Here is a 288,358-nt window from a genome sequence, read left to right on the forward strand (position 1 = left end):
TGCTGATGCCACTACTGTACATCAAATTGGGCCTTATGAAACAATATGTCAGAGCTCTAGATAAGGAGTCGGCAGCCTTCAAGTACCTTCAAGACTTCTTCCCTAAGCTGTCTGAGGCAAAGGTCAAAGCCGGTGTCTTCGTCGGACCACAGATAAAGAAGATCCTGGAGTGCAATGAATTCCCCAAGAAGCTCACTAGTAAGGAGAAAGCAGCTTGGAACAGCTTTGTCGCAGTGGTTCGGGGCTTCCTGGGCAATCACAAGGCCGAAACTATGTGGAGCTGGTTGAGACTCTGGTGAAGAACTACGGCACAATGGACTGTAGGATGTCCCTCAAATGTTCATCTTGATAAATTCAAGGAGAACATGGAAGCGTACTCAGAGGAGCAAGGCGAGAGCTTCCACCAGGATATACTGGACTTTGAATGCCGCTACCAAGGACAGTATAACGAGAACATGATGGGAGACTACATTTGGGGGCTGATTCGTGAAAGCGATTTACAGTATAATCGTAAATCTCAAAAAACTACTCACTTCTAAATCTTTTGTAGTCATTTTTGCATTACTTTAGTATAAATACATGTTAATTTGGATTCATATGTTGTTTTTTTTCTGACTATATGTAAACAAAAAGACACACATTTGCCCGTTTTCTCATTGGAAATAGGTAAATTTCAAAATATCACTGTCCTGTTCACAAAAGCAAAGTTTGTGGGGAATAATAGCCATTTTCTATACTTTGAGGCATAAGCAATTAGGAAATAACACTTACTACCCAGGAACAAAAATTGTGTTACATAGTGTTTTCAGACCACACTTAAAAACAATGCAGTGTCCCTATTGTTTACCATTAGGATGATAATGTGGCTGTAGCTGGAAGCTGACAACACAATATCATCACACAGGCTCCAGACTGTAGATAATTTGCAGTGGTGAGCTATGTCTTTTATAGTAACCAGTGACAGAACATCACTCTTTTTCATTTGTGTTCCGTTTTCTGTAAGGGCTTTTAGTTTTGGAGTGTGTAACATAGATTAGCATTTTCAGGACACTGACATATAACTCAGTTCTATATTTTACACAAACTAAAGAAAATCACGAGGAGACCAGGACTGCTTTCAAAAGTAGATTCATTAAGTCAACAAGCAACAGAAAAATGTATATATTCAAAGTTTAGCCAAATGTTTTATATTACACCAAATACTGAAAACATCCTTTAAAGGACAGTTTAACACAAAAAAGTATCAAAGCACACTGTAACGGGTGTCAGTGGTTGACTTGGGAGTGGATGCAGTGAAAATGAGAGAGCCCTTCCTTTCAACTGGAGAACAGTTATATATGATTGTCGTCATGCTCCAGTCCCTAAGCAGTATGGGAATTAAAATGACAAAAGCAATTTGCAGCAGGCAACAGAATACAGTTGCGTTCATGCATTTTTATGGGGAGGATTGCATAGCTGTTACAAAAACTGTCTTTGTGTCCTTGGAGCCAGTGCTGTGCTTTTTTTCCTTAGTTTTTTTTTTGCTTGTTTTCTCCTTGATGCACACCGGCTTTGAGATCTTCTCCAGTTGGTTGACCCACTTTGAGAAAAACCGAACATATTTCAAGAGTATCCAATAAATATTATTTTTCATTATGCAACAGATATTAAAAAGCTGACAGAGTCAGCTGTGTTTATCGTAACTATGGAGAGAAAATGCAACAAGTCTTGGTGTCCTCTTTTTTTTGTATATAACATAGTTACATCTCAGCATAGCTGTGACATTGTATAAAAAGACATGCATTTGTTTTCTCTTGATAAAATAGTGACTTGAAATGGCCTAGATAGGCCTGTGCTTTCTTTAAAAATAACATTTCCACCTTCATTGTCCTGCTACCCAGCGTATTACCTCCTTTTACATACATATCATTCAAGATACAAACAGAGAATTAGGCAGCAAACTTCTCAGATTTTTTGCAGTTGTAGTACAACGACATTGGTAGACTTATAGGATCACTGACTGGAGTAGTGGTGCGCTGCTTCTAGTCCCTCAGTAGAGCATGGTTCATCATAATAACCCATGCGTGAGGTTACTGTGAGCCACAGTAGTAGAGGATGACAGCATCCCTAATTGCCTGAGGTGAGGAGAAGCAGATGACAACGTCTCTCTCTTTGTAAGTTCTCCTTCGGCTTTTCTCAGATCCGTATATGAAAGGTGCTGCAAAAAAGAAAAAAAAAAACACATTTATTGTATTGGTAAACATTGACTTGCTTCGACAGCATTTCAGGCATTAAGACAAGCTCCCACAAGCTTAAGCAAACCGGTCACCTGTCTGGCCTGGTTTAATGGAGTCTTCATTGGAGTGATCATAACACGGCACAGGCTTTATAACTATGTACCAGCATACCTCTCTAAGTCCCTAAAACCCCTACTCCACAGCCGGTGGATTTTTACAAGAAAACAGTGTTCCTGATACGAAATTTGTATCCCATGTGGTATCTCCAATAGCCCTAATTGTTGCCTGCAGAGGAATGACAAATATTCATTACACATTGTAAAAGTTGGTGACAAGACAGGGACCCCGACAGAAAAAGGTTAATACATTTGCTTCAAAGTTGGTTTCATGTACCCCAGTTCTTCTGCTACAAAATAGTACAGCACTCAAACGCTCAGAATATAAGGCAACTACACATAAACTATCGTATGCTTCCAAGAAATTCATAATAAACTAGATTTGCTGTATGCGGTACACTCAATTTTTCTCTTTCTTTCCTTTATTGCATCATTAAGCATCTGTGCACAGTACTACTAGTAATTGAACAGTCTGGGAGTTTACTTCTTACTCCAAATGATTTTACTTTAATAGGTAGCCATTTGTTTAGCTCTGAAGGTATGAGAAATGGTACACTAAATAATGCAAATCCCATAAATTTTAAACCAGTTCACGTGGTTTTTACCCTGCATGAATTCTGGGGTCTGCTTTAAATTGCCATAACAATTAATGCAGCTGTGGTTTTTTTCTCTGACCTACACATTAACATACAACAAAAATACAGTTAATATGAGGTTTGTGAAAAAACAGGTTTATACATGTTAGGGTTGTAATATGAAGAACTACCACTGTTTAAATTTAAATAAGCCAATTTAGCTGTTGTGAAATGAAGTGACAATTCACTGTAAATGGGCTTTCTTTTTCAATAATCCAGAACTACTTAAGATATTCCACTGGCACCCACTCTAACACCCCCCTTGTCACATCCTTCTATTTTCACATGCTTGTTGCTGAATAGTTGCACACAAGTTTAGTGGCTCATAAAACACATTGTGTGACACACAAATCTGCATACATTGCAGATTAGGGCCATTGCAATCATTTTCATTAAATCAGAGGGTTAGCATACGAAAATGTTTCTACAACATAAATATCTTTAGCTTTGTAAAAGTATTTTTAACATTTAAAGCTCTTTGATAAGAAAGTTGGTTCATTTTTTCATCACTTGATCAAAGGGACTGATGCTGTTTCTGCAGAGACAAAAAGAAATCTATGGCTTTGGGATAAAGCTGTTCATAATCTGATGAGATTGTTTCACTGAATCACCCACATTGCCATGCTCCAATGTTCAATTCCTTCCTGCTTTACGAGATCTTGGCAGATTCACCCTTGCAGGTATTTGATGTGTTTCTTGCCTTTTCCATTTAAAAGCATTTATGCCACTCAGGAACTGAAATAAGTCTTAGTTTCCGTAATGATTTACAAAGCAATTTTCTGCAAGAAAAATGTCGCCAGTCCAGAAGAACAGATCAATTAGTCAGTGCCAGCATGGACGTGCTAATATCAAATTAGCAGGCTGCTAATGAGAACATTTCAGCGTGAAATAAACATGCTAGTGATCAGTAACACAGGACGCCTGCTCTGCCCAAAGCAGAAGAGATGGCTCATCTACACATTAATGGCATTCTAGCAGCACAGCTTAATATTGTTTCTGTTAAAACTGGAGCAAAGGGAATTGTCATGCCATCAAATCCTGTAACACTCAACTGTGAAATTACAGAGACATGCAGTTTGTTAAAAAACTATTAGGATTATGAGACTAGATTGGGTACAACAAGAAGACCTTGTTCAAAGTGTGTGTATCCAACAAATGAACTCAGGAATCTCATGTGTTGTGCACTTATTTGCTCAAATGAGCAGTTTTGAAAGAAAGTTATAGCAAACATATATTTCAATTTTAAAACATTATATGTGTTATTACACTAGGTTAATGAAAGCTCTCAGTTTGCTTGCCTTGTTTTCAGGAAGTCAGTTACTTTTTCACTTCCCAGGTCATTTCTCCTCAGCCTTTGGGTGAACACATGTCAGTTAATAATGGAAGTGGCTAGTTGGTTCATGACAAGGAGTGCTGACAGTGTCACTCTCCAAGGGAAATGACCAAGGATGTGCAAGACTACCAACAAGAAAGGCCTGCAAACAGAGACATATTTAACCTAGTGCAGTACCAGATGTTTGAAAATACGCGTTTGCTATATAATGTGTTTCTTTTAAAACTGCATATTTGACCTATACTGTATAGTTCTTGTTTTACACTTGGGGAATGTACAATATATTTGTGCTTTTGAACCTTTGAGGAACTGAATCTATCCATCATTCCTTACAAAATGCTGTGGTGCTATAATGGTTCTGTCTGGGTTTAACAAGGGAAATACACTGGTATTATGTTGGTGTCCCGATAGTGTTTTAAAGTTAATGAATCAATTTAAATGCACAGCATGTCAATACTATCTACTCAAATGGATTCATCTGTATTTTAGGAATAATCAGCCCACTTCATTGATGATAGTGGATTTCTCTGGTGGCAACAGTTACCAGTGTAGCAAATAAATCACTCCTGCTGGGGGAAACATAAGATGCCTGCTTGAATGCAAATGAGAATTCATCAGTCTATCATAGACAATTATGACGTGCGCCATGCAACCAAATTGATTCATAACAGGCAGTAGCATGAACGACTGACCATGGCAGCACATTCCTGTGAAAAATGATGCAACAAAAGTCTGTTATAACCAGGCACAGATGGACAGACCTATGGGTGCCATCTCTGCTGAAACCTCTGTTGCCATTAATGTTAAAAAATAAGTAGCAGGGTTCTGAAAAATATAGCATTACACGTGCCCACGTGCTGCTACCAATGTTTAAATAACACACCTGTAATTTTTCTTTTAATTTTTAAAACATCCTGACAACTTTTTACACTTACAACTTAAAAGTATGTTGCAATGTTCTTTTCAAAATGTCCGCTGTAGTGCACTAATAGTGTCAGGATTATTGCCCACATTGTCAAACAGGTAACACGGCAATAACAATCCATGATGTGGTGCGGAACAGAAAAGCCAGAGCACTTATTATGTTTTCTTTCTTTTTTTTTCCTTCCTGCAGTGATTTAGAGGACAGATCTCAAATCCCAAATCACTAGAACAGACATTCTGAAAAGAGCTTTGAAACAGACTTTAAAGTTGACAGGATGTTAACAATGAAAATAAATAATTACAGGTACGTTATTTAAACAGTTGAAGGAACACATGGGGGCATGGGGATATATCAGAATCCTGCTACTTACTCTTTAACCCTAGTTCAGTTCCATGAATGAAGTCTACCTCAGCTAATGTAAGAGCCAAGACAGCTAGGGTCCTATTTACAAAATGCTAAGGACTCTTTTAAGGAGTGTTTAGTTAAGGTCTTTTTGTAGCCCTTCTTGATTAATTAAATCACGTTTGCTGATCATAAAACATTTGATTATTAGTTTATTCTTATTTACTAAAGCACTGTTTAGTCTAAGATATTGAACAATCAAAACAACAAAAAAAAAAGAAATACAGTAGAATGTTATAATATAATATAAAATATGTGCATAACACAATTTGTACCCCAAACTGGGAGCAACCACCATCCAAATATGAGAGAGGTTTCTCCTGACAAAACGTGTCAGCTCTACCTCCATTTTCGGAGCCTACGCAGTATAACCTTTTCAAATATGCAACATACTCTCTTCCATAGTGTTTTAGCAACTAAAGAAGAAGAACATCAAATATTTTTTAACAACTTAACTTATATACATTCATTATTGATCGAATGTCTAGAAAGCAAAATGTAATCTAAGGTTGATTTTCTTCCAAGATCGATGCGTAGGGTTAATCAAGCAACTTCAAAACCACCCTATGACATTTTAATATGCATCTATATTTGGATATGAATCATGTTTTTTTTTTTTTTTTACCTTAAGAAGTCTGGTGCCCTGGAAATCATATTTTCAAAGTCAGCAAATGCCAGCTTGCCATCCCCATCCAGATCAGCTTCTTCAATCACTTTCTCACACACCAGGTTCACTTCCTCCGGGGTGAGCTCCTCTCGGGTCAGCTTGTTCAGAGTCTGCTCCAAATCTGACTTGCAGATGAAATTGTCTGTGTTGAAGTCTAAAGAAGAGGTATTCAAATTCATTGTCATTGAACATTTTCCAGTGAAATATGTAGGTCAGTTCAAATGAGTAACAGACTGGGATTGAGATCGAGTCATTCATTTTTTTCAAAGTTATATACATAAATATAGTTTTCAATTTAATATACATACATAAATATATAGTTTTGATACAACCAGGTTAAGCAAGCAGATTGATACACTGAGCTAAGTTCTCAAAGCTATAACACAATCAATGGTACAATATGTGACCCTGTTCATCATAATAGTCTCTTTTAGTTTTAAAACCAAACGCTTCGAAAGGACTGAGAACAAAATGAAGACAACAACCAGTTAGCTTTATCAGGAGTTCACCAGTAAACTGGCAAAATAAGCAATAAAACACAGAAGAAATGTATGCGAACTATGCCCGTTTTGCTGCGGAACGCAAATATATATGTAGAAACACTAAAAGAAACAATGGCTTCTCAATGTCTTTCATATATTACATAACATTTTTATAATGCACAACAACTTACATCTGCACTCTGTAAAATTATTTTATTTCCTAAGTGTTAACTGGGCTGTGGTAATAACATCTGACACTGTGGCCAGGACATGTCAATTAGGTGATAATAAATGGATAAACGGCATTAACAGAAGTTAAGGGGTTTCATTTTAGTAAAGTAAGCAACTTACCATATATTTTAAATGCATATATGGCCTTCAGTTCCCTGGGGGCCATTTCACTGAGCACGGAGAACATGTCCACGAAATCATTAAAGCTGAGGTTCCCATCTCCAGCTTCAGAGAACGACTCCACGATCCTCTCTTTAAAGGGATTCTCCTGTGGAAACAGATGGCCTTGTTTAACACACCATCTCCCAAGTAACAATCTCATTAGGGTGCTTATCACAGAACATCATTAAAACAGTCAATGACCCTTCAGGGCTCAATTTACTGTGTTATCCATCAGTATAAATAAAAACTAAAAACAAACGGCAACTGAGCGACTGCTTTACTAGAGTAATAAACAAGAGCTGCAGAAACTCTTCTAGGAGATCAACAAGTGATGAAAAGCCCAGTCAAAGTGCATAAATTGGATTGCTGTAGTCAAAGCAAGGGCAGTAAAAATGTACAGGTTCAGAACAAGGGAAGAAGAATCAGACATTTGAAAGCACTCTCCTTAAAGAGAACAATGGATGGGTTAGCAGTATAAATCACAGGCAGGCTAATATAGAAAGAACAGCTGACACTCTGCATTAGTCCTTGAAACCGAAGTAATGCAGGATAATAATTTTCATGTTACCAGGTAAAATGGTCAATACTGTTGAGTAATAGCTCACCAAGAAATGCTCACATACCAATTTGAACTAAACTAGATATCCTTTAATATGTGATGTGATTATCAACTATTGGTTCACTCTTGACCAGAATTAATTAGGGGATGAACAGAATTTTGTTGTTTCCTATACTCATTTTTTTCAGGATATTATATTAAAAAGCCACTGAAAAAGTCAAATTAAAATAAAAAGAAGCGTATTTCCATTTGAGAATAACAAACACTGTAAATATAAAGCTGTTCTGCTTTAAATGTGACTTCCTGTAATTATGTCCAAATACTCCTGGCTGTGTGCTGTCAATATGCAGTTTCCAAATCACATTCAGTGGTCCACAAACATCCTAATGGTCCAGTGAACAGGAAATGGAAATACAAAAGAACCTGTCGTCTCTGAGACACACAGACACACCGAGCACCTTGTTGAATATTACAGCAGGTAGACTATGATTTTTTTTTGGCATGATTTTCTCAGGGTCATCAGTGTAACTGCATTTTTTAAAATGAAGACAGGCATCTCTGTGGAGGACAGAAGTGATTTATGCCTGTAAATGTTTCAGTGGCCTCATCAATCTCCACTAAAGTGATCAGTTTTGTCCAGAGTCCCGGGCTGCATTGCACTCGTGTATCCAAAAATGTGTGAATGAGAACTACACTCTAGTCAGTATTATATTCTAGACACCAATATTCAGAATAACAGCTGGAATTCTAGAAGTGAAAAGCATACTTAATGCTTTACATTATATAGTTACCATACAAAAACAATTTGCTTGTATCACATTGTAGGTATCACATTTATATGCGTTTAGCTAATAATACATGCATAACCATTTAATATGATGTCAGTAAGTGAGTAACTACCAATGGACCTTGCTCTTCTAAAAATTGTCATGGAAAAGACCTGCACCATTTTATTACTATGTAATTACATCAAGTAATGTTTCTTTATATTAACATTTAAGAAGATACATGTCACCTTCCATTGATATATATATATATATTTTATTTAGTCATCTCCAATTTTTTACCCCGGTTTTCTCCCCAATTTAGTGTGCCCAATTATTATCTGTATCCTCGGCTCGCCGCTCGCAACCCCCCCCCCCCCCCCCCCCCCCCCCCCGTCATATTCAATAAACAGTAAGGCGAAGTACTGGCAGGGTATGGGGATGGGAGTACATCCAATATTGATGCATGGCAGGTTTATTGGACCGTTACATAGGATGGATTCCCAGTTATATGGGCATGACTAGACTAACAAATGCCCCAGTACCAACCCCTGCTGATTTATAAGGTAATTGTTATTGCGATTTACTGTCATGAATATTGCAGCTGCTTCTGTACTCTTAAAAGGTGCAATAATCAAAGCTTGAAGAAAAAAAACATTCACTTACTTCTCCCAAGCATGCAGCATGCATATGTACTTTATCCTCCTCAGTCCCATATTCATTTTAATGGATATTGGGATTTTCACGGATGAATCCTACACTGGCTTTTTAAACCCTAACATGTATTATTTAAAATAAATCAAAACACATTTCAATGGATATGGGCCAAGGGGGTTATTTTCTAGAACTGGTATGTTTTGTTTTCTAGATTTTGTTTTGTAAGTGAAAGCATCATAGTGTATCTAGATCTTGTTCCCTCCAGCAAAGCTGCTTCTTTTCCTTCTGTTCCCACAATATACTAGTCATTTCAATGACAGCACTTTTGGAGGGAGCATTAACTGAATCCAATCTGATCTCTTTCTTTTTGGCGAACACCCCAGAGTAAAAGTTAGGAAATGTATTCTCCGACTCCAAACAATCAAGATTCAGTTTAAAAATACTGTATATTGCAGCAATTTCGTTTATTGTAAGGTTTTCAGTGTAACTAAATGTTCCTATGTATTGTGCCACTAAATACATGCATTCTGTGAAATCAGTTGGCTGTGCCTTATAGAGAATTGTTTAGTTCCCAGTTCTCAGTACATATCAGTGCCCTTCTCCCTTCATCAATATCTGATTTTATACATTTCAGTGTAAAAGAACCAAACTGAATACCAGATGTTCTACCGTACTGCAATGTCTGGTTTGGCCTGTCATATTAATGCAATTATTCCATAAATTGGTGAACCTACCATTTTGATAATGCAAAACACCCCCTATTTTTTGTGTTGTATTCCATTGCTTCTTCAACAGCTCAATTACAGAGTGTATTTCATTGATCTCAGTTGCCTATCAAAGGCAGTGTATTGACAGAGCTGAAACGGCTGAATAATGTAGCTGTCCAGCAATTCCTAAAGGCTGGAATTGGACCATGTGTCATCACACTTAACTGTTCAGCAACTGCTGTCAAGGGGCTTGAGCAACATATTGTAAATGCACAGTAATATACACTTTGATTTTCTGAAGAGAGGGCGAATGAACCCGGATTACAGATCATACAGAACCAGTTCCTAATGAGATTTTAAAAGAATATGTTCTTCAAAGGTTTTTTTTTTTCTGTAATAAAAGTTTGATACTCATGAAACTGGTCTAAATTGACATTCTTCTTTCACATCAGCCCCAAACAATTGCATAAAAACAGACTTTACTGCTTAAGCCTGTTAATAATTAATGTGTTAAAGCTTTGCTAATAGGACAGAATATGATAAGATAACATTATGTTGTGAGCTGGTCAAGTATGTTTTGGAGGAAGTAGTTGGCCACTATATTTCCCTTATAAAGGGATATCCAGTACCATATACCATAGCAGTGTATAGCATGTCTATTCTATACATTATTGGATACACTTTAAATTAAAAGGTATATTTACTACACTGCAGCTTTAATTTTTTATTGCAATATTTAATACATGTATATAACAAAATGATATGGTCAGGGAACTCAATTTGTTAAATACATGAAGTTAATGCATGGAGTTCCATCCTCAGTCACAGATTTCTATGCTTAACGCATGTAGCAAATATTAATAAATTCTAACAAGATGATGTTAATGTACCTGTCTTTTGATGTATAGAGGCCTGAAATCCTGATAGCCAATCCTTTACTGTTACTAAAATGAGACCTTTCAATGCTGCTGAGGCTGAAGCTAATCCTGATAAACCACAACAATCATTACCAGCACCAAACGTGTCATGTGATGCATTGAGAGGGAATCTGAGGTATTCAAGGCAATTCAGTTGTGTCGGCGGGAAAATCAATCAACCCTTTTATAAAATAGCAACTAATTAACGTGTGAAATCCAAACCCCTTCCAGCCTTGTGAAATCAAGCTTTGTGTTCGCATTAAAAAAAAAAAAAAAAAACATACACACACACCACCAAAGTCTGGAACTGAAAGTCATTTCGTTTAGTCAACACAGGACACTGTCCACACCAAGCAAATGTAAGCCCTTTGTAACATAGCACCACACTGACTTTAGTGTACATGCAGTCCTGCTTCTTTCTTTTGCTGTTCTACAGGATTAGTGCTGCTGTAACGGATTGAGGGTGACTCAGCAGAGTATGGGATGTGGTTTGCACGACAGGGTTATTAAGTGCTTGCTGGCAGGATGTCATGGAGACCATTTACTTGGTTTGAAGAAGATATCTGAGACGATATTCCTAGTGATGTACAGCATGTGCACAATGCCTATAGCTCCAAACACCCACTCATAGCATTCTGAGTTGAAACTGCAAGAGCGATGACACGTTAGGGCACTGGGGTGATTTACCGATGGCAATGCAGTATCTGCTCAACACAAGAAGAAACTCGTAACAACAATAATAAGACTTGGTCATGCCCAGTTCTGGTTACCTCACTAAAAAATACATTAAAAGAAACAGAGAAGGTCGAACAGGCTAGTTATATCTCTTAAGCCTAGAATGAGAAGAAGCACCTGGTGTTTAACAGGTGAGGTAGTATCATCTAAAACATTGGTTCCCAACCCTGGTCCTGGGGACCCCCTGCGGCTGCTGGTTTTCATTCCAACCGAGCTCTCAGTTACTTAAATATACCCTTAATTGAACTGATAATTTACTTGATTAGACTTTTTTACTTGTTTTCAGCTCTTGACTGTTGCAGAGTTCAAATTAGCTATAACAATTTATAAGTAACTTGAACTCTTACTATTTAAGAGCTGAACACAAAGGGGCTAATTAAGCAAATTATCCGTTCAATTAAGGGTCTATTTAAGTAATTGAGAGCTCAGTTGGAATGCAAACCAGCAGACAATAAATAAGTATATAAAATACAGTGCTTTATAACACTGAGGTCTGAAGCTATTTATAAGAGATTGCGCAATTTATGTTTTGCCTTATAACAGGAACACAATTCAATCATTAAAAAATCCTAAATTCTGCCATACGGAATAACATCTCAATGCAAAAGTCATAAGTTGTGCTAGCATGGGATGCGCCTTGATAGGCCCAATGACCTCTTTTCGTTCCTGATATGTTCTTCCACATGTACAGTGCCTATAGAAAGTCTACACCCCTTTCAAAATGTTCACCTTTTGTTGACTTATAGACTGGAATTAAAATGCATTAATTAATTCCACCCCCCCCCCCACCCCCCCCCCCCCTCCCCCCCCCCCCCCCCCCCCCCCCCCCCCCCCCCCCCCCCCCCCCCCCCCCCCCCCCCAATCATAAATTAGCTCAGGTGTAACCAATCGCCTTCAGAATCACATACCAAGTTAAGTGGCCTCCACCTGTGTTAAATTGTAGTGAGTCACATGATTTCAGGATAAATTCAGCTGTTCCTATAGGTTCCCTCAAAGTTGTTGAAAGGCACAGATCAGGGGATGGGTATAAAAAAATATCAAAGGCCTTGAATATCCCTTGGAGCATGGTCAAGAGGATTATTAAGAAGTGGAAGGTGTATGGCACCACCAAGACCCTGCCTAGATCAGGCCATCCCTCCAAATTGGATGACCAAGCAAGAAGGAGACTGATCAGAGAGACTACCAAGAGGCCAATGGCAACTTTGCAAGAGCTACAGGCTTTTATGGCCAAGACTGGTCAAAGTGTGCATTTGACAACACTATCCCAAGCACTCCACAAATCTGGCCTGTACGGTAGGGTGGCAAGAAGGAAGCCATTACTCAAGAAAGACCACCTTGAATCCTGTTTGAAGTATGCAAAAAAACACTCAGAAGATTAAGTAGCCATGTGGCAAAAAAGTTTTGTGGTCTGACAAAACTAAAATTGAACTTTTTGGCTTAAATGCAAAGCGTTATGTTTGCCGCAAACCCAACACAGTGCATCACCCAAAGAACACCATCCCTAATGTGAAGCATGGTGGTGGCAGCATCATGTTATTGGGATGTTTCTCATCGGCAGGGATTGGGGTACTTGTCAGGATAGAAGGGAAAATTAATGGAGCAAAGCACATAGAAGTCCTTTAGGAAAACCTGCTGCCCTCTGCAAGAAAGCTGAAACTGGGACAGAAGTTCACTTTTCACCATGACAACGACCCAAACCACACAGCCAAAGCTACACTGAAGTGGCTAAGAAACAAAAAGGTAAATGTCCTTGAGTGGCCCAGTCAGAGCCCCAACCTAAATCCAATCGAAAATTTGTGGCATGACTTGAAGATTGCTGTCCATCAAAGCTCACCAAGGAACTTGACAGAGCTTGAACAGTTTTGTAAAGAAGAACAGTCAAATATTGCCAAATATAGGTGTGTAAAGTTGGTAGAGACCTAATCCAACGGACTCACAGCTGTAACTGCTGCCAAAGGTGCTTCCACCAAGTATTAACTCAGGGCAGTCGAAACTTACCCAATTATGATCTTTCAGTTTTGTATTTTTAATATATCAATTTTTTCTCAATAAAAACTTTTTTCCCCTTAACAGTGTGGAGTATGGTGTGTAGATAAGTGGAAAAAATCCTCATTTAAATGCATTAAAGTCTGAGGCACTGACACAACAAAATGTGAAAAAAGTTCAATGGGGTGTATAATTTCTATAGGCACTGTATATTAATCCTTCTAGTCTCAAAGCTTCATGTGTAATGTACGTACTGCATTCATTAACTTATAGAAAAAGTGTTTCTCTTCTTCCTAAATAAACATTTATTGGAATTTAAAGGGACTATTCAAACGTGAATTTTACACCCAGCTCCTTGGGGTATTTGATTGACACTGGAAAAACGTTTCCTACAGCTAAAGTTCTCAAGTAGTTTTAAGAACATTGACAATACATTTTACAGGCACTTCAATTACAGGAAAGTGGCGCAATGCCAAAATTATATATGTTTTTACGCTTCACGTAAATTCTATTCTCGTAAATGTCTCCAACTGTTTACATTTTGAATCTTGGGTCCTCTTAAAAATGCAAAAAGGTAATTAAGCTATTTTTCATTTCGACATGTGGATGATTCAGATATCTTCCCAGTCACATTAGTGATTCACATCAGCAGCTGAAAGAAATTAGGCTGTAACTTTTCATTCATTTAAAATGTAGAAAACGTCAGCATGCATATGGTTACATGCCTTTTCTGTATTGCTGTATGTATGTTTTTGTTTTCGTCATCTTTGGTAATTAGAAGTACCCATTAAAACTAGTAACAATATCAGTAACAACCACTGTACACTTCTAAATCCATAAATACAATTCTAACCATACAATTCCTTGCCATACTGGTAACTTAATGCCAACTGGGAAATATAAATAGTTAGCTTTGAGTTACACGATTTCGTTAAGAATTTTGATTGTTCTAACAACAGTCAAATAGATAAAACCAAAAGGCATACCATAGATATTTAACAGTTTGAAAAACTGTTCAATCTAATTCCTGGAGGCCATATTGGCTTTTAAAGGTTTTTCCTTGCATGTTATAAAGCTAGTTCTGTACTATATGAAGATATATCGTGAGACCACCGTCCACTCTACTCTTTGTTTTGATAAAAATGTAACTAAATATAACATATAACCAAAACCAGTCTAGTGATTTATATGAAGCTACCTAATTCACTGCCTTAGAAAGGGCTGTAGAAACATGGGTATTACCGTTAGTTCCGGCATGTTTATTATGAGCTGCATGGGTACTTTACAATCAGGATCATTGGTGTAGTCCATTGGCACTAAATTAGGTGCCAGTTCGTGGTATCTGGAATGCAACCTGCAAAAGACAAGAAGAAACATTTAGCTTTCTTTTTAGCTTCCAAATAAACCAAATGAAAACCTAACAAACCAAAAGTATATACATCACTGCCACCTGCTGGACGTTTAAAACACAACGACTTAAATGAATATAAAAAAAAAAAAACATTTGTGGACTGTGACATTCATTCCAAATTGGCAGCAGATGGTAGCCTTGAATAGAGGGGTATTAACAACACTAATCTTTCTAGGCAGGTATTTCACTATGCAGCTACTATTCTTGTCCTCCAGCTTTAGCCCATGGTTTCTTCATTCATCCTACAAACCTTTAATCTGCTCTTCATGAACTAAACTAAACTGTTGCATATAATATTGCCTGTCAACTGATACAACTAGGTAACAAAGCTGAGTCAATCTGACAAATACTGGTCTCCATTCCTTCTCCATACTGCCATGTGTTTAGTCTTTGTTTTACTTATTTTTCAAATACTAAATCCGTCAAGAACTCCATTAGTAACTTTTCTATTTGAAAACCAGAAACTGCTCACTAAATGAAGTCACCCAATCATGTGCACAATTTTGCCTGAAGAAATATGAGGATTTCTTCATACATTTATTGACTTTGTTTCTTTAATCCTATTTAAACCTTTTGGAGGTTGAAAAAAAAAAAAACCCTATATTTAAAGTCTTCATTCAGGAGTTCATTTAGAAGCATCTCAACAAAGTACAATAACTACATGAACAAGTAAAGTAATTCTGCCAGCATTTCCAGTCCTAATATATTGTTAAGGCACTTCAATACACAGCACGCTTGCAAGCCTTTCTTTCTCAGTGAACATAACCTTTAACTGAAATAAATACCCTTCACAAATCCCAAACAGACTGGAGATTAAATGACAAACCCTCACTTCTGCACTGATTTTTATTAAGATCCCATCTATATAGATTTAGCTGGCTTCATGAAAGCTGGTTAAAAACTGATAGGAGCCTTTTTATTGGGTACACGTAATACAGTGCAATTGGACTGACCTAGGATTTAATGAACAGTGATTACTACATTTGCCCATCCTCCTTATCTCTGTGTGCATGAAGCTGTTATCCCTGTACCCAGCCTATAATGAAAAGAGACAACAGCATCCAAAAAGATGAAAGCGCTGACAACGGACAGCTGATTTATGAACTGCATCTGCAGCACATTTCCATGGATCTTTTTAAATTAAACAGGAGTGTTTGCAAGATTTTACATGAAAAAGAATACAAAATACCCCAAATGCTATTAATATCAGTGCAACTTGGTAAAACCCATCATGTGTTTCATTTAACATGCAGGGATCAGGTCTGCATTTAGTGTAGTGATCTGAGCAATTAGAAGGGTTAATGGAAGTAAGGGCTAAACCTAATTTATATGTAAAACAAATCTAGACCATTTGACCAACTTGAAACATCTCTGAATCAGTACACCAGATCTTGGCATAACATCTCATGCATAGGGGTATTGGTTGATTACTGACCCCAACTGAGTCACTAAACCACTGGATTTTCTTTGCTCCTCTACACAACCCCCATCTCAATACAAACCAGACCCAACTGTTTAGCGTCTGATGAGCTCAGGCTACATTTTCAAGATCACGTTGTGAAAATAAAAAATGTAATGTTACAAAACTAGATCTAAGTGGTTTCATTTTTTTAGTATTGTGAAAAACACAGGAAACTGTTGCAGCACTGCCCATTTTCAAAGGGCTTACCGGCTTCTAAAACAATACAGAACGCTATAAGAAGTTTAGCTCATTAAATGTTGTGAAAGAGGTCCGCTGCGTGGTTATTTATTGTCACGCAACAGGCAATGACGGTAATGTGTACACTGTATGCCTGTGAAGAAATGGAAATTGTGGGTCATGGATGTTTGATGGATCACCCCTCCTCTCTACATTCAAATCCAATAACTCAGGTCATGTGTCTGAAAAATACAGAACTTCAAGACATGCACTGTCCATAACGTTAACTAAAGAAGCTTGAACTGAATCGCTTTGTTTGCTTGAATAATTACTCATTCTAAGCATGACGGCTTAGCAACAAGAGCCAGTTTTGATGATATTTGGTGCCAGAATCAAACCGGCGCCAATCCAAAAAAAGGACACATTTATATCCATAGCAAGAACGGTAAAACATGCCAGCTTCTGAGGATGTTTCAGCAGATGGCATTCTTTCCATCACATCTATGGATGAGCAGAGATGGACGTTCTCACATACAGTAAATACATAAGTATGTAGTCGTCATCAAAGGCAAGACTGCAGGTCTGACAGATCGGTTGTTTTGTTGGCTGATGCTTCTGTCTTATTCATTTCAACAGTGAGAACCACTGATACTTCACATTTACTGTAAGGCTTCTGAATTTCGGTTTTAATTGATAAAAAACGATAAAACACCCCCGTTACAAAAAAAAATAAATAAAAAATGAAAAGGTGTATAGCCAATAAACACGGAAAAACATTGGAAATGGTTAATTAATTCACGTTGACTTCACTGCTTTCCCATTTAAAAAACCTACTTCAAAAAAACAAAAACAAACATTTCCGTGCAGTTGGTCAAAGTCCCTCCTTCCTGACTCATATCTATCATTGATTTGTTCTGAATACTTCAAGCCCACCCCAACTAGCGAGTGGCAACAAATTCTACATTTCTATTGGAGACAACGCTTGCGAGATTTAAAACGAGATTAGAATTACAGTAGAAGGCTAGTTCGCTGGATTTAAATTCTGTTAGATACTGAGAATTACAGAATTGCAAATTGTGCCGAAATGTAAAAAAATTCCTAAACACACAAAAACCCCAGGAACATAAGGATTTTGTTATGGAAGGTATAACTAAGTGTGCAAATACTGTCGTGTTACTACTACCGTAACAGAAAAAAAAATGGCGAAGCATTTTGGAAAGCAACCAAAAACAATAATATCATACAGTATGTAAAAAGCGAAAGCCCTGAGAAAAAAAAAAACGGAAAAAAAAACCAGTAACATAAAACTTGAAAATGTCTCAAAATAAGCACTGAAAACTGAAATACATTAAAATAAAATTAATAACAGAAGCCCTGTTCATATTGACCAACCAACAATTAGCAGAAATTACAATTATTACCAGGTCGGGTTGCACTGGGTTACTTTATTACCCTAACCCTAGACCAACCTAAATGCTTTTGGCACACAGAGGAAATTACAGGTTATTACCGTCATACAAGAATCATTCCCTAATTCCTTTTAGTAAAATGTGACTGGCTAATGTCATTTCTAATCTAATCTAACTTTGTCAGTCAAGTACCGCACCTGATAGTGATAACAGATAGACACAGTATTATGGACCATAGTTGCTATGCTTTCTTTTTCACACAGCATGTTCCAATGATCTGCAGAGCAGTGGCAATGGAATGTGTTCAGGACTAAATGGCTGCACGTGGGCAGTAACGTTGTTATAAGGCTACCAGTGATAGAATGGTACTACAGTGATTTGTATTTAATATACTAATGGTATCACAATACACAGCAGCAACCCAGTGCTTGCAGTAGCATTTTAACCTACAGTATCAGTACCACTTTTAATCCATTGTGTTGCCATTGCTGATACTTCTGTGTACACCTAATGGTTTATTTGTCTTTTATATTTTATTGCAATGGTATCTATAGGTATTTAAATGAAGCCATCCCTAAACTTGTAGAGCTAAAACAAACAAACAAAAAAGAATATGATCATCCTTCACTTTGGGTTCAATGTACTTTCACACAGCAAAGTCTGATAAGTACAATTCCCAACCTATTATATTAGTATATAATATTTATATTATTAGAGTATTTCCCTGGCAAAACTATTGTCAGACCACCATAGCGTCACCAGCAGAAATTACCAATGAAGTAATTTGAACCTGCATCAGCAGACACTGATTGAAAAGAATAAATCAGTACCTAATAAAGATTCAAATCCTCCCCATCAGAGTTATTTAAAAATATAAAGCACACCAATGGCCCGATTTGGTGTATATTTTAATGTTAAGATATAGTTAATATTGACAAGTCATGTAATTAGACATATAATTTCATAATGATTCAAGATGGACCTTAGCTAACTTTGCATAATGATGTTGTGGCATTTGCCTGCACAGTTACAGGCAAAGCATAAGAATGTTTGATGTGGGTCATAAAACTTAGTCTTCATGAGCTTTTCTCTTTATTGTTTATTTCCTCCCCCGTTCACCAGAACAGCTGTTATTAAAACCTGCCATCCCAATGTAATCACACAGCGAAGTGTAATTCTAAATCTACAAATGCTCATGAAACCAATCTGGAATGAAAATATTCTATCAGGTGATCTGAAATGCATCAATTTCAATCAGTTACTAGCTTGGGACTAACTTGGCCCCCTGTTCTGTAATACGTGCTCACATAAAAGTTGAAAATCAATTTAGGCAAAGATTAAAACATTTAAAGATGCTCATAGAGACTTCATGTCAAAACCTTACACTGAATTTATTACAAAGTTATGCTTTAATACATCCATATTCCCAACACAAACTTCCAAAAGGGGGACCCAATTGTGCCATTGTTATCATACAATAATGGCAAGATTCAGAACAGCAGCAACCACTGCAATGGTATCCAGGAAACCACTGCAGTGCATAAAAAAGAGTTTAACTAAACCACGGTATATATTGGTGGCAATTTGTAGTCATTCCAAGACGCAAGGCAAAAGGCACACACACAAATCAAAAAAGCATAATCATAGGCCTTGTGTGTATCTAAAAAAAGAATTGCTGCTGAAAGACAAGAAATTAGTCCTAAATCTATTATCTTACTCCTATGGTACATGTTACTGTCATAGCCTGTAGACTTTGAATTACCAGACATACATGCATTCATAACAGTAAGTGTGAGTTATAGCATTGTGCTACTGTAAATGTTGAATTGATTTCTGTATCCTTTAAGAAGCCCTTAGAAAATAGACAGCATTACTGCAATAACTATTAGTGGACGGTATGCTTTTATTATGCCACCATGTTATTTACGTAGAGAGAATTCTTAGCAGTTTCTCAGTACAGTATTTGATAGCTATAGTAGGGTAGATTGGCATGCAATCATGTTTCCTATTTTATTGTACTCAATAACGCTCCAATAGCTTCACTGACCAGAAGTGAGGCTCAGTTGACTTCTCACAATTTTTCATTACAGAAGAGAAATTTCACCAGGCTCACTGTTGCGCAAAATTAGGAGCCATTGGTGAGCAATTCCTTGTCCCGAAAAAGCTAATTTACAGCGGTGTTGGTCCATGACAGATGGACATATTTCACAAATAATGAAAACACTGCATGACACGAGCACTAAAAACGGTACATAAAAGCTTGTAATGGCTCATTGATGAGGAATAAGGGGAGTTTACTGGCCCTTAGAACCCTATGCATTAAACATCCCATTAACTTCCAAATCCCTTCTTGTTGGATGCAGTTTTCTTGCAGGATTAATAAAACTGCAGAGTCCATGCAAACACAGCTTCTTTCACTAAAGACTATAAACAACAAATAGGATATGTAATTCCAACAATGACTGCTGAGAAGGTACACTGCCTGGGCATTTTATTAGGACATGTACCTAACCTGGGGTTGAATCATCATTTGCCTTGTTCACAGCTGTCTAAATGGATGTTAATCCATTCTTCATTAGTATTTCGCACATTTGGTGCAGAGAGGTAAGCAGAGGATTGCAATGATGAATGTGAATATGGTCAATTGGATTGAGATCCGGAGATTGTGGCCATGGAAGAAGTCTCTGTCAAGGTAGATGGGTGCACTATTGTCTTGAAAGTAGCCATCAGGGAACAAGCTGGATGAACTTGATCTGCAGCTACCGCTACGTCAGTCATTCAGACTTCCAGAGTAATCAAGGGAATAAGTATAGCTATACCAGGAAAACCAGGGCAATACCAAATCCAATCAGTAGACAGGTCCTATCAAACTGGCCAGGCAGTATTAATCACAAACTAGTATAGTAGGTACAGAATTGCAGTTATTGGACTAGCATTTATATTAATGGAAATAATTGTAAAATAATATTTACTACAGACCTAGGAAAGTGTACACTGAAAACCTGTCTGTACCATCGTTCCTCTTAACTTCACTGTATGTATTGATTTGTGAAGCGATCAAGCCAGCAGTCTCCACTTCTAGGTGGAGGTGCCACCAGGATACGAGGTGGCAAACAAAAACACACACTGGAATACCTGAAGCATGTGGAAACTGAGAGGATGCCAAGTTAATACAAACAGATACATACAAACTCTGGAATAATTCTGAGATCACTCAATTTCCCAAATAAATAACAGCCACATTCAAGGCTGCATTTCACTAACAAACATAAGACTGCATAGACTTCACAGAGTAGATTCTGCAGCAGAGTGGTTGGGATTTAATCTGTACCTTGGAAAAACATGTCCGCTTGTTTTTTTTTATGACAAAAAGAGGCAAACCGGCTGCACAAAAACGCAGCAGCAGCCGTAATGTTACAATGTTCAAAAAGGTTTAAAATGTAATTTGCCTACAGACTGTTAGCTCCTACGTTAAACGTGTTGTCAAGTCAAGTCATTGTGTCCTGATTGTCATTTAAATCCACTTCCTGCACCTGCAGTTTACATTTTAAATCCCTTTACTTTGGTGAACCCATTGCAAACAACGATTCTAAAGCAATACCAAACAGCTCAATATTAAATCACTGAACAGACTATAGAAATGAACGTAAATGAGTGTGAAAGCTAACAGGCAAGGTGGACGCGGACTCATGCACCACAGATAAGTGATGTGAGGCTGATGGGGAGAGGCCGGTCTGAACAACTGCTGCAAACCGTTTCCGAAGGAGTATTTGGTCTTTTTATTTAATGGCCTCAGACACCTCCCCGATATGGAATGGAAACAGGTGAACTGCAAACAGCATATCGCCACCCCTACAATTCAACTCCCTTTTAATACTGTATTAACAGCACAACCCTTTGCTCGCTATTAGGCTTGCTACTGTATAAAACGAATGGATAAAATCTAATCTTTTGTTCTGATTTGTACATCCAAACCAATCCTTAGTTTTGCATGGAGTGTGTGACGTTGCAGCTGCTTTTATGATTGGAATAACCCCAGTCTCCACACCCAGCTTATTCACTAATCAGTGTTTGCAGAAGATCAACTTTTCTTCTACCAGAACCACACTATCTAAACCAGGGTTACTCAATAGGCGGACTCCGGTCCGAATCTGGACAGCAAGTACATTTTGACCAGACTGCCAAGTCATATGCCAATTTGTTTTTACTTGCATTCACACAGAAAATCCTGAGAATTTTTTAGACAACACAGTTCTTATGAGAGTGCGATACGCAAGGGTACAGTAAGTGTCACTGTGGAAGTAAGTCACGGATAGTGCGAGCTATGAATGAAACTAAATGTACTAGTCAACAGTATTAGCAGCTCAAATGAAGTGAAACTCAGTGGGTTGGCTGCTGTGGCCTGTTTTGTAAGAATCAACATATCCCTTCTCTATGGCTAATAAAACAACCATACGTTTTTGTTTTTTTTGGAAAATACACAATTAAGATACAATTTTCATACCTTATGGTACAAGTTCTGAAAATCGCAAAGACCAAGAAAACAATGACAATTTTGCTAAGTGGCTTTTCCAAGTCAACGCGTATTTATGTTCCTGTTGGTACTCCTGACTCAGCACACAATATGGTACCGCACTGTACCACTGGTGTGTACGAAACTTCACTTTGCAAACAATTGTAGCACAACAGACAGAACCCCATCATTCCACAAGCCACCAATATGTGCTATCTGTGCAAAGCTTGTACTGACGATTAAAATGGTCAAATTCTGTGATTCAAGTCAAGCTCACAACATATCCAGTTAAAATGTTTCCTGTCAAGTATATGCATATCACATTATGTGTGCGGATATTCATTCTCCAAGACAAACACCATTAATATTCATCTTTGCATCTCTGAATTGCTCTTGCTGAGCTCACCTGTAACTCAAGGCCCTTGAGGACCTGCCATGTCCTGTGAGTATTGGCTGATTATAAATGCACTGAATGTAAAATGACTATTTATTATTTGTAAGGTGATTTTATTTTTAATTCACTTGAAAGAGAAAGCAGTGGTTTTTCAGTTCAATTTTATGCTTCAGTGTTGTTGCTACAATTTGCAATATTATACAATTCTATGGTTGTGGCAGGGAAAGAACCCATGCAGTAACAAGTCAGTAAAGAAGGCAGACTAGTATAAATTCCCCTAAAAACTCCTTTAAACCAACATGTGTAAAAGCTATATTTGTGTAGCTCTGTGTTTGTTTGTCAGTATGGGGATGGGAGTGAAAATGTTCTCCGGACTTTGACCTTGCTGTAAAAAAAAAACTTTGGACCTTTACTAAAATAATTGAGCACCCCTGATCTAAACAATGCACCTTAAACAAGCGTTGAAAACATGTGATTCATATTCTACTCTTTCACAGCTATGCTGTGAAAATGTAATGAATCAATACCAGAATCATCAATACATCTTGCATGTTAAACCATTTGGGTTCTAGGATCTGAAGCACGGATTCCTCCATTTGGCATGTAAACTCTGCACATTTGTTTTCAGATTCAAAAGAATCAATTACAAAAAACTTGACTTGCACGTAAACGCACTATTAGTGTTAGTCAGAGGGGCTGGGGACTGAGCAGAATGGCCATCTGAAATCACGAAATCACAATGACAGGCCTCAACAGGGGTCCACAGGGGACTTTAATGCCTAATATGAACTGCTGAAGTTTAAAAATAGATCAATCACGCAGATAATCGTGGTCACGTGACACTAGAGGCCCGCAAACTTCATCTCTGAGCATGTCCCTTCTGTCTGTATACTAAATCATAACAATTACAGAGAAACCTTCTGTTTTGTGTCATGCAGGTTATTTATTCCCACAGCGCATGCCCTGGAGTGCTACGACAGAGTTGTCCCAGAGAAACAGAAGACAGCCCATGAATTCCTGAAATCCCTTCCTTATTAGTCTAATTAGATCCTTTGACTGTAACTGTAGAATGCGCTTTAGGCTCCTGTATCGAGTTTTAATTTCTTTAAGTAGTCATTTGATCTCTGAATAATGCCAAGTAAGTGTATTTTCTGACATTTATGCAGCATGTGGTAATCGTACTAGAAAGGAAAGGAAGTCATTTACCTTATTTATATGTGCGGCCTTGATATCTGGCATCTTTTCGCAATTGTTAAAGTAAAAAGTTCATATACATATTACAACGTCATGCCAAGAAAACTCCAATGGCATCATGGTTTAGGAAGTACTAGCAAACTTAGAAATTGTGACCAAGTGCTGTAAAGAAGACATGTAAAACAGCTCATACAATAGGTACCTCACATAATTACGGTTAAAGCAGCATTGTGTACAATGTACACCCAAGGATACCCTTGCACACTTTCAGTGTCTCTGCAATGGGTTAAGTTCCTTCAAGTGATTTCTTCAAGTAGGAAGACTGTGAATAAGGTTGTAATCTGTGTCGCTGTTTTCCCTGCATGGACCCAGTTTTGAGGAAGGTGTCCCAGGAATTAAATATGCCACCCAAGGGCCATAAATGCCAGTAACATAAATTGAGTAAAATCAACATACGATATTACCACTGCCACAGATGCACAATATTAATTGGTTGTCAATACTGCAGTAGTTATATATTTCCTATTGGATGAGTATAAGTTTTCTAAAGAGAGTTTAAACTTTTCACAACACCTTCCACTTGGAGGTCCCAGTTTTTTGTATCCCAGAGGTGGCAACCCAGCCTGCAAACTGAAGGCAATAATGTAAAAAAACTAGACCTACAAAATGAATGGGAATCAATTAGAGGTAAGATTGACTGAGATTATTTCATTATCTTTATTCCTTTTACAGTAAGTTATGTTCTGTTTTATTTGAACACAGAGACTGACGAGTATAAAAGAGAAAAAGCAAAGAAAAAGCAAAGAATACAATATTACCATATTACCAGTTGTTAGTCACTCCATTTCAGTTTGTTAAAACAGATACACACTTACATGAATTCTTGCAATCTACAACAAAACCTGGCACCACTTAATTAAATCAACGCCTTTGTCTTGCAATGCCTGGCAATGCAATGGTTCTGTACTTGGAGGCATTGGCAGCAAATGTGCAACTGCAAAGGTATTCATTGGATATCAGAATGGTGTGAACTAACCCACAATATTAATCCGGCTGGGGTTTTCTAATAGTCCAGCAAAGGTTTCTTTAGGGAAATATACTAGTACTATAATTCCCAAGCGTTTTTACCTTATTACATTTTTTTACTATCTGTAAAATGTAAGGTGTGGCGCTCATACACTGTAGATTAGATAGCCTTCCCATATCAATAAGTCTATATTTGAATTGCAAACCACCTTCAACCAGCATCTGTGTGCATGAACTGCAGAGGATCTGGCAAACAGCTGAGCAGTCAGCTTCCTGGTGCCACATTGTTTTCTTGTCCTGCAGGTACTCTGCAGAGGTAATGCCTCGCCTGCACAGCTGTACTGTTGAATCCATTTCAAATCCATTTTGAATGGCATGCTTCCTAACTATCCGAGCAAGCTAAACAGCTACACTGTGTTCACAATTAGCACCTGGACCACTCCAACCAGACAGCGTTGCAGATGCTGTAATCTGTCTGCAGGTATTAACAGCTTTGCATTGCTATAATCATATAATAAATATGCAGAGATAGGAGAGGTACAATGGTAGAATGTGCACCTTTGTTATTAGGGTGTTTTCCGGTGGTTAAGACGGGCCAGAACTTTTTGGTTACAGGTAAAAGAAATAAAGTAGAAATATTGTGTTTATAAAACACAGCAGCTCCAAAAATGACTGTCATTTTACAGGTTGTGTAAAAAAAAGATCCTACTGTAGAATAGCTATGTTTTGCGCCTGGGGGCATACTGTGATAAGACAGATAAGACTGCTGAGACCCCCTACAGAGTGTGGGTAGAGGTGGTGCCATTACTACTTGTGGAGTTACCACTGTACAACATTTATCTTTTCTTTTGGCGTTGCTGTGGTCAGCAAACAGTTCTGCAATAACACACTGCAGCTTTTTTTGCACTTATGCTCCTATTACAACTTCCTGACTCCTTGTCTTTCAGTGTTTCATGTTACCCTGATCTGATTTCCAGCAGCACGGTGCAGTAACCTGGGAAGGTCTGGCATGGTACACCCACATCCTGAAGCCAGACGAGCACCCTGAAAGCTAATACTCAAATTTATTAACATCACTCTTCAGCCACATTAGTCAGCTGTTCTTTCAGCAGTGCTCTGCCAAGCAGTGAGGCTCTGAGCCCCCACAGCAGTGACATATATCAGTTCTGGGGACATTCCTCAGTTCAGTGGGGAAAAGGGATTTCTAGAGCAGTCAACTCTGCAACTGAGTCAATACAAGGTACCACTGGCGACTTCAGTAGTTTCTTGAAGAACATTTAACAGGTTCAAAAACAGCACCGGGCTTTATAAATATTAAATGCTGTATATCATGTTAAAAGTGTAGTAAAGCATGTTATCTTATTTTATGTATTTCAAAAGCTTTTTTTATTTTTTTAAATCATTACAATACTTCAAAAGGATGGTGGTAATTTCTTGCCAGCCCCAAGTAAACCTGGCGTATCTTGTACCAGTTTAGGTATTGTTTTGAATTTTAATTCCACACACTAACTGGCACCACCAGCAGCTCACTCTTTTTACTAAAATGCACACACACTAACAACGTGGATTGTACACGCAGTTTATAAAATGGTGCACACTGTATACCCCAGGTTCAAGCTGAAACATTTACAGCTGGTTTCACAGGCCATGATTAGCACTAGTAGTATAAAACCAGATGGATTTTTCAGTACCCTCACATTTCAAACTGGCCTTTTGATCCTGACTGCATTTAAACTGACAGCTCACAGCTGGTATTAAATTGTCACCACCCATCCAAGCACTAATACCACACCTAACTGTGTGATTGGTATTTTCCGCTGGCTTAGAACAAGAGCATTGGGTATTCATTTAGTTATAATCAAACTTTCTACTATTGTGCCTGCTTTACATTTTCCCTTTCTTCCTAAATGATCTCTTCAGGTTCCTACTGTATGCCTATAAAACTGGACACAGTTAATATAACATTTCAAATTTAAAATGTTCATCAGACTTACTAACTCATTACCTAATTAGAGTTTTACAGTCAAAAAAGAATAACAAAACCAGTAAAATGCTCTTTAGGGTGTGCTGTGGTGCTTGTGCTCCAGTGACCTGGCTGTGAGGTTTCAGATAACCCAAGGATGAATTGATCAGTAAAAGAGCTCAGGATGGATTCTGCTCTATAACTCATGTCAACTTCATTGAGGCTGGGAAACCACAGCACTAAACAGGACCAATAATTCAAACAAAGCATACGCTAACTTGCAGAGGAAGGCCATCAATCAGTGTACAGTACAGCACACACAAGCTCTGCATTGGTATCGGTTTCTTAAGGTTTTACATGCATGATGGAAGTCTAATCCCTCACCACTGTTCTTAACACCATACAATGTTAATCTATATGCCCCTTAAAAATGAATTATAGTAACATTATTCCAAATTTCCAGGGTGCTTCATATTGAATAGGTAAGTACACATTGTTTTAGCCCACTGAAAGCTTACAGGTTTATTATTTATGACGCTCATCGCAGAAAGAAATCATACTTCTTTTAGAAGAGTGTGACACCAGCCACAACATTTTTCAAAACAAGGCTGTGAGAAGGGAGAGTGAACGGCTTGCTCTGAATTTTGAAAAATGAAGATGTCATCAAGCAAACATACATTGCCTGCACAGAATATAAATAGGCAGGATAATGAATGCCCATGCTTGGTTTCATTGCGTTACAGTGTTAAATATGAAATGCTGTTTGATTTTCATTAACATAAGGTGGGAAGAATTCTCTGTGACCTTCCATAATGTGAAGGCTGTCTGAACTTCATAGTGAAGTGTTTGTTAGCAGTGCTAGCCAGTAGCTGCAGATAGACATATGCAACCCTTATAAATAATGTGCAAGATTTAAACTGACACAACCCTTTAGTACTTTTAACTAACAGACATATGTAGCCATTGGAAAGTTGCATGCGCTCACTGCTTGATTAAATATAGTATAAACTGAATATAATGTTAATTAGTGAATGAGTTTTAGGGAGTCCACACAGCTGCAAGGCCACGATGTCTAATGCTGGTGTGAAGCAGGATTGTTTTGCTAGCTGAAGTGTTACAGATTTGAAGCAAAGGGAATGGTGTAACCAGAACAATGTGGACTGTTGGATGAAACACAGAAGCTGTTCTGAAAGAGGTAAACATCAAAGGTTGCATGAAACAAGCTTATTTAGAGCTCTTTGTGGAGCAGCAAGAATGAAATGAGGACTGCAGCCTGTCTCTCTGGCATATTGGCAAATAATACCTTATTCTGTATTCTGTCAATAAAGTATTCTTTGGTTCAATCCACAAAATAACACACTTATGTGAGGCGTTAATAACAGATTTATTTTATACATACAGCAGAACTCATAAGGTATAAGTTTTCAAAACTGGTGTGGCAACATCACTTGATTAACACTTTGCTTAGAGCTAGATTCTCAAAGCTCTTTACTCCATATTGCTATAAGGCACAGGTGCATAGGTACTCAAGATGGCTTAAGAATGCAAATAGAGTTGTTTGACTGTCTCAACCTTGTGATAATTTGAGATGTAAAACCTGTCTGCACAAATAAGGGGTGTCAGTGAGCTGTTGAATGAGACACGCTCTTGAGAAGACCCCCAAGCCCCATAGCGCACATCGCAGGGGGCTATGCTCACATGAACTCCCAGCAGACAAGGAGCAAGGCTGGTTATTCTAACAACTATTATGCTAGTGGCTCCATTACATGCTTCATTTAATGGGTTCTTCATACATGTAATCTTGGAATCAATAAATGTAAAATTCTGTTTAAGTTTTAATCAAGAGTAATTTGAGTTGTTGATTATACTTTATCAATAATCACTGACCGGGTTTCCATGCAGCTTAGAAAGTCGTCACTCTCTTTCCACAGTCATTATGTATGCGACGTAGCACGCACATACCACAAGCCATAGGAAGTGTGCGTCTAAAACATTGTACGACTTTAAAGGACTGGTAAATCGTCTTCTAACGCTAAAAAGCCGTACAATTGACCAAAACCTTCTATTTTTGCATGGAAACATGTCCGGAAGTTGTACATTATGCTTACGAGACTTCAGCACTGAAAACCCTGTTTTCTACTATACATGAAGGCCGTATCACCAAGCTATCCTTTACTATCTGAGAGCTGCTGGAAGTAGCCATGACAAGGGTCTTTGACCAAATAGGAAAACATGAGCGAACAAGTCAGTATTATTGTTTATGTGAAACCATTTATTCAACGTTTTAAATTATTTCCATTTGACTCATAAAATGATATTGCTTTATATTTTGGTTATTTTATAAGCAATGTTATTAAAAAAAAAAAAAAACTGAAGCTGCTACAAATAAAAAATGTAGCCCATTAAAATAAATGCATAAACAGAATTGGTAGTACTAATACACACATGTATGTTTTCACTTATAAGCTGCTAGTAATACAGTGCTCTCAATGCATAGATTACTGAGAATTATTACCTGTCCAAAATTCGATTACAAAGTTGATTGCTGATGGCATCTCTAGTAACAAAAAAAAAAAAAAAATGAAATCAAAATTCACAAAATGCAATTCGTACCCACCAAAAAGAACAAAAATATATATCTGCATTTATCAGACTAATAATTTCACCAGCTGAAAATAGGTTTTCATATCATTGTTGATAAATTTTGCCTGGGCTAAATCAATTATGCTGTGATATCCTGTGCCTTTTAGCCCCGTATATGGTTTACTTTCTTGCTATCAACTCCCGCCCAGTAGCAAAAGAGAATTTGATAGAGACACTGGGAAGAGCTATCACAGGCTTGCAGAACAAGATGCACAGTAAATGGAGCCTGGCTTTGATCTAATCTGTCTCCAAAGTCTGGCTTTGGCTGATACCGTTGGTCCGAGGTTGCATATACCCAGTTTAATGACCCAGGAATCAGCCAAATGATTGATAAACGTATTATTTTAATATAGGACTAAAAGCGATAGACAAGTGTTGAACTGATTAACAAGCTGGTGATGAGCACAAAGAAATTCTGGAAAAAGAGTTTTTCTACTGTCTTTTTGTATTTTAAAACTGGATCATAAATATTTCTTGACAACAATCTACTATAGCATTTTTTTAAACAGAGTCATATCTTTATAGAAATAGGCTGTGTGGCAGAGCAGAGGCTCTGCGTGTGTGTGTGTGTGGGTGTGGGGGGGGGGGGGGTAATGACTGGAATTGTTTTTAACAAATTTAAAAATTTAATTAAAATGTGTAATTACACGGCTGATCCATTACCTAACTAACTGACAGTTATTTGGGACCGGTGTGGAATATTTTTTCCACAACGTCATAATTCTGTCTTTCTTCCACGGCACTGTCGACACGATCTACGACACAAATCATTTTGTATTTGTTTGTTTGTGTTTTGAAATAATAAAAGTGTGCAAAAGCATTAGAACTGCAGTTACTGCCTGTGGGTCTGAGGTTCTCATCACTGACCAGCCTTGACCGCCTGCCACTTTACCACAGCTGTCATCCTTTCATAACATCATCAAGACTAGACAGCTCCTTCTTTTGTGAAATGTCTGTTTACTTAAATAATCACAATTATTGAAGCTGTGGGGTTTATTACGACACAGTTACTTTGACGTTTCTCATAAGTTGTTTGTGAACTATTTTAATTCACGTTCACACATGCAATGTACTGATTCCATATTGGTGGAAAGAGCCCTTTATCTGCAGCTTCACTGAGAAATATATACAATCAAAAGTGCCAAACAAAGAGTCAAGCTGGATGGATGAACTCAATTCCAAAGACACAATCAACTACATATATCTGTACAATGAATAGTCACTGCTGTCATGTAATCATATTGTATGCTGTCAGAATGTGTGATACAGATCTAACAGTTATACACATACAGATTATGGTCGATGGGGATCTAGGCGATCCCTTTGGAAAAAGTTCGGAGTCACTTTGTGTTAGAGAGAAAAAAATGTAAACCAGCTTTCAATTTTCCTTTAATGAGCAAAAGGGATAATAAAAAACTAGGATAGCCTCTGAGGTTCACGCGAGCAGTAAATCAAACAAGCCTCACAGAACACATTACCTAACCCTCAGCAAAATGCAGCCCAGGCAGAGGCTCTCTGCATTATTTACAAGCATGAGATGATAAACGGTACAGTACAGTTCAATAAGGGGTTAGGACTGATTACATAAAAAAGTCATTTTATTGTGTAGAATACACAGACACGAATTTGAATGAACAAAAGTGATTAAAAACAGCTAGAAATTATTTTGCAATTTCTACAGAAGTGTGTGCACGCATCCAAAAGCTTTTCAAATCCATTTTCCTTTTGCTTATTTTCACTAGCAATATTACTACTGCTCCTTTTTTTTGTGTGAAGATCTTTAGGTTTTCGCTTGTTTTTTTAATTTTAATTCTGGATCTCTTTGATAAAAGTTTCACTGTGGTAAGGTAGAGCAAAGTGTAATAAAGCATAGTGAAAGCACAGTAAAGTATAAGTAAGCATTGTAAAGTCCAGTGAGATTAAAAGAAAAAAAAACAACAACATGGCAAGTTATGGTAAATGCATAGTGTAACCATGGGAAAAACATGTGAAAACCGCAAAAATACTGTGCAAATTTACCAGGGTAAACATTAATAAGTTGTAGCTACAAAAATTCAAAAAATAAATAAAAACCAAACTTTTCCTCCATGTATTTAATTACTTCCTGTGCTGTAGGTCCCACAGCCTATTTGCCGATAGACCATTGGCACAATACAGGAAGTGATTTTGTATCAGGAAGAAGCAGCAGCTTTTACGTCTAGTACACTGTCAAATACAAAAAAGCTTGTCAGCTTAAATCACAAATAATGACTGTGTTGTATCCAACGGAAACTAAAACAAACTTCCACCTGCTAAGATAGGCAGGCATTTGCCTTCATTGATGAAGCTTGAAAACAAATTATATTTAATGACCATCACAAGTTTAATAGCATTTTGTTTGTCATTTTTATAGATGATAACCTGTAAAGAGCATAATATATGTGATTACAAATCATTGATGTGTGGCTTTTTAAGTACCCATTGGGCCCTTACTTGGGTATTACTGATGAAAGATGATCAAACATGACGTATTATGTGCGTCAACAAATAAACACCACAGCTCAGTGCCCATTGTATGACTGTCAGCCTTGTCCCAAATGAGATGGAAACAGGATTGTAATTAAAAAAAATAAAACATTATGGCAACAAGCCAGTTGATTTATAATAGTGGTTTAGAAGACAAAGACAAAAGGTTGCCCAGCCAAAGTGAATGAATGAACTGCTTTTAATAAAAAATGTAAACACAAACTCAGCTACACTGACACTGATCCTGGAAGCCATTCCACTGTATCGTTATACAGTAGGTGTCACAGTGCCACCTTTTATCGTTTTAAGAGTGGATCGGCACCAAACGCTGCACAAAGGCACCACTCTTGAAACAACAGCTAGCCAAGAACACATATCAGATATTATTAGTCATTTTGCTGCAAAAGAACTCTGTACGCAAAAAAATATGTTTGAAAAGGCCATACAAAATTTGGAACTTTGATTAAGGACATGGTTGGACTGGGTGGGGAAAAGTTTACTACCCAGTCAGAACTGAAGAAATCTAATCCGGTGAAGTGCTGACCCATGACGATACAGAATTTAAATAAAATACTTACTCACCGAAGGATTTCTTTACGTGTGAAGAAGGTACAGTCCTGCAAGACGAAACAATAAATAGAGAACGTTTAATGGCAGTTCAACAAAGCACAAGTCCAAAATTCAAATTCAGGTGAACCGGAACATTTTCTATGGTAATAATAATAATAATAATAATAATAAATAATAATAATAATAATAATAATAATAAAACACCATATTCAAAAGCCTTTTGTTAAATATAAAACAGTGGCTCATTCAGTCCAAGGGTCCACTGAAACAGTTGAACACCAACAAACCTCTGGCTGTTCAATTAAATGGCTTGGGACCAGGTTGGAACAAAGTGACTGGAGGAGCCACAAGTAGGCACCCTAGAAGAGACCCTACAAAAATTGCTTTATTAGAATGAAAGGAGATGGCACAGGTTATATCAATGGCACCAGGGAGGCGGCTGTATGTTCTATCTGCAGTTTACATCCAGATATTAAACAAAGAAACATTTAACACTCAACACATGTATGCCAGGTATAGCCAGTCCCCCATTGCTTATTTACTTTTTAAAAAATCAACTTTCTGTTGGTTTGGCATTTTATACACCACTTGCATGTGGCTGCTCATTGGGTCACTTCACACCTGTACAAGACTTCCAATTACTTTCATGAGAATTTCTTTTCACCATCTGGGGGCCAAGTCAGGGATGTGCAAAACCTGGGGTCTAAAAGCAAGCTGCCCATGGCTCCCAGGTTGAGATTGGCAATGGTAATTTAACAAGTGATTGGTGGCTGAGCTAGTGTCCAGAACTGTCATCATGGATTTGTATCTGAAGGGTAGCATGATGAATGGTGTGTGGTCTGATTGCAGGAGGCAGTCAGCCCACACTATCACTCGTCGAGGGCAGCAGGCACCTGCTGTGGAGTGTCCCACCCCTTTTGTATTATTATTAATATGATTTATTGTATTATTATTGTTGCAGCGTGGACGAAATCCACCACCATCATGTGTTACTGCTTTGTGTGTTTTTAGAACCTTGTGAAGATGATGTATTTAATTTGCTGACAGTCGCGCATCATTATTAAACTCGTGCAGACTCTGGGTAATAAGATAATAACTAGTTAGTTAGCCCCCCTCGGCCACAACATAAAAGACCTGCAGATTGGCTGCACAAGAGGCAATGTTTTTTTATATATTTTTTGAAAGGTGATTTAAAAAAAAAAAAGGAAAGCTGGAGCTGGAGAGACGGCTGCAAGGAACTGGAGGGTATCTTTGGTGGTCTGGAGGACCAAGGCTGGTGCCTTGCATGTGGGGAGTTGTGCCCTGACTGTGGGGCATATGGGCACACGTTGGCCATACGAAGAGGGGGAACTAATGCCCAGGTGGGGGGAGCAGTGCATTCAGTGCCCAGAAGGTGGGTGCCCGTGCATCTAGTGCCCAGAAGGGGGGAGCTGGTGCGGCCACAGCCCAAGAAGGGGAGACACACAGCTCCAGAACCCAGGTCTTCAGCAGCGGAGGAAGGGTGCCTGCTGTTCCTGCCTCAGCCAGCAGAGGGAGAATGCCTGCTGGTTCGGAGCAGCAGGAGCTGCCTTTGCCTCCATCACCTCCCCTGCCAGGAGCAGAGCAGCAGGAGTTGCCTCTGCCTCCACCTCATCCACCGCCAGAAACAGAGCAACAGGAGCTGCCTCTGCCTCCACCACCTCCACCAGCAGAAGAAGAGCAGCAGGAGCTATTTCTGCCTCCACCAGCTCCACCGCCAGGAGCAGATCAGCAAGAGCTGCCTCTCCCTTCACTAGAAGGATCAGGACAGGATATGCTGCTGAGAGAAGCACAGAGGAAAACCGTTCGGCCACAGTGGCCACAAAGAGGGTCAACCCCAGCACCCCAGTTAGTCCTGATTCCTTCACCAGGGGGAGAAGTGGAGCTCCTGCTGCCACTTTCATGGCCAAGGGATCCCCTCCTGCCATCTCCTCCCGAAGGTCCGCTGCTGCCGTCTCCTCCCGAGGGTCCGCTGCTGCCGTCGCCTCCCGATGGTCAGCTGCTGTCGTCGCCTGGGGTCGCCTGCTGCTCTGCCTCACCTGGGGTCACCGGAACTGCTTCGCCTGGGGTTGCTGGAACTGCTTTGCCTCGGATAGCCGGAACTGCTTTGCCTCGGGTCATCAGAACTGCTTCGCCTAGGGTTACCCGAACTGATTCGGGCTATGGCCGTTTCAGCCATACCATTTTCGGTTTGTGCTGCTTCTTCCTGGTCCGTGACGTCACCACACCTGCACACCTCACACCAATAATTTCACTGAAAACTTTGCCAGTCTAAACCTTGATTCCAAACCTTGACAAACACCCTCCTCTCTCAATCACTGACCTGACGCTTGTGGAAATATAAATCAGATATGCGTTAATATTATTGTGATGTAATATGTATACATGGCACAACAGCGTACCTATTTCTGCTGCTGATTTTATTCAAGTACAATATAAAAACAGTGTATACACAAAATGCCACACAAATTAATGTCTAAAGAGTAATGTCTAAAGTGTTGACTCAGGATCAAGCAAGCAAAAGTCTGACATGGAGAGCTGCTCATCCTGACTTTGCATCTTGAGCAAAAACTGGCTCAGTGAGAAAAGGAAGCAAACAATCTGTAATATTTTACACTTCTGAGCAGTGTTGGCAAGAGTTAAGTCACAGTATTAGTTGGAGAGCAGCCAGATCCCGGTGGGAATGTGGTCAGGTTAAATTGGACAACTGATTGCCATTTGAACTTGGCCCCATGTACATAAGGAGAGTACAGAGGCTGAGGAGAGCTGCTTCTGTCCTTGGTGGCTCTGAAACTAAGAGCAGTTCCTGTTAAGTTCTCTGAAGTTGCCACTATTATTTACAGCTATAAGCATAAAAGTGAGCAGAAAAGTGCTGAAGCACATATTTAAATCTCCTGCAAGCTCCTTTCTCTGTCTGTTCTCATATGCTTGTACTGTTTTCATTAAAATGTAACTCCAGTTTTCCACAATCATGTTAACTGCATTGCTCTTTAGTATCTGTTTTCTATAGTCTTCCATTGTACTTATCAAAATAGTACCTTGTTGGCAGTCCATTTTGTTTACATTACCCTCTTAAAACATGCCTGCTGCTACTCCTGGTACTAGTGGCAGGAAGAAGTTCTGAATGAAATGCTGAAGATCTGTTATAGCAGCAAAATAACTTTCCATAATAATATAATAATAATATGTAATAACTGTTTTTAAAACTTCAGCAGTGGAGTCTGTGGGATAAGAGTCTCCCATGTTTAACTATTATAGTGCTGTTAAAGATGAAAAACATTATGAAATACTTCATAAAAAGGCATTCGTCTTTAAAACTAGAATAGAAAAATAAATAAATTAAAAATCGCAGCTTTTGAGCAAGATAATTCCAAGGATAATTACTTGAGTAAATTCTCAGAAAATATACATTAAGACAATCAGCAGTAACTTTAAAGGCTTCGGTGAGATATTACAGTTGTCTAAAGTTTCAAGGGAAGCTATCAACTCTACTTGGCATCAATTAGATTTCACTGTACCCACTGATACCCACTGGTGGAAGATACTCCTTCTTTACCCTATAGTATTGAACAAAAGGGTGGCTTCCTGTAGATCGAGTGCTGTGATGTCATGAAGTGTGGAGCTACGCAATCTGAAACAGGAGCCTAATTACCCCGGCAGTAATGCATCAAGTAGGCAGAACACCAGACACACATATCAAAACAGACTTTATCATCTGCATCGAGGCATTGAAAAGGACAAGACCAAAACACTTATTATATAGGCCTAATAACATTCAAAATGATTTTTATTGCTATTTCAATTATGAATACAGTGAGACTTCTGTTATCTGAACTAATGGAGGTGTTTGTAAAAGTACCACTGTTAAAGTGTGAATCAGCCATTCTAGATCTAGATCTAGATCCTTCTGGAAAGGACCATACAAGCCCTGTACCATACATTTACAATGTAACCAAAGGCCTTTACTGTACTACATAGGTAGAGGGCTGGTTAGCATATTTTATAATAGGCTTGTGGGCGTGCCAAAGTGTATTTAGTTTTTATACGTTTCATATAGTGCAGTATCCACATAGACTTGCCTCACGAAAAATTATAGTGAACTTTGGGCCAACTGGACAAGCCCACATCCTGAGCAATGACTTCTTCTTTGTCTAAGATGTGTCACCTGTAGTGACCTGCTGTTATGAAATATTCAGGTGTTAATCAACTATTTAGCAGAAATGTATACTGTATCATTTCATCACAATAAACCAAATAAGCTCCTTCGCAGGGTAATGTGCCTTAAGCATCCCTTCAGTACAATTTGTAAACAGCTTCCAATAGAACAAGACTTGGAACCTATCTGGAGACATGTGGTACATGCAGGTTTACCAAACACCTGCCAGGCCATATATCCCAGTTTGGCTCAGGGCTAATGGGAGGTGTGTTTGAAACTCACTGATCTGTCTGGTTTGCTGACAGAAAGGTGATATTCCTGTCAGAAACACAATCCAGCTCTTTCCATTTCTTTCCAAAGCATGAAGCTGTAATTAAACAGGATAATGAGCTGTGGTACAGGTGGCAACAACTAATGTAGCTACTGCAATAATTACAATACTGCCTGTATTTTACCATGATGCTAAGGGACAAACGAGAGTTTAGTTTTAATTTTCTTGGTGTTTTTGAAAGGTGAAAAATCCCTTAGATCAGTATTGCAATAAAGGGAGGGCAAGTGATAATGCTGCTGACAAGAAGTAAGAAAATTGATTTTACTTGATTAACAAAGTTAATGTTACCTAATGTGGGGGAAAAAACTACCAGAGTGTGCTTCAGGGACCTTTATTTAAAGTACTTAGTACATACAGACTGGACTACACAAGCAGTCATGAAGCTTTATGTAGAAGCCAATAGATACCCCTGTGGTATTGCGTGTGTCTTTAAAGCTAAATTGTGTTGTCTCCATTGAAACTGCAGACCAGTGTTCAAATGGTATTGTATAACACTATTTTATTTGAACTTGGGCAACATAAACCTTACTGAACATTTAACACATATTTTTATGTTCACATTAGATCCAGGGCCTGAATGGAATAAATAACTGTGCACCTCCGACACCACTGCTGAAACCTCAGATATATTTATTAAACATGCCATATGAACAGTAATATTTTCATATCATCAAATAAGAACATAGCAGCTCTATTGGACCTTTGGCAGAACGTTATACTATAAGTGTCCTTACCATAGTTTACCATAGTAAAAGCATGGCAAAGTATAATAAAGTATAGTGAAAGCATGGAACAGCATAGGGAAGCATCATAAAGTCCAGAGGTAAAGCATATTAAAAGACAAGGTAAACGATGGTAAATGCATAGTATAACGGGAAACACATGGAAACTTGCAAAATCACTGTGCAAATTTGCTGTGGTAAACTTTTATAAGAATAGTTTATTGGATTTGGGATAACTACTCTAAATACTTTATAACTACTACAGTAATACTGTCATTGAAGAAACACTCAATCATAAAGTAAAACTTTAAATAAACCCCTTTATATGTCTTTGAATTACGAAAAGATGTTAAACACACAATAGATTTCCATAACAACACTGTACTGTGGAATTATTTACATTAATAAAATGCAAAGCTATTATGAACTGTGGCCAGGGAAAGCAATACATTGTAAAAGCAAACTGATTTTGAATTAGACGATAACCTTACAAAGAAAAGCCAAGCCTGACCATTCATAGGACTGCTGAGGAGAGACTGGATAAGAACTATAGCCTAATGCATCACAATCTTCTGTCTTACTGAAGCTTCTTTGAGGGAATTAAGCAATGCTGCACAGCTTTAAAACAAAGAGCAATCGATGCAATCACAACATAACAGCAGTCAGGTGACTAATTAAAGTTCTGTACAAAGACAAAACAATCGGTAAATAATATTTATTATCACAAACAGATAATTGCATCAGGGCATGCTCTTTAGCTCTAGAAAAAAAAGCCACTAAACTAATTGTTATCAGGTTGCAATATTATTTCTAGGCTACATTGCTTGTTGCTATATTGAAGTTCCAATAGCCCTGAGTGAACAAACACCTAACCATGCAGATGTAGTACGCTCCAGGGATGCAATAAACAGGTTTGCTATCTTGTCAGGATTTTTTTGTTTGTTTTTAAACTTGTTTATTAAGGGGTTTTCATAACAATACACTACAATTATTAAACATCAGAGCTAAATGGAATCAGCTTTACATTTACATTAATATATCTTCCTCAGAGAGTAACTGTGATGAATTATGTGGTTTTGTGATGTGGACAGGCTGCTGGAGAATCATGTTAGTCACATATACTGGTACATACATACAATCATTTGAATTCCTTCCTTGTCTATTAATTATATGGATATATGTGATTGATGATCCCATACACTGACATATTAATTAACTTAAGAAAAATGTTTTAAGATATGATTCCATTTCCCCAAGCATAACTGACTTAGCTGTTCTTTTCCAATAACTAAAGTTACAATAACAACAACAAACATGTACCACTGTTGAATATTTTCTAGTGAGACAAATGTAGCTGGCTAAAGTAGGTTTTCTATAGACGGTATACACTTAAAACATGCACATAATATATTATCCATCTGGAATGACAGAGTCTTTTTTGATGCAGAAAGCCAATCTTTCTGACGAGCTCTGGTGCCCAGTGCTGACAGATCATTCATTTCTCAAGAGCCATCGATCTCAAGAATTGAATAATGTATGTTTCCATCTCAGTGTGGCGGTCCTTCTCTCTGCACAATGGGATCCACCTCTACAGCATTAAGACAATGTCACACAAGCTATCTCTATTGATCCAAGCGGGTGTGTTTATTTCTCAAACAGATTACGCTCATGATGCAAACATGACTGTTGTTTGTGAAATGATCTTTCCTGCTGTTACTGTAGTTAACTTGTTTAGCTGAACTGCACATTCTCATTATTTTCTTATCTGTCTACAACATTCTACCATTGCTCAGCTTCCTGTGCACTCAGCTTAATTAGAAAGAACTCTTTGTTTACTTCCTCAAAATAGATGCTCACTTACTGTACGCTCCTCTAGTTTAGGTTTATAATGCAATTTATACATGTGTTTCAGCTTAAGAAGCATTTGCCTTTTCTTCCCACATTCTCCTATGCTAATGCATTTTCTCTTATTTCTGCCATTGGCTCATTATGGAACCGTTTCAAATACAAAGAATACTGTACAGGCTGCTGTGTGATACATGCTGCTTAGGTAAACGCAAGGTGAAGCTGAGTGCTTTCAACCACACCAGAAGTGTCAATATCCCACTGTGCCACACATCTTGTTGGGCTATATTGCGATTATACAATGGCTGCGAGTTCATTTGAAATTAAAAACAACACAGATAGGTTTAAAGAGGACCCTGGCTATGTCCTGCGATATCACCACAGCTATGACTCCCCACTGCCCACCACATGGAATGCTTAGGGTTATGATTTCTATAAGAAGATTTGAAAAATATACGGTGTGCTATACTTTTGAATATTAACTGTGATTTCACATCTTAACTGGAGAACCTGGTTTGGTGAATCATATTTACTGGAATCTGCTTTATGCCACTGCTGAAAATGTAATACATGCTTTGGGAAGCTTGCATAACTCCTCTGGGCAAAATGTCACAGTGTAAACCAACCTCTGGTACGCTTCCTTCATTGCCAAAATTTAAGTTCTTCTAGTGAAATGCCTTTTAAAACCATCTAAATACAGGTTAATAATAACTGTGATCCTGACCAAGCCATATGGTGGAGGCACAGGTTACTTGCAGTGCATTTCTAATACCTCTGCAGAACTCAGGTGGGTGCATGGGTCTAGTACTCAATCTAAAATTATGAAAGAAAGTAAAACAAGGGGAAGGGAAAGAAAGTCTTATTCCTAACGTGCTTGTCTTTTTGCTATTATGAGCGTTTTCAATTACCACTGCCTAAAGACGTTTTGCACCAGAAATGTACTGCCGATATCTATCAAAAAATCCAGAAATGCCAAAAAATATATAAATAAATAAATAAATAAAATTGATTACAAAAGTCATTTTCAGCTGCCCGCGTGTTGGTAATTAGCTATTCTGCTGTGAGCAATACTACACTACCATGCTTCTATCATTCTGAGTTCCGCATTTTTCTGGTGTGGTATTCTCCAAGGTATGTTAATTTATCAGCACTCAGTTACCGATTAGTACATTCAATGCAATACTCAAAACATTAAGCAGTCGATATACATGGCAAGAAGACCTCTACACAACAAGAATACACAAATCAACTTCCAACTGAATGACTTGTCAAGGAATTATTTATCTCCCAAACCCTTACTCCTCTACCTACAACGTTTTACATTAATGTTGACTTGTGCACCCTGCATTCAGCATTTGATACAGCCGCATTAAGATCTACACGCTCTGTTTCAAAATGCCAGATTACGCTTTCGTCGAATTAAACTTTTGTGAATAATATTAGTATACGTCAAGAATATGATTGCAATGCATAATCCGTTCTCTATCATCTCCGTGCACCTACGTTGTTAACTTAAACTGAATCCAAAAGAAAATAACAATAATACTGTGCGCAATTTAAAGGTTGGGTATATCCAAAGCATTTTACACCGGGCAGAAATGCAGCAGAGATGAGGATCCACCCACATGCAAATATTTTGGGATCTTGCGATTCTTTATCTGGTTCTGCAAAGTGTACTAGGTTTGTAATTAAATACCGGCACCTCTATGTACAATGTTAAAAGTGTATACACAATTGTATTGTTAGCATCGTTAAATAACCTTAATAGTACATATATATATATATATATATATATATATATATATATATATATATATATATATATATATATAGTTTATTCAAAAAATGAAAACATAACACAGTATATTGAAGAATTTGACAACTTAAAAAAAAAAAAAAAAAAAAAAACTTTTTGGCTCAAAGACTGTTTAAATACCAAATAGGTTTTGGGTATTCCAAATATATATATATATATATATATATATATATATATAGATATATTATATATATATATATATATATATATATATATATATATATATAATTGCGATTTTCTTTCTTTCTTGCAAAAACACGACTTCAAAGAATGCATTCTGAACTCTTACCTGGTAGGCATCTAGCTGTTCATCAGTAAATATCGTTTGTTTATTACCCATCTTAACCGAGTAATTTTCTTTTTATACCGATGCATCACATTGGAAGTTCCAGGCGTTCTTCCTATTGTATGCATTTAGGGCATGTGTATTTGGCGCGGACGAGCAGGAGAAAATTACAACAACGCATTGAATTTCACTACCTGCTGACTGAAAAACATTGAAGCAGTTTGCGGGGTGTTTTAAGATGCCAAGCACAATTAAAATATTCTTTGCCTTTGAGCGCGAATGGCGAAATCAGAAGGTCCGGTCCAGCAGGCGAAACTGTTTAGACGGGTTTTTTTTTTTCTCCCCCCCCACCGCCCTCCCCCCACAAGTAAAAGCAGCCAGAAATAACAAGACCCTGAAGCAGTGTGAGGAATGCTGGTTCAGCACTGACAGCTATCCACTCCTTCTCCACGCGCATCCACTGTAGAACTGACACTAAAAAAAAAAAAAAAGCCAACAGATGGCCACTAGGCGGCGCCTAACAAATACCTTATTTGGCACATAGCTCTGAGTTACTTCATAAAATACAGTACAGTATTGGCATTGCCTCAACTTAGCTGTGTATTAAAGTCGTTAATATAATAATGTGCTGATTTACATTGTGTATGAATGAAATATAAAAAGCACTCTTTATAAAATAAAACTGGACATATTTCCAAACATACTAGTTTAAAATAAATGATTGGGTGTTTTTTTCTGCTATAGCAGTTAATTATAATGTAATTAAACGTTGCAAACATGCAGCAACATTATTTCTGTCTTTTTGCATAATGTTTTATTGTAAGGTAACAGATTATTTATTTTAATGGCTTCATATTTAATTCAAAGTTACTCGTAATTACTGACCCTAATGATACAGTATTCTGCACATACTCCATCACCATGAACACATTTACATGTAGTTTAAAACTTGGTTTAGCTTCTCAATTATAATCTAAAATCATGTGTGCCTGTGTAAGTGTACCTGTTAATGACGCAGCTTGACACATACTCCCCCTGCTGTTAGAAGGAGCAGGTGGCTGCTTTGAGTCTGGCGTGAAACATGTATCTTACACAAGCTTGAAATATGGTTGACAAAGTCCAGCCCCTTTACAGACACTACAAAGCTGATTTTCCTTCTTTGGACAGCAATAAGAGACATGAAAGTGAAGGAATAAGTCAAAGTCAAGTGCTTACAAAAACCCTACATGTACAGTAGTATCTGCTATAATCAGATATATGTTTTCAGACATTACAAAATATGTACTGTAACCAGTTTGTTTATTCCTGATTATGAAACAGTCATACTTTAGGTGTGTGTCAGCCATATTATTCTATGTTTAGAATCATTTTGTTAAGAGTGTTGTATTTGGGTACTCTCTAGTCTCTACAATTATTCATGGTTCCCCAAACGAAAAATAATATATACTGCCAAAATAATGTTAGGCTCCCTAGGTTTCATTATGAATATTTCTATGCATTAGGACTGACAAGTTTGTTTATTGTTTGTTTTCCCCAAAGGTATTAAGATGTTGAGGCATAAGCTTTTTCTCCCCTTGACACCCGTGTCTCACTGAAATTTTAACAGCACAACCTTGCTTTAAGACTAGCTGAGTATAAAGGCGATCTCACAATTAGAGCCCCAATTCGCTCCTATTAACAGCAAAGGTAACACTCAGTAATAAGGCCACCCCCTGCTGAAGCTGGCGTTAATAGTGATGTTTGCCTGTAATGCCCACATCACCCCAGCACATCAAACCATTACACGTTTAAGAGAGATGTTAAAGAATAATTCACCTTTGCCTTTGTTCTTGCTTCAATATAAGGCCCACAGTGGAAGCTCTGGTTTAATTCCAGATTGCTTTTAGAGTTTACCATTCCATTGCCCATGTAGTATTTATAAAGGAGTCTGTGGCTGTGTGTTCACAAAAGGCCACTAACCTAATGCAGAAATTATGTTTATATTGTAGAGGGGCAAGTTATGATAAAAAGGTGATTTAAGATGAATAGCTCACCAAGCGACATATCTCAATGAGCTATCTAGGAAATATATTGCATTGATTAATTTGTGCAGAGCCATTTATTAAACAGGTGCAGACATTCAGGGGGTTATATCTCCTGTTTTACGTTCTGTAAGGTTGTCTGGGGTTTTGATACAAAATGTCTCATTAAGATATGCTTAACGTTTTGTCCCACACAATCACCAGGGACAGCTATCCAAGGGCTTTCTTGAGTAAGATGCCATATCAGGCATAGTTATATCTGGCACTCAGCATAACAAAGCTTATTCCAGGTTTACTTATGTTTTACTGATTTTGAAAATGAGATTTCTTTTCATCAGGCGGAATATCCACCTCTCATTTCTACCATGTGGTGGGTCTGTGTATATCACCTCCTCTACTTAATTCTGTTTATTCTGCTACACAGGATCCTGGCAGATTATCCTACATGCATTCTACTGTAGCCAGACTTGAATGAAAATCAAGGCTTTACTATACATTTTCTTAGCTCGAATATTGATTTTTCAAATGCATCCCTACTAATGCTGCCAGTTAACCAATGGGGTAAATGTGACCTATAGTACAGGAAGAGACTGAATACCAGGAAGAAATGCTTTATAATCTGCATGCAAGTCGTACAAACAAGAAGTTAGAGATCTTAAGCATAATGTTGCTACAAATGCAATGAAGAAAGGCCATGGTATTTTAAGTCTTGGTTACACTATATTAAACTCACAACCTAAGTGGATGAGATTTTGTGAGATAGCCCTACCGCTTGTGTGCATCGCCAAATTATTCCATAAATCCAGGTTACTATATGTCACACCTGGACAGGATTACAACCAAAGGCAGTTATGTTTTGACATTAGTGCGAATTGGGGTCTGTGAAACTGCAGACATATCTTGTTTGGGAAGGTTGAGCATAAAATACAGACCCTTTAAAAAGAAGCGTGTGGTTTTTAAAGAGGTAAAAACCACGGGTTTAAAAAGAGAGAAAAAAGACAACAAATTATCCTTTATAACAACTTTATTCATTTTACCTTAGCATTCTTCTGTATTTAGCTATAAAAAGGCAAACAATATGCTCGGATACATTGTGAAAAGTGTTGAATTTAAATCAAGGGAAGTAATGTTAAAACTGTACAATGCACTAGTAAGACCTCATCTTGAATATTGTGTGCAGTTCTGGTCACCTCGCTATAAAAAAGATATTGCTGCTCTAGAAAGAGTGCAAAGAAGAGCGACCAGAATTATTCTGGGCTTAAAAGGCATGTCATATGCAGACAGGCTAAAAGAATTGAATCTGTTCAGTCTCTAACAATGAAGACTACGCGGCGACCTAATTCAAGCATTCAAAATTCTAAAAGGTATTGACAGTGTCGACCCAAGGGACTTTTTCAGCCTGAAAAAAGAAACAAGGACCAGGGGTCACAAATGGAGTTTAGAAAAAGGGGCATTCAGAACAGAAAATAGGAGACACTTTTTTACACAGAGAATCGTGAGGGTTTGGAATCAACTCCCCAGTAATGTTGTTGAAGCTGACACCCTGGGATCCTTCAAGAAGCTACTAACAACCAAACAAGCAAGATGGGCCGAATGGCCTCCTCTCGTTTGTAAACTTTCTTATGTTCTTATTTGTAGATTTTCACTTTGACTGGAGAAGTCCACTTTACCCGACATATTTCTTAACCACATGTTAGGACAGAGACTTATACGTTATTATTACACCTTTAATAATTCAAAATCAACGCAGTTGACGAACAGTAACACAAACAGCACAAGAAAATATTTCCTCGTGTTCCATTACCATTTAATGATATACAAACAATATTCGAAACCTGAAAAGTATTCAACACAGTCGAAAAAGTAACTGTTGCACACACACCCCCTATATATATATATATATATATATATATATATATATATATATATATATATATATATATATATATAGCGTTATATGGTTTAAAGTATACAGTAGTTTGATTACACGAGTACTTTTTCGACATTATGAAACGGGACTAAATCTGCGAATTTAAAACTCCATTACGGACCATCGTGTTTCCCTGTTACTCCTCCCACGGCCAGTATCGTTTATGAGGACATTCTGTTGTGAAAATCTTTTTGCGACAGAGGTTTGCCTTACGCAACTATGTTTCCTTGGCAATGCCCTAGTAACCACTGAGAGTACACATAAGAAAATGTTAAAAATAAAAACTGACTTCCCGGTGTCTTTTTGCATAAATTATTAATAGGCTTTTCTAAAATACATTTTTGCATTTGTTAATGCTAACGCATATCGCAGTGTCCGTTTCTTCTGGTGTCTGGCTCATTTGAACTGTTTGATACGAGTTGCTAATGAGGTTTAAAAAAAAACATTTAAAATATAATTGCAGCAGATGAGGCAAATGTGGTTTTCTTTGAATTTGACAACTAAATTAAAATTCAGTAAAAAAAAAATCTGACGTTGTATACAAAATACTGAATATTCAGCAATGGATTCGAAGAAAGACCGAGGTCAAGGTAAGCCCATTTATTTATTTTGTATTAATGTATTTGTATTCATTTCTTGATTGTTTTCACATTTCCCCAACACCATAAGGTTCGCCATGGTTTTAATTACATCAAAAAAAAAAAAAGATATACAGACAGAGAAAGGCATATTCCAGCGCGCACTGAAAGTCGATAAATATATATATATATATATATATATCATATATATATATATAGATATATATATAATATAATATATATATAATAAGTTTTTGAAAAAAGATTTATTTCTATTACAGAAATAACATATGTCAGAACATATATATTCAGTCAGAATAAAATAAGCATTCGTTTATTCGTATATAGTATATTATATATATCTATATATATATATATTATAATATAATTAAAAACAGTAGGTATACGTGTTAAGACCTGGGTAGAAACGTATGCTATGTAATTAGTCATAATTAATATTAATTCTGTACCATAGTCACCCTCCATAATAACAGGTGTCCACATAGTACTATACTGGTCCAGGTATGACCTCATGGGAGTACCTCCAAAGTTCCAAGGTGGTGCGATCGCTAGCATTGTTAATAGATAATAATAATTAAAAAAAAAAAAAAAAAAAAAAAAAAGATGCTTGTATCTAGAATAGTATTTGCAAAAACAGTCCTTGTGTTAAAGCTATAATGTACCTAATGGAATAGAAATGCCCATTCATGTCACAGTGAATATATACGGTGTAGAGAAAGACAAAGAAAGAGAAAGACTAAGCTGCAGTTGTAGGTGCTTTTTAAAACAGTCATCCCACATATACTTTTGCTAAATAACTACTACAGAGTAAATAGCGGATTGCATCTACTGGACTAATATAGCTTATTTTCTCAGTTTCCCTTTAAACATAAAATATATATGAATTAGAAAATTATAACACCAACGCATGTCAGTACTGAATCTAAGAAAACATTAAAATTATTATTATTTTTTTTACTGAACTTAAAAGTCTGTATCTGTGCATGAGTTATCTGTATCTGTATCTGTGCATTGATAGTTTGCATTGGATCACAGAAGTGATTTTTTTTTTTTTTAATGCCTTTGTAAAATGACATTGATCTAAATTATACTAGTTCTGTCCTTTTTAAGAGCCAGACTTTTCAGACCAAGTTGCATAGATATCTAGAACATGCAGCTTAGCTTTCAGACAGGGTACCAACAGCCACTAATGATGACCTCACATTCTGGTGCAGCTGAAATCAATACATTTATCCAGGCTAAGGTTGCTGTGTCTGGGAGGTGCTGCTTTGATGAATCTGTAGCGTACATCTTTTCCTTTTCATTTGTGCTTAACAAGAAATATATGCAGATGTTTTCTGTTCTTGCAATATGAAATAATATGATGCAGTTCCATCTGTCATAAAATAAAACTGCCATTGACTGTGTGAGTAACTGCTGTAATTATGAGTCATGACTGTATGTATGCCAAGTATGCCGCTTGATTAGACACATCAGAAGAGTCAATTGGGCTGTTTTGTTTATGTTTCTTTGTGACCTGATTTACTGTAACAAGTAGGCTACATTTTTTGTCTTTCAGAAACTGAAAATTATACAAAAATTACAGATGTGTTACTAAAGTCGAAAACTGGGGAATTTGACTTGGAATCAGTTTTGTTCCTGAAGCTGAGAGGTCTTGGTAAGACAAGTACAGGCAATGATTGTTTCAAGTGCTTGAAATGTCTTGGTTAATTTGTTGTTACCATTTATTAACAGGTAGCTGTCATCTTCCATTCTTTTGGGATTTCTTTTATATTCTCAGCTCAGTAAGGGGGCAGTTGAAATGTTCATACGGTTAACAAGAGATAAGAAAATGTAATTTAAAACATTTGTTAGAACTCTTTTATGAGAGCAATGTACTTTTTTTTTTTTAGCAAAATATTTTGGCATACCCCTTAAAATATGTTTTAGCTTATGAAATTAAATTGTACTTGTCATGCTCTTTCATTCACTATGTAGGTCTCACATATGTGCAGTTTAAACTGAACATGCTAGGTTAAAGAAAGCTCCCAGTTTGCATGCCTTGTTTTCAGATAGTTAAACTTGCACTTTCTCGCATATCACATGTTGAGTAAAATTTCTGTGCCTCTTTAGTTGTTGCTTTGCTGTCATTAACTATCCAGATGATTCATCTAATGACTGAAGAGTAATTCATGTATGTTGCTTTAAATCCAGGCATCTATGATCTTGGGTGTATTGGAGACTGCGTAAACCTGGAAAGATTGGACCTTTCAGGAAACAACATTACAAGCTTAGCACCTCTGGCTTCCCTAAGACTCCTTCAAGTGCTCAATGTTTCTGGAAACAGAATCACCAATTTAGGTAAAAGCAGGTGGTAATAAGATTTTTACTGATTTACCAAAGAATATTTTTTGACACATTAAAACTACCACAGATTATTTTATTTACAGGTTCCCTCATTCCAGCAATGTACATTTTTTTCTACTTTTTATTGTGTCATTAACATTAACATTCCATGTTCCTTTTTTCAGAAGCCATTAGCCACTGTCACCATCTGCAGAGCCTCAATGTGGCTGGCAACCTTATTAGCAGGTAACGCTGCAGTTAAATTGCTGTGGTTTTCAGAAATAAGAACATATTCATAACTTACAACACTCATTCATACATTTTTACGTAAATCTAAAAGCGAAGTACAGAAATGTTTCAAGTAGACAAAAGTTTTAGCACTGATGAAGACAATAGCCAACAGAATACTAAGAGACACAGATTGGGGCTGATTTTAATGATCTAAACCGTGGAGGATCTTAATATCGTTGCCCTAAAATTAATAAACGTGAGTTTTTTATTCTAAGTAGTATGCTGTTAAGTGTGACAAGACATCACCACTGGGGGAAGGATTGATATAGAGTCTGTACAGTGTCAATTTATTGCAAGATAGCAGGATTTAGAATTCCAATTAAAATAATTGGAAGAGAGATTTTGTATTATTTCATTTTATCAGCCCCAACCCTCACTTAAATGAATGATGGACAATTCAAATTAATTTGCTTTTATTATTATTATTTTAGCATTGAAAACCTACAGTGTCTTTTGGGTTTAAGAAAGCTAGAGAACATTAGACTCAAGGACTGTCTCTACAACTTCAGCAATCCAGGTATTTAGAATGAAGCTCTTGAAACATTATGGACGAACATAAAGTTTTAGTTTTTGTAAAATTAATGTTGATTTCAATTACATAAAAAAACTAATATTTTAAAGTGTGTCTTCAAAAAATGTGTGGTAAATTAACATTTTAAATGAAATAAGATTGGTTTATTATGTCACTAGAACCCCTTAATAAAATGATGCCTTTACAGTTGTGTGTACATTATTTCTTATTATTTTATTTAAAAAAAAGATTATTTGAATTTTAGGAATCCTGTAAACACCAATATTGTATGAAATGTGTTTTTCAGTGTGCAAGAACATATCCTATAGAAACATAATACTAGAAATGTTTCCAAATATCAAGGTGGTGGATGGTAAGTTTTTCTTTTTTTTTCTTTTTTTTTTTACACAAACGTAATTATTTTTCCATTTGTAGTATAAATTAATATAGCACTCCCCTTTTATAATGCTGTAGTTGGGAGCCATGGTTAAAAGACTGTGTTGTTTGTGCTTCGCCTTATAACAAGAATACTAGTGTTAGTGTGATTGCATTATGAGGCAAATGGGAGCCATGAACTTACCGTCTTATAAAGGGGGAGCACTGTATTTAGTTTTTTTTTTTGTTGTTTTAGTGATTGAACTTTGCCATTTCAGCTCATTGATTAAATGATAATGAAGGTGGGTGTGTGTGTTTTTAATAAGAATATGTTACAAGTCCTCAGTACATGTAATATATTCTCTCTACATATCCCTTTGTATTTCGTTTCTCATTGTGATAGTAGTTAAAGGTCCTTGCTTTGACTGGGTACAGTGCCTCAGCATGTTTATTTGGGCACTTTCTTGCACTGATTGCCACATTAACCATGTCTTAGAAGGTAAATAATATTGCAGTGAGCCATGTCACATAGCATAGTTCGCTTCTCAAACGTGTTTTCCTTTTTCACAGGGGAAAGGGTGACTGGCAGAGGCAGTGATTTATATCAGTTATGCAGGGACATCGATGACTCATTGAAAGGTTTGAAATTGTTCATATAAAGTACAGTATGTTGTATTGATAACTTACAGTAGCTTGAGGCTACATGTAAAGATACACTGATTTAAGTGTACAGAATATGTGCTATTTAAAGTGTTAGTCTGCATATCTTGAACTATTATCAAGTACATTTGAAGATACTTACTGAACAAATGTACAGTATTCATCTTACTAAGTACACATTTACATTGTTTACACAAGATTTTGAAAACCAGCAACTCATTGTCTGAAAAAAGGTAGATTCAGAATACATTTGGTTGTAAACTTGCCAAAGATGCTCATATTGAACAGTTAATGCAAAAACACTTACTAGTGTCAACTGCAGGACCTCCCTGCATAGCTCCAGGGAATTACACTTTTTACACTTTTGATTTTTAGAAAAAAAATGTTATTCTCTGGATGTAAATTTTGATTACATCGGTATTGTGCATATCTTAAGTTAGGCTTAAATACATCATAGGGAATACGAGTTTAGAGGATTTTACTGTTCTAAACAGGTCTTTATAAAAACGGATCTGTGGCAGAGATACCAGACTGCAAGCCTTGGGTTCAAGAGGGTTATTGGGATCTGAAGCATTCGAACAATGCAATCATTGACGAAGCCTACAAACAATTTAATGGTAAGGATTTTGCGCTTCTAAAACTATGGGCTTGAAAAAAGTCCAATCTTTTCCTCTAATTTGGATATAACCTGTGTAATACTTAGGCTGTTATTTTCTTTTTTATCAGATGTTCTGCACGAATGCAAACTGCTCAACAACCGGGCCTCCCATGTAATTATTCAAACAGAAAGAGCTTTGAGCAACAAGAATCCAGCAAAGCACTATGTGCTATAAAATATCTTTGTAACTATATTATGGTACACAACCATTACTCATCAAAATCCATGGTTTACCATCATATAATTATGTAGACCTTCCTTTTGCTGGGCACACAGCCTCAGTATCCATACTTGGGATGCACACCTTTTGGCAAAGAGTAGTCTACTTCTACCAGTCCTGTTTACACAGGGCAATGAAATCCCAAAGAAATTAAATACCTGGGACCATTTAATTATGTGAGTTTCAAATTGAGTTGAATGGCCAATGTACAGTATTTGCATGTTATGTGATTAATGTAATATGTTTTGTGTTATTCAAAAGTAATCTATACTGAGAACATAGCAAGGTATGCTTGTTGAGAATTAAAAATAAAACATAATATGCACTTTTGCAGACTGTCACAATGGACTTCTGGTCTATAAAATCAGTGCTTCAGTATATGTATTTTTTGTATAAGATGTTGTATTTCCAGGAAGTCATGCTTTTTCTCCATGGGTGTTTTATGCTTTAAAAGTTTAACATTATGTATCAGATTTTATTGGTAAATGCACATCTCTACAATATTTTATGCTAACTAAAATATTATTATTCCTACCATTGTATTGCATATTGTTACTGACAAGATACATATTTTATACTCAACTAGGTCAACCAGGGCACTATGTTTAACACATTACTGAAAAGAAAAACTATTAAAATAAAAATAAAGCTTTCTTGTATGCTGTTTGTTTAAACATAATTGTCTGCATTCATTTTATGATTGAAATCATTCTGCTGTTTGTGATGACTAATGATCTGAACATTTTGAAAGACACACCTGTCTACCTCTTTAGTATGGTATGTTGTGTCTGTGTCAGACCTAATGTTGCCAAGGACCCATCTCATTTATTAAGTAGTTTTGGCTGTTTCTCTGGGGTGTTTCTAGTATTGCTAAATAGTTTATGATTCTTCAATGTGGGCTTGATCTGTTCTGTAAAACAAAAGTTTATGTATGAAAAGTAATGAATACTGCACAAATAAATGGAACAGCATTTGAAACTGAAACTGGCAATTTGTATTTTTGTTAATTTTTGATTTAAGGAGATACTTTTATGTCATCTGTATTTAATTTTTGTTTAATATCCCATTGTATGTGTTCTGTATCATTACTGAAGCCTGTACACTGATATGCTCCCCTCACCTCCACAATCAGCCTTGGTGAAGTTTTTCAAAAGCAATATTTTAAGTAATCTTAGTTGAAAGAAACATACAGAACACAGATAAAAAATATTAGTAAAGTGTATGCTTTTAAGCATCACTTTAACCTACAGTAAACTTGCATTTCAATTTACTGATTAAAAGCTGTTGTATTATAATCTTGAATTTCCTAGGGATCAACAAATATTTGTTGACATTTATTAGTATTTCTTAGCAGACACCCTTATCCAAGGCGACTTACAATTGTTACAAAATATCACACACAAAGTGTCACATTATAGATAAGAGCAGTTGTAAAGTAGAATAAAATCAGTAGCAAAAATATCAAATTCAAATAAGCAATATATATATATATATATATATATATATATATATATATATATATATATATATATATATATATATATGTATATAGTACGTTTGTATGCAGAAATTGATTAGGTATAATTATTGAAATTTTTCAGTGAATTGACTTCAACTCTGCCTATGCTTTTTTATAAAAAAAAATTTTAAATTATCAATCAAAAAGTTTTTCACTAGTGATAGGATCCTAAATATTAATTATAATAATAATAATAATAAATAATAATAATAATGTGATAGGATACCTATATTCGCTCTTAAAATAGATTTAAAAGGCTGCTGTCTGTAGTTTAACATCAGGGCTGAAGAAAGAAATACTTTTGTGAGTTCATTGACTTACAATTTGGAGAAAGTGAAACGTGGTTAAATGAAGGGTGTTTTGTGCCGCTGCTGGGAGCAGCGGGATCAGCAGCTGCTGTAAAACTCCTGTAACATATTTCAGTTAAAAGTCACATATTCACTTTTAGTAACATTACCTGTTCAGTACAATTACTGTATACTGTATAAATATTTGTGTGCTGTAGTTTGTTACATTAATGCCAACAATCCCTATATGGTCGGGACAGTCCCGATGCATAGGAAGAAAGTCCCGATATTTATCCATAGATATATATATATATATATATATATATATATATATATATATATGCAGAGTAGAAGTTAGTGAAAAGCACACGCTGTGCTCTTCGTGCGGCTGACACGTCTGCTGATCACTAATTTATACAAAGGTAAGAACGCTTGAATATGTCTACTTTACTTTTGAGTTGGTGGGATACGTTTATATGATAGCTAGTGTTTTTTGCGTATGACCCCTTCCATCTGTATGAATGCGTATGGCACTAAATCTTGGCAAGTATGCTGTTATACTAGCTTAGATATTTTTCAAAATTATCACGCCCATAGCTATAGATTTATATCTATATCTATGGTCACGCCTTTCCTCATAAGCGCCAGTCCTCCTGATTTCGGGTAACCTCAATCCCATAACTCCTCGCGGTTCACAAAGACACACGCAGTTCTTGTGTAGATCACTCAGTTGCATATCGCAAGTGGAACATCCAGTTCTGTTCGATTGCATTCTATATCCTTGGTTACAATCATTTTGGGGAGGTGCTTCTTTGGCAGAGTGACAGACATAACGGAAGGAAGTTCTTGAGATTGAGTAGAGGGGTTTTACTACCAGAAAGAGAATGGCTGGAAACGCGTGGAGGTCAACGGTAAGAGAGGAACAACACTTTTGATCTGCAGTGCAGTAACCTTTACATCTTTTTAAAGTTGCTTTTTCTTAACGTATCAGAAAGTCAAGGGATGCGTTCCGGTGGCGTGAGAAACCCCTGAGGCTGAGACAAACTCCCCGCATAGGCCTTTGCGCGGTGCCCTTGATCTGAATAAGTCCTATAGATAGGGTATATCAATGTGTTCTTTTTTTTTTTTTTTAGGAAACCGGTGATATAGCAGGTAGTTGTGCGGCCGGAACTATGGCATGGGCAAGTCGTTTGTCTGTACTGGTTGCCATGTGTACCTCATCCTGTCACAATACGTTGGACACATATTTTGCCTGTGTGAGCATGTCTAGCAGCACCAATGTTAGCAAATTACTTATCGGAGTTTTCACTGAAATTTTTGAAGATCCAAAACTTATTGGGGAAATATGGGTTATGGCTTGCTGGCTAGGAAAAACCGCAGCCCCAGGAAGTAAGGGATTTACTAAATGTCAAACTGGTAATTTTAAGATTAGGAAAGATTCAGTACCGTATCCTTGTTTCATCAGGGTCACCAAAAATGTCAGGCACCAATGTCACTTTAATGTACTGTTGAAAGTGTTTTGTGTGGATTACTGTCACGTTTCAGCATAAATTGTGGTTGCTGCAAGATATATATAAAATTAAATCAATCAATCAGTCAATCAATCCAAGGTCATTTATGCCGTTGTTTTAAGTGTGTGTGTTTTTTAATCTGCAAAGACACTTATCTACTACCATTTTAAGTGCACGTTAGAAAAACACAAGGTTTACCTTAGCTTGGCCTTCGTAACATTATACTGCAGTTTACAAGTTGACACGGAAGGTAATCATATTAAGAAATGTGCCAATATGCTGCATCAGAGCAAAAGCAAAGGATAAGCTTTTTTGAAGGTTAAACACCTGGTATTACCAAAAAAAAAAAAATCATTGAAAAACTATAGCAATCTATAGTACAGCCCTGGGTGCAAACATCGCCTGTGGCATAACTAAGTGGCTACAGTGCATTTTGGTGCAAACATAACAAACCCCAAGTGTATTTTTGTATCCAAGGGTAGTATACATTACAAATGAATACCAGATGAGGAAACAAGTAAAGGCATTGACTGAGATATATCTGTTTTTCATTGCCTCCCATATTGCTGGTTGTGCCAAGGATTAATCAACTTTCTTTGGGAAGAAATAAGAAGTTCTATAGGTAAATTGCTACATTATGTTAAGGTAATTTTAATAAACCACGTGGCATCGTGTGTATTAAAAACGTGTTTTTGCACTTATAAACCACAACCCAAAAGATGAGAGCTTGGAATACCAGCAATAAAAAATAATTGAAACGTAATCTTCAAACACCAGATTGACATTTTGTAATATGTTTGATATTAGTTTAATTTAAATCCTTTTTATTTAGGTATCTCGTGTACTGGGAGCTGTGAAAAAACAGACGTCAGTCACAAGAGGATTTGCTGGTGGGGTAAGTCACTGTGTGTTTGTAGAACAACATTAGCTCTGCGACTTTCAGAAAGGTCATCTTTAAGAATGTCCAGAGGAGGGCTCTAGAAGCAGGAAGAGAGTGCATTTTAGATTTCTCAATCTGCAAGTATGTGCTATAAAGGGTAACACTTCAATTCCTGGTTCTGTAGTTTTTCTTTTATTATTATTTTAGCGTAATGCCATTACTAAATGCCACACAGGTTATCAGAGGGCCTTACCTATAAGTGTTTCATTCTTGTTTTATTTTATTTTGTTTTGTTTTTCTGTAGACACAGACAGTTACCATTATCCCTGGAGATGGAATTGGACCAGAGATTTCCGATGCTGTTATAAAGATCTTTGATTCTGCTCGGGTAAAGAATAATTTCAAGACCGCAGTCAAGATAAGGATTCAGTTGTACGCAGTTGTAAAAAATGCACAGTGATTTGAAGGGTTAAATTAAGAAACTCTAAGGCAAGTCAGAATGTGTAATCATTACCCAATAAAGTCTGTGATTTGGTGACCCATAAAGTTCTGTCATATTATAAGTATATCTAATCCAAGGGTGAGGTGTATTCCACGTACACAATAAATCCATAAACTCTCATTTTTGGAGGAGTGACTTTCAGTGTGTGTTCTTCCAAAATGCATAACTAGTTTCACAATAGTTTATTTGCAGCTACTTACAATAACAAAACCATTGACCAATTCCCAAGTTACTGTGGATTAGACAAATGTGTGGATATAACCTTCATGTTTTAATTTTCTATACGATTTCTTATCTTATACTTGTGGTATTCAGTTTACATCCTTCAAAATAAACCTGCAGTATTCTTGTCAGCGTGAACATGTTTCAACATTTTACACACCTAAGTCACTCGGTTTTAATTGCATTTACTGTATATCTAGGCAGCATGCTTGATATGTAAGATTGGTAGGCTCAAAGTTCTTATTGTTGATTGGATTCTATCCCATTGGAAGATTGCATTCTTCTTTTTTTATTATTTAATATGTTTGCTGTGATCTTTTATGTTTTCTAGACTTTATTTTCCATTTCACACCGATGAATCCAGCTTTGTTTTGCTACAACATTAATTAATAAATAAATAAACTATGTGCACTAAGGTGGGCTTGTGTTGCAGAAACAAAGTAAAGAATTCAATGATGTGAAAAACGGATTGTGTGGTGGCAGGGGCTTGTCCTTAGTCAAAGTTGAAATTAAATTTGGAAAACTAACAGAACAGCAAAACAGTAAGAGATTGATTATTACATCATAAATGACTAATATGTGAACATAAATTCTAGATCTTGTATAAGCAATGGAGTCTTAAAGGTGGTGTATTTTTAATGGCTTTTTGTCTACTCAAGGTTCCAATTCACTGGGAGGAGCGGAATGTAACGGCTATTAAAGGACCAGGTGGAAAGTGGATGATTCCTCCAGAAGCTAAAGAATCTATGGATAAAAGTAAAATCGGATTGAAAGGTAGGGACGTGGACTGAACGACCGCTATGCTAATTACAAACAATTGTTTTTTTTGGTAGTAAAATGTCTCTTAAATACACTCATGAGACACCTTACTTATATTGTACCATATTTCTGACAAGGTTCAGACTTTGGCATTTCTTGCTAATCCTTTTGCATTGTGTTGTTGGACACAACTGCATTTTGTATTGGAGTATCATGAAAAGTTTTAAGTCACCCAGTAATGGATTGAATTTATTTATGTTTTAAGGACCTTTGAAGACGCCGATTGCTGCGGGCCACCCATCGATGAATCTGCTGCTTCGTAAAACCTTTGACCTTTATGCAAATGTTCGTCCCTGTGTGTCGATTGAAGGCTACAAGACCCCCTACACTGATGTGGACCTTGTCACAATTCGAGAGAATACAGAGGGAGAATACAGTGGGATTGAACATGTGGTATGCGTCATACAATATAGCAAGTTTTAGAATAGTTTCCTGTACCATTGAATCGTGAGTTGAATTGCTTTCCCGCTCCCATTCGCTGCTATTAAAATAATATTTAAGTAAAACAACATTTCTCAAAATGTCCTTGTTGTGCCTTGCTTGCTGTCGCTTCATTTCTGCAGTGAAAAGTTTGGGGTCATTTATTTGCTTCAGTCTTTTTTCTCCACCAAAGTGCAAAATGAATTAGAAAAGCACTACTTTTTTTTACAGAACTGACATTAAATATTTTTATATTCTTAATGGTGGCTGTACAGTATACTGTCTAAGTTACTAACATATCTTGTGTTATTTTTATTCCCGTTTCAGATTGTTGATGGAGTGGTTCAGAGTATAAAACTAATTACTGAAAATGCCAGCCAGCGTATAGCTCAGTTTGCATTTGAGTATGCCAGAAACAACCAAAGAAGCACAGTTACGGCTGTACACAAGGCTAACATTATGTAAGTGTCATTTTGACATTTTTCTAACCATTGTATGTATTTATACAAAAAGCATTTGACACAGTTTAGAAAAATCAAGCAATTCAGCAGAAAATCTATTCAGGATGTGGTTAATGGTGTAAATCTTTTTTGTGCCAGTAATGAGATGCTTATATATTTCAGCTTTAACTGCGCACTTTTTTGTGTGTGTGCTTTTTTGCAGGCGCATGTCGGATGGTCTTTTTCTAAGAAAATGCCGGGACGTAGCTGAAAACTACAAAGATATTAAATTCACTGAAATGTACCTGGACACAGTATGTCTGAATGTAAGTATAATTAACTGTGTTATATTTCAGTTCAGTGCATGTGAATTTAGCAATGACGTTGCCTACAGTCGGGCACGATTCCAACTGGAGTAGCAGTGCAGTGCTGTGTGATTCGGTCCTGTCCCCTGTCAGTAAGATGAGATGAGGTTATGTAGACAAGCCTGGCTCTTCTGCATTGTGGGTAAGACACTCCCCTGCACTGCACAGGGTTGCCAGTTCGTGCCTAGCCTCTGCCTTGTTACACTGGCACAATTGAACCTACTCTCATTTTGGCCTTAAGTCTCCCAGGAGGAGGTTGCCACTTGTGCCAAATTGTTATTCCTGTATTACACTTGCATTATTTACCACAAGTAATTGAGAGTAGTTTTCTTTGTCCATTTGGGGGATCTAGATAATGGTTAGTGATTTTTTTATTTAATTTTTTTATAATAATTTTGTATTTACAACATGGATGGGGACATATGTTCCTAATATACTTGTTTTTTGTCCCTTACATGTTGTTTTTATTCTCTCTTAGATGGTGCAAGACCCAACTAGTTTTGATGTACTTGTAATGCCAAACTTGTATGGCGATATCCTCAGGTTAGTATAAAACACCTGCCATCGCTAAGGGAACTTCAGATGTTTTCAGGAAGGCCACTTGAGTAAAAAGCTAAATGAATTAGTCTAGGGTTTTAAAATGGCTTTTTTCATTGCAGTGATTTGTGTGCTGGCTTGATTGGAGGTCTTGGAGTGACACCCAGTGGTAACATTGGCGCCAACGGAGTTGCCATATTTGAATCAGTAAGTTGAAAAACCACAAGTGGTCATACTAAAAGGAATAGTGTATGTGAAATAGTATTTCACAGTAGGTGGAATTACAGTGGTCCTACAGATCGGCAACTCAAATTTGGACCCTGCCTGCTTGAAAGTTGTAGAAAAAAGGACTACAAGATGATATTGCACATCATATGAAGCCTATGAGTGTCATATCTTGTATTTTTGGTGCATATCATACTGTGTAGTTTAACTTTGCTTTCTGATTCCAATGAAGCAGTTCTGTAAATGTCATTTTTGATTTTGTTATTTGTAAATGAAATGCTGCAGTGATGTCCTGTACCTGCTGTTCTTTAAAGGTGCATGGAACAGCCCCGGACATCGCAGGAAAGGATCTTGCTAACCCCACTGCTCTCTTATTGAGTGCTGTTATGATGCTGCGCCACATGGGACTCCATGACCATGCCAAGAAAATTGAGAAGGCCTGCTATGATACTATTGAGAGCGAAACAGTATGTCCTGGCTATTTTAGTTAGGTCTTGCACTTCAGTTTTCTGATTGGTTGAAATTTGTATTAACATTGACACTTTTTTTTTTTTTCTTTAGGTGCGGACCAAAGATCTTGGAGGAAATGCAAAGTGTTCAGAATTCACAAATGAAATCTGTCGCAGGGTACAGGATCAGGACTAAGACTTTGCTGCTTTATTAATAAAACCAGCTTGCTGGCTCACTTGCATCAATGCATGTCTATGGGTCTCTCATTTACAAATTCCACTATGTCTATGAAATAAGCAACTCCTATGTGGACTTTTTTGAATGTCTGTCATTTTGTTTTGAATAGCAAAACAATTGTCCTCATGCCTTTAATGGACTGTGACTATATGTCTGTCTGTTTTTTAAGTATTCCTTATTTATTGACAAAGTACATTCTATATGCAACGCTTTTTGTAAAACTGCAGCTATGGTTGGTTCTTATTTCCATTAAACAGTGTTTTGAAACAAGCATTTGTTTCTGAGTTTGGTGTTTTTGACTCATACTTTTAATGTTTTTTAAAATCTTTTTAACCTTAAACAGTAACGTAGTAGTAATTAAAGTAGCAATTTTTGAATACCTTAGCCAAGTTAACATGATCTGCTTGCTTTTAAGGGAACTATCTTAGGTAAGGGGTGGGGTTATACTGTTTAGTAAATACAATCTTTGAAATTGAAATAATTGTTAAGTACAGTAATCAGTCATGTATCCATCCTAACTGTTTATCTGCCATGATCAAGCTCTTCAGCAATGTTAGTTTTTATTATTGAACAGAGAAGATTAGTTCAGAGACTGTAGATCCTACCAAAGTTTTTGTACACTGTTGTATATATTATGCGTGTTACCATTGCTGGTAGTGTCACGTGAGCTGTTTGTTGTGTTGATATGTAAATAAATCCTGTTTGCCTGCGAGGCGTATCAACTTCAACCTTCATTTTGATCTCTTACCTGTCACTCAGCAGCGAGTGCATGCACCCACACTAGATGGCTACTCTGTCACAAGCATTAATACTCTATCTTTCTAAACAAGGGATTTAGGGGAGCTCCTTAAGAAGAGTAGAATCTCAAAATAATAATTGTGTGGATGTTGTAACTGTTACAGCTGTGTATAATGGTATTTAAAACAGGATTCATTATCCGACCTTACTCTGGTCCTACGTTGGATACGCGATGGATTACTGTACAGTGAAATAATTTCAAAAAGAGCACCAGTGGGGCTGAGGGAAGTGGTCTAAATATTGAGATGGTTAGATCTTTAGAATTGCAAGGTCTGTCTATAATCTGAAAAAGACTGACAGTGGTCTTTTTATACACATACTGTAGAGCTTCTCTGAAGGAGAGAGAGGGAACACCGGACCTCCAGGACCAGGATTGGAGACCCCTGACCTAGAATGATTGAAAACATCATACCATGTTAAGATAGGGTATCCCAATCCTGGTCCTGGTTCAGTTAAGTAATTGAGAACTCAGTTGGAATGAAAACCAGCAGACACAGATTCCGTACCCCTCATACAGGAGGATGTTGAGTCCCAGGAAGAATTCGAGAGTTTCTCGTGTGATCGGCGCTGCTCCTGAGAAATACTTCACACAGTGTGAGAACCCCAGCTCAGCACAGGCCGCTCCTAACACCAAGTAATCAGCCAGCGTGAACATAAAGAGTTTGGCTTCATCCCTGAGAAATAAACAAACATAAAGTGGAATAATGCCGCTGCATAGCGGATTGGCCACCACTAGCATAACCTGTTAAAATGCACAGTTGAGAATGTACACTTAGTACAAATCCTATGGTCTACAATGCATGTAAAAGTGTACGTGTAATGCCGGGTTTGTCATTTCCATGCTCACTTGTTGGCCCAGTTCAGGTTGGCTTCTAAGCTGACAGATGTTGCCCATGTTAATGCTTTCTTTTTCAGAAACCCAGCTTGAGCGGTCACCTCTTTTATCTTCTCCATTGTTTTCTCCCACACGCGTGGGACTCCCATGTGTGAAGTAGGAAAAGCCTCTTTCAAAGTATTGATTAGGCTTCCCTAGAACACATTAAGAAGAGTTCCAAATTAAAGAAGCATGTATTTGTCACACTGTGTGCCAGGGTAAAATGAGTGTAACATCTCCAAGCCAGTGCTATAGATTTTAAAACTGGGAATGGTACCTAATCATGTGTTGTGGTTCAAACTCACTTCAGTGGTAATAGTGTTGTATTCAAAATATGTTTCCACTGGATACAAGAAATACTGTACAGCACAGATTAGATTAGCCAAAGTGTCTGCAAGCCAAGCAAACAACAAAGAAAATCAAATTAAACGTGTTGACTGGCATACAGCATGTTCATATCACATATCCATACAGTACCTTCAAAGCTGAGCTGCAATGTGACTGAGAGGGAGGTAGCTCACGATGGATTCCTGCTTTATCTCTCCTGGCACTATGCCTCCTATTCTGCTGGCATGTGCTGCTGTCCATGTAATCTGAAAATAGTAGAAATGGTACCATAGCAAGGTATGTGAACTGATAGAACGGTACCACAGCTGTAAAATCTTCACATTTTCATATAAAGTGTCCAGCATTTCAGTGCTATGATACTATATCAATTAGATAAACATTTTGCAAATAACTCAAACATGTCTTCTCTCTAGGTACAGCTGGTACACCAAAGTATAACCATGAACATGTCCCCCTGCAACACTGTCCCTAGTGGATGTAATAAATCCACCCAAGGTTGATAAGATAATGTCTATTACATTGTCATGGCTGAGCATCACTCCTTTAGGTGCCCCCGCAGTCCCAGATGTGTAAATTAGCACACAGCATTGATTTGGTTTTTGGCTGCTAATAATATCATCAAGGTGTTTTTCAGAAACATCAGATCCCAGTTCCATGGACTACTCCCACTGTAAATGTAAAATGTAAAAGATGAACCAACAATTAAGCCAAAAGCAAACAATATTTATTCAATGCAATATTGAAAATGTCATATACGTGTCTAACGATAAGTGATCCATTATTGCCATTGTACAGTTCAGTAAAATAGGGTAGCAAAGCAACGTTATACAAGCATAGTAAAGTCTAGTGAATGCAATGCAAAGTAATACGATATTAAATATATGAAATTAAGTTTAATTGTTATATTAAATATATTTCTATTACTATTTTATGATTTGTTTTTAACTAAGTGGCTCTAGGTTTTTGTTGTTCCAATATTGAGTTATTTATCTATTTTTACTTGACTTTCAGCTTGTCTAGAGAATCCTATGTGCCGGGACAACTTGATTAAACTTCCTCATCGACAGACTATCTTCCAGTATGCATAATCAAAGCCAGGCCTGTGCTGGTGTCCACTGAAAAGAACAATCATTATTTACAATACTGTAGGTGCTGCATAAAAATGTGCAAAGACTGCATGATTGAGCAAGCTGGCCCAGAAACAAAAAACCAATAGATGGTTGCATTATACCATTGCAGGGGAATACGTCTTTAAAGGTGAGCGAAATCTTATATAGCTAATACACAGAAACTGATTTATTATCTGAAACTATGAATTATACTAACTGGAAGCCAGGAGGTATTGTCAAACACAAAAAGCAGAATATAGACTACCAGTACATATTTTTCGATTCTCTATACTAGATTAGTACTGACAGATCCTACTTATTTTATACCACTTGCATTAATATTAAATGTATTCCCTGTGTAATATCCTTATGTGTGCATTTGTTCTAATTCTATGTTGTCGGTTCTGTTTAGATCATTAATTACTGTACTAAACTAAATTCCAGAAGTGAGGTCATTTTAGAAATAACCACTAGGGGTGCGCATCTAGAATTAACTGCGGCAGTTGTGTGCCTGTATACAGCAGGGGTGCCCAATCATAGTCCTGGTGGCCAATCCACTCCAGGTTTGACAGGTAAAATTAGATCATTAACTACTTCAGGATTTGGATGGAGGTTTAATAGGTTCAATTCAATAATTTAGAACAGGGTTGGAACAAAGACAAGGACTGGATGGACTAACTTGTCCACCCCAGGTATACAGGGACACAGTTTCAGAATATAGTACGTGAGAACTCTGGAAAGCATTAGATTAAAGCCTGACTTACTGAGTAAAGGTTGGGGTGTCTTTCTTGTAATGGATCATTGTATTATACAATGGCTTTCAAATGGGGCAGCCTGTCTCGGATCTGAAAAGACAACAACAAAAGGAGTTGAGAATGCTGCTACCATTTCATGCTGTGCGAAAAAACAGAACGTGTGCAATACATGGGCAAGAGTATTTGATATACTATACTTAAAAGATACCAGGCTTTCAGGTAGACAATACCCAAGAGACATGTGCCGGTTTCAAGTGCACTTGATGCATCCTGTAGTTATAGGTCTGATATGACTAAGTGCTGGTCTAGCTTCAACTGAATCAGCCACTCAGCTGCAGGTTACTATGCTATGGTGTCCATGGAAGCCCTGTGTATTAAAAGTGGGTGGTGTCCTCTAATGATGACTGCATTTAGATCCACCACTGTTTAGATCAGTACATTACACCATTATCTTGTTCTGTGTTTGATTGTCTCTTTTCTTTGTCATCAAAATAATCAATAACGATCATTCAAAATACAGAGAAAGAGTCACAATTTGCTTTATTTAATTACGATGACCTATAAGAAAACGATCCTGCTTTGGGTAAAGAAAAAGCTGTTTCCAGCTGTTTATGGTTCTCAACTACAATGATGTTTGCTTTGCAGTTGTGGGCAACGTAATGACATGCTTCTGGAAAGTTGGTTGTGTAGATTCCAGACACAATGCCCCTGTAAAGAGAAACAGATGCCTATTAACACCAAATGAACTGCACATTTCAAACTGCTTGATATTTTTCCAATGAGCCTCATTCCTTAGCTGGCTTAGTTCAGGTAATAATGTAGGTTGCATCCTTGCTTTAATTTTTTAATTGAATTATTTACCCAACACAAATGGGATGCATCAATTCAACAAAACACTGACAGTTAAATAAACAGTAAATATTGTCTTGGCACAATTATCAAATAACTGCTCTGTTTGAAGCAAAATAATTATGTAAATCTTACCTGTTGTGCACTTTGAATAATTCCCAATGTGCAGTTTTGAAAGAAACACAGGTAACCGCAAACCAAGTTAAAGAAGGTTCAGTTTTCTTACTGTCTTACTATCAAGAAGTCTAATTTCACCTCAGCAGTGTCTTTGTGGTCAAAGCAGATTTCTGGCTGCAAAGCATGTCAGTCAATAGGAAATCATCTCACTGGTTAGGAAGACATTGCAGCAGTCCAGGTGAAATGACCCTACAGAAAGCTAGGCTTGCAAAGAAGATTTCTTTAACCTTGTGCAGCACACGTCTGTTTAGGGACTGACAGTGCACATGTCAAATGTATTTGGTTTATTTTGTTCTACACAAGAGCAGGTTCTTACCCAGCAAATATAGCTCAGATTGCTGAAATAAACCACTCTGCAGTTGAACCCCAGGATCCCGACACCATAGAACCGTTCTAAACAAAGCTATATTCAGAAAAACAGTAGTTACAAGACAGTTACCCCTAAAGGCTAAACTTCATAGCATCTGTTGGTTCAGCTGTGCTTTGCTGATGTTCTCAATGACCACAGGAGCCCAAGGCTACACAACATTATACAAGGTGAAACTACAATCACCACCAAGGGCTGGCAATAGTTGAGGTAAAGACAGTTGAATGGGTCGACTATTCGCCACTTTAAAAAACAAAATATAGATCAATTTCTAACTATACTGTTTCATAACACTTTGCTGTTTGTGCACTATACTTAAGAAAAATGCTTGATTTTTTAAAAACTATTAATGCTCTAAAATGTCATTTATATCTTAATGGACTGCAACCACAACTTAATATCCGTCTGTTTGAAACTGCACGCTTCACTGTGACCTCACGTGACATGCGATTAGTCAACTGCCAGTTTCTGAGGTGGACTGACAGTTTTCTATTTCACTATTGCTCCTGAAAGGCCAGACACCAGAGCCGACAAAATCAAAATTATGTGATAAATGTCAGCTGTTTCTATTGCCTGATCAAGTGCTGTTTGTAAACCAGGAGTTGTCCCAACTCAAATGCTTTTCAAATTGACTTGGATGCAAGTGTCAGTGAATTGATGATGACACACTATTAATGTTTTCAAATTAAAAAACGTACTTACCTATAAAAGACTTTTAGCTGCTCTCCTGCAAAGCTGATAATACTCTGAAAAGGTGATCTTCTCTAGTTTGTCATTCTTCTTGCTGGCTGATGTAACTAAAAAAAACGATGGTGAGTAAGTAGATTCAAGAAAATGCAGAGTCCTTTTCTTCAATCAGTTGTTAGATTTATTGAAATATGCAGGGAGTCTGGTCCCAGGTAGAGGACAAACAGATTACTCGCCCTTACAATTTTTGCATGACATTAAATACCGTTCTGTATAGATGGTCCACCTCCTCTAGCTCTGCCAGTCCACATGTGTAGCAAACTGCTAATCAATTCTCGATTCAATGTTTTCCAACACTGGCTAATGCGCACAGGGTCTTGTACTTTTCTTCATGCCTTGAACATCTGGTGAACTGTGACTGGTGTCTGAGGACAGGACTCATCTGTTCTGAGCAGCACCGAGCTATGCCATCAGCAAGCGTGCTCCAGAGTGAATCAGCAGGGGCCAGATTCACTGGACTGGCTACCATCGATTCTGTGGTTTTATCAGCCTCACGTTCTTGAAAAAAAACACACACACACAAACACATGTATATATTTTAAATTAATCAGTGATTATTTTTGCAGTTAGTCAAATATTGTATCTTTATATATCTATATATCTATCTATATATATATATATATATATATATATATATATATATATATATATATATATATATATAGATATATATATATATAGATATATATAGATATAGATATAGATATATAGATACAGTCTGTGTTGAGGTAGCTGGCTCTCTTTCACCATAGACATATGTAACACAGACTAGATCAGTCTAGGTTTCATTTCCAGCACTGTCTAATGAATAATGAATTCAGTTTATATTTGTATTGTTGTTAATAGGCAGTACCTAGGCTCCCCCCAGGCATGTATTGTCCAACTTATAAACATCACAACATGCAATAAAAATTCTGCAAATTCAATTTTAAACTCTCAGAGAGGTGAAACTATAAGAAACTATTGGGAATCTGGAGATAAGCACTGCTTTAAAATATGGATTTTTGATTGCAGTAGACAAGCATTTCTACTTTTGAATGTTTCTTACCATTGCCATTCTAAGCAATTTCAATGCAAAGATAGAAAGGGTCAGCTTAAAATCCTTAAGTAATATTTACTACATACATTTTTCTACACAGTGTTGTGGTTTTGAGGATGTAACCCCATATATTAAAATAATGTATTTTGTTTTAAATACACATTTAAATAATTTTAAAGAAGTGTAACTACAGTGTAGTTAATGTACCTGTGTTTTTGAAGTGGATCAATAAACTGCATTAGTAGTACAAAACGTTATAAAAAATACATAAAGACTACAATGTTTATAATCTGTTCCCAGATTTGTTTTTTTTATTCTTAAACATTTAGTTTTCAGTGAATTGAAATTACAGATTTGTGATTTCAATTCTGAGAATGTAAACAAACACACACACATAGGTCTACTAGTACAGTTTCTGTTTGTACTTTCAATAAGACATTGTAACGCTATAATAAAAGTGGTTGTACTGACATCTGCTGGAGGTATAAAGTATAACGTCGGGGCTACCTCTGTTGAATTAATGTATTTACAAGGGGCTGCTATTGTAAGCGATGGTGCTTTATGAATCATAACTAAACGTTGATAACTTTTGATGTAAAACTGAACTTTGATTAATCATTTCTAAAATAAAAAGTGAAACTGTCTGCCCATCAATAAACAATAAACATAATAATAATAATAATAATAATAATAATAATAATAATAATAATAATAATAATAATAATAATAATAATAATAGTTGCATCGTATCCTGTGTTGCAATATATTTTTTCCTATTTGTATATTTTTAAAATTAGGAATAAGAACCCTGGGGTTGTAATAAAAGCACTTGGCAACAACATCAGAATGTTATGTTTAACAGCTTAGAAAGGCAATTGTCTTTAGATTTTTTTATCTCAGTAACACTGATAAACAGAACACCTTCTCCACAGAAACAGCATGAAAACAGTATAGGATTTTAAAACAAATTTAAACAGATGTTTTCAGACATTTCTTGAAAGCTGACACATTTTTTTTTTATCCATAATGAATATGAATAATTATCCATGCTTTCCAAATGGATTTCCAATTGGATCAAACTCTTTTTATCCTGGACAGTTTACACCCTGTCAGAATCCTACTTATATCATCCAGGTGGAACATCCTTCCAGACAAGGTGGGAAATTAAGTGTATGTTTAATTTGGAATGAAAATGTACAGCTCTTTTTTAATTAATTTTAATAATAATAATAATAATAATAATAATAATAATAATAATAATAATAAACACATGTCACGTACCGCTATTAGTAGCCTGCATGTCTTTTAAATGAGATACTGCTTTAATGCTTGAAAGGTCATAGTTTTCATAAAGATGAAGTAATCACAGACTTGTCATCCTTTATGAAAATATATCAAATATGTTCTTACAAGTTTGTTTTAAATTAAATCTATTTTAATATTATTCTGATTCCATTACAAAGTGCTTGTCATTTAACCTATACATTTAAGTAATTGAATGCGTCCATATTTTGGATACTTTTGTTTTTTGGCTCTACTAAATAGTTTTGTAGATATTTTTTTCTTCAACCATGGATATAGTAAATAGTTTCACTGATGAAGACACGTAGCTGAAAAGTGTGTCTAATTTGGACCTTTTACTGGATTCTTGCTGCAGTGAAGCCCAAAGAATAATTAATTTTAATTTATCATATATACTCACCTGTGTTATATATAGCTTCATTTTTTTCACATGAGAGCATTTCTTTATTAAACACAATGTGTAATATTCCATTGGTGCAGGTATGCTGCCGAATACATTATTGTTTTTACTAACAATGTATTTGCAAAATGTAGGCTTATTGTTTCACAGTCATTGGACACACCGACATCCTTTCCTCTTATAGGAACCACTATCATAGAACCAGGCTAAAGGGACTTGCAGGAACTGTCTGGATAATATTCTGGTGACTCTGTATAATGTCAACTAGAAAACAGATAAATGACCAAAGGGGGTTGTTTTAAATTCTAAACTATTGTATCAAAGAATAATATCTGTTTTAAATGTACAGTCAACCCCTTTTAAAAGCACTACAAAGGGATTGAGCAAACATGTTTACAATAAGGTGAATTTATCCACCGATAATATGAAGAAATTAGAATTAAAGCACAGGAGAAGTGTTCTTAATAATAATAATAATAATAATAATAATAATAATAATAATAATAATAATAATAATAATTAATATAATGTGTATTTTTTATATAGTGCCTTTCATAGTGGACAGCCAGCACAAAGCACTTTACAAGATACGAGAATGTCTGTTTTGTTGTGGAACTTGACATATAGTAACATCTCTTAATTGTGTTGGGGTTTACAGTGTTCATTCTTAATGTTTCCTTTCAATAATTAAAAACTATCAGAGCATTTCAATACTGTATATACAGCAACTCAATTACATATACTTTATAATCGTTTTATTTTGCAAAGTGATATTGCACCCGATCTGATTAGAACCAGTTGATTCAATGGGAAGTTATCAAGCAAAATTATCCCATAGCAATGGGCCAGTAGGTACCTACTAGTCTCCCAACAGGTAGAGTAGGTCCTGATCAAGAGCTTTACTGGACGTAGGATGTAGTAGCCACTAGAGGGTGCTAAACAAGCAGTGTTGAAATAATAGTAATAGTTTAATAGTAACACAGTTAGGTTTAGGTTTAGTTAGCAAAATGTGTACCTAGAGATTAGGTTTATGGGTAGAGATTACGTTAATGGTAGACATTAGGTTTAGGGGTAGACGGTAGATTTAGGGGTTAGGAGGCTAGTAGGTACCTAGCCTCCATGTACATCCGCATTCTATCGACTGATTCTAATCAGATCATTAAGTGGGGTCTATAACAGTTTTATGACTGTTAAATATGCTATTACCACAGTATGATAACTATTATAGTGATATTATCAGAAGCTTTTCCATTTTTTTACCCCAAAATTTTACAGTATGTCCAATTATAATTTTTCCCCTGATTTTCCCCACAATTTGGACCGCCCAATTGCTTTTCTCCTCACTGCAGCAATTTCCCACATGGCTCAGGAGACCCAAAGATTCAGTGGGCATCCTCTGATCCCACCACCAAGCCAGCTTCCTTTTTTACCCTAAAAGCTTGTGAGTAGATGTCAGTGAGCTACTGACCCCTGGAGGACAAAGGTCGGCGCTGCAGGTGTCTGAGCTCACTACGCACCTGGCCAGCAGGGTTCACTGTAGTACAATGCCAGTTTTACCACCCTAACCCACAGGAGTGCCAGAGCCAATGCAACACTCCCTTCGGGGTCCCCAGCAACTTTGCACACCCAGGACGCGACCCTGCGCTGCATGACTCACCCTGCGCCCCACGGGGCTACACCTCTACAAGGTGAGCTACTCAGAGACCCCTGGAACTTTTCCCATTTTTAATCCCGTTAATCTGAATGGTAAATGGAAGACATTAACAGGTGTTCAATTAAACTAGTCTGATTGTATTTGAAGTTTACTTTTTGTCGCTCATCAAGCCTTGAAATGTTTCTGTACTTACATTGTACAGGCGATCCTCGACTTACGACGCTTCGACTTACGACGCACGGCACTTACACTTACGACTCTTTTGCATTATTACCCTGCTTCGACTTTACGATATCGATTCGGCATTTACGACGCGGCGAGACACGAACCTTGATGCATGTGCAAATGCGCGTTGTCTGAACCGCAGTACCTGTCGTGGTCACCCTGACTCAGTCTAGTGTTTTATTACTTATTTATTTATTTATTTGCCCTTAACAATGTCTGATAGGAGCAATGGACTAAAACAATGGACTTTTAAACAAGCCACATAGATGCTTGAGTAATATGCACGTACCCCTGGACTATGTGTAAATAGTTAAATAAATATTTGCATGAGTACAATATAACGGGACATTTTTGTAAAATATATTATCTGGCCAAAGAGTCAGGAACGTAACCCCAATTTATAACATTGTTACTGTGGGAAATGTGCTTCGACTTACGATGCGACTTTCAAGAGCCAATTTTGTCGTAAGTGCGAGGACTGTCTGATATGCCTATTTAACCACATGTTCTAGTACAGACTAAACAGAGACCTTGCAAGGTGTCACCCATATCTATAGTAAATGTGAATTTGCTGTTTATTTCAGTTCCTGGTATCCACAATATCCAGGGAGGCCAGTTGCGGTATGCAGGTATGACAGGTTTGATTATATAACCAACAGATTAGTAGCATTATTAAAAAAATAATTGTTATTAGAAATATTGTTTGTTCCTATGTACTTTTTTTTATAGTGAACTTGTGTTGTGTATTTCAGGTGAAGGAGAGATTCATATCCCTGTTATCCAGACAGGAGACTCATACCAGCTTCACAATCCAACTGCAGGTATCTTAGATAATTCACCAACCAAACAACTAATGTTAATACTAATATTAATTGAAAATCAGTAATGACAGTGCAACTTTTAGGAACATATTTTATGGCATTATGATGTGTTATCTAAAAGTGTTAAAATCAAGAATCTGTATTACAGGTCAGAGTGGACTTTCTTTACCTGTAATCCAGCAAGGAAGTTCATACCAGCTTCAAAATGTGTACTCAGGTAAAGTTGAACATTGATTCCAGTCTACGCTTGTTTTGTAGTGTTAAAATGTTGCCTAATTTTACATAAGAATTTTCTATTTTTGATTATTTTATGCATTTCTGAAACATTCTTATTGTATTCTTATATAAATAAATACATGTTATATTTTTTTAAATTTAAAGTGTGTTCATATTTATTACAGGTAATCAAGCAGAGACAAAAGGCTTGTACCAGTTTCTGTATGACCATGCAGGTATGTCAGGTTTGATACATAGCTACCTACATACATACGTACATAATTACCTGTGCATACTGTAGGTACAGTGCTGTTGGTTTATTTTATCAGTTTCAGTTTAGTACTGCATGTACTTTTATGACATGGTACAGTTTTTTTGTTCTTGTATTTATGCTCCACCTCTGCATTCTGTGACATGTAGAAAAGTTTATCTACATTTTTTCTTATCAGTCATCTCTGAATTTGTGTTTCAGGTCATCAGATCCCTGTTGTCCAAGGAGGAGGTTATTATCCACTTCAGTATGCACAAGCAGGTGTGGAAAAAGACAATAATTTTGCATTTAAAATGTTACATTTTGGAAGGAGTCTCGCTGCATTTTTGTAAAATGATTATTATCTATACATTGTTCAAGGCTTTTGTAAAGACTAGCTAAATCTATCTATCTATCTATCTATCTATCTATCAATCTATCTATCTATACTGTATGTAAGACTGTAATCACAATGTTCTTTGAAAAAAACAGTGGCAGGATAATTCTGTAAATTCTGTAAGGGGTTTAGTTTTAATTACAATTGTATAGCATAACCTGTATTTATTTTGTCAGATCCACGGAGTTATAACTACTACTATGACTCCAACATGTACCAGACAGGGATGCATTTACAGTCTGGAAATGTTCAAAACGCATACTACACCACTGCGTTCCCTGCTCAAGCAACAATGCAACTCCCCCAGCAACCTTCTTCTCTGCAGCTGCAACCTCTCTACTCTCCACTGCCTGGCTTTGGAAGAGGATTCTACCAGATCACAGGCAACACTCATCAGCAAAACCTACCTGCCTCTCCCAGTGGATATCCCATTCCATCTTCCACTCATGTGTACTACAATCAAACATATACACCGAACAATGTGACCTACCCAGTCCAAGGAACCCAATACATGGAAAATGTACATCAAGGATGGAATCAAACAAGTGGGGACTCAGATACATGTGGATTGGATGGAGTGGAACCCCAGGTTCCACTAGGCAATGCACTGACTGCTACACAGGAGGCCCAACCATCTCCTGTGATCATTCAAGATATCTCTAAATATAAAGATTTTCCTGCAAACAACCCATCATCGATGAGCTTCATCAGTGGAAATGACATGCCTATTCATGTATCCAACGAGGAGGCTCAAGGTCGTCAGGTGTCCTTAAATCCCAATAGTCTCAGTTTTCAACCAGCTGGGATTGTGACTGAGATTGAAGAAGGAATGGAGATAACCCATGACTGCGACAAGCCAAGCAATGCCTTAATCGTTGATGACAATACTTCTGATGCCTCATCCCTTGGCACCTTCAAGGAGGATTCTGTGGAAATGTTGAGCTTGGATTCTCACTCTGAGTCAGGCAGCTGTTCCTTTGATTTTCCAGTCAAGAATAGCAGCTCCGATTCCAGATCCCCTGCAGACCAGGGCCACAGTCCCAAACCTTTTGAAAGAAACTGCCCTGATATATTGAATGATGTGATCATGGATTCTGAAGATTCTTTGGACATGAGCATCAGTTCGTATTCCAGCCCTGACATCAATTTTGAAGACACTTTGGACAAGAATATCTGTTTCACTGCAGAAAAAGAGCGCAGTAACATGGTGAACAAAGTTCAGATGGACAAAGTTTCTAGTGAGAACAGCCAAGCTACTAAGGATCTTGTAAAAAATCCCATGAGTTTCCTATCTCTTCCTGAAGAGCTCCTTACACCTGACTATGATAGCCCTGAAGTTACAGCTACTGTCTCAGGGATGGATTTCTTTTATAAAGTTAGCACCTTTGATGTATCCTGTGACAACGATCAATTTGTTGGGAATACTCAACCCTACCAGATAAACCAAAACCGGTTTAGAAGCAACGAATCACACCAAGCTGAAATCACCTGGAGAAGTATCAGGGCAAAGAGGCCAAATCATTTTGAAAGTTCAAAATCAATACTTCCTCCTGCTGAGAACTCAAAGTCAACCTGGGCCCCTGATGAAAATTCATTAACAAAATGGCCCCCAGCTGAACATTCCAACAAAAAATGCAGCCCATCTGAAAGTTTGGAACCAAAAAGAAAAAATTCAGAGCATAACATTTCTCAGCTTTCAACAGAAGAACAAGACAAACCAATATTGAAAAGGAAAAGACTATTTCAATCTTTAGGCAAAAGAATGGAGAACTTGGCTAAGAGACCTAAACACAGCTGTCATTCAGCTTTAAAAGTTGAACCAGAACAGCTTCCTGGAGAAAATTCGGTACCACAGTGGACCCCAATTGAAAACCCCAAAACAAAACCACTTCCTGTTGAAAATTCAAAAACAGGACAATTTTCCACCAAAAACTCAAAATGTCTTTCTTCAAAAGAAAGTAAAAGATTAGCCTGTCCATCTTCAGATCAAAAAATAGGCTTCTTGGCTAAACGGGCTAAATTTGGTGCCCATTCAGCACTAAAGACATTTAAGAAAATGTGTTTAATGCAAACCTGCTATGCCAGGAAGAAACTTTAAGGGAATGAAAAGTAAAATTACAGTTAAATGTTGACACTGTGCTGAAACACAGCAAAACATCTTCTCATTTTAAACCATATCATTGCGTTCAAAGGTTTTAGCATTAGGCCCCATAATTTTTTTGTATTAAATGTGTGCCATAATAAGGTGATGTCCTTAACTGTGTGCATATTTTTTAGTATTTATGTAAACTGTTTTAAGTACAGTATATAATTAATAAAGAATGTATTGTGTATGAATCTTACTGTGGGGGATTGCAACGTATATTCTACATAAACTAAACACCAGCAATAATTTAGTTTTTATGTATGCCTACTCAATTGAAGTTGATAACTGACACATTACTAGGCAATGTATTTTTCTAAAACAAATGTACCATATGAGCTCAGAACACTTTAGCCAAACCTACTTCATCGTACTTTGAAGGCTGGCCTTTATTACAAAGGCAGTTAATTACCAAAGTTACCATTTAAAGATCAAATGTTTCCTGAATGTACTTAGTGAGCATGGTCGCTCAAGTTGTTTCAGAATATGGCCCTTACACTACTTGCTGTAAATTCCTGATATGCTTCTGTACATGGCTAAATATGTTCATTTGTTCAAAATCAAATCTATTTACAGTATTACCAATTGTAATGGTTGTAAATAAAACGTGGGTTCATTCACCCATGTGTAAAAATAAAATGGACTTAAAATGGCAATACATTTTATCTTACAAACTTTATAGCCTTATGTATCAGCCTCCTGAGTGAATCTTAATTGCAACCCATTTTACCATTTGTTACATGCAGTCCCTGTAGTGCATATCACATGTATGTATTATTATCTCAAACTAATAGTGTGTATGTTCTATAGAGCCTGGGCACTTTCTTAGGAATACCGCCAATTTAGATTAATGCAAAGTAGCTTCATCACATTAGGAGTCGTGTGGTCAAAATGGAAGTATATGAAATTCTGTTTAATCTGTAAAAACATCTTGTCTCACCAGTTAGTCCTTCAACATCTGTCACTGCAGCAACAGCGGCTAGGGTAACTAGGGCTGTGTGTCTCTTCAAGGAGTGACATAGTGTACTTCCAAAAAGAAACAGCTGCTGAGGTCTGAGCCTTGTGTGTAACCTGGGTCGAATCTTGTTAAAATGAAGCACCACCTATACAGATAGCTGTTTCTAATAAACTGGCCTGCCATTATTCATGGCCATACAGTATTAGTACAGTAACTAGGCTTGTGATTGACGGTTTACTGCAATGCATATTGCTACATATACTCTTCATAGCCAGGGCGTTTTTTTCAAATATTATTTTCCTTCAAATACCCACAAATACAAGTATATACGTTTACCTACCATTCATTGCATTTGTACAAAATTAAAACACATAATCATATAGAAAGGTCGTCTCCCCTTTCACTCAAGATTCTAAATCAAACTCCCTTCTAGAAAGTGCTAGATTTCCGCAGGCATCAGCGGCTCGTACATATATAGATATGCAGCTGCTGCTTCTTCCTGCATTTCTGGCGTCACAGGGTAGGGGTGGTGCCTGCAGCTCGAGAAAGTTCTAAACAGCCGCAGCACATAAATATAATCCGAGACAGCCGGCTATCGAGCAGTAAGCAACTGATAGTGGATCAATTGAATTGCACCGGTAACGCTACACTTGCAAGGTAAGGGGATGGTGAATGTGCTTTTATTTTTTAGTAGACTATACTTTCTATTAAAATAGATATTTGTTATGATAGTCTTTTTATGGTTTATATATATATATATATATATATATATATATATATATATATATATATATATAGTACCGACCGATAATGAATACCGACTATGACGTTTGACAAAACGTTTAAATTAAAAAACATTAAAGAAACCAACAAACAAAAAAAACAGTTTTGTGTTTTTATTTAAAGACCGGCAATATGGTTCGAGAAACTGCTTACTATGACATTCTGGGTGTAAATACCAGCGCGTCACCAGAAGAAATAAAGAAGGCGTATAGAAAACTTGCTTTAAAATTCCATCCTGACAAGAACCCCAACGAAGGTGAAAGGGTAAGTTTAACGACCTGTAAATGCCGGTACTACTTTGAACTTTCTGGAAAGTAGAGGGGGGGGGGGGGGTGTCTCACTCCAGGATCTGGGGCCCATTGTTAAAAAAATTGTCTTCTGATTTACTGGTGTCGTGATCGCATATCGAAGCAGGTGTAGCACAAGTGCTTGATTAATAGTGGAATGCTGTATGCAATATAGTAGACTTTTAAGACCATAACACAAAAATAAGGCCAATACACTTTCACAAACTCTAAGACTCGGTACATAAAAATGGTTGAAAACAACAGGTACTCAGCAAATTAATATGCATGTCCTTTAAGTGAAGGTGGCCACATTTATACATCCATGTAAGTGTCATTTTATAATATCAAACGTATAACATTTATCATAAAAAAAAAAAACTTTACCGAAACGTGTCCACTTGTCAAGTGACTTTAGAATCAACGCAAAAATAAGACTATAAAGACAGGCAGCGCTACAGAACAGAGACAGACCAGCACAACTGCGGCTGCACACCCTACCCTACCCTGCCCTCTCCCTCTCCCTCTCCCACAGATCAGCCTATGAAATTTGATCCCAATATGCCAGGGGTGGCCAACCGGCGTCTCCCGAGCCGCATGCGGCGCTTCGAACTTCACATACATTTCATTACACAATTAATAAGTTACTTGTTTTTTTTGTTGTTGTTGTTGTTTTTTGTTTTTTTTTTTTTTTTTTATATGAAAAGTTATTCTCAGGTTCAATTGTTGTCCCCCCCCCCCCCCATCACAAGCCGATCCATTTCCGACCTTAGCCAATCAGCAGTGTGGCAGCAACACTTTTTTTGTTACATAGCAACTAACTAGCAAATCATATCCACACTTACTTCACTGTGCATTTGGGACTCGAGTTACAGAAAGAAGCTTGGAAACCGTTAACTTTGAACAGGACCGGCTTCTGTTTTGTTTATAATGGCAGAAAAAATAGCGAAAAAGAAAATCTGAAAATGAATATCGAACCTTCTTTCCCGAGTGGGAGAGTAATGTATTTTTTTGTTGAACGCAATGGAAAACTCCTGTGCCTTATTTGCCAGTGATTTCAACCAATAGGCGAGTAGTTTACTGTACTCTGTTAATCCTGTCTCCATGGCAACATTTGGGCAGTTAAGGAAAACTTCAGTATGGCTGATTTAAAATAAATAAAAGAAACCGAAACGAGAGGAGGAAAAAACACAACGCTTACGGAGGAATATAATGAAAGAAAGCAAATAACAGGCAAGCTATGTCCGAATTTGACAACTGCCATGAAGAAGAAATTGGCAGAAATAACTGAATATGAATGTAAGAAAAATAATCGTAAATCGCAGCATTCACGAGATATATATGATTTCAGAAGAGCATCACAAAACAGGTAAATTTACAAAAAATGTGTACTAAACATATTTGTTTAAACAATTTGTATGGCTGTGTTCGCAACAAAAGTGAGAGCATTATCTTATATTTAGCAGAATTAACCATTAATCTCACTTAAGATGTTATGCAACCGGCCAAGTGTGTGTGTTTTTTTTTTTTAAGTATACGTTTTTACAGTAATAAAAAGCCACCAATTGCGAAAAAACGAAGTGCTACCGCTGTATTTGAAGAACAGGGAGCAATACGTGATTTCTTCTTGTTTGGGGTTGTTAATCTGCTTCCAGCATTATACAGACATTTAAAAGGCAATATTTCAGTCAAATCAATAGTTTGTTATTAATTGCTCGTCATCCATTATATCCAAAGGATTTTCTCTGCAAATCCTTCTGCTAAATGTGACTGCCCTCGTCAATTTCCAGGAACGCTTCAATATCGTGTTTTCGATTTAAGGGGCTTCAGTAGGACATTTAAGTATTTTCACTTAGTTATCCTGTAAAGTAGTTTTGTGCAACGGTTAACTAACTTAAGGAAAATACTTAAATACAAATACTACTTAAGTAGAACATTTGGAAAAACGAAGGGGGGGATTTCACTTAAGGTGTTATGCAACCGGGCACTTGCCTTTTATGTCGCAGTTCAAATCTTCAAATCTGCAGCGTTTTTAATATGGTGTTTCTGTTATGCAAATGTTAGATATTATGTTCATGAATACATCTTTTGTGTTGTATCTGAAAGTTTGTATTTCATTTTCATATCGGAGCTGATTAAAATGTTCCAGTCAAAATGACTGCTGTCGGTAAAAAGCAAATGGATAAACAGACGCAAATGTTGACCAAATTTGCCAAACAATCTGAGATCGCGACTCTAGCCTACTGCAAAAAAACCCTACTCCGAAGGTAAGTTTGTGAAAACTTGCCTTAGGGATGTTATTGTTATCCTATGTCCAAACAACAATCAACTGCAAAAGCAAATTTCAGACCTGCAGCTCTGGCATCACACAGTAGAACGAATCCATCTCAGATCTAAATAGTGACATTGAACTCCAACTGCATTCAGAACTCCAACAATGTGTAGTAAAGAATACCAAGTCACACTGAGTACAGATCCTGCCTTATGTGGTATAAGAAAATAAACGATAAGAAACAAAAACAAAACTATGCTTTTATATATATATAGTGAAAATGTATTTGTTTTGATATCAATATTAAGTATTTACTGGAAAAAATAATGGTCAGCTGCATTTATTAGTGTGTGATAGTAATTGTAGTAAAAAATATCAGTGAAATACTAAATGAAGCACTTTTTAAAGTTTGTGGCTCTGTATCACTTAATTTTATTTCCTTGGCTCTTGGTCTGTGAAAGGTTGGCCACCCCTGCCATATATACTGATTTATGAAATGTAGTCCATGGATGACCCCATTTCGCCTGATGAAGGTACCTAAAAATACAAATAAACAAGATACCTGTTTAACTCACACAGCATCACAATTGCACAATAAACACCCACAGTGCTGTATTTAAATTAACAAATGCTAGTTACTTGTAGTAATGTTTCCCTAACAGGAATACAATTACCAGATCCTGCCATGTTATTTAGCCTGTATTATAAAGCTTTTCTTTCTTTCTTAATAATGAAACACTTAGCATTAATTAGAACTTGCAACTTAAAATTTAAAAATAATCACAAAACATAATTTAAACCCATAGTTTAAAAATGTTGAAATTAGCTTGGAAATGTTGGGGAGATTTGACTTCAGTTTCTCTCTTTTGCAGTTCAAACTTATATCTCAGGCCTATGAAGTTTTGTCGGACCCACAGAAGCGAGACCTTTATGACCAGGGAGGAGAACAGGCTATCAAAGAAGGTGGAATGGGAGGAAGAGGTTTCTCCTCCCCAATGGACATTTTCAACATGTTCTTTGGGGGGGGAGGCAGGATGAACAGGGAGAGGAGAGGTGAGTTATTCCTGACTGATGCCTCTACTTCCTTGGCACAAATTTAGGATGGCTGCCAGCAAATTAATATGCATGTCCCTTATGTGAAGGTGGTGACATTTATACATGCAGGTAAGGATCATTTTATAATATCAAATGTATAACATTTAAGAATTCTAGGAACACATCTTTTTAAAAGATAAACGCAGAAGTTACTGAAACTTGTCCAGAGACTTTAGAATAACCCTGTATGTTTTATATTGAATAGTGTTTCTTTGAATTGTGGAGATCCCAAACAGAACACTTTTTAGGCAAAGATGGTTATGTCACAATTTCTTAAAGAAATTCTTATGGTTTTATACGGATACATAATCTGCCTCTCTAGTACTATCGCTGTAACAGTTCTAATAACAAATAATAAGCAATTGAATTCGGTCATATTTTCATTTTAATGAATGTTTCATAACTGGTTACCTCTGCTCCAGGAAAGAATGTTGTGCACCAGCTGTCCGTGTCACTGGAAGACATGTACAATGGTAGAACAAGGAAGCTTGAACTCCAAAAGAAGGTCATCTGTGAGAAATGCAATGGTAATTACTTTATAGTTCAGAGACACCTTTACATTCATTTTATATGTGTACATAGTCTCAAGCAACTAGTTGTATACCTGGGAAGTTGTCCCTTAGTGATGCCAGAAACCTTGTATCATGCAAAAAATAGAACAGTGTACGGTGGGTTCCATTACAGTTTCAGTATATGATTTATAGTCATTCTTAAAATAAGTAGGTCTTAAATCCTTAATTTTTTCAAATCGATTAATCAAACATTTGTTCAATTGATAATCCATATCGTAGAATTTCCATTATGTAAAAAACCTTTACATTCTGGGACCAAGACAATTGTTTCTGTAAGTGCATTCTTTTTTTTTTTTTTCTTTTTTAAAACTGCTATAAGCTGTTTAATGAAAGCACTGACTTATTTTGTACTTTTTTCTTTTGTATTTTGTTTCATTTAAGCTTAATGTATTTTTTATTGATTTAAAGCTGTGTGAATAATCACTGTTTTTAATAGATATAAAAGCCTAGAAACACATTCCCTTTCCCTGTTTCTTCTAGGTTATGGGGGTAAAAAGGGAACATTGGAGAAGTGCTGTGACTGTAAAGGACAAGGTGTTAAGATCCAGGTCAAACAGATTGGACCTGGAATGATTCAGCAGATCCAGTCAATGTGTGAAGAATGCCAAGGACAAGGGGAGAGGTTCAGCTCCAAAGACAGATGCAAAAAGTGCAATGGTCTCAAAGTGGAACGGAAAAAAAAGATACTTGAAGTTCATGTAGACAAAGGTGAATATTTATAATCCCTCCCATTGGGACGCCTCCAACTGAGGAGAGAATGTGAAGGAGGCGCTACTACACACTTTACATTTTAGTTATATCGTGGAAGCACTCATGAGGGCCTCATTGGGTCATGAACAGGTTATGAATATTGAAAAGTTTGCAAAGATATTTTGAATACTGACAGTCGATTTGAATTAAAAAAAAAAAAAAATATATATATAAATACAAGTTAAACAAAAATAATTAACATTTTGAAGGGTCACGGATCTGACTGTCTTCATTATTGCCATATAATAATATAAAGGACCTGAATCAAATCAAAGATTTAAAATACATTGCTGTCTAAAGTTATATAATTAATTTTCAGAAGGTACATTACAGTACATTGTTCTAATACATTTTGTGTTATTGTGCTGTGCTCAAACTAAACAACAATGATGTGAACCCTCTTCTAGGTATGAAGGATGAGCAGAAAATCACATTCCATGGAGAGGGGGATCAGGAACCAGGATTAGAACCTGGTGACGTCATCATTATCCTTGATCAGAAGGAGCACCCTGTGTTTCAGAGGCACGGAGACAATCTGATCATGAAAATGGAAATCCAGCTAGTGGAGGCACTCTGCGGGTTCAAAAAGACAATCGGAACCCTTGACAACAGAAAACTCTTGATTAACTCAAGTCCAGGTAAGTTCTGAAACAACACTGGCATTCTACCATGTCAAATGCAAGGGCGTACCTGCACAGTTTTCTGGTGGTGTCATTTTCTCAGATCTATTCCTGGATTGATTGCTATTTGAATGGATTGCACACCTACCCATACAGTCAAGTAGAACCCATCCCAATCGGCAAAAGGATCATTTAGTCAGTATCTATAGTTTTGTAGACTGTACACAGCATCAGTTATCTAGTTAGCTCACCCACTAGATCTGCCTAAGTTTACCCACAGATTTTACAATTTTATACCAAACTGTCATGTGTAACTAAACCTTTTCTTGTTCAGTATATATGCAGATCTCTTATTACTTGTAAAAGCTGGCCACATGTTCTAACAAATGCACCTCTAAGTATATTAAACTTACAAAGCATATGTAAAATGCTTAATACTACATATAGCTTACCTGTGTGTGTCTTTCTTTACAGGTAAGGTGATAAAACACAATGACATAAAATGTGTCCAGAATGAAGGGATGCCAATTTATAGAGCTCCATATGAGAAAGGACAGCTAATCATACAGTTCTTGGTAAGAACAAACTAACTGTTTTGCCCCCACCCCAGGGTTGATTTCTGTACACAGTGTTTCACAGTCTAACCTTCCTTCTCTTTTCATCAGGTAACATTCCCAGAAAATGGCTGGCTTCCAAAGCACATGCTACCTCAGCTGGAGGCCTTGCTTCCTCCAAGGGAGGACTTGATGCTTGTAGATGACATGGAGGAGGTTGACCTAGTTGAAGTGGAACATGGCTCCCATCATAGTCATAAATATAGAGGAGAGGCATACCAAGAAGAAGATGAAGAAAGAACACTAAATTCAGGTGTTCAATGCCAAACTCAATAAAGTAACTTCAGAACCTTCAGTTAAAGCGCAAGATTTGTCAATAGAGGCTCATTGTGAAGATCGCAAGATAATTCTCTCAGGATCTCAATTTGGTCAGAAAGGGTTACTATTACACGTGACATAAGACTGATAGAACACAAGATTCCAGACACTAACCTATTTCTACCACATGTTTTTAAAATCTATTCTTTCATTTCTGAAGGACTGTTTGTTACTTCGTATTCCTTTGTGTTGCCCAAAAAGACAGAACCTATGGTTTTAGAATATTTTGCAAATTTACAGCAAGAGGCACAATGTCACATTATTTCAGTAGAAACCAAAATAACCAACTTGCAACAATTGAAATGTGGAAAACAGCCAAAGAACTGGAAATTTAGAAACCAAAAGCAATATGCTAAACTGTAGAAAGCAATGTATTTTAGTTACAAGATACTTTCCAATCTCCACAATGAGCCACAATAAATGTGTACCTTTTATGTGGGGGAAAAAAAGACATTACTAGTTTGTGTGTGTACTGTAGATACACTTTGTTCTGCATATTCATGTACTGATCACTTTGATTAGGTGTGCTACTGAAAATGTGTATGGGTAGAGAAGTTTCATTGGAACATATTTAAGTACCACATGGTTATCACTTTATTTATCTGGAAACTTCCATAAGTGGTTTTGTAAATAAAATAAATATTTGAAGATTTTGGTTTCATTTTCACTTACTTTAATTTAGAAAATGCAGCAAATACACTTTTCAAAGTTAAGAAAGCATAAATAAAGTTTTAACTGACCAATGATGATGGTAAAAAAAATGGGATTGTATATCACTGCACAACGACCTCAGTTTTCAGCAGTTGTACCTGTGCTACATCTAATGGTAAGACTTTGAATAGCACTTTCGTACAATGAAAGTGCTTTGTCAGACAGAGTGAAGACGTCTCAATGTGTTCATGTTGAAGACGTCTCAATGTGTTCATGTTGAAGACGTCTCAATGTGTTCATGTTTGTACACCTTCATTTTGATCATATAAACCAGTTGCTTTAATAAAGATGTAGGTTTTGTAGTAGTTGAACCATAAAGGGAATACAATTAGCGATTACAATATACAGTTGATTGAATTAACCTATTGATTTACACTACATACTGCTATAAGATCCTGCCCCAGCATCCTAAAATGCACTTGATCACAGGGAAACATTTTTTAGTTCTGCTCACCTGAACAAAAACATGTAAAATGTTCCCTCTCGATCTATCTCGTGTTATTAACACATTACCAAAAAATTAAAAAAAATAAAGTGCATAACTAAAGAAAAACTATGACATGTTTTACATTTATATATTCCTGCAGAAATGTATGTGAAAGCACTTCATGTCCCTGAGAACCTTGTTAGACCCTCCACACCTAATGATAGATAGCTGACTGCTGTCCATTTTCCAAATCAACTGCTGAATCAACTGTTTCCTAGCTTTAGTGTGAAGCCATTCCTGCACAATAGCACACTGGTTCATAGTGGACCATGTTTCCTCAGAATTCAGGTGCTGACCAAGATGGGGAAATAGAAGCTGGAAGTAGTAGAATATAGTAGCAATGAAAACTATACCAGTTATATCCAGAATTCCACTGGTTTGCTTTTTTAATTAATGACACCACAAAAGCTGCAGAGATGATAAAACGTTACACTGGATAACTGACAAGCATCGTCTAGTTTATAATGAAGTACAGAGCACAGTAGAAAATATTCTTTGCGTATGTTTTAAACAACCAACGATGATTGATATCACTATGTAACACAATTTTTGTTCGGTAGTACGTGTTATTTCCTAATTGCTTATGCCTCAAAAGTATAGAAAATGGTTATTATTCCCCACAAACTTTGCTTTTGTGACCAGGACAGTGATATTTTGAAATGTACCTATTTCCAATGAGAAAACGGTCTTTTCGTTCACATAAAGTCAGAAAAAAACAACATATGAATCCAAATTAACATGTATTTATACTAAAGTAATACAAAAATGACTACAAAAGATTTAGAAGTGAGTAGTTTTTCGGGATTTATGATTATACTGTAAATCACTTTCACGAATCAGCCCCCAAATGTAGTCTCCCATCATGTTCTCGTTATACTGTCCTTGGTAGCGGCGTTCAAAGTCCAGTATATCCTGGTGGAAGTGCTCGCCTTGCTCCTGCGAGTATGCTCCCATGTTCTCCTTGAATTTATCAAGATGAGCATCAAGGATATGGACTTTGAGGGACATCCTACAGCCCATTGTGCCGTAGTTCTTCACCAGAGTCTCAACCAGCTCCACATAGTTTCGGCCTTGTGATTGCCCAGGAAGCCCCAAACCACTGCGACAAAGCTGTTCCAAGCCGCTTTCTCCTTACTAGTGAGCTTCTTGGGGAATTCATTGCACTCCAGGATCTTCTTTATCTGTGGTCCGACGAAGACACCGGCTTTGACCTTTGCCTCAGACAGCTTAGGGAAGAAGTCCTGAAGGTACTTGAAGGCTGCCGACCCCTTATCTAGAGCTCTGACAAATTGTTTCATAAGGCCCAATTTGATGTGCAGCACCAGCACCTTCCGGGGGTCCACCAGTGGCTCCCATTTGACGTTGTTCCTCCCCACAGAGAACTCGGTCCGCTGTGGCCAGTCCCAGCTGTGGTAGTGCGCCTTGGTGTCCCTGCTGTCCCAAAGGCAAAGATAGCAGGCAGACCCATCAGGAATGCCACCATTGCAGCCTCTTGATACCATCTCAGAAAAATGCAGATATGTATCCACTTAGGCAGCTGGAACTAAACTGAACTGGTGGGCTTAAGGCCTCTGTATTTATACTACTATTTATATTACTGGAAAGTTCTAGAAGTTACTCCAAGTTTACTCAGCACTGAATCTATCTGGAATGTTCTGGAAAATAGGTAAATTTCAAAATATCACTGTCCTGGTCACAAAAGCAAAGTTTGTGGGGAATAATAGCCATTTTCTATACTTTTGAGGCATAAGCAATTGGGAAATAACACTTACTACCCAGGAACCAAAAAAATATATATATTGTTACACAGTGTATTTGGAGCAAATCGATCACTCACACTACGGTACAGATCACAAGTCAAGCTACTTCTGTTACTAGATGCAGATAAGCTCTCCAAAAACATAAGGCAATAATAGGTATATTCCTATATCCCCAAACACTGTAGCACCTATTTTATATTGTTGAAAATGAAAAGTACTAAAACTGTGGTTTTAATGTTTTTTTGTTTCTTTTTTTAAAATGTAGTCATTCCAACCAAGTTAGGAATATTCAATGCAGTGCGCTACTTTTATGAAGAGTGAAAAGGCTGGGACAACCAGATACGTTTTTTTTTTCCCTGAATAGTGAAGAATGAGCAGTTTAGAAAGATGTGCATTTACATGTTAGATGTACTCTTTTTTTGTTTAAATAATGCCAGCTAAAAGACAAACATGCCTTCATAACGTGTAAGTTATTTAGTATTTGTTTCACATTAGAAAGCTGTTTCAGTTAATGGCGGCTTTAATTTATACATACCCCTGCAATAAAAGAAAACAGGTAAGAGGGAAAATGCAGACATGGTTAAAGCAGTTTGTTGCGTTGCTTAGAAATAGTAGCAAAATGTGTGATTGTGTAGCAATGATTTTGTGCAAGAACTGTGGAAGTGAATTTTGGGAGTTTGCAGACCACCTGGAGTTTACTCACGGACAGCAGGTTGGGAAACACTGTGCCACACTGTCATTCATTTGTGTGTAGTATTTGTCTAGCATTATTGTGGGCTGCTGATTTCCAGATCCCTCTTAAAGGGTTCTGGTTCTGATTAAACAATAAAAAATAAAAATAAAAAAAGAGTCAAATTATGTGTTAAAGCACTAATAAGGTTTCCTCACTCACACTAATTATAGAACAAAAAGGAAAAGCAATATAAAAAGTGCCTGAAAGCGCTGAGAATTTGGGTGGCACAGATTCCCAACATTAACATTAAATCAAAAAATCTTCACAGATACAAAAACAAACACAAAGTGAGAAATCAGCCAAAAGCCTGAACAATATTCCCCACCACCTGCATCATTCAGTGAGCGGCCACAATAGCAACTCCAATCAGATTTGTAAACATTTTAAGGCTTTTATTCAGAAAACCGTGAAGATTACACAACAGATACAAACTGCCATGTATCCTTCGAATACACATTTACATTGTCATTCACTGGAATCAATGAACAGTATATAAAGCATTTATCAGTGATGTGAATTACATGATTTATGCATAGAATGTGACAGTTTGATCTTCATCATCTTTAGTGTAGTTTTCTCCTGAATGAGCAACCTGAAAGACAAACAGACTTATACACTGAGAAAACTTCAGAAACATTCAAAAAAGTGTTCTACAAAAAAGGCAATGGATAGACTTGTAACCCTTTCATACAGGCGACTTATGGCGGCTCAGAACTGGCACTGATGCTTCATTTTGGTCTGTTTGAACTGCCTATACCGTCACAGAGCTGTCACATTGTATGCCGCCTCTGAACCACCTCGTGATCAAGAACTAAATAGTAATTGGAATCTGGAATAAGTTAAGGAATTGTTAACTTCATGTGCGTGATGCTGTCATTTACGGGTGAATTGTCATTGCCATGAAAACATCTGTTGACTGACGTGTTTGAAAGTTGTACTCACATGATTACTTTGGCTGTATGAATGGGTTATGACGATATCATACCGGCATAGATTGTGCAATTTTGTGCTGCGTGAATGGGTATTTTAAAGAATTTTTTTAACATCTCCGAGATGGTTCAGTAGTGGCATTTGTGTGTGAAAGGGGTTTTAGAGGTTTAAATTAGAAGTTAGGATTTGAGAACTATTTGGTGGACTACAAATACATAATGTATTGTATCATGATGGAGCTGTAGACACAAACAGGTCTTGAAAGCTAGTGTTTGTATAGAACAGCGAAGGCCAACCCTGGTACTGGAGAGCCACAATCTTTGTATTATCAACGGCTAAAGACCTGGAATTTTTTTTTAGTGTTGACCAATTAAGAAAATAATTGTTAATTCAGGTGGAACGAAAAGTAGAAGACCCAGCGGTTCTCCAGGGCCAGGTTTGGCCACCCCTAGTCTACAGCATTTAATAACCAATATCCTCTCAAGTATAGCAAACCATCTCGAGACACAGTTAATCTTTTACACCTACTTATACAGTGCAGGGACTCTGAATGAGCTAAATTAGTGTTTTATGATCCAAACAAAATAGATAAAGGACATGCATAGGTATATATTTTATGAAACAAACAACACTGTTGTTAAGGTCTGTAAGTGGCCCCACTGTTCTCAGAATGAATGTGCTTTGCTTGACAAATTCCCCCACCTACCCTCCGTCAGCCTGGCCTTTCCTCCTGTAGGCTGGCAGAGCACTGTGGAACAGCCTACGCACAGTACTACCGTCTGGGCATGGCTAAACACTGTGGTGATCTTGTAGCAGCCTATAGGGAAACAATGTTTAAACATGATTATAAAACCAGCCGTGAACTGTAAAACAAACAAGGAGAAATGAAGAAGGGCATGTAGTCTTACGATGCAAAAACATGCATGAAAAAAAAGGTATTACCAGGACATTTCACATCCATGAAGTAAGAATTAGGGCTCTGGACCAACCGCTTCTTTTTATGCAGCCTCTTTTCCTCATCAAGAGAAGGATGCAGTAGGTCTTTCGCCAGCTGAAATGAAACAACAAATCACATGTATTTATTGGCCCCTATTAAACAACCAACCAGAAACAAAATGAAACGCAATTACTGTAATCTGAATGGATCTGTAATAAACTATCGCAGTTTTTTTTTTTTTTTTTTTCTTGCACTTGGTAATGTGTTGCCTGGGGTTCACTTTCCCATCTTTCCATTATTGTGCTTAAATAACCATTGTTGTTTTTGTTTTATTTCTTTTTTTTTTATCTAGGAATGTATAACATCATGTAAATTCAACCCTATTTGTTGTATTTTAAACAGTACCCTCTACTGTATATTATAAAAGACACTGCCAACACAACACCATTAGAGTCACGACTAAGTGGAGATCATTTGCAGACCTTCCGGCTGCACGCACGTCAAAGGTGGGTTTAAATCTTGAGAACGAAACAATTAAAATCAACTGCCGTAATGCAAATTCAATTCTCAAACACAACAATCTGAAACGACATTCATGTTTAATACGTAAAAACAAATACAAATACGTCACAACTTCGATCGCAAAGCAAACGTGTCTAGGCCCGGGTATTACTACCCTGCTCCTGAATTGCCATGCGTTACATCGCAGTAAACTTTATAAATGCGTATCATCGAGTGCGACGTTCACAAAAAAAGAGTCTTGCATTTGCCCTTTAATTTCCATTCGTTTACATTCAGTCGGTTGTTAAGGTTCTGGAAGATGATTAACGTAAATAAAGTTCAATGTGTTTACTTACAGGCATGTTTCTTAAGTTCGTGTTCGATTTTAACAAGAGAGGTTGATTAGTCAGGACTAAAGCAGCACAAGCGAAAAAGCAACAGGTCACTTCCGCTTCCTCGATGTCTTAAAGGGGCAGGTTCTATCTTTATAGTCTGTATTATGTGCTTCTACTTGAAGAAAGCAAATGATTGAGTATATATGATAAAAACATACACACAATTTTACCACACGCGAGATCATAGTGTAGTTTAATGATGGCTTTGCCACTTGCTATTTCCGGAAAAAAAGGCTGGTCTTCTATGGACCAAGTGTTGCCAAGAGTGCCTCTGGCAAGGCACAGACTAAATATTTTAATTCTACCCACCTTTATGGTATTATTTACGTTTTTTGTAAATTAGCAAATAGTACTGCTCTTTTAAATAAATTAGCCTTACACTTAAATGTATAAATCTAGTGTTTTTAAAAAGCAAACCAAAAAAATAAATAATAATAATAATAATAATAATAATAATAATAATAATAATAATAATAATACATAGTTGCTAAGGTATTAGAATGATTAGAAAAAAATCGTGTTGTGTAATAATGTTTATTGGACATACGCAATCAATCGATTGTTAAACTATTAAAACAAGGATTGCCAAATATGTTTGTAATAATAATAAATACAATGCTTATATATGAGATTAGGCTGTACAATATATTATTATTATTATTTAGAACAAATAAAATACAGACACTAAATCTTATGGCATCTCATGGCCCTCCAACCCAACCCAAACCAGGGTATGAAACCAGAATCACCCTGCTGCAGCAGTGTTGCAGCTAGCCATCATTTGCACAAGAGCACATGTTCATGTTAGATGAGGAAGAATAGCTGTACAATATTTCAAAAATAAGTTTGTAATACAAATAACCAAAGAATTGCATAATTAGATGCAGGTGCCTATCTTGAGAATTGCCACCCAAATAACAGTGGACTATATTGTAAAATAACACACAGTCATTGTCAGATGAAAGCGCTATGAACTTCTCATGCAGCCAGGGCAGCCTCATGAGAAATATGAACTGCCAAACAGAAGACATCAGACAATAACGCTGGGTCATTTAGGAGGGAATGGCTCACACAGTTTTCTTGGTTGCTTTATTCAGCACTGGGTGATGAAGCTTACACTGCAAATGCTGCATACTTTTTGGTAAGTCTGCAATTTGTTCAGGAGGGATACCTCATAATTCCTGAATGACTACCAACTCCCAATTATTCCAGGGAAGTTAGGAAATCAGTTCTCCACAGTGTCATCCCTTTGGGGAGTGTTCCTCTGCAGCATCACAAAGAACCTGCAAACTCTCCAGCCAGTCCCCAGATCTGCTGTCTTGCACATCGTTCAACGCTTCAGTTCAATGCTTTCCAATTTACCAATAATGCTCTAAATATGTACTATACTGCATCCTTTCTAGATCTACCACTCACTTCCACTGCAGCTAATCACTTAACTAATCACTTAGCATGGGCTTTTGTAAAGTTTTAAGCTCGACTTCACACACTTGACATAACACTCTTCTGAAACACTTTAGCAGTAGGTGTTAAATAGTGGCATAAGTACTGCCGAGATTATGCCTCTCGCATTTATTCATTTTGTTTAAAAAACAACACCAAGTTTGATATTCATGAAACCGTTTCAGACCGCTGTTAAATAATTAAACAACCAGGTATTTAATTCTTAAAGAGAAAAAAAAAAGTACTTTACTGAAGTAATGGGTTTCAATATGTGATAATACAGCCTTACAAAGAGTAGACTACATACCTGTCAACAGAATTTTCAAAATACGGGAGCTTTTGTATACTGAAATCTTACACCTGTAAACTTTTGAAAATACAAACTCAAAAGAGGAGGGCGAGGGAGTACACGTGCGTAGCTAAGTATATGAACTTGCTTCGCGCACTGAATACCTGCCACTCTCCTGGGTCCTAAACCCTGCTAGGTGAAGACGGGGATTGGAATAATCACACACCGGCCTTGAAGTGTGTAGACATTAACGATTTGATGACATAAGGGGGTTTAACAGTAGAATACGGAAGAAAATTTGTCCCGGGAGATGTCCGCAAGAAGGATCCAAAATACGGGAGAAGAAAAAAAAAAAAGCTTCCTTGCAAAGTAAAGGTTAATTTCTAAATGTGTTTAGCGTTCTTCTAAATAGTCATTGTGTCAAATAACTAATTTTAATTAGCTGCACCCCTTAACTAAAATCTTGCAGTCATTTCAGATAATGGCAGTTTTGGGTGCTGCAATGCGTCCTGGTTACAGGGTGTAGTTTCATTGTGTGGGACAATTAAGCAATAAATCAATTAACCAGACAGTTTGTACCGCTTTTGTAATACATACTTGATGTTGTATTGTGATGTAGTTTATTAAACAAGCAAGGGTGACCGAACAACAAATCATTTATCTATGCCATTAGTAATCAGTTTGCCCCAGTGGAAGCTTTTTGGCGCTGCAGAAAGAGCAAAGTGAAAATTATGGGAACTGTTTGATTTCCTATGGATAACTTTTGTATAGTGTAAAGCCGTATTTATACATTTTTATTTCCAGTTTTACATGTCCTGCAATGACATCTAATGTCACATTCTGGACACACAATGAAAGGCAAAGTCCCCCAATGACAATACTGTACGGTGGTGCGTAGCTGCCATTAAAAACTACATCACCCAGAGTGCCAAGCGCATGAAGGCCGTCTTCTTGCCCTGTCCAGTCCCCAGCGAGTTTTTTCATGACGTCACCGTAGAGGCCCTGCCTAGCTCTCGCTGTGTGGTGGCACAGTGTCAGAACTGGAGAGTAACTGAAAAGAGAAAGGGTGTTGTTATAGTGTCACTTATCAGGCGGAAAAGCAACCGAGGGAAAATGGCGAAAACGTACGATTATCTCTTTAAACTTTTGCTTATAGGCGACAGCGGCGTCGGAAAGACCTGCCTTCTCTTCAGGTTCAGCGAAGACGCATTCAACACCACCTTCATATCTACCATAGGTGAGTTTATTTAATTGGGTTTTCTTTTTTGGGGGTGTTGCTGCCGCAGAAGGTAATCGAGTTATTGTAAAGCAGCAAGACAGAGATATTATTGGACACTGACACAGGAAAAGGCCTTGAAAACAAACACAATCTTACTTAAAAAATTAAGAAACGGGAAATGGTTTTTGCACGGCAATTATCAAGTTTCGTAAAAAAAAAAAAAAAAAAAAAAAAACACACAGCTGAGAAGGTTTTAGACTTGGCATAACCGTTATTGGGTCAGTGCTAATTTATTGGTTTGTATTGTTGTTGATAATAGGATGCTCCGCTGGTAACAGTAAGGTATTTTTACACAACAAAGTGCAAAACCAAATTTTAATTCACTGCAAAACCTCGTACTAAAAACAGGATGTTCGTAAGCGTGATGTATTTTTGATGAACTGTTAATTCACTTCTCTATAAAAAAATGACTGATTAACGTTATTTAAAAAAAAAATCTGGTCGTGAATTTATTCACTTCGTTGGTGTACTCCTTTGTGTTACGTTTTTATTATTTAATTAACAGTGGAAACAGTTTTATCCAGATACAACATTAGGGCTGATATTCCTAAACACAACAGCTAGTTAACTAACAATAACAGTTTTCCAAAGGGAAATAGCTTGTTCACGCTGGATTATGAATGACTGGAAAGTGTTATGTCTAAATACGTTTGTGTTGTGATTAGGTTTCATTTTATCACTTTACTGTAATTCCGGTAGCGATGATATATAATAATAATCACACTCGTAATACATCACTCCACCTTGTTCTGGCCATTTAGGACTGTGAGGAAAATCTCTTGGCATCGGTGAAAGCAATATTTAATCCAGACAGATATTCCGCCTAAGGCACATGTTTCTGGCTGGCCATTGAGGCAATTTGCAGTCGGTTCCATAGTGCATCATGCAGGATAGATAGATAGATATGAAAGAAAGGAATATGTGTATTCAATTACAAAAGCGTTTTAAACAATCTGTCACTTGCCATATGATAAATCATCTGTTTAATGTTCTAATAACGGAATTCTTCTGATTTATGGATTCAACAGTTGTCTTGACAGTAATGAAATGATGAAAATTCGTTACAAGAAGTATAGTCTAGACTAGTAAATCTGGTCAGCAAACCCCGGGTTTAACGTGGTGTAGATGTGATGTGACAGTTAACTAAGTGGACTACAGTCATACAGGGTGTGGTCATTTTATTAGTAACTATTAGGAAATAAATAACAAGCCAGCTCATAATGAGGCAATTCTATACAATGATCAGTTTAGTTGTGATATTTGACATGACCTAGAACAGTTTAGGTGTTGGTTTGTTTTAAAATGGTTCTAAACAAAGATTTATGACAGTAAAAGTGCATTGTGTGGGGCTGGATTAGCCTTGGCATCTGGATCTGATTTCTATAGTGGGCATACCCGCCAGAAAACAGCAAGTGATCTGTGCTGTAAACATGCAGTTGGAAGTCACCAGTGACTGGTCAGGGAAGATGAGGACTGCAGAGGATTATGATATCTGAAAAGTGTCAGTCAAACTTAACCCAAATGCTGCATGCAGGTAGTGAGCAAGCTGTAACAACCAGAACCATAAGGTGTGGATTCTTGTCACTCAAATTATCACTTCCCGTTGAAGTGTCAACACACTCTATAGTGCTAGTACAAAATTGTATAAGAAATTAACGCAGTAAAGCTCACAAAAGGTGGGAAAAAAACCCTTCAAATATCAGCCTATGAAGTTTCTAAGAGTGTGACCGTGATTTATTTTTGAAGAGAGTTGGTAGCGGGTGCTCCTTTATCCAAGATTGCTGATGTTTTGTTAGAAGTGCAGTCTCAAAGTGATGTCTCCGCTCTCCATTGTGGAGATCAAACTTCCCAATACATTAATTTCCACTCCATCTTCCCTGATGAAATTATAAAAAGTAATCCCTGAAGGATGGTCATGTACAGTAGAGGGCAACTTCAGAACAATTCATACACCTTGCAGATTCCACATGTTGTTTCAGAGCCGTCCTGAGTTCTTGCGGGTGTTTTAATGGTCTATGCTTGTATAGATTTACAGTTTGTACCCCTCTTCACATTTACAAGTCCTGGCCCTATTCTTTAATCAAGTGGGCATCAAAAAAAGATTAAACTGCCTGGCAACAAGCTACATTTTAGGAGATTATTTTTTTGCAGTACAACCACTGGGGGACTGTAAGCAATTCACTACAAATTGGATGAAATTCCCTAGCTGTCACAAATGGGAAAGACTACAATGGTATGATAACTTTGCAGCGGTTTCCTGCTAAGCAAACAGGAACCAGATCGCTCACATATATCTTTGTAAGGGGCATCTTTGTTAGACTGCTGCTTCATTAGCATTTTAATGGGAATTTCCCCCATAAAAGGGAGAGTCATGTGACACAATCTTAGATTTTCTACATACCGTGTTGAAATTACAAAAGTTTCCAAGTAACGAAAATAATTGAGTCATAATTTTCTGTTTTTTTAAATGTGTGTTTCAGTTTTTAATCACTATTACTACCACTGCCACAATCAAACACCCAACAGTCCATGCAAATCTTCTTAGTTAGTTTTTGTCTGTACAGTAGTACAGTGAGTACTGCCACAGTTTCAATTTAATAAACCCCAGTGCCTTTGAAGCTGGAACACATCTAATACTGTTATTCTGAGTTACATTTACTGGTTTCACTGCCATGTTTTACCTCTGGCTATAGCAATATACAGATCTTTTTCACAAATAGTTTTTAAGTTAAGTTTACAAACCATTCAGTCAGATATGCCATTCCACTTACCTCATGCCCCTGGGGATGAATTTTGTTCTCAAACTCTCATTTCTATTTTCTTGATAGTCCTGTAACATTAGATGTTTGTTTTTACTTCCTCATAGTTTCCAAAGATTTCTTTCTGGGATATATAATCCCAAATATCTTCATATTTAAATACAGTTTATCAGAGGGAATGGCTTTGTGTATCATAAGTTCTACATATTATGGCAAGCTTCACCAAATAAGGTGTCACATGCTAAGGGATCATTTCGTTGTTAGTGATCTGGGTTAAAGGTCGATATGATGAAACCTAATGACTTACAGTGGGTGTTATTACACTGGGTAACAGAACAGTTACAGCAAAGTGGCCTTTGAATAATTTTAGAGCTGCTGTCTTCTATTTGAAAGCTATTTATAAAAAAATCATGTTAATTACAGCAAGTATGCAAATCCACTGACTGTCCGATACATTAATGAACGGCCTTAATGGTAAATAGGACCACGCAGCTTATTGTGCATTGTTTCTTTGATTTGGACCACATTTCTTGCTTAGTTGTTGCAGTGCTTTGCATATTTCCACAGGCTCGATCCATGACCTGCTTGCAACCAGATTTTTGCTTTTTGGTGGTGCTTTTATATTGCTCGGTATGAAATCACTGAGATCTTAATAGTTAATAGTTGCACATGACTCGCGCACAGCTTAGGTCTATAATGTCACATCACCACACATAGGGCTCCAGATTTTACATTTTTGGGAATGGCAAATTCAGTTTTTCAAAGTGACCAGTTCAGTTTTTCTAAGAATTAACAACATCATTTGAACATAAATGACATACAAATCTATTGAATTCATTTTTTTTTATTTAAGTCCCTGAGATACTGTAGTTTTCAGAAAAAAATCTTTCTTAAAGCAGTCCACTGGTAACAATGTACTGTAGGACAGTCAACAAATAAAGGTGTTTTGAGAAATTAAAGCGGCTTATTGCTGGCATTACAAGATACAGACTAGTCGAAGGAGGAGCATTATTACAGAAATATGCAATTGTCATAAAATTACAAATTAAATGCAATGTTCAGGACGCTTATCTCTTCCATCTGTAGTTTCACCTGCAACAACGCAGACTGGTTTATGCTGTACTTGCTGTAAAACTGCTTGCATGTGTTTCTTGTATACCCTGGACAGATAGAGTTGCCTTATTTAGAGCAGGGCTGTTCAACTCGTTTTTTTAATTTAAGGGGGTCAGATTGGAAAAGTTAGGAGTAGGTGGGCCAGAGTATTTTACTCTGCACATTTTTAAGCAATAATACATATTACATGACTTAATATTCATATATTGAACAAGACTTACACATTCTACTATATGAATAGTACTTTAATAATAGAACAGTGTGCGAATTTAAAAATGTATGTGACATATTAACAGTATAACTGTTAGGAAGAGATCAGCGCTTCTACTTTTGAGCGTCTAATTACTATTCCCTCTCGATACATGTTTCCAAATACTCCTTGCTTGGTTTCAAAATTTTGCAAAGCAGAATTCCATTCCCAAAATGCCAGTTCCGTTCCCAATGTTTAATTCCATGATTCCATCCGTGATTCTGTGATCTTGGAAAATCAGTCACCCTAAATTTCATACAAGGGATTTTCTAATTTACTTGCATTCTCAACTTTGGCCTGTCAGTGTAAGGAACCATTTATACACTGTCTAATTGATTTTAAAGCAAATCTGATTAATCTTACCCACAGTTATCTCCAGTACACTTTTCACTGACCCCATCACTGTTTAATTCAACTTCTAAAATGTAATATCTCAAAGTACAGACCTATGTGGGGATTTCTGTGTCTGTCTAATTATTTCTGCACCTATGGTTTGCTGTATATCTTGTCTTAAAGGAGGATACTGAGATGTTTTCTCTAAGAAGATTTAACTTGAAATCAAATCTAATTTCTCCCATTTGGCACCAATGTTTTCCAATTTCTTCATGTTAGTTGCCTACGTTTTGCTCCTGTCAGCACATTTCCAGACCACAACTTCGTACTGTATTGTGATGAATTGTGAATTCAGAGGTTGTTCCTGTGCACTTTTTTCTTATTCTTGTATTGTTGAAAGCAAGCTTGGCCTATTTCATAAGTAGCCAATGGTTCCAAGTCTTCCAGGTTCAGACATGGGCTCCTAGGTTGAAAGCGTAAGCTAATCTTTAAGTGCTTTGAATGGAAGTGTGGAAGTACCTGTGTGCTATGGTTCAAGAGGCCTGATGGGTTAAGAGTGGAATGTCTGGATTGCTGTGAGTATTTGTTCATTTTATTACTTTAGCTTATCAGTCCTGTTTGCTCTTTGAACAGCCTGAAGAGACATTTCCAGACTAGCACATACCAGGTCACACATCCAATCAATACAACTTTAACCTCAATGTAGCAGCCAGTCAGTTGACTTAATTTGTAGGGGCATGAGACCTGTAGCTATTTAGAATAGGCTTTTGCAAACTCACAAGGTATCCCTTTACTCTATAATATTTCAAAAGAACAAGCAAATCGTGTTTGCTTTCTTTAACTTGTTAACTTGAAACTGAAATCCACTGAATCAGCTCGATTTGCATTAGCGTTGCTTAAATTAAATGCATGTGACTTGGTGAAGAAACAATCAGTCTGTAAATTCAGGCTCAGTTCTTGACGCAATGGGATGTATGTTCTGTTGCAATGATATAAATGCCTACAGCAGAGATGAGGGTAATTTCAACTGTGTGCTCTGCAGGGAGCAGTCGTCTTTTATCTTGGCCTAAAATCCGAATTGAACCAGAGGAAGGCAGTCGCTTGTATCAACATTCAAATGCTAATTTAAGCAAAATAATTAAATCGTTGTTTCTGACTGTTGGTGCTATTACTGTAGCTATACTAAGGATAGAAGCTCATACTGCTTCAGCAATCCAAAGTTTTGGCTGTTGATTGCAAAAGAGGCCCGGGTAACAAAGTTCTGGCTGTATATGAAAGTAAAGCTGATGACTTTGTGACCAGGGGCAAATTGCTTTACCTCCATGTGCTTGATCTTAGTCAGCTGTTTTAAGTTGTAGCAGCATATCTGTTAGGAAATTGTGTGTAGAGGAAATCCCACCCATGACACGTTCAGGGTGTGCATTATAAGACAAGCGCTAAGCAAATTAAGGAAACTTAATTCCCTGAAACAGTGTTGAAGAACACATACCTCTGTTACACAGCACCTGCTCATTATCACCTAAGACAGTGTCGACCCAAGGGACTTTTTCAGCCTGAAAAAAGAAACAAGGACCAGGGGTCACAAATGGAGTTTAGAAAAAGGGGCATTCAGAACAGAAAATAGGAGACACTTTTTTACACAGAGAATTGTGAGGGTCTGGAATCAACTCCCCAGTAATGTTGTTGAAGCTGACACCCTGGGATCCTTCAAGAAGCTGCTTGATGAGATTTTGGGATCAATAAGCTACTAACAACCAAACGAGCAAGATGGGCCGAATGGCCTCCTCTTGTTTGTAAACTTTCTTATGTTCTTATGTTCTTATGAGAGACCGCTCATTTGTTTATTTGCCAGACATCCTGTGGCTTGATTCACACCTAAATCTGTAGATATATTTTCCCTTAAAGGGGAACTGTATTCAAAATAATAAGGCTCTCTGAATGCTCTGCATACATAACAAATGTGCCTTGTTAAAGTCAAGCGTTTGACCAGTTTTTAAATTTTTTTGTTAGTTTTCTGGGTCAGCTGGAAGTGCAGACTGCCGCCATATTGGAACCTTTCTGGCGCAGCTGTTACGTCATCATTGACAGCCACCCACACCAGTGAACGCTGGCAGGGTGAATTACGTCGGAATGCAAACCGTTCGGGTGAAAAAATAACAAGGAAAAAAAGTAACAAAAAGTATTTTTGTGTGCCTAAGCCTTTAAACCAACAAAGGGCGGCCGTAACAAAACAATGGCTCCATAATGTAGTAATGGACAGACGCTCAATAGAATACTATGTGCGACTATTGAGCGGGTAAATGACATTAATTTGTTTTAATGGTTTTTAATTATACTGCTTAAGGAGAGGCTGAAAATGTGTCAATCTTTAATTAACATGTTTTCTATTAAAATGGTTATATATTCATTTGCATTACAGTTCTCCTTTAACCTGAAGCTGTTTAATGAAGCATATATGATTTATTCTAGAATGGTGTTATTGGGGAACAAAAGGAAGTATTCTGATACACTACATACCGGTACAGCAAAAAAGTTCTGCAAAGTGTCTTATCTTTGACAAGCTAATCTTGGAGTACCCCTATTGGGTAAAGACTCTGAAAATACAAAAATACTATTTTAATAAGTCAAGAGCATTTAACCTTTTTATACCTTTTCTGTAAATATCGTGATTCCCTATATAGTCTGTAGATACAACTAAAGATTGCATCTACTTTCTACATGCTTTCTATTTACCCTATTTTAAAATGTAGAACCTTTTTATGTTTAAACAAACACGCACAATTAAATTAGCTAAAAGGTTAAACTCTGCTTGGCCTGCTAGCGTTTGACGTCACAAACAGTTGAAATATGGACAGTTAATACACTTTGAAACACTCATACACGTATAATAAATTGCAGTGCAGGCTGTAAGAATCCTGATCTCTGGGATGCATCAAATTACTGTCCCAGTGAATCTGTCTGTAACAATAGCCACCCCTCCCACTGAACTGATCATTCCTAATGAGCCTACTGTGGACTTTAGGAATGCCAATGTAAGGATCAGTGCTGGAGCAGCTGATCAAGGGTCAGATATTTCCAGCCCTGGTAAGCGAGTGAGTCTGTTTCTAAAGGGGTTGAATTAGATGATTCACTTATAAACAGATCTGTGTGATATCTTTTCTATTGTACAAACTATCCACAGATGATTCTCATATCAAACTGGTGACATTATATGAATTAAGTCTATAAGCAATACAAATTAGCCTTGAATGTGAGAGCATTTTACTGTTTTGAGTGCTGTCATGGGATACATGAGTATACCAAAAATTGTAGTCATCGCTGTCAATAATTGCCTGTTAGCGCAGGATTTAACAAAGCTGTCAGATATGTTGGGTTTGTCCTGGGATCATGTCTGTAGTGCATATTTATATGGTAAAGCTGTCATCTGTTATATATTTTTTGAAAATCTTATCAGATCGAAAAACAGCATTTTTAATACACACACAGTGATGTATGATTTGCTGTCACTTATACAGCACTTATATGATTTAAAGGGGCTATAAAATATATGTTCCCACATATGAAAACATACCGTTATCATGAATAGTGGTCTACTTAAATCGCAATAAATTTACTTATTTTTCACGGGTTGGTTGCAGAAAAAAATTAGGATTTCGCTGACCTGTTTAAACATTAAATAAACCGAAGTAGACAGTATTTTAGAGCACTATAAAGCCTAAAAATAATGGTATATGCTTCCATACTAAAACAGAGTGCTGTCATTTGTTAAAAGCAAGCAGTTGACTTACCCATACATTGAGACTGCACGTTCCATTCACTGAATTGGTTGGAAGTTGAGGCAAAGCTTTGCCAAGTTATACAGATGTGGAAATCAATTAAAAACAGCAGCAAAACTCGGTTACCCAAGGGCATCTGGCATACTTTAATAAAGGCAATGTATACAGGACGTTCGTTGTCATGTTATTTGTCCTGTTCAATAATTTATTTTATTAGTACCGAGTCAAAACAAAGAAAACGTGGCTATTTGGGTCTAAAATTCCTAGATTTTAGCAACCTTAATGAAAACAATGCAGCACCAACTTTGTCCCACCCCCAGTACAGGTTACAGAAAAGCAGTAAAGACACACTGGGCTGATTAAAACTTTGTTGTCATTTCAATAGTAAACAACAACGTTAACCACTTTGGAAATTTTTTTTTTTGTAAATGTTATTTGTGTTTGTTTTTTGCATAAGTGCAACGGACACAGGACGGTGATGGAATATAAAAGGGCTCTCTACAGAAGGAAGGTATGTAGTTTGCGGCGCTTGCGTTGTGCAGTAGTTTATTTAAACAAGGTTTTTTTTTTCCTGAATTTCGCGGTGACCCCTCAATTTCACAAAACCGCGATTTCGGTAGACCCCTAATCATATATAGTCATTTTTTTCGATACCTGCTATAGCAGTTATTGTCCCCTTGTGTTTATAGGATATTAGGATCAAGGTATAATGACAGGAAAGTGTTTTATGACTGTAAACCACATTCTCCAATCTGAACCAATGTTCTCAGTGCGTGGCAACATTCAGAGATTTAAAGATTAGCTTTTGCTTAATTGTTGTGATTCTTTGACACACAATTTTGACGACCAAAAGTAAATGGTTTTCATCAGTACTCCAGGTTTTACAATGAGCTTGATCAGCCTATAGGTAACAAGCTCAGGTGTGTCTTATTAAACTCATAATAAAACCAGTAATGGGTTTATGTTATGCTGTGGGAGTCTTATTTCCATCCCTGGTACTACAGAGCACTGCTGCAGACATGTTGCAGACAAGCAACCCAGTGGAATGACCCAGATGTAATGGGTCTTTTATTTATTTTCTGGGGATGTGTGTGTTAATGATGCACCTTATTCGTTTTAGTCCCACATTGTGAAAACACCCTTGCCTTTCCAAGTGGGTAGCTGTATTGTTTTCTTTCTGAACCATGCAACGGAAATATTGGGGTAGGAATTTATGAATGAGGATTATACAAAAATGAGATGCTAGAAACTTATCTGTGAACTTGTCCAATTGCAGATGGAACCTCATATCTTCTTTATGTCTTTGAAGGAATTCTGTGTCCTGGAATTCATGTAAAGTGTTCTATGGTGTAAGCCTACCTAGTGAATATATTTCAACTTAATATATTTTCAATAGAGGAAAGGAAAACTCTGGCCTCACAACACATCTAAATCTAGCCTGGAGCCAGGCAGGTCCAGAGGCTGGGGGATAATGGTTTTCATCATTACTTTGCATCAGTCAGTACACTCGAGGATGGTGAACAACATGGCATGCAGCGAGTCAGAGGAATGTCTTGCTACTCAGATTCAAATCATTGCTCTCTGCCTGTAATCAGTTGTATTCAGTTATATATGAAGAACTAAATTGAAGAAAAACACAATAGAACTCTCTGGATCTGCCACTCTCAAATACAGCACCTCGCAATACTGCATGCGACTCGACATGTTCATTGCGTGTGACGTCAGTTGCATGGCTCGGGCTCTGCAAAAAAGTCGCGTCGGGCTGGCTCAGCCCGGCTCGGCTGTACAGTGGAAAAGAGATTATTGTCTATAACTGCAATATTCTTACTACAGAACCGCCTACTCTCTGCCGGTGACCTGGAATGACTTTTGTTCACAAATTTCCTTCATTTCTATGAGTAATAAAGTGTTCATCTGCCCTTTTTTCTTTACATTTTCTTGCTCAAATAGCTTTGTTCATGCAATTTTCAGGATACAGTCTCTGTATTTGTAATAATCAGACCCCCACTGTTTGGCCTATTCTGTTTCCTCCCTCCTGCAGTGGAGGTCGCCTGAAAAATGAAATGGCAAGTCTTGATTTAATACTCTGTGTTAGTCAGCCATGCCTGCCCCAGACTATCTTGGTAATGCAGCTGGAGGTGACGAGTACAGTACATGTTTGGTGCATAGATCTTTATCCTTGAAAAAAATATTACTACTGCCTTGGTTGTCTGCAGTATTTTATCATACAAAAAGGATACTGGATACTGGAGTGGTATCAAAGTATTCCTACCAGTGTATATATCGGACTGCGGTATAGCCTAATGTTTGATTATGCATAACTAATATTAGAATTCTTGCTAATAGAAAGATACATTGGAATATTGTCAAGCTGCCCTGCTGCTTTTAAACTGCTAATATCTCATTAGCATCTTCAGCTTGCAATTTTATGTTTTTAGATCATGAAATGGTTGATATGGAAACTCTTTGGAGAAAATCTTTGGCTGTATAATTCAGACCACACACTTTAACTTAGTGTCTTTGTAGTTGGTATACAGCTGTGTGTGCATGTGTGTGTGTGTCTGTGCGTATATATATATATATATATATATATATATATATATATATATATATATATATATATATATATATATATATATATATATATATATAATCTATCCATTGAAAATGCACGACAAAAGTAATTATATATATATATATATAATATTACTTTTGAAAATAAAGCATTTTTTCATTTGAAAAGTTAAACAATTGATTTTATATATTTGATCTATAGATATATATATATATTATATATATATATATATATATATATATATATATATATACGCTACTCCATAAATTAGTTTCAAATGTCTGTCCCAACAAAGCCCTGAAGAAGCCCTTCAGAGCTCAAACAATGCACGTGAACGTCACAAACAGGCTGTCAATATATAAGACCACTGACACCTGTTTATCTTGATGGGTCTTTAAAGTCTATTTTAGTTTTATCCTTGTCTTAAAATTCTAGTCCATGTTAGTTTTGGTCAGGAAAAGTAATGTAGGTTAAAAGCCATTCTAATCTGTTTGAAAGAATAAGTTGATCCCCCGCTGACTTGGGGAGCAGTATTTTGGCTGAGAGTCTGTATACAGTAGTTCAGGAATGTGGATCACATGTACTGTCCATATTTGTTTTTGTATAAACATTTTAAATGCTATTAAGACCTCATGCTTTCAAATACTTTCCTAATCAATTAAATCCCACTGATAATATTTCAGACTTGGTACTTAAACACCTTCAACAACACACCAACAAGACTGACCTTTGAAACTTAAATGAAAGCTCAAGATACGAGTAAGGAAATGTATTTTTGACAAAAAACTGAGCGAATCTAACTAAGCCTGTCAATTACACAGAAGACACTGATATACTTATTTTCAAAATATTTTTATATATACTTTTATTACAAAGTACCACATTTTATTTTAGTATATACTCAATATTGCACTAATAGACTTGTAGTACAAGGGAACCCATTTTGAGTATAGTTTGTTGCTGGAGTTCCTAATCATGTAAATGCTCTAGCTGGGAACGTCAGACACTTAGTTTGCTAGTTTCAAATGTAAATGCCAGATTTCTGTACCTTCCTGATTGAAAGCATTAAAAGGTTTGATTATATTAAAATCAGTAAACTTGCAGTGACTGCCAATAAACATTACTTCTGCAGTTCATCACTGATCTTCAGAGGCTGTTCTTAACAGGTTTAAGAGTTGTTCGGCTTAAGAAAGAAGTTGAACTTTGAAATCTACACCATGTGAGGGATTGGCAGCTGTACTTTGGTATCAGTCTTTGGAGGGTTAATGAACGTGCCTGTCAAAAGCAGTTATCCAGTTTGGTATGTTTTCCTGATCAGATGTGAGGATAAATGTATTCTGTCCAAAACTATTTAATACATTCAGCTTAGTGCTATTGGTTTAACTGGGCTTGAATTCGATTTTTGTGTGTTGGGGGGGGGATTTCCCCCCTATACTGCAGCCAATGGGGGGATTCCAAAATCTTACTGGGAATGGCAAAAAAGGCGGCATTTTGCATATACAAAAAAACACTTTCAGGAGACCTAACAGCTGTTCATCACTGAGAGACAGCACTCTCCATTGTCTGACGTGAAATTTATTTTTTTAAAGCTGTGTTGTGTGTACTGCCACTAGAATATCAGCGCTGCATTATTTATTTATTTATTTTTATTTTTAAAGCGAAAGTCACCGCTTGCATAACAACACCTGGATAGATTTAATACCGTGTTTTTTTTTTTTTTTTTTTTTTCAAAACTGTTTAACTAATGCAGTGTACTGAGTTTCTATAATGCTTAAAGATAGCGGCCGAGAATCACGTGGAATAGTCTCGCGGCATTTCAAATATCCAGCAATACTTTTATTATTACATTTCTCTTACTGGAATTATAGACAGTCTGGGTCAATAACATGTAGGGTGTATTGTTAGGGTGCTGATGTCTGATTACAATAAGAGTGGGTAACACTGGGGAAACCGTGCGAGAATACTGTAGACATGCTAATAAAATCCCACTGGTTTTGAGAATACTTTAGCAGTTATACTAAATCTCACCCCTAAATAATTCAAATCTCACTCCTTTTGTATGGTCTGGCCTTAGCTACTATACTATTGTACTATAAGTTCTTAGACAGGCTTTTGTTGGCTTACATGATAAGACAGCTTGAAATACTGTACTAGCAAGTGGTGTTGATTACTTGATTACTGCTTTGGAATGGGAACTGTGCTTTTTAATCAAGCAGGAGTAGACTTTTAAAAATTAGCACTTGTGGTTTTTTTTATTTTTTGAATCCTTCACAATTTTTTAAATAAATAAATACATTTGTACAGTTTTTTTTTTGTTTGTTTTTTTTACAGTGGAAAACAAGAAGCTACAGTCATCGATTTAATGGAAGGAGCCTAGTTAGCAGTGATTCTCAGTACTGAGATGACAGGATGTGTTCAGATGAAAAAACATGTTCAGATAATCCTCTGCAGTCAAGCAAGCTGTTTTAGATCTATATTTCTTTCTTGCAATGTAAGGTATGGAGTAGTCTCCGGCTAAGAGAACTCCCCTCGGGTAGCAAGCAAAATGTTCTTTAACACCACCAGACACAACATGAATCAATAAATAAATATTTACTACTTGTCATGAAGCACATGCATCAACATATGAAATGAACAGAATTAGAGAAAAGCAATATGCAAATGTATGTTTATAAACTGTAATAATAAAGTAACAAACTACCATTAATAAATTAACTGTCAAACTAGATTAACACAGCACCCTTACACACGTTGTAAAATGCAGCACTTCTGCAGGAGCAATATTCAGGGCATGCACTACATTGTTTTAATGGTGAAGCATCTCGCTAGAATGGAAAACACCAAATTACTTGCTGACTTCTGTCCTGATTCTTTTTAGTTTTTTTTCTGGAGCTTGAACAATTTCCAACAATGTAACAAGAGAAACAGTGGTGCATTTCGCTGTTTGTTTACATGCCATTTTGTAGTGATGAAGTGCACTTGTGGAAATCAGAATACAAAACGAGGCAATGATATGAAGGCGGTTCTGGAAAGATTTAATAAACCAATCAGTGTCCCTCAAGACACATTCGTGATGACAAGTCACATTTGAAAAGATTGAATAAATCATTTGGTTTTATGTTAGTTGATGAGTTATTGGGTTACAAAACAGTGCTTCATCAGTTGTGAACAAATTTTGTTTCTTAGGCTGAGTGTGTTCTCTTAGGAGGTGTTGCCATACACAGAGATTGTAACATATAGACTGTCTTTCATGCTTGCTTTGTTTCTTTATTTCTTTCTCCAGCGTACTTCAAAAAGAAAAAATAGATGGAACAATTTGTTTGCTGGAAAAGATTAATTAAAAATGCACCCTTTGGTAACTTTTGCTATACGATTTGATTGTGTGCCTTTTGAGTGGAGGAATCAATTCAGTTAAATCAATAAATTCTTGTTATAGTGCCATGGACCAAGACCAAGAACAATTAGAAAAATGTTATCTTTCGAGAAATGTTTTCAATTAATTATTTGTCTCCTGGGCGTCATTAGGCAGTAAGTGTACTTGAAAGAATAGAAATTTACTGTCTAACTTTGAATGTAGCTGCTTGCATGCAAACATGAATAAAGTCATTACTGTGCAGTGTTTTGATTAAAAGCTAAAAGGGAATATTTAAAAAATGAATTTGTGAACTTTTGAGTTTTTGGCATTGGAGCTTGTACCATTGTCTATTAGGTTTAGTCGCCACCTGTACTGTAGGTCACAGAATTGCTGTGTGTTTTTCTGCAATTTAACTTTTTCTTAGCTGCGATTTAAATTTTTTCTCATTGTCTTTACTGTATAAAACAACTCATAATATTTAGGCAGCATACCCTGCAGCTAGTCTGTAAAACTGAAAGTGTTTGGTTATCTTGAAACCGCTAATTCTTTCCACATGATGACAGCAGTTCTGTAATTACAACGGTGTGCTGTCTCAAACAGCAACAGGCTTTCATCATATCCCTGTTTCACTCAATTGTGCCTGATTCATCATTTTAAAAATCTGTCCCTTATTAAGACGGGTGGGGGACGTTAAGCAAAACAGCATTTCCAGAGTTGAAAAGATTTATTTTTCAAAACGAAACTAAGATATTGACATCGGTTGTCGTGGTTTCTGGAATGCATGTTTACCATAATTCTGTAATTCTGAGCAATGTGAGATGTATGAAGTGATGGGAAGATTTACTGGAATGATTGTGAGATGTATGAAGTGATGGGAAGATTTACTGGAATAATTTTGTTAGTTCTGTGTAAATTATGTACCATATGTAGTGTCGATGCTGCACTGCATAACTTTTTAGCAGCATGTTGACCATCATTAATTGTTTTGCCATGTTGATGTTGGAAAGAAGGAACAAGGCTTTTTCTGTGGTAAATATCTGAACAGAAACGATTCTGTTGGCGGCTACTTCTCAATTGTGTTACTGTAAGCTGGTTTGGTGTTGTAGGGGAGGACACTGTGCTCCTCCAGCCTTTTTAATAATCAAAGTTTCAGCTGCTGTCAATCACTTCCTCATATACTGAGGGAGAATGAGGTCAAGGCTGTTTCCTGCCCATGGTGCAGGTTTCCCTTTGTATCTAAAGCAGTGCTTGTCTCATTTCCTTTGTTGTGGGTGGACATGTTGAGGATCTTCATTGACAGGTCTTATGAAACAAAACAAAAAAACATGGAATTATCTTGCAGTGGTACAATAATCACATTGGTCAATTCATTCATTTTAATTGGTGTAGCTAGAACTAGTAAGTTCTATAGGTGAAATGATCTGATGACGACACACTTGTTTTAAAGTAGAGTGATTATATATATATATATATGTATGATGATCATTTACAAATGTTGATAATGGGGAAACTTTGAAATCTCCCTGCAGTTTGTAATTATGAACTGACTCCCCAACTACATGCTGCTTGATTTGTAACTGTGTGTAACCCCTCAAAAGTACATATACACAAGCCCTACGCAATGCTGTCTCCTTGCAGGAAGTGGTGCAGTAGACACGTTGTGTCACTTTTGCCACTTCCTTTCAGTATCTTATATTAGCACACATGAATTTCGCCTCTTCTTTTGTTTCCTCTTACATGGTTTAACGTATTGCATGTTATAAATTTACAATTATGGTTACTTAGAAACTACATGCTGTGGGATAGGGGCCCTGTATACAGGTATGTATGACCTATAGTTCCACTGAAAACAGCAAACCCATAACCCATATACCTGGTTTCAGTATAATGCCCTGAAACTATTTATTTATCATAGGGTGATTTTTTGTTATGTTTCACAGTGTTGGAACTTATGGTTGAGAAATAAATAAAATGTTAGAGAGTATTAAAAAGTACCTGAACCTCATTAAGTATTCATTGTTTTTGCAACAATGTAGTTCAAATAGCATTTTATTCAGATCAAGAGTTATAAAGTAGTGTGTGGTAATCAAAACACTACCATCAAGCCCATTTACTATGTACAACTACCAAATGGACTGGGCAAATAAATAAAGATCTGGGGTTTACTAGAGGGAGATCCTCAGATTTTGACTGACTGACACAGAGTCGTCTTGATAGTAAGTTGGCCTTTGTTCACTGGCCATGAATCTTGGTAGCTACTGGTGGAATACTGACAGGTGTAAAATACTAAGCTTAAGCTGCAGAAAAATCTTATTCGAGCTTTGACTTGAGGAATACTAATATTTGCTCCTAGTAAGACAGTCTGAAGATAATGACTTGCTGTGGCGTGTTTATCAGAAGCTGTGACTGTAGCTCCTCCTGTAGTACTGCTATTCTGACTGAACATGTACAGATTGAAATGTTTTGCTAGCAGGACCTTATTAAGGTTGTTTATTTTGTTTCCTTGGAGGTGCACTAGATACAAAGGCTATGATCACACACATAAAAAACTAATGAAACACCCAAAAACCAACCTTTGTACACAAATCATAAATGATCTGCATCCTTGCTGTTGTCAAAGTAAGGCACGGTTCTGTGGGAGTGAGATATGGTTTATCTAACTATGACCCCATTCACACTTACTGAGTTGGCCTTGGGCTGTCTCTGGGCCGCCTCAAATTTCCGTTCACAGTTTAGGTTTTTTAGGGGGCCTAAGTGCGTTCACACACCTGGCTAAAAAGGAAGCCTAAATTGCAGCGAAGTGCTTGTCGGAAATGTAAACAGTGACATATAACACCTCATTCTTGGAAGTCAACATAAGAGATTGAGCTGGGAAATTTTCAAACCTGAATATGACCATCTTATTTTTTTACAACACTTTTGTTACTGTACTTATTGCATAAGATGTGACAATACTACATGTTGACAGTTTAGTAGGATACTGTGGAAAGAAGCGATCGTGTTGGATCATGTGTAAATGCAGCAAACGTGTACATTACATTGATCACAATACAGATTATTATATTAATGGTGACTGAGTATGCAACGTTGTATGCATTATTTATCAATATTGAGATTTACAATGCACTCTTTTTAATGAAAGCTGTACAATGAAGAAATACTTACCGTTCACGACGGACCCATCATCGTCAGAAGTGTCGGTGTATTCAGTGCACTCCCCATTGCTATTTTCCAGGCTAGAGATCGCCGTAGGTCCCACAAAATCGAGAGTTCTCGGAAAAACTTGCTGGTTTCTCTCTGAATTCCACTCAGAAGGGCGTATCTGATAGCCCCTAGCACATCAGAGATAACACAGACATAAAGGAGATAGCTGCTTCTTCATCCAGCGCTCAGAGAATATCACAGACATTTGCAGAGCTTTTTGAGATGCTATGGTAATAAAATAATGACTTGGGTGAGGAGTTTGGTGATAAAATGAGTGATCGGGAGAGGAGTTATCAGTATGCACGTCTATAAAGAGGTATGTGAAAAATACAGCGAACAAGGGGTGGGGCTTGGCTGGAGATGCAGGACTGTCCTTTTGCGATTCAGTACCTTTTAAACCTGTTTTACTCGTGGGGGGGGGTGGGGGGGGGGACTGCGCGTGTGAAAATAAATTGGACCTGACACGCCTGACAAGCGCTTTATAAATGGACCAATAAGGGTTAATTTCTGCATGGTTCCAGCTGCTACCCCTTAAAACAGACATTGTTTGATCTACTATGCTCGACCTAGTAGGGGAGTGGTTTGAGCTACATCACAGCATTGATGCATTAAGGCAGGCCCAGGGCCTGCGTTGGGTTCACACATACAGATAGGCCGGCCCTGAGGCGGCATTGGTTCTTTAGGCTGCATCAAAAAGCTGGTCTAAATTTCACCCGGCCCAGGGCCGCCTTTTCATTTTTCGAGTGTTCACACATGAGATAAGGCTACCCTGGGCCGGCCTAAATCGCAAATTTAAACGGAGTCAAAATTTGGTCAGATACTTGGGGAGGGAAAAGGAGAAATTACAAAGATTTTCTTGCATTAATTTAGTTTTTCTGCTATACTTTTCTAGTGTCTTGTTTCTTTGAAAAGATTGGAGCTGTATGTATTTTACCCTTTTCTCCTTATGCAATTCAGCCACCATTGCAGTGATTTGAGGTGTAATTAGATCTCAAAGTGTTTGGACATCCAAGGATACCTGCTATAGCACTACAAAAGATTTGCCTTGATGTGTAATGCATACCAATGCTGCAGTTTGCAGGCGTCCGACTGAAATGTGGAGGCAATGCATGTGAATCTGCAGACTTAACCACCAGTGTCTAAAAGATTGAGGAGTCTGTGTCTTAGCCTAGCCTACTGGTTGCTAATGTATCTGTGGTTATAAACTGAAGAGCTGACCAGTGTAGCATCCTTTCCGAAATTCATCATGTGATGCTTCATGACTTCAGCTTATGTACAATACAAGCAGTACTGTTGACTCAATACTCTGCTTTACTTAGCGTGTGGGGAGAAATCGATTTAATTTGACCTTTTGACTTTAAGGTCTTGGCTGATCATTTTTAACTGAACTGCATTTGGGAGAATGTTGACTTGACTTTGACTTGAATTAGAACCATTTATTTTTTTGTTAACTGAGAAGCTGAAATTATTTGGTAATACTTTGGTATTGGAACATTTTCTACTTTTTGGCTGTTGCTAAGCAGTAAAGCTTCAGTGAAATATTTGAACCACAGTAAGCAAAACGTTGTTGTCTTCAGGATACATTTGTTTCAGCATAATGACATCATATTGTTACTGTATATGATTACAACGTTACTCGTATTGCCGTGTGACCTCTACACAATAATTGACCTCCACAGTTCTGCGGCAAGCATTTTATATCAAGCTAAATCAAATTATGTTGTACTTTCCTTAACAACTGGGCTTTTTGCCAGTTCTACTGTACCTTAGAAACACACTTGCATATTTCACATCTAGACCTTTTTCTTTTGTGTGAAATTGAACTTTTTGAAATTTTCATTTCCATTGGTCGGATAGATGGATCAAACTCCAGGAACCACAGTTGTAGACAGGGTTTCTATTCAGTTGACAAAGGTGGATCTAAATACTGCCATCAATTATACAGAGAGTTTCTTGTTTATTTCTGACATGCATATTTTTGAGTATAATCACAAACCATCAATAGAATTTTAATGTTAAACTTTATTTTCATTTTCAGGAATTGATTTTAAAATCAGGACGATAGAATTAGATGGAAAGAAAATTAAGCTTCAGATCTGGTAAGTAAAACTGTCTTTTATATTTTATAATAAAAATAGGGAACATTTACTGTTTTTTTTTTTTCATGTATCAGTGACATAAGAAAAGACACATTGAAACGGGAGGGCTTATTCCCTTTGTTTTTCAAAGCAACACAAGGAGGTTGACATTCTTTTAGTTCTTACCCCCCCTGATGTCAAATCAGGTGTCTCTTGCTTGAGTTCAAGAGCTTTGTAATTACTTTGGATTGTAAATGGGGCCGTGGCAGCAGTTGAACTTCTTCTCTGCTGCTGCAGTGCCTAAACACATTATGACCTTTGCAATTCCATTTTGTGTTTAATGTTTTAATTAGATTTTTTCTAATTTCCTTTTTTATATAATAATTACTATATTTCCATTTAACAAAGGTTTTGAAAACAAGTTTAGTAAAACATGGACCATTTTGAAATTTGTTTCTTTTAACTCTTATTAAGGGACACAGCAGGACAAGAGAGATTCAGAACAATCACAACAGCATACTACAGAGGAGCCATGGTAAGAGGTGAACTTGCAGCATGATGTAGATTTAGAACAAAAGGGAACTGGTTGAAACAAAATAACTGTTTGGGGTACGAACTTGAGATCCATGGTTGAAAACAGCTGATTTAGATCGTGCATCAGAGTGTACAATGTAGTTTTCTTTGTCTAATTACAACATGCTTATCTTAATGATTGCCAGCGATTATTTCATAGGTCTCAACAGTATTTAAAATTGAATGCAGTGGAAGGATTATTCTCCTGGCGAGATCCCAGATCTTGTAGTTATTTGCAGCCAAGCTCTTGGCACATGCATACAGTTGAACCCTAGAGGGTTAGATGATGGAAGAACAGCCCAAGCACTTGGAAGGTTGATTTGAGTGTAAGAAATCTGAGATTACGAAGTCACTAAATATTGACAGCACATGTCTGCAGCGGTCTTTGTTTGGGGATTTCATACTACAAACTGCATACTATCAACTACACTGCAACTGGGAATTATGTTCCCCTTGGCAAGGGCATTGCCCATTAATTGAGTGGCTCAGTGTCTTTCTATACACACTCATTTGCAGTCCATCTCATTGTCAACGATGGGATTATCCTTATTTTTCAAATGTGGTCCATTGGAAAAGCAAAGCAAAAAAAATGCTGACAAGTAGCAGCAGTAAATTTCAAAGCTTGCTTGCTGATTTGGCTTGAAGATGGGAATTAAGTCAGCTAAAGTCAATTATATTACATATACAGAGTCCAGCCAAGTTCAAGCCATTTGGGTTTTTTGACAGAAGCCTAGCTAAAAGCTATTTCTTGCCAGCCAGCACCAATTTTAAATGGGCTTGTTTGAAGTGATGATCACTCCAGGTGATTGAATCCAGACCATGGCAATTGTCTTTATTTTTAATGAAATTGATTGCAACACATTTGATTATGCGACACTGCAATGCTTCATACTTAGCCAGCACAGAGTTTCAGCACAGATAATCTAGTGTAAAGCAAAACAATCTACATTTAATCCCTTTTTGTATGTTAAATTAATAAATGCAGTTAAACGGCATGATGATTGTTGCCCTACCTGACTGTTGAAATGCTGTTAAAATTAAAATTGCTTCTGTTCCATTGTAAAATTGGGGTTTAAATTTGATAATCTTTACTAGTGATATTTTTCTGTCAACATTAAGGTTTTAGTGGATATATAAAAACTTGAAGGATGAAAAGCTGAATTACCTTTGTGCTGAGTTTGATAACATGTCATTAAATAATAAACAATTTAAGTCCGTGGTGATCTGCTCTCCCTTGTTTTATAGGGCATCATGTTGGTTTATGACATCACAAATGAGAAGTCTTTTGAGAACATAAAGAACTGGATAAGGAACATTGAAGAGGTGAGTAACTAAAATAAAGCATAATACTATTTTTCCCAATTCACTAAATGTAGTATTAATAATAATATATTTAAAACACATAACATATGTTATAATGTCCTGACATTAACATAATTAACATATACTGGTAGTAGTAGGTAGGAAGAAAGAAAAAATAAATGTAGCCGTTCAAGATGTTTGTTGATCTATGTTTGCTTCTTATGTTGCATTGTGCTGTGATCAATGCCACTGTGCAGTGTGCTGCCACCTGTTGCCTTCAAATGGTATTGCAGTTCATTTTCATTGTGAGAAGCCTTGAAACGGTAACTAAAAGGTTTCAGGGAAGAAGGTGCTAGAATAAGACCTTTGCAGTCTGGTTCAGCCTGTAACATGCAGATATTAAGTTTCTAACAATAGAAACAACGTTAGTGTGGTAGTGCTTTATTCAGTCCTGAGGACTTTTTCACATTCAAATACTTGTTCAGATATACACAATGTATCAATATGTTGTGTTGCTTCCTTAGTGGTTTGTCATTTTTGGCTTACATGTCAAAAACAAACAGAGCCTGTAAAATGAAAAATGTGAAATTTGTTAGGACTATTGGATGTCAACTGTAGATGTTAGTCCAATGTGTAATTATACAGAAGTACAGTATGCGTAGATAATAAAATTCAAAATCTTTTCAAATGTTATGGGTTCTCTGATTGTTTACAAGCATTCCAAATAAGATGTATGAACGTCTTCATTCTTTGAAACATTTTTTTTTTGTATTATAAAAATACAAAGGAAGATCGAAGCAGTAAAATCATGTTTTCTCTTATTCTCCCTCCCTGACAGCATGCCTCTTCAGATGTTGAGAGGATGATCCTTGGTAACAAATGTGACATGAACGACAAAAGACAAGTGTCAAAAGAAAGAGGAGAAAAGGTAAGACTTCATTTTTGATCCCTGGTGCTAGTATTACACTGTATTTATTATCCCTTGCTGGGCAATCTAAAGAAACTGTTATCTCATTGTGCGGATACTCTTGGAGGAGGGCTGGAAGATCTTGGGTCTTGTTTCAGCTTGTTGGCCTCTGGCCAGGTCATCAATGGAAATGGGTTCTCTTTACCTTGTTACATAAAAGCATTGACTTTGTCTAACCATTGTTCCCTTGTGTTTCTTACAGCTAGCAATAGATTACGGAATTAAATTCATGGAAACGAGCGCCAAATCAAGCATAAACGTGGAAGAGGTAAGAAAGGTGGTGCTCGTCAAAACTGAACACACCCAACTGTTGCTTCACTCTGCTCTTCATTGCCTGCTTGAGCGGCCTTGTTTGTTCCATCAAGATTACATCTCTCTGTCTGAATAGTACACTGTGTTTTACATGTTTGAGATTTTAAGTGGTGCCCTGCATGGTGTCGGCTGCGGATGATTTACCTCCGAGGCCTCACCTGAACTGGACCTTGTCTCCAGGGTTATGTCGCTGGAAACATTCATTGAATATCCTTGTCTGTTTTAAAATTCACTACATGATGTGTTGTTAACTGTATGTTTTCTTCATAGGGATTCTACACACTTGGAAGAGACATTATGACGAGACTTAACAGAAAAATGGCAAGTGTATTGCGAAGGATAATGATATATTTACGTTTAAAGTGGGATTGTCAATCCTGTCATTATTAGGAGAGTATGCTGTTGCTTGCAGTTTTGTAAAATGTTGTCAAGGCTTAGGCATTAAAGCCCAGTTCTGCTTTGTTTTTTCTTGATTGCTTTTATCTAAGGCCTTTGTTTTAATATTTCCTTTTTTTCCCTAATAGAATGACAACAGCGCATCAGGTGGAGGGGGTCCTGTGAAAATAACAGAGAGCCGGTCAAAGAAGAGCAGCATCTTCCGATGTACATTACTGTGATGAACGTCTTATAATAGACTAGAACAACCTTTTCTGCTTCTCTGAAAGCACAATCTTGCTCAGCCTAAGAATGAAATTCCATTGGATGCTGCTGAGAGCTATGTATTCTGCAGACCACGACAACTAAAATCTCATATTAATATTGCAAAAAACATTAACAGGTTCAAAATCCCACTGAACACTTAGTATCATAAACCATGGGAATCAACAGTAAGAAGTGGAGGCTCGTGCTTGGAAATGTCTTTTTTTTTTTTTTTTTTTGTATTACAAAATTCTTTTTGTAACCAGGATTGTTGTCCATTTTACAGCAGCGGCTTCTGTCGTTTTAACTTTGCACGTTGGTTGCGAGTCTCGCGGAAGAATGTTGCACCCTGTTTCACCCTGTGTCCCTGTATGTTCATGTCTGCATTTTCCTTTCTGTGAAAGATGTTCTCTGTTTTCCTAAGCATACGTGTTCTAGAATATTTATGAAACAAAATGTGTCTTAAACCAAGACTCTCACCATGAACAAAAACTGTGGCTAGAAAACCCCTTTTAAGGTCATGGCTTTGGAGCTGATCTCCACAATAGCAAGCCAATAAACAACATGAAGAGAGCCACAGTTTGGTAATGCAGGACATGTTTAGGAGGAGGTGTAGCACAGGTGTGCAAGAGAGTATTTAATGTTCACAGTAAGCCATGTAATTCTCAACTTTACGTAAACTCCAAACTCTTGGCATCCCATCAATCCCTTGTACTGAAGCTGACTGAGCCTGTGAACTACAACTTTGTAGACAGTAGTTGTAAAAATAACAACATCTAAGATTTACTTTTTTTTTTTTTTTTACCTGGCTATTTAGTAGATCTTCCATTGCTCAGTGGCCTACGTTACTATATTTTGTATTGCTCAATGTGTAAATTTAGGTAAAAAGGGTATTGCATCCTATTTTAATAAGTAGTGGGGCTAATACTTTAAAACTTGGGTATGTTCTTTCCAATATGCCCAAAGCCAATTGCATATCATTTGTACTTCTTTTAATTGAAGGATGGTTTTAGGGCTGGTAGCTGTATTTAGTTCAGTTGTAGTAAAACATTAAGAAAAGCAGGCAACGATGAAGGCTGTTCTTGTGGCTTAATTCAATTTCAAATTTGTTTTTAAATGTGTGATTTAATCCTTACAAGTTTTGAGCTATGCAGTGAGCTGTGTAAGAAAATAATGCATTTTTTGAGATAGTAAAAGTTTTTGAAAGTTTAAAACATACAGGGTTTAATAGAAGAGTTTCCGTAAGCGTTCATAGAGTACTGTATTTATTCTATGAGTGAGTGCCATCCTCATGAGTGAAATAACTGTAGCACTCTATGCACATTCATGGGGTATTCTTTATATGTAGTGCAATGTGGAAAAAGAAAATATGACCAATGATTAAACTGCTGAATGCAGAGAAATACTTTCCTTAGATTTAAGCTCTGAATCTGCAAGTGAATCATTCACTACTGTTGAAAAAATGAATTTTTGGAAGACACATACAGTTGGCAGTATAATCATGGGACATGTCACCTTCCAACATTATATTTAGATTCCTCTATATTTGCGGAGGTGAGATTCCCAAGGTGTCACAGTACATGTCTGGTCACATAAACCCAGGAATTGGTTCAAATGATTGTTACTGCAATAGCACAAGAAAGGAGCATCTTGGTGAATGTGATACACCCTAGCAGCTCTTTAGTGAAACGTCTCCGTTCAAGGGCTTTTTTCCTCCCCTGCTTTGTAAATCTGTCTGCTCAGTTCTGTTACAACTTGTATGGAGTCAGATTAAATTGGGTAGCGAATGTAAAGCAGTGTTGTTGAACCCAAAGCAGAGCCTGTGAAGATTATAGACCAAGGGTGTTTTTGTCGCTCAACCAAGATGTGAATATTTACACGTGTCATTTTTTAAGCCTTTTTTTGTTCTGTTTTATGTTTGTTAATTACTGGGTTTCTTATTTTCTTTCTTTCTTTAAATTAAGAATTTTAGTTCTAACTAGTTGTCCAAGCACACACTTTTTGTTATTTCAATGTCCTTTTTTTATTAAGCTGTTCACTGAAACTTGCCTTGCTTTTAGAACCTGTTCCTATGTTGTTAGTGTCCAGTTGAGCAGAGGTTTGTACAAGTGCTTCTTGAAGCAGGATGGAGCGTGTATACATTAATGCTAATTTCTTACAATTAATTACGTTAGATTGTGTATATATATATTTTAAGTGAGACCATAGGAAAACCACTTTAATGCATGCTTAAAATTCTTGTAGCTACGGCATTGTTGAATAATAATGCGTTACTGATAATTGTATCTTTTTTTTTTAAGTAAATATATGCGAGTTATGCACAGCAGGGGATATGTTTTATTCGCCTATGTGCATTTTTTAAAGAATTTTAAATTAATACAACTATTGTGTATTGTTTACAAAGAAAAAACAAACATTTGCAGCAGTATTAATTGTCTCATTGGCTGCACTTTATTTCTCGTGTTTTCTTGAGTAAAAGGTGCATCTTTCAATACAAGTGAATGTGAAACACAGAGAAGGGTAAATTGGTGTCAGATGTTGTGTATACTGTAGGAATCAATGAAACAGTACCTTGTTTTTATCAAGTGAGTATTTGACTTATCAGTTCTCTTACTTTTATGATTACGCTTTGTTTTTATTTCAAGGGTATGAGAGAATATCCTTGGCTGTGTTCAATTGCAATGACACCTTGTAAAATATCAGTGTCGTCTTTAAACCTCGCAAGAATTGCCGAGATCTAATTTGCTTGTAGACCCTTGAGCCCCTTCCTAGATGAATCACACAAACCTACTCCAATTTTACTCCATTATGAGCAAACGACCATGGTCAAATTAGGCTGCCTGTCATACAACCCAGTGAAATGACAGTCATGTTAACTGTTGAAGATTTGTAGTGTGACAATATTCTGCCATTAGTGAACATTTACCCCACGTAAAGAATTAGATTTTATAGAATCTGTGAGCTTGAGAAAGTTTAATTGTATTTTGAATAGATCATTGATAAGATTGCAGCTTTGTACTCCAATGGCCTTACCATTAAATGTTAGTAAAATTACAGTTTTACTTGGGACCAGGTTACATTTAATGTAACTAAAAAAGCACTCCACTGGAGGACTTATTGCCTACAAAGAAATCTGTTTCAACTTTTTTTTTCTGTAAAGCACATATATTAGCAGCTTGTTATTACGTTCCAGAAAGTTCTAAAAAAGGAATGGAATCAAAGATGTGTTTAACACATAAATCTGCTCATAATGTGTACTGATACTGTGTAAGAAAAAAAATAAATCTTGGTTTTGTTAAGTGTGGAATGTTTTTTTTTTTTTTTCCTACAATAATGTGTATCCAGTAAAGATTGCATAATGAAATGTGCTTTGTAATGTTTTTTGTAAATTAATTTTTTTCCATAATCTATAAACAATGCTTTTTGTGGTTTTCTTTAACAGATCGTGAGAGACTCATGTTGGCCAGCAGGTGGAGCTGTAACATTTGCTCTAGTAACTATAGCAATGATGTGCAATAACATTCTAGTGTCATCATCACCAAAGGACCCTGTGGGTGATGTAGCTGATGCCTTTAAGCAGTGTTTTCACAGACCCATTCAGTAATGTATTGTTGCATTAGTTAGATGCAGCATCCTTTTTGGGTTAAGGCAAAAGCTGCATTTCCCTCCTGAAATATAATAACACTATTCAAATGAATGTGTTTGAGTAGTCAAATTAGCTCTTGCTTCACATGTCCCACTTTGTTCTGCTTGGTTATTCATTCTTCTGTGATAGCTGGCAGTCCTTAAGATTGGGCCACGTGTCTTTCTATTTGCCCATTTGCCCTTATTTTACAGGGTTAATTCTGTACAATTAGCAAGCAATTACAACTCTGATTTCTTGCTGGGCAACTTTGATCGGACCAAGGGCTAAAGCACGTGTTTAAGGGGCTTTGTAATGGATAGCTTGTACCTTTTGATGCCTTAAAAATACAAAATTACATGTTGGATGAATTTGAATCCCAGTTTGTCTGAATCAAACACACATAATTTGAAAACATTATGTTAAATGCATTGTACAATATTATGTTTCTTGGAGGATTAGAAAAAAACGCCTACTGCATTTACCTTAAAAAAAACAAAAAAAAAAAGGTACATGTTAAGTCAAAGGCATATTTCAATTATTGTTATTAGATAAAGTGTGCCATAAAATGTACTTGTTAAAGAATTTGCTGTTAAGGAAGGGAAGCTTTGTCTCCATTCTACATTTGTTCTCAGTGTGTAGATTTTGTACTGTATTATCCCAAGGCGAGAGAACACTTCAGTATTGCTATATTTCAGTAACATAGTCATATCAGTTTTGACTGACCGAGCTGCCACACTGTTGAATTAGCAATCTGTTTCTGTTGATTGCTTCTCCTTGAGACCTTCCTCTGTCTTGGTTTCTGCCTCTTGATCTACTGCTGCACTGCCGCATGCCACCTTAAAGTCCTTGACTCTGCTGGTAGGTCTGAGATTATCCCTGCTGTCTCCCATGCATTTCACTTTTACAGGTTTGCTATTCAAACTCTTCGACCTGAGTGATGGATACATCCTGTCCTCTACCGCCAAAAGAGAACTGTCTGGGTCTGTCCTCTCGACTAAAGGCATGTTGGCACCTGTCTCGTCTTCTGTGTCCATGATTGGCTGCTTAACCTGCCTTTCAGAATCTGACACAAACACTGGCTTGTCATCCAGGCTTTGAATGGAGACTCTTGGAGGCTGGCCATAGGGACTCGAATGAAGCTTATATTTTAAACAAGCTGTCCACTGTCCAATGGCTGATTTGGCTCATGAGATCTGTTGTCCAATAAGTCCCTCCACCAGATATGCTCTTTGCTAGAGTGAATATAAAAGTGCTTCTGGACTTCATTGTGTCTGGCAAGGTGCTAAAGGTATGTGAAGGATAGTACCGCATGGCTTTGGACCTTTCCAAGGGGTAATGGTGGCCTCCAGCTTTGCTATTTCTACAGTCAAGCCTGTGTTCCCTGATGCTAGAGCAGATTGGCCATTCACTATGGCTTCTCGAGGCTTTGGTTGTCTTTGAGGATCTTCAGTCCCTAATTGAGCTTCCTGGTCACTAGATGTAGGACTCGCTATGGCCACACAGGAGCCTGGTCTTTGAGTATCTTGGGTGATTTCTGAGGTTTGACTGGTGTCCTTTGTGGTCACCGTAGTAGCGCTGGATGGGGTCAGCTGCATCGTTTTACCTATGTCTTCCTTCTCTTGGTTTTAAAAGATATTCTGTGCATGGATGGTGACGAGGTGGCTCCCATCCCCTCGCAGGGGTAGTCCTCGTCTCCGTCGAGGTAGTACTTGTACATATTGTAGCCGTAGGAGCTGTTGACGCTGCTCTGTCTGAGGAGAAAAACTGGGTCACACTCTAAAGAGTCTGGAGCGTGTGTGGGTCAGCTCAACCTTGTCGATACCCGCCAGCTTCTCCATCACGTTCACCAACCATTGAGAAATGTAGAACAGATGGCAGCAACTAAATATTAATGTTACAGAGAGCAGGAATCCAATTTGTGTTAAATTTCCTGCTGATTTTTTTGTATTTGTAGAAACAAGCTTGGGTGGTTGGTGCGCAGTGCATTGTGATGTAATTGCTGGATGTTTGGATGGCCATTATTAAACCAGGGTTTCACCAGGCAGTCTGCCTATATTACGATGCACTCTTGATAATTACATTCATGGTCATTCAGGGATAAATTTGACTGTGGACTGTTGTATGGATATTAAAGGAAAGTCCAGGCTTAGAGTGGTTGTAGCTAACACAATGATTCCCTACATCTTACATGGCAGGTACTATTGCTACATAGGTCTCAAATGTGCAGTTTCATAACAAACATTTCCATTTCAAAGAGTGATACCTGGTACTGCTCTAGGGTTAAAGACAGTTTCCATGCCTGTCTCCCAGGAAGTATCTTCTGGGTCAAAGCATGTTACTGGCTGAAAGCATGTCAGTCATTGGAGGAAGCAGCTGGTTGGTTAATAACAAGAAGGGGTGGGACCATTTTACCCTTCAGGTGGAATGACCAATAAAATGCAGCACTACCTTGCTTGCAAGCAGAGATTTATTGAACCTAGTAAAGTAGCAGTAAACTCTACAAGTCTTATATTCTAAAGTATAAAGAGGGCACAATGTTGACTGTACCATGTGTTAAAGTAAACGCAGGTAAGAGCTTGCTTTTTTTTTTTTTGATCGCTAAAACCAAAGTGGAGCAACTGTTAGTACATGGTTCCACATGTACAGTAAGCCAACAGCACTGATAACTGCACCTTTCTGATGTCACTCTGATGCGCTCATCGCTGGGTGAATGTTCCTTGTTTTCCTTGTCTTGGAAATATTCTTCCACACACTGCTCTCCAAACTCATACAGCTTATTTAGTTCCTCTTCACTCAGGATCAGCTCTGTTGAAACAAAAAGACCCATCTTAGCTTTTCATGATGTTTCCAATCATTCTGAGTGATTCTTGTTGCAATTACAATTGTTTAATATAGAGAGAGAGAGAAAAACAGGGATTACACTACTACCTGTTTAATTACAATCTAATGAATGCCATGATTCCATGGCATTAAATCTATATGATTCCATATCATTGTTTCTGCTTAGATAATTATTTTCTATGCCTACTAACTCCTGAAAAGACTAAAAGTGGGGGAAGTATATCATTGTTGCAGGGTGTCATCTATGGGCTTCAGTGCAGAGACCAACACTAATATGCTTCCCGACCTCACTTCTCTACAATTTGACCATACGTTTCTGTTTATAATGTTATATGGTTTTGTGTGATTAACCATATGTACACTTCACCTTGAGACTCTCTCAAAGACTTTTAGTACTTCTACTTGTCATTGAGAGCTAAAAGTTCTGGGAGTCTTAACATGTTCTAACTGAACACTTTGATAAAGGGTAGAGGCTAATAGACTACAAAACCAGATTCGATAAAGGGTAGAGGCTAATAGACTACAAAACCAGATTTGATAAAGGGTAGAGGCTAAAAGACTACAAAACCAGCCAATGCACTTACTTAGTCCTCCGTCCCGCTCATCCAGTTCTCTCTCGCTCCTCCGCTTGCAGCGGCAGCAAATGCGTTTAATTACGATGTAGATGAGGCTGAAAATAATGAATGGGGGAGGCAGCACCGGTCTGTCATGGTAAGTCATGATCAGCTGGTAACACTGGAACTTCCACATCTGGTTGGAGATGGATTTGACCTCAAAGAAGGTGTTGCTGTGGGAGACAAGCAAGACATGTGCTTTAAAGTGAAGCACATGTTGTATCAAACATGCATTCAATTGCCTGAATTCATGTGGAGCATTGAGGTACTGTAATGAGATATAGCCCATATAATCTGGTGTTATAAAAGGTGAAAGAAAGCTCTCTGTTTGTATGCCTGCCTGTCATTTCACCACAGCACGGTCAAAGCATTTCACTTGCTACAAAGCCAATTCATCATCAGGAGATAGAGCTAGTTGAAAAGGGTTAAACTTTCCAGATGAAATGCCCTATGCAGTGCAACCTGAAAGACACCTGCACATAACACATTTAAAAACGGAGATACACGCTTGCTGTAACAGGTGATCCTTTCAAAACTGCACACAAGAGATCTACATAGTGAGCATGTGCTGCAATGCCATCCTGTGAGCAAGGCTCTTACTTGAAGACAGCAATGAATAAGTTTACAAGCAGGATGTTTGCCACCAGCAGGTAGCACGCCATAATGGCGGGAGTGTGCCTAGCTCCAGGGATGCAGGGAGGGAAGCTTTTCCCATCCTCATCAAACAGATTGTCTCCGCATGGAGCTGGGGAAGAAACAACATTAACACACTCAGCCCTCGTATAAAAATCAACAAACAAACAGCAGAAAAAAGAGACACATCTGTTCAATTTGTAATGCAAATCAAATTGAATTCATTTACATTTTAGACACCAAACGGCACCAAAATAAAAAAAGGCTTGTAGGATACATAAATGAGCAAACACATTCGATTAATTTCCATAGTGTATACTAGAATGTAGCTCAACCAAGCAAAGAGACAAAAGAAAAATAAGTTAAATATACTATCAGCTGAAGGAGTGCCTTATTGGCATGGTCTTATCAAGCAGCATTTTAAAGAATTGAGATCATTCCGAAATGTTTGCCGAATGTATTGTAGGTCATTTTAAATCTGTACTAATACGGACAGTCAAGCAAACATTGTAAAACTGAAGAACTTGCTGGCAGATGATGCTGGGAAATGAACCGGGTTGTGTGGAGCAGGGCTGCACTATAGAACCAGCTCCTAGTTAACAGTATCAGGTAAGTGCTAGAGGGAATAACAACATATTCAGAATCTAAAGATTTACATTTAACAGTCATTTATCTATTCTCAGGTGTTTTACTGTACTACCATCTGTTATGACATAATACAGTAGTTATAATAATGATACCTTACGAAAAAATATAGTCAATAAATACCAATAAAAGTACCCACAATTAGCCCTGTTTTTTTGTATCGTTTACTATATGTTTTGCCTCTTTAACAAGGTGAACAGGAAAAAGAGGAATATTTTACTTAGTGTCTAGATCTGTAGTAAAACATAAGCAGAATGGCATTCAAACAATCTGATAATGTCTTGCATGCCTGAGTGCATTAGTGTAATAAAAAGATGTAGTTAGTGCTGTATTCAAAGAAGCAACTTATAAACATGAAAATAAAGAAGCCAAGAGATACAGGAAGCCAGGGGTTACAGGACAGGTAAGAAAAGGCAAGGGTCTATAAGATGTGAATTGTGCCTTCAAATGACGGCCGAAAATTATATGTTTACAATGGAAGTGGTTTCAGTGGAACTACCATAGCTTATTTTTGCAAAAATTAACTTTGTATCCATTTCTAATGCAAGTGCAACTTTAAACAACATCAATCTTCAGTCAAGAATATCTAGCAAGAAACAACTTAGCTTCAGCTATTACTAAATTGTTCCTTGTTAGATTATCACATTTTTCTTTTCAAATCGTTGAAGGAAAAACTGGGAGCGAAAGAGAACAAGGACCAGAATCAACAATATACAGCCTAAAAGACAAACAAATCCAAATGACACACGTGGGAGTCTAATTTAGATCTGATCATCTGCCTGGAAAACAGGAAACCGAATCTTACTATGAATTCTAGTCTTACGGTCTATCTGATCCGTAAACACCTCTCCGTAGATCATCCAGTAGGGCATGTAGAAGATGTTCCGAGCCAGCCTCCAGGTGGGCTCCTCGTTTGGGTGCAGGATAGCCTGCCGTGCCACGCCGAAACTCATCAGCACCACCAGCATGATCACCACGAAGTACAGCATGTCCACCATCTGCAAACACAGCCCTGCTATCAATGCTTCAGAATAGGACGTTCTGACTACCCCATTCTGCTTTGTTTTGCATGACATCATTTATTGTTACTGTATCCAATTACAGCAGTACTAAAGGTCCTGTTAATGAACAGTCAAAATATATGCAATCGGAAACCATTTGCATACCCCCTACAATAAAATAAAGGCTAAATACACTCATTATTTTAAATTGCTTTTCAACATTATACACAACAGTCATTTTATATATTTGCCACAGATTTGACCATAATACTAGATATTATCTATCCACAGTACTTGAATCATGTGCATTTAAATCACATGATTGCCAGTCAGATCACGTTTTCACATTTTGATGATCTTGTTAATAGCTTATTAATAGTTTTACATACCAGTCTTGTTGTGTCTTTTTTTAATGGAGCAGGAAACTGTCTCAAACATACATATGAAACAGGAGCTCAAATGGTAGCCTATTGATAGATACACACATGCATGGTATATCTTTTGACTGTTTATTAACATGTAACTAAACTTCAGCAAATGGTTACTTGCACGTTAATTAAATATGTATTTATGCCACTCAAAATAAACCGTTCCCATGCGTTCTATATTAGGGCGATGATATGAAATTGTTGTTTCACTACAAGTTACTCCAACTCTTTATTGAGAGATATTGGTTTTCACACTAGCCAACCAACTGAATAGGATTTATTTAAACGGGCATTTCCATTATCAGCCATTTCCCCCAAATCATCCAACAGACAGCCACAGTTTCAGAGCTCCCAATGCAAGCATGCAGCTATACAATACTACTTTGTGTTTCATGATAGTTATACTTAATTCAGCCGTAATACAGACTTCCATGTGGACAGATTACACAGTGTTTCCAATAGACTTTTTTTTATGAGGCACTCTGGGTAAAAAAAGGGCATGCATTAGGTGATGAGACTAAAACATTTCTTTACAAACCCAAGGATTAGCAGAGCCAAATAGCACCAGTGAAACATAAAAATCACTCGGGCATACATAAAGCTGCATCGTGACAACAGAAAAGTATAGTCAAAGCTCGCCAAAATGTAAACTTGCTGCTCCCTCTTTATTTCCCTATCTGATTTACACATGGAAAAAATAGTAAAAGATAGCACATGTGCAGTTAACTACTAACTTTTTTTTTCTATTATTTGTTTATTTAGCAGATGCCTTTATCTAAGGCAACTTACAGAGACTAGGGTGTGTGAACTACGCAGCAGCTGTAGAGTCAATGTATGTCTTGAAAGACAGAGCACCAGGAGGTTAAGAGACTTGTTCAAAGTCACACAGTGAGTAAGCTGGGAGTGAACCAGGGACCACCTGGTTACAAGCCCTTTTCTTTAACTAGCAGACCACACAGCCTCCTTGATATTATACTCAGAATATTCATGGAGTGCTGTGGTTATTTACTCATAGCTGAATTAAAACCAATTTGACATTCCTCATAGCTACAATACTTCTAGAACATTGATGGTGTATTCTTAGTGTCTTTATGCCTGCAATTTGCCTGCAAGGAAAATCTGATATGTGTTTAAATTCTCACCATCTTCCCAATCATCATGACATAGGGTCCTAGGTACTTGTTCACCCCAACGATGTCCAGTACCCGGATGTACCAGAAGATGATGTCCATGCAGTAGACGACGCGCCCGTAGCCCATGTACAGCTGAGACTGCAACCTGAGGAGCAGACCCACCAAAAACACTGAGATGGCCACCATCTCAGTGATGTTCCAGTAATCCTGCAACCACACGTTGATCTTCTGCTTTAGCTTGCCTGGTTCAGACATCAGAATCTGGAAAACAGGGCACATATTGCATGATTTTAATACGGTAAATATGCATGGTCATTTTGCAGTTTTGCCCCATGCTTTAGCCTGTTTATATTGTACATTTACCATAGTTTACCATTCTTTGCCATGTTTTTATATGCTTTAGCATCTGTGCTTTACAGTGCTTCCCCATTCTTTCACTGTGATTTATTACACTTAGCTATGCTTTTGTTATGGGAACTGTTTATAAGGGACCTCTCTAGTCTTCCCTCTTCCTTATATCCCTTTATCTTACTTCTATCCCTTTATACCACAGTCATTTTGCAGTTGTCCCTCATGCTTTCCTCATGGTTAACCTATGCATTTACCATAGTTTACCATGTTTTTCTAATATGCTTAATTCAATGACAGTCTTTGTCAATGTCTTCAGTTGAAGTAATTGAATTAATTTTCTTTTAGTATTTTTAAATTCAATGTTTAATAGTTATGGAGAATTGATTTACCATGCCTCTCTGTGCTTTACAATGCTATACTTTACCACTATTTCACTATGCTTTATTACACTTTGCTATGCTTTTACTATGGCAATGAAAAGCCAATGTAGTTATACATGGCATGCTCAATGTAACTGAAAGCATTACCCCCCAACTATAGCCTGTACCCAGATTCCAGCATGGATTGGACAATTTATAGTGTGATTTTTTGAAGTGAAGCCAGCGTTGGGTCATTCTAAATGTGTTGACTTGCCTCTCGTATTTTCTCTAAAGCCAGTGTCAAGATGTATGAGATTACTATCCATTCCTGAAGTGTTGGGCAGCGTTCCATCTTCACCAGAATGATGTAATTGAAAAGCATCAGATAGCCCATGTAACAGATCTAGAGAAAGACCAGCACAAATGAGTTCAGTTCGCAGTTCGTTTAAACTTCAGTATGGATTGTATTCCAGTATATCCCATACTGAAAACAATACCGTAGTTATGAATACATTACAAATATAAAAGATACTTGCAAATCATATTGTATAGAATGCTATCGAATTTATGCAAATTTATCCCAAGATTGAATTAAGTGAATTAGTCTTTTTTGTTATTGTATATACCATGTTAATATGTACTGTATAATTCAATTGAGAGGTAAATATAGGATGCATTTTTAAAGTTTATACTGTGATAAGGTTTCAGTATTCTCTATTTTATAACAGTGTAACAGAATAACTCGTTCTGAACTTTGTCACATGCTAGTTATTAGTTTCATCAAGGAAAATCTATTCATTTAATGGATTTGATAACAAAGCAGCGAATGTTCTTTTGCCACTCACCGTATAGAACCAGAACTTGGTGAAGGGAGCGTTGTAGAACTCATAGGTCTTGGTCCCAGTCCGAACTCTTCTCTGTTTTTTGTCTCCTTCCTCTTCATCCCCTTTCTTGGAACTAGTGTCCCCATTCCCATTCTGACATCAGAATCTTCTTCTCTTCTCCTCCTGAGTGGGGGTACCAGTGGCTGAGAGGGTGTTCAAAGGCTAGAACAAATGAATATGTGTCATTGGAGTCTATGTGGTGACCTGATGGTGTTGCTACGACAACCTGCTACTCCACCACCTTCTACACAAGCTTTCACTTATATCAGTCACAACTGAATTAACGTATCACCAAAGAGAATAAACGCTTATGGCTGTTAAACGTTAGATGGCTGCCTATTCAATGTGCCATTGCCTCTTTATATATATTTTTATTTTAGGGTTTACTGACTGGTAAAAGCAGATAACAACCACTTGGCTTTGGTGACTGTTAACCCTTTGCGGTCCTCTGTTGGATCAGGTCCGACATTACAATTTTCCCTTTCCAGTCCGATGTAAAGCACTGCTCTCTAATCGTTTTTTCACCGGAAAAATCCGAGAAAGCCTTTCAATGGCCGAGTGAGACCGATAGGAGCCGAATGAAACCGAAAAAAGGGCGTAGCTCATAGCCCCATGCACCACAGAGATAACACGGACATAACAAAAGAGATAGCTGCTTCTGCATCCAGCGATGTTTGAGATGTTAAAGTAATAAAATAATAACTTGGATCGCATTATTGAGGAGTTTGGTGATAAAACGAGTGATCAGGAGAGGATTTATCAGTATGCATGTCTATAAAGAGGTATGTGAAAAATACAGCGAACAAGGGGTGGGGCTTGGCTCTAAGATACAGTACTGAGTGTCCTTTTGCGATTCAATGCCGTTTAAAAATGTTTTACGCTGAAAAAAATTAAAATAAACTGCACGTGTAAAATAAACAGCGCGTGTGAAAATAAATTGGACCTGACGCGCCAGACAACCGCTGAATAAATGGACTGCAAAGGGTTAATACAGATTTTACTGTATTAAAATGCTGTAAATGTTGAAAATATTGTATGGAATATATATATATATATATATATATATATATATATATATATATATATATATATATATATATATATATATTATATATATAATATGTATGGGAATATTATATTATATATATCTATATATATATATATATATATATATATAGATACTATAAATGACACGAAGATATGATAGAAACAAAGTCTATATATATTAGACACTATCTTTTACTGTGCTTCTTGACAGATTTGTTTCAACTGCTCAATATTTATCCACTTTTCAACAGCCTCTTCAGTTCAATCCAGCTCTGTTTGTTTACACACATAACAGGAGATTAACTGAGCCATGGAACCAAAAACCCTTTCTATCTCCCGAGGCAATTTATTCAAAATCAACATATTGCAGGCTTCTCAGAGCAGTAACACTGCAATAAATGAAGGGAGTCAATACTCACTGTATATAGCCATCCATTATAGAGCAGAGGTGCTGACACCGGTCAAAAACTTTGTTAAATAACAAATTGAAGCACTGTGTAGTTAAACACACACTTGGGGTTTATTAATTGTTTCCATGTACAGGTACCAATGCAGCAGCCCCAGACCAGCTGAGCCTGGCTCTGGCTTGGAACAGGGTTGATATTGCACACAGCCAGATCTTTGTGTATGGGCATCTCTGGCTCAGCTGGTCTGGGGCTGCTGCATTGGTACCTGTACATGGAAACAATTAATAAACCCCAAGATAACCCCAATGGATAAATATTGAGCAGTTGAAACAAATCTGTCAAGAAGCACGGCAAAAGATAGTGTCCAAATTTGCTCATGCTACACAAAGACATTTTTTAGTCATTCTGTGTTTGTATTAAAGACTGTTTTGTCTTAGAGAGATTGATTGATTTCCCATACTCTTGTATCTTCCATGATCAGCACTGTAATGACATGCTAACTATCTTGTCACTATAATTAGGATCTTGCAAAGTACACAATGAACATTCCTGTTACAGAAATGCCTTCCTGCTTTCCAGTTGCAATTGAATTTCCAGATCTATTTCAAATTCTTTTAAAATTCATACCTTTTAACAGAGCTGTCAAAATTGCCATCTCAATGTCCTGTTGTCCTTCTGAGCCCATTCAGAACACTGTTATCTAAGGTAGGAAATGGACAGTTTATGTAGTGTATAGTAGGGGTAATTTAATAGTTGCCCTCAGAAACGAATAGTTGACTAATCTCACATCACGTTGTGAAGCGTGTGGTTTCAAATGAACGGGATCTCAGTCGTGTTTTTCAATCCATTAACATGTAAATGACATTTCAGAACAATACTGCAGTTAATACCAAGTAGTTTTAAAATGCAGTGCAGAAACAGCAAAGTCTTACTTAACAGTAGGTTCACAAATAGAGTACCAGACTCCAGCAGTTACATGATTTATACATGATTTTTTTTGTTTTTGTAATTTGAAATTTTTTTACCTTAACTACGATGTATTTAAAATTGGTTGTTTGTTTATGTTAGTTTTATTTTTTCTTTGTTTTTAATTTATGTTGTTAGAAGAAACATTATTGTAATGTAATTTCCATCTCATGATGTCTGGTGGTTGTGTTATATATCCGTTAGCACAATACTGTATATCATAGATATTTAGTGTTTTATGTTTTGTTTTGTATATTGTAACGTCTTTTCATTTTCAAGTATTTACAAAAACGTATATAATGTAAAACATTGTCAATTATGAAAAACCTAGTTTCCAGCAAATGTACTCAAACTTTTGACTGTTACTGTATATATACATATTCATAACAAACCAATGAAGGAAAACAATGAGGGTAGCAGATGCGATTGGGTCTTGGAGGTGAGATGCATACAATAGGCAAGTAGACAATCTTTCCAGCTAGTGCCATCACAGCACAGGCTGATGAAGGTGCTAGCTGAAACATTTGTCTACTTCAGGGGTGAGTAACTCCATGTTTAAGAGGTTGGAGCAGGATGGATGTTTCTTCACCCCTTGGTATTGTACATTGGCTGGTTGTGGGAAGTTGTTTAGAGCGTGTGAGGAAAAGAGCTTCAACAAGAAAATGATGCAGGCAAAAAAACAACGACACAGGAATGGAAAATGCAACAGGACAAGGAGGTTCTCCAAAACACATTTATTGTGAAGTTGTTACAGATGTATTCTGCATGTATCCTTTAAATTGTAGACCAGTGTGTTCACTTATATGGAAAACCATGGAAACAGAATTTGGCTTGCGTTTTGTATAGGCAATCTCTTATTCTTCTGAAGGTCTGAAGTCCTTACTTGTTTTAGGACTTGATTCAAACACGACCTAGTCAGGAAGGACCAGGACTTGCCTATACCTGGAATAGTGTGTTGGTCTAATGTTGTATTTGCCAATCTAGGATTAATGCTGGAGATTAAGATACATATTGCTTCCTTGATTTATTACATCTTATTAGCATTAGCAGCATAACAACCGGTCCCCTTACTGTTGTCCTCTTTGAGTTTATATTTTAATTAAGGATACAGTATTTACTATAATTTACACAACTGCTTCAGGGTTTCCTTATACTTCTGGTGCCAAAGGTCACAGGAGTGAGTCTGACACAGGAACCAATAGGATAAAGGGAACAACAGTTAAAACTATAGCATGGTTCTGAAAAAACGATTACTGTAAAACACTGCAAGGAAACAAGGACCAGTGACAATAGTGCTAATAAGAGTCCTTGGTGAGCACCCCTTTGAGCCTTGGCTTGCACAGCTGATGAAGAGCCGTTGAGATCTCCTGCTCACCAGTTCCTTCTTCATACACTCCATCAGCATCATGAAAAGCTGACTAGCCTGGTTCCGGCTGTAGTCGAATGTTTTCTGAATAGTGACAAGGAGGTGATCTCTTACAATGTCACTAATTATCCTGCATGAGAAGGAAAATATTAGAATTATTTTTTGAAAACATGAATTATTTACATATAAAGTACTTGACAAAGTCTAAAAAAGACATAAACAAGGAAATAGGCAACGAATTATACTGAAGGGTAGCATGAAAAGTTGCAGTGATGCACCATCGCCTAATCCAGACCAGTGAGGCCTCGCTAATACCACACAATGGACAACACGGCCCAGAAAGCCTCACCCGGCTTCTTCAGTGTACTTTTATGCAAAGGACACAATGTCTGAGGCCCGACCGCTGCCATCACAGACCACCACAGGCACTGGGGGGTCCTCCCGCAGGCTTTCCGGGACAATGGAGATCACGTTGGGGCCCCCTTCCACTATGAGACACACCACAGGCACTCCCTGCCCCAGTCCTGCAACACAGAGAAACAACCGATGAGAGATGAGAAACAAGCATGGGTCAAAGATACACTCTTACTCTTATTGATACAATAGTGGTTCATGTGACACTGGTGGCAATTCAAAATTTGAACATGTTTTCACTGTGGTATCATTCTTCATTTTAAATGAACAAAAATGTTGTGTCTGCTGCCTGGTTGTTTGTAGATCCAAAATTGTCCAATCATCTGCAGCTTATTGTAGTAACACTGAGTCGGTGGTGCACTATAGTTCGCTGCAGTGATAGTGTTGTCTGATGTTGGAGATGACAGCTGAGCATCCCTTTGCTGTCCCTGCCTTATCACTAGCTCCAGGCATAGGATGACAAAGGGAAACCCACAGGTCACATAAAGGATCAATGTCCTTAAGAAATACTCAACATGATAAGAAAAAAGTAAAGCAGACAAACATTTTGGATAGTGCTTTCAACACTGTTTTTTTATTTCTATGTTGCCTATTTATATGCTTACAGTACGGTTTCTGAATCTGTCTTACGGGATAATATGAGGGTATACTGTAGTGCATATATTGTAAAATAAATATTACAATATATGTACTGGCTAAAGGCTTCCATTCAGTCTTAGGTGTCCAAGCATGTAGGTAAAATGAGGTTTCTTACGGGTGTTTATTTTCTGTAGGGAGATGTGTTTCTCCAGGTGTCGCCGCAGGTTGACCTCGGCCCCATACTTCCCACAAGTGCCGTTGTCAGCCAGGATGAAGTGGGAGTGACTGCTGTTGAGCACATAGAGTTTACTGAGAGGGTTGGACATGGTCTGGTATTGCCTCGTTACCTGAGAGGACAGGAACAGAGTAAAAATGTGTGTTATCTTCAACTTAGACACACAGTCATCAAATCTGAGCAAAGCTGAATAAATGTCTGAGTCTGCAGAGAAGCTTTGTCACCGTCTTTAGAGGAAATATTTGTGTTTTAAGACTGTGTTTAAAGTATTTTTATGCTGTTGAAGTACACTTAAACACTAAAAACCTAACTAAAGAAACTGGCAGACAAACATTTCAGCAACGTCAGATATTGAAAATAACACGCTAAGGCATCTTGAGAGTTTTATCTTAGATGGATTAAAAGACGCTTGTAGAAAAATTTGTTAAACATTTCTTTAGTTTTCAGCGAGAGGGATTTTTATTTTAAACGAGTCCGTTATAAATTAGCTCATCTTCAAACACAACAACTCTGATAGTTGCTCCCATAGCCAGGAATATACCCAACATCAGTACTCACAGTGAAAAGGAGCCCTCTATGAATACACTATCGTAACAACAGTCCTTCCACTGAGCCCCAACACTATCCTAATTTTTTCACTTATTACAAGTTATTGGTGCACACACTTTAAAAATCTATTCTTTCAAGAGCCTCACTTGTAAAATGAATGTAGAAACAAGTTCACAGTTACTAAAAAAAAACCTCAGATATATATATATATATGTTGTGTATAATTTATAACTTTCTACAATGGTCCTATTAATAATGAATTCAAGATGAATGCAATAGGAATAACATCTAATCAATTGGAATCCATAGGAATTTGTCATTATTATGTCAAAGTGCAACCAAAATACTTTCCCCAACACCTTTATTAGTCCATACGATTTGATACCATGCTTCTCGGTGCTTGGGCACTTACATCTGCTTCAATGAGGTCCTCTTTGTTCTCCACTATGCCCCAGGGTCTGATTCCTATGGCACAGACCTTCCCTCCTGATTTAGAGGAATGGTCTTTCAAGGCATCTCCAACGTAGCGGATCACCCCTGCAAAACAAAAAGGATTCACTTGGATCCTCCTATTCAAAGGCAGCTATATAATAATGGACATATATTCCTCCAAAACATTTAAAACGAGGTATGCTTACTAACCTTTAAACTAGACCTTAAATAAACCCAAGTAAACCAATCAAATACACCAATCAAGCACACCAATGGTAAATAGAGGATATTCCTATTGCTGTGCCACTTGAATTGTCACTGAGTAGTGTGTGATTTCTGTTAAGAAATGGTAGGTAAAAATCCATTGCATACATTTTTTTTTATATTAAGTGTGTTGATTTCCCAAAGCATATTTATTTTCCACATTTAAATGGGCAGCTTGTAGCAATGACATCACAATGGTGGCTTCTGATTTAGAGCCCCGCACAGCAATGGCAATGTTTAATAAAAAAAAAAATGCATTACTTAACTAAATCTGTCATAATTTTTTGCGTTACCTGTCTTGTGTATTCATATCCTCTCTTTATATTACTATTTGTTATATTATTATGATTCGTCATAGTGTACTGTTTCGAATTAAATCCTACTTTCCTACTGCCTGGAATTTTGTGTCCTGTCAGTTTTATGCCACTCATGAAAATGTAATAACTTAAAACTTTTGTAATTCAGGTTCCTCTCAAGATCAGTGACAGGAACTTTTAATCACAAACAGTGGAGTAGATAAGTAGAGACCTACTGGTACTGACTCCAGCAGTGAATATCCAGGCCCCTGTTGTCATGGCAGCCTTAATTAGGCCTTTCCCAAACACCTGCTTCAGTTTGGGCTGCAGGTCAAAGTTCTGTAGGCCTCCATGAACTGAGATGAGGAGGGTGGGAAGCTCCATCTGCCAGTCTTTAACCATCAAATGAAGAAGATTGTCTGGTTTGGTGTCATATGGTACCTGGATATACTAGAAAAAATTATCAAAAGTAATAGTCAGCTTTGTGGTTGAAATCTTGAAACTTTAGAAACATCTATAATAATGGCCTCTCAACTGTAAAACTTTTCTATTGCTGGATTACCTTTTCTACCTTTTTAAAAGGTGCTTGGCTTGATAGGTTTGCAGTGTCCTCTGTTTACCTGCCTCTTGTATACAGGTCTAGTTACTAATCGTAAAAAAGACATTAGTGCACTTTGTCCATAGGCATAGCTAGAGTTAGCTGTGAAGTAAAACAGTCCTACCATGGCCTTGTTGGAGTGGCCTCCTCCCTGGAACTCGATGATTCCATAGGCGTCTGTGGGGCTGGTCTGCGTGTGTTTGCTGATGGACCATTTCTCTGGCTGGGGCTCCACTTGCACAAGCTAGCTGCTCTCCTCTGCACTTTTATTAGTTGTACAGCTGGGAAGGATGGCCACATGCTGCCCTATTAAATGGCCACAGCAACACCTAAAAGTGAATGGCAAGTTAGATACAGCAATGTGTTCAATAAGAGGAATCATAAACCAGGATGACACTGATTATGCAAGCCGTTCGATTTGTACTGAAGGGATAGGGATGACAATGGGTGAGGGAAAGAGCTGTGATTCTTCAGAATGGCCCCTATAGTCCTCCCTTTTGATACTGTTGAAATATTTCAGCAGACTTGGAAGCATTTGCCAAATAGTTGCTTACTGTAAGCTCCCGGATTTTTCCCACCTTGACTGACACATTATGCCTTGTACTCTACATTTACAATGTACAATGTTTTACACAGGCTAAAGCTAGAAAGACTCAGAGGGGAAGATTAATAAAAGTACTTCACATTCTCTCCACTAAGCCCTTCTCCTGTCCCCGTCTCCCAAATTACAGCTTCCCCTTTCATCTTCTTTGTTCCTGCCATAGACGGCAGTTACGTGCTGCCATGCACTCATCGCCACGGCAACTGGCAGCAGGCCCACCTCATCCATTGTGGCATGAATTACTTCATCCTAATTGTGCCTACCTATAAATACACTTCCTTCTTGTCATTTGCGAAGTATCTCCTTTTGTTTCCCCATACAAAATAGCTGTTGTTTTATTTAACCTTGTAGGCCCATGTTGAAAATAATAGTCTTCTCTTTTAGTCTCTGTTTCTCAAGCTACAGCCTAACGAAAAAGTAACTTCATAACTTTCTTCAGTATTGCTTAATGTAGCAGTAACAGGAGGGAACAAGCTGAATACGCTCACAAAGTGAAATAATGCTAAGCAGCTTTCAAAGGGAGTGAGGAAGACTATAGCTTGTATTGTACTATTCTGCTCTGCTTTCTTATGAATAACATTTCCAGCAAGCATCAAAAATAGGCTAGTCCAGAAGTAAACAGTTTAAGCAGTTTAATTTATATTCAGCTCCACTGGAATCAATAAGATGTCTCTGCTGTGCTGATGTCACAGCCAGGTGTTTTGAAGAGTTAATTAGCTTTTGAATATTCTTAGACCCATTAGGGAGGGGCGTCTTAACATGTGTTATATCAAATTCTGACACCTTCTGACAGCTCTTAAAGAGCCTGTCTTCCAAGCGCTTGCTCAGTGTTACCAGTGTTAGGGAACTGCGTTACAAATAGTATGATTTCATTTCAGATTTGGCACATACTATGACGAGTAAGGCACTGCATCTGTGTTTTTTAATTATTTGGGTAACACATCAGTTTAGCAATCCATTACATACAATTTATACATATGTTATTAATTATACTATGAACAGTTATAGATTATGCTAATAAATAATAACACTTAATGGCAATATACTTTTTAAATCAGTTTTTGTTTTATATAATAACGATTCATCTAAAGTTTATATAGCTAGTTAAAACTGTATGGTACTAACTGTGTATCATCTATACAGTACTAGAAAAATAATATACTGTAACTTTTTGTGGGGGAATCTAGGTAAGATTCACACTTGGCCTAACAGTACTGTGAACAATAGGTATCTACAAGTTGCTTGTTAGATTGTAAATAAGAAATGTAATAGTTGCCCAGCTAACATTAATATGCATTACACATACTTTGCCCTGTGTTTGAAATAAATATTAAGAAAGCCTTTTGTGAACAGACAATATCTCTATTGTCATGGCATTCATAACAGATCTCTTTCTTACAAAGTCTTAGTACCACAGTGCCACCTAATTTTATTAATGGATCAACCGTGCCTTGACCTATGGGGTGTGCCACCCTGAAAACTGATAGGCGTCTAGACTAGATCACCAGACCCTCTCTCCACATGCAAAAGGGCATACTGTACTATAAACTTAAGTTATCACACGCCAAAAAACAGAATAAGAAAACAAGACGTGACAAGATGTTAAAAAGACTAAAGTTGTCCCCCTCTAAACCTTGCATGGCTTTGGAATCGGGATCTACGTACCTGCTTGGGTCTTTGCTGTTTGGAAAAATATGAATGCATTCTGTTTTGTGAAAGGTCTTCTCCATCCAAGCCTTCTGAGTCTGTAAGAAAATAGAAAGAGAAAGCGCTGTGTTAATGCAGAGTCTTCAAGTGTATTGAAGGGGAAAGAATGAGATTCTGCAGAAACAGGAGTGCACTGCCTGCCCCCCAATAGAAATACACTGCAAGCCCAACAGATCTGAACTGAACTTTGTAGACGGGTGGATAACTATAAAAGTTTCTGCTCGCAAGACGTATGAGGAAGGGAGTATCCACATATATCTACTTACAGTAATACAGTAACATACAAGGGATGTAAATGGCGTTACTCAAAACAAAACAAAGAAGACCTACACATCAATACAAACGTGTAGATCTTAAACAAACTGGTCTCTTCTTTCACACTCAATTTAACCTTTCATAGTAAAATACTGTAAATTCATGTTTGAATTGTGTGCCACTGACTTTAGCTACCAATAACAATAAAGGCACTGTATCTCAAGTTATCACAAGAAATGCGCTCCAGATAGTTGCACTGCCATTAAAGTTTCAATGCCCTTGATCACATAATCCTCTTTGTCAAAGCTTGGTTATAATCTGTGTAGGTGCATATGTTCTCATACCTACTACCAAATATATATATATATATATATATATATATATATATATATATATATATATATATATATATATATATATATATATATATATAGTTATATATATATATATATATATTATGTATGTACATATGTGTATATATATATATATTTTGACACTACAACAACATGATTAAAACCGAATGTAATCCTAATTCATCCTCCACTGATAACCCCTCCTACTGCTTTTGAAACCATATCCCATTAACAATCTCCCAGAATGCTACTTTGTTAGTGTTGTTATTTATTACCCTATGTGCAGTAGGTCCCACTTTGAGTGAATTCCTGAAGTGCCCTACCTGGGTAGCAAGACAAGGAAGACCTTGTGGAGTACAAAGAGAAGCCCAATTGGATTTGACTGTGAAAATATTGAACGCTGGCTTTAGCTGTGTTTGTTTTCTCCTGTTCTGTGGCCGGTTCCTCTTGCTTGTTCCTGGGGTCTGTGATGCTCAAGATGGGGCTCCCTCACTTTATGAAGAGCAGTTCATATGATGTGCATGTGAGCAGGCTCTTTGTTCAGGCCAGTCCCATGACTCCAGTTGGAGGTAATCCTTTTGGGAGTCTCATGACCTATCTCCACTGCCCCGAGGGTATTTTCATCCCATGGTGGAACAAGGCAAAACAAATCTACTTTGATAGCTTCTGTAGTCTTCAATTTGTTAAACTTGCTTTTCCTTTTTTTTTAATTTGAAATGTCACCCCCCCATACCACTGAGGTATCAAGTTTATTTGCATAATTGAAGCAATTGGATACAAGCATTCTTTTCAAAAAGCCCTTATTAAGATTATAATTCTCCATTCTTTAGAAATTAAATACTCCCAGGCCTCAGGAGAACTGAGGTCACCCAACTCTAATTGTAGGTAATCTTTTCATTTCTTCAAATTATCATCCACATTATCGCCGATGCAGTTAAACATTAACTCTGTAACACGCAGCATATCCAAGATATTTTTTCATCACTTCTCATTGACTAAGTGTTTAAACAGAAGGCTTGCATAGGTTCCTTATGCAAAATAGAACAACTTGACAAATATGATTTTACAATAAAATGTATATTTTTAAGACTACTATACTGACAGGCAGGAAAGTCAGCATCAGCTGGCCTAAGGAATGTATAATTTATCTATATCTATCTATCTATCTATCTATCTATCTATCTATCTATATATATATCTATATATATATATATATATATATATATATATATATATATATATATATATATATATATTAATATTTATATAAAATGTACAAAAACATGTTTTTTTTTCGCCTCTTGCAGCTGACCGTGTCTTTAACAATACAAAACACAAACCTTGCCAAGAATGGACCGCTTCTAAAAGCATAAAACCAAAAACAAACAGACCAGCATTCAAAACCTCATTGTAGTTCAAACACATACACTTATAGAAAATCTTTATAAAAACACAACAAACAAAAAAAGAAAGTAACATTTTAATCTTTTGGGCAATAACTGCAAATGACTGCTTGTGGTTACATTTTAGTAATTCCACCTCCTCAAAGTGCTTTAGAAAGAATAACAATAAGTAGACTGAAAACTCAAATAAAATGTTTAGAAAGGCCTTTTGGCAAGTCAAGGGACCTGCACATGTAATTTGTTAATATTGTATGTGTTTGTATACAAAAAGTATGTGCTAAATATAGCAGGGCTATGGATAGAACCCCCTCCCTGCTAAAACGTGTGAAATGTGGCCAGGTGATAATTGATCAATTACACCTGACTACATGCTATAAGAGGAGCAGGCAGACAGCTCCCACAGTTAGCTTAGGAAGAGAGCTGAGGGTGCAATCTCCTACTTTTGCTATTTCCACCACTAGCCTTGACAGAGTGGCTACCCTACCACAGGCCTATACAAATCCTAAGAGGAAACCCCAGCACCAGTCTACGCCATGCAGGGCTTCCTTATTGTTACAAATAAAAACAGTATTTGAAAATACTAAGAATGCTTGCATAGATGCTTCAGAATATCTTATAAATATTGCAATGAATTCCAATGTTGCATCAGAATGCCCTCTTCCTCTGGATGACTTGTAGCAGACCCGTGTCTGACAAATTGGATGTATTGTTGGAAATATTAACTGATAACAGATCCTTCAAATATTATGGGGTTAGACCATTGACAACTTTGTACTGCTAAGTCAGAAACAGGTGTAAAATCTATCCTGAAACTCACTGCTAGCCAATATGCTGTAACTTCAACCTGGTAACAATGATGCTGTGCATTTGGAAAGTGTTGAGATGATCTAACACAATACAAGCGGTGCCAGCAAATAAGGCACTAAGGTAGTCTAGTCCAGACAAGACAAAGTAGATGATCAGCAACACAGCATTGAGCACAGTTTAGATGGATAAAGCATTGAAAAATAACCAGCAACTGAAAAAATATATTCCTCTATAGCTCTGTACATAGTATACAGTGTGGGGTAGTCCACTCAGTGTGTCCAGGGAGTTATATTGCCAATATATCCAGGTAAAACAGGGTTCTGCCTTCTAAATAGTCCACATGACAGGAGAGCTGACTGGATATCGCATCCAATACTGTCATGTCCACCTTACAGCACACACATACATACTGCATGAGCTGCAATTTACTGACATTGTGCTCTAGCAGTTATAGAGTACAGTAAGTAGTTTCAAAGTTTATTGTCTTAGATTTTACTTACTACACTTATTTGATGTTTCAATAATTCTGAGTGGTTCTACTGCAATGTAGGTGCTGATTTCAGATGCTCATTAAGCTAACAACTTAAGGTTATGAGGTTCAAATCCAGGCTTAGTGTCAAGACAACATCCTCTGTGACTTTAAACAGACATAAGATATCGATGAGTACTAAAAAAAAAAAAAAAAAAAAACACTTTCAATGCTTTAAAACACAGCATTATATAAATCATAACCAAATTAAAGGGAAAAAGGCAGAGAGAAAAGAGAGAGCTAAGGCAGTGTGGAGAGGTCAGGGGAGAGAGGGAAATCTGAGCTCCTCAAAGTGGAATTGGAAAGGTTGACAGGAGGAGTCAAATTTGTCACTGGATCCGCAGATAGTGAATTTAATTTTCTCCAACTGGAGCATCTGCATGAGATCCCTAATCCGGTGGCCATACAGAGGAGGGGCAGCTTGATTCAAACAGTATCAGATCTGGTGTCTAGCTATTAAAGTTGCAAAAGCCAGAGTGTCAGACTGCATTGTAGACCGACCAATTCCTTCAGGTACAACTCCAAAGACAGCATCAACTGCTGAGGGATAAAGGGGTGAGAAAAAGTTTTAAAAAATGGAAGACCACAATCTAAGTTTTGTTTTAAGGCTACAGAAGACCTTGGGCAAGTCACTTGATCGCCTTGTGCTGTATATGTATTTATATATTTACGCTCACTAGATACTCCCTGGTTTCACTTTCTAAGGACAGCAGTTCACTGGGTTAGTTTAACAATCCATATAATATACATGTTCTTGATAATATATTATTGGGCAACCCATTGTTCTAATCTTTGAGGCTATGATGTCATGGGCCATATTTTCAAAGCATTTACTCCAGTCTTTAATGAACTATTTTTTTTTTAACGAAGTAAAGCATCTGCTAATGTTAACAAACCAGACCACCTAAGCAATATAGTTCAAATTCTTTTTAGCACTCTCAATTTTGTAAAATTAACACAATTTTTTCTCCTTTCAAAAAATAAGAGTTAGAGGAAAAGCTTTGAAAATATGACCACATCAGTCTAAGCAGCCCAACCCTTTACAGGAGAAACAAAATAGGTCAAGTAACCCGGTAAGGATCGATCAATGGAGTTTCTTACTTTAGCCACTGCATTATTCAATGCTATGTTAATAATCCACAATTCAACCAAACCTATTCAACATCCTAATAAATTAGGTGTCTGTACCGAACAACAAACAACGGGCTCTATTTACAAAAACTTTTTTTGAAGAATTAATCTGGCTTGCAGCTCATGAAACCTTTTTAGGTTTTAGGTATGGTTAGAAGTTTATTCTCATATTTCAAAGCACTGTTTAACCTAAGAGATGGTTATAATCTTCAAAACACTTAAAACGGTCCATAAGGTTTTGTGAATAGGCCCTGATATAAGCTTTGTGACTAGTCAAAACCATTAACCGAGTTACACTTTTTCTAGTTCTTCCTGATAAACATTATTTCACCCTATATAATTTCACCCTATATAAATTGCTTTTAGCTGAGTCAATGGGATATAGTCACAAAACTTTATAGATCGTTTTAAAACATGTTTTGTTATAAGGACTGTTTTTTTTAAAGTCCATTTTAATTAATAAAAAGAAAGTTTGCACTTTTAGAGCGAGTAAGAAGTTAATTTAGCATTTTCAAAGCACTTTCTATTCTCAGAAAATGCATTTTAACTCTTAAAATGTATTTTTCATTTAACATGTCTTAATTTTTTTCCATTGCTTTATATGGGGGAAAAAATTCATCCTCATATGAGGCTATGATGCATTTGCATTTTCTATATGTTCCCATTAGTTTTTTTTTTTATCCATCCCCATGTGAGTTCACCATGCATGAAAGGGTTCAAATGACTAAGAACAGCCCTTAAAGTTTTGTGAATTGGACCAGCAATAACAACATAAAGAACTGATCAAACCACATATGCTGCTACAAGCAAGATAGACAATGAGAACTGGATACGAATCTCTTGAGTTTTGTGGACCAGCCCAGCATTTGCATTCATTGCTTTTCTTACTCTAACACCTTTCCTTTTTAAGGAACGTTTGGTGGTGGGCGACAGCTTTTTGCAGTTGTCCTGTCCTGTGTGGCTTCCGTTTATTGGGGGGTTACTTCTTTTGTTTATTATTTTCAACTGCGATGAGAAAAGCAGGGGCGTTGGAACACTGAAACTCAGGGTATACCACGTCTGCAGTGTGGGTCTATGGAGGAGTTGGATGAGACACGCACGGGTACGGTTGGTAATCACTGCTGTACAAAACAAAGAGAGCGCCCTGCCAAGTAAACAGTATGACGCATTTATTTCAGCTTACTTAAACTCATTATCCACAGCAATTAAAACTGAAACTCAACAAGCATCAAGTAACCTTGTTATAGACCCTTCGGAGAAGTCTGGACATCCAAGCAATAAAATGAAACACTCAGGAATCAGACTGAGCTTCCCTGAGCACTGTTAATGGGGTTTGCAGCCACGCTAAAGAAACATAACATAAAGTAACTGTTTTTTAGGAAACCGTTTCAATCTTCATTAAGACTTTGGGAATGTTAAAATACAAAACAATGGTTGTTTGTCTAAAGGACCAAATCGGCTTTGTAAATTTGGATAAACAGATTGTCTTTCTAAAGTACGTTACAGAAGCAATAAACAAACACTTATTCTACAGACACTGACATGTTTTATAGTTCAACACTTTTTAATATTTCTAAATGCAATATAATGGATCATGCAATTCCATTTATGAGTTATCATTATGGTATCTCATCACTTCGGCCACACAGATACTTCAGGACCCATTGAGGTCTTCTAAACGTGAGTTTTCTGGTTATTAAATAGCTAAATAAAATTAGCTGAGCGAAAGCCAGGCATCATTTCAAACAACATGCACATTAAATAGACTGTATAGCTACACTGTATGCACACTTTTATAACATTATTGTACTTATAACAAAACTATATGTTCAAGATAATTACCTATGTATGGAGTTCCATCCTCTCAATCATAGAATTGTGCGCTACGTGCATGTAGAACATATTAACCACATGTAGCTAATGTACCTGTGTTTGGAGTGAATCTATTGATCTACAGTTGGGGGGACCAAGCATTGACACCCACTCTTAATTACAATATTCGCTTAGTGAGTAGCATGTAGTAAACATTGATTTTGATTAAATGTTTAAATACCAGGGTGGAAACATCAAGGTTCTTGGTTCATAGCCCAGACTGTCTCCAGTTCTGAATTCAATCAAGCATTGTTAGATTGACTTAACTGGAGGGGAAAGAAAGATAGTAAATATTGACCAGTTTAAACTGACCTTTATGCAAAGACCTGTGCATGTTATGACAAGTCGTCTAGAGGCTGTGATAAATCCAAAGGAGGTTGCAATGGCGCTTGGCACCTCAACCTATTGAACTGAAAAGAGGCCAGGGCTGGACACTAATCGCTAATCACACTGTTCAAAGACAAAGGTATTGCCACTCAATTAAAGAGCAAGCTCTCTAGGTGAGAAGCAGTTATCTTATGCTAATGTCAGTATTTTGAACTCATCGGGTGCTACAGGAACTCCATTGCAATGTGCATAAAACCAACAAAGAGATTGTCTTTCAGTATTACCTCAAAATGTATGATTGAGTGTTTGTAGCAATGGATAGAATACCTAACATGAGTAGAAACAGATATATCTTAACCATTTGCAAAGAACATAATGGTGATGAAGATGTTGGCCAAAACAAGTCTGTACATGAATTTACATGACTTCTCTGTCTTGTATGAAATTAACGACATATGTTTAACTTGGCAACTTATTAAAAATAATTAAAAACCTAGAACACAAGCACCTCTATTTGCATGAGCCACAGGCACAGCTTCATGTACAGCACACAGGAAATACTTTTTTTTTGGTAATTTGATCAAAGTTTTATTTAACTAAATTTGATAAAGTGAACTATTGCAAAGTATGTGGAATTTAAAAACCAAAGATAAAAGGTATCTCTAATTGAATCTGCCCCATTGAGCAGCTAAATTGGATGAGTTACATCCTGCCTTAATATAGTGTGACAGGATAACTTTTTACTATATGACTAAGGCTTCATTCATGGTTTATTAGATATGCATTTCTCAAAAGAATCAGAAAACACATCAATAAAAAGCTGGAATCAAAGTTTCAGGGTTTTGGAGAAGCAGTGGAGAATTTGACAAAAGATATATAAGCAATAGATGCCTCATTTTTAAAATAGCATACACTTTCTAAAAAGGATGATTGTTCTTATGGTCTTTAGGGCCAGACAGTGGTCATATGAGTATAACATGTCATTGACCAGCCATGAGATAAACAAAAAGTCATAAGACGTGTTCCAAAATAAAAGTTGGAGGGGGAGGGGAAAGAGAGGTCATGAAAAGGTGTCAGAGAATGTCACTTGAGAATATTCACCTTAAAATATAAATTTTAATAGCAATGTAATGACACTTCAAACTTCTGTGCTAAGGACCAGTGGTACCACAATGGTAGGTAATCCATTGCGGTACAATGATACTGTATCCTTATCAGTGTGGTACAGTATTATTCATATTCAATGTTTGTTTCACTTTTTTACTCTCTCCGCTTTTAAATATCCTGGTTAGAATATTAAAACCTGCTCATGTTACAAATCCAGACATTTTTGTAAAACACATTTGAGTACCATATGTGTTGTTGTACAAACTGTACTGAATGAAGCTGTATTAATAAATAATATTACTACTGGACTTAGTGCAAATACTGTATGTGCAAGGTCCTGAATTCTCTGTTTACTGAAAAATCTCCAAGTTTTACAATAAGTCGGCATTGATTGATTTTCACACGAAATTGGACCCACTCAAGCATGTGAAAATACCCTAGATACCTTTATGTAAATAAAAAAAAAACTTTTTATTGTAACATGGGTTACTGTTAACATGCTAAACTGAATAACTGATACAGGTTAACTTCACGAAGAACAGAAGCAGGCAGGCTGCTTTTCTGATAAACACTATCAATTGGATTAAACTAGAATAAAAGGCCTCGTGGCAATGCATACAGCACAGATATACATGCTGTCATCATTACATCAAGCCCAGGTGATTATGAGATACCAAACACCATTGGTTAAAAACGCATACATAGCTAGCTCACAGGCTGCTGTGGTTGTCTTCACTGAAGCTAGTGTTTGATTGATTTTTTTTTTTCAACAGAAGGAGTTTCAGTTGGTTCCTAGAACAGCACAATGCACAGTGATGTGATATTGTTTAAAAATTACTAATGCTCTATTAAAACGCTAACAAAGCAGTTATATTCAGCTGGTTTAAACAGTGGCAGATCTAAATCACATATTTGTTTCTATTATTCAACAGTGCATGAGTCTGTTTAGTGCATTTATGTAAAACGCAAGAGAGCTATGTTGACATTTAGATATGGCATTATTTAGATCAAGCCCCCTTATTTTTGCATGTTTAATTAAAGTCATATAGTTAACAAAGCAGTTGTTAGACAGAAGTGCATTATGGGTATGTTTGGTTATGTGTGGAAGTTTAATTGAATGGAGAAACAACAATTGTTATGAAGTGGCACTGTATTGAATCCAGTATTGCATTATTTATTTGCCCCAGTTGACAATGTCTGTTTCAAGCTGCTGTTAAAACCCAACATTTATTATGAGTGATGGTGTTCTAAAGTGACATTTATTTCTAGCCAAACAAGCAGAGTTTTATCTGTTTCAATTGGCAATTATAAAGCTCTCAACCAATCACATTCCGAATAGATCAGCCCATCTCCCACAGGTAAGCGTCCTCTAAATAAACAATACTTTCGAATCACTTTGAAAGGCAAAATAAATTCCAAGGACCTTGAGCGATCCAGACCTAAAAACACATCTTAAAAATATAATCTAGTTCATATTCTACACAGTGGTCATTGCCTGTAGATTATTGAACTGGTCTTCTGGTTAGTGCCTTCACCTCAGGACACTGCTGTCAATTATGTAGCAGGTAATAACAGATATCACTGCTTAAAAGGAATCAAAGCACTATCTTTTGTGTAACATTTACAGCTGAAGCAGAAAATGCACTGCTTTAAGTAATCTGGATTCATTTGTGATTAACAGAAAATGTGATGCTTCTGCATGGGTAAAATAATCACTGTGTGGCTAATTCAAGGACCTACAGACCTCCTTCTCTGATTGTATTTTTATTATTTTTTTAGAATGTAATTCCCTGTGTATCACATCAATCAGGCTTTCATTACAAGAGAGTTCTAAATTGATTAAAATAATTGTGAAAGGTTCTGAAAGAGGGGTTAAGAAGTGACATAATAATATAATAATCTGCTGTCTTGGAAATGCGTATTCCTTTTATCTCTCTGGGTGAGATTCACATTTGACCTTGCCATCAATTAAGAATGTGCTTCTGCTTCATATATTCTACCAAGAGAATTATCCTGCTTTAATGTGCATCAGGGTTCTTTGTGACCCTCCTGTGCCTATGTCTTGTCATGTAGCTGTTTAATGCTGGGACAGTACAGTCTGTACAGTCTTGGGTGCCTTTAAGCCAAGTTAAAACTACAAGAAACCAAGTAGTCTGTAAAGAAACTTAAGAAAATCCCTTAACAAACATTTAGACTAGAAGTCTTTCTCAGTGTCTTCATTTTAGATAAGAGGTCGAAAAGAAGTCAGACAGCACTGATGAAAACCATAATGTTTGATAGATTGTTGTAGGTTCTCGTAGTTTTTATGAATTGCCAGCACAGTACTTAAGGTTCTCATTCCAATATATGTGTAAATCTGCACTACAGGGCGTAATATGTACAGCACACTTAGTATATTAGAATACATAGCTTTAGTGAGCATGCATTCTTCCAGTATAGTGTATCTGTATTTCTCAAGTCTTCATGAACCCCCTATTGGACTGTAATCAGAAGTGTGTCAAGATTAATAACAATAGCAGATGAGCTGGTGGATCTTCTTCTTCTTCTTCTTCTTCTTCTTCGTAGTAACTTCAGATAACTATCAGATTAATAATATTTCACTTATTGTATCCACAGAAATATAATATATGCAGTACTGAAAAGGATTTGGATCCTTATGCAGTACATTATACAGCAGTACTATTCTAAATGTAACCGTGAATTAACCAAATTGAATTAACAGTGGATTGTATTAAATTGTAAAATAACAGGGGTGCATTTTATACAGTATTTCAAGTCGTTTTTTTTTTTTCCCAATCAAATAGCTTCTCCAGACAACATTCTCTTAGTGTTGTTATATTCTCTCTGAGCCCAGATGAATAACCCTTTTCACTACCAGGATATGAAAGACTTTAAGATATGCTATTGATGTCATGTCAGTGACCTGCATTTGCAATAAATTGCTTTATCGAGATGTATTTAACAGGTTAAGTCTCAATAATTTGGTTCACAAAATCTAAAACTAATAATTAAAAACTATGAATTGCATAATCTAAAATATGCTGCTAACAACAGCAATAATCAGGAAATCCAAGTTTGTGTACAGTAGTTGTTTTACTGTCATTGTAAAACCATCTCTATTCTACCCTCTAACTGGAAAAGAGTCACTTTATAAATGTGCAGTTTCAGATCTTTTAATTTTTGTATTAATCACACGAAAGCAGGTATTTATCAGCATTAATCCTCTCCGGCTGGCTTGTCCTTTACTGGAACATTATCAGAGATTAAACGCAGTGCAGAAATGCTGTCCTTACATGCTGCCACTGAAAAAGGAGAGCGGTAGTGTGGGCGTTGATTGATCCTTTTTTTCAGACAATAAAAACACCTTACTGTTAACTAAGTAATTAACATAGGCAGTAGATGTGATGCAGACATGCCTTTGAATCAGTATTAGGATAGACTATCAAAGTGACTGTCAACCTCAGAAACTGGCAACTGAGAGCTTGTCTCTTGTACACAGCTATATCATTGCATGTGTCAGCTGGCACTGGTATCGATAGCTTCTGCATACTTGCTTTTACTTCTGTACAAATAATTCTGTACCTACACAGCGTAACCGATTTGCACTGTTCTGTACAAAATAATTATTTGTTTAGCTACAATAGATTATACAGTAAGCTATGTACAGTATAGTTACTCCTAGTTATTATTACCTGTGCATTTCTTGCAATTGGGGTCTGCGACATCCATGTTGTAAAACACGTGAAAGGCATTTCAATGCACAGAAATGCGTTGATTGCTGACATATGCCTACTGGTTTGATTAATGCAGTTTAAGGGCTGCAGGCTGGTCCAATCAATGATGGATAATAAATCAAAAAATCAATGAATAAGGCCACTATACTGTATAAGCGAAATAAATATATATATATATATATATATATATATATATATATATATATATATATATATATATATATATAATATCACATATCGGTACTGCCATTTATTAATAAATAAAAACGTTAGCATACCCCACATTTTTTTTTTTTGTAATATAAAATTTCCAGAAAAAGCTTAAATCGAATTTAGAAAATAACAAGGGGTCTAAAATATATATATATATATATAATATATCTATATATTTATACATCTATATATATATATAAAATGTAGTATCAATGAAGATTTAATATTTAGCTAAATATTTAACTGAATCTTAAATCTCTTATCAATATTTAATATTTAGCTAAATATTTAACTGGCCACCTAAATCTGGAGTGTATGCAAATAATCTCCGCCCCCTTTGTGCTTTCACAGGATTTGATTGGCTCTTGTAATGCTAATCGTGGAATATGGACATTTCAGCATCTTAATAAGCGGCATTCACATTAGTAAATGGCAACTTATTTATAGTTTTAAGAGGAGCATTATTGGATTGTGTTAAAACACATCTTATGACTACTTTTAAGAACCTTTAGTAAATGAGACCCAATGTTTATTAAGAAATATGCTAATGTCAACAACCCACAGTAGAAAAATGGTAATTACCTGAAAATGGTAATCCCTGATAATAATCCTATGCCTTTTAGAACATGCAAGGAAAACCATAAAATAACTGCTTTCCCGCAGCCAAAAAATACACAATTTAAAATGCATACAAAAATAAAAAAAGCAAAAATAAAATGCAAGTATTTTATATATATATATATATATATATATATATATATATATATATATATATATAGAATATAAATTACAGTTGATTTGTCAATGTACATTCACCAACAGAACCACAGAAAACAGTAAATATCCCCATCTAGTGGTCAAAATGTATAATGACTTTTTTTCTTCCCATTGGCTTTTTTAGATTGCTGCTGTACTTAGGGGTTGTTAATTTTTCTTTTTCCTTGTTAAGCCTCTACAATACCTTCCACAACTCTCCGCTGATGAGACTGGGGATAGCCAAGCATTCAATCTGGGGTGAATAAACACAGTCACTGCATGGAAAAGCTCATTTTAAACCAGACTGACATCTGCAAATGGCTCCTGACACCACCCGGGCCCACACAGCAGAGGCCAGTCTCTTTATTAACAAAGTCAATGGGAATCAGGCCAGAATTTAGGGAAAAGCTGTGAAAATTGGCAAGAGTCTGTGGACTCTCGTTATTTTCACGCACATTCAGTCTTTTGATGCTAAATCTGTAGCTATAATTTCAAGTGGTACTGTATCACTGCAGGAACACAGTGGTTAAGAGTTCACATGACCAGATTAAAAAAAAAATAAAAAAAAATAAAGCAGTTGTCGTTGTTGTGTATTTATTTATTGTTTGTGAGACACTACAGATGTTGTGATCATTTTCAGATGAACAGTTAGTCTAACCCATAAGGGATAGTGCTGTAAACTACATGAGCGTAAATGCAGTAGTGATTGAAATAAAAGCTGGACCACTGGGGAGAATTGAGGTTTACTAGATAATATTTGGATATTTATGGATTCTGACCCCTGCTGGTGAGATGAGATCAAATGAAAAGCTCTATAACCACAAATGTAGATTAACCTGATTTGCATAGTGGTGTAGATACTTGAGGTGCATGTGCGCCACACTGTTATTTAATGATGTTTTTAGGGTTGTTTATTTATGCCTACAATGGTGCCCTATTTCATGCAAGCATTATTAAGCACTTCATTGATTATTGTGCATGCTGTTCATTTATTTTGTAGGTCGATATTTTAAATCGCCAGCCGTTTTTATTATATCCCTTTTCCAGTCCTTTAGAGAAGATTTGGTTAGAAAACTCAGAGGGATTATTCACACATACATCGGTGGGTCCTGAAAACAACATAAAATGAGGGACAAGCCATTCAAGAGTTACTGTTACTGTATGTTCTGCAGATCAGGTATGTGGATGAAAATGTATGACCTATATTAAACAATGAATACTGGTACTACTGTCATTATTAAAAAGTGCGTCAATTTTGGCACAGAATATAGTCGAACGCATCTAATACCACTCCTAATAATGTTACACTGGTCTTATTACAATATCTTCACATTGAAAATTCCCAGCAGGATTATAAAGGACAAGCTCCTGATAACAGCACTTCAGTTATCATTGCACTCAGGTTAATATTAATCACCTATACCAGTCATACAATTGATTTTTACCCCACTTCAATATAGGAAATAAATGCACATTCAAATGTAAGTAAGTTGCTGTCGCACAGTATAGTATAGAACACTGCAATATGTATGTTTATAGTTTTTTAATTGTTTCAATGCATTTAACATGTACAGTGTTCTAGACAAGTATTAATGAACACTGTTGCAATCAATCTAACACCTAGTACTATATTTGAGTTCAGCATGCAAAAATGTGTGCGTTTCAATGGTTCTTTTTCCAGGTTATTGGTTAACCTTTGATAAAGTTAATGGCACTTATTTTTTACCATTTATGATGATAGTTAAAGGGTTTGACGATACATGGAAGACCCAAGTATAACCCGCATTTGGCAACTGTCAATTCTGCACCCAATCAGGGTACTGCATATACTTAGAAAGTAATATGATGCTTCTAGTTCATGTAACAAGAGGGGCTTGACTTGCCAGAATTGGGATCAGGAGAGAGGCTCACAGTTAAAGGCAGACACTAAACCTGGAACCAGCAACAGTAGGTGAAATATTTAATTGCAGGGCTTGCTTCTATTTCTGCAAAGCTTATCATGTTTAACCTTCCTGGAGATAATTGTAACTCAACACCCACCCCCTCCCCCCATATATAACCTGAGAAAAATTACCTCAACACTGTTTTCATTTTAAGACAAGCAGCTAGGATGCCCATCTTGAAATAGATACAGGAAACCAAACCAGTTTGCATTAACAAAGCAGCTCCCTTACCTTTTGCGATCCAGATGTGGTGCGCTTGATCGAGGAACGTTTTAAAGAGCCGCTCTTGTGCTTTAAAGACCCCATAAACATTTTTCCTCAAAACAATGAAGCAAAGTGAGAGGTAAATTGAAAGCACAAAGAAAAGGAAGACCCCCTGCTGCAGTGTACCAAAGAGATGAGCTACACAGACCAGACAGGAAAAAATAACCACTTTCCCTAGCTTCTATAATCAGGCTTAATCCACACAGCTCCTGAGAACTATACTTTTTAATGGATGAAGATTTAATAAGTTGTGATTGAAGGAAAATCTGCTTTAGAGTGCTGTGGTCTGAAAGGTTTTTAAGCATGCAAATGCAAAAGCATGGGACTAGTCGGATGGAAATAATTTTGATATCGGCGGAAAAAAGGCACAGGGAGAAAGAGAGCAGATGATCTGTAGATCCGGGGCTGGTGTGAGGCTTGGTGGAATTTCAGAAGGGAAAAACGGAGCTGTGGCTGGTCTTCATGACAAAAGAAATAGCTTTGCTGAAATATATGAGCCTTCAACACTTTTCCCCAGGTAATGTGGATTTCCTATTGGCCCGATGTTGATGGCTGAAGTTTAATGCCGGCTCCAGGGATCAACCAAAGTGCAGCTTCCCTAGTGTCTCACCATGGCAACCGTCTGGAAAGGGCTGGGTGGGGCACTTCTCAGGGGACATTAGATGGGCACCTCACGTAGAGATGTATTGCCACTGCTGCTATGTTCCAAAGCGTATTTATTTCACTTATTTCAATGGCCAGCTTCAAATTCAGAACTGCGCACTGCAACTACAATCTTAGCTACTTGGGGAACCAGTTGATTGAGCATTGGATTGGATAACTGTCCTTGTTTCATTGGTGACTGCTCCTCTTAATGTGTACAGGGAGGCATTTACATTAACTGATCATGACAAGCCACATTAACCTCTGCCTCCACGTTGAAGAGACCAGATCCTGCTTCCACTGTGTATGTGTCCAATCCACAATATTCTGATCTATGCATTTCTCTATTCACATGTGCAGATGTATAACCACTTTTGAAAATGACAATCATGCTTATGCAATCCTATTGGAAACAACACACATATGTTTATCAGTGGCACAGATGAAATAAGTATTTACCGACTGCCCTATTTAATATAAAGCACATATCTTTACTGTTATTTTATTTGTGATGATCTGGTTAAGTCTCACAGCTGCTGGAGATGTATGGCATAGTCAGGTCTCTGAGTCTGACCCTGAGAACAGCTTGTATTGAAATAAAATACTTCTGGACAAAGAGATAAAAAATAAAATTTGAAAGCCTGGGTTATCACTCCCTAAAGAACAGTTAACATATAGTAATTACTGTTTTGGCCTCTTTACACTGGCTCCCTGTGCAGTATAGAATTGATTTTAAGATTTTGCTGTTAACTTACAAGGCCCTGAATGGATTAGCACCTAGTTATTTGCAGGAATTACTGACCTGGTATCTTTCTAAGCGCACTCTGAGATCACTGAGATCACGGGGATGCGGGGCTGCTGGTTATTCTTAGGGTCAACAAAAGCAACACGGGAGGTAGGGCTTTTTTTTTCTTGTAGAGCTCCTAAATTATGGAATAGTCTGCCTTTGTTTGTCAGGAAAACTGGGACCGTTACAGTTTTCAAGACTAAAAACACACTTTTATAAAATAGCTTTCTTATCTTAGTGGATTTTAATGTAACTTAAAATGTTTTGCTTTTGTATTATAATTTATGTGTATACTATTATTTAAATATATTATTTAAATGGTCTGATTATGGCAGTTGTATGTGTGACATGCTACACAAATACATTGTGGTTTGTTCTGTTTTTCTACTATGTACTCTACAGTGCTTGGCAATACTTTTGTATAAAAACCGCTATATAAAAGTAATATATAAAAAATAAATAACATTTATCTTCCATTTCTATTAATTTCAGTAGAATTTTTTTCAGCATGTCAGCCCCACCTAGTGGAATTTTGTAGACTTGCATAAGAATTGTAAAGAAGATTGTAAGATAACCCTGTGATGCATTTGTCCAGTATATTGAACATTCTGGTGGTCCAGATGGTTGATTAGAATACATTTTGAAAGTGTTTAACAAATTATGTGCTTGAATTTTTTTTTTTTTTCATGAAATTGTGTATTTCAATAAATCTTATAATAATATTGAGACAGTAAAATGCTAAATTAATAACCAAATGCATTGCCAGACTGGATTATGAACTGCTGGGCACAAAGATTTAACTCATGTAATACAATCTAAATGTTGTTTAACAAATGTGAATTTCACAAAGTATTTAAAAAAGAGCAAATAGCTAAAACATTTGTTACTGTTATCTTACAATCTTAATTAATGACAGTATCTTGTATCATTCTAAATGGTCCTTTTTGCTAATGGTTCTGTGTTAACCCTTATACAATAATAAAAACCCTTATACAAAAATAAATGTAATAAAGCATAGTGAAAGCATAGTCAATCATAGGTAAGCTTTGTAAAGAATAGCTAGCTATGGTAAAGCACATTGATAAAGATGGCAACCCAGGGTAAACTAAGGAAAACCTTTATAAGGGAAAGTACTAAATTGCCATGTAAAAGGCAGCACCATCTAGTATGTTCTGCCTATTGTCAGCCGTACAAAAGGAAATCTGTTCACTAGGTAGTTAAAATACTGTGAATAGCTGGTCTTAACTGTGCTTGCTGGCAAAATAATGTGCTGATTAACACTGTGTAATGTAATATAGTATATAAACCTCTTTGCAGGAAACATCATATCCTACAACTTACCTCAGACCTCTATGCAGTTAACTCTTTATTAAAGACCATGGACCACTTGGATATATAGCGACCATTCTGATGAAGGCCAGAAGAAATAAACATTATTTGTTAAAGCACTTTTAGATGATCTGCAGATTGATCAATATATCTGGCTTGAAAAGGATATTTTGTAGTGATACAAGCATTGAATGTATTATCGTATTCTCATACCACAAGTTACATTTAACATTAAATCTTATGTTTAATATGACAAAAGTAAAATGAGACAATCATGTTAACATAGGGAAGCACAATTCCTCTTGACCTTGAAATAAGAGGATCAGATGAAGGTTAATCCTCACCACAAAAGAACTACAGTCCGTCATTCAAAGTAAACTCACTTTTGCAGTGCCAGAAATCTCTACCAGAAACAACTAGACGGTTTTATGAAAACAGAAAGTGAGAAGAGAGAGAGAGAAGAGAGAGAGAGAGAGAGAGAGAGAGAGAGAGAGAGAGAGAGAGAGAGAGAGAGTGTGATTCCCTTTAATACACGGCTACAGCTCGAGCTCACTGCTCTTTAGAAATTGGCAGGGATGGGGTTAAATTCCCCTACCTGCCTTGGTTCATTGTGTTCAGGTGGCTGGGGTTGATTAGATGATTAGTTTAATTAACGATCAATCAGCGCCCAGCCACCTGACATAAAATGAGGCCTCTGCTTTTCATTTGGGAGGAGGGAGCTGAGGAAAGATGCTTTGGACTTTGGTGCCACGGTGCTTTGGTGCTTTGGTGCCACGGTGCCACGAAACCACGAAACCACGAAACCACGAAACCACGAAACCACGAAACCACGGTGCCTTTGTTTTTGAAACCACGAAACCACGAAACCACGAAACCACGAAACCACGAAAAACTTGTGCATTTTTTTTTTAAAGTTAGGCATGCCAGCCTGGAAAACTTATTTTTTTTTGTAACTTTTGTATTTTTGCTTATTTTGTTTCATTTCTTGTTTTGTACAATATCTTTGTTTTGGCCCTTGTGCCCTTTCATTTTTGTGTTTATAATAAAAGTTATTATATGCCTGCCCTGTAAATTAGGGCCTGCAGCCACTAGTGTGTTCCTGTTTCTGGGTTTGTTCTATTGTATGTGCCTGTCACGGATGGCTGGGTGATGACGTCCCAGACCAAGAAGTAGACAGAAGCACAGTACTGTGGGTGAAGCGCTGGGCGCATGTTTATTTAACAGATTTATTTACCTTTGGGACGTCTCTGTCTCAACCCTCTCCACGGTTACGAGCAGCTGATGTACTTTTATACACGTGACCATCTCCAAATTAATAATTTCTTAATCAATTTGAAGATGGCCACATTCCACATGTGTTTAGAGAGAGAGATGGGGATTTAACCCCTTCCATGCTCCCAAACAATAACAAAACACAATCCAATACACCCCGTCACAGTACGGAATTGACCCCGACCCCCATCACAACCCCCAACTCCAAATCAAGGTGTATTTAATCATTTTTGTACAGCATGATAATTATACAAACTTTAAACTATCAAATAACAAAACATGCCCAAGCTGTGAAATATAATATCTGTTTTTTGCATACTTTGATCACAGTTATTTGTTCGTTTTATTGCTGCCATTATAATATCAGTAATACAATCTAACCCCCATTTATAATACAAGAGAAACGATTTTCTGGGAAAAGCACAAAGGCTCCATAAAAGTAAACTTTCAGTTTAGTGTCGGAACAAAGCTCTAGTTTTGGCTGTAGAGGCAGTCACAGCGTATTTTTTCAGACTATAATACACACCTCTTGTATAACCTTGTATATATACAGACAAACACACACACACATAGCATGTGTAACTGTATGTTTTATTTCTGCTTAGCTACAGTAAAGTAGTACATTGACTTGTTGGAGATATCCATTACAGCTAGTAGAGGTTGACGTGATAAGTTAATGAGTATCTATGGATATTATTTCTTTGAATCTTAAAAGAGCAGTAAAAGATAAATGGCAAACATAAATTCTATTACATTTTGTAAAAGGGTTATGTTCTGAAAATGGTGGTATTCACTGGAATTGTTTGTTTGGTATGTTAAAGAGCTGTCAAATAAACAAGAATAATACAAAAACAGTCATTTGAAAAATGTACTGTACTATACTGTACTAAATTCTGCTCCGTATGCAATCATGAACAGTACTGGACTGTATTCATGTTTTGCACTTGAAATAGCATAATAATGAATGCAGAGTATCTTTTTAATTTCTGAAATATCGTTACTTTAGATTGATCTGCACACCACTAGAAAATGCTCTTCTTCAACATATTAGGATCATGAAGCAAAGGAACATTTTTACAATTTATTTTAACATCAGAAAACTAGTGATAAACTACTCAGAACAAAAATGTAACTGCTCCTTCCAGGAACTAAGTTGCTAGTTTTATAGTGTTAAAATGTACTGTTAACTTGTTACAATACTGTTGTAATAGGTATGTCTCATTTTACTGTTACACTCGCTTGAAAAATGTTTTAAAATGACAAAGTTTACCTGTTTAGGCTTCAATGCAACATGCCTAGTACAATGCACCACATTTTACAAATCAAACTGTTCCCTAAGTAATAAAGTAATTTGAATGTGTCACAGTTACTATACATCCTGTTGAAACCATAACATCTCCCCAGGTGTTATTATAAAGTGTAAAGAAGAGGCATTATAAGAAAAGTGACACAACCAGTGGAGACATGGTTGCTGCTGGAGGGAGTTGCACTGTAATTGAATTGAAGTCACCTGTGCTGACTAGGTTAATGCGTAATTCCTTTAGGTAAGCACCAGCATAATAGCTTAATAGTACTAATGGCATTACCCAGGTTAAAGAAACCAACAGTGAATTCAGTTATATGATAAAGATTTCTATTGTGTGCAAAACGTGTATGGTGTGTGTTTGATGATTACAGGTAATTGTGTATTCAGACATCCTAAAACAAGGTCATTTCAACCTCTCAATGCATGGTAAGTAAAGTGCTGAGTTCATTATTGAGTCCATTAGTGATTGTTATAAACTTCAAGTCATCTCAACCAATCAAGTTCTGACTAGGGTGGTTATTATCTTACAGTATAGGCCCTTTTAAAAAGCAATTATAATGCACGCGTCCAGTTGTTTAGCTTCAATATGTATATTCCATTCTGTTTCACCTGTCATTTAATGGGGACGTTTTAAAACCTGAAAGCACCCCTGTGGTCTCAATAGAGCACTTTAATTCTGTTAAGTGTAACCATTAACCTGTCCCCCTGCAACACAGAGTGTAACCATGAACCTGACCCCCTGCAACACAGAGGGCCAGTTAATGGTAACCTCCAGGCTGTATTGCAATTCACTTTTATGTTCTGCACTTGACATAGCACAATAATAAATTCAGAGTATCGCTTCATGATTCCTGAGGTCACAGGGGGCTTTAAACTACTGAGGTAAAAGGGTAATTTATAAACATGCTAAGACCACAGGGCATTTGAATTGCTCGCTAAAATGTTGCCTTAATCTAGTCTGAGCTATGACAGGGTAAACATTGTGAAGCCAATCATATAGTGTACTAGTTACATAACACATTTAAACCATGGGAAACAGTTGAGTTAATGGCTTCTGGTGTCTAAACAGTTATTTTCCTGAAGTACTATAAACCAATTACAAATAAGACTTGCATTGATAAAATCAATCGAAATGACCAGTTTCACACCATATCCACTTTGTATATCCACAAGAGGGCGCTGTGATAGTTAAAACAAACGTGACACCCCCCCCCCCCCCCCCCCCCCCCCCCCCCCACCCCCCCCCCCACAGTACAATGAATTATTTCACATGCCCTAATCTATAGTGGTTGGTCACAATTTCAGCTGTAATTGACATGTTTAAGGAAGCGTAGCTAGGTAAGGACATCCTGTCGCAGTTCAGTATTCGTCAAATCCTCCAAAAAAGATTTAAGAGAGTTTTTAGTAGTTTTAAAAAGTGTTTTTTTTTTTTTTTGGTGGGGGTGGAGGAACACACAACCATCCTAGCAACACCTATACAGTGTTTTTACTCTGTCAGGGATATTTTTATAATGGTTGTATTGATACGAGCATCTGCTTAAAACAACCGGTATTAGTACACCTCCTCCCACTAAAGCTTCTTTCAAGTCTTTTAATTTACCGTTTCCCAGATTAAACATAAAATCACGCAACACATTAGCACAGGCCCTTTTTACACTATTAAAAAACACCCAGCTTGGTTTCAAAAATATTAAAAATAACATCAGACTAACAAAGGGCCACTGTCCTGGGTGGCTATACAGTGTTAGGCTGCTTAGCCTCTGCTCTCCCTTTCACACTCTCAAGGTGGCCTCCCTTTGTGCTCAGCTTTTTGCCAATGTAGCAGGGGGAGATCTGTGCTGACTCTGCTGGCGTGTTCATAATGCTGCAGAAAGAGGGCAGCAGTCGACCAATAACCGCCTGTGAGTCATGGCAGTGACACGGGGAGGTGGGAAAGGGGATGTGTGGATTTTCTCTCTCTCTGAATGGCTGGGAGGCGGGTCTTGGGGAGATTGTTAGCCCTATAAGATAATGCTCTACTGTTTTCTCAGGTCTGCCCTTTTAGGACTTACCGGAAAGGACGGAAGCTCGGGTCACGAGCCGAGACAGAGCGCGGCCGAAACAGAACCCCAAAAGATAACCCCAGAACTAGAAGCATAGTAATAGTATATTGATATAGAAGCCTGAGGAACGGTCAGGGTAGGATGGAGACCCGGGCCGTGCGGGTAGTGATGGCTGGGGTAAAGCTGCTGAAGTGCAGCACCTTTTATTTACAGTTTTGATTGCTGTGTTTTCTTTTCCTTTTTCCTTTTGCCTTTGGTTTTTTGATTATTATTTTGAGCACCTGTGAGTGCGTCTGCACTTGAACTGTCCCGTCTGTAGTATTGCCGTGTCTCTATTTTTACCATTGATGGTAGGCAGAACTCGATGAACAGCGCCCTCTGCAGGCTAAAAAGTAAAAACGCACCCTGAAAATAAAACTGGGCACCTGTGTGGTGTTTTCAAGTACACCTGTCTGTCTCCTGTGTCAGTGAATTACCCACCACCCTTCCACAGCCAATAACTGTGAAATGAATCCTTAATTTTCACACTGCTGAGACCTGTAAAACAGCCCATTCCTCAACTATGGAGGAACAAGCAAACCCACCTGATGCTATCCTGAAAATAAACCTTTTTTAAAAGTAACCATACTGTAATGTACTTAAGCAGCATAATAATCTGAAATCAGAATCGTTTTATGCCTGAACTACATGCATTCAATTAAAACAACTACTTCCCCACTGCTTTCTTCTACCTCTGGGACTGTCTTTTGGAGGCCCTGTCTAACGGAATGACTAAGGGAAGAGATTTTGGAATGCACATCAAATAACAGTTTCCTCACAGAAGTAGTGGCAACCCACATAAATAATGCATCTAACATATCCCAGTGACAAACCTGCTATCAAGAAGCAGTGCTCGGCAACCACAGAGACACAACTGTAACTACCCTTGGGATTACAAGCTTCATGGTAGATTCATGTACATATATTCTGCTCGAGATGAAACAACCAACCAGTCACCATCTGTTACCCTGTTAACCTGTGCAAGCAAAGTCACTGTGTGTGTAACCGGGAGTTGTTTTTGCTCGTGGATTAGGAATCCCCAGCCAGTATAGCGAGGGTGTGTAGTGCAGTGGGATCCTCCTTTTAGTGGAGATAATGCTCCACCACTGTTTGGTTGACTTTTGTTTTCTAGTTGTTTCTGAACAGTGTTTTGTCTTGCCGTTTTGTATTTATTATTTTCATTACACTATGCATGTTCTCCCGCACAGGACTGCCATTGCTGGTATTCTAGTGGCGGCCACCTACCCCTGCAACTGAGTTGCAATAAAAACTTTGCAGTCAATAAAAGCTGCACGCCTGTGTAACGGTTTCTGGGAGCTTTATAACACTGAATATATCATTATTATTTTTGATAGTTTGTGTCTGCTCTTAACTTCTGGCTGCTTGCCGTAGACTTTACATAGGATAGATCAGCCAGGTAAGAGACAAAACCATCTAGTGATCTGCCACTGTGTCAAGCTTTCTTTAGTTTTGCTTGAGAAACACTGCCGTGCACAAGATTGTGCTGGTGCTTACTAATATAAAGACTGAATGCATGAACTTGATTTAAACTTTTCTTAGTTGCTTGGACTGAAAAGCCTTCCACTTTCCATTTAGATCATGGGATGATGTAACCAACTGCAAGCCCAGCCTACTCTGCATATAAGGTTGACCTGGCAGAGTTGAAAGATCAGAGATTCTCCAGACAAAAAAAAAGAAATCCAGATGCCCTCGCCACAGTGGACAAGCAGTACATTGTTAAACAATACAGAACGGTGGAGCGTATTGTCAAAGTGGTTTTAATTAACTCGTGTTTTATTTACAGGAGACAAACCCTTGTTCCTTTTACAAGACCCTAGCAACAAAGGTCTCAAGTTTCTCGGTTTTGTAACATCCAGACAGAACTTTCTCCTGTTAAAAAACAGGAGTTATAAACGGGAGTTAAAGATGGGAGTAAGCTTTTTAAAAACACTTTCTGAAAAATCTGTTAAAACTGTGCATTGATGTGTGTGGAAAATGTGTTGTTATTATTGAACTGGGTTATATAAGCTATTGGAGGGTGTCATACCCTACCCTTTATGTAGGTCAAATTGTGTTGACAGGAAGAGTCTGTGATAATTCAAGAAGGTTGCTTACATGTAACAAAGGAGACAGGCTGTGTTTGATTCCACACTGGAAAGACTCATATGTCACCAGCAGACTCTGGGACAAGTTGGGGCATGTACTGCTGCAGTGCAATTAGTGGTTATTTGCTACAGCTGGCCATTGTATACAAAAATAAGTGCCTGAACCAACAGCATTTTGTAGTTTTAGCTACACAGGCAGAACATCCATTTTGAGCTCAAGTTTTAACCTCTGATAAAAAGATTACAAATATAAAACCTATGTTTATGGGATGCCAGATACAGCTACTTATTTTGTAAGCAGCGGGATAGAAACTATTCTTCCAGGCTGGGCATATAGGTTGTAAGAAGCAAACGTACAATACATCAACTAAGGTTTCCATCTCTGCTGTTATTCCAGGATTAAAGCAATTCAGAAATGCTTTTTGAATACATTAATAAGGGGAGTCCAAATTTTATTCTCCAGCGCCCAAAACGCCATGCTAACAATGCCTGTGGTATGGCATATTCTGCTCAGAGCCATGTCAACTGAAACCACAAATGATGTTCTGCTAGAAGGTGCACACAGCAAAGGGAAGGATGTGTTTTGGTGTATCAAGGTACTGTACCACTCATCAAAACTGTGAGGCCCCAAGAAGGCAAGATTAGAGTTTAAGAGCTTATCAGCCTTTGCAGCAGAAGGAGGGGAAGAAGAACAGCTTAACAGCTTCCTTCTGCCAAGTCTTTGAGCTGAGAATCAGACTTTGACTAGAGTTCAATATACACCTAATAGCTTCAATTATATGACAGGGAGATTTTTTTTTCAAAAGGCTAGCAAGCATACCTTAAAGAACCCTTGAAACCCACACAAGAGCTTTTTATTCAGGTGTGCACAGTGCAGAATGTGCACACATAGCAAAGTGTAATAAAGCACAGGTAAAGCATAGGTAAGCATTGTAAAGACTGGCAGCTCATCTAGATATCACACTTCTGCTGGTCATAACAGTTCAGTGGAAATGAATGACTCGGCTTCCGTGACATTCTGTTAATTGATTGCCCTTCATGGCAACGTCATCACAGTGCAGTAAAAACAAATGACATGAACCAAATTAAAAACATGCAGCAATCCCTGGTTATTATTTTCATTTGATTCACTTATTCAGGAATCTGTATGCCAGCAGTAAATTGTGTTGTACTATACACTACAGTAGATGGACCCTACTATTTCACTGTTTTCCAATATTTCATGTTTATTTGATGTGTGAGTTAGATGTTACATATTCACAATAAAGCAGAGCCAGCTGATATTATTTAATTACCATCTTAACATACCATAATACCATCATTCAACTAGTAATAACATAAATATATAAAATACAATTTCCTTTAGTAAATTCTCAATCAATTCTTTTCAGCTAGATTCATGTCATTGAATTATTATTCCCCACAAGCATCACACCTACTCAAGCCAAGTCGTATTCCGCAGATGACATCATTGCTGTAGAGCTGGGTTTGAATGATGCGCTGCTGAGCTTCTGCAGAATAATCACACACCCACCCTATTATCACACAGGGCTATGCTGGCAAAGATAATGTTACAGAATGACAAACAAGCAACATGTGTCCCAATACAAGTCTTGAAAGTTGTCTCCAGAAAAATTTGCCTAACTTTTATGGTAATGCTTAACTGAGCAATAATTACCAGTAATCACAGTGTGGAGGCCACTGTTTAATTACGTTTGTGCTATTTTATTGTATTAGTTACCTGCTCTCATACTAAAAGTAATTATTGCAAAACAGCAATAATGACAAATAGTTTACTTTTTTATGATGTTTGCAATTATTGTAATTGGTTCTTATTGAAATGACATGTTTTATTTTTTATAAATCTGTTTTAAGTTTAGGAACAGAATAGAAGTAAGAGCCATCAAATGACTATCCACTCTGGACCAGGTTTCCTTGTGTGTTGATTGCAATACACTACTGTGCACTTACTTATATAAAAGCCTTTGGGTGACCAAGCCTACCTTCAAATACGTCTATGGTTGGTCACCAGAAACCAAAGAGCATTTCCTGAAGTCACAACACAATATATGAGTAATTGCAACAAAAACCATTCAGAATTATATCAGATATCATAAAAAGGTAAGGAAACTCTAAAAACAAGCAGATTCAGAGGTGCACACTGTTTAACGTGTTCTTATTCTTCATTATTACTGTCCAATTGAAATAAAGCAGAAATAACAACAGACAGAAAGAAACTGAATGCATAAAACATGATTCTAGTCAGATGAGTGCGGGAAGATGAAGATAAAGGGTTCTTAAATAGACAGTTTTTTTGCTCCGTTTCCTTAAAAAGTGAGGAGGATTGCCTCCAGTAATGTTACAGTTTAAGCGGACATGGGGAGTTTGTGATAAACTAACAGACTGTGAATGTGACTGGAATCCACTATTTATTGCAGACTGTGTGTACAATCCTGACCTCAAGTCATGCACAGTATTCTGAGTGTGTCCTCAGATGCACCTTTCACAGTCAGGACATCCTATCATCATGCCTGTTCGTGTGCTGCTCCGTTGCTATAGATAAGACACAACTATGTGTTTTTAAAAAGACTGCAAAATGACTTTGATTTTAAAAGTACAGGGCTTCTTTAGGAAATGCGATCCTGATGCTATCTTTGAATGGGAATCATTTGATCTCTTTTTTTTTGGTTGTTTTTGTTATTTATTTTGTGGTATGAAGGTTTCGAAACCTGGATTCTTTTGACAAGGATGAAAAGGAGATGATGTAAGTAGTGTACGTGAAAATTTAATTTGAGCATCCATCTTATTTATTTATTTATTTAGAGCGTCCAATCATTGTATTCCCTTTTTTCTCAATTAGTCCCTCGCAGCAACTCACACAACATTTCAGGATAACTGAAGGTCGATGGGCGTTCTCAGATCTCAAGGCCAAACCAAACTCTTCTTTACAATCAGGAGCTTGACAGCTACCGCCCCCTGGAGTACAAGGACCAACCTAGCATGTGTCATACGCCAAGCCAGTAGGGTCTACACTAGCACAGTATTTTTGCCTTGCTTACCCACAAAAGCTCCAGAGGCTAGGCAGAGCTTGCTGTGAAATCCCCTGTGAAGATATGCATCTTTGGACAGCCAGGATGCAAACCAGCCCTTCTCTGACTGTATGACTCACCCTGCACACCACATGGTTGCCCCTCTTATATTTATAATAATAGTTTAAATGTACAGAAAAGCCTCCACCATGCAAACTTAGATTTTACAAATACCTCAAAGGTGGTGTTTCTCAGTTCTGTATCCTTAACCTGGAATTTTCTCTTTTAAAAAAAATGTGAGTTAATTAAAGACAGGAGTTAACAATTTGAATATAACATATCCAATGGTAAAACTTTTTAAATACATCATAAGAGACATATGTTTTATTATAATGGAACAGTGCTGCCATAACCAATGAAAATATCCAGATGTCAGCCTGTTTAAAGATGTTGTATAATTTCAAGCAGCTTCTTATCTTTAACATCAACTTTTTTGTGCCTGCCTTCAATGTAGTTATGTGCAGAAAGTCAAGGTACTTTTTAAAGGGAGCTCTTATCTTCCTGTGGAGTTCTTAAGCATGTGTAGTAAATACACAGGGCTGCATTCAGCTACATCTCATTTGTAACAAAAAATAACACCCAGCCATTAGTCTCTGGTGACCTTGTAGAAATCCTACTGGGAACTGCATGCAACAGTTATATTTGTTATAATTATACAACACAAGCTAATTGACAATAAATCCGAGGGACTGAAATTCTTATGGAAGTAATGACGGACGTTATTGAGACATAGAATAAATAAAAATAATAATAATGTAAAAAACAGAACAGTATGTCGATGGAGGTGTGTAAATAATTACTTTTGTTATATATACAGTATAAATACTTCCATGCCTAACCGACAGGGGCAAATCTTTTGCAAACAGAAAATCTCCTTTACGTTCAAGGTATTCTTTTCCAATCTTAGCATGTTGGTCTTATTAGAAAGGTAATTCATCAGAGGTTGATATTCACGGGACTGCTGATGGTGGCTGTAATACTAAATACAGGAGCTGCCTTAATATTGAAGGTGACTTTACGTTGCCAGCAGTAGAAGCAAATCAAGAAAAAAGTGGTCTCAGTTGTGGGAGGCCTTTTGAATGAGGGGGTCGTGAGTTTTGCAGTCATAGTAAGCAACATTCAAATGTAATAAACTGTTATCCCTTTTAATAATCATCATTAATAACACAGTTACAGATATTTTAAAAATGTATCTTAGACTTAAGTGTTACAGAAAGGTACAAATCTATGAAACCCTTTCATGTATTTTTATGTTTGATGTTATTTAACTATGGAGCTCTTATTTTTGACAAGCTTTTGGGACCTTGGTTTTTAGGTTTTAAGCATTAAGATTATCATGGCTGAATTTTTCTTGTAATAACACATTTCGACAAACCAGGCCCACAAATTACTGTGCACATTTACTGTGATATACTTTTATTAGGGAGCATTCCAAATCAAAACTATTAACCACTGAACTGCTGATGGAAACTTTTTCTGACATCTGAAGTCCTTCAATTATAAAGCTGCAAAAAACATTTGTTCATGCATTACTCTGATATATGACATCTTTAATATGAAGTAAGCGTTGCTTACAGGCAGAGGAAATACGGGGAAAATTTGAAATATTTTGCATCTGGTTCCTGTTTTCTGTACCTCTGTAATATGTGTGAAACAAAATTACTCACTCAAAAAATGCACTATGACTATAAATGGTTATGATTCTGATAAAATGCATCTTTCAGTATTGCAAGTGAGCATAAATGATCTATTATAAAACTCCATCTATAACTGTAAAAGACTCAATAAAAATATAAGGTACCCTTAAGAAATGTAACAGGGCAGAGGCTGGGTGTGGTCCTGACAGGGGACAGGTCAGAATCCATAACTGCAGTGTATCACATAACACTGCCAGTTACAGAAACAAAGGGGTTGATGTGATCAACATATACTGCTGGACTTTGGGAGTATTTTTCAGCACAAGAGATCTCCTCTTTAATTGCATCAACCTCTTATTTTTAGATAGGTGCTTGATGCACTACAGGGTGATTCCCTAGTGCTGTAACATATTCCTGGCAGAGTATTGCTGTATTAAGCACTTAATTTCTTATTAGTTTTACCCTATTATAAAATTGCAGCCAAAGCCCTGCATATTTTTTCTGAATAAATAACAAGCTCTGCTTTGTGTTTTAAGCAGATTGGCCACCAGAAAGCTAAGCTATAGGGAATGCAATGAATAGACACCAAAGAACTGCATGTCCACTTTATTAGGACCAGTACCTAATATCAGGGTGGCCCACCATTTGCCCTGATCACAGCCTTGACATGATGTGGCACAGACCACTTGGGGCTAAAAGGTTTCTTGAGGTATTCTGTTCAATTCAGTCATTAATATTTCATACAGTTGGTGCAGAGAGGTTAGCAAAGGACTGTGATGACGAATGCATCATTGGATTGAGATCTAGGGATTGTGGTGGCTCTCAGTCTCTGTCATGCTCCTCAAACCATTCACATGCAATTCTGGCATGGTGGATCGATGCATTGTCTTATCTTAAGAGTAGCCATGGGCACCAGAGTATAAGTGCAGCATTGTTTGGTGGACTTGATCAGCAATGATGCTTAAGTAAACAACAGCATTCATTCAGCCTTCTGGTGCAAGGGTATACCAGGAGAACACAAGGATGGTGCCAAATCCAGTCAGGTTGATCAGTCTTAATAAAGTTGCCAGGCAGTGTATCACTTAGCGTAAAAACAATCATGATCGTTGGACCCTGCAGCTGAACTCTAAACAGAAAGATGCATGCATATGGCTAAAGCAGCAAAACCTGGAGTTACAGAGAAAACAAGCACCTTGCAGAGATCACTCCTGACACATTCTCTCGAAGTTTTCTGTGGCTTGGTAGGTATCCAATACTATTATTTATCATGGATATCAAGAGGTGTGATTATAAACACATATAAAAGATTTACAATGTGAGAGTGTAAAATAATACCCAATGTTTTTAACCAGTCCTTGTTTGACATTGGCTTCAGGCAAGAACAAGGAACTATTACAGTACTGTGTGTTTTGTATATATATTCTGTATATAATTAGGAATTTTGCCTCCAGCAGCAAAGATGCATGCCAATGTACATTCAGCCAGGCAGTATTTCATTGGTTTTTTTTGGAGGGGGGTTGTAAAATGCATATTAGTGAATCACACAATTAAACTCAATGCCTCATTGTTATTGTCGTACAGTGATGCAGTGCAGTGCCACAGACACGAAAGGTACACACCTTCGGTTGAGCAGAAACTTGCATCCTTAATCATGTGAGCTGGGAGCCTGAGTCACAAGCTGTGAAAGAGTATTGTTTAGCTGCAAAGAAGAAAAACACAGGAATCCCATGATGATACTGGATTTGCTTCCTTAAATTCTGTTTACTGTTCACTTTCAAACTTCACTTCATGAGTCTTGCTCTTAAATCCATTTAAATCCATCACCTTGCAAACACATCTTTTTTACGTAACCTTTTTTTAAGTATGAATAGATCTTTAAGGGAATTGACAATTAAAATAATTAATATTGCAAAACTGTCAACTGCTGTCTTTAAACCACTACAGCATAAATTCACTAAACTTTTTCTCAAAGGAGATATGGTAATTAAATCAGTACTGTACTGTGTAGTACTGTAATTTCAGAGAAAACCAACAAAGCTGTGTTTATCATAGAGCGCAAAGATGGGTACATGGCAGGTGAATCCTGGAAACATTTACCATGGAATAATTAAAAAATAATGTAAGCTTTAACACATTAAGCCCACAGTGCCGTCAAAGAACACAAAGGACAGTCACATAAGCAGCCCCTATCTGATTGTGCTGTGAAGAGTGAGCCCTTACTATAAGGGGAGGAAAAGACATGCAATTTGACTGTAATCACACAGTATTTTGACTCTAATTGTTGTAAGATCATTTGTAGGCTTTTGTTATCTTCTTGCTCTCATTTTGCAGGTGGCAGGAAAACCCTAAAACTGTGTAGACACGGTAGTACCTCTACAGAGTACCTGTAGGGTAACACAGAATGTATAGCTATTAGACAGGTCCTCTACAGTGTATTATGATTATACTGATAAAAACTGGAAGAACTGCATAAACAATAGGTCTTAAAGGGATCTTCAAACGATCTTCATTTTCAAAAAATATAATTTCTGAGCTGTTTAAATCCTATTTATGTTATTTATGCTTACATCATTATTAGCCACGCCTCTCTTCCATTCCAGCAACAATCTGGGGGAGGTTTAAGGAGTACAACTGTAATATAAGCCCCTTTTAGTTTCAGTGGGGCAGCAATTCAGCTTTTAAAAGTGGTTGAAACCGGTTATTTTTTACTGTGTTAGTTAACCTGGGAAAGCAAAGCAGAAACATCAGTTGAGTATGATGGAGAGCACACAGGGTATTATTGAACAGGTAAATGAAACACAGTGAAACCTAGTCAAGAGGTGAACAAAATGTAGCCTTAACAGGAAAGTGGCCTTCCTATGTATTGAAGCTACACAACTGAACGTTTGTCAACAGATTACATTTTTTATATTGCATCCAAGTTTTCAGAGTGGAATTTCATCATGTTGGTCTAAAGAAATAATTTAACAATGATGATGCATTAGGACTGCTGATGGCCGTCTCAATACTGATCACAGGCCTTACTTTTGAAGCTTGAGAAAATCAGTGCTGTAAAAGAGCCCTGATTTTTTTTTTTTTTTTTACTGAGATACCCGTTACACAATATTTTCCTGTATTGTGAAAAAGGAGATGGTATGAAGCCCTTTTTAAAATGGTGATTGTGTGTGTGTGTGTGTGTGTGTGTGTGTGTGTTAAAGGGATATGAAGATGTAACACTTTAGAGGTCAAATCCAGACTAGAGAGCTTTTATAATCCTGTCAAAGGAGAATTCAGCAACATCTGCTTCATCCCTTCGTAATGATAGTTCTCTTGGCTCTATCAATGCATTCTTATCTTCCTCAGCTATATTAATTAGTAAGCACGTTAACTAATCTGGATAGCATATGGCCCCTTTCAAGCCACTGCCGTCCACAAAAATAATTGAACCGGTCACATGGCTGTTTTGAGGTGGCACTGCTTATCTGTTCAATAGCTGCCTTTGCTCCAGGCTCCAGACATTTTACAACAAACTCATTTTTAGGTCGTTTTACTATTATTACCTCCGTCTCCAATCCCGTTCTCCACTCACCGAACACACAACCCAGAGTGAGTGAAAACATGCAGCTTTTATGCAGGTATACCAAGACTCGATTGCTAATCAATCATTCAATTGGAGTCGCGGTACAACTGCACATGAATTAATAAAGTGAAATTCCCCGTGCTCACATATTATTACTTTTTACTTGCACGTGAAGTGCTGTGCAATCCTTGTGCCTAAATACAAATATACATTTTAAATACTTGTGTTACACATACCCGTTTAAATCCTGTGTAACAATGACTATACACCAACATTAACACACAACATACAACACAAAATACACACAGGGGCGGGCACTTTGCCACAGTCGTGCTGTCATATGTTTTCATTTTATCAGTGTGGGGTTTACCCACAAGAAAGGCCACTGCTTATTAAATGACAATCATAGAAGAGACACTGTGCCAGCAATACAAATTTAAATAAAAAAAATCCTTACTCAGAACTACCAGAATTCAGACACACATTTTTAATTATTATTATTATTATTATTGAATTTAATTTTGATTTTTTTTTTTCTGTAGTTTGGCTAGGTTTCAATGATTAACTGAAAACTGAAATATATATTGGCCTTAACTTTGGAGAAAAGGAATTGGGTAGTTTTTGTTAACTATTCATGTTGTATTTAAACAGAAGCCATTGTAGGAGCATCCTGAGGAATGGTTGAACAGTAATGCACAGAAGCGTTGCAGAGGTGCTCAGGTTGTCTGCAGATTCTCCAGGAGCCACAATGATCCCATGCAGTGCCTTTTTCAGTGGACAAATCTATAACCTATGTGGCAGACAGTACACATTTTAAGCAAATGCAGCAGAAAGAGAGACCTTTTATGGCTGTTTTTATTGGTGGCAGTGTTTAAACTCTACCACTGTTTAGATCAGACACCCATTAGATTGAGTAATTGTTATTTTATACCACAGATTATAAGGTTATTTAATGAAGAGGTGGGAGCTGCCTGTCCCTTATTAATATCACGTTCACTCAGTCGCTATTCAGATTATCAAAACTATCTCAAAACTATCCTGTGAGTAATTTTATACTGCACTGAAAAATGCCAGATCACATGGTGGCCATAAATAAATATATGCAATTAGACATTATTTATAGCTTTGTTGCAGTGCTTTTTCCTCTAAAAATAAGTGGTGTTTTATTTTTAAATCAAGTGTTATAATCATATTTGTAAACATAAATTCTGTAATTACATTGCCTGGCCCATTGGTTTTGTAAACAACTGTCATATACAAACCTAGATGAAGGAATAATGTAACAGTCTGGAAATGGCTTGGCAGAAACATTTAGGGTTATATCAATACAAAAAGCAACTGCAATGTGGATTCTTCCAATTTTATGTTTGGTCTGAATATCTTCCCTTTCCACTTTAGGAGTGTAACAGTTATAGGTTATATTTAAATGCTTAAGCAAGGGATAGAAGTTAAAATAATTAGAACGTTTAAATACAGGGGTTTGACAGTAACATGGTGACGGCACAGTCATTTTCCAATTTAGATAGTTATACTAGACATTTGCCATAGTTGGTTTTCTAATATGCTTTTCACATTCCTCTGGCTTTTGCAATGCTTAGCTATACTTTACTATGCATCCACTATGCTTTATTACACTTCACTATGCTCTTACTATATGTTTATAAGGGTAAGCCTCTGTAGCAAGCCCATTTCAAGCAGCTATACAAATGAGTACATTTGGTTTGTTCCCCTTCTGGATATCCTGACTAAAACATACAACATGCAGAACAGCAAATAGAAAAACAGCATCTCTAAGCAGTTATGTACCATGACAGACAACAACAAACAAGTGGTCTATTATATGTTTTAGGTTTTTTTTTTTAACAATTTTTTTTTTTTTTTTTTTAATTGCTTTACATATTTACACAAAGAGTGTGTGTGGGGGCGGGGGTCACAAAATGTATACAATTATGGATAAAGGAAATAAAAAAAATCGCACTCACAGCAGTGCTAGTCACAGATCACAATGGCCCTGTCCTTGGATTAGCATCATGCAGCCTGGTCATTGATTGTTCCACACATGCCACTGAAATACAAAAGCATGTGCAAACCAACAGTAAATCTGTAGAGCACCATGGCGGCAGTCTAGGTGCCAGTAAGATTCTTCTATTGATTGAAGATAGAAGGAATAGCGAGGCATCATTTGAAAGAAACAAACTAGGGGTTGGTACGATTTAAACATGAATCATTTTAGAAATAGTTCAAGCAACATGGTTCCAAAAATTGTATTACTGGGCATTCTCTAAAACATATGCATCTATATGAAGTGGCTAGACCCTTTGTATAAGCTTAAAGGCAATAAACTGATGTGCTAAACTTCTGCAAGATGTAAAGGTAATATTCCTGTATCCCAATCAATATTTTGGATATTTTGGACTTTGGATGAGCTAGCAAAACAGTACATTTCCCCTTTTAGTAGATGGTGATGGATGGTAATTAGAGGACATTAAGATGTACAGTAAACTGTGGGGAACACCCCTTAAGCAACAACAATATCAGAACAGATAAAACAGTTTTTTCTAAATCTCTTTGTGTTTGCAGCAATTGCATATCAGCATTCAATATATACTTCCTCTGCCTATTTTCTGGTACACTGAGTAAACTGGAGAAGGTTTACTTTGTTACAGTATTTGCAATGGAAAGAAATACAATTTACAACTCATCTTTCCTTTCCTTCATAATAACCCAGTTTTACTCTCCCCTTAACATTTTATTTCCAATGATTTCCAATGATTATTGCACTTAGCCAAATATTGTGTTGGACTCTCAGTTCAGGAGCTGTTCTTTAGTTCCAGCTGTCTGACATATCCATATGTAACACAGGCTATATGGTCCAAAGGGTTAGTACAGCGCCGTCTAGTGCACAGCTAGGCATTCCCAGCAATGCAAACGGAAACTAGATCCAAAGTAGATGATCACTTGATGGTGCTGACTGTTACTTCTATAAAGACACTTTATAAAACAGTGCTCTAGTCTATGTTGCATATATCTGTGGCAGAGAAAAAACTAAAACGCAGCTCCTGAAGTACTTTAGCACAGACTTACTAAAACAAAAAACTAAATGAACATAGTATTTGAGCAATGAGAACCAATGAGAACCACTCAGAGTTATTGAAAACATCATTAAACATAAAGGTAAAGGGGAAGTAGGAGTTAAGACTCTAATATGAAGTTACTTACTCCTGAACAAACTTGTAAAACCACAGTGGAACGCATTTAGTCATTTTTAAAGTAGAAAACATGTGTATAAAAAAGCCATTTAAGTTTTGTCAGCGTATGTAATCGGAGCAGCAAAAGGCATTTTAAAGATGGGTTGTTGTCTTATTTTGTCTGTTTGTTTTTTTCTTTTCCATTGTGTTTCCTGCACAAATCTCTAAGGACAGCTCATTGTGTTAAAAGACCAGATAAAGTACTGGCCCTTTATCAAATGTCCTGCAGCAAATGTCCCTTAGTTTGACAGCTTTGGGAACAAGCCCTATTAACAGACTGTATTTAGTAGTATGCCTCTTGAGCTGAGAGTGATCTATTGAGTAATTGTGAGGGAGCTGGAATTCAATGACTCAGTTTCAACCCTTGAAAAAGATATTCTTTTTAAATGGGGTTAATATGTTACTCATAAGTATCTGTGGGTGTGTTTGGGTTGAGCTGTAATTTGCATGGTGCCTGTAGTCTCAGGGAGATAGGCAAGTCTGGCTGTGTGCAAACAGAATATTGTGGTGTAGGTCAGATGCCTCAGGCGAGTGAGGATTTCTCAGAATTGAAGAACAGAGTACTAATCAAGGAGAAACAGTGGAAACTGGAGTCTTTTAAACATCAGTATAACTCACTGGCACATTAGGATAGTTTATATCATAGATTTATTTTTTAAGCTGCTTCAAATGTCTTTTTTTTTTTAGTGATTCTGGGTTCTGTTGACTGAATATTGAATTATTAAGTCAATACTCACCCTTTCTCTCTATGCAGAGTAGGTTGGGCCAGCAGAGTTGAAAGGTCACATTCAGTAGGTTTACATGAAAAAGGGTTTTCTGAAAACTAATGTTTTCAGAAAACTGAATCAGAAAATGGATTTTCTTAAAACATCACTTTTCTGTGTTTACATGATTAACGGTAGAAAATCTAATTAGAATTCAACTGTATACATGGATTGAAGTTTTCAGAAAACGCAGGATATTTTCACATGCAAAGTACTGTTGTAGGATTTGAACAGACCGCACATTTTTGCAACAGAACGAAGACCAATCCAATAACTCAGGTGCTTTATCAAAGTGTCAGGTCTTCCATTCAAAGATTCCTATCCTATACCTATATTCAGATTCCCCACAATGGGCAATCAGCCTTTCCAACAACTCATCCTGTTCTAGATTACCAGTTTCTTTTGCAGACATTACTTTAAATTATCACGTGATTTTAAAACTGGAAAACATTTACTGCTTCAGTATGGGCTATTAACAAATACATACAGACTTTAACAAATGTATTACTTTATCCCTAACTAGACAAATGGATGCATGTAGACTGACTGCAGATTATTATTTTCTCTGTTTTCTAAAACCACGTGCAGGAAAAAAGGGTCAAAGTGTGCAAATTTAATCAGAAATTCCTAGGTGCTGTTTTCCGAAAACTGTCTTTCCAATACATTTTCCAAAAATATACGTGACTTTTGATATCGGAATTAGTTTTCTGAAAATGTAACTTTGTAAATGCACTGAATGTCACATGGTTTGACTAGAATGATGACATATTTTCAGTGCCAGGCAGTTAGAATTCTCCAGACAAGCTCAAAGCGAGTTCAAAGCCAATTAAAAGCCAAATAATTAGCGTGGCAAAGTGGGTTGCAGTGAGCAGATATAGAGGTGATGCGGTTCTCAAGTAATAACAAAGACGCAACCAGTCCAAGCAATTTTAATTTTATACCGTTTATAATCCAGGTTGTTTTAACTGAAAATAATAATAATCCCGGTTACACTCCTGAAATAATAAACACAGTATGAAACAGATACAATCACAAGTCCACAGTGAATGCTAACATGCAAGTGGTAAAATACAATTTATTTGTGCACAGTGGTGAAGTGCTGTCTAGGTTTGGTGCTGGTCTTAAGTGACAGCTTCGGATCGTGTTAGCCATCTAACAAGAACAAATAAGTATAATCAGACAAGACAAACAAACAAAACATTAAACACTCACGGTATGTTTTTTTTGTTCTCTTTTTGGTTTGTTCACAACCATAACAAGGGAACAGATTCCATAGCCACGTACCCTTTTGTACCATCAGTCACGCCCCCTTCATTACTGAGTGCAGCCGTTTCTCCTCCAATCCGTGGTTGCCACATCGCTTCCCTTCTGGGGCGATGACTTGGTGTACCGTAGCTCCGCCCCCTTACTAGATGGCCAGCTTCCAATTTACAGAAGTTTAAAACAGAAGTGAAATTACCGGTACAATAAACATTTTTTAATCTTTATCCTAAGACATCTTTTAAGGTAACTAAAAATAAAATTTAAAAAGAATGACTTATTTCTTAATGTAAAAATAATGCTTGTTTGTTTTTATTAATGGTGGAAATGCACTATTCTGTCTCAGTTTATGTGTTTGTATATGCGTTTGCATATTGTGAAGGAGATCTGGACAGTACATTACTATTCAAGTCATTTTAGAATTAAACATCATATGAAGTGTGTCACCACAAGAACAAAAGTACAAACCGCATCCTGTTCTTAAGTAATTCTTCCGTAGGTAATGTAATGTGCCAGTTGCCAATATTCTGTGTCAACAACATAGTTTTCAGTAACCTTTTGACTTAACTGTTGCATGTGTGTGAATGCCTACCCTGTGTAGGCTTGGAGCACTTTGTTGCTTGTGGTTTACAAATCACACGTTTCCATTACTAGGCCAGGTCGCCATATACAAGCACACTGTATATCTGTAAATAAATTAATAATATGCATATAACTATGAGGCCAAACCCCCCCCCCAAAAAAAAAAGTTTCTGTGAAATTCAGTAGTGTAACAGATTGCTTTCTTACTTTACCTTTCTGTAAATATGCCAGTTTACTGTATTTCTTTCCTGTAACTTTACAGACATTTACTGTGAAAAATAAATACAAATAAACTCAAATAACAGTTTTATAATGTTTGTTTTTAACAATAACATAGATAAACCAGTTATACTGTATACACCATGGGGATTTTATATAACTGATGGATTCATTTATGATTGTTCCCCTTTACAACAAAAATACATAAATACAATTTAAATTCATAATCAGGGTTTACCTGCAACACGCATTTACAAAGCATGAAGCAAACCAAATGGTTCAGTGCACTTCATTATATGTCAAATTATTTTAAAGCAAGTGTTGTTTTTGTTTTTAATGCTTATTTTTCTTGCTAACTAGTAACTGCCTGATAGTCAATCCAATTTAATGTCGCCATTAATGCACAGTTCCTTTTTAAACCGATTTTAAAAGGTTTTGACTGTACAGCAGTCCCTTACCAAGCGTTATATTCACTTTGACTGGTGATAAAGCCTACCACAACACTATAAATTAACTTTCTGCACAACTAATATTCTGGTAAGACCCTATTTAAGCCTCACACTTACTGTGGTGCACATCAGGGGTCCTGCTTCACAGGAAGATAACCCGTGGTGGCAAGATAACTTCAAAGTGAAAATGAAGTATGGAAAAGCAAATAATCCTCAGCTAAATGAACTTAGCGTGCTAACAAGGTAAGAAGATGACTTTACAGGCTTGGCTATCACACTTAAAGTTCATTGCACCATTTCTGGATTGCTCTGTCTGATTGCATGATACAGATTGTATGACTGGTTGCACACATGATTTGAAAAGAGACGCAATACACCATGAAGTATTATCTGTTTCAGATGACAGGAGACAGATAACCTGGGTGGAGCAGAGACAGTCTGTGGATGCTGTAATACCATTTAAGAAAAATTGTATTAAAAACTACACTACTGTGGAAATGCAAGACTCCCCACAACACTGAGAGGAATCATATTGTGGCATAGTGTGTCCCCTGTTGCATTGTTAATGTAAATAGTATACTTACTGTTTTGGTTTAGCAGGGATCTCTGAATGAATATTGTAGGGAAAGAGGACATTGATTCACCTGCTGCTGGGCAGGTGGATATACAAGGCTGCAGAAAGGCCAGATAGGGGGTGGCGGGCTGTAAGAACACATTATGTAGTGAGCTGGTTCAGCATGAATATAATGAAAACATTGCAGGTAAGAGAGCTCTAAAGCCAGAGAGTATTTGTGCAATCTCCTTTTTAAAGAGCCTGGAATTGATTCTCTTGTATATTTTACATCAGCCAATAATGTGTGGCTAAGCTTCCCTGCTTGTTGTTTGTGTGACACCTGCTTGCCTGTAGCTAATACCAACCCCATGGGAGGTCAGACCGGTGGCTCACAAGAGGGTCCTAAATGAGATGTCAACTCCAATGGATACAATCCACCCGATAAACTCTATCAATTCAATATAGATGTTGCTATCTATCCTATCTATGTATATTTTATAAGGTAATGTGTTTTGTTTTGTTTTGTTTTTTTTCAAGCTTTTGGCAGGGCAATCTCTCTAACGCCATAGAGTTTACTCAAACCATTTTAAAATTTCTAAAAATGAAATCAAAACAAATTCCTGACTGTACTGAAACTAGGCATAAATACTTTAAATTAGCAGAGGTCTTAACTTCGAAACTTAGAGGTTCAAAACACTAAAACATAGCTTTCTTATGCAATTCCCAGCCCTGACTACAGACATGAGCTAATATAGTATACATATTCATCTTCTTTCACCATGAGACTCTCTTGAGATGTATCATCTCAGTTGAAGTGTATAGCCTCCTGAGAGATGCAATTTAACACGTGGAGCGATTCTACTGTTTAATCAACTGCCGCTTAATGCACAAGCACTGGTAATTGGTCCCCTTTGGTGAAAGCTGCTTCCCTACCGGTACAATACAGGAACACTTTCAAATTAGCGGGGGGCTATGCACCAGGTTTTATCCAATTTGGAGCCCATTCAAATTCACTGACCTGCACACAGCGACTGGTTAGATTTCACACAGGCTCCTGAATGCATGACAACAAAAGGACCTGTGAAAAGCTAGTGTCATGACATTCCTGTATTGTCTGTGTGAGGATTTTTCTTTGTTCTCCCACATTTGAAGGGTATGATATCATTATGCGGCATCCCTGTGTGTTGCACTCTAGGATACTTTATTGGGTTTCTCTAAGCCTGGACAGCATAGGAGATACAGTAGGGTACACCATTTAAAGAAACTGCAGTTACAACATTTGACTATTGGATTGAACTGTGTTAAGCAAAAAAAAAAAAAAAAAAACTCCCTCAACAAAGGGGAAGTGCATTTCACCTTGATATTCAGTTACAACAGTGTGTGAAGATAAGGGTCGGTTTCACAGATCCTGATTAGCACTAATCTTGGTTACCCAAGCCCTTATAAAATATTCCCATAGTAAAAGCAAAGTGTGATAAAGCCTAATGAAAACATGGTAAAGCATAGGTAAGCACTGTAAAGCCCAGGGAAGTGTGGTACATTAAAATGGCAACCTGTGATAAACTATGGTAAATGCGTAGTATAACCAAAGGAAAAGCATGGGAGAAATTACAGTGCAAAAATATCATGGAAAACATTTATAAGGGAGGAAAGAAAGATTAGTGCAAATTATATTATTAAACCCTTTGATCAAAACTTGCAACCCTATTGGCTAAAACATTTAGTCAATTATCAAAACTCTATTGACCTGTGACATCAAAGTTTTATTTAAATATTGACTGTAGTTTTCATGTTATAGTGGAAAACTGTTCTGGTTTTGGGGTTGAAAATTTTTCCACCTCTCCAGAAAACAGTTTTCCACTATTTGCCTGTAGAGATTTGAAGGAGGAAAAGGTTGTATTCTGACAGTAACACTACATAGGGGTCTCAAGTGGAGATTAGAAATATGGGCATTCAAAACAGAAAATAGGAGGCACTGTTTTACACAGAGAATTTGTGTGGGTCTGGAATCAACTCCCCAGTAATGTTTTTGAAGCTGGCACCCTGGTATCCTTCAAGAAGCTGCTTGATAAGATTCTGGGACCAATAAGCTACTAACAACCAAACAAGCAAGATAGGCCGAATGGCCTCCTCTCGTTTGTAAACTTTCTTATGTTCTTATGTTCTTATTTGCGCAGAAAACCTAACTATGAGATATAAGGTGAACAGACACCATTGCGTTCTAATAAAAAAAGTAAGCCTTCCCACACCATAAAAACGTTAAATCATTGTCAAAGGAGCTTGCAAAACCAGTTTGCACTGCTTCTTGTTGTTTTACTTAACTGGAAACAGGCTCCTGTTTTATTTTTGTTTTTGTGCATGAGCAGTTCATATGGAGAAGAGCCACAAACACAATGCTTGACCGATCAGCACACAGGCAAAGCTTCTGTACATTCTCACTTCCCCAACACTAGGAACAACCAAAAAACCCACCGACATGACCGAGGAAAGAAACGTCCATGGGATGACACAGCTAGTGTAATGGGCAGTGCTGTGTGATGCACTGCCTTTACAGATACTGACCCCTTGCTGTTGAGATGAGGTTAAAAACCTCTATAATTACAATTGCAGACAAGCCTCTTTTGCATAGTGGTTGAGATGCTTGCTTGTGGTGGGCATGGCTTCGCCGATTCACACTGCGCCCTGTTACACTAGCACTCTGTCGCATTGCCCAAAAGCCATGCTAGACATTGTGCACACAAACCTGACAGCTTGAAATGCACGGCCAAATGAGAATTGATCTTAAATAAATATTTTTAAAACCGCTTGCTAGTCAGATCTAGATAACAATCTGACATGAAAAATAACCTTAACCTGTTACATATCTTGCAGTTGGAGTATTGACGACCAGCAAGCACAAGGATGCAACAAGGGGGAGAGTCATATAATATAGAACATGATTATTTTTCTTGGTTGTGCAATGGTATGTAAAAACATACAGCAGTTCTACAATGAGTTTCATTGATATTGCAACAGCTACTGTTATGTTGACTAATTAGAGCAGAATTAAACCTGCTCTGGTTTAAATCATAGTGGCTTTAATGGGGGGTTCTCAATAAGAAGGGGTTGCTAATCCAGTTTCACTTCCTTAGATGTTCATAAACCTGTTGGAACACCATGTAACTACTCAGAAGTGCCAGTTCTTTATCAGACAGCATTGGTGGTAGAACTTGCTTTCTCTTTGAAATGCATTAAGGCCTTGCTCTATCTTTTTCTCCAGCGTAATGAACATGCTGCTTGCTCTCCCAAGCCAGAAACTCCCCCAGTGTTTTTGCAGGCCTCCAGACCTGTGATGTAGAATGCTTTAGAAAACCTGCTGTTTTTCAAAACAAGGACCTGTATCAGTAGATGTGCCCATCAGCAGAGTCTGGTTTCCTTACAAAATGGCAAAATGCTGCTGACAAATTGTTCAAGAATATAGTTCAACCTTCTATATGGTTATTTTGTCTTTGAGTTGCTTACTATATTTTGTTTTTTAGCGATACAACTTGTCTGCTGTATATTACAGTATTGCTTACTGCACAGGTCTTAGCTCTGTGAGAATTATCTATCAAAAGATCTGTTTTTCAGCATAAATAATATGACTGTTATAATCGTGATCCACTTCTGTTTTAAATATATTTATAAATAGTAAATGTTTTTTTCAAGAGCAGCATCAAATTTAAAAGTCAAACAGATAGTACATGCAACCACGCCTAGTTTTTATCTTTTGTCATGTATTCCCAGGCCACATTTTGATTTCAGAATCCACAACTTTTTTTTCTGTACTAAAAAAATGCACATTCGTTGTTTGAACAGTAAGACGTTTAATGATGAGGTTTAGTGCGGGTGGGAGTCTTTATGTGTACAACAGTTTGGTGAAGGTATGCTGCAAACGATGTGTCTGCTGGCTGTGTTTTGCTTCTCTATATGCTATGTGAAACTCTGCTTGCTCTGTATTGTGGTTCCACATCGCGTGTCTAGCTGAGCAGTCTTGCACAGCTGGTGACGCAAGCAGTGCTATTAATATCCCAGGGACGGGATGTACCCAGCAGCAGGGTCACGTCACGAGAATTGTTATGTTATTATAACAACCAACAAAGAAGAGAAACAGTAACGGTGACGCACAGAAGTTGAGTTTTCTTAAGTATATTATATATATATATATATATATATATATATATATATATATATATATATATATATAAAATACACATTTCAATAGGTAGATGCTTTACAAAAAATGTTTTGTTTTGACGTTTCATTTTTCAGTCGGTACAAAACACACGTTCTTTTCGGCACACTGACAAAATATGAACAACTGCCCCCACACCACCTACAGTCTCTTCTTAACGAACTATTGACCTACTTCTCAGATCAAAACAGGTTGGAATGAATTTGCGTACTGTCGAAGCTGCCGGCCCCCTAAGCTGTTGATTGGTCCTCAGCTTGAGTTTTTGATAAACAGCTAGTCGCGTATGGTTCTTTGTGCAAGACCTATCACGTGAGTCCCGCACATAACTCAATGTACTTGTTATTATAAGTGAATTAAAACACGTGCAAAGAGCATGTATTGTCGTGATATGTTACAAAAATATAAATAGCTGCAGCTGTTTAAATCTGCACGTAATTAAGCTGCACCTCTGAGTGGGATGCAGATTCAAATCAAGCCTATTCAACTACAGTTCAACTACAGTGACTCGGACTCTAATTCCAGAGCTAGCATATTTTGTCACCTGTTAATGGTTTTTAGGTCAAGCGCAGGAGGTGCGGTGTGTATGGTTCATGACAAACCAAGGTCCTTTCCTCTTACACAAACTGTAGTCAACACCACCACTGCATTCATTTACATTACACCCCAATGAAGACCTTGTTTCTATTATATGCTGATAAACTGGTTGTTTCTCGCATTGAGTTACAAAATAATAGGTTTTGTCTATTTGACTTTGCAGAAAGATGGAGTTGTGCTTTATGTGTGACACTTCCAATCAGTATGTTTTACATACATGGTGTGCTATGTTTGTTTTAAGCTCATAAAACAAAATCATCTTTATTTAGCAAGATCAATCCTGGCATTTAAAGGTAAAACATATTGCCACCTGTTTATGGAACTGTATTTGAAATGTGTTTTTTTTTCCCAATTACATCTAATGGGATACTGCAGGGGAACCTGTGGACCTCAAAGAAGCACCTAGTACCTAAGACAGTCACTTTAAATGAAATGTTTTCCATATCAAGGATAATACAAAAAATATCTGAAGCAAATTTTTTTACACTTTGAATTTGCCAAGGTTAGACTGTATGTAAAACATTTTTAAGCAACTGTGTTTTGATGCAAACAGAGGGATGTTGTACTTTAAGATTTTGATGCATCGGCCTGTTCTGATGTTCCAACATTTTTGTTAATTAGTCGATAGTTTGCTTGCATTTTATCTTTTAAGTTACCATTATACCCAACACAAATTGAAAAAGTGGCGTTGGATGAACTTTAGTTTTTTACTGACCAGCAGCGAGTCTTTTTTTTAACGTTCTGACCTTGCTTTCAATTGATTTGCTAGATTTCAAACTTGCTTAGTTAAGTGCAGTCTTACTTCAATCCTTTCATAAACATACACTCAGTAATTCACAAAGTGACACGTTTAACTGTATTCCTTTTGCATACCCCTAATTTTGCAGGAAGAAAAAAATATCCTGACAATGCCAGGGGCCCTAAAAATGCCGTTGTGTCTTTCAATGAGCTTTATCACTGCAAGTACAAGAAGAAAGTCGAATGCGAGTGGGAGGCGATGTTATGCTTTGTATACGTGACCTTTAATTCTATTTGATTTAGGAGAACAAAAGCCTCCAAAGTGGTAAAAACAAATCCCCTGAAATATTAGTGGCTACAGTATGTTTTCAATGTTAAAAAAAAATGAGTTTGTTTTTTTAGACTCTTCACAAAACCCCTCAAATGCAACTGAAAACATGTCTGTGCTAGAAGTATTATATATATATATATATATATATATATATATATATATATATATATATATATATATATATATATATATGAGGCATGAGACTTTTGTAGACTTTTTCATCCAAAATAAAAACTGAATATAATTATTGATTCACAGTAGCGTATCTATTTAGGTTGGGATTGGGAGTTATTGATAGACTCTTAAATGGCTTATTCCTGTAGCATGCCATTGTCACCCACCATAACCCTTTTTAAGCTCCCCAATAACAAAAATAACTAATAATTTGTCCAGGATTAATCTCTAGATTATTAACATGTCTATCAGCGTAGCCTATGTAACTTAAAAGGCACCTTCAGTGCCAAATGCACATAATATTACAAGCAGTCTCAAAGAGGTAATTTATGTTTGAAAAACCGCCACATCTCAGAGATGTCAGAGACATCTGAACTAGCACCAAAAAAAAACAAAAAAAACTCCTTATTTGCATATTTGAACAGAATGGAAAGGAGGGTTTAGGGGGCCAGGCAGCACAAAAGGGGTATTTTACTAGTTGTTCATGCCTTTTATCTATGAGAAACAGTGGCTATTTATCGAAATCTTAGAAAATAGCAGTTGACCTAATTCTATACATTCATGATGGAGTTTACAGCATGATTTATTTTTTTAAAGTCAGCATTCGAGTTGCAGTTTTTTTGTCTAACATCAACACAGTGCCTTTTTGAATGATTTCATATTTCTTTAACGTGTTGAACTGGGTCCCTCCAGTTTCAGATATGATAAGAAAAGCTGCATATTTGTTTTTAAAAATGATTAATGACAGTGTGACAGCCTGAGGCAAATGTTCTTCCATCTAAAGTTGACACGAGGCGCCTGCTGTTCTGGGGTTATAGAGTTCTTTATAAGTAAGAGCAAATGGAACCACCTATTACACATATCCATACACTGCTTCCAAAATGTCTGGCTCTCATTTCAAATTAAAAAAGTGAAATGCATTGGCAGGATTATGATGACATTAGTAATTCATGGGTTTAGGAGCTGTTATAAACAAGTTGAATTGTAGATGTATGGAGATTTTGCAACCCCCACTTCTTACACAGCACCAGTGCTCATCCTGTAGAGTCACATGATTTGTTTTGTATACTTGTTAGGGAGCAACTGGGTCAGTCTCTATGTAAGAGTTAGCTAAGAGCAGTGGCACTTAGAAAAAGTTTAACATTGCTGTTCTGTATGTGGTATTTCTCTTATTTAGCTGGAAACTATTTTTAAGTCATGCTCAGAAAAAGCACATCTAGTTGCCCTAGAAGTGTATTTCAGTCTTCCTTCCAAAAGGACTGCTGTCTATGAGATGGGAATTTTGCCTACAAGTGACAGCCAAATTTATTATGGAAGTTGATTCACCAGGGAACTACAATAGGACATATTTACACGGAAACAAGCTTGTCAATGACACACTTTTTCCATGTGTATCAAATCCTGTGCAGCCCACTTGTTCAAGTTTGCTCAAGATATTATTTCCTACTTTGTGAAAGCTTTTTTAAATAACTCCAGTCTTCAGTATGAGGTATTATACACCCATCCCTCATAATATTGCCCCTCGCTGTACTGCGGATTCAGATATATCGCGGACCTGGAGTTGGCTCTCCATTTTTACAGTCTAACTGCACATGCCTTAACTGCAAAATATAGGCAATTTCACTTAGAATTGCTTTTTGCTTTATTTCGTACTGTACATCACAAACAAAAATACACAAAACAATTAAAAACAAAGCATTAATATCTTACTGTTATCATACACACACGCATTGCACAATAACACAAAGCAAATTAAATACCTACTTTCTGAAGTGGTTTTTATTTCAGCCAAAGTGGTGTTCACTTGTGGCAGCAATGCACTAGCAAAATTCCCTGGGCAGTGAAGTCAGCTCCCTAGCAATAAGCCTCCTGTGTTGGGAATGGATTCTTTCAATGCAACGGGTTTGTGCATTTGAGAAAGGAGAGGAAGACTTAATTGGAGACTTACGTTGATGAGAACGTTGCGCTGCTTTTTAAACCAGTGTTGCTGATTGGGGTTTGGTGGCTTTGCAGTTGTGTTGGAATCGAGTGATGGAGAAGGTCAAGGTTTTATAGCAGTCCTATTCAAGTATTATTTGCCTATAACAGTTCATTTCTTTCTCAGAATTGGTCTTGCCAAGGCAGTAATGTTGCATTTCATGGACTCAAACACACAAAAAAAAACACTGCTGGGACTCCTGTAGCCTCCTCACTTGCCAAATCTCAATCCAATTTAAACTCTTAGATTGCCTTGACCAATGTTTTTGTTGTTGTCTTTGTTGTCAAGGTTACCTACATTTTGTTAAAGCTATAAATGGTAGTCTATAGAGAAATTGTAAAATTGGCCTTTTTATTTTTGAAAAACAAACAAAAAAAAAAGTTAACTTTCTTGACTGTGCCACAGTCAGCGTTTTAAAAATTGCAACCCAGGTAGGCCACTCTTGGACCTGGACTAGTATAGAAGTCGCAGCTAATTTCATTGCGGTTCATTGAAATCTTGAATAATGATTTCAAGGAAAACAACATGAGAAATATTCATTTAAACTTTAAGCCTTTGTTCATTCTGGTTAGCTGCTAACTCCATATCTCTGCCACCCAGAAACGCTTGTGAATTATAACAATAATGAAATATTACACACATGTTGATATATGTATTTTTAATTTCTTCTTTTGCCCAAACTAATATTTATTTTAAAAATACATATTTTCAAGGGTGCAGTTATAGTGTTTAAGCCTAAAGCTGTTATCATTTGGATGGGTATATACAGATGTTGGTCACCAAAACATGCACTGTCAAAAGGCTTAATGACAGCCATGATGACACTCGTTCAATAAGTCTGCAAGGTGATGGAATTGTTCAGGAGGATTACAAGATCATTACTCAATGATTACACACTTTTGAGGCTGTTTCTCCTGAAACCTCAGTAATTTGTGCAGCCTTGGATGCAGAAACACCTGCCAACTGAGCACCCAAAGCGTGCCTCAAAACTGCTGCCCATCTTGTCTGAAATGGAATTGCAACAGAATACATGTCCGGGATTACATTTTCATTATAAAATAATTACCAGCTTGGAGGGATTCACCCAAAATGGTGTACTACATATGTCAGGTGTTTGTAACTGTTGTCACAGAAAATACCATTATGATTTATAATATTGTAAGACCTTGAAGAACCCTAAACAGAATGATTAGTAAAATCACTCGTAAATGCAAATCAATCACAGCACATTGGACTGATATTGTACTGCGGCATTGATGTGGGTTACAAGTGTATACTGGTTCATACAACTGTAGCTGCCCCTTTGCTACCCTTGTCCTTTAGCTGCATTGAACCTGTAGTAGGCAGTTACAACAAACGTAATATAGAGTTCTGACAGGATCCAGTTGGTAAATTAATCTCACACTTGTAGTGCCCCACCCACTTATTTGCAAACTGTGCATTTTTCTTTTACACCAGAGGCAGTCAGGAAGGGTTTAGCAAAGCTGTGATGCTGGGAAATGAAACATTTCCTAATTCTGAATCTAAACCACAAGAGCTGAATAACAACTGCTTCTGAGGCAGGTGGCATTTTTGTTTGAATATTTCTGAGAAGAGAGATTAACACATTTGAAGAGTGTGTATCTGCGTGTTACTCTACATGTGCTTATCACCATGAAGATGCATCCGCAAAAGAAATACACATTTTTCAGTACAGTGCTTCATTATGAATAACTGCATTTCCATTCCAGACTTAAGAATCAGTCTCATTCTTATAATTGTCATTTTCTTGGTTTAATACTCACCTAATCTGCTAATTTCACCTTGTATGCACCTCCTGAATTAGTGGTTTATATCAACTGAAAATAAAACATATTTTCATATAAGAAGCAGGCTTTTGTGTTCAGGTTTGTTGACAGCAGAATTGGCAAAAAGACTTGGATAGCAGTTTGTACCCTTCCACATTTTACTAAATAAGGCTTGACTGTAATTCATATATTATGAATGTAGAGTCTTAGGCTTTATCCCGTCCCTCAGGCAACTTAGTTCTCGTGAAAGCTACTGTTTTAACCACCAAAACTCTCTTTATCTTAAATTAAACAAGGTTGCATTTCAAGTGAAAGGGTAATGTTTGGAAGTGAAGACTGAGCAGTGCACTCTCACTCCCTGTCCTCTCTCCAACCTGTCCTTGGGAAGTCTGCATTCCCAGCTGTTTGGCACTGTCAGCTTGTACCTTAATGGGAAACAGTACAAACACAAACAAACAGAAATAGGGACAGACATATCTTCACACATTAACACCTTGCAAGTGTCTTATATAGAGTTTATTTATTATCCCCAGTGTAGGGAAGATATTTTCCTGGCAAAAGACATGTAGTGGAGAGGGCCTGCCCTTACGTTTTCAGTTGAGATACACACCACAAGTGCTTAAACTTCTAGACATTCCTTCACACAAGTTCTCAAGGGTTTCTATGTTATAGTGACACTCTTTTGTGGCTTCTGACTGGGCTATTGAAGGCTATATCTTGAGATGTCAAGTTAATACATGCAGATACTTCAGTATAGTTTACTACTAATAAAATCTAGCCATTTTTTAGAATATTCACATTCACAAATAGCACCAATCTTGGGTCTAAGGTAACATTAGTGCTAATTGGGGTCTATTAAACAAGATAAATGTATTATAAATGGAGAGTACTGTTTTAGCAATGTAATTACACAGTGTCTCAGTGGCAGACTGGATAGTTTGGGTTACTGCAGTGCAGTTAGTATACACGTTTTGAAATATCTGGACCCTTTCTACCAAAACTGATGAAACTGTACATGTATTACAACAATGTATTCACTAAGTTGTCAGTGTTTTGCAAGTCTTTTTTTTTTTTTTTTTTATTAATTTCATAGAACACTGGTTTCGGTTATATGCTGTCAGTTCGTGGTGCTCTTGGAAAGGGTACTTCAGTTTCAATGGAAATTATCTGGTTAAATAAATAAATAAACTGAGTGCAGCATTGTTCATCCCTTTTCTAAAACTGGGTTGAGGAGCTGATGCATTATAGTTGAGTACTGGCAGGGAAAATGTCATACGCAAATCAGTATTCTGCTATAAAAACTAATCTAAAGCTGTGACTGTAAAGCACAGATTCTCTGTGTTTACTGGCGTTTGTGACCTTTGTTGCAAAGTGGCCTCAATTAAAATAACATACAAATAATAACACTAGAACGTAATATAATTAGGTTATGAAGGAGCAGACACTTTTAATTCCCATATCATGCACTGTACAGAAATGAGTGCAATTTGAAAAATGGGTGCATTTCTAGGTTGTCCTGCATATTTCATCACTTTTCTGCATGTCAATGTGCAATCAAACAGCTTTATTGTTTTTTGCACATAGCTAACTGTAAAGTGTATGAGTTCTGTCCTGAATAAATAATCACAACCTCAAACAAAAAGCAGACGTTGTGTAATAAAAATAAATAAATACATAAATAAATAAATAAAAACAATATGAAGGCTATGTCATTGTTATAGAGTAGTGGTTTGGAGGTGTGCCACAAATGGTTTTTGACATTATTTTGTAATAATTATACAAGTGTGGTTATACCTCTGATAACAAATGATTTCAGTTTTGAAAAGGAGTCTTGAACACTACATTTCAATCAGACATGACAAATCAATTAGCGAATATCGTTTATTAATATGCATATCAATAGGTTACATAACAGTAGTGAACAAGCATATACACAGTACACAATATTACAATAGATGCTTGCTCTTCTGTGTTTCTTTCAAAACTGCACATTTGAAACCTTAAGATTATGGAATTATTTTGTAGCTACAAAAACTTTAACTGTGGTTGCTTTCTTATATGTGATTCATAATAAAATGTTTTTATTTTTTGTTTATCGGAAATAAACGAGTCACAAAAGGAAGCGAGTTATCTGAGCAGAATTAGATCCGATTTTGGTCACCAGTTTATACTATGTTGGCTTACCATTCGAACAAAATAAATGACTCACTTCTTTGTTGTTTTGTTGAGTTTGCAAAGCAGGCTTCATATTTTAGGACCATAGATTCTGCATTGATACACAATTTGTGTTACAACAAATGTTCACAATATTTAATACTTCCCAGGTCATAACTAAATTATCCTTTCAACATTTCTTTACCAAAACAGTTGTGTTGGTAATCAGGTAAGATGATGTTATTAGTTTGACTTATCTTCTCATGTGACACTACTAATACAGTAGTGTTACTGTTACTGGCTCCAAGTGTGTGAAACATAAACTTTCTTGTAGACGACACTGTAGAAATACATTTTTTTTGTGTGTGCTGAAGCATGATTAACCATACACGAGAACCAAAGGGTGTGCCGAAAGCTGTATCTGTACCCTGTCAGTTAAAACAAGATTGATGAAATGTGAAAGTGTGCTACATACTGAAGTACATAAGAAAAAAAAAAGTTCTTAGCAGGTGCTGTTTTGGAGTAAATAAGTTCACATATGCAAATGTCTTTATGGCTGTACATTTGTTTTTAATTGGTTGTGTAAATAAATTGATTGTGAGGGGTTACTGAAGGTGTGCTAAAGGCATGAATAATACATTTCCTATATATCCAATTCAAATCCCTAGAGTAGGGGTGTCCAATCCTGGTCTAGGAGGGCAATTCCAGGACCTGGATAGAGGTTAAATTGGTTCAATTAAACAATTCACAACAGTGTTGGAACAAAGACCAAGACTGGAAGAGCCATGTTTGGCCACTGTTGCCTAGAGCAGTGGTTCCAAACCCTGGTCCTGGAGACCCCCTGTGTCTTCTGGTTTTCCTTCCAACTGAGCTCTCAAATACTTAGCTAGACCCTTAATTGAACTGAGCATTTGCTTAATTAGACCTTTTAAATAGTTTTCAGCTCCTAAAAAATTGCAGAGTTCAAGTTACTTATAAAATGTTATAGCTAACTTGAAATCTGCAACTGTTTAAGAGCTGGAAACAAGTAAAAATGTCTAATTAAGCAAATTATGAATTCATTTAGGGGTCTAGTTAAGTAATTGAGAGTTTAGAAGACACAGGGGATCCCCAGGACCAGGGTTTGGAACCACTGTTCTAGCGTGTCACTAGAGTTGAATACCTGGAACTTCTATTAACACACCTCAGAAAACCCATCCAGGCAACACCTGTTTCACCTGCACATGCACAGGCTACAGAAAGGTTCATGTCTACAAAACAGTTTTCTTTGTTGTATAAAAATGCAGTTTGTCAGTAGTATAAAGTTGCTTGTGTTGTAAGAAGGAAGAATACTGTTTTTTTTGTGTGTGTATGGAATCTTAACATAGTATTTAGAATTGAATATGTTGAATCGTAAACTATCGAATCCTAAACTATTTAAAAAGCCATTTCAACCCAAAGCAAGATTAGCATTGGTGCTTTAAAGGTACATATTTCTGGCCATGTAAATTCTGTATTTGAAATTTGAGGGTGTGCGAAAATGTTTTGTGCAGCTTTTTTTGTGTCTAGTGAACTATTGCTTATTTTGTATGGTACTCATTTGAGATGGACTTCAAATTACACTGGAGCGAGCATCACTAATGATTCTTTCAAGAACCTGTACCATTAAACTGTTGTCACTGTAATGACAATGGCAGCATTGTCATTTTTATCTATATCTGTATTCACATTCACTTTTCTGCACTGGGCTCAGCTGGACAGAAGAGATGCTGAGAGCTCAGCACGCACATGGCTAACTGGCACAGGGCCAGTTGGCAGCAGCCAAATAAAACTTAACTCAAAGCACTGTGAGTGCTAATGCCTTAAAGGGATGGTATTTCTTTACATTATATACAGTAAGTGCCTGGGAGCCTGCAGTGCTTATAGTAACCGCGTGTCTGTTACAGAGTTGTAAGTGCTTATATGCAGTATAGAAATGGATTATCTTAATACATGATTTAGTAGTGATTACTCTAATAACCTAACACCCATACAGTAGTATTCAATTCTACCACTGACCTTATTTTTAAGTTGTTTTTAATTGAAAACTAAAATGTACTTTAAGAGTTTAATAGGTATGAAGCGTTTAATTATGACTGCATACATGCCAACAGTCCTTATATGGTCGGGACAGTCCGATTCCCTAGCAAATGTCCCGAGTCCCGATCCACAGAAAAAGAAAATATTCTGCATAGTAGAGTTAGTGAAATTACTACACGCTGTGCTCTTCGTGCGGCTGACGCATCTGCTAATCACTAACTTACCACTAACGCTCCATTATGTCTGTTTTACTATCATGATGGTTGTGTCGTGGTAGAGGTACGTCTATTATATGATAATGAGTGTTTTTTTTGCGTATGACTCCTCCCATGTGTATGATGCATATGACACATATGAGACAAACAAACTGGACTGGCAAACGGTCTGCTGATGGTACACATACATAAAATACAAGCTTAATGTCAAGCTGAACATGTTTGCGGGCCCTGTAGTGAGTGAGTTTACCTACGAATGTACCCACTTGTAATATTTGTAAAACGGCCACAAACTTAATAAATACAACTTTCTTCCCTTTTATTGCCTATATTTAAATGTTGCTCTCAAAATTCAAACACCAACAGTGGGCACTTCTTAGAAACCACGCAGGCCGAATTGTGCCACTTACAAACCGTACTGTGTTCTTTCAGAGTTACAACCACATGTAAGCTATTTTTAAAACTTAACCGGAATACAAACTGCAACAAATGACTTGTACATGAACATGGGTGTATTTATTCTGCATGGCAGACTGTGAGTGCCCTAGTCTTGACCGAGACTGGTACGATATAATTATACAACGTGACACATCACCTGCACCATAATACTCATGAGCCTATACTGCAAAAAGCGAAACAAAACAAAAAACGTATCTGCATAATGGTATTTCAAAGAAGCAGTGGTCAAATCATTTAGCAAAATCGTTTTTTATTAAGAAATTGTAAACATTTATCAAATGTTCACCAACACGTCAAAACTATTGTCTAACAAAATCCAACTTTGTTTGCATTGCAAGATAAAACTACACCCTTCTGGATATGAACTTCGCCAATGAAAATGCAGCCTGTGTCTGTGACGACTCTGCCATATGTTCTAAAGCGCCACGCCCCCAACGTGGATAGAAACGGCACTAACTAGACTACAGAACCTTATAATACTGTCACCATGCAAGAAAGAGGGTAGAAGAAAGGATGGGAGTTTTAATTTTAAATTAATTTAACTTTCTAAATATTCTTTGATCGACAAAATTATCTCATCAGATGAATCAGGCTCTTTTTTTTCCTTTAACCGTTTCCCCAACAGGATACCTTTATTTTGTTTCCAGTTTGGGATTGATCATAAATTGTTTTGTTTTTGTTTTATGAGAAACCTACCTCCATAACACAGCGTCACACAGAGGGAGCCACAGAAAACAAACGCATTTTGAATTTGCATGTCATAAAAAGGGTATTCTTATATTTATAACGAAATGGCAACATCAGCTCGTGTGGACCATTTTGCAGCAGAGTGCCTTGTGTCAATGTCCAGCCGTGCGATTGTCCATGGTCCAAGAGGGAGTATAGATATCAAACCAGAAACAATGTCAGTCCCGAGAAACGGAGAGGATACTAAAGAAGCAAATAAAGACCCACTGGTGAAAGATAACTCGTCTCTCTTTGTGGTGGCCAGAATTTTGGCTGACTTAAACCAGCAGACCCCCAGCAATCGCGCAGATCAGGCAAAAATAACAGAAGAAAACGACCCACAAACCCCTCCCAGAGAAGATGCCGGGCTTCAAAGTGGCTCCTTGTCCGGCAAACGTGATGGAAACACTGCCACACCTACCATCTGCACCGACCCCGTCCCCAAACAAAGAAACAAGCGTGGGAGAAGCCGCATTGAGCACGAATCTCCCCAGAAAAAGCACAAGTGCCACTATTCAGGTTGTGAAAAAGTTTATGGCAAATCATCCCATCTTAAAGCCCATCTCAGGACACATACAGGTCAGTTTCACTTTTAAGTAAACATTTTTTGAATAATATTCATTAAGTCAAGTTTTCTGCTGCGTACTTGTATTAATCTGTGAGCTGTTGTGTTTTTTCAAAGTCATTGAACGTCAATGCTGAGAAAATACTAAAAACACAGAATAATATATGCATTTGCTGCTTTTGATAATCAGACCAGCAGCTCCACCCACTTCACAGTATTTCTGTTTCCCCTAGCCGAACAAAGAGCATATAGATGACAAATAAAAACTAAGAAGACAAGTCTTTATTTATTGCATGACATATCCAGAAACCAATATTGTTTACATGTACTCATTTAATTGTACTTACATTAATTGTACTACTCAAATTAGTATAGTAAATGTCCTCTAGTTTACAGCTTTACTACTTCAAACGAAAGCTAAGTTTGCAGTTTTTTTTTTTTTTTTTTTTTTTTTTCAGACCAGAGGGCAGTAGAACGCCCACATTACATTAGGTCTAGTTCATATTTTATCTTTTCCCATTAAAACATCGTCGTTGTTAAAATAGTTAAGATATGGAATTATCTAGTCGTATGAACCCCAAATAGTAATGTACAGCGTTGGCTGCAATACAAGAAGTATACGTTTAAATGTAAAAACGATTACTTTTTTTTTAAGCTCATGCACTACCGAATGGCTGTAGCTACCTATGCTCCATCGTAATACAAAAAACAAACAAACAAACAAAAAAAAAAACATTATTTATTAGGGACTTGTTTTATGCCCCACGTTACGCAGTACATGTAAATTTCTACGTGTGATGTAACCAGTCATAAAGTATTCATCAGTTTAACCTCGCCAGTCTGCTAACTAATAAAATAAATAAATAAATAAAATACGTAGCCGACTTAAAAAGCACTAAACAGAAAGTTCACAAAATAGCACATCTGTTTAAATGGCACAACGTAATTCTTTAATTATTCATACCGAGATATATACACAACGTGTTAGTGCCTTTTCAATTGTTTGGCGTATTATATAGCTTAAATAATGTAAAAAGGGGGTTGCAGAGCCAGTTCTGCTGTTCCCTGTCTGGGCTTCAGCTCTTTGTTGTGATGTGCCACACCCCCGCGAGCCAGGCTGCCAGCTGATCTGGCCAGCAACAGACACAGCTAGCAGAGCTCAGAGACTGCTGCTCTCCACCAGGAAGGTGGGGGTGAACAGAGACCCAGTGAAAAGTAACATTTATACCGGTTAGATTCCAGGTTTTTAAAAAGGCAATAGTAAATATGGGGATAAAATACAGTATTTATTTAAACTGTACACAATTCTGAACCTAGTGTTTTGACTCAACATCACTCGTGCTGATATTTGGGGCCAGGTAATACTGTTTGAACGGAATGGTGATTATCATGGGAATCCTGTTCCTGTCATTGATTTTAAGTTGTCAGATCCCTTCAACATTTATTGTCAATGTATTAATTGAAGAGGCTTTACAAGAACCATCAGGAGACTGCACTGTTATTGCCCGCAATGGCAAGCAATCTGACTAGGTGGTACCATTCTGTAACTTGCAAATTTATAGCTGCCTTTGTGTTTGTAACGTCACTGCAATTGGCGGTCATTCTCTAAGGGTGCACTTCCAATGGTTTGCTAGGACGTTAGTATGCCATGTGCTTGTTAAACTTTATTTCAGCAATGAAGACTATGTGTGCATGTGTTGGGGGCTGTGTAGTGTATGCAACAGGAAACTCAATTTACAAACACTGTCCAAAAGTGTGCCCATCCCACTCAACAGTAATAGTATTACTGCATGTACAGTACACCCCACATGCTTAGGATAAGGACACCTTTTTATGTTTAAGATCTTTTACTAATACAGCAGTTGATACAATGTCTATCCATTTACTGTTGTGAATTTCTCCCGGGTTTAGATGCATTTGAGTACCATTTTAACCATGGGTTCAGTGCACATGCAGTGAGGGTGTATGAGGTGAAGTGGGTGGAATATGCAAGTCTCTTTCCTGGTTTGAGCTGCAGCCTTGATGTGGTGCTCAAGAGACTGCATTTTAAAAAGACGATTCTCTTTGTCTCCATTATTCTTGGAGGACTAAATGTTTGCAGCTGTAACTAACTAGAAGACATTTCTTATGAATTGAGATACTTGAACATGCCTTTTCTTGAGAACTTTTTGCATCGTCAGAAGCAATGGGGTTGGTTGATACTATTTAAAAAGGTCCCATCCTCTTAGTTACCTTAAAAAGGTTTGAATAGCCTTGGGTTATGTACAGTCATTTTATCCAACAACACTGCCATATTGCTCCTGGCAATTGCATGCCAACAACATTCATCTCTAGTGGCTATTGACCTTACACAGCAGGAGATTGCTGTTAAACAGTCTATTATGTAACTTTCAGCAATTACATAATGTTGCCGTCATTTCTCATCTTTTTATGCATGGACTAAGAATAGCTACAGATCATCAGATGGGCATCATCTTTTGGTGATCTGTACACCGGCCCACAGTCAAAGGTGTCTCCACAGACATGTCGGTGACTGGCACCATACACCTTAATGCATGGCACAGACGAACCCCCTGCCAAGCACTCCACCCATTCCTTTTCATATAGATCCACTTGCTGCTAGCTCTGCGTCTCCAGATCCACAATGAGCTCCTTTGTGCCTGTTGCATGAAATGCGGTAACTGTCATTGGGCATCAGGCTTTATTAACAAAACATCTGCAAGCTACATAACCAGGTATAGCATTTGCATGATTTGTCATTAAAACAAGAAAATATTGTGGAAGCTTTGTCAATGTTCCTATTTTCGATCACCTCTGAGCGCACTTCAACATCATTAAAAGAATAAAGAAGCATTTAGCTACTGAGTTTCTTAAATATGCATTGCAACTGATGACCAGCCATGTCAACAGTACAGTTACTTTCATTAGCAAGCCTTTAAAATTGATGCCCTGCAATAGAAAAGCAACACCTTTTGTTGAAGCCCACTTTCCGTTAAGTTTTTCTTACCAGAGCAGCATTGCAAAATGGCCAGATGACTTGTATAAACCCTAGTACAGGTTTGTCTTAAACAGAACAATGAGGAGAGGAGACCACTTATCTAAAGGGTGGAATACAAATAAATAAACCTACCAGAAGGAGCGAAATGCTGAATCTAGCCAAGTCCAGCTGAGAGTGATGTGTGTATCTACAGTGCTGCATGTGGAAGAAACAAAGACACTTTATCTCAACTCATATAATCTCACCCACCTTGCATTCTGTGGTAACTCATAAGCCCTGATCTTGTAAAATAGTGGGCTGCCTGTCTTTACTGTTGCATTTGCTGCATATTCTACATTATGATAGTACATGTGCTAGTATAAATGACCCATGTTAAATTACTAAAACAACCCCCGCTCCCTTAAAGGAGCACAATCCTTCCCTTTTCCATGACTTTGTTTGCAATACTGCTGCAGTTAATATGTCCCCCCACTCCTGTAAGCCTGTACCGCAAGAAAAGACTTTTGGGAAAACAACTATTGCAGACAACCAGTCTAGACTGCACAATGAATATATACATTTTAATATATTTAAATATGCAGGTAACTATAAACTTACCCAAAGTGTATAACTTATGGGTAATTATGACTTATGGTGAAACTGTTACTACTTTGAAGTAAGGCTTTTTGTTTTGCATGTTTTATGCTTGTTCTATCAAGTATGGCTTTCATGCGATTAATTTTGCCTTTGCTTGTTTTTAATGTATCCTTGGTGCAACTTCCACACAATTACATTAAATAGAATACCCTTTACACAAGAGGCCAATGGCAATGCTTAACGGTTTTAACCTAGAGAAAAGAGCCAACACAAAATTTGTAGATCCTTTTTTGTTCCCCTACACATGTGTTATAACTAAATGTCTTGTTCTGTGGTGTTTTAATACACACATGTAATATATGTGTAGCAGTATGGCAATGCTAAAACCAATTTTAAGTTGCCTGTAACACATTGTACAAAGGTGCTGGCGTGTAAGATGGCCACATTGGCCCTTCATGTCTGGGTTTGGTCAAGCTTGCTTTAAACAGTGTATGACACCTGAGCCCATGTGTGGGTATTTAGCAATAACATCTGAGCTGCTTTAAAACTGTGTTGTCTAGACAACTAGAAGTTAACCAAACATTAAAACAGAGGTGTATTTATGTGAAGGAATTCATGTGCTGTTATTGTCATATCTGTGAATGGTGATGCAGCCTTCCCGCCAGAAGCAAATGCCTCATTGTAGAAAATATTTGTCTGAGCCCATGACAAATATACTATAATCATTCTTTGCCAAAACCGCAACTTTTCTGTCACACATTGCGTCATCTACATTCTCTAAGTATATCGTTGTTAAATATAAAAAATAGGACCAAACCTGTCATTTTACTAACATATAAAGACAAAAATACTATTACAGTAACACAGTTACAGAAGTTCGTCACAGAGTTCCTTTCTTTTAAGGATTTAAACGGTGGCGTTAGTTAGATCCTCCCCCATTTAATAGACCCCTTATGCTTTAACACTGACAGCAGTAAATCAGAACGAGCACACACATTCACTGTGAATGAGACCTTGTCTCAGTGACTAACATGCCAGTTCACTGTATAGAAGCCCATTCAGTACTGTGCCATGAGCAATACATTGTTTTTGTTCTGAGGACTGGGGGTCTGCTCAGCTAAAGCCAATGGTTAGGTCATTGAAATGAGATCCTTTGTTGGGTTATGAAAGCAAACACCAGCATGCCGGTCTCTGTAGAACACACATCATTTAAACTGTGGCTATAATAAGATCTTCCGCTATTTAAATGAATAGACACACATTATAAACTTTACTTGTGCACAAGGCTTAGCCACAAAAATTGGAAACATTTGCAATATATCGTACAGATGCTTGTGCAAATGGGTTGTCTCTCGCATTCATTTGGTATGTTAGGAGACAAAGGGTGTGCTGCCCTTAATAAATTAATTATCACTACGAATGTTACATTGCCATGTTAGTTGCATTTCTAGGTTTTTTTTTTTTGTTGGGTACAGAGTTGTTAAATGCAGCTGTTGCTCCATAATAAGGCCTTAGGAGAAACACCTTTGTTTGATTAAAAGAAAGCCATAATAGCTTCAGTCCAAGTGGGGGTCTTGCCTTCTCATATTGATGTCAGTCGGTTGGTAACGGTCGAGTGAAACAGTGAGCTCCCCGTCTCATTTGTTCAGTAATCAGAGAATGTAGGTCATTTCAGTTCAGGCCTGAATCAGCCTGGCATATCCTGTGGTTTTCAGTTCTTGCACATTCAGCAGGTTTGCAGAGCCTCTACCAGGGAGCAAGGGGAAAGGGTTTCCCAGCCCATAGACGCAGAAACGTCAGCAGGAAGTTGGAGTGCTATTTCTTTCTAACCAAAAAGCACATCATGGAGTGTACATTTACACTTTGGAGTAAGAAGCTTTGGAAGCAAACCCTAGTGTTAATGGATTCAAATAGGATTTAATTATGCATGGTTTCATAAGCATCACAACTGTGTCATGTGGAGGAGGGGTCTGGAGACCCACTAAATATTGTAAACAGATGCACAGTAGTATACGTGTTTATAATTGTTTATAATAAGTAATGTAGAATAGCTTCTTTTTTTAATGTAAAGGTATTACAACAGTGTTTGGCTTTTTGGCTTGTCATTATAGCAGCATTGTGTCAAATTGGTGAATTACCTATGAACTGTTATAAAATAAAATGTATAATAAAAGTTTCCTTCTGCCTTAACATGTCATGCTAAATGGCAGACCATTCAGTAGCGAATGCATGCCTTTGTATGAGTATGAAATTTTGTTTCCAGTTTGCGGGGACTAGTTTCTGTTGTTATTCACACATCATTACTTCAAGAAATCACTGTACCTTGATGATATTCACAATAATCATTGTAGTATCGCAGGTTACCAGTACCTTTGCTTTCTTCTTAGCAATTATGCCGGGATAACTGGAACTGTGTCTGGAGACCTTGGGGCTCAGTACAGGATAATGATTCTCCTAGTGCTGGAAATGCACCAGTGTGCATTACCTAGAGTGCTGGCAGCATATAACTAAACTGGGAAGGTATCTGGAAAATGGATTACATTGTCATAATCATGTTTTCCTTGGGGTTCCACCTGTTAACACTTCCATTTTTTTAACCGTCACTCAGTATGTGTGATTTATATAATTTTTTGGGCTATGTTTGCTTTTTCAGTGGTGTTAGTGTCTAGGTTGTTTTTTGAATTGTATTTTATTTTCAAAAGTTTAAAATTTAACATATTGGGAAAAGAAGAAATATTGAATTGAAATAAAGTGGCCTACACAATACACTAAGGCTACTGCGGCTCCTATAATTGGCTTGTGTATTGTTGGCAATGGTCTAAACAATGTATTTTTTTATTTCACTATTGGTAGGGTGAAATGGTTTTTGCAGTGCCTTGTTTTTTTTCGATAACCAATCTCTCATGAGAATCTGTAGATGGCAGTTGAGCCCCTGTGGGTTGGAGTCTGGAATTCTCAAAATAGAACAGTGAGTTCCTTGGGAGTTGGTGCTACTAAACTGAGCCAAGATTAGAAAAACCACAAGGCGTGAGCTGGAACTTCATTTGCATAATGTTTTTTTAACCCAGCATCCTGACATAACCTTTCCAGGCTGTAAACAGCATTAATAAGTTCAAGGCCCCTGCTCTCCTCCTGGAGGCTCGAACCTAAAAGCTAATTGGTTGCAAATGCTTATTTTCTTTTTGTTGGCATCTACTCCAGCTAGCTCCCATGCATGCAGAATGGTACTTTTTAATTATGGTCTTGAGGTTGTTTTATAGCTAACGTTTTATTACCATATAAAAGCATCTTTTACTTGTAGCCTGAAGACCAGTTTATTTATTGTATTCTTTTCACCTTGCAGGCTATTCCATGCATTCATAACTGACCGTGTAAAAAGTGCTTCCTACCGTCCATAATTGTACTTGGTTTACTTATGGCCTATCTAGGTCATACTGTGGCCTGTGTGCACTTGATGGCTATTCTATGGTTTGCTGAAATAAGTAAAACCTGGACGTGCTCAAACTGCTCAATGCAACAAATGACCTTTTTTCAAAATCTGTAAGCAAAAAAGACTGGGTTACGTGAGAAGCAAAGTATAAACTGTTCAGGTTGTAAACTTTATGGTCACATCCCTTTTTGAAGTTTGATCAAACCAAACCATCACAAAGCTGCTGAACTGTATAGAACCTTCCACAATGGCATGACTGGGGCAACCAGCAGACTCAGCATTTACAATCTGTTCCACTTCTGCTTTGAGAACCTGTGCAAATGAGACAGACGATCTGCAGTCTGGCTGCATGCAAACAGCTTCATTATATTGTGTCCTGTTTCAGTAGCATGCAGATTGTAGCAGGTTTGGGTGTAAGGTTACCAGACGTCTTTGTCTGATCTTCCACGTTAGAGAGCACCTCTGCTGCAGAAAATGGGACCATTATACCGCAAACGAACGTGCAGCTTTGGATAAGCCAGTGTCTCGCTGCTAATCATTTCTGATTCTTTGAGCTTAACAGTTGTGATTCCACCCTAATGTGCTCATCTGCTCCATTATGAGTTACTCTAACCCTCAGTTAAAAATCAGCTTCTATTGTTTCAGTGACAAAAAGAAAAACTTATTCAGAAACGGTACATTTAGAAAACACTAGAACACTTGGACAAAGGCTATAATAATATCTGTTTTACAGTCTGCTTGGTTTTTTGATTGCCTAGACTGGAGGAATATTTTCAATGTACTGCCTTGTGCAAAATCCCCCCCCCCCACACACACACTCACATACTCACACACTCACACACACACACATATTCTATGCAATCAAAGAACGAACAGTGATGTACATTGATTCATAGATATAGATGGGAATGTTGTTTTGAATTTAATTCAATGTTGGAATCAGATTAAGTTTTGTTATAGTAAATAAAATAAAGTAAACTATGAGCACATCCACACACATAAACACACTCCTTCGATTTCAGCCATGAACACTTAAATACAGACAACTCAATTGCAGAGTAACACAGCCAGGTGCACCAAGTAAAACAACAGCAGGGGTTTAATCAATTTATGGACAGGGTTTTGATAAACTAAAAAAGCCTGCCATAACATATCTATAGGGTGTAGGACTATCATGGGCAACCAACGTTATTTGGCTTGACTATTTATATTTCTATTGTGACTGAAACTGGTTTGCAACATGATCAACATGGTCAAGTACAGCATGCTTGGAATTGTATTTGCATAATAAATTCATCAGACATGTGAGGGACAGCAAATTTACACAAACTCATTAATAAAGAATAATTGGTTTATGGCATCTTCATTTAAATCTTCTTAAATGTTATAAAATCATTGAAATGGCCCCGACGTGCTTCCCCAGCGGCCCACTTAATGCTCTGCTCTCTTCGTGTACACAAAACTTGTGTCCCCCTGCCCAGCAGCCTTAGGTTAAATAGGACTTTCTAGGCAGCCAGTCTTTTTAAGACCCCAGCAGAACAATGCTGAGGTCTGCAGGGTTTAAATTACGACAGGCAGGAAGAGAGAGATCAGCAGCTTTGTGAGTTAACCGTTAAACAAAGCCTTTAGGCGGTCCCATACTGCAGCCTTGGGATTTAAAAAAAAGGGGTAGTAATGGGATACACATTGATATATACTGTGCATACTCTTATTCAGTGCCTCAGACACTTATGGAGCTGTGCTCATCTTGGTTATCTAACATTGTGATTTACTTTAATGAGCTAAATGAATGGGTTAGCCAAGCTGGATTTACAGGGACTGCTGGTACTATAGAGAAGAAAGAGGATATTATGTAACTGTATCTGTTTCAGCGCATCAAGTATAACCCCCCCCCACCCCCGAATGTGACACTCATGCTCAAATAGCCACCAGCGCTGAAGAAAATGCGGAACATTGGGCAGTATAACTATGGTAACAAGATACTAGAACATGTAGTGGGTTCAGATAACTACTGCAGCTACTGTACATTTACGAAGGATTGCATCTTTTAAATGAAAACCCTATATTGTGGGTTTCATTTACATACCCTTTTGAGTATATTTTTAAACTGGATTCGCTAAGCATGTAATTTGTGAACAAGGCCTTTTCATTGTATCAAACTTTGGGGCAATATTCCAAGGACTAAAGATGTTTTAAAATGATATGAGTGGATATTGAAGCAAAGTGAGTCCTGATTGTTGAGTACATGTTTAAAGACATTCCACACAAGCAATATATTACATACAAAATAAAGCTGAGCCAAAATTGAAGTGTAGTTCTTTTGGCCCTGCCTCCATCAATGCACAACAATCTCTATAATCTATCTATATTAGTGTAGCTTAATGTAAACAAACATTCTCTGAGACTGGATGCTTTGTCTCTTTTTTTTTTCTCAGTAATTTTTTATTTATTTTTTGCCTTAATTTAATCCATACTGTAGCATTTTCCATTTAAGAAGTCTTAGAAAAAAAAAAATTGCACAGTCCCACTAACTCCTTGGTTTTACCAGTTTTATATCCAGCTCTAAAGTATGGGGACTCTTAACACATCCCAATCTGCTTGCTACAGAGGCAAGCCCTGCCTAACCCAAAGATGAGGGTGCTTCCAAACTATTAATAATAATAATAATAATAATAATAATAATAATAATAATAGCCCTTTGTGCATGCTCTGCCCCCAGGGTGCTATGGGTACTTTTTTACATATGTTTTGGGAGTGTCCAGATGTGGCTCACTTTTGGACCCGAGTATCCTCATCCTTATCCACTATTCTTAACATGAATATTCCATGTTCTCCTCGGATCCTTCTCCTGAATGATGACTGTACTCTCGATCTCTCATGGCACCAGAAGAGGATTTGGTTGGCTGGCCTCACAGCAGCTAAAAAGTTACTGGCGCTCCGCAGGGAGCAGCCCCACTCCCTCCCTTGGCAACATTGGCTCCTCAATTTCCTTGACCTTATCCATATTGAACTGTCTACTGCCCAAATCCATGGTGCCAGGGGGGGGACTGTGGAGGCATGGAGTGCAGCTGCAACCATTGTCAGGTCATTATTATAAGATCCAGTAGGATAAAATCCTTAGAGGAAAGGGGGCATCAACAGGGGGGGGGTTAGGTTTGGGTTTTTATATTATGTTGTGTTATGTATTGTTCCATGTTGTTCTTTTCTCTTTAAATAAATAAAAAACATTTGTTCAAAAAAAAAAAAAAAATAATAATAATAATACACAAGTCTTCTATTTGGCAGTCCTATGAAGCCACACTTTAGTCCTTCTTGCAACTTATTTAGCACCAAATTTGAAACATTTTAAATTATAAATGTATGTTGCATCATTTTTACGCAAACTGACTTTACGCAAAATCAGTCTTTGCACTTCAGTCCGTAAGATCAGTAGGACACTGTATTAACATGATTTACAAAAAAATAAATAACAAGGAATGGAGTTTGGTTTCACTGGAGCCTGATCATAACATTCGACTGTATAAAGTGGATCAGGCTCTGATTCCAGTCACCCATCACTGTCATCCAACAGTAGTGCTGGACACACTGTAGCAAGGCAGACTGACCAATGGAAATCTACTACGGCAAAGTCATTCAGTTGCTGTATTTCAAACCATTATTTTTTATTATCATCGGAAATGCATACTGTCACTAAAGAAAAATGAAATGAAGACAGGACACTAAAATGCATTGTAGGTTTTTTTTTTAAATGGCCCCAGAGCCAAAAACTGAAACTTTTACCTGTCACCCGCTGAGCAGAGTGGAAAAAAGGCCAAGATTAACAACAATTAACTTCTACAGATTAAGCTGCTAAAATACATGTGTAGTTTTTGTTATTGACTTTTGATACCATATCCATAAAAATAATAATAACTGCATTTACCCAGGATGATGGCCGATTTGGCAAATGTGTGATTCCTAAATATGTTGATTCGGTATAGATTTTAGATAGAACTTTTAAAATTGTGTACTATAGATGTATCATGGCATACCCTTTGTCTTGTTTTTTGTCTATTTTATCCCCCCCCCCCCCCACTGGAAATTTGACAAATTGTACCCTGTGGAACCATGTAGAGGTGAAAAAAACATTGCCTTAGACTATGTCACCACAACAAAGGCTGCATGTATACTGTGTTTACACTTACCCGTTTGGGTCACAGATTGCTTTGCCATCGCTAGCAGTAAAGGTTCTTTTCAGATTCAACACCTCCTCTCACTTAGTGTGCACCCATGTATGTTTTCAGCACAAGTAAGGGAGTGGAAACGCTTTCACTGGCCCGGAACACAACCATGAACCGAATCACCTCAAACGTCAGTAATACAAATTTCTATTCCTTTATACATACTTCCTATTATGATATATCAAGTATCGCGATTCATTATGTGTCACCCCTACTTATGTTTAATGATAATGTTATTGATTAAACTTTAAAGTTGATCAGAGTAACTAGTTGTCCAGGGGCAGTTAATTAATAATAATAAAAATTAAAAAACACGTTCTTAATGGTGCCTGACATGGAGGAAACCCCCTGCTACTACTGTAACATTTCACAGAAGAGCTGCAGCATGCATACTGGTGGAGTAAGCTTTTTAAAGTAGGACCCAAAAACCTGTAGAAGCTTGTGACGGGGTACAGTGTGCATATTTTGTATTATGATTTAAACGTATTGTTAGTGTTTAAAAACACAATTTTTGTTATTATTTTTTTACAGCATGGATGGAGTTAATCTCCCCCACCCAGCTAAAACCCATGCGTAATGTGACCATCTCCCAATTAATCAAGCAATTACCAATTAGGAGATGGCCACATATATAAAAACGAAGCCACCGCTCCTGTTGGGTGAATGACAGTTGGGGAGTTTGGAGAAAGGAGACGGAGAGACAGTAAGCTTTATAAAACTAAAAACAATTGCTACTAGTGCTGGCTTTACACCGGCATGATGCTTGTTCTAATTATTGTCTGTTTTGTTTTGGCCTTTTATTTTATAAAAAGTTTTTTTGTTTTGTTTAAACGTTTTATTTAATAAATAAATATGAGCTCATTGGCGAGTCACGCCCCGCAGGCCATGTGTGTGTGTGCCTGTGTTTCCCAGTCTGTAACGTCATCACCAAGCCACCTCGTTCACAAAGCCCCATTAAGCTGACTGAGAAGAAATATGGAAAACTGTCAATGAATGCTTACTTTGTATTACTGTTGGGGAACTGGAATGACAGACAAACCCGTAGATACTTTTTACAGAAAATACAGGCGTTTTCTAAAGATGAGGGTAATAATCAGTACTGCCCCCTTGGCAAAAAATGTCAATAACGCTAGTCTTGGTCTATAGGAAAACAGGAACGGTGGGTTAACTGGAGTTATACAGCCTTCATTTGTCTGAGTAAACAGATAAAGATCAAGTAGAGACACAAGAATCATATAGGCCTTCTGTATTGGAGTAAATTGAGTAACTTTACACCCCAACCGTGACAGTTTATCCTAGGGCCCCCCCCCCCCCCTCCCTTTTCTCAAAATAAATAGGTGTCTAAATCACCAATATGAATGACATTCCAACAGGTTCATGCAGTATCATACCCATAAGACATGTTGCATGTGTTACGGGGTAGAAAAAATGAATGGCCTTGGAATATTAACTTTACCATAGAAAATTGATACAACCAGTTATTTTTGTTCCTAGCTTTGAATACCTGAACTTCCAACACCTCCCAACCTGTCAGAAATCCTTAACAATAGAGTGTTCTTGACTTCAGAAAAATTATTAAAACATTGAATCGCCTGATTCCATACAAGATGCACAGTGTTCTGAACTAAGCTTTTCATACTTGCTGATGTTACACAAAAGGAATATAACGTGCCTCCCACACAGTTAGAAAAAATAAAACCACACAAGTATCACTGACAGTTGACAAGACGCTAACGTCAAGCTTCTTATTCTTAAACCTTTCCTATACTGTTAAAACACATCCCTGTATTTTTAGTCTTCATAAAATTATAAAAAAATTACAATATGCGGTGTATTCAACCTCTGGCTGTAAATCGTGGTGAACCAGTTTTTCATGATATGGACAACTGCAATGTGTTATTCACTATACTATAAATTAATATGTTGTCTGGATGGTGCTGCTTCTTGTAAAAGAAATGTTATCTTGAGCAGTTTGGACGTGAGGAGCGCATAGTGAAGCTGTCCAATTCCTGTCTGTCTGATTTACAGTATCTATATATGACTACTATATAAAAGATAGCCGTGTAAATGTCATTATAAAACACTCATGAGAAGGAACATATTAATGTTCAGGATTGGCCAAAATCCCAGTACATCATCTCCTGTGTACAGAATATACGGCACAATTCTAAGTTTAAAAAAAAAAATTGAGGTGACTTCTCTTAATAGACAGCCTGTGCACAACATACAAACTTTTATATTACAAGGATTTCCTGTGTCCCAGTTTATAAAGGCAAAGACAGTAGAAATTAGGTATGATTTGTCCCCCTGTTCCTGAATTTGTCCAGCACCGTGAGGTTAATGCTTCTGTGAAAGGAGATCAGTAACATCTTTATAATGAGGGCTCTCACAATGGTACAGTTCCCTCATAGCATTGTGCACAGAGGACTTTTCCACTTCACGTGCTATTCTTTGGACAGTCACAACAACATATTGATGTCTGACGATATCTGAATCCCAGTTGATATGGTTGTGAGCATAGTCTATAATAAGTTAATAACATCTGCATTTGACTAAGGATTTTGTTATTGTTATTTAAAAAAAAAAAAAAAAGGATCTCCGTGACCTTTTAAATTGTCGACGGATTCAGCTCTAGGCACAAAAAAACTGGGGCACTAAAGTAACAGAACAGTTTTACAAAGTGTGTGCTTTTTTGTTGTAGCCCACTGTATACTGCAATGGGCTTAGAAATCTTTTAATATGTGATAAGATTGCTTCGTATCATATAATTTAGGACACCCATTGCATTGCAGTTACATTTTTTAGCTTGGTTGTTGGGCATGCCTGAACCTAATTAGATGTACCATACTGTAAATGTTTTGCAATTGGGAACTTTTATAAGGATGCCTAGAATGGCTCAGACTATTATGCAGTTAGGGAACTAACTTGAGTCCTGCAGTGGAGTTATCTTAACTCCAAATTTCTGCCCAATTCACACTACCTAAACAATGGCTTCAACGCATGTGATTGCCATTCATTTCCTTAACAATCTGTTTAGTGAAATTGGGAATCTATTATATTTGGTCAGTTAATTACACGTCATCATCCTTAGAAAGATTAGTACAGTAATATGTTTTAAAGGTTTAAAGTATTCAGAAAAAAATCAATGACAGATACAAGTCAGGATGGAGGGACATTGCCCAACTACACTGGGAAACACATTTCTTTTTTTTTGTTTAATGGGAAAGGTTTGAAGTCAAAGTGAATTGAGTAAGCATTTCCACTGTTTTTCCAGTGTTTATTTGACTATACATCGATTTCATTTTTATCATTTATCAATTTAAAATTGAAATTCAGAAGCCCTAATTATATAGCAATTGCTGCAACTACAATGCTCTCTGTTTTTCATATTCTGTTTATAAAATGTTAATGTTACCATGGAAACATATTTGGTCTCTTATCTGGACCCCATTCCCCGGAGGGCATATCTGGGCAATAACGGGGCAGTTGGAAACAGGTTACAGCACAAACCTAACACAGTGTGCAATACAGTATAAAGTTACAGGAAGCTTCAAGTTTGCTCTTTTGTTTATTCAATTAGCAAAGAATGGTCAGAAATCAAACAATTGGTAGCTAAAATGTAAAACACATATGGGTAAATGCTCATTACTATGGAAACACAGTTTAGAACTGTAGAACTGTTCACAATTATATAACAATATCCTACTAGACTACACTTCCTTGCGACCTTCCGGCAGCTTCCTGAGTTTATTTTGCAGACACAACAAAGGGGTCACTGGAACATAAAGCAAAAGAACATCCGCAGATACATTTATTTACATCGGAATTAGGACTGGAGTAATCCCAGGCCTCCATATAGAGATGTTTTCTTTGCCTGAGGCCTACAGTCTTGTCAATATTTGACCAATGTTTGTCCCTGACATGCATGTCAACAAATAAATCCATCAGATGAGAAATGTGGGCTTTCTTTTCTTGTCACACTGTTGTTTCCCAGACTGATACCCTTCAATCACAGTGGAACAACAGTGGCAATGTTATGATTTTAAGTAGCACAAGGATAATTACATACAAATATTACAAACACATATCCAGTTATTTGTTTTAACTAGAATGATTAAATCCAATAAACCAGTATCCAGGTCCCAATCTCTAAATTTATTTTATTGATAACCTATAAAATGTGCTTTGGAATGGCCCTAGAATGGGGCCAGAGTTGTTCACCCCAACTGTAAGATTTCTACAGGGTAACATAAGTCTAATGGTATTGTGTAGACCTATTTCTGCACGTAGTTGCACATTTGTTTTAAAGATAATGGAACATGTTTGAGCACTCGTTGATATGAAAGATGAGTGGAGCATTTAAACCATTGCAGATGTGATCTTCTTCACTGTGCTACTAATAGTGACCGCAAAACAAAACAACAATAGGTCTACGCAGAGACACCAAGTCAACCCCGTACTCTGAGTCTGCACTCGGTATGGTTCTGCTGAGGTCAGGGCTTTGCATTCAGAGGGAGGCCCGTGATATGCAAACAAGCTTCCGTGAGAAGACAGTGTCGATGAGAATGTGGGCTGCCCTTCTTACAGTCCCACCAACCTGCAAGTGCCATGTGTGATGGAATGTGGTTAAGCTTTAGGTTCCCCAGACATGATGCGATTGGGGGATTCCTTCAAAAGTGCTTTATTCAACAATGCCATTCAATCAAAAGAAATACTTATGATGGAGCAGTTTGAAGTTTGACTGGTATTTCTTTGTTTCTTTTTGCACTGTTCACAATCATTTCACTTTACCTCACCCTTCAAAGATGTCTTTTGAAACAATGCAGACAAAGAACACGTTGTGCCGTTTCAGGTAAACAGGAAGAGTTTCAGCTGCAGATCTGGAACTCTGCAGCTGTGTGTTTTTTTCCATATTGAAGAATGGTTCAACCGAAATCAGATAACTCCAGGAGCTGCTGTAAATGACCAGGATTTTGAGCAATGCACGCATTAGGCTCCATGGAATAGACAGAAGTAGGAATTTAAAAAGGGGTTTCGGAGTGGTTCTATTAGATATTATGCTGTTAAGATCATCCAGTTGCCTATGTATTCTTATTTAGGTGTGTACAAAGTAGGTTTAGCATTGAAAGCTCTTAATTGTTTTGACAGAACTGTACTTTCCAGGATTAAACTTGGAGAAAGTGTGAGCTGACTCAAGCAAATGAGCAGTTGTTTACACCAGACAAATAAATCATTGGCCAAGGCTGGAACAGACGTAGCTAGCTAATTGAGTAACGGTAGTAGCATTGATTTAGTTAATATCAATGTCTTGCTTAAGGAGTTTTGCTAACTGAGTACATAATTAATTATCCAATGCATTTAAATCAAGATGCCAAATTACTTTATTTTTATAATTGGCACTTTTAGTCTTGTTTTTTTGCTCCTGCATAATTGTGTGTGTTTGGGTGCAGTGTACTGGAACGGTCCTCTCTGGAGTCATACGTTGATAGCTTTTGTGAACTTCATGTTCTTATGTGTACGTGTCCAAGTGCTGAAGTTACACGTTACTTACCGTATCACCATTTGATAAACCAGAGATAACACACTTATTTTCACACACTCTGGCATTGTGTTTTTTGTATTGTTTACTGACCCACTGGCACTGAGCGAGAACATTTCATATAACTACCTGTAACATAACCACATCCCTTTGAGTCATATACTGGCTAGTTGCTAGCTAGTTAGGTTCACATGCCTGATAAGACTCTCACTCAGGGTAATTAGGTCAATGTGTTCACCAAAATAAAGCAACTATTAAAAGCTTCCTTATTACTTCTCTCATTCTAAGAAAGGCAGCCTGGTGTGTTAGCCCATGGCAGTGATTCAGAAAATCTCTTGCTTATCAGCAGGGTGTGATGTCACAGTGAAAACCGTAACCTGCTAGAAAGCAACAAGCAAAACAAATTCTGACTCGAATTTGTCACTCACCCCAAGTCATCCTTCGTGTTCCTTCGAAGGAACAAGATGTACTTGATGCAGCTTTTCCTTGGCATGTTCTCAACACTATTTGCTTTTTAAATGCTGGAGTACAAAGACTGTATTTAAATACTGTGGTCACACTGCATACAAATGAAATAGAATGAAAGTACATTTGTAATCTAGAGGCATTATACGGGAAATAAAAAGTTTTTTCCTGCCTGCGAGCCCGGGTGTCTGTTTGTCAACAGGGGTGCAAAATTATCAACACCTACCATAGCATTGTCAATGGGGTGTACTGTAGAGCCACCACAACTAGGTAAAATAGCGGTAGTTTGACTGGAAAGTGTTTAAAATGCTCAGGCATGTTTCACTATCTCTATCTATCATTCTATCTATCTGTCTGTATGTACACTGATTCAAATGTATTCCATAACGGTTCAAGAGTGACATCTTTACATGCAAGTGGACTCTTTTAGATGCAGAGTGTAGTATTATGAATAAGGCAGGGTTTGAGTCTGCACAGCAAAGAGCCTCACTCCAATCTTCAGCTATACTGTACCTGCACAAAACACATAGGTTCAAGTTTGAAATGCATTTTGAAAGTTGATGTTTCATTTCTCCTGTTGCTGCGTATTACTTTTGAGGTGAACAAAATGATTGCAGTTTATAAATTGGTTTCTGAGGGGAGTTCTTCAGATTCAAAAACTAGTTTTCTCTCAGTCAGACCTCTAAGATAAGGCTCTGTGAAGTAGAGTCTGGTCTAGTTCAGCACCAGATATCAAATGGGATCAAGTCCAGCTGATCAGTTTTGATTAGCTGGTTTGCCTGATTTACTGTATAGGTTATGTTGTATGTGCAATAGGTCTAGTTCATTAACTCTAGTTCATTAAAGGAATGTCAGTTTGACCTCCATTTCAGAGCTGAAGATGTAAGATGTGAAAATTGGGTAAAATAGCTGTTCAAAAGCATTGAATCTGCACATAGTCGCAGTGAAAACATAAAAACAAATCTGACTTGGGGATTGATAACGACTACATTTTGAGAAAAGGGAACAAAACTAGATTAAACACGGTGCTTTGATTACACTATGTAACACAATTTTTGTTCCTGGGTAGTAAGTGTTATTTCCTAATTGCTTATGCCTCAAAAGTATAGAAAATGGCTATTATTCCCCACAAACTTTGCTTTTGTGACCAGGACAGTGATATTTCAAAATATCACTATTTCCAATGGGAAAACGGGCAAATGTGTGTCTTTTCGTTCACATAAAGTCAGAAAAAAACAATATATGAATCCAAATTAACATGTATTTATACTAAAGTAATACAAAAATGACTACAAAAGATTTAGAAGTGAGTAGTTTTTCAAGATTTACGATTATACTGTATTTACAAGAAACAAAAATCTTGCTGCTGACTTTCGAACAGAGCCATCCGGGTAATTGAAGCATTTAAAACAAAATACGAATCTATAAGAACTAAAAGGGTAAAAGGGTAGCCAGTTACACAGGGTGTGTATTAATTGATCTGTTGAACACAAGATGATGTAAGTGTCTGTCAGAACTCATCGGGAGACAGATCCGTTAAGATCAGGGTGCAGACTTGGGTTGTCTAGACTTGCTTTGCCTAGTAATTATTATGGCTTTATAGCCTAGCAGTAAGCGGGGGGAAGGGACTTCCTTGTATGCAACATTACATAAATAAGGGAGACAGGGAGTCAGCGAAGATGTGTCTTTGTGTGGTTTGGTTCTTTCAGATAGGTGGGGAGTGTTGCCAGGTCCTTAACTTAAAAAAAAACAACATCAGCATGCCTATGAACATACGATGCACAGCTAACAACAGTTCTTCAAATGCTTAGATAATGGTGTTATCACAACAAAATCACTGGAAAGAATTTTGTCACAGTTTGAATACAAAATGTCTTGGGTTGTTACGATTTCTGGCTGTGTTGGTACAGCAAAGTATGTGCTTTGTGTTTAGTACGTTGACAATAGTGGTCTTAAGAATTCTCTTAAACTAGGGCTGGGCTAAAGAAATATAACTTTCCCTTTAAGAGTAACGTTGCTATTGCTAATAGCTGCCAAATAGTTAGTGGAGGCAGTCCTAACTGCTGGATGAATTGTGAGGTGCATGGTACACTGGGTCACAAAGTAAGTAATGACCCATTAGAAATGATCATCTCCCAAAATACTACATGTCACACTTGCCTAATATATCTTCAGAATTTCTTGCCGGAGTTTAATGAAGCTTTACATGGATATTTGAAAGCTTTGTCTTAAATGAATTATGTACATATTGTGTATGTAGGTCAGCTATTGATGTCTGTATGTTGGGGGTTATGTACAGTATGCTACTAGGCACACTTTTTCATGTGACTGGAATTAAATCATCAAGAGAACTTCAAAGAGGAAATGGTTTTAGCCACAACATTTTTGCAAATGTAATACTGGTAACATACCTGATGGTTGATACTGTCCCTAATACTGTGCAGTATAAGTGTGTTTAGGGAGTCTCTTATTGTATAACAGATGTCATCTCCTGCAGTTTGGATAAGAGGACTGCAAAGCGAACCAGCTAAAGAAACTATGAGAAATGTCACACCACAGATTAACTTGTTATAAATCACAAAGCCACTACTAGAACTACTACAGTATTTTGTCACAATTGCTTGATTTCGCATATGTCATTTATAATGGTCTCATAATGTTACGTCTCTTATGGTTCTTTTGAGCTGGAGGACTGCTGAGTGTATTGCAACTAATGTAGAGGGTTTGATTTACTGATCTCTGTTGAGAAGGTGCTTCTGCAGTGTATTATCTGATTGGGCTGTGGTACTAGGTGGGCTGAACAATAGTTGGGTCTGGAACCATATCTGGCATATCACCGTTTTGATCACATACCTTGTCCTATGAGTTGTTTGTGCAATTACCAGCTCTGGCTCTGTTATTACAGTGAAACATATGTACTTTTTTTACAATGTGCATGTTAATAATTATGTAAAACTAGTGGTGGTCTGGCTTCTTGTATTTTCTACCCATCTCAACAACGCACTTTTGCAAAAGTATAATATAACTGCACTAGTATATCCTGCAGCTCTTTGCATCGATTGTGAGCAGTAGCATTTTTTAAATGTATTTATTTATTTTACTTTTCCATCAATACTTAGGGCAATAGGCCATGCTGTTTTTATACTTGAATGTTAGTAGTGCTGTAAGGACTTTGTGAACTGCTACAAGACTGTCACTTTTAGCCTGTACAATAAGAATAGTTTTCCAAGCGGATTTGGGAAGTGAAGAATCAGTAGACCTGAGGTCTATGTACTCTTTCTAACTGACCTCCTCCAGTGTTAAGATAACGCAATGTAAGGAATGTGCAGTGTACAGTCCTGTACTGTGCTCCCTTTTAATTGCATTATACCAGTGGGCTCCTGTTCTGTTCTGTTTCTGCACTATGTGTACCTAGGCTGATCAATCTTGTATTCTAAGAGCTGTCGTATTGACTTAACCCCTTTTCCAGTTTGTTAACGACAACCACTGACGAGGAATGCCTTTGAGCAACCTGTGAATTTGTCGGCGCTCAAACTCTCTGATGGCTTCTACAAATAACGATTTGCTGAAAGGAGCAACACACAGCTGTTACTTTGAGAGAGAACGGTGTGTTTGGACATCATCTGTACCAGTTAAGGATCGTGCTAGGTGTTTTATAGTGTTTTTATTGCATTGTGCATGTTACAGAAGAAAGTGCAACATTAGACACACCTGTCTCCACACTGTCAGGTGTAGGGCTGTCACCCTTCCTTGCTCATTACGTTTGACTAACAGGGTGGTGCATCTTTTATATGTTGCAATACGAGGAATCCCACTTGAATAACACATTAATCAAGCATGCGAGGGAGGGACCGCCCATTTCACCAAAGTGTGTGCTACATAATGCAACTCCTATTTATGTCGCACTGCCTTGGGCACAAGATTCCTCCAGTCAAACTAACAGTTTCTATGATAAGCTGAACTAGCTGTGCAGGGTGATTTATGGGATAGCAGTGCTTGACACAGTGTCGGTCTGTTTTACAGAATGAATTTTTTCAATGTACCGGTATGCATTTCTATTTTTAGTCGTTTGGGGGAGGTGGGGGTGGAAGGGGGGGACAACAAGATGAACTGATCTAGTGCTTTATAAATTTCATATCCTCATGGCTTTTCTTGCAGCCCAATCAAAGTGAGATAACAATAACACTGCTATTGCTCCCTTAGTGACAAGCTCTTTATTGTACCACTACTTTACTTCTTGAACATACCTACTGTGTCTTTGCTCCAATCTACACCAGTTTAAAAGCTGTGTATAGTTGTTTATGTTAAAACAAGCCTGTAACACAATACACAGTGCAAAGGTTTGCACTGTTAAGTTAGAAACACCTTCAGTATGTAGCACATACATGTGCAAAAGGCAAAACCTGACACATGTTCTGAAAATATATAAAAGCTGTATTACCCTTCGTAAAACATAACCCTTTTTTGTTGGCTTTCAGCTACTGCCTTCACCAGTGTTAGCTATTACTTATCTTATTGCATCAGTAATACATGTGTTTCCCTGTTGCCAGATTCAGTCATGATAGGGAAAACAGCAGATTTAAGACTTCAGTAGGTGCTTGGTTGGCAGGTGATTGCCTGTCCAAGACCTGCATACATTTATTATGTAACAACAAATTCTTCCCTTTTTACAATTGTTTTTGAAGGCGTTTCAGTTTTTAGTGCTGCATTTCATCATTTATCAGATGTGTTACTGTAGCATGAGAAACAGGTCATTCTTACCTGCAGTCAGCGGTATGTCATTCTCTGCTACTAAAGGTATCAGGTGCATCTCTGGTAAAACTCCAGGGCTGCCTCATGGTAACAGGGAACCTCTGCGCTGTCCTTGAACCACTCACCTTATCTGCACAATCAGCATTTCCCATGGGCTATTTATTCTACAGGTGATTGTCATTGTATTAATCCTGCTGCAGTCTATCTTGAGTGTCAAATACACTTATTCATGTTTTTTATAGGAAATGTTGCTTATATGCCCTTAAGTGTCATAAAATATTTACAAGCTCTCTATATACTTTTAGGGCATAATGCTGTTATGACCTTGTATGTTGTGAACCCTACTACTACTTTGATTAAATAAGAGTTGACTGCATCAAATTTAATGATGCACTCCCTTTCAGGGGGATGTGCAGTTCTGATACCTACTAGAATGGCCTATCAGGAGTTACCCTGGTGTATAATGCAATATATGAAGTCTTATCAAACCTTGGAACCTCTCATGTATGTTGTCGTGCAGACATTTAGGTCACCTATACTTAGCACTATGGTAAATGATTTATGAATATGGTCCTAATAATTTAAAGTTATAGAGTGTGTATTGTAGTGGTTGATGAAATAATCTGGGCCTCAAAACATATTTTTAAAAAAATTATGCATGTTAAGCATAGTTCGGAATGAGGGATAGCCCAAGCACCTGTCACATTCCCAACACTACATCTCCCAATATTCAGTCAGTCCAGGGATGGAAATAAGACTCCCACTACATAGCAGTTTGATCCATTGCTGGTTTTACTATGAGTTTAATAAGACACACCTGAGCTTGTTGCCTATACACTGTGTCTAATCAATCCCTTATTAAAACCTGGAATGGGTGAAACTACCATCCCTGTAGTTAACCGCGCTATTCCCAGCATCCCTTATCCTCCTTCTTCTCCACCTTTACAGCTGCCTCCGGGCTTATATGTGGGGGATGTCTATTCACACTAAAATCAGGCAAACATCTGACCAAGCCCAGCAAGCAAGAGCACACAGTTATAATATTGTCATTTCAACGTATTCCATGGTCTGTTATATTTACTGTTCATTAAACCATGATAAATATTTGTCTCGCTCTCCTGAATTTCAGTCGGTATACCATTAGATCCATTTATTTCTTTATTTTTTGCTTTGCCTCTTTAGGTGAGCGCCCCTTTCCGTGCACCTGGCCCAACTGCAGTAAGAAGTTTGCCCGCTCGGACGAGCTTGCCCGCCACTACCGCACACACACCGGGGAGAAGAAGTTCGGCTGCCCCCTTTGCGAGAAGCGCTTCATGCGCAGTGACCACCTGATGAAGCACGCCCGGCGCCACTCCGACTTTGAGCCTGGCATGCTCAAAAGGCCCTACAGCACTGGCACCCGCACGGGCTCCCTCAGCGACTACAGCCGTTCGGACGCTTCCAGCCCCACCCTCAGTCCAGCCAGCTCGCCTTAAGCCCTCCTTGCACTGGACGCCTGCACTTTTGCCTCAGCTCGACACTTGTGTTGCACATTTTGTGAGCACCCCTCTGCTGATAACCTGCTTACTGTACTGTACTGTGTACGTATCTGCCTAATATTAGTGCAATCTCTCGGGCAAATACTCTCCAACCTCTCCCGGCTGATTCTAGATGCATTTCTAGCTCTATAACTGTAATGCTTTTTTTTTTTTTTTTTGTTTTATAACTTTGCTTCAGAGATCTGTTAAAGGTATATTTAAATGTATTTTAAACAAACAAACAAACAAACAAACAAACAAACAAAAAGAATCATGTCTGCACCTCAGGATAACCTATAACTGATTGCACAATACAAACATCACTTTACTCTTTTTGAAATTCAACTGTGTTTTTGAATTTTGTTCCCCTCTCAGGGATGGCCTATCATTTTGAAAGAATGAACACAATGAAGATACACCCATACTACAGCCTTACACTCAACAAGATTTGCACTCTTGACTTTTTTTTTTTTTGTTTAGTTACAGTTAGTTTTCATGCTGTCGAGGAAAACTAGCACTGGAATTATTATTACATTAAACCAAGGGTTTTTCATATTAGAAATAATACTTAGAAACAAAAATGAGGGACTAAAGGAAATAAACGACCACTTGCTGATACTTTTGCGACTGGAAATAACACACACAGACCTTTTTTTATTTTCGTTTCAACAAAACATTTCTCTGCACCCAAGAGATTCGTTTCAGACTTGTGGGAACCTATATGGTATTTAAAGGGAATGCCTTTGCTCTGTAGGGAACTATAGGTTAAACCATGGTCTGTTTTCATTTGTAAAAGCTAACGAACATGATCAAATTTCTGCCTGTTGGAAAGCAGCTGTTTCATAGTTTTAAAACAAAAATTAGATGCTTTTTTATCACTGGGAAGGAGGGGAGACCTACTTCATCAGACTAGTCGAACGATCATGTTCCCTTTTCTACAAGAATCAGCTGTACTTGAATATTAGTGCAGCACTGACTTTCATTTCGTTTTCCTGTGCACATCTCTACAGTTGGTTTGCAGGTGTTGAACAGAACCATCTGTAGAATTATCCTACTCAACAACCCGATTTTAGCTTGTTAGTCAACTTTGCTGGGTCACTGCTCGCATTTGTAAATACATGTATCCCACAAGGAATAATTTACAGCATACAAAGAGGAATTCAAACTTTAAAACTCCTGATTTCTGCTTTTCGTGCAGCAGGAATTCAAAATCTAAAGCCAAAAGGAAGGCATGATGCAATTTTATTAAAAAGCAGTGCCAAATCTTTATGGCTTTCTGAATCATGCTAATTTGTTGTTCTCTCTCCCCATTAATTTCAACTTGTTGGGGTGAAAAAAAAAAAAAAAATCAGTGATTTAATTGACAAAGGTACCCCTCAGGCATGAAAAATTGATTCCTTTGGCCCAATGCTTGCAGAAAAAAGTTATAGAGAATTAAGTCTCTCTTGAAATGAAGGGGAAGGAAATTGTTGCCAAGACGAGTATTTGAAACCTTTCTCAGTGCTTCATTAACTACAAGGAAAAATGTGGGAATTCTGTTAATTATTTACAGTAAAATACTTTTTTTTGTTTTTGTTAAAGGAGTCCATTTTCTTACCTCTAAGCACTAACAAAATTGTTCCTGGTCCCCCTTTTATTTTGTTGAATATCTTTTGCTCGTATTTCACACTTCAATTTGGAATATGCAGATATTTCAAAGACAATGTTATAGAAGTAAGTTACTGCTGCATGTGACCTAAAGAAGAGGAAATGATACCAGAAAGAAACCATTTAAATAAAATAAAAAAATAAAAAACAATCTGCAGATCCTGAATGTAAGAGGAGAACAAGCAAAATAATAGTGAGATCTTCAATGCTAAAAAAAGAGGGACGAGGCATAATTTCCAGTGCTGTGTCTACACATAAAGGAAAAGTAATTAACTATAAAGCACATCACAGGCCTATTCAAATAAACATCTAATTTGACATAACTCTGGTGGTTGTTTTGTCAGAGAGGAACATGGAAAAGGATTACCTTTCAAGCTGATTGATTAACAAGGGGAATGGGTGACTCTCATTTTGTTGGTCTGATAAAAAAATATCACATCACCCCTTCTCCTTGGTTTTTCAAGCACCAATATGACTACACACTCTGTATGATTTATTCTATATGGTACTTTTATAATATGCTGTAATCACAAATGCTTTCAGACAGGATGATTCGATCACAGTAGCATTAAAGGGCTGATATGGTAAGAAGGATACATGGAGTCAGTAATGGAATAGAATACCAGTCATTCAAAAGGATTATATTTTTGGGAAACTAGCAACAGCAGCTTTCAAACCATGACCATAGACGCAAGATTTCTGAATTTGCTTCTGTACAAATGCATGTAGTGTATTTGCCCTAGAAAGTACTGTTCAAGGTTTTAAAAAAGTGAAATATTTAGTGGCTGCATAGTACATATACTTTTTACTGTCAACAAGTCTGCGAATTAACAGAATTGTGAAAGGACCGTTGGTGCAAACTCTCATTCTCATAAGAATTTGCTCACTGGGTCCTTAAGGTGTTGGTGAGTCTGGGCTGTCAGGGCCTGCCAAGTCCCCTCTGCTATTGTGTTGCTGCACTCCCTCGTTAGAGACAGGAGATTGGTCAAGTGGGAATAAGTACGTCGGCTGTAAACTGAGAGGAATGCTTCTCATGAAGGAAGCAGGTGTGGGTGTGTGGGTGAATGGGCCGCCTTGTCTGTGTGCCTCCCCCAAGGGCCTCTCCTCTGGGCCACCAAAAGCCACATAATCAGCTCTTTTATTTCTGTTTTATAAAGCCAACTCCTCTTACAAAAATGTACCGCAATAAACTGCAGTATGCCACAGCATTTAAGGGTAGAATAATGTTGTATTGCTGTCTGGTGAAGTAATACTGCAGGAGAAACGCCAATATGAGTATGCTTGTGTTCTAATTACCATGTATCTTGTCTAGAATCTTTGGTCCCATAGCCAATGACTTCAGGCCCCATGGCTATAAACCAGTTTGATCTAGAAAACAGAAGGCAGTCCTTGATACTGCAAGCTAAGGGAATTATTCCGGGGATGATGAAAGGAGATACAAACTGGAATATGACATCCTAATTCTCCAATCAAACTTATCCCAAAGCAGACTTGGTGGGCACTGTTCAAATCCAGCTATAGACTCTCACAATTTGACAGGGAATAGACTGTTTCTTCATATGTCTTCAAGTACCTCTTTTCTTAAGTGTTTAATGAGGTTGTTCATATGACAAATTGATCATGAATTGATGACAGCTTTTTAGGAATTCAATAGGAAATTTTAGTTCTAAAATACTTTTTGCAAAGAAGTTTTCCATAATTCCCCCATACATATCCTTTCAGAATATCACTATTTCAAAAAGCAGTTGAAAACAGCATATTGGGTGGTGTTGGTTAGTCTGCATTAAAGGAAGAATTTTTGTAACCGTAGACACAACAACGACAGTGTTTTCAACTGTGAGCCTTTTCATTGGTTGAATATATAGTTCAGCAATATTTCCTTTAATGTAGGTGTTCACAAAACAGAGAACTACATTTTGACTCCTGACTTGCAACAGACACTTTCTATTTTATCAGCATTTTAAGTAATGAGCATTATGGGCCTTTTTCACAAAACTTTACTGACCATTTTAAGTAATATTTTTTAAGGCCTGTTTTTTTTAAAGAGTGTTTATAAATATTAATTAGTAATTAATAAATCAAATATGCTTTAAAAAAACAATTCTTAACAAAACAATTCTCTAAAACGGTTCTTTGTGAATTGGGCCCTATATTTCAGGTGTTCCTTTCCCCCTTGGGTAGATCTAAAAGGTTCTTGTTTTTTTAACAGCTACAGTGTTTCAGGGAGGTGTACCATGAATCCAAGTATATTATTCCATCCTACAAAAACTACTTGACTCAGAAATTAAATTAAAGTTTTTTGTTTTTTTTTAATAAAAGGCCTATCTGCTTTCAGTAGGGAGCTGTCATATTATTGTACAAAGAACCATGAATGAACAGAAATGCAAAAATTGACTGAAAAGATAAGGGTATTTTAAAATCTAATGTATATGTGTGTTGTTTTATATTTACCTGTTGTTTGGTTTTTCATAACATTTCTAGGTCAGTTTGAAATCTGGGGAAACGCTGTTTTTATTTTGTGTTTTGTAACTTATAATTTTTCTACTGGAGAAGCCATTTTGGCAGCATTCTGAGTGGTTTCGATGCATTTGACAGTATCTTGCTGGGTTACCGACATGAAACGGTAAACAAACCCAAACCCAACTTGTGCCACCTTCTCCTAAAACTAAAACCCCCTCTTGAAGCTACTTATTTGAGCGGTTGGTAAGGCATATGACTGAGAAAGGGATTCTCCAAGCTTTTAAATTCAGGCAACTATTTTCTTGTTATGCTTTTTTCATGTTTTTTTTTGTAAATGTGTATTCAGTAGCTTTGATCAGATTTAATCCACTTTATACTGTATTTGGTATACTCCGAGACCATAGCATTGTGAAGTAGTATAGAGCCTTCTCATTTTTATGTTTTGTATTGGCTAGGTAAAAAAGAAAGAGGGCCCAGGAGTTACGTTTGTACAGGATGAAACATGTATTTGGTTCATACAAGACTCCAGTTTACCATGCTTAAATCAAATTTGATGACCATTTTTTTCACTTCCCAAGCCCTCTTTTTGAAGGGAAAACAGTTTAAATTCTGCTTTTGGTCGGCAAATAGTGGCCACTCAAATTTTAGTCTAGTAACGGTGCTGCCTCACTCATCCCAGCACAGTAATATAATCAGTGAAATTAACTTTTTACTCTGTTTGAGATGACAAGCAATGTGTACAACCTTAAAGTCAGCTAGGATTTTTTAAAATGACTAACATTTTTAGTTTTATTTTACCAAAATAAATCCAAAAAACTTGCTTTAAAATGTCCCTATATATAATTTCTGTAGATTTAACCTGTATTAGTAGCTAATATATTCTGATAGTCTACATCCTCATCGTTATACACTTGTGTGTAAGGTGACCGTATGGCTCTGTGTTCAGCGGGACAGTTTGGGATAGTTCAGGCTTTTCAACTCACATCCCAGTGCATTCTGGTAAGTGTAGTCCTGCTTCTCTTAAAGGTAAGAATGGTACCTGAGACAGGTAAAATATACCAGAATGCATTGGTTTGTGATTTGAAAAGCCTGAACTGTCCCAGCTGAACACAGAGCCATATGGTCACCTTAGAAATGTATAGCGTTTATGTTAAACATGGTCTGGCACTTCAAAGCCATTTTGGTGGTAGTTGTGATTTTAATTCAAATTTTAAACTTAAATTAAACAGAAATCTAAGAGCTAAATGGAAAAACACTAGATAATAATAATAATAATAATAATAATAATAATAATAATAATAATAATAAATAATAATAACCAAAAATACATGGATGAAAACAATATTTGAAGGTGCCACATTGTAATGTCTTTATCTCCATTACATTAAATAACAAACAGGTACAAAGTACAATAATCCAAATTTGTCAGCACAAGAAATGATCTAGTTTTGTAAGTGTGCGTGTGTTTTGTTATACGTATATACAGCACTGTGTATGTAGGATAGCGTATGTCTTTGGCCCTACGCATTTAGAATTCTTTGGTTTGTCACAACTGGGATTTGTGTCTAACCAACCCATTGGGTTCAGATGGGTCTAGTTTGAAACATTTAGAATGTAGTGTATGTTTCTATACAATAAACGTTGTATTGCAGTTTTGTGTGGCATAGTTCTACAAAGCTGTAGGTTTGAATCTTCTGTTCTTTTCAAAGTGAATGCTTACCCATTCCAAAGGTTTATATGTAATCTGTTTGCTGCTTAGCATTAAACCAACTTGTCGTTCTTTTTTTATTGTTTGTACTGTACATTTGACTGTGAGCTGTGATCTGTAGATTTAGGTACTTCTTAATTGCAGTTTTAACACATTTAACACACTTTTATAAGGTCGTTATTCTCTTCTTTTTTCTCTTTGTTCTGTGTATTTGATTAAACCATATATATATATATATATATATATATATATATATATATATATATATATATATATATATATATATATATATATATATATAAAACTTTACCTATGTAGCAGGCTGGTCAGTTGGTTGAAATCGAATGAAATACAATTAGTGTATTAAAAGTTGGCTTAAAGGGAACTTTTTCAGTTAAATTATTTTTTTTTAGATGTACAAAAACAGGCTTTTGATATTGATCTAAAGGCACCATTTTTTTTTTTTTTTTTGGTTTGTTTATTTAAAAAAAAAAAAAAATTGCTACAGTTTAATATTGTGATTGACATGCTTCGTGATATGCTGAAATAACGTATTGGTAATAATGCATTGGTTTTACCAGTCAGGTTTTTTTTCAGGAATACAAATTACTGTAGTTATATAATGTTGTGTTTTTTTGTTTTTTGTTTTTTTATGGAAGTGTGACATGTCTATGTAATCAATATATTATTCTTTAAGTGAGTTAAAAGACTAACTCCTGTATTAAACAACAAAACATTTATAGTATCACAGCCTCTACTGGTACTATAATTTAGATTACATTCCGGCCTAGACTTCAAATGGGAAGGATGTAAAAAGGAAAACATCTCCTGATTGTACTCCAGCTTTCATCTATAAGCTTCTTTATAATGAGCTCATTGAGCTAGTATGGCTATTCTACCAACTGAGCACAGAATTGTTAACATGCGCCTTGTTACATTATAGAATGCCATTTTAATTTAGAAACTTAAAACCACCCTAACGAAAAACAAAATGATTTCAAAGTTGTCTGTGCGTACCGTACTGTAGTGTCAACAGCTGCTGGTCAAGTAAAACTGTTTATTAATACACATGGCAGAGATTATAGTGTTTTTTTCACGAACACTTATTTTGTGAGGGAAGGTTAACTAGCTTCTTCAGAACAATATTACCAAGAACCAACCAGCTTTCAAATGTTTGCTGGCACCTGAGAGTTTTCTCCCATGTAAATTTATTAAATATATAAACTTACAATAATTTGGGGGGTTTAGAATCTGTATCATCGTCAGATAAACTGCAGAAATATAGATTGTTATGTGACTAAGAAATGCAGCATTACCGTTTTTTTTTTTTTTTTTTTTAAAAAGGATAATTAACAAAGGGCCAGACGTGGTACCAGTACAAGTCATCCGAAAGCTTGTTGTGGGGTATGGTACTGAAGAGTACTATGAAAAGGATCTTTCACAATCAGAATAATCAATTAGTAGTTTATTAATAACAGAAATAAGTGCCCTGACACATGCATGTCTTTTCCCATGTTATTAAATGATATTTCCAGCATTGTCTTTTAAATATCTTGCAAGCAGAATTGCATATTACTTAACAATGAACAAAGCCTGCCTTTTTAAGGAATTGTTTTATAATTTTGAATTCACCATGCGATGCCTGTTTTAGTGACCTGCTGGTGCTGCTGTTTTATTAAAAATGTTTGAGGCACCAGTGTTACTTGCTTTGTAATTTTAACTTCTGCTTAATGTGGGCCAGTTTTATTTTACATAAAGACATCCAACGCGCAGTGTATCATATTTTTTCAACCAACCAAAATCACTACATTGAAGTATTACAGCTGTACAGTTCCATAGATTATATATACATATAAATGTGCTGGTCTGTTGTTTCTCTGCTGTACCTTTTTTATTATGTATGTATTTTTTACTTGGTAGATGATATATTGTGACTATGTCCTATGCAAAAGAAAATTAACAGAATTGTAAAATATTTTATGTTGTCTTAACTTGTATGCATGAATTAGTGAAGTTTACATTTGGAAATAAATTCTTAAATAAGAAGATGCGTGTTCCTCTTTTTCTAAGGTGTTTGAAGGTTATTTATTCATAAAATAAGGAGTGATGCCCTAGCCAGTCTGCTCAATTGGTTCAAAGGAGTATTAACCAAGGGTTCTAAATTCGTTCTCTTAACTGTTAGCTTGATTTTTTCCTACATATATAATATTAAATGAAATTTTACTAGTTCAGCAACTTTTTTTTATTTATGACTTTTAAGTTATGCATATAATGTTTTTTTCTGTAAAATGCTTTAGTGTAATTTAGGTACAGATTGAATTTACAAAGACATTCTCAAAGACAACTGTTCAATCATTTGTTCACTAGACTCAGAAGAAACTTTTAATTTCACACGATGTTCAGATAACTTTTTAATGAGTAAATTTACTCAAAAGCCCTTGCTCATTATAAAAAACAAACCAAAAAAAAAAACCTGGCCTTTAATGAGAGAAAACTGAATGTGAAGCCCTACTTCACCTATGGGATTGGTGCAGTAGTTATCCATAGGGGGGGATTTTAATAAAACTCAGTTTCCCGAGAAGGTTTTTACTGCACTCGGGTGCTTTTATTGTCCCCTGAACACCAGAGCCTTCACTACCTGTAATTTACTGCTGTACAGGTGAGGCTCCTGTGTTTCCCTGGAGTTTATGGCACAAGACAAAGTGGGCTTTGGTATGGATCTTGTGCTGTGCAGTGCTCTATACATCAGATACACTGCAAGGACACATCTTGTAGGTGGGCATCAGAGGTCCCCTTCTAAGCACTCCTACTAGAAACGAAGACTTCATCTCCCTTTGTATAAACGTCATTCTAATTATTGAACATAGAGATGGGAGATTTTGGATGGGGTGTGAACTAGCAAATTGGAGCTTAAAATTACAGTTCAAACAGGCTTCCAGTCTAGAGCTATAGTGCGCACAAAGGTATGCTTATTTATTTTAAGGGCTCTTCATTGAATCATCATTCAAGCTTGTTGATATCCAAAAGGTAAGTGAACAAGCTTGGTGTCCAATCAGAAAAAAAAAAAAAAAAGATTCTGATTTGTTAAAACCAACTTTAGCATTAATTGCCCCCTAGGTCCTTGTTGGAACATTGTACCACAAAAGGCAGAGGACAATTAATAAACAACCAACATTTTAATAGAAGCTTTTGATCGCTTAATATACAGCTCTATTCACAGTGCTGAGCGTGTTCCGGTCCCATTCGAAGATTCAAATCCTACTACATATTACCCTCTAAGAAGCTCTATCGCTACATTAACAATATTGTCATTAAAATCACATGTGTAAACTCAGCAGTCATTGTGCTTACTGAGACAATTTATCATCTTAAGTAGTCAATAAAAATAAAAGGGAAACGTTGGGCATGCATTGTAAGTATTATTCGTTACTGCTTTTTGCTTATTGATCAGTTACTGGAAGTATTATAACTGTAATACATGGACTCTTGTTTCCAGGAAATGTTGTCATTCTCACCAGCTCAACAAAATCTACTGAAAGGAAGTGAGACTGAAATTGACACATCATATCATTTTACACATTTTAGTATAAGGATCCATCGATTAATAAAACATCTAAACATGTTATTATTGATGTTGACAAAATACTATTTTAATATTATATTGCAAGTGGACAGCTTCAGTGAATGTAACCAGCATTCAGGGTACATATATGAAGTCCCTATCTCAAATGGTGGTATATTGCCAAAGCATTTACCACCAAGTTACAAAAATAAAACAAGTCATTGATATACAATAAATAAAGATGTGCATTTAAAAGCTCATACATTTTTACCACTGCAGTTCTGTAACATTAGCAGTATGATGATTGTGGTGGTAAATGTGTACGAACACGAGCCTAATTTAAAAAAAAAAACAAACACTACCGTGCTCCCTTGTTATAAGACTGCCCTTTATACTGCGGAACAGGTTCTAAGTCGGTATGGTCATGGCTCCCATATGCCCCGTAGTGCCATTACATCATACATAGCAACAGTCCCTATATGGTCGGGACAGTCCCGATTTCCAAGCAAATGTCCCGCGTCCCGATGCATAAGAAGATGGTCCCGATATTTAACCATAGAAAAAAAATAATTTATTCTGCGCAGTATAGTTAGTGAAACCCACACACTGTGCTCCTTGTGCAGCTGACAAATCTGCTGATCGCTAACTTATGCAAAGGTAAGAACTCTTCATTATGTCTATTTTTATTGTCATGATTGGGATACGTCTATTATATGATAATGAGTGTTTTTTGCGTATGACTCCTCCCATGTGTATGATGCCAAGGACCTAGGGGGTTTATCAAATCAATTATTTAATGAATCCCTTAGATAGTTTTTGACAAAATAATAACAGCAAAAATAAAATCAAATAAGAGCTTTAATTGTAAGAAGGCACCCTTCAACGAGACTAGGTTATTAAGGGACACATATTATCATAAATAGCATGGCCCTGTTACATGTGAATTCAGTAATACATGAACCTACATACTGAGTAATGTAAACAGGCAACATGTTTTTTAATTTTAGCAACACATGAGGATTTGTATATATCTCTTGTGACACCAGCTGCCTACTAGCATGCTTGAAGTCACTTAGCCCTGTAGGTTACCCAAAGCAACCAAATAGCATAAAGAGGCGTTGCAGAGGTGTTGATGCACAGGCTGCAAGAGGAGCATGGTTCAGTATTCCAGGCTGAAAATGTGGGAAAGAATATAGACTAGTAGTCGTTGTCCCAGCTATATAGAGTGCTCCTATTCAAAACATTAGTACAGTAACAGCATGACAGTGTTGATTAATCACAAACTAGGGATCTTTTTTAATAGTTTATAAAAAATAAAAAATAAAAAGTTATTATATATATATATATATATATATATATATATATATATATATATATATATATATATATATATATATATATATATATTATGCATGCACTGGTGCGCAGATTTACTAAACAAAAAAGTAAATATTTAGACAAAACCAAACAGCGTGTTGGCCAAAATAAACAAACAAAAACCAGTGAACTGACTCCAAAACAAGTATCGTGCTGGTCCTCCAGCATGAGTAGCAATTGGTTTATGTTTTATATTTGTTTCTCCCATTTTCCATAACGAACTCACCAACCCTGAGCGAGAAATTTGTGATGCTTTTAAGAAGCTGTGCAGGAACTTGCTTGCTAATCATTCAATCTGGCCCCGGCACAGTCTGCACATGAAGTAATTGTGACTTCCCCGTGGCCACATAACAGCATACATTTTAAATCATCCATACTACACACCCCAAACTATACAAAACAACCCAAATACACCCATGGGGTGGGGGTTACCCTGTCACATGCCTCTTAAAATAAAACGTGATCCACATGAGGAGACTTGTAGTTACAGCAAATAATAATCCTGTATTAATATCATACTGAAGCTACAGTAAATACTGTTTTTTAATTTTTACTATTAGGTATTGCTCATCATAAAAGGTGGAAGTTGTAATGTTGGACTGTATAACGTGAAGTAGTGAACCCTTTAGGGCAAAGGCAAAGTTTCTGGATGGATTAAAACCACAAACCATTTTATTATATACAACTACCAATAAACAGCAAGGGTCAGCAAGGAACAGGAACATTATTGTTCTGAGCAAAAAGTTTTATACTTTTCAAAGTGTTCACAATTTTGCCTTTGCACTTGCATTGCATGATGTTATTGATGCACAATGAGACTAACATAATGTTAAATGCATGCATTCATGAGCCAAACACTCTTTTAATAATAAACTTGAGGCTAATATATTCATGCACAGTTTCTTAATGCACAACATCAACTGGCTTTTATACAGATTGCAGGCCTTTAAAACTATCAACAGCCAACCAAATGGAAAACCAAGTGCAGGGGTTTTAATAATGCAGAGCTGGTGTTTCAAAAGAAAAATAATGACTAACATCCAAGTTAGATCTAACAGGTACTGACACAGCATGATTGAGGCAGACCAGATTTTAATGTGCCTCCCCAGGTGAGAGTTAAAAATCAGTAACGGGGGCTCCCAAGTGGCGCATCCAGTAAAAGCGCTCTGCGTGAGTGCAGGATGCACCCTATAGGCTTGGATGTTGCCAGCTCGAGTCTGGGCTATTCCACAGCTGACCATGGATGGGAGTTCCCAGGAGGCGGCACTCAATTGGCTGAGCGTCGCCCGGGAGGGGGGAGGGTCTAGGTCTGCCAGAGTGTCCTCGGCTCCCCACACAGCAGCAACTTCTATAGTCTGGCCGGCCTGCGGGCTTGCCTGTTAGCTGCTTTGTCCTCCGACGCTGTAGCTCCTGGGTCGCTGCATGGTGAATCCGCAGTGTGTAAAGAAGCGGTCGGCTGGCGGCACACACTTCAGAGGACAAGGTGTGTTCATCTTTGCCGCTCCTGAGTCAGCGCAGTGGTGGTAACGGTGGGCTGAGCTTAAGTAATAGTTGGGCATTTCAAATTGGGAGAAAATAACAAAAAAATAATTGGCAATGACTACATTTGAAAAAAAAATAATAATAAAAAATCAGTAACAGATTGATTAGTTTTTGTTTTTAAAAAAATGTACCCATTTTTGTCTCCTTAATTTAGAATGTCTAATTGTGTTCCCTCCCCGTTGCAACGTTCCACAACAGCTCAGGAGAACTGAAGGTCTGTGGACATCCTCCAATCCCATCGTCAAGCCAATTGTACTTACACCCGGGAGCATGACCACAGAGAGCTACTGCCCCTGGAGACCTAGTTCTGCAGGTGTCTTTCCTGATTTTACCTTCCAAACCCATGTGGATGATGGATGATTTATGCAGGCAGTTATAGAGTGCTGTGCACACTTTATGAAGGTGTTATGAAGCCTACATACTGCCCTATTTAAATGACCAAACAACATGTCTCCTCTCATTTGTTCTTTGCTTAGTTTCTAAAATAAACCAACAAGACTTTTGGCTACTTTATGTGACGTGGTCTGGGATTAATTAACGATTAATTAATTAACCTGCCCTTGTAGTCTAGTCTCAGAAGAACTTAGCCAGCAGGGCTTCACTTGTGTTCAGCTTTATCAATGGGTTATCATCCTCTGTTTAATTATTGATAAACCCTGGCAGTCCTCCATTGATCTACTAAATCTACCTGCTGAAGAGCCCCTAGACAGACTCAGAGAAAGATGGCTTGTGATGGAAAGCCCTCGACTGAATAGTATAACTTTAGCATTCACTCTGGGGTGTGGGGGTTGATCTGTGACAGAAATCACATCCTGTTGAATTATGCTTATATTGCAGGAAGTACAGATTGCAATTTCCATTGTAATCACAATGCTTTTTTACTGAAACTTGAACTGATAATATACAAATCCAAGCAAGCAAAAAGCAACACAAGTTTTAAAACTGGATTTTGTATGATTTATATAACTAACAGGCCCCCTTTATGACCTGCTATGAAAGGAATAGTGTACTTGCCAGCTAGTTGAGTTCAGGTGGCTCTGATTACATCTTTTGGTTTTACATTTCCAGGTGTATCTGGTGAAAACATCCTGATTAATGTTTATGTGGATGTGGCTTAGTTAATTTTTAGCATCCTTCTCATAACATCTACCAGACAACTCACTTTAGGTTATATTACTAACAACGCAGTCAAGATTTAACACATAGTTTCTTGGTAAATTCTTTAATTCAGAATGAATTCACATGAAGGATGAATTGAGAAAGACAAGTTAAAATGTTTGTCATAGAAGTGTATTTCACTATATCACCCATTAAGCATTTTATAGTTATGATTGAATGATTCACCGCATACAGTACTAATGTCTGTTCCTTAAGCAATGATCTAATATATGAAGTTTGTTTTGTTTTACTGATCTTTGCTGTTGTTTTAAATAACCAGTGGATATAAAATGAAAAAATGACATTGACACTGAGCTTTATGTTCAAATGCAAAGTCTTCACTTTTTCAAAGCATGCAATAAACTAGCAGCTGTCCCTAGTAATGACATTTGTCAATGTCTTGGTTTTGTAGATTTTAGACATTTAACATAAGTATGGTGGACGAGAAGTGCAAAGGAGTAGCAAATCCACACAGAGACGTAGCTGCAACCAGGGGACTGAAATGGAGTGGTAACAGAAAAAGGGGTGGTGGTGACATCTAAATAAACTGCAGTCACATTAAAAACCAGACAGGCGTATCGTTCAGAAAGTATCTGCCAGAAGTTACATCTTTATGATAATGTACATTTTAATCGGAAAGGCTGAATATGTATATAAAATTGATTGAAAATAGACTTTCTTTCTACCTGGTCTTTTTCAGAAGTGGACATCAGCTAGTCCATGTCTCTCCAGCCCCAGCCTTCCTCTGTTATCATTTACTGAGGTAAGACCTCTCTCCCCAGAAGCTAGAAGAATGGAGTGGAGTGTAAATATGGGAACATACAAGAAACTGCCATGTAGACAGTGCACTGTTATTATCTGCCTACAGGAATGCTGTGTGCCCGTTCAAACCGCCCACATGTTATAGTTACAACCTCAGATATCAGCAGACAGACTGCCAGGGTGTGTGGGTCTGAATCTGTAACATATGTATTACAGGCAGTGTTATTTATTTAGAGACTGCTTATAGATACTGCGAAAAAAAGCATACAATACTAAGTGCCATGAAAATGATTTCTTTTTCAAACTTGACAAAATATCTGTACCGTTGGTGTCAAAAAATGTCAAGCAGAAAGACCTGAAAGAAAATGAGACAGAATGAAAGGTCCCCCGAGTTATTTTCAGTTTCCATTCTACATATCGTCAGTCAATGACCGTGCATCTACCTGAGTTGGGACTGTTTGCAGAAATCAAAATCAGAATATTATTTTTTGAAAAGACCACTTCTGTTTGTATGACTTGAAACTGTTAACCCAATAACACTATTCCAATAGACTATGTTTACATGACTTTAAAAATCAGATTTACTTTTAGAAAAACAATTTTTTCTGTATTGGAATTTTTGTGTGCAAGTAACCATGCCAGTAGACATCCAACTATTCTGTGTTACATACCAAGGCTGTGGGATGAGGCCTGTTCCCAGATCAGAATAAATTAAAGACAGACATGGATATACATCTTGAACAGTTAATGTTTGTCCAGGAAAAAGTATATGGAAAACACTGGGGGGGGGGGGGGGGGGGGGGGGGGTTTTCTCGTTAAAATTGCAGGATGAAAATTAGGACTGCCATTTAAGAGTGAGATTCAATCACAATTGGCTTTTTCAACTTATTTAAAAAAAAAAAAAAACCCACCCACTTAATTTCCAGTAAAGCATGCAGCACACATTAAATGTAACAACAGGAAGCAATGGTACGTCTGCTGTTTAAGATTACATGTATTCATTTGAGTTATTGTTGTACACTGGAACGGTTGAAATGAGTTGATAAAATATGTATTATGATGATTTATTGTAATCTTCATTGTAAATCTTTACTCATGAATTGCATATAATTTCTGAAACAGTTGATTTCATGTCTGTCAATATCATATTGGTTTAATATAAAAACAAAATTTAGATTTCTAAATTTTAAGATTAACCATCAGGTTTACTAACGATGATGAATTTTTGCAGTGTTATAAAAAGAAAAGTATTAAAATAATGGAAGTGTCATTTTCTCAATACAGTCAATGTAAAAAGTGGTCTTGCATGTGGCACACTTCGAACAACTTGCATACTGACTGTTAACCCCTTTAAGCCTTACCTGCTTCAATAAACAGCTCCTCAACTGAGCATTACCCAATTAAGGTCACCTGTGAAATTAATCAACTCTGCCTTTTGTTTTGATTTTGTTTGCTAGTGATGTGACAGGCTTTAGTTTGTTTTTTGTGTCTGTGTGTGTGTGGAGGAGGAGATTTAAACTGAAGCTGTCCACACTGTAATGTCCTATTCATACTGTAATGCATTACCACATATGGTTAATAATTATTACAAACTTTTTGTGCTGTGCAATATAAAATCATATTGGACCCAAGTTAGCACTAATCTTTAAATAACTAAAGTTACCATGTATGTTATCAAGTCTCTCTACAATAAACAACCCTGCCAGACTCTCACACAAACAGGGTTGTTGAAAAAGGTCTTTGGAATCTGGTGGAAATGCAGTTTGTGATAATTCCAGCTTTTGAATTTAGAACAGGAGCTTTTATTGTAGGCTTACAATGAAAGGTTCCAAGCGCTGGATTTGAATACATGCACCAGAAGCCTTTTAAACCACCACCTATCACGAATAGCAAATGAATATTAAACTCCCAGACAGCTGAATTAAAGGGGCTCAGAAGTGCACTTAGGAGTGGAACTTTGTGGGAGTAAATGTTCGCACCATGAAAGGGGAGGGGGATTCAAGTGACATTTGTATTTGTGACGAGGTAGGCTGGTGAAGCACTTTGTAGGAAGGAATCCTTAAAACTGACGCTTTTTGTATGTGTGTGTATGTACCAATTATTGCACCCACGCTGAATATTTTGAAGCCAAAAGCAGGAAAGCTAGAGAGGAGAAGTCCTTTATGCTGAACACAGACCAGCGTTCTGTCAGGCTGTTTGCCACAGCCACATGACCTGAGGGTGTACAGTGTGCCGTTGGTGCCACCCAATCAGGGAATACCAGTGTATATCCATGAGGCCTCACTCGACCCAAAGACATTGGAATTTAACCCACATTCCGACCTCCACGGCATGACGTCTCTAGGCTGTTAAATTTTCATCTTTACTAACATATTTTACAGGGAAGAACATGAGGGAATGCTTGTAACATTTGCTTGCTATAACAAAATAAGAAATGTGAAACACACAGTATCAATTATTCATGAAACATCCTTATGGTTTAAAGAAGTGCAGTGTGACACATGATCAAAAGCACTATGTCGCTTCTTTCAGTCTTGTAATGGTTTGTGCATTATGAATAAATGTGATTTACAGTTGGTATGTACGGATACTATCTCTGTCATCTAAGTTTTGTGCTTATCATCAATGATCCTTTTATTTGACTGCTTTAGCAGCTCAGCACCATTAGATATGCATCATATCCTGACTCTATTGTATCATTACACCCCTAATTAACATTTTAGGAAAAACAAACCTGGAGACAGCTGATGTACACTACTGTTGTTAATTATATACTGGACTCCTACAGTAGGTAAAAAATGCTGGTGACTATTATACCAAATGATGGCATGAATGATTAAAGACATGCATAATGGGGGGAAAGAAAGTTTTTTTAATAGAAAATATAAGGTAATTTTTCCCCTTAGAAAAGAAGAGACTTGAGAGAATGATATATGGTATGGGACAATTTTTTTTTTTTTTACAAAAATCTGATAATTGGGAGTCAGTGGGGAATTTAGGCTGAACTGTTACACACAAGTGAAAATAAGCATATGGAACAATTTACTTAGGAAGGCCATTGAAGTAGAGAGTATGGCTGGCCATTAGTTAGATGCATGTATTGATAAAGAGAGATTAAAAGGAGCACGCAAAGAGAGCAGCACAAGGGTAGTAAGGGTAGACTTGTTGGGTCTAATGATTTTAACTGCTCCACAAGGTTTGTAAATAATCAACTCTTGGCTTTTTCCACTATGACTACATACTGAAAACAAATAAGCTGGCATCTGTATATGGTCCTCATCGCTGTATCTAATGTGTTCAAGTACAGCAATGTAAAATAAATGGAACACTGCAGCAAATAAATCGTGGCATGGTTTGAAGTATTTTCTGTTTAGTTCCCTTTTGTAAATCACTTTCAGTCATTAGATCCTGGATGCTTTTAAAATGCAGATGTTTAAAGAATCCCTGGGGCCTTAAACATATCATCTCTTTACGTTTGGAGGGCCATTCCTTTCCACTTTTAACAGATACAATGAGATAATGAACTACTTTAGTGTTTGGACCAGGGTTGGAACAAAGACCAGGACTGGATGGGCCATCTTTGGCATCCACTGATTTAGATGGTACACCATTAACCTGTACAGCTAGAACCAGGATGGGGTCAATCCCTTTTTAAAATCAATTCACATTCCATTGAGGGAACTAGAATTGGAATTCATATTTTAGAGACCTCATTTTTGTTGTGATTGTTCAACTGCTTTCATTTATCCAATTTAATTGACTAAGAGTGACTTCGATTTAAGAAATGTGTTGCCATTGTGAGAATCTCATTTCAACTGAATGCTTTTAATTGCAATTTGTATCAATGGTGTGTTGGAATTTATTAAAAGGAAATGGGAATTGGAGATTGGGAATTGATTTTAAAAAGGAATTGACCCCAGCCTTGCTTACTACACCATGTTATATGTTATACATTCCTTAAATGTTGTATTTCTTGCATCCATCAGGGCCAGAGTGTTGATTCAAGGACTCTGAAAACTGTTTGTTTTTTGTTTTTAAACACAAAGCTTTAACTTGTGAGTTGTTTGAAATACACATTTTTTTCTGGAATATTTCTGGAAGCTGTTCTAGACCATTGTTGTTGGCATCTTTAAGTAATTGAAAGCTTTGCGAATAGGGTTCAATAATGTGGATTTTTCTCCTTTCAAAACGTAGGATTAAAATGCTGACCGAGGTGAAGGCTTTGAAAATATGCCCACATTGATTTTTGGTATCAGAAGTTCTTATGAAAAATATTAAAACAGTTTAAAGAACTGCTATCCCAGGTCACATAAAAAATCAGCATTCCAGGAACTCCAGAACTATGATTGCAAACAATATAAAAGGTAAGGGACAGCTTAAAAAATAAGTGAAACGTCATTTAAAAATCATTGTTCTTTCATGCCTTATAAAATATAAATGAATCATTCAACCCACATTTCTTTCTTGCCAGTAGACCATTTATGTGAAAAAGCTGTGATAAATGTACCAACAGCCTAATCTGCATTTAACCCATACATAGAGATTTCTGCTACAAAGTGATTTCACCCGCATGTTTACTCTGAGGCTAAATTTCAGTTTGCCATTACATAATCTACTTTTTAATGCAAGTGTTTTTTTATGGCTAATATTGATTCATGCAGTACAAAAACATGAATATGTATTAGCAACCTCACCACCTCCTATTGTGTTACCTTTCTTTTTTTAATCAGGTAGACTACTATAGAGCAAGAACAGCTGTCACTAAAATGACATGAAAGACTAGATTTTAATGGGGTGGGGGTGGGGGGGGTGGAATTCAGAGATAGATTCAAGTGGCAAAACTGAGTTTTAACTACATTGGATTTCAGAGTATTATTTGTATTTGTATTGCGTTGTAAATAGTGCACATTTTAGACAGCGGCCCGTATTTTTAGCTGGAATGAAGTGCACAACAAATTCGATAAAAAGAAAAAACTAGAAATTTTGAAAATACATTTTCTTAGAGAGCTCACCTGGATTGGTTTCAACAGTCTTGCAATTATATAATGGCTCAAAGGTTGCTTTCATCTTATATTTTTTCACAAATTCACATTACAATTTATTTGCATAAAATCTTAATGTTGTTAGTTCTGAAACTACACTACGTCAATAGGAAACATTGTCCTGGATGGTCCACTTTCCCTTATTAACCCTTCTTTTAAGGTTAGTATATTAGTTGGATGGCTGGCAATTGTGTTATATGTCCATGTGTCATTGAAACACATTTGTGCTTTTTAAATGGGAAGGGTTGTGTGTTTTGGTTTTCAATTCAGTCTTTAAAAAAAAAATTAAAAAATGAAAGCATTCAATTCGGGTCTCTATTTCTGTTTGTAAATCCTGTTCAGGGATTTTGCATACCCTGATAAACCACAGCTGGCTTTTTTAGAGCACTTTACAGCACCACAGAATCCTCCGAGATTGAATCAATCAGGTGGTTTTTACAGGGTGATTCTGCGGGGCAGTAAAAGGCTCTAATTACCATAGATGTCCAGGTTTGTTCCCAGTGCTGTAAAATGCTTTACAATCCAACTGTGACTTATCTCAGTTGATCAAATCAACCTCTTAGTTTGTTGCTTGATTTTATAAAGGCAAAAAGAACAGAGCTGATGGAAAGGAAAATGTTTTAATCTCAATTGTTTTAAATGTGAATACGCAATCCTATTATCTCAGTTTCAGGGTTTCCAGAGCTGTTCTTTTCTTATTGACAGTCCAGTCATTTTAATAGGGTGGTTTAAAGCCTAACTTTAATTTCCCATGGCAGGAGAACAACTGATGAAACTGTGCTTTATTATTCGTGTTAAGGTGTGGTATAATTTTTTTCCACATTTTGTTATGTGTCTGATAACAAATTTATCTGAGAGACAGTTTCTCACTTTGCCTCAGATTTCCAGTTCTGTTTGTAGACTAAAGTGCAAAAGTATAACAGTATTAGTTTTTTAACTTCTACACAGAACTGGTTCTTAGTTCCTCTGTTGTTGTAAGACAGGGTACAATAGGAAATGTTATATTCTTTGACTCATTCCAGCTCAAGTAGATCCAATTCTAGTAAGGTGTTTTCCCCCATTTGTGGTTGATGATACATAAACTACCTGTGATTAAGAAAATAATGCCAGGGCAAGTGTCCTGTACATTCAAAAGAAGAGCTGTATTAACTCATGTCACACATGGTGTGAACTCTGAAAGAGGAAAAATGATCAATTTTCATGACATTGTTTTAGGGGGATAGTATTTTCCAACAAAAAGTGATTTTAATAGACCTATGACATAAAAAGTCGATTAACCCTAAATTGGTTCACTTTAGCTGGAATGTGGTATGTAAACTCTTATTTAATACTGTTCTGAAAATTGTTTTTAAAGCAAGAGCTGCCAACCTTCATTCTGGGAATTGGGCTGTTCAGTAGCTTGTTAGCTTGGTTAGATACTCACACATATTTCTACTGATAACTATCCTGCCTGGTATAAATTGTTTCTGGGACGGTGAAGTTCAATTTTATACAACTCCCCATGTATCACTCGCATGAGTTCAAACATTATAAACAAACATTAAACCAGTAACCTTCAAAGCCCCAAATGCTAGCAAACCAAACCAGTAAGCTATCCCTTCACAGTCACATTACACACATTGCAAACCAATAAACTATTCCTTTACAGTCACATTACACACATTGCAAACCAAACCAATAAACTATTCCTTCACAGTCGCATTACACACATTGCAAACCAATAAACTATTCCTTCACAGTCACATTACACACATTGCAAACCAAACCAATAAACTATTCCTTCACAGTCACATTACACACATTGCAAACCAAACCAATAAACTATTCCTTCACAGTCGCATTACACACATTGCAAACCAATAAACTATTCCTTCACAGTCGCATTACACACATTGCAAACCAATAAACTATTCCTTCACAGTCGCATTACACACATTGCAAACCAATACAATATTCCTTCACAGTCGCATTACACGCATTGCAAACCAATACACTATTCCTTCACAGTCGCATTACACACATTGCAAACCAATAAACTATTCCTTCACAGTCGCATTACACGCATTGCAAACCAATACACTATTCCTTCACCGTCACATTACACACATTGCAAACCAATACACTATTCCTTCACAGTCGCATTACACGCATTGCAAACCAATACAATATTCCTTCACAGTTGCATTACACACATTGCTTTTGATTTCTAGTTTTCACATGCCCATCCCTTCCATTGAAATTACCATTTCAGTAAGCTGCTGATAACCCAATAGTCACATCAATCAAATTACTAGTACGTTACATCTTGTTGGTGAAAAAATCTCATGCATATTTCCTTCAGATCAAACAGATTGGATACACAATGCTTAACTACAGATTTTTTCAGATCAGTCCAAAGCATGTATATTGAATGGAGTACTAGTGGTTGTGAAGGCCATTCCAGAACTTTCATTTTTTCTTCCAGAATTCCCGAATTGACTTGGCTGTATGCTTTTGGGTCATTGTCGTGTTGGAAGATAAACTGTCTACCAATCAGCCTACGAACAATTGGTATTGTTGTACTTTGCAGAGTGCTTTGATACATGGCTGCATTTAGTCAATCTTCAATCACATGAATGTCACTTGTGAAACCACCTCCATGTTTAACGGTAGGTACATTTTCTTTATTGAAACCTTCCCCTTCTTTTTCTCCAAACACTGAGGTCCCATTTTGGGAAGCATTTCAATTTGTCTCATTGGACCAGAGAATTTTGCAAAATCCTTCAGATTCCTGTTCATATTTTCATATTCATATTTTTTGTCAAATTTTGGATGGTTTGTTTTACTTTTCTTATAAAAGTGGTTTGAGGTGAGGTCTATGTGCATATTTTGTGCTCAGGTGCCTTTGTACACCATTATGCCTAACTTCTAAATCTTTATTTAAGTCCTTGGCTGTCAATGTTGCCGTTTGTTTTAGCTGCTCACATAATTCTACTACATGCTTACCTGTAATTTTCTTTGGACGCACACTTCTTTCAAGCATTTCAGTTAAATTTGTTGTGGTACTAATTGATTATTGTTCTGAGTTGTGGATTTTGGTATTTCTCTTCTGTAACGAGTTCCTTTGTTGTAATCTGCTATGAGTGCTTTTCTTAAACTTGGATCCAGCTACTTTGTCTTGACCATCATTTGCTTTGTTGCCAAAATGTTCTTCAACAGAGTTGGAAATCATGTTTTTCTGGCTATTGACTTTATAATGCAGCTTAGTTACTGTGTAATGGATTTCAATCAATTCATATTTTTTTTAATTAGTTCTATTACATTTTTACAGACTTTTAATGTAAATGTACCAATACTTAATAGTTTTGTCGGTGACTGTATAAGAACCAAACCTTCAGCCTCCATAATAAAAAGCACCTAACATTCCATCATTTATAAGAAAGTATTACCTTCGAAACTTTGGAATGAGATTAGGAAAGCTGACTTGGGCCAAAACAAAAATCTGAACCCTGATTCAAAACAAGTGCTACCCTGCCTCGCTTTATATTGGAGGTTGCAGAGTGGTGTAAGGATTGTAATGCTGTAAGTAAAGCTGTTAAGCAAATCAAAGTCACTGTTTTGTGAACTTGCAATTATAGAGCAGCACTTGTCCCTTTTTTATTTATGACAATAAAAAGAGCTTTTCCTTGTACCACACCCTTGTTTAACAAGTAACCAAAACAGCACAGACAGTTTCCTATGTCTGCAGTCCAGAATACACTCTCATAAGACGGTATTTGCTCTGTTTAGTTACAGGATGTTGTGGGTTATTTAAATAAATAACTTCAGCACAGAATAACACTGAACAAATGAACAGGGTTATGTACAGTAGCCATGGGACTAGAAGACACTGACCATAATGTTTTGTAGAGTAAATTGTGTTTAAATTAGTAATAATGCATCTGAAATTAAGTGATGTTAAAACATTGTTGTTTAGTGTAATGTTGAAAACTGTCTTACTGTATCTGGTAAGCTGATTTGTATGGTTCATATGTTCTGGATCATTAACCAGCTGTGAATGAGCTGTAACCCTCCAGAACAAAACTGAGACATCTTTAGCTGATCATCCAATCCTTGCTGCATATTCAAATAACAGCCATGCTGCTGGTCAGGGTGTGGGGGGGGGGGGGGGGGGCACCCCTTTTTTCCCAAAATCAATTCCCAGTTCCAATTTCCATTCCCTTGTAATCAATTACAGTTCCTTTTATGACATCTGCTTTATTGAGCAATTATTTATACAACTTGTCAAACGCATGCAATTGAACAATTACAGTGTAAATGTATCCCAACAATTCGACTTGCTGTTACAACAATACATCATGAGCTCCTCAAGTGCAACGTCTGAAAGGTTACACCTTTCTGGGCGGAGGCTTTCCCAGCACCTGTTGAGAAGTTTTTTTTTGGCATCGCAGTGAAAATCTATCTGCCTCTCCTGTTACACAACTATTGAGGCTATCTGATGGTTTGGTTAGTCTCTGAGTAAAAGTTAAAAGCATACTCCCCTAATCTGGCAGAACATGTTATTCCCTGCACTTCCTCCTTGAGCATAAATTACTGGAACACATTTATTTACAAAAGACTGATGCTGATTTGTCCCCAAGAAAAAGCTTTCAATTTCATATACGCAAGGGAGGCCCAGATCTCCCAAAATGAGTATTATTACATTTGGCACCCATCTAGCCTCTAAACCTGCACCATAAGGAAAGACAAACAATGGGAGCGTTTACAAAGTATAAAATACCTATTTATACAGCACAGTATATAGAAAAAATACATCTGCAGTGTATTTAAGATACAGAGCAACTCTAGGCTTCTAGAACCTACTGCTTATTGTCACTGACTGTACTCTGTTTTGTTAACCACATTGTTACTAAAGTCTCTCTGTTCCTGGTCTGGCAGCTATTAAAAATATAATGCATTACCAAGGCAATAAGATAATCCTGTACACGACTGCATTTATGGCGCTACATCTCTATATTCATTTCCCAAGAACAGTTTAATAGCACACAGCAGTGCAGTCATTTTCTTAAATTGCACTGTAAACTACAGCATTCATAATCCATAATTTAACTTTATAAGTACATATTGTGTTATACCAATCTGCTATGTCTGCATAAATCACGCAAAAGGGATATAAAATTGTGAGCACATTTTCAGTATTCCTCAATATCGAGCTGAAAGCTCGTCGACATCCGTTGGGTGTAAAGAGGTGATTGGCTTGATCGTGGGATTGGAGGACGCCAATTGACCTCCAGTTGCCCTGAGCTGTTGTGCAGATTGCTGTGGTGTGGGTATGTAATTGGACATTCTAAATTGGGGAGAGAGAACAGACCATGTTGTGCACTAAGGTTTATTAAAATATCCACAGACAGGGCCCTATTTTCAATTTCAGCATTTAGATCCACTACCTTTTACTTAGAGTAGACTAAAGGTCTGTTCAATTGATCTAAATACTGCTGTCATTTAAATCATTAAGATTTTTGCAAGTAAATTGCAAGGTTTCATATTAAACCGTGGTGGTTTTTAGCTCTGCCAGTGTTTTAGATCAATAAATAGACTCCATTGTCTGTAATATAAATCAAGTCTAATCTATACAGGAGGTTCCAGCTATAACAAGGTCACTTCAATCGGTTACTTTTCAGCAGAATCAGGTTTTGATTTTTCACAAATACTGGCAAGGTTAAGTGACCATTGTGGAAATGTTTCCACAACAGCAGGATGGCTTGTAGTTGCAGTATCTATCTGGCACAGTGCAGTCTCTACTGGTTGCACCTGGATGTTTGTATTTCAGTATTTCCAGTCTTAAATTTGCAATGGAAACTCTTTGTTTGTGGTTTGAAAAGGGGTGTTCTCCATTAAAGACTCAAACGTGTAGTTTTGAAAGAAATTATATATTTTTTTAGCAAACCTGTAATTTCATTTTAAAACATGGTACTATACAAGGTCAAATAAATTCCTCTTGGCTTTGATTTTAGATTTAGTCCTGCACGTTCCTGGTCAATTCACCTACCAGGAAAGGGTCATTGTCCCGCCCCTTCAAGGCGTTCTTTCCCCTAATGACTGACATGCTTTGCAGCTTGTAAGAGGCTTGACCTCGAAGACGCTGTTTAGGTGAAATGATCTAGACAGTGCAAGTGTAACAGATTTTCTGGAAGACAAGGCAAGCAAACTGAGAATGTTCTAGTGCGGCTGTAGATATTATACTGTACATTTCTTTCAAAGCTGCACTTTTGAGACCTATATGGAGGATGAAAGTGCAGAACATGCAGGATTTCTTTTTTTCTTTTTTTTTTTTTTTTTTTAGCTACAAACACTTTGAAAACAGAATTGTGAAAGCAGGGAATGGTAAACATGTTTTTTTTTTTAATCTTTCATTATTTACATAGTGTGGATAGAGTAAATCTGTTGCCAGACATTTTACAGGTTATCATTTTAAGGGAGTGACTAGGACAGTAACCTTGAGTCCTTAATGCATACTTTTCAAAATAAATTCCCGAAGTGCAACGAGTTAATCTGGTAGTCAATAAGCAGCTCAGCACAGTAGATGGTATTGATTATTAACAGCAAGACTTAGTCATGTCATATATAAGGACAAAATGTTTTTAAACTTTGGAAGCCAGCGATTCTAATCTGTAACATAAAAACTGTTCAGATTCAGAGCAGATGGCGATTTAACTTACAGTATACCAGATTTCCATCTGCCACTGGGAACTTATTCATTTCCATCAGCAGCAGATCAAGATCACATCTATTTTACTTGGGACTCCATCAGTCCCAGGCCTGGAGGCAAGCAGAACTTAATCTCTCACACTTGAGCTGATGGTAGAAGTTACCTAATGAGTGACCAATGTGAAGGACACAAGAGGCGGGTTTTAAATCTGGGCAGAACACGGAGGCTGTGAATATAATATACTGTCAGGGAAATATAAGAGGTTGGCAAAATTATTTCTAATCAGCAGTTATACAAAAACACGACACAAAGGTGATCTTTGACTGTCGGGTGATCTCCGTTGCAGATCAGATTGTATAATGCAGAGGTAACCGGCAGCAGCCCCAGCCTGAAATGGGAACATGATCAGATGAGACAGACCTGGTTCCATGGTACAGATGGAAATGCTGCATTAATTTAACCTTTTACACACATGGCCTTACTGAGGAGTCAAACAAATTCCACAACACAAACTGAAGGCTTTACAAGGGGAAGATTTTATTTCTTTATTTTTGTCTCCTTTTGTAAGGTTTTATCTGACAAACATGGCAGTATAATATTAACTAAACAGGCTTTTGTTGTTGTTGTTCTTGACAAGATTGGTATAAACTATTTAAATTTGCAATTGTGTAGTGACTGGCAATTGTGCAGAGTAAGTGTTTTTATTTTTCAGAGCGGATTTCTTACGTTAGTCCTGCGCACCACTTCACCTACTGAAGTCTTTGGCAGGGAACAATAGCTTTTAATATAGGGGATGAATAGCAAATACGTAGGGCTAGGCTCCCTGTTCCCCTTAGCAAAAGCCTTTGTAAGGTATGATTGAATAGCAAGTGAAGGGTTCTGCAGAGGTGCAAAAGCAGAAGTCCTGTTGCAGTGCGTTGCTCTTAAACAGAGGGCTGTATCGTGTGGGTTCAGCACAATGCAGAATGCACTTCTAATAGTCTACATTGGTCACTTGTCACCGATTATCTGTTATCCCTTGCAAAGCTAATACTATACACAAGCATAGTGCAATATGATGCTAGTTGGTTACTGCTAACCTGCTAAGTGTCTCCTATTACAAGTGGAAGACCCAGAACCACAGTATGTGACACTAGGATCAATTTGAAAGAGTTCAGAGGTATTTTTATTTTACACAAGACCTGCATAGCTGTCAGATCTGGATTTGGTCACTCTGTTCAGATTTTGAACAAAGGATTGTTAGTAGTGTGTATTCAGCTACCATGTCACACTGTAGCACTGTAAATGTAGTAGAAAATGCTAGTCTGCATTTATTAATTTTGTATACACTTCTCCCATGGTTATTTACATGTGACCAGACAAGTCGTGCCAATTTTATTAACTGCATATAATAAGGTGTTTAAAAATAAATAAATAAAAGAAAGAAAATAAAAAACAAATTTCATGCCCAACCCTGTATGTATATAATGGCAGTTTGTCCAAAACATAAGTATAAAGTAATACATAGAGAATAAACAATACAAATAAAGCAACTTCATGTATATGAATTATTACACATGTCTCAATCTACCAAAAGCTAAATATTCATAACCTAAAACACTTCTTTACAAAGCTCTTATTTTTTTCATTTTTTTTCAAGGTTATTTTCTTCTAACAGTTCTGCAGTAAAACAACCTACCAAAGTGACAACTGTGTCCATAATAAAAAGCGCAAAACATTGCTTTGCGGCATTTTGTGAAAATAATATAAAAATAATTTCTATATTACAATTTAACCTTGGCTTGTAAATTCCCAACACATCACATTCTCTAGTCCACAAACAAAACACACAAACACCTGTTTTTTTTTTTTTTTTAAACAATAAACTATTCTTTTTTTCATTATTTACATCAGCATCTAATGTGCAAATGAATAATTTAAGGTAGTGTGCAATTCTCAAATTAATATAAAACAATATTTTACATTTCTAATGGTGAGAGTCCATGAAACTTACATACAAAGAGGAAGGTAACTGCAGAATGAGTACAAATAGAATTTGAGCTGAAAAAACTGTTACAGTCATGGTCAGGGAGAGCATACAGTACATTACACTATAGCATTTTGCATACCAATACATTCAAGTGCAGCCAAACACAATGCATCAACTTGGAACACTTCAATAAACTGTACCTGTGTGCTACTACACTAAATAGTGAAATTAACTTTGACTGAAAAATCGTCAGTATATTTTGATGTCTGTTGTGAATGAGACTGTAGCAGCACTTGAGTTGGTTTCCTATACAGGATCACCTGAAGTATCTTTAATGCATGGACCAGAGCTTGACCGGAGCACCTGCCTGCTCACTATTCAGAGGTCAATTTGATTTTACAACACTGGGTATCCTCCTGGATTGTATCAGCCTTACTGTTGGTGTTGGTAGCTGCAGGTCAACCTTTGCCAAGCCATGTTTTAATATAATCTGCAGGTTTGAACAATACCAGCAGCGGGCTGACTAATCATGTGAACAGGAGCAACAAGCGCTAGGTTTTTGTCGGTTCACAATTTCCAAAGTGTACAGTTCTCGCCTGTCAGAAAAAAAGGTACCAGATCTGGGATCTGATGCAATACGGCACAAATGAACCCCTACGTAGATATCCCAGAAAATCTAGCTGAGGTTTATCCTCATGGAATACAGGTGGATCAAATTCTTCCCCTTTAGTCATACAGCCACCGCGCAGTGCAGCATGTCAGTTTTGACAGAAGTCAGGCGTTGAGTTCCATCGACAAAAATATTTAAGCAAGCAATTTCAGCTATTAATATTTCTAACTCTGTAATGTCAAAACCTCAAGGATGCATCCAATTCAAGCTAGTTCACACCATGATCATGTAACCGTAGCTAAGGGAGATTACTCGTCTTGCTAATCATGTGACCTGTCTCTGCTCGCCCGAGAGACAGTGATCGCCAGGGTTGAATTATAGCTGGTTGCATTGCACAACTGTACAGTCGCAAGAATTAAGTATGAAACAGCCTTAATGTTCGAGTGTGAAGATCAGTGTGGTCAGTGTGATCAGTAGTCTTATCTGTTACCTTTATTAAGCTATAGCCGTATTATTCTGTCAAAATCTGGTGGCTGCAGACTATTAATTCAGCCGGGCAGTGCATTAAACTTTACAAGCTAATCAAAGGAACTGTTTTTGTTGGGCACACCAACCATGTACACTGAAGCCTGCATAACAATGTTATAACATTAAATACATATTTTCAGTGTAGCTTAACTTGGGTGATGCCTTTAATGTAGGTTGCTTCTTCTCATCAACATTTTCTAGTTGGTTGTTTTGATCATCCAGCTGCACTCCTGTGTGTCTTTGCCTGTGCATAATGTGTCATGAACACTATTTCCTTTAATGTAGAACTGAAATCAGCAAGCAAAAAGCTCTGGGGAGCATTTTATTTCACTATACTATACCTGAGAACAACTGCAAATCTATACTTTTCAAATGGACAAAATCCATTGTTGTAATTGTTTTTGGCACATGTGTGTTCTACAGGAATTTGTGCATGTTAGCAGCAACTGCTTTTTATATCTAACACAAGCGTAGCAGTGAGAGGAAAAAATAAGTGGTCTTTTTAATATGTTTGCCATGGGTCTTTTTAATCTAAACATGAACATTTTTTAATTAGAATTGTCACTGAGCAATGTAAAGCAGCAGGATATAGCAATCAGTTTAAATAAAGGATTTAAAAACCTGTGTTGACTTTATTTTTTAGATTTTGGCTGCCAGACATCTTGTCAGGTTACAGACATTGCTTAGGTCTGCAGTCTGCTGTATTGCTTAAACCAAACTGAGTTTCTATGGCTTTTTTTTTCTTCCCCTGTACAAAACCATAGGGAGAAGCCTTATGGTGGCATTATAAAATACATACATTTACACCAATGCCTTTATTGCTGTAAGAAATTACTTCCAGACGCTTGTATTTTTCTGGAGTTTAAATTGAATTTCTAATGAGTTAAACATCCGTCTTCCTCTGATAATTTGTTTTAAAAGTTCAACGTGGTGATTTCTACTGATCCTTTTTTTTTTTTTTTATCTCTTTGCACATCGTCCCTGATCTTTGCTTTACTCAGATATTTGTTATCTTTTATGTGCTACACAATGTGTGTTTCTCGCATGAGTTATTTATATTTATGCAATCAACAGCAACAGGGTATAGTGTGGGTAACCTTTTTGATTTATTGAACTAAAATGTATCTGTAAACTAAACTTTGGAAAAATAAAAATCCCTGGCCAAAGCTGTAAATGGAATTCTCAGCTCCACAAAGTGTAATATCAAGTGACAGTGTCCCTTGATATTGAGAGAAGTGACACACAAAAAAAAGAGAACAGTTCTTTTAATAGAGTAGGACATTTGTTATGATCTACTGTAGATTATTCACAAAGTGCTGAGGAGAAGATTCTATCCTTCAGTGCTTCAGGACAAAAGAGGACTCCCGTTGACGCTGCTTCAGCCAGCCGATAACGTGGGCTGGTGCTGGAGTATGGACTATCCAAGCTTGTGGTTCTTGCCTTCCCTTTCTCTATGTTTCGTCTCCTCTTTGTAGCAGTACGAACAGAAGTTGTCAGTCTCAGAACGGCCGTAAAAGGAACAGTTCTCCTTCTTGCACCGGTTTTGTTGGATTAAGTAGGGTGGGCACACTGTGCTGCGACCTTTGGTTCTGTCATGGTTTAACCAGACCTGGGGAGAATCCTCGTCTGCATATTCCAAACAGTCCCGAACATCGTTGGCATTGAAGCCGTTGGTGTAAGTGTGGGACTTGTGATCCCCAGGCATAGAGTAGGACAGAGACTCTACCGTGTTCACTGTACGGATCCCTGACAAGCGAGCTGGGCTGTAGCTCTGAGAAGACAGTGAACGGTTCTGCTGGGGATATGTGGCACACGTCTTTAGGGTGCCAACTTTGGGCTTGTATGTGTTGTCCTGGAAGTTTGAGGGCTGCAAGTTGACATCTCGAAGATGAATGACACTATGCCTCTGGATAGGTGGGGTATGGCTATAGTGGGCAGACACTGGGATGGGCCCAGATTTCTTAGCACCATTGCTAGGCGAGGAGAAAGGGCCTGGTGTGGGGCTGTGCCGATCCTGCAGTTTCAAAACCAGCTGCGAAGTATGGCTTTGTTGCAAGACTGGAGAGGAGCCCTCTCGCGGTGAGCTTTCTGCCTTTTCTTTCTGGAACGTTTCCTGCTCCGGTTTCTTAGCAGCTGTCCCATTGACAACTGGCTTCTTTTCAGATTCCTTCCTCTTCTGCTCCTGCTCTGCACTGAATCGTTCCTGGGCGTTGGTTAGGTAAAAGCTAATCATCTCCTCATGGAACTGGTGTCGATGGCTGGTCAGAAGGAGACCTGCGAAGATGAACTTTCGTTCCCCTTGCATGGCCGCTCTGAGGATGTTCAGACTCAGTTTCACGTCGGTGCTGTACTTCCATTGGTCTGACTGTTTCTCACCAGGGGGCTTCGCTGAGCTGTTGCGCTTCTCCACAGGAGACATTCCCGATGCTCTATTGGTGGGAGATGGGCTTATAGTATTTTCCGACGGGGAGGTGCTGGAGGACTGCCCGGATTCCTCTTTGCTCCCTTTGCGGGATTTTAATTCCTTCTTCTTGTTCTTCTCGCCGTTCTCCCCGTTCCGGCCGTTACTCATGTTGGATTTGTTGATTTTTCCATGAACCAGGCCCCCCAGCCCTCCCATGTTCTTCTTCAGCTTGATCCCCAGGGTTTTGCTAAGACTTCCAAGTTTGTTGGCTACAGAGTCTGTCCTGTTCTTGTCTTTCTCCTTCCTCTGTTTCTCCTTCTCCTTCTCTTTGCTGGGCTTGCCATTGTTGACGTTGGAGTTGCTGCAGACAGATTCTCGGTCGGAGTCCATGGAGTCAGCCAGCGACTGGACGTCCTCACCCGCTGAGGCTGTGGGAGACTCTGGCTGAGCCAGAGGAGCCTGAAAGGGGAATAAGATTACAGTGCTAGTCATGATTCTCCCCAGATTCAACATCAAGTTTTACCTTGCCATGTTAGAAAGCAGGTGATTTGCCACCATAAGAAGGTTCACAATAGCACTTGTCTTTTTATTATGCTTCAAAACCATCGTGAGTGGTTCTGACTCTCTAATACTGGGTTAATATAATTGCTCTATAAATATGTCTTTTATAGGCTTTGAGCTTGATTTTGAGCTTGTCTGCCTAGCACTGGAAAGGCATCCTTAGTCCTTTCAAACCACGTGACAATGTGACCTTTCAACTTAGCTGGCGCAATATGTATAGAGGGGACCATCGAAGCTGAAAGGCAGTTTTGAAGGGAATAAGTAAGTTTATTCAATGTCAGGCAATTAGACATCTCCAGGTCAGACAGAGCTAGAGAAAAATGTTAATAACTCAATATTGGGTCAGCAGATATTCTCTATTATACACTACCCCTCAGTCATTTAAAGCAACAGATCTGAGAAATAAAACATACAAAACAAGCTACATACCCTTGTTTCAGATGGAATGCGGATCCATGTTACATTCATGTAGTTGTGTAACAGGTTAAGCTTTGCTTCCAAAGACAGGATAAGACTACGGGTGGGGGAGAAGAAGAGAAATTTCAATTAATAACCACTAACATTTTTCAAATGAATTTCCAATCACGTCGTTTTAGCCCTAAAGCTCAGCCTCTTCCTGTATCATAAAGCCGCGACAACTTAAAATCAGCGATGTTTACTGTGCATGTATGCTATTGACTCCCTAAGAATAACATAAGTACACGCTGTTGATATTTTATAGGGCCAGAATAGCACCGTTTTGACATTATTAGGCGTCTAAAAGGATCTGGAGACACAAGTGATCATTCTTCAATGATGACCAATCTCAATTCCTTCAAGGAGTTTGGAGTTGGAAATCTACAGAAAAGAGTTCTCCAGTATGGCCATTAGCACCACAACCTGAGATTTTTTCAACGTGAAAAATCAGTCATTTGTGCTGACTTGTAAAATAGGACGAATCAGTAGTTAACAAATAAAAAACGTCTTCACCGAGTCCGTGCCTCGTGAACAGCTGTGCAAATCAACCGGCAAAATCAGCACATCAAATGAGGCCCATATTTTAAGTTATTCTGACTTATGTAGAGGAAGAATTCTGGATGTGTATTCATCTGGATATGTACACAGACAGAAAAAATGCTGCATCAAAGAAAATGCACACTTATTACCAGAGAAATTCATCAACATATTATATGCATAACAAATACAACCCAACATACACATGAGGCTGTAACAATGAAAAAATGAACGGAACAAAAGAATTGCAGCCTTATTATGTACAGTGGGACATACATTATTTCTAATGTAATATCTTCCAGAAAACCCAAGCGATAACTTGATTAGATTTTTTTTGTGTAGCCCTGTATATACAGTGTGCTTATTCAAGCCCAACATGAGTAAACATGGCTTAATCTTGTATCACTATTGATTTCATTATTTAAATGGAACATGTCGGTCTATTAGCTTCATTACAATACTGAATCATTGGGTCCAGGCGTTCTCAAGATCAAAAACCTCATGAATAAACTTAATGTCATAATGTCTTTTGAAACCGACAAGTCTACTTATGAGGAAGTAGCTTGGAGGTACCCAAGTGTCTCGGTGATCCGTCCTCATTTAAATTCACAGCAGACTAATTATGCCTGTTCTAAGCAAACGCTTGATTAGTATTTACGTACTTCTATCAAAATTAATGAAGAGCAAATTCTGTAAGAGATAGAGTACACTCCTTTGTCATGAGAAAATACTTGGCATTTAAGTTTTTTAAATTATTTTTTTTTTTTAAATCAAAAGGCCTGTCTGCTGACACTTAAGCAAGATTCCAAGCTATTTGTGACACAACAAAGGCTTTCTTCAGGGCAGGAGATTGTGAAGCAAGCCATTTGTGTGATTGGGGTTGCTCCTTTTTTAAAGGGTTCCCTGGATTAATGGTTAACGTTTCACAGCAAATTTAGCAGCTTGGGGTTTGGAGGTCGGTCATTATGCTAGAAATGTGTTTGTTGCATGCTACTTTCTCATTCAAATGTTGTATTAGATTTCAAAATTGAATATGATATTAAAGATAAAACATATATGACTAACAGTCTGGATATGGTGCGCAGATTGACAGTGACATTATTCTATCTCTGTATTAATGAACACCTGAGCTACAGGTAAGCTACCGATCTTTCACTGACCTTTTGCAGTTTAAAAAAAATGTTTATTTTTTATATGGCTTGTCAAATACTGGCCAACTTTCGCCACTGAAAAACAATATTTTGAGTCTTGTGTCTACCATTTCTAGCTGGATGACTTACTTGGCCAGTTTGGTGTTGTCGTTGTCATCCTTCCCCCACTCCCAGTCCTTCCCAGGATCAACAGCAAAGTGCAGAGGCAGCAGCTTGTGCTCAGAGTCAGTCAGAGGAATGACCGCTAGAGAGAAGAAGAGCATTTATTAGGAGTTTCTGGAAGACCGAAGAGACCGAGGCACTAGTTTAAAGGATTTCCTCTCGACTGTTCATTGTAGGAAGGCCTGACAGTTCCAGGGTTAGTAGGACCATATGCAGTAAATTTTTGACATGTTACCAGGTTTACACACACAAACTATTGTACCATTTGCTCTTGCTTCAGTGGGTGCCTGTTGGAAATGTAAAAAATGCAAATACTGCCGTACATGGTTTTAAATATTTGGTAGTATTTTATGAGGGTTGTTGCTTCACAAGGCCATTTTGAAACTATTAAAAATGTAAACAAAGGGGGAAAATAATCTGTTTTGCTTCACATAGTGACAGAGCAGCCAGAAAGCTTCAAAGAGGGAGGAAGCTTGTGCACCTGCAACTAAAACTACTGGTAAGTCAATGACGTCTGGTTTCTGGGTGTACAGGCTAGAGTGAAACCACATTTTAGTGTCAAGCCTTTAGTTAAACTGCAGCTTTAAGACAGGGTATCATCAAAACAAGAGTTGAGTTGCAGGATACATTTTTTATCTTTTTTTTGTATCTGTGTAAACATATCTTGTGTGCCCTGACCACATCACACATCACGCCCCCAGATCAGTACATATGTAAATGTATATGGCTGGTGCGACAGTCTGGCTCTAGGGATCTGCCCTTGTCATCTGATTTGCAAACACAAGCTGCATATTCTACAACAAGAACTACATTTCATGAGTGATTTCTAAATGTTTTTTATAATTCACTATCTTAATGGATTAGATGATCACTCTCTGTACCTCAGTTGGATTAGTAAACTGCTCTTTTAAACCAGTTATAACCTGGCTTTCTGAGTCTTTCTGCACTTGCCTGCTTATCCTGTAGTCAGGAAAGCTGGAAATGTACATTGGTGGCGTTTTAGTGCGGTTTGCGTATACAGCTATTAAAGACAGGCCAAGTACATTTCCTGGTAATTAATTAGGCTAAGCTGTGTCTCTGCGTGGAAAGGGTCAGGGAGACTGGGGTTTATAAGAAAGGTTTAACATTGCTTAAAGATTCAGTTCCCTGAAAAGTATACAGTGTTCATCAACTTTGATTAGTCTAACCAGTGCTTGACAAAGCAGACTGACTGGAGAAGCATAAACAATCTTGTGGGAAATCTAAGCAAACGTATGAAGTTTGTACCCTCTTCATTGTAATGTCTGAACAGAAAAAAATAAAGGTATGCGTGTTCATTTGTTTTGTCTGCAATGGTACAAGAGCATACTGTTGCAAGCTGAAATGTACGAGCATTTTTCACACCAAATAAACACAAGTGCAATATTTCACCAAGCAGTTAGGAGACATGTTTCCCTTCTCTGTTACTCAAAGCGGTTTCTAACACGTATGTCCTCCTAGTTTTATTGTCAGATACAGACAGGCAGCAGCTATGCAGGTTTCACAATCCAATTTAAGTTGTGCGTTGACAACTGGTAACTGTACTACAGTGCAATAGTTGCCGTTGCTGCATGCAAGTTTTTCGATAGATTTTAAAATAACAGTATAGAATAACAACCTGTTTACTGTGAATGCACTCCATTAACATTTATATTCCAGTCTTAAATACCACTCCTCCCAAAAACCACACACACAAAGGATACTAATAACACTTAATGTCGGTACCATGAAAGAGTATGTATGAGAATACACAGTATGTGGAATAAAGAACTGCACAAATATCCACGCAAGGTTTAATCATATTGGGTTTCTGAAGATATAGCCCAACCACAACTACTGCACAGGTCACGGCGACCTTTGGAACCTCAAGGACCTTGTGATTAGGAATTGCATGCCCGCATGGAAAGCACCATGTAGGTCAGCAAAAGTTATTTTGGCGGCTGCCTGACAAACAACAAAGATGTTGATACAGGGGAATGGTTTGCAGGGACCATGAGCGGTGCTGTGCTAAGAGTAAACAGTGGTGCTTGTAGAAACGTGAGACGGGTAACTTGTTTGTTTAAATAGTTATCAAAATACATTTTTCATTCAGTCATGCATACAGGGTTGGGACAAATTCCTGTTTTTCAATCCTGAAAGTTTTTTTCCTTTTGTCAGCTGTAAGCTAACATACTGGAGAGGTATGCTGAGGTGTGCTGCGAACAGGTTCAGCCAACTATTTGTCTTTTTGAATGCAAACATTGATGGCTGATACTCAAAGATTGAATTTGATGGTATCCATGGTAATGCCAGCAAGTCAACCTGTCAGATGTGACCTTGTTTTCGGTAGAGGTACTCCACAGGTAGGCTGATATAATTAGTCTGGACCATTGTCTGGGTTTTGAGAGAGAGAGAGAGAGAGAGAGAGAGAGAGAGAGAGAGAGAGAGAGAGAGAGAGAGAGAGAGAGAGAGAGAGAGAGCAAAATGCTGTGTTTTAAACTGTTAAAAACAGGTGGACCTGACTTTGAATATTCGACTGTGTTGCAGAAAATACACAGATGACATACTTCTCATTAGTAACTCAAGTGGTGCTGTTTTAGGTTTCTGGGACAAAATAATATATCTTCCTTTCCTTCTTCTTGGATGTTTTTAGGTATCAGGTGTAAACCCAGATGTCTTTTTTTAAAACCATTTTTATTTGACCATCTTTGTAATGTTTGTGCTTTTACAAGAATATTAACATTTCAACACAAACAAGTTTGAATTCAGCGCCAAAATGAGAACCCACAATCTTCATTCACATGTACATTGGGTTACACAAGCCTGCCCTCTAGTGGTAAACAGCAGCACCTACAAGAAGCTCCCACTAGCACACCCATGTTCACATGTCACTGTCTCGCCAGGCACAGTAGAGTGACTAGCTGTCACACTTTAAAACAGGAACAAAAAGCTCAGAGGCAAGGATGAAAATAGCTTGGTATCCAAGGGTCCAGGACTGACTTTAAGCAGAAAAAAAGTTCTGCTCTAATATTTACTGAAGGAAATAATCTCAAGCTGCTAATATACAGGTGCTGTTTAACATAAATACATGGGAATGAGCAGTTTGAGAGTGCATGTGTTTATATGCACAGTGTCAAATTTGAAGGACACATTTAATGCTTTCTCCATGTTATTCCTTACCTCAGAAATATCAATAATATTGGACTTGATCAGATAAAGTAAAAGTAAAGTAAAAATGTACTGCTGTCTTCATTCAAAATAATGATGACCCAGTATTTACCCCAAAACAACAAAACATTTAAATTCTTAAAATTGAAATGCATTTCCTATATTCCTTTCTAAACTGCAGTCATTCCACAGTTGCAAGATTTAAACACCTGAACCTAACCTCTGTCACGAGTAACATTTCACAATTGTTTTTCCTGATTGGATCCATGCTTGATTGGGACACAGTTGTAATAGATGTGTCGTGCAGATATTTGAGCTTATCCATTTGGAGACTGAATTGCTTGCCTTTGGTCTGAGTTGAGTAGAGATTTGATATTTTGATGGTGATGTCTCTCAGTGATGGCGGATAGAGCATCAAAAAGACATCCATAGGGTTAGGTTTGGTCTGCTTGAAGCATTCTACTGCAGTTGGTTTATAAATCACATGTTCTGGAATACGTGAAGCAGCTGGTGGGCAGTTCAGTTAATTCTGTCTCTTTGCTCACTATATCCTCCAAACCAAATATTCCAGCATTTGAGCAATTTCACAAGCATAATCCAAATTGGAGCCATCGCTGTCAGTCACTAATTATAGTATCTATTTTAGCCTGAGGGACAATGGCAATATTACATGCAGCTTCTGCAGGACTATCTTGATCAAGTATATCCAAAACCTCACTTAAAGTGAATCTAAAAAAAAAAAAAAGGTCTGATATACTGTATGCCCTGCTTTATCCCACTATCACAATTGTGACTGCTAAGATATTTGTACACATTATAAACATCATGGACTAAATGTATTTATTATGAAACTATCTCTGTATGCTAGACCCTTTAAATAGTATGTTTACAAAGAAAATAGAAGCATTTCTACAAAAAATCACTTACTACTTACTGTTTCTTCACAGCTCAACCAGGAAGTAAAGGCATGTGGACACATGGCCATTTCCACAAACCATATGAAAATATTCAAATTTATTGAAAAGTACAATTCTAACAAATTTAGAACTGGAAAAATCCAGGATTTATTTTTTGGTCACTTTTGTGACCAGTGGGGTTAAGGAAGAAAAAAAAAAAAAAAAAAGACTACAGCTAACTCACAAACATTAGGACAATAACTCTGTGCAACTTCATATTAGTAGCCATATTAGCTCTGAGGTCACGAAGTGTTTAAATAACCCTAAAAACATGAAGTTACCTCAAGTGGTTTATGACATACTAGGGTTTAACTCTGTGGTGACAGCAGCTTTGCAAACTTGACCTAGAGAAATCACAGAATACAACTTTTATCATCCAGAAACCAAAAAATCACATGACCCCAATAGAGTGGCCTTCTTAGGTCACAGGTCAAAGCAAATGGTTTTGCCCACACAGTTTCATAATATGAAGTTGCCAGCTTAAATGTTTTATGAGATATTAGCAGTGGTGGGTTCAACGGTAGGTTGACAGACTCACACTAGCTCCCCTTACGAAGGTAAATAAACATTTTACAATAGTTCTGTAAATCTTTCTAACTACTTTAGGATAATGAGTAAATACTTGAACAAGGGAAAAGAGTGAAGCAGATCTGTACTGCATGAATAATTCAAATACATTTGTGCGTAGAAGGGCAAAGTAAATATGAAACCTTGAAGGCTCTTTGAGAAGGTCAGTGAAACAAACTCCACAGCTCTTCAGAGGCTCACCCGGGGAGGCTGAAAGCACGAGTGACTTTCTTGATTTACAATGCCTCTGTGTGTTGCTCTGTATAAAGCTGCCCAGATGTTTGCTGTGCTGGCTGGCTAGATTTGCTTTGGTCTAATTGGCAGTCTCAATACGAAACCATGCTCCTGGCATGAGTCCAAGGCATCTTGGCATGATGGTGGAAAAGCTTGGTGGATGCCAGGATTTGTAATCGGTTTGATCTCTTGCAGCATCAAAACTTTTTTTTTTTTTTTTTTACGTCAGTTGTTTTCTTTTCAGAAATTTTTTTTTTGACATTACAAATACTGGAAAGTGTTATCTTATGATGTACTGTAACACCACCACCACCACCACCACCTTCTTCTCTTCTTCTTCTTCTTCTTCTTCTTCTTCTTCTTCTTCTTCTTCTTCTTCTTCTTCTTCTTCTTCTTCTTCTTCTTCTTCTTCTTCTTCTTCTTCTTCTTCTTCTTCTTCTTCTTCTTCTTTCTTCTTCTTCTTCTTCTTCTTCTTCTTCTTCTTCTTCTTCTTCTTGTGTGGCGGTTAACGCTGCTGCCTCACAGCACCAGAGGCCTGGGTTCGTTTCCGGGATCAGGGTCTGCCTGTGTGGAGCTTGCATGTTCTCCCTGTGTTCGCATCAGTTTTCTCCGGGTACTCCAGTTTCCTCCCACAGTTCAAAGACATGCTGTTCAGGTTGATTACTCACTCTAAATTGCCCTGTGAGTGTGTGTGTGTGGTGCACTGCGATGGACTGGTGTCCCATCCAGGGTGTAGTCCCGACTTGCGCCCTGTGTCTGCCATGTTAGGCTCTGGCTCACCGCGACCCTGTATAGGATTAAGCGGTTAATGATAATGGATGGATTATTATTATTAGAAATGTGTTGCTTGTGAATGTTAAGTGCTTATAAAAGCTGAGGTACATCCCTGCAGGTATCATGTCAGCTTCAGCTCACAGCTTGGGGAGCGAACCTCAATCATAACCTGAACATCCCTGCAATTCAGTCCTGGCCTTCTCTCAATCCTAGATGGAGAAGTGGGATGAACAAACTCATTTCACTTGTAATTTGAGTTTAATTTTAACCCACTGTGCCACACAGTCCCATCCCCTCCGTCAAAGTATAATTGCAAATGGGAATGTCGAAAGTTGCTATTTTAGTGGAGTCATTTATTCTACCACATTTTTCATGGCCAGTTTTTTGTCCTGTATGTTACCAGTTAAAACTCCACGATTAATCTATTCTAATTGGTAATCTACAATTCAGTCCACAGCTGGGATTTCATCTGGTAAAGTTGGCTATTGTTCAACAGTAAACAGACTATTGCATGCACGGCTGCTTCTGGGTTGCAGCAGGGCGATGGATCAATAAGGCAATTTCGTGCTCAGTATGCATAATGCTAAATACAGAAAACATAAATGTAATAATGAGTAACGCAAGAGCAAAGAGCGTCTTCTGTCTGTAGACATGTGCACACTCCATGTGCTATTAACAGACAGCTAGCTTTCAGTGTTCAACAGCAACTGTACAGTAACAGAATAGAGGCTCACAAAGTACTCTACAGAATTATGCAAAAAACGCGAATTACCTGACGTCACCTAGGCAATGATTTAAAGCTCTCTACAGGATTTTTGACAGTGCCGATTTTTGACCTTCAAGTTATCTGGAAATATCAGGGAAATTTGGAAAGTTGTCCAATTCTTTAAGCCAGTGACCCTCAAAGCTATGTCAATACCTTTTAAAATCTTTTTCATGCTTCACCAGCAGCCTCTTGAGAGGTGACTTAAGTAAATCATTAAGGAACAAACCTGCTGCTCAACCCACATCCTCTCAAATCAAGCGAGGCAGGCAGGCCGGCCTGTCTGAAACCATGTCGAGTCAATACCAAAGAATTGTGTTAGTTGGGAGGACAATATAACAAAAGGCAAAAGTGTCTTGGTTATTTCTTTGAGGATTATAATTACAATTTCGCAGTGTATTCTTCATGGATACAGATTGTATTGCTAAATTAGATTTTTTATTATTTTATTATTTTTATTGAGGTATTGTCAGGGATAAACTCACTCTCTCTCTCTCTCTCTCTCTCTCTCTCTTTCTCTCTCTCTCACACACACACACACACACACACACACACACACACACACTGGAAGTGCACAGCTGCACAGTACTAACTGACTGTGGCAACAATTACCCATTTAAACACATTTGTATTGCTACTTTATATGTTTTATGTACTTGGTGTATCAATATACAGCAGCAGTGTCGAAATCCATTACTTTTTGGAGGTGGTAATAAAATGACCATTATCTGTAGGGCATGCTGGAAGAGGTATGCTGTAGGCATCTTTGTCATTTTGTACCCTGCAATGCGTCACGACTTTAAGCAACACTTTTGGCAAGCACGTCTCCAACCCAGCTGACCCCCTGGGTTTTCTGACACACTGCTGTGCTGTATTTGACAGGCAAACCATTTCCTTCAGAAGAAGTCATGCAATGTAGACCCTTCAAAATCTGATGTATCAATACCAAAGCAGGAACTCTAGCTGCTTAACTCACTAGTGCTGTGCTGAATGGATTCTTATTGATCCTGTTATCCTAGTGTTCTTGTACCGAGCATTGACAAGGAAGCAGTTTCCTGTGTGGCTTCAACAAAACAAAAGCTGCCTGTTCAGAAGTTTTTCTCTATAAACACTGTGAATACCTTCCTAGCTGCCTTTCACTCATCTACCACCCTAAAGACACTTTTTAAAATCTATGCAATAGTGGAGCTAAATACCCACACCCAAGAACTCAAAACCTTCTCTACTGTCGACCCTTCTTTAACACAGAGTTTGAGTTTTAAAATATGAAGAAAAAAAAGAATACCACAAACAACTCTTTTTATACAATTATCAATCAGCCTTGACACAAAGAAACTTAGAAACAAAAAAATGCAAACTGTAAAAAAAATAAAAAAAAATAATAATAATAATAATAATAATAATAATAATAAATAATAATATAATAATAATACTCAGCAGATTTACAGATGTGGAAAGTAGTTACAAAGTAATGCTGTTGTGAAGTAGAAAGAATATATTTAAAAATAATAGTCTCTACAACTCCAGTGAACCAGACCATGCCCCCATGCCCCCCCCCCCCCCCCCCCTCCCTCTCTTACCTTGCTCCCGTTGCTGGTCCTTCTGCTCCATGGATACCAGTGCAGAGAAGTGGGCCTGGTCATAGGCCAGGACAAGCGGGGAGCAATGGCACCGGTTAGGTGGGACTTCCAGAGGTAAATAGATGCCTCCAAATGGAATTGGTGCAAATGCTGCAACATTATAAAAATGGTACATGTGTATTCTACTTTGTAGACCGTTTTAAATTTGCTATAAATATTAAGTAAGTCGACAAGAAAAAGTTTAGAAAAAAAGTTACTGTACAAAGTTTTGAAACTCTAAATAACTTGTGCTAAAGAATATGCTCACCAATAGACAAGCAGTTCTCTGGACCTATGTTTTAGTAAAGTGAGCCAGTTCTCTTTTTGTGAATCAAACAGTGACAACCATCAAGTTAATTGCAGGCTGTCAACTGAACCCAAAAATTCAATTCATTTACTTAAAATGTACTAAAATGATTTTCCTTAAATGCTACAGCCTCAATATTAGTGAATATTCATCATGATATTTAAACAGTTAAAATAGTTAAAAGGTTATTTTCTGTTTTTTTTTTTTTCATTCTTTTACAACACCCCCAAAAACAAATTAAAATGAAATGTATTTTGCAGTTATTGTTATTGTCTTACGCAATTTCCAAAAGCCTTTTCAATTCCCTTTGACATTTGGTCTTGCTATGTAAATATCAAATCCATTATAAATGTACATTTAAACTAAATATCATATGTCATTTACTGGCCCTGGTATATACATTAAATGGTAATTCTAATCAGCATGTTTAACATCTTTTTCCCCCTTGGCCAGCTCCAGTTATTGTTTTAAATCACCTTCTAAATCTATTATAATGGGGGTGAGTCGGAGGTTGTCTTGCAGCATACCTAATGACTTCAGCTACAATACACTGTAATAGCATTAGAAAGGGATCTGGACTTGCCTTCTCCCCCAGAGTCTCTGAGCATGGTGTCTGCCACCACTATGATTGGCCGTTGCAGCACGTGAGCCAACACAAAAACGTGGAACTCTTCCAGGCTTTCATACACTGGGTCCTCCGAACTGTCAACGCTGTAGAAATACAGAAAGCAGAGGCTGAAGGGGTGGAGCAAAACAATTCTTACCTGCTGTACACGTTGCTATACATGCAGGTCTCAAATGTGCAAGTTTGAAAACAATATGGCAAACATGCATTTCAAATTTTTAAATATCATCTGGTTCGATACTAGTGTAAAGAAATCTCTGATGGCAAGCGTTCATAGATCCTTTGCACTTGGGCGATGAAATTGTGCCCATCCTTTCAGCGCTGCCTTTCCTTTTATTAGCGGCTTCCCCTGTTGACTGCCACGCTTTACAACCAGTAGAATGCTTTGACCTTGAACAATGCCACTATGTCCACACTGAAATCTTTGAAGACATGTGTGCTGTGAAGGTCCACATGGAAACATTTTCACATGTTTGCAGCACTTGAAAGCTGCTTTAAGTTATTAAATGTTTTCTTGTAGTCATGTTTGTTTCTATGAAAGCTTGTGACTCTCATAACTTGTGAATCTTGCTGAGTTGCTATGAAAATGCACATAAGCCTTCATAAGAGCAATTGCAAATTTAATACAACAAGTCTTTCCGCAAAACAATAACTTGATCTAAGAGCGTAATCACCTGCGAGCTTCCATTGGCATCACCTGTTCTGTCAGGCAAAACCCTTCGACTTATATCTGCTATAAGTGGAGTCCTATTCAAAATAACAACCAGTATTCTGATTAAGACATGTGGATGGGTGTGCTGCTATTATTCCTAATATTATTTTTATAATTGATTTGCTTATTTGTTTAAAGGGTTATACCAAGATATCATTTCATTTATAAAGGTGTCTTTGAACGTTTTGCTGTCGACCACATCTGATCACATGCAAATTAGGCAGGAAACGTCTAAATAGAAAATTCTCACAGTTTGATGGTATTGCACTCTCAAGCTTGATAGCAGATTGTTCTCAATATGAGCAAATGTTGATAATGAGAAGACAAGTTCTGGTTTCATTAACTAGGTCATTTCGCCTCAGCACTGTCTTTGGTGTCACAGAATGCTACTGGCTGCAAAGTATGTCAGTCAATCGCCTTCCAGGTGACCAAGGAAGTGCACGACTACCTGAAAGTAAATCTTGAAAACGGAGATTATTAACCTTGTACAGTGTAAAAAAAAAAAAAAAAAGTATGCTTATTTATAGTAAACCAAACATTTGAGACCTATATAGGAAATTGAAGTGCCTGACCCTTAAGATTTATAGAATTATTGAGTTAGCTATAACCAGTTTAATTTCCAGTTTCAATGATTTTCAGATACTCTTGGTTTGAGCTGGGTTAATTAAAACCTGCTACAAAAGGCCAATGCATCAGGCTAGCTTCCTACCCAGTCCTCTGTCTCTTGCATACCTCTTATTTTTTTTTGCTCTCATCTGTCTTTAGCAGCTAACGCAATCATTGCTCTCCACTCACAAGCAAAGAAATCATCTGATGCGTGTAAAATGAATGACTTCTCCTTTGGAACTACTGCTGAGATAGATACATTTAATAACCTTTCAGACTGCAGCATAGAGCGCTGCTCTTTTAAAGTAGTGTCCACAAGCATTCAGCCAGTAGTTGCAGATAAATGGCTAGCCAGAAGCAAAATTTCTCTTCGGTAATCTTTTCAGTTTTTTGTTTCTTACGGAAAGATTTACTACTCCTTCCAACAGGACAGAAGGCTCAAAGCTATAATCATTGACCCTGGAAGTGCCCTCTGCCTTGTGCTTGCATTGTTAAGAATTTGAGAATAGCTCTGCGTATGCAGAACAGTCACATGGTTGCAACTGGATTATCTAAGAAACATTAAACACATTGTAACAGATTGACTCAAGTACTCCACTGGCAGTATTGAGTAGACAAATTGACATCTACTTGGGTTAAAACACAATGTTATCACTTTTCTTATTTGACAAATTGGCCAAACTGGTTCAGTCTTACAGTAAGTATAGGTCAGTCAGCCAATCATGCAAGAATCATCTAGGTGCACAGCAGTGCCAAGCACAGCCACATTTTGACTCAATTTTGCGACCCTAATTATAAAATGCATTACTGTCCATCTGCTGAGCATCCCTTGAAGCCTGCGTGCTGCTAATCAAGTTGAAATGCTTAAATATCCCACTGTTCGAGCTGCTTTTTCTGTTCTAGTTGCCTCCAATAGACATATATAGGCTATATCTGCCAGAACACTGCTGTCTATTGCCAGCACAAGAGAAAACTTGATCGAAAGAGGTAGATCACCAGATGGCGCTGGCTCATCTAAAAAGACACTTTGGCTAATCTAGCCTAAAGTTACATGTCAGTTGAAAGCACCTTTAATGCAGTTTATGAGTAATTACAAGAACCACTCAGAATTACTGTAAAAAATACTTAAGGGGACAGTTTAAAAAAAAAGAGTGAGCTTCTGTACATGCTCTTAAAATGTCTGCATCATACTTTCAAGTGCTTTGGCACTTTAGGATAAACTGGAGTGAAAGTCACAAAAGCAGATATAATGTATTACTGTAGGATAGAGAAAAGAAGTATGACTGGACGTCTCAGAACATTAAATTCTTTATGATGTACCGTACCTGCAAATAAACACACAACACCCACCGTTAGACTAGAGCGTTATAGAGAAAGGGAAAGGATGCTGTGGTGGGAAGTGGGGTCTTTCCTTTCAGTTACCTTTACATGCACACGCCTTGGTTGTTTTACATTGTTTCCACTCTTTGTTGTGCTTTTTAAAACAAGCAGTCAGAAATAGCTACAGGACCAGCTTTGCGCAATATATTTAGAGGTTGGCTTTGTTTAGAGTGGCTCTGTTGCTACAGTTACAGCTCTTTACCGTTTATGGGAGATTTGTCCTCCAGCTTTGAAAATAGGTGAAAACCGGAGTTGAAGTATTAATCTATCTAAATAAATTGATCAAGTTTGAACAATTATTTTTATTAACTCTGAAACAAATGCCATCAGCCATCCGCGCCATCCGCTCCCCCCCCAACTCTGCAAGCTCGCCATGCAGCCATATCCAGAACTTACAGCGTCGCAGGACCATGCAGTTCTGACCTTTATGCACAGATTGTCCTACTGTTTGTCTTTCACACTCTACATGGTGAACATAATCTTCATCAGACTTTTATCACACATTCCGAGCCTCCTACATACTGTCAGATTTAATTTCAGTGTAATTTCATAGTGTTGATTTACTAGAAATATATTTTACATTTCTGGTACAAATATAATGCATTTGTTTTCTTTCTTTGAGTCCTCCGTTCGTTATACGTTTAGGTCCAAACCTTAGTGGTAAGAAAGATATACCTTTAAAAATAAATGTATTCAAGATGTTTTGCTTCTCCAACATTCACAATGATATAGTAATATGCATATCTATCGTTCAATGTTGAATATGTTTGAATAATATCTAGTCACAGTAGGGACTCCAGCCAATCGAATACAGTATGTCACGACTGTTGATACAACATTCTAACTGCCAGAAACATGACCTACTGTATAGCACATTCATCGTATGCACACTGAAAAATCGAAGTCATACAAGTTGTTGTTGCAGAAACAAAAAATACAGTAAATGAAGGTGGATTTTCACATGTCATACTGTTCAGGTCAATTAGAGAATGCAATTCGCTCAAACTCTCTGACAGTGTATTATTGTAATTATTAATATACTGTAATAACATGCAAAGGAGTTCAGGTTCCAGGAACTCCTGATTTCATGCTTGCAATCTTAAAGGTCTGATAAGCTTCTTGACATTTTAATTAGTGCCTTGAAGTATAACAGAAACAATCTCAAAGAATTGCACACAAGGTTTAAATTGAATACATTAATGGGAATTGTAGTGTGGGGCATGTTCTCCTGGTATACCCTGGGTCCCTGATTACACTGGAAGGTCAAACAAATTATTTAGTTTCTTGAATCCCCGGTGGTGAACAAGTTTAATTTGGTACAATGAATTACTTCCAGATTCCTTACTGTTTTAAAATATAATGTATAAACAAAGAATAAGATTTACTTTTAATGATATACGGAAGTAAGGGAAGCAATTCCCCTAATTTAAGCTGTTTTAGTTTAGGGTTAAACACATGTTTTTCAACTGGATATTCCATTAATGGAGTGCTGTGTTTATTTAATTACTACAGTACTCTTCTGATATTGACGGTTATATTATATTTCTCTTTGTATGAAGTGAATCGGTGTATTAACTTCTAACTGGACAGTTCCCTTTTAAGAATGTCAGAGTGAAGGGTGAGGCTGGCCCTTTCCTCTATGAAGTCAGAAGCTGTTACATGACCTTCATTCCACGGCGAGAGCAGCAGACGTGGCTCGCCACAGCACTCGGCACTCCCCCCTCCTGTCTCTGCCATGCTGCCTCCTCTTCCTGCCGTCTCATTTACAAAGGAGTGCTTGCCTGCAGGATACTATTTTACACACGTTACCCAACTCCGTGAAGGACAAACCTTCTCTCTTAACCCCCCAAAAAAACCCTAAAAATAGAAAGTTACTTGAGCCAGGAAGGAAGGCTCCACCCAAACTGCATGTGTAAGATATAATGGAACATATATATATATATACTGGTAATCTACAACCTCTTGTAGACAGCTGTAGATTTGTCAGCCAATCAGAGTGCCAGTTTTGCCTTGTGTGTTCCACACAATAAACAAAACCCTGTTTGTGACATGAACCGTAGCGTAGCAGCGGTCAGTTTACTTCTATTCATGCAGATATTCCCTCACACAGACGCTCTCTGTCCTATAACCCTATTCTATGCCATGACTCTTGCTGCTTGAACTTATACACAAACCTCTACTAATATTATAAAAAAGTGATTCAAATATTCAGAACCAACACACAGATATATGCTACTTCACAGAAAATACAAATGTATTTTGCCCTATATTAGGATACAATATAAATAACTAGAATATGTCAAGCAATTAAATCGTTTTCTTGTGACATCAAATTACACATCTATTAATAGTACTGTACGTTTTCAAATCACACAAACAGTGCCTCAGAAGGACAACACATCGTTTTATATTTCTAATAAGTCACATGTTTAGAATGAAAAGAGGGTTTACAATCCTGACAGGCTTGACAAACCAATTCCTCGCCTCTGCGAGGAAAGCTCAGTTCTGTTTAACATGAGGTCCGGCCCTACAGCTTTTGGGAATTAATTCAAAAGCCTGGAAAAAAAGGTCAGAGACTTAATTGCGTTCCTCCAGTCAAACACTCAAACTGTTAATCTTCATTGACCTTTAATACACATAGTAATACATCTACATCAAGCTGTATTTACCAAATCTGTGATGTAAGCGCATGAATCAACTGTGTGGACTAAAAAGGCTAATTGTCTCTGCAACATCAAGCAACCGTGTCACTGCACATCTACAGCACCTTTTTTTTTTTTTGCACTAACTACTTTTGTTTCTGCATGGCTTAAAAGATGTTGTGTGCAGACAAGCAAGAAAGTCTGCTGGGGTACCAGTCTATTAATGACATGTATTACTGCAGCTGCCTGCTAGATGGGTGGTGGCGCATTCAATGGTTTAATTAAATAAATCTTACTGCATGAAAATATACCAAGATTTTGAAGCAGAATGAGTAAATGTATGACCCTGAGGTACCTCAAGGTCATTTAAGCATCAGAGGTCAGCAAGTTACAATCCACTGGAGCGGAATAGGAGATTGTCAAGCTGTACATAGTGCAATAGTACTAATATATCGTCAACCGAGAGTTACAAAAATACTTTGGATTTACTGACGGGGCCCAGAAAAAAACCAAAACCAAACACTAGTTTGTGCATTATGAGAGCTCAATTCCACAACATGCTGAACAGAACATGCGGATAGCTATAACAAGTAAAGGCACACACGCATTTTCGATACTTGCAAAGTCATACGTTGCACATTTATAATTCATCTTCAATGCAATGAGACATCCCCGTTTGAATGGTGCAGTCATGAACTCTATTCTTTGACAAGAGGTTTCACTCACCCTCCACCGCTGCCTCCACTCTTGCTGAAGTGTGCACGAGGTTCACTGGAAGCCAGTTTGAGCAGCTCGCTCCACTCCTTCTCCCACTCGTCTTCTGTGTAAACTAAACCAGACTTGGGAAGAAAACAGAGCAAGATTCACACCAACAGACTGAACACTGTCTGTCACTATTACCCATTTCAGTTACCCCTGATGCAGTAGTGTTGGAACTGAGTCTTGCTCAGCCGCACTGCAGATATAATGGTGACTAAAGTACTAATGCAAGGGTGTATCCTTGTTTTTAAGTGGATGCACTCCTGTAGAGGTACACAATCAGACTGCAGCACCTTTAGTGACTATCGATTAACTAGAAATTGTTAGCTGTAGGATATTGCCTCAGTAGAAAGTGCACAACAGGTGAGATTTATTTAATATGCTGTACACCCTTTAAATGTATACTATATCCACTGTGCTGTCTCTAAAGACAGAAACACATTCATTAAAACGCTAATTTCAATAGCCAAATTACTGCAATAGAGCAACCAAAGTTGGACAACATTGTGTTTAAAAATAGTTTTTAGTTTTTAGTATTTGGATAGTTTGATTTAGTTTGTGTTTGTGCCAATAAAACAGCAGCCCGAAAGTTCTTCAGCAAGTGGCTTTCAGTTATATTTGGTCCTACGTGACATCTAAAAGTCTACAGGGGCCTTGGCCATTCTAAACACATCATCTGTTTCACTGCTGAAAGAGAAACAAAGGGCATTAGATTTAGCATCCCAGCTACTCTTTAAACAACCCTAACTGTTCAAAATCAAGCATTTGAGTGCATACAGAATAGAACGATTTATTTAAAGCACTCATTAAAATTCTCTTTCAGCCTATTTTAAAACCGAGGGAATACATGTTTTCTTAATTAGTTGGCTATAGCAGAACGATAAACATTTAATTTGTTCTCCCTCTTTGTAATTTAGAGAACTGTGTACAGCAAATAATAACATCGGAAAACTTGACTATTGTCAGTGTTGTACAAGAACGTTTTAATTAACTGTCATTATAGAGCATAACAGGCATCTCAAATTAAGTTGTTATTTGGCTGTGTGTTACATGCAAGGTGCACTGGTTATAGTTAAGGGATGATGGCATCGCAACATTACACAAGGAATGAACGTTATAATCTGACCATTGCAATACACGTTTCTTTAAAAGGTATGATTCAAGTTTGAAATCTAGAACATTGTAAACACATACTTGCTAAGATTTCACAAAACACTGAAGTCCCTAAATAGTACCCTGACTATGAATGCCCTTATGATTGGAGCGATTCACAAAAGCTCTGGGTTCATAGTTATCTCTAATCGGCTGGCATGCCATTCCAGTTGATCCCACAGGGGCTTGATCAGATTGAGCTTGACAGTGATGGCCATGGAAGAGTCAGCAAATCTGCATGGCAAGCTGGGATAGGAGTGGATGGGCATTGTCTTTTTGGGATGTCACATAACACAAATTTAGAATAGGCCAGCGGAGAGCCATGTTAGAAGAGTAACTAGGTGGGCATTGGGGGGCACAAGGTAATAAGATAATGCATTTTATTCCCCAAGCCTATAGATTTACACAGGTTTTCACACTTTCCAGTTATAAAATTTGCTAAATCCTCCTTCCAACATCAAGTGTACTGATTACTTTGAGACTGCCTGTGGCCTGTGGGCAGTTAGGAGGAAAGCTGGATCTGGGAAAAATATGATGCTCTTTTTGTCGGTGGCAAAGATGTTATCAGTTGTCTGCATGGATCAGGTGGTACATTGTCAGAAAATGCCTAATATTGCCACAGCTGATGGTTCTGTGTGTTTGTGTCTCTAGGTGTGGCGTATTGGCTCAACACGAGTAACTAGTAATGCATCATGCAGATGGCAGCAGACAGTGTCTACAAAGACGTGATCCATAAGTGTGTGATGTGCTGGCCCAGCCTGAGGTCTTCACCCCTGGAGCATTTGTGACCTCAGCCTCTGTCATTAAACTATCTGGCCACCTGGCAGGTGGTCATGTCAGTCTGATGTCAGCCTGTACATCTTGCAAATCCCTTTGTAAAGCTGGACACTAAAATGCATTTTATTTTTTGTATCCTGTCTATCAAGTTTCTTGCATATCAGTAGAGAAAACGGACTTGCAGGGTACAAATAATGTGGATTTTTAACAAATTAGAAAGCAAAAGAAGTCAATCCAGGTTCTTCAAAGAACTGATAAACGTGGAACTTTTCTCTTGAAATATGTCTCTCCTCTCAGTGGTACTGCAGTATTATAGTAAGTAGCTCCCTTCATCTGCAGAGCCAACTAACAATCATTTTAAAATGTTTACAATCTGTTCCTCTGGTTATATACCTTCACATTACTGTGTTCTCCTCTTTATTAGCAAAAACAAACAGCGTGCATGTAGTCATAGCATTTTAAAGAAACAGGCACTTTATATCAAGAATTTGAGTCTCCTAAAACAAGACGGGCAATGGCTGACCAGGGAAATTAAGAAGTGGGGTGTGAAGATCTACTGTACTGTTTGCTTTCAAACTCGCTTGCTTGAACACAACTGATATCCTGTCAAACTTTTGGTTAAACAAACACTTGGCAACATTACACTAAAAAAAAAAAAAAAAAAAAGACCTTTAGAAATTAAGTCAAACCACCACCCAGGGTTTTGAATAATCTAGAGAGGTTCCTGCTAGTGTCAAAACCTGGCACAGTAGTACTGCTGTCTTTTCCAGGGCGTCTGAGATCTTTTACAGGTCACTGTACTAAAGTAGAAATCTAGTTATTAAAATACCCAAGAAAGTTGCTGCTTTAATAGCACATTATTTACACACAGACCTCCTTGTTTTGCTGCGTCTGTTGCCACCTCCACCTTCTCTTCAAGGCCTCCCGCTCAGCACCACTCTTCATCATGGTATAGAGGGATTTCCTCAATACCAAGTCCCTGTCATGGAAACCCCACATTCCTGCAATGCACAAAGCATTTTTTAAAGGACTGAATTAATTATTAACTCTGAGAGGAACTTGTCGGTCTTAATGTGCTCAAATGTAATATTATTTTAGTTTACCTTGGAATGCAGTAGTATCTGTTATGCGGTTCTTAAATTGTTGGTTATGAAAGTCATATTTTATAATTGCAGGGAATTCTTAACAATAAACAGATAATGCTGGATTATGGGAGAATAACAGATAGAAATACTGAGCCCTGAAAGTTTAATGGGACACACTTATAAAATCTACATTTTCTTAATGTTTACGTTGTTATCTGTTTAATATCCTATAATGTCTGATCTGATCCCCTATTGCTTCTTAGATCATTATTTTCTAAGCTTAAAAAAGACTAGGTTAATTGTGGGGAAGCATATTAGCTTTTCTCTGTGCACTGAAGTGTATACGACACAGATATACTTATTTTGCTATCTTACTTGCACACCCAACAATGCTACATATAAAACATAGTGAATTAGCAAAGGGTCCTCAGAGTAAAATATAGAACAATTTAATATCGACATGGCCTAACCATGAATTACCCAAATTATTGAGTAATCAAATTGTGAAATATCGAGGGAGCACTGCACTTAGAAATAAGTACATTTTAATTGGGCTTTTATTCAGAAAGTCCCTATCCTATCAATTCCAAGATACTTGTGGGAATACACAACTCCTTATGTTCGTATTGACTAGCCTGGCACACTAAGTAGATATTATCGACAGCAAGTCATGGGGATCTGGGGTCAGTACAAGGACATGTCTATTTAATACCAAGAGAATCCCAATTTGAGTTCATTTGTTGCAACCAGTGGGGGGTTATGGAGTAACTGTGCCACCCAGAATGGCATAGTCAGTGCTGAAGAGTGCCTAAAATCAAAACTTTTCCTCCAAACTTTAACACGATGTATTGCCCCACTGTTATTCTTCCTTAAGGCAGCATGACTGCCATGCATGTCTGTCTTTTCAAGTGTAAATCTCCGGGTACAACCCCAGGAAATATTACACTTGGTCCCAAACAGAAAAGTGTGCCCACTCGACTATCCATAGCCATTTCAGACATGTCTCGTCAGACATGCTTTACATCTGCAAGTTTGCCCGGCTCCATGTCTCTTTCCTCTTTCATCTTAGAATGTCTGATCTTTTTTGACACAAGAATTGATTAACGCACTGAGCTGCGTGAACGAAGGTAGTTGATTTGAGCCCCAGTGGCCATACATCTGATAGTAAGCATACAGTACCTCCCTATATGGTAACAGTATCCTGGGAGACAGACAATCTCCCTTTCCTAAAACCATGTTGAGTCTAACTAACCTGCTTGATTTTTTTGAGGATGCAACATCGATAATGGATAATTGCAAAGCATATGACATGGTTTATTTAGATTTCCAGAAAGCTTTTGACAAAGTCCAGCATAAAAGATTAATTCTCAAACTGAATGCAGTAGGGATTCAAGGAAGCACATGTACATGGATTAGGGAGTGGTTAACATGTAGAAAACAGAAAGTACTGATTAGAGGAGAAACCTCAGAATGGAGTGTGGTAACAAGTGGAGTACCAAAGTATTAGGTCCTCTGCTATTCCTAATCTACAAAAATGATTTAGATTCTGGTATAGCAAGCAAACTTGTTACATTCGCAGATGACACAAAATAGGAGGAGTGGCAAACACTTTTGCAACAGCAAAGATCATTCAAAATTATCTAATACAAGATTCCGAACTGGGCAGACACGTGGCAAATTACATTTAATAGAGAAAAGTGTAAGGTACTGCACGCAGGAAATAAAAATGTGCATTATAAATATCATATGGGAGATACTAAAATTGGAAAAAAAATTGGAACAGGATGCTTGGATACATTGTTAAAAGTGTTGAATTTAAATCAAGGGAAGTAATGTTAAAACTGTACAATGCATTAGTAAGACCTCATCTTGAATATTGTGTTCAGTTCTGGTCACCTCGCTACAAAAAGGATATTGCTGCACTAGAAAGAGTGCAAAGAAGAGCAACCAGAATTATTCCGGGTTTAAAAGGCATGTCATATGTAGACAGGCTAAAAGAATTGAAAATATTCATTCTTGAACAAAGAAGACTACGTGGCAACCTAATTGAAGCATTCAAAATTATAAAAGGTATTGATAATGTCGACCCAAGGGACTTTTTTGACCTGAAAAAAGAAACAAGGACCAGGGGTCACAAATGGAGATTAGACAAAGGGGCATTCAGAACAGAAAATAGAAGGCACTTCTTTTACACGAGAATCGTGAGGGGCTGGAATCAACTCCCCAGTAATGTTGTTGAAGCTGACACCCTGGGATCCTTCAAGAAGCTGCTCGATGAGATTCTGGGATCAATAAGCTACTAACAACCAAACGAGCAAGATGGGCCGAATGGCCTCCTCTCGTTTGTAAACTTTCTTATGTTCTTATGTAACTCCTGTTCTGAGGACTACTATTATTATCAGGAATTCTTAAAACAGGTTAGCAAGAAACATTTTCCAAGTACTGGCACCCAATGGGTAAAGTGTGACTGCCAGTAGTATTTCCAATGTACATGTTAATTTACTTTTTGTTTCTAAAAGAACTGTTAGAATTCCAGCTAGTTTGGAAAACCTTTGATAATCCAGTCTTCTGTCACCATAATGATGGAGCAGCTTCTTATTTGCATATTTGTAACAACATACCGTGCCTCTAAAAAATATGCTTGTAACCTTTTCTCAAAGAAATAAAGCACTCCCTCATTATAGTGGCTCTTTATACACCGGTTGTAAAGCGCTATAGTCATGACTCCCCTAATTGCATTTGTATACACATTATAAGACAGAACCCAAGTAGCACAGAGGATCTTGACTATGGTGTTAAAAAGAGGGAGAACTGTATAGCACATGGATGGGCAACTCTGGACCTTCCAGTGCAAGTCTTTGTTCCAATGGTTGTTTAATTGAATAAAATGAAAACATCTGTCCGTGTCTAAACCAGACTTGCTGAACCTGGAACAGAATAGCCCTCCAAGCCCAGTTTCTCAGACCTGGCATGTAAGCAAGTGGAGCAGACAGTTGAAAGGTCCAGAGCTTCGCGTGTGTTTTGCTCTTACCTAAAGAGGCTGCGTGTAAGAGACAGTTTCCATCCCCGGTCGTGGCCAGTGGAAGAAGACGCTTGCAGCTGGTGCACATGGTGGCCCACCAGTTCAGACGACCTGAAGACATAAAGAGCATTATGATTTTACAGGGCAATGCTGTACAGAGACTGAACCGTGCATTGCATGGGAACATCCCACTGTTTAGACTTTTTTGTTTGTTTGTTTAACCCTTTTAGTACTGATAATTTTGTCGAGCTGAAGATTATGAAATTAAGTTAATTCAAAAAGGAACTCCTACACTGAGTATGCATTAGAACAGTGACATGCATATATATTGGTAAATGGGACTTTAAAGTCTCGTCAGTACTTTAAGAACTCTAAACGGTGCTAAGATAAGGTGGGACCTTTCAGTCCCGCCAGGACTGAAAGGGTTATGTAAAAAGTAAAACTGCTTAGCTCGGAAGACAAACCTTGCTATTTCTTTTACTATACTGTATTACACAGGGCGATTCTAAAATTGCTGGATAAGAGGACATGATTGAACAGTATCTGTACTTTTTGTGTTTATTCAAATACATGTGTCTATTGACTTTTGAATAACAAATGTATTTTTAATGGATAAACACAGAAGTTACTGTTCAGACTTGTCCATTGCCTATTGATTCACTCTGTGTATCTGATCATATTCTGATCAGCATTTTGTGTTGTTGTTAACAAAGCAGTGCAGTTTCTTATAGGTTTGACATACAGGTATGCTAGCATCACAACTGGACAAGGGGTTTCTAGATATCTGTACAAATGTAAGCTTGACATACAGACAGATGACAAGAGACAAAGACAGACTCCAGATTCTGATGCACTCAGTAACTTGTGCCAAACAATGACCAAACAAGTTTCATCATTATTGGACATGATGTTACAAACGCAAATGCAGGTCCACTTCTGTTATATACCGATCGCCAGGAATAATAATCACTGATTCAATGAAATACAGCAGCAGCATACAATAAAGCTTGGCATGATTTACTCCTTCCAGCAGCTGACAGGAGTCACAAGGTATTGCAAACTTATTTCAAAAAACCACTCAGAGCTGTCAAATCTGCCTTTGCGTGGGATCCTACTGGTGCCTTATATTCCCACTTATTGGGAATGGGGGAAAGAGAGGTAAGGTACCTTAGCTGTAGTACAGTTAAAGGTATAAAACATTTTCAAAACTTTAAAGTGCAAGGCTGGACAATCTGTGATTCAAGTCGTACCAATTTATTTACCCACATACAAGGAGTTAATACATTCTTTATGCAGTCTTTGTGAGCTGATTGTTGCCTTTCTATTTCCTTTCATGGCTGTGGCACTTAAGCAGGATTTTAGTTTTCATTCTTAACATTATTGACGCTTGATATATTTATTGTATGGAGAAAATGACAACCTCCATCTAACAGCAGTAATTGTGTGTCCTTCAGTGAAAGAACATCTGAACAAAATAAAAGGAAAAAAAAAACACTGTGCTTTATTAAGGCTGATAGGCGATGTACCTCCCAGTGGTGCCTGGGAGGCTATTCATCATGTAGTATTGCCCTTGGTGTAGTGCCATGGATGAAAGAGCATCTAATGCAAAGCAGTACATCCCGAGCCTATTATAGCAGAGTGCATAATAAGGGCATCCTCGGAGAGAGACTGCAGTAGTAAGGATAGCAATGACTGTCAGGTCTGTGAACAGAATTAAGTCAAACTGCCTAGCTTTGTCAAGCTGTTCATATCTGGGCTCACTGACAACATGCTGAACATCACCGGTGCTCTGTCGTGCTCCGAGAACCTGCGCTTGCTGACGCACAGCACAACAGCGATACAGTGGGATATGGGTGTTGAGGAAATGTAGACACAACGTATAGGCCTTTGTCTATCAAAACCCATCATGTTGTAGGTAAATTGAGGATAACAGGGCACTATGAATCTGAACCCAAGAAACGTCTTCTAGACAGAATTTAAATGCCAATAATCTATTACAATGCAATAACTTACGGCAGTGTTTCTCAAATGCAGCTACCAAGCAACCTGCCAATCAGCCTTGGTAATTGAAACTGCTGTGCAGGTTTCAGTTGTTGTTGTGGTTTTTATGTTGTTGTGGTTGTTAGCCAGCCAAAAAAGTAGACTGCGGTCTGGCATTAATTCTGTGCTGTATAAATGGCACTTGTCTTTTGCACTGATTGCCCTCTCTCTGACAAAACCTCGTCCAAGATGATGTAATGACCCAGTTGAGTGCTATCCTGTGACTGGGCTTGTCCCAATTTGCCTGAATTGCTTCTCTCTTTACTATTCTATGTTGAGTTGTAGTATTCTTAAAGATGTAGTTTATTAAATTAAAAAAGACTCTGATGGTGACAATAAAACAGTCCACTCAGTCGAGTGGTCCCAGTCCTTTTGGAGTCCTCCAAATTTCCTACTGTCGAAAGACAGTTCTTTTTTTCATTTTTTCACCTAATACATGCTTTGCTTTGTCGTCTTGCTTACTAAAACTGTAGCTCAGATGAATAACAAAATATTTAGTTTTTGGCTGTGACTTATAGGCAAAATTCCCATTTTGTCCTTTCAGTGCTCTGTGATAATCCTAGTATATTTTCTCCATAAAGTGACATTTTTAACCACAGAATGTTTAAACGTGATGTATTTTTAATAAATGTATCAAGGACAACACACAGCATGACAGCAAGATGCTTGGCTGATACTAATTTAAGCAAATTAAAGATTCATTACAGTCTAGTTCTGTGCAAGCTAGATGACATTAGCTGAAGATTTTGCTGAACTAATAGAATACTGAATTGAACAAAAGGAGAACATTAATAACACAAAAAGAGACGTCTATAGAAAACATTAATAACGAGAGCAATTGAAACTGTACAGGAAAGGCACAGCATGATTCCAATTGCTTGCAAATGAAAATAATGAATGTGCTGATGTGAAATGCGTTTAAACTGCATAATAAGAAAAAAAAGAAAAAAATATACTATCTGCTTCCAATAGTGTATACAACATGTTGTATCTTGTAATCTTGCGCTTAGTTTTCAATAGCCGGTATGGACACAATCAAAAGAGATCTCAGTGTGATACTGTACATGGCTTATATGTATATACAGTACCACATATTGACTGGTATTTATGTGGTGCTGCCCCCATTACATTTCTTCAATGTAAGATATCACAAACTTCATGATGGAATATTCAAGTACTTCTGATCACCCTATGATTGAGTGTTCAAAGTGTTTTATAAAACAAAATAATTCCAGAAGTCTTACCTGTCGTGGACTTCCATTCGCTATATAGGTTTCAAATGTGCGGTTTGAAATACAGACATGTAGTTTCATTTTCAAACCTGATATATCGTACTGATACGAATTCATGAAATATCTTTTCAGAAGCCTTGCTTTAAGTTTGTCTTCCTTGCTCGTTTTACCTGGGTAGTGAAATTGTCTCCACCTCTTGAATGCCTTCATTTCCTGTCATTAACCAACCCGCTGCTTGACTGTATTGACTGACTATTTTGTAGCCAGTAACCCCAAAGCAGCTGAGTAGAAATGACCTGGGATCTGATACAGCAACAGTGTCCCTCAAATTAAGGTACACAAACAAATACATTTCTTTAATCTAGTGTAGTATCGCATATATATATATATATATATATATATATATATATATATATATATATATATATATATATATACACACACACACACACACACACACACACACACACACACACACACACACACACACACACACACACACACAATTTTCAAAACTGCACATTTGAGACCTATGTAATGAAGGGAATGCACAACAGATACAATATAATGATTCTGTTTGTTAACTACCAGCACTGGTTGCTGAGTTTACCTTTTAGCCTTGTGACAAGCCTCTGCTCACCTGCTTGTTCTAACGCCACCATGGTTGACTGTTCTATCAAGTCCCGCTCAATAAAGCTCCGGAAATCTTCACTGTACACGCTGAGGTCGGGTAGCTGGAATGTGTAAATAGGCATCTCCAGAGGGAACTGCTCGCTGCTGCACTCGCTCACAACGTGGGAGCGAGCCAGGGAGACTATGGCTGAGCTCGCGTGAGAGATTCCCCGGGAGAGACGTTTTTCTGGGATGAGAACAGACAGGATCATTAGGATCGTAGCGCACTGTTGCCAACTCCCAACTCTCATTTTCATCCCTGCTGTTCAGGGAAAAATCAGGAACAATGTTACTGCCTATTTGATTTATTTAAAACCCATATGGTCGTTTCAGAATGTTCGTTGCATGAGTGCATTTCAAAATTTGGGTAGTCCCTCCAGGAATTTTCTGTTTTAATACATTATATAGAGCTTACTTTAAATCAGAAGCTAAACAAAAAAATAATGGGCAATATTCCCAAAGATTTAACAACGCTTTAGTTTCTGGTTTCACAGAACCTAATTAGCACTAATCATGGACAACCTGGTGTTACCTTAGGTAAGATAGTCGAAGTTTTTGATCAAGGTCTGTGAAGTCAACTGTTAGTCTTATACTAAAAAAAGTTATCTTCACTACTAATAAAGCAGTCTGCAGTTTGGAGTGTCTGCTGTGTTGCAACAGTTAAATAACCTGCGATGTGGTGATCAGAAAATTGATCTTTGTATTAAAAAAAAAAAAAAAGTTGGAGAACTTTAATAAGATCAGACCATCATGGAAGAGAGTGTTTTAAATAGTGTCTAGTGTTTCAAAATTTCAAAATTGCGAAATGAAAAATTACTCATCAATAATAATAATACTGGGAATAGATTTTTAAACCCTGGTTAGAACTGCTTTAAGACACAAGCCTGACATCTAGGTTCAGAATCTTGAAATATGAATCACGTTGAATCCTTTACCTCCACAAGAGTTACAGCATTTGGGCTAAACATTTTAACGACGTTAAGTGGAATGAACACTCAGGAGTCCCGTCAACAAACAATAGGTTAAGTAGCTCTAGTGCAGCTGTGGTGGCATTTCTCCTGTCGCATGCACGGAGTATCGGTCTGATTGGAAGAATGCTGCCTGACGATGGTGTGATAAGTTATAATAATTACCTTGAGCAATGTCATCTTGTCTCTGAAGACCAGTCCGCTCGATCTTGTTCAGTGGCTGGGATTGGTCCTGCTCCTGCTGTTTGTAGTACCGTCCCTCGTTGAAGACCTGGGGGAGGTTGGCAGTGTGAACCTGCCGCAGCTGCTCATAGTCATTCAAGGCAGCACTCAAGTCCCAGTTTTTACCTGCAGAAAGAACCAAACACACTCAGTTAGCAGTAAATGAAATCAGCCACATGTATTCAATTAGCAAGTGCTATAAATGGATGTGTGAACGTCATCATGACTGAAGAATCTTCGTCAGTAATGAGGACTCGTTTAAAAACAGAGAACAGCGGATACCAATCGCAGAATCTTATTTAATTTCTTAGGAAATCCTGCAAAAGTATTCTGTACCTGTGCCAAGGCTTCGAAACTTAAAATTAGGTTATACAGTGAAATATCACAGATCAGAAGAAACCAGCGAAGGATATTTTTGTGTTGAATATCTTTGACTTTATTTCTGATAATCTTGCCAGTGCTAGAAAAGGTACAAAAATGTACAAAAATTTATTATAGAATATATATATATATATATATATCATCCTCTACGATCCGAATCTATTCACCACAACATATATATATATATATAAAGATATATAAAGGATTAGTAATTATAAACCATTTTTGGTTACTAAATCCACTAGAGGATTGATTGACCTAAAACTGATAATATTATTGAACTAAAACTGATTTTTCTGTGTGAATTGTGCTAAAAAAAAAAAAAAAAAAAAAAAAGAAGAAAAAACACCACAGCTCCATCACTGGTACTTTGTCCCAGCGTGATTTTACAAGGATCAGGGATTTAATTCTGTGGAAACCTTTTATTTTTTAAGCAAGTGGTTTAACAAGCCATCATAAAAAAATTAAAATAAATAAAAAATTGCTATTAAAATCAATGATGTTGTAGATCACAAAAGCAAATCACACAGTTAACTGACTGAAATGTGGGATACTTTTCTAGAATATATATGAGGAAGCTATACTGCTTCAGTATACACTTCTGTCTTAAGCCCATTTAACATTTAAACAGTACAGTACTTTATTAGTGTCTCAACACATTCTTCCATTAAAAATAATACTGGTTACAACAGATAACACGTCAGATAATAAATGGGTAGTTCTGATGCATCACAGAGACATCCTGTTAGTATTTAAGATGTTTTGGTTGGTATTACCCAGTACCATCTTCTAAGTAAAGTAATAATATGGAACCATGTGGAAGGGCGAGGCACATGTGTGTGTCTGTGGGGGAATATTGGCTGGCATGGAGGGAGTTAAAATCCTCCATGCAAAAACGTGTTAGAATGTGGTTGGAGCCAGGAACTGACTAAGTGATTCAATCATTAATTAAGGCTCCAGCCACAGGTGTATGAATAGGGTAATCACAAGTGTTAGATGGAATTCACAATCACAAGATAGAATTAATGTTGTAGTTAATGTCGGTGAAGGTGCTTCGTGTTGCTGTGTCCGTGTCCTGTGTTTTTGTGTTCATGAGTTTTTTGTTAGACCTTTTGTTTTGGCCCTTGTGTCTGTTAATTTGTTAACGTGTTTTGTTTGTGTCTGTTTAGTTCATTTGTTGTTTAGTAAAGTGCGCATTAGCGCTTAAACGTGCAGCTTCTGTATCTGAGCCTCACTACCTGGTAAACAACAGCCTTGCCAGTGACGTTACCCTGTCACAAACCCAAAACATTTCTGTACACATTGGCAACATACAATCATTTTTAAAAAGCCTTCTGTTCTGTGGTAACAATAAATATTTAGCTTTAAAAATATGCAGAGTAGACTCTTAACTCATCTGAACGAGCTGACCTTTGCCCTGTACAAATAGTGTTTCTTTTTATTGTAACCAGTACCATACAAAAAATGATTTGTCTAGTCTTAGTTTTAAGTTAGAATAAACTACTTTAAACCATAAATCACAAAGTAGCCTGATGAACAAGTCAGAGATAATTATGGTTTACGTACTTATCATGGAAATATGATCATCTACACACACCGGTGTCTAATCTCATTGATTTTAGATCAGTTTGGACTACTGGGGTTCAGATTAGTTTGCTGCATATGAACTTTATAAAATACTTTATTAACTTGTGTTTTAGATTACTTGTACATTGTAATATAGTTATACCCATCTCAATAACAGGATTGTAAACAACTTAGCTATGGCTCCTGTGAACTGAAATTGCAATTTTAGACAGAAATCCCTCCAAGGAACCCAAGACATTAAAGGCAGTGAAAATACAGTAGACGCGACACTTGGCATCATCTCAATGTGTTTCACTTCAGATTCAGAGCTTAGAGCTACTCAACTTGGTGGCAAGAGACAGTCCAATTATAATGAGTCACAGGAAAATATATGTTGCTGGAATAAACCGAAAGCGACGTTCACAACGGGGTTGAATAAAGACTCTCGATTTGACAGATTTAGAGCAAACTGGTATAAAAAAAATAATTTAAGACAGCTAGAGTAGGAGCCGATACATGGTTGAGTGTATGTCTTCTAGAGTAAAGAAAATGTTATGAATCGTACAGTATTATAGTCAACGAGATGGCTACTTAACGCTGCTGCTGTGCTGCCAAATGGTTCTTAACTACTGTATTCTTCATTTTGTTAATTCCCTTTGCATATTTTTAGAGCTCTGAAAGCTCTCTGAGTATATCTGGCATACCAGAATTAAACCACTTACATCATCAATAAGAAATACAGCATAAAACAAATGTAATATTTCTTAAATCCACTAGGGGTAGATAGTTCATACTTGTATCAAGTTTCTTTTAATGTAAGAACTAATATATAGGCATCAGCTACCTCATTCTTTTCTATGCCAAAGAATAATATCCTGTTCTCCACAGCTACAGAGTGACATTTATACCACCCTATTCTAGTCTTTGGTTTCTTTTACCTGGAGTCACTACAAGCTAACATCGGTAAATCCCAACTTTTCAAACAATTAAATTAAGTATGGAATTCATTTTTTTAACAACAACAATATCTAGAAAATAAATATTAAACCTCTCTCTCTCTCTCTCTCTCTCTCTTTCTTTCTTTCTTTCTTTCTTTCTTTTTCTTTTTTCTTTCTTTCTTTCTTTCTTTCTTTCTTTCTCTCTCTCTTCTCTCTCATATATATATATATATATATATATATATATATATATATATATATATATATATATATATATATATAAACAAAAATAGAAAAGATGAGGTGTATGGTATATATTTTTTCTACTCCACATCACAAGTTTTAACAACTTTAGACCCACTGTGTTCAAAATTTGTTAGTCTGGGCCGAATAAGTTGTCGACGTCTTATAGGGTTACTAATAGGAAATGATCATGCTTAGCAATAGGGGAGGAACCCCTCCTATTTACACAAATTTAAATTGCTGCTCTTCCGAGAAGGATTATAATAATAATATTAATTATATTATTTATATAATTATTATAATTATCTTAATAATAATAATAATTCTAATAATAATAATAATAATAATATACTTATTTGAAGGTATAGTATGAGTTTCAAGCCATGTGATCCCTTGAAAGCTTTTGTTTATAAATGACCAAGTACTTTGTGCATCTATTATGTACGAGTAGATCTTGATGTAAATACAGCGCAGGTGACTCACTGAATTGATAACTGTTCCAGACCTCCCTCTTCAGCTGCATATCAAATCACAGAACTTCAGCTGCCATAATTGGAATTGATTGCGCTTCATTTTTCAAGGAGAAAAGACCTGTACCCAATTGAGTGTAACTAATTGAGTTGACTTGACTTGACTTTCCAGTTCAGCTGTCTTTCAAACATTTTAATTCATATCAGACCGTGCATCTCGGAGCATGCAGCCCTAGGCAATGGTTTTCTCATGATATGATTATTCTGCTAGATAATTCTGAATAAACAGGTCTGCAATTTACTGTATTGCAATTTGGAATTGTACTGGATACACAAATGAACAACAGATAGTCAGCCTTGTATGTCAAAAACAGAGCACATATCCCTCAACATCGCTTTAATTGCAAAAGAAAGATGTCTGTATCATGAAAAACTACAATCACCAAATGGTGTACAGTACATACACACAACCTGTGGACTATGACAGATTCTGAAACCCTCAAGTGCCAAACGAAATTCATATTATATATTCATATGACCTGCTTCTGTATATCCCCAGATTCTGAAACTTGTGCAAAAGAATGCCCTTACCAAGTTTCCATTTTGCTGATAATAAGTTTGACATATGTACTTACATCCATACTTACATTGCTTGACCGTTTTATTAAGACCCTTACCTAACACCAGGTTGGGCCACTGGATGCTCAAATCGGATTGAGATCTGGGGATCGTGGTGACTAAGTAATTTGCCTGAAGTTTTTGTTATGCTCATCAAACCATTCAACCACAATTCTGCCACGGTGGCTGGGGGCATTACCATCTTGAAAGTAGCCATCGCCATCAGGGTACAAGTGCATCATTGGTGGGCGGATTTGATCTTAAATAAACTACAGCATTCAAAGTAAACAAGCAATCCAGGGAGAACATGCCTTATACCTAATAAACCTGCCAAGAGTTGACAATTCAAATGTATGTCGTTGGAAGGAACGACAATAGATGATGCCATTTTGTGTGCGTGTTTGTTTGTTTTTTTTTGTTTTTTTTTTAACCTGTATATCTGCTGATCCACAGCTTGCATAGCAAGGATAGAAAGAGCAACACTGAGAAACAAATCCTGTCACCTGTGTGTTAAGTATAATAAGTGAAGAAAGCACACTTTACATATGGTGAGAGACAGACAACTGAACAAACATAAGACCAGATATTATTCACAAAAACAGATCAGCAGGGTAAAATGAAATGTCTACAAAATACATTTAGTGGTGACAGAAAAGGGCTTCTTTCTTATTATCCTTTTTTTTTTAATCTTTTAGTTTTATGTTTTAGAAATACAGTTCAAAACACCTCAGTAAAAAGAACACCTCTTTTTAACAGTCATCATCGAATGCTTCTCTACACTGGCTTATCACATAAGTAGGGCCCTGCATTTCACACAACCTGCTTTCTTAGGCTGCACTTCATTCCTCCAACTGCAAGGTGGTCATGTAGTCTGCTTAATTAAACCAATTACTGATTAATAATCTCCTGATACCTTTAATCATCACAATTAGTCATTCTATTAACGTGCATTGGCGTGTTGATTAGATGGCAGCAGCAGCTCCGGTCATTTATTCAGTCATGCAGATGATTAAATGTTTCAGTAGGAACACATAATTTGTCAACAAAATATTAAAAAAAAAAAACAGCACTGATTCCCGGAACAATATACTCAAAATACTGAAATCATAACATCAATGCTGTAACATATACATTACAAATATAACATACTGGATTTCTGTGTGAAAAGTACTGTAGCTCCTAAAATAGATGGGGTGTTTTTTGTTGTGTGGAGAAGGATTTTGTACCAAGATACAGGTGATGAGGTCACAGGCAGGTTACATTTTAATTACTTAAACCAAGGGCACACTGTTACTGTAACATTAAAAAATAGCCCCTGCCTGTAAACTCTGATTTGGAATTGAACTGCTTCAGAAATTAGGTGAATACTTATTCCTTAGCGTGTTCAGACAAAGGTCAACACAAAAATCAATGTTTACAGTTATGAGTTTAGACCAAGCAACATTTTGCTGCAGCACGACAACCATTCGTTATTGCCTGCGCTGCAGGAGCTTTGTGGAAGTAGTTAATTATCAAGTGCACTGCTCCTCTTGAAACAAGAAATAAATAATGACCACTGCCTTGGAAGAAGGCCAAGTCAGTTTTCTTAGGTTGGGCTGATTTCATGCTGGTTTGTGTAATATTCCAAACCTGACCTGCAATTTCATCACAAGAGTGCTTAGCATTTTGTGATTTAGAAGCTTTTTCTTTATTACTGTTCCAATGCTCAAGCAAGAAGGCATTAAACTGATTTAATGCACAACCCCACTATTCCAAGTTATTCCAAACTTTAAAGACAGCCTATTCCTCAACTGATAGAGGAATGTGCTACTGAGAAACACTTGAGGGTCCCAGAGTGGCTCACCTGTATTCACTGGGGATTCCACAGGGAGCACTGCATTGGCTCTGCGTATGAGGGTAAACAAAACCGCTGGGGCGATTTCTTCCCACCACACTACAGTGGCTCGTACTGCCCAGGCACCCAGTGAGTTCCTGGGATCTGTGTAAATGAGTCTTGGGGGGGTCTTCACTATTGGGTACCTTATTGTCAGACAGTGAACCAATCGCTACTGCCTGGTTAATATTTGCTACAGTGATAATCAGAAGACTTCACTCTTCAGTCCTCTCAATCTGGTTCTTTTCACTAGCAAGCTAGCCTTCCTTTCACGGTTTATTATTTCAGGTGTAGGCTCAATACCCAGAACCTTACAATATTTGCCTTCAGAAATGAAAATGCTAGAACAACAGAACAATAAGGTCATTACTTTTCCACTTCCCAGTAGATGGTTTCTTGAATTCCTGCTGCTTACTTAGAGACAGTTTGGAGTACATTATTTAATGTGGAGTACAACATTTAATGTGTTGTGCTGTCTGAAGCGGACATTTTGAAGCCTTACTCTGCTCTCAGGAAATACAATTCCTACAAAAGGACTGCAATAACAAAAAGTTCATAAGACAGCTTTCTGTATCCTTTTTAAACCTTTCTATTTCCAAGACTTGCTCTCATACTAGTTTAAGAAATATATACTTCTGTACACTTGCCCAAAAACTCACATGCTTTAGGCAAGCGCACATTTGTAATGTAACAACCTGTGACTACTGTACTTTATCTGGCCATCGCTATGACAACAAACAAGTGCGCTGGTTAGAATAAAAATAAGTCCATGGAATATATTAATTCTAGTAGCAAGTGACTTAAACAAGTGATAAAGTCATATATATTATATATATATATATATATATATATATTATATTATATATATATATATTATAATATATATATAATACTAAACATTAACTGTCATTGATTGAGGTGTTTGAAAATCAGTGGAGCATTAACCTAGAGAGTAATGTCCTCTGTGAATTAGGACTCGGTCCCTAAAAGAATCTGACAGTAGTGGTTGGATCCATCAAAAAGAGGAATGCTTGATGGCTCTTTCTTTTTTCTACCTAACCATGGAAGAGAGCTCTGTGAGAAAGAACAGCTTAATGTCAAACGGCTGACAATATTTTCCTTCTTTGTCTACAGGACTGAATGTACAATTCTATATAAACTGACTCTTGGACTCATTACTTGAATATATGATTAAAAATGGCTAGTTTCTTAGCAGACACCATGCCACCTAATATTGGCTCAGAAGGTTAAGGTTACACAACTAGCATCCATCAGTGGTGTGCCCCAATGACTACTCTCAATTGCCGAAGTCAGAGTAACTTTTTAGTGCTGATCCCTGCAGCTCCCTACTGACCCACTTGATGCTCTTGTAATCCACTACAGTTTGTGAGGAGCTACAGTATGGCAAGTCAGTGATGTCAGTCAGGTCACCTCCATCTAACAGACATTTGCACGAAGAGTTATCACTCAACAAAGACCTGAAAGAAAGTTTTTAAGCAATCAAGGTCAGTCAACCATTTTGGATAGGTCAAAGTCAAGTTCACCCAACAAATTCAGCATTGCTGGTGCTTCTACCTTCCAAGCTTTCACAACAGAGTCACAGAGCCATAGCACCAACCAAGATATCAAGCAGGGAGACAGTCCGATTATTTGACCCTTGGAAACCTGTATATTCATCATTTTCTGTTACTTTTCTATGCTTTTAGATGTGAATTATCGAACACTTTATGTGCAAGTTTACTTCCCATTCCTCTTCCAGTACTTATTGTAGGTATGTGCTTAAAGTAAATGCATGTTAAATAAATAAATACATACATAAATAAATAAATAAATACATGTATGGTGGAGGATTTAGATGCTCTTTTGATTATTAACCGTTTATCTATAATTTATTAATCTGCAATAAATAATTCTGTGAAAGCGTGCTATTGATGCCCTGATGTGGCTCTAAATATCTGACTAATAGAGGCCCATGAATCTGGTGAGCAAAACAATGATACATTAATGCATTACCACAAGGCCTGCATCATTAAACAAAACCTCTTGGCACTATGGAATCAACCACTATTCACACGGGTAAAGAGGGTACAGGAGCTGCTCACTTTCACTTTCATTTGGAGTACAATAGCATGTGAGGTGTAGTGTTTATGTTCTCGTATAGCCCTATTGATTCTTATCCAGCCATTTGCCTTTAACTGCAGTAAATCTTTAGAGGCTTGGGAAACCACAAACCATAAATCATGGCAGGATACAATTTAACATTATGAAATAACACTGTCAGTTTCACAGTCATCGAGAGAGCTGTACTGTATGTACAGCCCTTGCTAAAAGGTTTTAATGTGAATGTACAGGGTGATTGATGTTTTGTTCACAGGAAATTATTTTACAAGATGCTAATCCTAAAGTAAATGTAGATTAAATTGTCATTTTATTGATCTTTCACCTTTCACCTCTGAATCTGTTTTTACCTGTCTGTTTTGTGATACACTGCCATTATGGATTCTGTCCTGCCCCCTGATGGTGAGATAAGAAGAGGTTAAAAGCTCTAAAGCCACGAATGCAGACAAGCACTTTCTACCTGACCGATTGCACCTACCTCAACTTCTCTACAAAGTTAGAGTAGGTGGGGTCAGTTAAAATGATCACATTATCACATGGAACAAATAAAAAAAACACTTGTATATATTTGAAAAGGGGACAATTATTTATTCAGGGTCATCAGGTTATTAAAATAGGGAATAAGTAAGCCCAACCCATACACCACAACCCAGCAAGGGTGGATTAAATAACTCTGAGTCACTGTACCTCTTAAAAACAGCTGCATGGAGCAAGCTAGTCATCTGTCTGGAAGGTAAGGTTGAATAAAACCTGCTGAATAACATTACATTAACATATTGAATTACATACCACTTGGAAGTTTTCCATATACTTAATGAAAAACTGGCAATTAAAAATGTGACATTCCAAACTCTAACATGAAATACTGTAATACTAATATGGCTTCCAGTACACTTTTGCAATCATTTTGTAGTTTCTTGGATCACATGATGTTAAATAAAAAGATCTAAATTATGTTCATGTAGTTATTTTTTGTTAATTATGTCTCGGTCCTAAAATTCAAAAACTGTTGGCCATAGCTGTATACACCTCACGGTCCAATTGAAATTCTATGGCAGGTATGTACTCTTGCTCTTCTTTATGAAAAACAATGACACAAGAATACACAAGAATTGAGAATACATATCTCCCAACCCTCTTGCTAACTGGTATAGTGAACTGTCAGCCCTTTCTTAGGCAGACACAGTGCTGCAGTTCAGAGTGTAACACACTTATTCAAGGCAGCATATCAAAAAGGATTTTGAGAAAATATATGGGAATGTCCGATTTATAAAACCACTGTCATAAATCTGGTGAGAGTATGACAGTCTGGCTTATGGTGATGGAAGCTCTCCGTCAAGTGTTGTTTCCAATATGGACATTAATGTCCATTTGAGAACAGGAATTTTAGAAGTATCACATTTTAAAAAGGATCAGCCAAAAGCAGCAATTCCACAGGTACTGAAATACCAATTCTCATGGGGTAGCTTACATAAAGAAGCCAATATTAACATTTCAAATGCAACTTAGAAACAGAAACCATCTCATTAGATTTCCTTTCTGTTAAAAATAATCTTTTTCACGTAACTTTTTTTTTTGTTAATAAATATTAAATGGAGCGGTTTTACAACAGCTGCTTCCAGGGTGTGAAAAAAGGAACACTTAGGACCCAATTAAAAAGGACACCTGGTCCAGACAGCAGGTACAGGAGGAGGCATATGTCAATGTTTACTATGTATAGCAAAAGGCTATTATATTGGAATCCCCATCCTGCTAATAGAGGGAATTGGAGCACAAAAAACACATGGTGACTTTTTGCACTAAATGCCTAGGAATCGAATGCTTTTAAGAACCGTGCTGTAATTACATTCAGCTACATGGTGACAGTGTGTGCTTTGTGTTGACAGCCACAAAAGACACTAAGATTTATCCTTCAATAAGCCCAACCAATTTTTCATGACATCATGACCCATATTCTAATACTGTCAAGAACAAATGCTAATGTGTGTCGATCCCAAGATTCACTGCAATTGGATGACCAATTCTCATGGCATTACAAAAGAAATGCGCATGTAGCAAATGCACAATCGCCCATTGTCCGTCACAAAGAGTAAATAACATGGAGCTTAAATTGGACAGAAGTTTGTGTAAAGAAAGGAAGGGTTTGATTACACCTGAACTGTAGATTTTCAATGGTTACAATCCAAATGAAAGCAGTCACACTGCATTCTTCTCAATCAAGATTGCCTTTGATTACATTATGGGTGCATGTTTGGCACTGGTTCAGGTTTTCCATGAGCAACCAAATATCCTAATTGTGGTTTGCCAGACTGATGCCCTAGCTGCATTAAACAGCGATTATTTATTTACTTTTTGAGTAGAGCACTAAGCCACAGTACCACAGCAAGTGACACTTTACAACTGTACAGCCCAGCCCAGCCCTGACCTGATCTTTCTCCTGGGTTATCATTCCCAAAAATCAATTGGTTTCTCGAGCACTGAAACTTCCACCAACATGCATTGTATTCCATCCACATGATTTGTATTCTACACTCATTCAAGTTATCATGTGCCAAAAACACACCCTTATTTCCTGTATTCTTAAAGTACTGATCGCATGGCTTTTAAAGATAAAGTAGCTTCAAAAAGCATTTTCCCCTTTTAATTTATATTTTGTGCAATCATTCTGCATGGCAGCGCATATAATGCACAGGTGTATTGTCATATCACCAGATGGTGCTGGCTCTTTCGTCTACAAAAGCCACAGTCTAATATGTGATGACTCTTTGGGCTTACCAAGCAGTCAGATTGTATTTTATTGTAAAGCACATTTGAGAAGTCGTTGCATGGTATGATGATACAAGTTCAAACCGTGTGTTCCCTGTATTGCAGAAAAATGTTTCTGACTTTAGGCTAGCTTTCTAACTGTAGAAAAAGACACCTATAGAATACATGTACTCGCATTTTACATAAACAGAAACTCAGGAGGTGCCAAATACGAAAATGAATAGGAAAATGAGAATAAATAACTGTTGGATCCAACCACAAATACTCATAAAAGGTAGTTTTGCATGTATTTAATTGCAATTTAATCTAATCTTTTTTGTTATTAAACAATGTTTTCATTTGATTGTGCTGTGAATTGCAGCAAA

General features: G+C 37.3%; 8 protein-coding genes and 2 pseudogenes across 15 annotated transcripts in view; 5 read left to right on the top strand and 5 right to left on the bottom strand.

Annotated features, from left to right (window-relative positions):
- Positions 1 to 1,008: 1,008 nt before the first annotated feature.
- On the bottom strand, positions 1,009 to 42,359 carry LOC121298913 (calcium and integrin-binding family member 2-like). 2 transcript variants are annotated; one of them, XM_041226224.1, is made up of 6 exons: positions 41,939 to 42,359; positions 32,770 to 32,808; positions 14,737 to 14,848; positions 7,128 to 7,275; positions 6,253 to 6,448; positions 1,009 to 2,197 (listed from the first exon to the last, which is right to left on the bottom strand). In XM_041226224.1, exons 1-6 carry the CDS (start codon positions 41,947 to 41,949, stop codon positions 2,176 to 2,178), a joined length of 528 nt encoding a protein of 175 aa, XP_041082158.1. In that variant the 5' UTR covers positions 41,950 to 42,359; the 3' UTR covers positions 1,009 to 2,175. The 2 variants fall into 2 exon arrangements, with proteins under 2 accessions (XP_041082158.1, XP_041082157.1); XM_041226223.1 differs by having other exon boundaries at positions 32,774 to 32,808; positions 41,939 to 42,357.
- A 3,746-nt stretch (positions 42,360 to 46,105) lies between these two features.
- On the top strand, positions 46,106 to 51,951 carry lrrc61 (leucine rich repeat containing 61). The gene is made up of 9 exons (XM_041226107.1): positions 46,106 to 46,476; positions 48,044 to 48,142; positions 48,679 to 48,825; positions 48,996 to 49,056; positions 49,533 to 49,618; positions 49,920 to 49,985; positions 50,558 to 50,626; positions 51,142 to 51,264; positions 51,374 to 51,951. The coding sequence occupies exons 1-9, from the start codon at positions 46,449 to 46,451 to the stop codon at positions 51,478 to 51,480; spliced, it is 786 nt and encodes a 261-aa protein (XP_041082041.1). The 5' UTR covers positions 46,106 to 46,448; the 3' UTR covers positions 51,481 to 51,951.
- A 2,087-nt stretch (positions 51,952 to 54,038) lies between these two features.
- On the top strand, positions 54,039 to 60,210 carry LOC121299326 (isocitrate dehydrogenase [NAD] subunit alpha, mitochondrial). Its single transcript, XM_041227017.1, has 11 exons — positions 54,039 to 54,242; positions 55,675 to 55,737; positions 56,027 to 56,110; positions 57,106 to 57,220; positions 57,471 to 57,658; positions 58,013 to 58,146; positions 58,349 to 58,451; positions 58,969 to 59,033; positions 59,150 to 59,234; positions 59,567 to 59,719; positions 59,814 to 60,210. The coding sequence occupies exons 1-11, from the start codon at positions 54,216 to 54,218 to the stop codon at positions 59,895 to 59,897; spliced, it is 1,101 nt and encodes a 366-aa protein (XP_041082951.1). The 5' UTR covers positions 54,039 to 54,215; the 3' UTR covers positions 59,898 to 60,210.
- Positions 60,211 to 60,835: 625 nt separating this feature from the next.
- LOC121299376 lies at positions 60,836 to 66,432 on the bottom strand (annotated as a pseudogene).
- A 9,484-nt stretch (positions 66,433 to 75,916) lies between these two features.
- LOC121299333 (dnaJ homolog subfamily A member 4-like) lies at positions 75,917 to 83,324 on the top strand. 5 transcript variants are annotated; one of them, XM_041227027.1, is made up of 8 exons: positions 75,917 to 76,025; positions 76,275 to 76,415; positions 79,580 to 79,760; positions 80,225 to 80,329; positions 80,855 to 81,082; positions 81,532 to 81,762; positions 82,219 to 82,319; positions 82,410 to 83,324. In XM_041227027.1, the coding sequence occupies exons 2-8, from the start codon at positions 76,284 to 76,286 to the stop codon at positions 82,632 to 82,634; spliced, it is 1,203 nt and encodes a 400-aa protein (XP_041082961.1). In that variant the 5' UTR covers positions 75,917 to 76,025; positions 76,275 to 76,283; the 3' UTR covers positions 82,635 to 83,324. The 5 variants fall into 5 exon arrangements, with proteins under 5 accessions (XP_041082961.1, XP_041082962.1, XP_041082964.1 ...); XM_041227028.1 differs by having other exon boundaries at positions 75,941 to 76,025; positions 76,255 to 76,415; XM_041227029.1 differs by lacking the exons at positions 75,917 to 76,025; positions 76,275 to 76,415 and adding exons at positions 78,584 to 78,702; positions 79,169 to 79,240.
- A 3,420-nt stretch (positions 83,325 to 86,744) lies between these two features.
- LOC121298564 (40S ribosomal protein S27-like) lies at positions 86,745 to 89,200 on the bottom strand. 2 transcript variants are annotated; one of them, XM_041225691.1, is made up of 4 exons: positions 89,092 to 89,200; positions 88,240 to 88,348; positions 88,004 to 88,114; positions 86,745 to 86,959 (listed from the first exon to the last, which is right to left on the bottom strand). In XM_041225691.1, the coding sequence occupies exons 1-4, from the start codon at positions 89,095 to 89,097 to the stop codon at positions 86,931 to 86,933; spliced, it is 255 nt and encodes an 84-aa protein (XP_041081625.1). In that variant the 5' UTR covers positions 89,098 to 89,200; the 3' UTR covers positions 86,745 to 86,930. The 2 variants fall into 2 exon arrangements, with proteins under 2 accessions (XP_041081625.1, XP_041081623.1); XM_041225689.1 differs by lacking the exon at positions 86,745 to 86,959 and adding an exon at positions 86,998 to 87,852 and having other exon boundaries at positions 88,000 to 88,114.
- A 2,692-nt stretch (positions 89,201 to 91,892) lies between these two features.
- Positions 91,893 to 118,676, top strand: LOC121299133 (ras-related protein Rab-8B). The gene is made up of 8 exons (XM_041226698.1): positions 91,893 to 92,099; positions 111,545 to 111,605; positions 112,059 to 112,119; positions 113,403 to 113,480; positions 114,298 to 114,387; positions 114,629 to 114,694; positions 115,009 to 115,059; positions 115,263 to 118,676. The coding sequence occupies exons 1-8, from the start codon at positions 91,976 to 91,978 to the stop codon at positions 115,353 to 115,355; spliced, it is 624 nt and encodes a 207-aa protein (XP_041082632.1). The 5' UTR covers positions 91,893 to 91,975; the 3' UTR covers positions 115,356 to 118,676.
- A 12,364-nt stretch (positions 118,677 to 131,040) lies between these two features.
- LOC121299245 lies at positions 131,041 to 175,165 on the bottom strand (annotated as a pseudogene).
- Positions 175,166 to 192,089: 16,924 nt separating this feature from the next.
- Positions 192,090 to 231,369, top strand: klf13 (Kruppel-like factor 13). Of its 2 annotated transcripts, XM_041227043.1 has the most exons (4): positions 192,090 to 192,934; positions 228,868 to 229,026; positions 230,572 to 230,634; positions 230,937 to 231,369. In XM_041227043.1, the coding sequence occupies exons 1-3, from the start codon at positions 192,421 to 192,423 to the stop codon at positions 230,586 to 230,588; spliced, it is 690 nt and encodes a 229-aa protein (XP_041082977.1). In that variant the 5' UTR covers positions 192,090 to 192,420; the 3' UTR covers positions 230,589 to 230,634; positions 230,937 to 231,369. The 2 variants fall into 2 exon arrangements, with proteins under 2 accessions (XP_041082977.1, XP_041082976.1); XM_041227042.1 differs by lacking the exons at positions 228,868 to 229,026; positions 230,572 to 230,634; positions 230,937 to 231,369 and adding an exon at positions 216,083 to 221,345 and having other exon boundaries at positions 192,093 to 192,934.
- An 11,164-nt stretch (positions 231,370 to 242,533) lies between these two features.
- Positions 242,534 to 288,358, bottom strand: part of otud7a (OTU deubiquitinase 7A) — a 114,088-nt gene continuing 68,263 nt past the window's right edge. Inside the window, exons 5-14 of the mRNA XM_041226697.1 lie at positions 276,964 to 277,146; positions 275,799 to 276,017; positions 271,896 to 271,997; positions 268,653 to 268,780; positions 265,818 to 265,930; positions 259,710 to 259,837; positions 258,781 to 258,930; positions 250,709 to 250,823; positions 248,865 to 248,949; positions 242,534 to 248,333 (exon numbers count right to left, since the gene is read on the bottom strand). Of these exons, the coding sequence (XP_041082631.1) occupies positions 246,888 to 248,333; positions 248,865 to 248,949; positions 250,709 to 250,823; positions 258,781 to 258,930; positions 259,710 to 259,837; positions 265,818 to 265,930; positions 268,653 to 268,780; positions 271,896 to 271,997; positions 275,799 to 276,017; positions 276,964 to 277,146 (2,669 nt within the window). The 3' untranslated portion in view covers positions 242,534 to 246,887. The remainder of the gene's footprint in view (positions 248,334 to 248,864; positions 248,950 to 250,708; positions 250,824 to 258,780; positions 258,931 to 259,709; positions 259,838 to 265,817; positions 265,931 to 268,652; positions 268,781 to 271,895; positions 271,998 to 275,798; positions 276,018 to 276,963; positions 277,147 to 288,358) is intronic.

This window comes from Polyodon spathula, chromosome 24 (assembly GCF_017654505.1).
Source record: "Polyodon spathula isolate WHYD16114869_AA chromosome 24, ASM1765450v1, whole genome shotgun sequence".
NCBI lineage: Eukaryota > Metazoa > Chordata > Actinopteri > Acipenseriformes > Polyodontidae > Polyodon > Polyodon spathula.

Coding starts and splice junctions, on each gene's coding strand:
- LOC121299326 (XM_041227017.1), top strand. CDS start 54,216: ATGGCTGGAAACGCGTGGAGGTCAACG. Junction 59,034..59,149: donor TTGTATGGCGATATCCTCAG/GTTAGTATAAAA, acceptor TTTTCATTGCAG/TGATTTGTGTGCTGGCTTGA. Junction 59,235..59,566: donor GAGTTGCCATATTTGAATCA/GTAAGTTGAAAA, acceptor TGTTCTTTAAAG/GTGCATGGAACAGCCCCGGA.
- LOC121298564 (XM_041225689.1), bottom strand. Junction 88,115..88,239: donor CATGGATGTGAAATGTCCTG/GTAATACCTTTT, acceptor GTTTCCCTATAG/GCTGCTACAAGATCACCACA. Junction 87,853..87,999: donor GCCAGGCTGACGGAGGGTAG/GTGGGGGAATTT, acceptor ACACTAATTTAG/CTCATTCAGAGTCCCTGCAC.
- LOC121299133 (XM_041226698.1), top strand. CDS start 91,976: ATGGCGAAAACGTACGATTATCTCTTTAAACTTTTGCTTATAGGCGAC. Junction 111,606..112,058: donor AAAATTAAGCTTCAGATCTG/GTAAGTAAAACT, acceptor ACTCTTATTAAG/GGACACAGCAGGACAAGAGA. Junction 113,481..114,297: donor GGATAAGGAACATTGAAGAG/GTGAGTAACTAA, acceptor CCTCCCTGACAG/CATGCCTCTTCAGATGTTGA.
- LOC121299333 (XM_041227027.1), top strand. CDS start 76,284: ATGGTTCGAGAAACTGCTTACTATGACATTCTGGGTGTAAATACCAGC. Junction 81,763..82,218: donor CTTGATTAACTCAAGTCCAG/GTAAGTTCTGAA, acceptor CTTTCTTTACAG/GTAAGGTGATAAAACACAAT. Junction 82,320..82,409: donor AGCTAATCATACAGTTCTTG/GTAAGAACAAAC, acceptor TCTTTTCATCAG/GTAACATTCCCAGAAAATGG.
- LOC121298913 (XM_041226223.1), bottom strand. CDS start 41,989: ATGGGTAATAAACAAACGATATTTACTGATGAACAGCTAGATGCCTAC. Junction 14,849..32,773: donor ACACGTAAAGAAATCCTTCG/GTGAGTAAGTAT, acceptor TGTCTTTTGCAG/GTTGCATTCCAGATACCACG. Junction 2,198..6,252: donor AGGGCACCAGACTTCTTAAG/GTAAAAAAAAAA, acceptor TCTTTTTTGCAG/CACCTTTCATATACGGATCT.
- lrrc61 (XM_041226107.1), top strand. CDS start 46,449: ATGGATTCGAAGAAAGACCGAGGTCAAG. Junction 46,477..48,043: donor GAAGAAAGACCGAGGTCAAG/GTAAGCCCATTT, acceptor TTTGTCTTTCAG/AAACTGAAAATTATACAAAA. Junction 49,619..49,919: donor CTACAACTTCAGCAATCCAG/GTATTTAGAATG, acceptor TGTGTTTTTCAG/TGTGCAAGAACATATCCTAT.
- klf13 (XM_041227042.1), top strand. CDS start 192,421: ATGGCAACATCAGCTCGTGTGGACCATTTTGCAGCAGAGTGCCTTGTG. Junction 192,935..216,082: donor CCATCTCAGGACACATACAG/GTCAGTTTCACT, acceptor TTGCCTCTTTAG/GTGAGCGCCCCTTTCCGTGC.